Here is a 241,632-nt window from a genome sequence, read left to right as displayed (position 1 = left end):
AAGTTTGCAAAATGGTTCTAGAGCTGAACTCTGTCTCACATCTAAGATTTCTGGATTTGCCTCTAAAGCCCATATGGTCTTGAAATAAACAGCACTTACCAGATTCCCAGTGTGTTTGGCCTCAGCTGATTTTTTGAGCCCTATGTGCCTCTGCCCTATTTTCTGCAGATGTTAACATTTTGCTGCCAAATTTTGGAGAAACAAAACCCGCATGTTTCATTATAGACTCCAAGCAAGCTAATGAGTAGCTTGTAGTCCCAACCATAGTTTGCTTTGGCTTTCCTTTACAGATGAGAATCCAAAACCATATTATTGTAGGCCATTTCCTGCCACTTAATTTTATAATACTGTTATTAAAAAATAAAAAAGGGATGGAATCTGTCTTCAGTAACTGCACCAAAAAACGGAATAGTGCCACTGGACATTTCTGTGATGGGATGTCCAAGCCTCCCTGCTCAAGCATCTAACCATACTTAGCACAGTACTCTTGTGTATTCAAAACATAAATTATGGGGGGCGGGAATCAGTCTGGAGGATACTTGTAGGTGCATTCTAAACCCATGATTCTGTGTATATGAGCTTAGAAACTGCAAGAGAAAACCTGTTGAACTGGTCAGGTTAGTTTCTTTGTAAAATAACGGCCTGAGCTGGCCAGTTAAGTACTTCCATTTACATATCCAAAGAACTAGTCCGGTTGCCCAAGCGACAAAAGGCATTTCTTCATCTCACCTGGATGGATGCCCTATCACCTTGGAGACACAGAGGCTCATCTTGCTTGTGTGGGAACCCCCCCCCCCAGCTGTGGTGAGGCAAGATCTTTTGGGGTGTTACTGCTGTAACCCTTCCATGCTGTGCTCAGGATGTATACATGTGTAAATAAAACCCTGTATTCTAAGGACACCACAGTCTGCATTGGCCTTCATTCCAAGGAAACTGAAGGTATGTACAACTGAGGTATGTACAAACCTCCCTGGAGTCTCTTGCTGCTCAGAGGTGTGTGCAACACTATTTAAGGCTTGGGTATCTGAAGAAGTGTGCATGCACACGAAAGCTCATACCTAGAACTAACTTAGTTGGTCTTTAAGGTGCTACTGGAAGGAATTTTTTTATTTTGTTTTGACTAAGGCTTACAAGATCATTCATGTTACACAGCATAGGGCGAGAATTCAAAGTTGCGAGAATTCAAAGCAGAGTTGCTCAGCTATGAAAGCAGCCCTGAGACACATGGTTGAGAGCAGCCCAGGTGGGCACAGCTCTCTCCAAGCACTCTCTTGCCTCGATTCTGATGGCAGGGCCAGGCCCCCACGGCCTAGCCTTGTTTCCCTCGCTTATGGGTGACCTCTTCACCTGTTTCCAAAAGCTTTCCCCAAACCACAAGCCCTGGACTTGTGGAATGAGTAAGGAATGAGACAGGGAAATGCACTGGAAACCATGGAACAATCACTACTTGATACTTCATTTAAGCTGGCACCTTCTGTGCCACCTTTTAATCACGGGCTGAAAACCTGCCTATTCAGGCATTTAAGAATACCTTCCAAATGGTTAATTGATGTCTTGTTTTAAACGTTTTTACATGGTGTTTATTGTAGCTTTATAATTTTAAAGATAGCAGTGTGGTATACAGGCAACCCCCTGTTTCTGCAGGGGTTGCGCTCCACGTCAAAGTGTGTGTCTGTGGAGCATGCCTAGGCCCCTCTTCTGCATCCAAAAGGACCCGTGTTTGTGGTTGCACATCAACTGGATGTGCCTAAAATGGCAGACACCTGTATACATTTTTTAAAAAGAATAAACAACCTCCATGCACACAGATCAGCATGAAGTCTCAATGAAGAGGTTGCCTGGAAGAGCCCAGCGCTAGTTGACTAAGATATCTTTCTTTCCCGGGTTGGGACAGACTTGCCAGGCAGCAGCTGGTGAGAGTACAGATGTATGTCTAAGAAAGAAAGAGAGCCTGTGCCATCAAAAGTTTTATTTATGGTAAATACAAAACAGTTTTGTGGGCCAGATAAATAGTGTACATACAGTGTAACATCAAGACAGAGTGTGCGCTCCTCTCGTGCTTTTCCTTGCGCAGGCGACCTTGCAAACAGGAGCACGTCGTCTCTGTCACCACACAAGTGTCTGAATCATTTAGAAGTTCTTCGGTGCTCACACCAACATTCAGAGTTTGGCAATGTCAATAGTGGTTTTGTTGAAGAACAGAAACAAGGCTGACAAGCAAGTCCTGAATCCCAGTTGTTTGCAAATGAGAAATTTTACACTCTTCCAAAGGGAGCAGGGGTGAGGCTTGGATTTGGGTCATTTACTGGAGGCAGGGGAGGACCTGTGGAGACGTTAAAGGCAAAGGTGGTTCCTCATGGAAAGATGCTCAGTTGCTAAACAGGTGTTTGCCATGTCACAATTCTCTTTAGAGATTCTTAGAGCACTTGGGGGGGGGGGGGATTTAACTGCCCAAGAAGAGCCATGCTAGGAGATCAGGGGATGGGGTGAAAATGGGCACCACCCTTCTTTAGTGGAAATTTTTCCAAGTCTGCTTCACTTTCTTGTTACTGCTGCAGGTGATAAAAGCCAAGGATGTTAAAACTCTTGATGTCAAGGTCACCTCTTTGCTTTATGCTTGGTCCAAGGCATTTGGGGGCTAGAAGGAGAACCAAAAGGGTCCTCTGTGCACAGCAACACTATCTATCCAGATGCTCTCCTCCTGTGCAAGCCTTTCTGAAGCCTCCCCTTCATTTCAGTGGGGCTTGTGCAGGTGACCTTCCTGATTCTTTGACCTGCATGGAGGGAAATGGGTGTTTTCTTCCCACAGGCCCCAAATGCCTTGTGCTGGTTCTGCTCACAGAACAACTCCCCCCACTCCAAACACTGCACTTTGAGTGGTTGCACCTCAAATTTTAAATGCGCAGGGACAAATTAAAAGCATTTTGAGAGCCTAAGCCCTGAGAAAATATTCTTGGGTGTGTATGGACCATGTTTGCTGAAACATCAGAAGCTGCAGAGGAGGCGAGGGCAGCTGAATAAGCTTCTCAGTGGCTGGGAGTGTAACAATGATGTTCCACAGAGTTCTTGGACCCTCCTCCATGATTTGGAGAAATGGAATAAATTATGGAAAGGAATTAATCTCACAGAATGAATTATGAAATGCACTCAATTTGTTGCAGACTTTCAATAACGTTTTAAAATACATTGCCCTGTACAAAGCCTTCAGAGACTGACAGTGGGACCTCCCTCAAAGAGGGGTCCAAATCTGCCAGTACCCCAAACTTTGCTAAAGTTTTCTATATTTGCCAAGGATTCTGCAGTCTGACAGACCTTAAAATGCTTCAGCATCAGAGACGAGACAAAGTCTTTAAAAAAACAACTGCTGGCACAATGACATTTCCTAAGGAAAGGCTAAAATTGTACCATATGTACCATAAATTATAGCCTAGCCTTACAGCAAGTTGTTGGCAACTAGAATCCTGTCAAGGCCTGAAGTAGACTGCGGATTTGGAAGGTCCCTCTTTTGCATTCCACCACCAACAAATCAATTTCCTGCCTGTCCCACAGTCATTTGGCCAGCCCTTGGGGAACAATAAATGAAACATGATGCACCCATTTCCAAGAGAGTGATAAGATGATAAAGATGCTCTGATGGGCTGTAGCTCATCAGGCTGCATTTGGAGGAACAGTCTATATTAAGGAAAAAAGAAAAAGAAAGCCACCACTCACTTCTCTCTATTTGGAAAGCCATTTTTTTAGGGTGGGGAAGAAGAGCCCCCATTTAGCTTTCTTCCTGCTTAGTCAGCGACAGTCTTCATGGGGCTGACACCTACCCGCAACTTCCCACCTGCTGTCTGAAATAATCCTGTCCACAGGCAGCTCTACCATTTCTTCCAGAGCTTTCTGTGAACCAGGCAACACAACCCCCATTTCTTCAGGCCCAGCCTGCACCCCACCACAGGCAGGCAAGGCCTCCGCTGGAGCTTTGCATATCACACCTGGCGCCCAAGGCTTGCACAAGATTTCAACTGCGTTCGGAGAGCATTATTTCTGCAAAAAGTGTAACTAAGCCAGGAAGGCTGCTTGGTGCAATTTGGAGCAGGTCAGCTAATTTCATGGCATTCAGGTGGACTTGGGAAGGAAATTCTTTTCCAGCCAGTAGACTGGGAGGCTTGTTCTGAAGACTATTGCCACAGTCTGAGCATGATAGATAATTATGATGATTCACAACCTCCAGTTTAGTTTCCCCATTTTCAGTTGTGTGGCAAAGTCTGTTTGTATGAGAAACATAACACTGTAATGGTATCTTGTCTGAGGATTTATGCCACATTGGGTGAAGAACATTGCAATACCTTTGAAACAGCATTTTCTTAAGTTTATTTTTTCTAGAATGCTGTTCCTTGGATAGCAACACAATGATCATCTCCCAGAAAAATACTGTTTTACTGGCCAGCCGTTAAATTTCCAGATATTTTTCTTCACAGTTGATAAAAGCAGCTTTTGATTTCCCCTGCAAAATGTAACATTTGTAAAAAGTATGGGGGAGGGGGCAGTGGGGAGGAGAGATTCCACAGAAAAAGGATAAATGGAAGTACATGCCACTGGTCCTCATGGACTCCTCCTTTTTGAACTTAGGTGGTAGCACAAACCCTAGAAAACCTAAATGGCTGCTTGGGGGCAATGTGGGGCAGTGGTCTGCTAGGTAGCATCCTCTCTGATATTACACCTCATGGATCACATCTAGCGATGATCAAGCACAAATTCATAATATAAGCCAGTTCTTCACTAAAATGAGAGAGAAAAGCTGTTGAGTTTAGGATTGAGATGTGTTTTGTACTGGTACTGACCAGGGCTGATGGGAATTGTAGTCTCAAACATCCAGAGGGCCACAGTTTAGCAAAGGCTGATTTAAGCAAGAGGTATACTTAAACAAAAAGGCATTTTCCTTCATGAACCTGCTACTCTGCACTTTTTAAAAAATGAACGCCGATTCGTCTTTCTTGGGTTACTTTATTCCCCCCAAAAGGATAACTATTCTAATTCCTTGTGGGCTAGAAACCTGAATCCACCCCCCAAAGGAAAAAAAAACCACTGTACAAAGAATGGGGTGACGCGTGGCAATGTGCCAATATGGATACTTCTAGTGCAAACAGTTACCGAGAAAGTTCCCCCAACATTTAGAGCGAACCAGCCCTATATGACACTGGAGAGGGCAAATACTTCCCCTCCATGAAGCCAACACATTCAAATGTCTGGTTTCTCTGGGACATGGCTGCTGCCTCAGTCTTGGAAGGAAAGAGGGCACAAGAAAAAGAAAGAAAGAAAGAAAGAAAGAAAGAAAGAGGAAGAAGAAAAAGAAGAAAACCCACCAGCAGTTCCATTTGGGTAGCTTATTTGAATCATGGACTTCTAAACACCGTTTTCTTACATATTATAATACCAAAGTCCTTAATGCTAGTCAAGAGAATAATAAATAGATCAAAACTTCTGATTATGATATAATACTGACTTTATAACCCCTTGTGTAAAAAAGTGAGGCTCTCTCTCCTGAGATACAGCAAGTAAGGGCAGGGTGGGTGGGGGGGGGGAGAGACCATAACACTGTACCATCAGTCGGTTGAGCAGCGCACCGTAGCTGAAGAGTCGAGAAACAACAGCCCACCCTCTGCTTCTCTCCTGCCCCAAAACCTATTTCAGGAAGTGCCTGGTAGTTTCTTCATCTTCTACCCCTTCAGTTCAGGTTTCTTTCAAGCAAAACCACCAGGGAAAGGTTAGCCTTCATCTTCCCGCAGTTCAGTAGGGAGAAATTTGTATTGCTGCTGACGAATCTGGGCCAGCTTTTTCCTCGCCTCTTCCAGCTCCCGTTCCTTCTTCAGCATCTCCTCCTGCGCTGCAATGATCTAGAAGAATGAAGGACAGTGATGGTGCCACAGAAATAAACGATGACATAAATAAAATACAGTACGGTCGGATCTTACCCAGGGGTTCAGTTCCAAGGGTTCCACATATACCTGAAAACGCGTGTACTCAAAGCCATGTAAACACCCCCACATGAGCATACCTAGGGCTCCAAAGCTGGAAAATGCGGTGCAAAAAGAATTCTTAAGCTCTTTGCTTTGCTTACTGGGCAAGGCTCCACACAGCACACCTGGTCTGGGATGCCCTCATGAGATCTCATGGGGCCATCTGAGATCCCCCAAGAGCTCACACAACCACCCCCAGGCTTCCAGAGCTGGTGTGCTGAGAGGGCCTTGCATGGTAAGCAAGGCAGAGAACTTAAAGCTCCTTTCACACCAGGAAAACCTTGCAGACATTTAATTCCTGCAATTTCAATTGGATGGCCTTCAATCGTGCAAGGCTGGAATTGCACAAGTTATATGCGTGTTAGATGTGATCATACTGTACGTTTAGGCTGATTGCAATCGCTCTGCACATGCAGGGAACTGAAACTCAACAGATTTCAGAATGTCATACAGAGTCTCATTTGTTTCCTGCTTGGCAGGGGGTTGGACTCGATGGCCCTTGTGGTCTCTTCCAACTCTATGATTCTATGATTCTACTTTCAATGCCATTCAGAGTCTCATTTTTCATAGAACCCAAGGTGGCAGGCAGGCATGAGGTCCTCCATCCAGGCAGTGACCAGGCCCAGCGGGACACATTCAGCCTCTGATCCTTAGGTTATCTACTTTTGCTGTCACATAACCTACTGTATTATATGGATTCTTCTCAACACGGTCTCAGCAGGAGAGAAAAGGTGAAAATGACGGACAGGTGAAAGATTATTACTGACCTGTGCAATGCCTCCCACAAACTTTGTTTTCACCACGACATCGTCATCGTCAGCCTTACCAAACGCCGCCTTCTGGGCTGCCCTGACCAGATTATCCGATGCACGTTTGACAGCATTCCCTGCGGCCTACAGAAGGAGCAGATAAAGAAGTTAGCAGTATCAATGGCCAGGGATGATGACGGTTGCATTTCAGCAACATCTGGAGGGCCAAAGGTCCCCCACACCTGGTGTAAGTCAACCTTCTCCCACCTGACATGCTCCAGATCTTTCTGGACTCCCACCATCCCTGCTGGCTGGGGCAGATGAAAGTCCAACAACACCTGAAAGACACCAGCTTGGGGAAGGTGGCTCTAAGCTTTTTTGGGTGGTGGGGGGTCTGAAGGGTCTCATGCTCCTGCACCATCTCCTCAGGTCATATTTGGAGCCTTATCTCTGCACCCTTTCAACTCTAAAACCAGGCAGGGGCACTATATGAAAGTTGGTAACCAGATCTTAAGCCATTTCTGCCTTTAAGATAAGAATGAGGACCGAAAACTGAGCCCAGAAAGGAATAGCAAATAAACCCACTGGAGTTTCACGTGAAAAAGGATCTCTATCTTGATCCCACCAGGACTTTACCCTGGAGCCTGCTGGCCATTAATGCCACAAAGCATCCAGTTCATTTAATGAACTTTTGCAGCGAGTCCATTGCCACTTATATCAAGCTTTAGAGGAGCATTCGGAACTACCATTAGAGGGCATATGTAGTGCAACTCAAGAGTGAAGTGGTAGCTCCCTTATCCAGGCATCACTCCAGCCATGAACTTGCTGGTTGGCCTTAGGCAATCGGTGGGAACCTTTTTGGCCCTGTGGGTTAGATCTTTATCTCACCTCAACTTTTGAGCGCCATCATTATGAAATCAGATGTTTGACAGGTGGATAGTCCTATCTACTTCGACAAGTGGGCAGGACCACCTACCTATCAATCATCTGATGTCAAAATGAGGTGAGGTGATTTGTTAGGGGCAGCGGTCTCCCCAACCCATCTAAATTTCGGGGACGATAGTGACCAAGCAGGACCAAACTCCCCATGGATCAGCTGATGGACAGGGAGTTCAATCCTGCCTTCTGCAGGCTCACTTATCTAAGTTGTATCTCTACCTCCCCCATGTGTGATGTCAAGAAGGGGCAGGTAGGCGTGGTAGGCTAAACCAGGCCTTAGGCTCCCCAACCCTGCTAGATGGAGGTAACAAGACTGACCTACATTGCAAGGCTGTTGTGCTGAATCAATGCAAGGCACGGTGAGGATGCCAAACCTGACCTCCTGCATCAAGTGAAGCAGTTTTCGCAAAAGGTGAGAGATTTGAGCCACGCAACCTTCCTTACCTGCAGCCTCCTCATGGCCTCCGAGTCCTGGTCTGCTTTCACTTTACAAGCCACCAGCAACTGTGCTGTGGACGCTGCCACTTGCTTGGCAGAGGAGATCAGTTTCTCCTCGCTGGCGTGGCCTTGGACTGAAGCATTGGCCGCTTCGCAGAGGTTGCTGGTGGCAGCTGCCACCATTCGGGCCTGGAAGGGGCAACAACAGAATATCAGGCCTGGCTTTATTGCTGGGTCAGGCCAATGGTCCACTAGGCTCAGTCGGGGTCAGATGAAAGAAAATCTAAAATGCCAGGATCTGTGCTGGAATCATGTCCAGCAGCAAAATCCATCTTCTGGTCTTCTGCTTCCCTTGACCTCCCAGTGAAACCCTGTCTGATCCTAGGGCCTCAAGGTCTATAGAGAAGGGTGGGAAGGGAGAGAGGCAAAAAGTGTGTGACTCTCTCTGCCTTTATACAGTATGCTGCACCCCAGTCAAACAAAATGCAGAGGTTTCTATTTCATATTTTGCCCCCCCCCCTAAAATTTATATCCCGCTTGATTGTAAAAACAAGCCAACTGCCCAGGCAGTTTACAAAGGTTTCACACCCACCCACCCTTATCTCCATCCACAGAAGCAAGAAGCATTATCACAGTTCAGTGGGGTGTAGTCAGTAAGGGGGTGGACCATTTCAAATCCCCACTTTGCCACAACTGCCCCTCAGCCCAGGGCCTAGCCTAGTGGGCTGCTCTCAGTGGGCTGCTGTGAGGATGGAATAGGGTGTGGAGAGCCATGTACACCACCTTGAGCTCCTTTCTGGGAAAGGTGAGGTGTTAATACAATAAATAACAGGTAGCACACCAGAAAAGCTAAGCAGAGCCTGGTATGGTTTCAAATTGGATGGGGAACCGTGTGCTGAGATTCTTGCATTGCAGGGAGTTGGACTAGATGGCTCTATGATTCTATGAAAATAAAAAAGGGCACAATCCAGCCAGGCAAAAGTGCTCAAGGGCCCCCAAAGCAGGGGTAGCAAGGGCCATGGCCCATGAGGGAGTCCCAGGGAGGCTTGGGGGGCTGCATCCAATCCCCTACCCTCTGCTTCAACAGGAAATATGAGGGCCTGAGCCTGCAAAATATGAGGGCCTGCAATGCTTCTGTCCCAACTGCAGAGCAACAGGGGGGTGGGCAGATCTGATCAGGCCAGCAGAGGGCAGATGGTGGCTACCTTTGAAAAGGTGGAAGGAGAAAAATCTGGACTAACTCACAGCAGAAATAAGTCCCTGAGACCACTGTCCATCATCAGCTGCATTGGCAGGGATGGCTCCAACCTAGAAACACAGTTCAGACAAAATCAATTAGCAGGAATAATTAATTAAATTAACTGATTGATTAATTAATTAATTATTAATTACTTATGTGGTGGGATTGATAGCATGAAAGCAATGTTTCATAAAACATTTAGATGGCTTTGGGCCTTGCATCAACATCTGGGGGAAATGGGACAGGGTACATGAGCAGCAGCTGCCTTATGACAAACGGCTGGGCAGCATTATGGGCTGCAGCTGAACTTGCCCTCAGGTGGGACTGGGAGGTTAAACCAAAATGCACCTGGAAATCTGCTCAGGAGCTCTCAGTGCTTTTCGCTACAGGAAAGGCTCCCCCAGATCCACCTGATGGCAGTTAAAAGTTATACCACGAGGCACTACAAGGCACCTTGGGGCACTTAGCTTAACTGTGAGGCCACAAGGCAATTGTCTCATAGCCATAAGGGCTGCTGCATTGGTGTGTAAAGCTGCAAGAAATGAGACACAGCAAGCTATGCTGCAACTGAACTGTATCGGGAGACAGGCAGATGATGGGACGTTACTCCCGTACAGCTGCCCCGGCATCTGTTCCCTGAACTCCACCAGCCGAGGTGTCATCTCATAGTTAAAGTGGTGACTTACATTTTCATGGGCAGAGTCTTGCTCACTAACCTTGCCCTGGGCAACCAGCTCCCTCTGAGCTGCAGACGCGGACTTGACAAGCGCGCTGGTGGCGGCTGCAATGGATTTAGCTGCTTCAAGGATCTGCTCTTCAAAATCCAGGGTCTCGTCCGCCTGCTGTAACCAGAAGAGGAGACTGTCACCTACAGTTCTCTTGAAATTTTAGCAGTTTTGCCCTTGCCTGATGAATACTCAACTAGGGGGTTTGGACCAAATGATGCTTTGAGTCCCTTCCAACTCTATAGCTCTATTCTATGATACCATTAAAATAATAATAAAGGAGCAGGTAGAGGCACATTCCACACAAGGCTCTCTCAGTCTTCCTGTGCCAGAAAAAGAATGCAATAAGAGAGGAGGATTAAGCAAAATACTGGCTTTATTTGAAAGAAATGTGGCAGGCCTATTTCTGCTGATTTGCTGCTTGGTTAGTCCAGTGGTGACATGTGCCCCAGGTCTAGGGCAGGGATCATGCTCAAAAGGCATCCCATACCAGAGGTCATGTGGTGTTAATGGACACCACTAGTAGGATAAGCAAGGGACGCGGGTGGCACTGTGGGTTAAACCACAGAGCCTAGGACTTGTCGATCAGAAGGTTGGCAGTTCGAATCCCCACAACGGGGTGAGCTCCTGTTGCTCGGTCCCTGCTCCTGCCAACCTAGCAGTTCGAAAGGATGTCGAAGTGCAAGTAGATAAATAGGTACAACTCTGGCGGGAAGGTAAACGGCGTTTCCGTGTGCTGCTCTGGTTCGCCATCAGTGGCTTAGTCCTGCTGGCCACATGACCAGGAAGCTGTACGCCGGCTCCCTCGGCCACTAAAGCGAGATGAGCACTGCAACCCCAGAGTCAGTCATAACTGGACTTAATGGTCAGGGATCCCGTTACCTTTACCTAGTAGGATAAGCTACCAGCATGTAGCCTGTAAGGCACTGGTGTTCAGGTGGGGGGTTGGGATGTTCTATGGGGCCACAGCCTGATCCAAGTACAACAGCAATACTACCACATACCAGAATATGGGTGTGTGTTTTTTTAAAAAGTTCCAGAAACACGTCTCCAAATGCTTGGGATAAAGGTGGGTCTGACATCTACTGATGACTATTGCAGCAAGTGATTTGATGGTGTTGGGTGGTGAAGCTCCTGCCAGGCTTTGGGTGGTGCAGCTCTGGAGCAGGCATGAGGAACCTGTGGGCCGTTCAGAGTGGACTGGCCCAAGTCATTCTGCTGCAGAGGGCAAATTTATTCCAGAAGCCAACCAGACTGGCTGCTGAATCTCACTTCAGCACTGGCAGCAGGACACTTGGCACAGCTTTCTCCACTGCACCCAAGGATGCAGCAGGCTTGTTCATGGGGTGCAAGGCACATGGCAGGGGGTGCAGAGTTCTGTCCGCTCCATGCGCCTCAGCAACTGCTGCCTGAGGCAGCTATGTCACTCTGCTTAATGGTATGGTTGGCCCTGCCTATGGTTTGTTGATGTACCAGCCCCATCTGTCATGGCTCATGGTCAGGAATGATGGGAGTCCAACAATGTTCGGAGGGAGACCAGGTTCCTTCCATATGTGGTGCAGAGAGGCGGGGAAGGCAAAAGGCCCCAGAAAGAAGGAAGCAGGACCTGAAAGGGCAGAAGGCCAAAGAGGGCAGGAAGGAAGACCCCTTGGAGGGGAAGGTGTGGGACTTGAGGGATAGCGGGTGCAATTAAAAGAGGGGGGAGAGAGGGAAAGAATCATCAGTGGTAAGAGTTGCCTCTGGCCAAGAGCTACTGATACAAGGACATGGTTTGAAATATTCCCCACCCCTGAAGCTGAAACAACCACAAATGTGGGGGAATTAATTTGGCTTTTACTATACAGACTCTGAAATAATGGGAAATGAAAATATATTATGTCAGACCATCTTTCTGTCTCCTTTTTGTTTTTTTGTTTGAATTGCAGGGAAGGGATCTTTTAAACACTTGTACTATCTTTCCCCCAAAAAAACTTCCTCTGTGAAACAGTCACTCGAGATTGAGGATTAACTTTCATAAGGAAGGTGGCAGAGATTCTCAGGGTTCTAAAATGCCCCCCCCCCCCTGCCCTGCAATAGACAAACCGCCATTATTGTTTTTTGCAATGCATGGGAGCTCATATTTGAATATAGGCTCAGCAGAGATTAGCACACAGAGAAAACTGAGTTCAGCTTTGTTAAGTCACCCCTGTTTTCTGTAAGCTTGCTGCCTATTAGGTGTAGCTCAAGAGCGAAGTCATATTAAGATCTGTTGGCTGGGCCAGACCAATGGTACCAGTATCAGGTGTCTGGCCATGATCTGCCATGCGCCTCCAGATGCTTCCAAGCAAGGCAAGTAAGTGATGGATTTCCCTTCTTATTTCTCCCACTCAAGGGAATACTGCCTCTGTATGTGGGGGTTCCAGCAGACAGTCACAGCTGTCAAGCCGTAAAAGGGCCTACCCCTCCACCACAGTTTTTCTTATTCTTTTGGTTTATTTTACAAAACCAACTATGCTACAGAGGCACTGCTACCACCATGCTAGGTGGCAGGGAGCTCCAAGTCCGCCATCTTCCCACGATGCTTGAAAGAGGGAGCTTGGTTTTCTCCACTGTATGTATCCTCTGAACCAGATCAAAAGAAGCAGCAGAATCGGCAGGCAGTTCTTCTAAACCTTTAACAAGCCTCTTTGCAAACTCCGTATTGCCTCCTGCTATGTTTTCTATATATTTATATATCTCTCATCTAAAAAGTCCCCGGAGACAGAGCGGGACACTGTAGGAATGTTTGATATATAGTTGGACTAAATAACAACCTAATATATCAAACATATCACACAGAGTCCTGCAGAAAAAAGGCATCCAGCTTTGGACTCAGCTTGAAATACAGATTAGACTCAACAGCAGGAAGCCACAAGGGGGGCTAGATCTTGATAAAACCTTCCCCCGCCCTTCCTCAAACACGGTCCTCCTCCTTCAAATACTGAAGCCAGCAGGGCAAGCTAGATGGGAACCTCAGGGGCAGCAGGCTGCGCGCTTGCGGGAAGGCGGTCTGAAGGGTGGGCGGGGTGGGCAGCCCATCGCCAGAGCAGAGCATCACTGCCCTCTACCTGCATCCTAGCAGAAATCATGGAAACCCGTTTATATCCCTATCGCAGAACACAAAGCAGAGACAAACTGATTTCATTTACTCAACATTAATAACTTCTTATAAGACTTTCATGTCAGGAAGCATCTTGATAAATGGAGAATCGTATCGTAGCACCAACAGGCAGTGCCCTACACCACCGCCCCTCCTCTCAACCTTGCTGGGCAAAATGCGGAAGTGGTGATCCACTGTGATGCAGACTTTGTGCACAACACGAAGTGCAATACAGATATACAATATAGAATATCCTATATTTCTGCAGTGAGTAGTCTGTGATGTAGAAATCATCCCTTTCAAACCAGCATGCCTTTCACCTGATATTTTTACACAATGTATTCTGATTTAGCGAGGCCTGGGGCACCTGCCTCTGATCACCAGGAAATCCTTCTTGGCCACTCCTCTTGGGTTTTGCCAAATGTTCCCCCCTAAAATGTTCTATGCTGTCCCTCAAATCTCTTCTTTATTTTAAGCCTTTGCTGATAATATTGTGAGGATAATCTTTCCTTCTGGAGGGGCCTCGTTTTCTTGATATATTTCCAGGACAGAATGGTTCTCTGGAGTCCCTGGACCGCAAGAAGGACCAAGTTTGCTAGGGGAGGTTTGAGGAGATGCAAAAAAAGTGAGTCAGCCTCATGCTTAAGATCTTCTGATGTGACCCTACTCCAGACCCCACCTTCTGTATCCAGGGCAGCTGTCTACCAGCTCCATCTGGTACACAAGCTGAGACCCTACCTGACTGTCTCGCCAGAGTGGTGCATGCTCTTGTTATCTCCTTCTTGGACTATTGCAATGCACTGCAATGTGGGGCTACCTCTGAAGGTGACCCCGGAAACTACAACTAATCCAGAGACCATAACAATAACTCATCCAGAGACCGCTGAGACCATATAACACCGGTCCTGAAAGACCTACATTGGCTCCCAGTACGTTTCCGAGCACAGTTGAAAGTGTTGATGCTGACCTTTAAAGCCCTAAACGGCCTCAGCCCAGTATACCTCAAGGAGCGTCTCCACCCCCATTGTTCTGCCTGGACACTGAGATCCAGAGTCGAGGGCCTTCTGGCGGTTCCTTCACTGCGAGAAGCAAAGTTACAGGGAACCAGGCAGAGGGCCTTCTCGGTAGTGGCACCCGCTCTGTGGAACACCCTCCCATCAGATGTCAAAGAGATAAACAACTACCTGTCATTTAGAAGACATCTGAAGGCAGCCCTGTTTAGGGAAGTTTTTAATCTGTGACACTTTAATGTATTTTTAATCTTTGTTGGAAGCCGCCCAGAGTGGCTGAGGAAACCCAGCCAGATGGGCTGGGTACAAATAAATTATTATTATTATTATTATTATTATTATTATGGTGAAGTGAGCTTGCCCTGTCTCTTGCTCACCTTAGGCTTGGCTCTTGGCTTTAGCTGCTCCAACTTCTTTGCAGCAGCTTCAATCGATGCAGCAGCTCCCAGCAACTCTGTCTCGGCAATGACTGTGGGGTCCTCTGGATCTACCCATTCGGTGCCTGCATGGAGTTTTTTTAAAAGAGAAGAACCATCACACCAGTTGCTGTAGCAGCTGAAGCTGGAACAGACCATGGCTCCTGCCACCATGTCCCAAACATGATGTCAGAAGTAAAAAGGAAAAGGTGGAGTCAGGAGGGACAGCTCCACCCCATCCAACCCCCCTCCAGCTTATTAGGGGTTTGGATTGCACTGGAAGTATCCATGCTGCGTGTCACCTGGTTAAAGGGATATTAGTCATTTAATTGTATGAGGCTGAGTTGAATTATATGCAAACTTTTTATTACCTTTATGCATTTTCAGTAGTAAATATAGCCGAATCACATGCAAACTTGATTAATTAAAAACAATAATTTTGAAGCAGACACACATATTTGTTGCTTTTAGATGATGCATTTGGTTGTCCTGGCAAGTGCCATCTACACCCCCCCTCCTGTGTGTGTGTGAGAGAGAGAGAGAGTGAGTGAGTGAGAGTGAGAGAGAGAGAGAGAGAGAGAGAGAGAGAGTTCTTCTAAAATGCTGCTCATAGTTGCCACATTTTATACTTCTGTTAATTGAAAAAAACCCACCCTCTGCCTATCAGAGCAGCCTATCAAAAGTCATTAATCTAAGAGACTAAGCCTTGCAGCCATACTTCTTATTAACCCCTGTGCATATAAGGCCCAGTGAAATGAATGTGGTTGCCAGTAGATTTCTATCTCTGAGCCCAGAAGGTGAGACCATTTGCATGTTATGACAGCGGAGCAGCCAAACTCACCTTTCATTGCTTCGGCTGACTGTATGAGCTCTGTGACAGCACTAGCAACCCTCTTTGACAAGGCAGCCAACTGATGCTTCAGTTCTGGGGTGGGCTTCTGTAGAATCTGGAGGTGCAAATTAGAGTGGAGACTAACATTTTAGTCCTGTGCCAGAAGTTCAATCTTTGTTTGCTACCCAAACAGCAGCTGCTTAGGCACCATCGCTCTTTCTTTTGCAGAACAAAAGTACCCTTCCTGGGTACCTGAGCCCAGCCAATCAGGGTCCATAGAAGCATTGCTACCTCAGTGTCAATTCAGAGTGAGGGCAACCCTTCCTGGAGCAGTTCCTAATTATTTCAAATGGAGCTTCCATCAAAGAAGATCCACTTAGTTGTATTTTCCTCTAAAATAAAAAAGCTGCATATGTTTTAACCTCTCCTTACAAGGAAGGGGGCCCAACCTCCTCTTGATACAACAGCAAGTAAGGTTGTTGAGAGTGAATGAGTAGACCCACAACCTGGGAATCCTGGTATTCTGGGCAAGGGCTTGCCCAGCCCTCGCCTCCTAAACTGGCAAGGGAACTCACTGCTAGTTTGGACGTAAGATGCTTTTCTCACCCTATAATTAACCGGGCCTTAGGTATAATTCAATGGCAAATGCCGCACATAACTCTAAGCCATGATTTGTTCTAACCAGAGTTTTGTCAACAAACCATAAATTATGTCAGAGATAAGCAAACAAGCTGGTCTTCGTTTCTCCAAAGCTTAGTTCATTTCCCAACTGTTCTTGTCTTGTGCCTCTGTAGCTTCGTGAGAGTCTGGGGTGGTGTGGTGAAACAAACCATACCTAAGCTTGGTCTGGACATAATGTCAAGTCATTGTTAAAGTGAGATATGGTTTGTAGGTCATTGCAATTTGATGCCAGAAAACGAGCCATGGTTAGTCTATTGGACTGAGTTGGGATATTCGAATAAACCACACTTTGGTGAAACCAACCAAGTTATATGTGAACTGAGCAACAGCAATCTCATAAGATGCATTCGTATCTTAAGGTCCAAATCAGTTTTTGGTTATGTCCCAGTGCTGAGGCAGAAAGGTAAATTATTGAAGGCTGGCTTTAAAAATATCTAGCAAATCCCTTTTGAGCAATCAAGCTGCTGAATATAAATGATTCTGCTGAGTAGGTTCCTGTAATGATATTTAAAAGGTTTCATTCTTCTCACACTGTTTGCCTTGTTAGTGACAGGTGATAACACAACTGTGCCTTTTGTTTCTGCTTTATCTCTATTCCAACACATGCCCATTAATTCAATTTAACAAGAAGCTTTACAATACATGTAAAGCAAAATACAAAATACATGGTCCGCTTGTGCTCATCATTGTGCGGGCAATGTAGACGTTTCTATTCAGACGGCTTAATGGCCAAGAGGGAGCTTCTGGCAATTCACTGGCGTGATTGGACTCACAAATTACTTAGATGCAGCTTTTTGGAACCCACACCCTGTATTGCTCAGAGTTAGAATATCAATGGAAGACCACAATGTTCAGGGAGGGGGAATGGCAGAGGTGACCTTACTAAGAGATAAGCCAATGTGATCACTTCAGCTGGGAGATTCTGGGTGCCACTGGGAATGGCAGTGTGGGAATCAGGCACAGCCAACTCATCAAGTCTATCAGGGCCGGCCCAATACATTTTGCCTCTTGGGGCAAACCAGAAAATTGTGCCTCCTCTGCTGCCCCTGCCCCCTCCTCACCTGCCACTGCCTGAGGCTACTGGAGGTTCCTTGGGGAAGCCGTGGAGTGAAGGGGGGATAAAAAAGGAGGCCGAAGAGCAGCAGATGGTAGTGGCAGCAGAGGTCCTGCATGGGCAACAAATGCAGGAGGCAGTGAATGGTACACTCTTGTGCTCCCCAGATCTGCCACCCCTCCCAGCTGCCCCCAATCTGCCTCAGGTGACTGTCTCACTGAGCCTAATGCCTGGGCCAGTCCTGGAACTTAAACCCTCTGCTGCTGCACAACGCCTGGGTTTGTTTTAATAAGGTTTCCTGCACCCAATACTAGCTGTTACATGGTGCTACTGTTTGAAGTTTCTTCCCCACGCACCAAAAAAATATCTTTGAGCAGCCGTGGATCATAGAAATGTAGAAATTGCCCTTACTCTGAGTCAGATCACTGATGGCTAGAATTGCATTTTACCAGCTTGGGTTGGTGTTGCCCATTCTCATCACATCCAGTCTTGACTACTGTGGTGCACTTTGCTACTTAGAGACAGTCTAGACATTTTACCAGGTGCAAAATGCAGCCATTCAAAAAGGTAGTGGGGCTGTGTGACACCATTATCTGGTTGATGGCCTTGTTAAAATATGCTGTCATTTGGTGCTGCTGGTTTTCATATTGTGGCCATTTCTTCTGGAAGCTTTTGTAACTTATCTGTTTTATTACTGTTTCAATTTGTATTTCAAAATTCACCCTGAGCAAATTTTATTCAGGAAGACAGCAAACAAATATTTCAAAGTTAATTAATAAATCAAATTTATAAATAAACAACAAATCTAGAACATTCCCCCCACTCTGACAGGCAGTGGCTCCCCAGCATACGAGGCTTTTTCTGTCACCTGTTACCTGATCCATTTTAACTGGAGATGAAGAGGACCTGGAACATTCTGCATGCAAAGCAGATGTCCTACCACTTCCTCCCCTGCACAATGTACAAAGATGAGGAAGAACACAATCCTTCCAGGTTGGTACCCTCTGACCAAGAGATGCTGGTCCTTTGCCTCTCACAACAACTCAGGAAATCACAATGCTAACCACAGCAGTCATCACAAACTAGCCCCAACATACCTTTGCTGTCCTTTGGCAGAGGTATAGAGGGGGCTTTCCCCTTGTCCCTTACCATGAGAACATGTTCCAGCAGCTCCAGGTATCCCAGGGTGCACTCTGTTCCGTAGCGGAGAGCTCTTGTCCGGACGTCTTCGCTTACGTCGTGGTGGTACGAAGCTTGCTAAGGATGCAAAAGAACATGCTTAGGCAAGAGAGGCAGTGATGATGCTATGTTAAAATTCTTCATTTAACAAGACAGCACAATTAAAAAGAAAACCTAGTATATGAAAACATAATCACTCTAGCAGGACTTGAAAAGGGAAAGCTCTGGCTATAGTCACCTAGTCTTGGGGTAGACATGCATAAGATTGCACAGTCAATAGACAGGTAGATTAAAAAGAGAACTCTGTTTTTTGAAGCAATGTACAGGAACACTGTCAGTGTTCCCAAAGCAGGCACATACAGAGAGCATCCACTAAAATAATTTAAGAGTACTGCTACTAAGTATTTATGTAGCACTTTGGAGTATTCAAAGCACTTTTCACACGTTATCTTGCTGTAATCCAGAGATTTCCAAACTTTTCATGTTGGTGACACACTTTTCAGACATGCATCATTTCGCAATGCAGTAATTCAGTTTTACTAGCAGACCGGAGGTTAAACTAACCCCTTTCCAGCCCTGGGAAGAGCGGGGAGCATTCGTGTGACACACCTACACACTGCACCGGACACACTAACGTGTCACAACACTGTGGAAAGCTTTGTTGCAATCCTTAAATATAATCTGTAACAAAGTGTTAGCATTATAATTCCCTGGTTGCAATATTAAATTTAAGATTAAAAATTAAAATCTAAATTAAAATAATGTTATCTATCTATCTATCATCTATCATTATCTATCTATCTATCATCTATCTATATCATCTATCTATCTATCTATCTATCTATCTATCTATCTATCTATCTATCTATCTCACCAATGACCTCATTTCAACTTTCAGTCTTAAAAGCAGAAAAAAACAACCAAAATGGGTCAACAAACAACAAAAACTTATTTTCACTTATTTAAAGGTTATTTAAATACAAATCTGTTTTGCAAGAACAACATCCTTTCATTCAGGTATTTTCCAGAAAGATCAACCCAAGCAACCCAGACCAACATACCAGTACCAGGATTTTTGGGGGGAGAGGTGTTCAAAGAGAAGAGCAAAGCTCCCACCCAGCTCAGCGATGCGTCTGTACCTTGCAAGCTGTCAGCATGTCAGCTACAGCTTTGCGGCTCAGGTTGGCTGTGGCAATCACGTCCTCCTGTCGGCATGAGTTCCCAGCTGCTACGGCTTTGGCTGTCGCCATGGTGATGCCTTTCGTCATCCGGATCGATTCTTCAGGTGATGAGTTCTTTTCAGGAATATCTTTTGACTGAAACACCTACAAGCAAGCCCCCAGCCCCAAACACGTTTGGTTTGGAAGGGTTAAACTCTGGCGTGGAAACAGCCTCCAAAATGTCAAAAAGCAAGGCATTTAAGTGGAAAACAGCTGGTTCCCCCCCCCACCTCAAACAAAATAATCTCCCAGAGAAGAGGTTTATGTTCGATATTCTTTGGACAGAACCACACATGTCTCCACTTGGACACAGGAACCAGCCACTTCCTTCATTACCCGTCCATGTCACCCTTCTCTTTGCTCCCACTTAAATCTGGTTTCCAGAAGCGGGTCTTTTCTTCCTCCAATGTTAGAGGGCCTGCACTACATCCATTCAGCAGTACACCTGACTTACCCCACCAACATGATAGCATAGAAGGTACCAAGATGGGAATCTCATGTACAGCGGCTGAAGAAAGCCACTCCTAAATCAGAGTCATATTAGACATGGACCAATGACAGCCTACTATGTCTACTTGCCACCCACAGGATGATGGTTCCAGTTCTATGGGCAGAAGGAAGCCAGTCTGCACACTGTAGCAGCCAGATCTACAGTATTTCTTTAATGAAATGCTAATGCCTCCCTCCACCCCAACAACTTTGCATAATGATTTATATCAGGGATGGGAAATCTGTGGCACTCCAGGTGATGAGGGACTACAGCTCTCATAATCCCTGACCACTGACAATGCTGGCTAGAGATGACTTGCTCACAGACTTCATTTAAAAATAAAAATAAAATCACAGCCTCTGAAGCAGCCTTTGCTGAGTGGGTGCCTTTTCAATTAGAATTGAAAATAGCCATACAAACAAATTTAAGTTACAATAAAACAGCAATTAAGTACAGCAAAAAACATGCAGACATAACTATTTTACAGCATAATCCTATGCATGTCCGCTCAGAAGTTAAGTATCAATGAATTAAATGAGACTTACTTCCAATTAACTGTTGTAGGATTGTAGTTTAAACATTTTAACATTGTGCTGAACACTGCTTTAATTTCCTGGTTGTTTTTATTACTTAAAAAATGGTTACTGATGTGTTAATTTTGTAAATTGCCTGGAACTAAATCTGGTGGTGGGGTGCACATATTTTTATAATGTAGACATGCACAGCATTGCACTGCAAATTTTACAAAAGCTGAACCGCGCTGTATGAGGACAGAACAGGAGCTGGCCTGAAAAATAGCTGCAGTAATCCTCAGCTTATTTATTTTTAATGCATTGGCTCGGGGACCTAGAGTTTGCTTGCTACTTCTAGAGATTTTGCAAACATCATTATACAAAGCCTTTACCGTGAGTTCTTGCTTGATGTACTCAATCGTAGCCTCCAGCGCTCTTGTCCCTCGCGTAGCTTCATCTTCTACAGCTTTCACAGTCTTCAGTAGTGATGTGACGTTTGTTACCATTACCTGGAAAGTCAGGAGAAGGAAACTGCTCAAGTGCCAGCTCTCATCACAGAATGCTCAAGCAGCCAACCTGCCTTTGTAAATTATCCCAACAGTATCAAACTAAGCTTCAATAGACAAGTGGGGAAAACTCAGGAGAAGCAGGCACAGACCCCAGAACACTCCAAGCAGCCTTTGGAAGGCACAGCCCATAGAATGATTCCTGCCACTCCCCAGAGGAGGAAGAGACATGGTGGTGGTGATAAGTGACTCCCTACAGAGTGTGTGGATGTAATTTCAGAGCCTTTGTCTGCGATCTTTGAGAGTTCTTGGAGAACAGGTGAGGTCCCTACCGAGCTCAGATGGCCAGGTGTGGAACTTGCAAATGGAAAGACAACACCTTTCTTACCTTTGCTGCTCCCTTGAGCTGGTACATGGATGGGTCATCTGCAGGCTTGCTGGCGGCTCCTTTGGTTGCACCTATGAGGTCAGACAAGGCCTTTGCCACATCCTTAATAGCATTGATCAGCACAACCTGGAAGGATGGGAAGAAAAAAACGTTGAGATACTGTGGCACTTTGCAAGCTTCAGAAGAGATGAAATGTAAGCGGGGTGTACATCTCAAGATGCACACAAATGAATGTGAAAGTGGTACTTCTGGTGTATTCACACAAGCTTCTCAAGCCTTGGCTTCTGTCTGAATTGCTGGTGACTTCATAACCACACTAGTTATAAAATGGTTTCAGGCTCCTAAAGATGTTGCTTTCCTGCTCAAGAAATGTTTTAATGCCAGATCCATTATGGCTGGAGGTACCAGGTGATCATCTGTATATGTAGGAATTGGGGTGGGTGTGTCCCAAAATATGACAGTGGCTTTGAATTCATAGAAAGGGGTTCTACTCACACTGAGCCTCAGGTCTCTTCCCAGGCCATGTCTCCCACTGGCCCTAATTCGCACTTTCTTCATGTACTTCTGATTGGCTGAAATTTGACTTTGAAGTACCATAAAGCCTCTTGCTTGCCTGGACTGATGATGGAAGTGTGTATGTGTATGTGTCACCTCTGACATTTATGTGGCTGGACTGATGTCTACATCTGTTGCTTCATTCATTTACACCTTTGGCCCTGCCTGCTACTGGCATGTGGCCTCTCAAGAGGATACTTGGCCCTCATACCAAAGAAAAAAGGTTCCCCTGTCATAGGAACAAAAGAACAGCCTGCTGGATCAGGCCAGTGGGCCATCTAGTCCAGCACCCTGTTCTCCCAGTGGCCAATGAGATGCCTGTGGGAAACACACAAGCAGGATTCAAGCACAAGAGCCAGAAACTGGTATTGAGAAGCATTACTATCTCCAACTATGGAGGCAGAGCATGGCCATCATGGCTAGGAGCCATCAACAGACCTCCACTGTCCAGGTCGAAGGTAATATATATATATTGACCTTGGGACAGAGCATCTCAGGAAGCTGAAAACTGCCAGTGCTGGACCCTCTCACCTGTGTTTCTGGGTCACCTGATCCCAGGCTGGCTGCTCCCAGTTTCACAACCTCGGCCAGCTGAGTGATGGTGCTTGCGGATGACTGTGCTGCTTGAGCAAGCTTCTCCTGGCTTGAGGCAGCCCCAGATACCAACAGCTTTGTGTCTTCAACCAGAGCTTTTGCTGTCTTCAGAATATTTTCCCTGGAAAAAGACAAGAGGGAGGTGGGATGGAAGAAAGAGAAGACTCAATTGGTATTCATCTGCACTGTTGCAGAGGACCTGCAAGAGCTTTTAAGATAACCCTCCCAAGGAAAAGGTTGCAAAGTTAAGTTTGAGCAGATGGATTCGCTTTCTAAGCTTTCTACACAAGTTGCCAATGACTTCCCCTTTGGGAGGGAACCATTTAAGTGCATGGAATGTGGAAAAAGCTTTAGCTGGAAGGGAAACCTTGCCAAACCTGGAATGTGCTGTATGTGTAAAGTGTGTAGAACAGGTGGAGAACCTCTGGCTCATCAGCTGCTGCTGAACTACAGCTCCCATCGTCCTCCCCAACCTTTTGGGCATGCAGGTGTTGACAGGAGCAGAGTCTCAACAACATCTGGAGGTGTGCCCCACCATTTTTCTTTGTTGACTAAATAGTCTGGTATGAGACACTCTGATATGGACCAAGGAAAGATCTGTATTGCTTCACATCTGCACCATCCATTTAAAGCCCTCTTATACTACTTTAACAGCCATGGCTCCCCCTCAAGTTCCTGGGAACAGTTCCTGGGAACCGTTGTTTCTTAGGGGTCTTGGTCTCCTAACGAATCTCAGCAATCTTACCAAACTACAGTTCCCAGGATTCTTTCTGGGAAACCACAGCTGTTAAAATGGCATAAGAAGGCTTTAAATGGACTGTGTGGATGGTCATTCGGTACATACCATATGTTTTGTAAGGAAACAAAACAATGGAGCCAGATGTTATATGAAAGGAACTGGGATCCAGGGGAAGTTTCTGCCATTTCCCACTGTGGCCCATCTCATGCTGCTCTGGAGGGCTCTCCAACCCTCTGGAGCAGGTTTTCAAGGAGCAAAAGGGCTTGAGGGTGAAGGGGTGATCAGCGAAATATGTGGCCTTCCACACTGACTGGTGGGAGTGTTCTGCTACCTCAGAGGATGCTGCTGGCCAGCAAACACTTAGGATGAGATGTGATTGAAATGCCTATACCTGTACCTTATGTCATATTTTGTGCAAAAAATCCCTTGGTGGAGCATTAAAATATTTTAAAGAAAAGAAAGAAAATATAAATGCTGCCCTAGCAGCACCTTAAGTTTGCCAGATGGGTTACTGGTGTTTGACTTTTTTTTTTTTTACTCCTTAGCCAATTGATTGTGTTGTTTTACACGTAAAAGGATAAAGTCCCTCCTGCTGCAATATTCACTAGACTCTACTGCGTCCTTAGCATATTAACTTCATTTGTAGGCTGCCAATAACAAAAACTTTTTCATATGCCACTGTGTCCATTACACCCAGTGGAAGGATTCATAGCAGCCCCCAAGACTTTGCTCACACACTTCAAAGCACATCTTTGCAACTGCAAGCACTAATAGCATGCTCTTAAAATAAGCAAGGTGCTGAGATTCTCAGGAAGCTGAGTCTTATGTCTCTGACAAACCCATGGTTCACAAAACAATGAACTGGTTCTTGAGTGAAATGCTGTAACTTTCAAACAAGGGAGTTCTGGCCTGCTTTCTGATATGGAAATGGGTGGAACTGGTAACACAACATTAAAAACCACCAGGTCCCGCCATTTCTCAGCTCTTCGCTGTGAGTGTGCTGCCACCGTCTGGTGAATGAGAAGAGTGGGAGAGATTTCACCTGAACTTTGAAGTTGCAGAGGTGGGCAGGAAGCATTTTGACAGCAGTGAGAGCGTGACCACCCCATACCAATTCCAAGAGAAGGGGCTGGCCATTTGCTGAGGTTCCATGGGTGCCTGAGCATGGCCAAAGTAGAAAACCCACCACCAAACATTCCTGGAAGATGCTGTGCAGGGCAAAATGGGGTCCTAGCCAATGGACCAGATACTCCAACTAGCAGGACACATCTAAGTTCTGTGAACAAGAAGACACTGTCCCTGTTATGATATGAGCTCAGAACACCACTGCTTTACTGGTTTATTGAGTTGTGCAAATTCTGTGAGCAATTTTGCATATAGGGAGCCAAGAAGCAAAATGTAGTGATGCCAGAGACATATAAATACTGTTCTCCCCCAAATAGATACAATAGAACTGCCAAGAGAATAATTCTAAAAGCAGTTCTCTGGAATTATAATGCTCTGTAGGATGAAAATGAGTAGAAACTTAACCAAACTATTTTAAGCGATTTCAGCATGACAACAAGGGCTAGAGGCATGTTTCAAAAGTCAAAACCAAGGTTCCTGGCATTTTTAAAATGCTATTACTGTATACAGTGATACCTCTAGTTACAGACTCGATCCGTTCCGGGGTGCCATTCACACCCCGAAGAGTCCGTAACTAGAGCACTGCTTCTGCGCACACACGCGCAGCAAAACCCAGAAGTATACACTTCTGGGTTTGCCGCGTTCGCAAGCTGAAAAGACGCAACATGAGCCTAACGCAACACGAGGTATGACTGTATTCTGCACTGTGGACCATACACCCCCACATGAGAGCAACAGAATACTAGGCTCATTTCACGGATCAGGTGGTAATTCAAGTTCTCTTTACAGCCAAGGCACCAGGTGTTCAAACAGTATAAAAACTCATAAAATATGTGTATGGGGGGACCCTAACTTAGGCAAAAGGAGATCCCTCGGTTTACTGGTTAAATATACCTCTAGCGTCAGTTTTCTCTACCCATATTTATCCTATCCAAAAAACAGTGCTGCTGCTAGCCTGATCTTGTTTTGTGCCTGGAACAGAATCAGTTTATTATTCTGAAACCAATGGCTTGGAACATGTTTTCCAAAAACAGCAACAAAGCTTTATTGAGTCTTTTTGCATTGAAAAGTACAATTTCAGAATGATCCAAAAAGCTGAGGAAGTTTCAGAATACCCCAAATGTCCTTCAGGGCTTTCTGTAGAAAGCTTTCATTAAAGTGGAATTATGCATTGAAGGGAAATAAATAGAGAGAATATTTTAGAACTGCCTTTCCTAATAGGTTTTTCAAGCCATTTGCTTATTGGGCTCCTTCCCAAAGAGACTTTTTCATCCCAGACACAGTACGGTTTTGTGTCTTTCAGAATCACTATGGATTTATTATTATTTTTGGAGTAAAAGTAATGGAAAGCAATTTGAAAACAAGAGGCACTTTTTCATCAAGAACTGCTGTTTGAAGCTTGAAACAGACAATGGTTTATAAGAGCTCTGGGAGAGACTTCCTTTCTCCTGGCAAATGCAGATGTTTCATCTGTTCCACTTTAGTTTTCGGTTAGACAGGTTTGGAAGGCTTCTGAATAAAAACCTGTACAACTTATTTGATAAATGGGATAGGCCTAAACAATGCACACAGAGCCATCCTTGAGCTACTGACCATGCTGGCTGGTGCAGATGGGAACTGGGAATCCAACTTCTCAAGAGTCAAAGGCTGGCCACACTGATATGTGCAAAAATCCATGGTAACATATTGGTCTACTCAGAACAAGGTTCATTTGCACTTCCATATATGCATTTGTGGCAGGTTGTGATGCCCCGGGGAAGAGTACAGATTTGCTGTGGGGGTGGGAGTGGGGCAGCTGAACTGAGAGCTAATGCATGGGGAATCATAGAATCATAGAGTTGGAAGAGACCACAAGGGCCATCGAGTCCAACCCCCTGCCAAGCAGGAAACACCATCAGAGCACTCCTGACATATGGTTGTCAAGCCTCTGCTTGAAGACCTCCAAAGGAGACGACTCCACCACACTCCTTGGCAGCAAATTCCACTGTCAAACAGCTCTTACTGTCAGGAAGTTCTTCCTAATGTTTAGGTGGAATCTTCTTTCTTGTAGTTTGGATCCATTGCTCCGTGTCCGGGGAGGGTGACTGAGCTGAGGTTAGGAGTGGAGAGGCCTCACTCTGACCAGGAAGCTTTGAGTTCTTCTACCATTCACTGACTGCATCTTTTCAGTCTAGATGGGATCCCTTTTGAACTCAATTTTTAATTTCATGTCAGAGCACCTTACATCCTCCCTGAAAACTCTTCCAGGGTTCCTGCAGCCTATGGTTCAGTTTTGCCTCTGACAGCCCGGCCCCCTTTGGACATGCCCCTGGTCTGAAATCTTGCGGCCACACTGACCTGTGGTCTGCAAATGATTCGTTGTTCTCAGCATTCAGCGTTCCGGCCGTGGCAAACATGATGGTGGTGTCCAGGTCAGCGATGATGCCTGAGACGGCGCTAGCAGCCGTGATACACGCCTGGGTGCCTTTGTTGCCTGCCTGCAGGGCTGACAGAACTAAGGACACCTGTCAAGAGGAACAAGCAAAATCCTACTCAGAGCAGACCCAGTGAAATTAATGAACACAATTAACTTAGGTGCGTTCACTTCACTTTCACTAGGACATAGCTGGACACAACCCGTAATAACAATAAATAAACAACACTATGGTGTAACCCAGCAGGATGTCATGATAGCGAGAGATTTCAACCTGCCCTTAATATTGAGGAGGTTCCCTTTTAGAAGTCTCTATGGATGCCTTCCAAGTATTTGAGGATGCTTCCAAGCACCTACTATAAGAAGGAGGTATTGATACCTGACTTAGCAGGTGATGGCGGCAGCAGCGGAGGCAAAGTGAGATTACTGGGGTGCTTTGGTGTGGGCAGGCTGCCCCTGAAACCTGCTTCTGACCAAGGATTGCTACAACCCTGTCTTAGAAGAGGACATTATTCTCAGTGACGCACTGGGGACCAGGAGGTATCTAAGCTCACACCGCTGAAGTTGAGGGCACCCACCTTCTCGCTGACCGCCCGAGCACACTCTATCAGCTCCCTCTTGGTGTAGCTATCTGTGGGACATATCTGTAGAGCACCAGCCTTCTGGACCAGGAAGATGCAGCTGTGGCCAAGTTCCTGAACCCGCGTTCTGATCTGGAAGCCTATCTGGATAGCCAAGTGGTTGGTGTGGAGAGGAACAGAGTGGAGGAAAAGGAAAAGGAAAAGAAAGTGTTGCAAGTTATTTGTAAAGGAGGTAAAGGCAGCAGTGTTAGGCAAACCTTGGCACACCACTTTGATGCATTTCCCTATTATGGAACTGTTCCTGGACAGGTTTATAAGATGCCCTTATGACAAACCTGATGAGTATGATTTGAGGGACAGGGCCTTTTCAGTGTAACAGGGCCTTCTCACTGGCAGCACCCTTTTTATAGAACTCCCTCCCGATGCAGATCCAATTGTCTCCCACTTATAATTGCTTTAGGAGACAGCTGAACACTCAATTATTTTTCCAGGCGTTCAGTACCTAGCAGAAGTGGCCACATCTCTTTAGCAGTTGCACAGTTCTACACTGAGGTTAATAATAATAATAATAATAATAATAATAATAATAATAATAATATCCTGCCAGGTGAGGAATGGCTAAAAGAAGGTATAGGGATGCCATGATGAATTGATAGCAGTCCAAATCAAAGCTGCTGGTCTTCATGGGTCTCTTACTTTCAATTGGTTAACTGCAAGTGCACCAAAAAGTGCGTCTTTCCACACTGAAGGTTCCTGCTTGCAGAATTGCTATTACTGCTACTTATACCCAGTACTTGAATTACAGGATGGAGGGCAGGTTCAGAGGGCCCCCACACCCTTTCCACGGACTCCCGCTAGCTACTGCCTGTTAGCAGGACATGGGGTACTGCACTTTGATTAAAATTAGCACAATCTGGTTTGCTTACAGGCCAGCCTACTTTTCCTACCCAGAAAGCCAGTGTGGTGCAGTGGTTAGAGCAGGCTTCCTCAACCTCAGCCCTCCAGATGTTTTTGGCCTACAACTCCCATGATCCCTAGCTAGCAGGACCAGTGGTCAGGGATGATAGGAATTGTAGTCTCAAAACAACTGGAGGGCTGGGGTTGAGGAAGCCTTTAGCCATAAATGTCACTGGGTGGCCTTGGTCAAGCCACCGCCTCTCAGCCTAACCTACCTCACAAGGTTGTTGTGGGGATTAAATGAATAGAACCATGCATGCCAGCTTGAGCTCCTTGGAGAAAAAGGAGGCATGTACATGTGACAAAAAACAACAAATGAACAGATAATAAATAAATTCAAGCATTGCTTAAATTTATATTCTGCCTTTTTATTGGCTTGCTCAAGACAGCAGGCAAAACCCCAACTTTGCACAAATCAATGACACCAAATCAACACCCCTGTGATGACAACAGAGATAATCAAGAGGCAGAGGATTTTTCTGCACAAGCATCAAAGTTCCAACGGGGGGGGGGGCTAGTTTCTTTGGGGCAGCAATTTAAGAACAGAGGGGGGGGGCAGAAGGAGAACTCTGATGTTGCCTGGGCCCTCCCCCCAAAGTTAGTCCCATCCCTGCATGCTTATTAACCCCAAACAAGACCAAGGGCTCAATACCTCCTCCGGTTCTGCTGTAGCGGCTGCCATCCGTCCCTGGAACGCCAAGTGACCGTAGTCTGTGGTCATTTGCGAGGCGAGTCCTCCCAGCTCCTCTGGATTAGTAACCGCCTTCGTCATCTGAAGGAATGTGAAGAAAGAAGAGGTGAACATGCCTCACTTACGCTACATTGTGAGAACAGGATTCTGAACTAGATTTTCCTTTGGTCTGATCCAACAGATGGATCTTCTTGGGTTCCCAAAGGCTTCCACTGGCCATCACTTAAGGTGCACCTCAATGCAATTTGCTGCCATCAACAGATCTTACCATTTCTTGGGCTGTCACTGCAATGGCTTTGGAGTATTTGACTACGGTGGTCTGATAGTCAACGTAAGTTCCATTGGGTTCTGGTGGTGTGCCCTCATCCAGCTGCAAAGGGGGTTGAAGAGGAAGAAGAAAGGTGATCAAAATGGCAGGAAATCTAGACCCTGTTCCCGTAAGTGGAAAAGGTCTACTGTAACCAGAAAACCCACAATGACTGACCTAAATTATGCAAAATAGGAATGGTATCATTAGTGCCTGGGACTGAGGGGTGGGAGTCTGCATGTGTCTCCCCTCTCCCCCCAAGTCCTTGAAGCACAGACACCTCAATCTGTTATACGGCTACCAAGGAAGGCAATTATTGATATACCATAATCAACAACAAGTTTTTGATAGCTGCAACCTCAATTTGAGTCTTCCTGGGTGCTTTGGGATAATCACATATTCCAGGGGCCTTGGGAAACAGCAATGAGAAGGGATCCCAGGTGACTCTTACAGACCTTGCTCATGGCTTCAGCTATGGAGTCCACCATGTTGCCCACCATCCCTACTTCGCTGGCAGCTTCATTCAAGGTAACCATGATATCATCCACCGCTTCCTTCATCAGCTGGGCAGCTTCCGTGATGGCATCGTGAGTGTGTGAAGCCTGAAATAAGATGATGGAGAAAACATCTCCCTCTTTCTTTGACACAACTGAAACACATCCCAGGGTCCCTTCTGTTGAAAAACACAACTTTTGTGTGATGGCCGGCATGGAGACTTTTTCAAAAACCATATATAATATATATATATCAATCAAAATCACTTTCCTACCTGAAAAAAGGCTTCCCATGTGGGAACACAGAAAATAGGAGTTGACATCCACAGCTTTGTCTGCTCTGTCCACCTTCACAGCATACATTTGATGTACAATACCACTTTAATCAGTCATGGCTTCCCTCAAAGAATTATGGGAGCTGAAGGGTGCCAAGAATTGTTAGGAGGAGGCTCCTATTCCCCTCACAGAGATACAACCCCCAGTTTCCTGCAAAGAGGGATAGGGGGTCAGCGAACAACTCTCAGCAGCCTCAACAAGCTTCATCTTCCTGATCTCTTTGTGGGTTTAAAGTGGTATCATCATGCTTTAAATGTATGGTGTGAATGTGGCCTCTGTGCCCCTCAACATTTGCCTCCTGAGGAGGCCTGCTCAATAGTAGGGCTGCTGCTGAATGACTCAAGGGATGTGAGCCTTGGTGTGTTAAAGAGAAAGGAGCCTAGTTTTAAAAGTAAAAAAGCAATTCTTTTTTAAAAGGTTCCATTCCCCTTCCAGTCTCCACTCCCCTGATTTGAGACTTTAAGACTAGACTTCCTACTGACACGTTTAGTTTTTTCTTAAGGCAATTACAGTGTTTGCTTCATGATCTCATTGCGGGAGACGACTGTCAGACAGGGGTGATTACTGAAGGCAGGATTTTTTAATTACACACGTTTGTCTAAGGGCCATTAAAGAATATCTCCTGAGTCTCTCATCATCCATCACCATTCATGCTTGATTGCTCACAAGGACTGTATTTTTTAGATCCCCAGACATGCAAATCATCTCTCCTCTGAAAGCATCTTCTGACAAAGTAAAATATTTGAGGGAAACATGAATGGCTGGTCTACACAGGCAGGAGAATGAGGTGGTAAAAGCGCTGAAATCCCTGACTGCTCCTCTGAAAACAGAAAACTAGCTCAGTAAGAACAAGGGCTAGCCTGGAACCAGTCTCCCTGACATGCTAGCTTTCCATTTCTGGGAGTTTGTTATATAGGCTAGCTTTCAAAAATGGGATCCCTTCCTCCCTGCCATTCTCATGGTCTGGAATGGCACAGGTCATTCTACCTCCTCAAGAGACTTCATGCTTAGATGCAAACTTCAGAACTTATCCTTTAACAAAAACAACAGCACACTAAACCACAATGCTAATGGGCCTGCAAGCATCAGTGGCTTAATCAGTGTGATTAACAGGACAATATTTTTGTGTAATTAAAATCTTCCCACCAATTAAAATCAACCGGAAGGGCCATAGCACAGTAGCAGGGCCTTTGCAATGTTGAAGCTTCTGGTTCTCGCGACTGCAGAAGGTCCCAGATTCAGTTCCTGGCAAAGTCTCCAACTAAGATGCGAAGGAATAGACTCTTCTCTGCCAGACACTCTGGGAAGCTGTTGACTATCAGAGGGGACAATACTGTGGTAGATGGATAAATGCTCCATAAAGGTGGCTTCCCATGTTGCCATTGGGGCAATTTTAAACACACTGTGGTTCCAACCTTGGCTCTCCTTTTCCAGCATCAGCAGGGAGAGATGGCAGAGCTTTTGAGGGGAGCTGAACAGGAAGATGCTTATGGGGCAAGGAGTTCAACATTAATTGACTGGCAAAGCTGAAACCAGTCTATTTTTACTCTCATAGACATTTGTGTAGGAATTCAGAGGGCAGGATTAACTGTTATGCTGAACATGCCACAGCTTAACAGCCCAGGAAACTGGAAGCCCTCCTAGGCAATAATTATTGAGTGCCTTGCGGAAAGGAAAGGAGGGCAATCCTCAGCTGTCTGGTGGTTCCTTCTGAATCTTCCTCTGATGCTGGAATGTGGCGGCTTTGCCACTGATCCCATGACATGGCCTCAGCCAAACAGGGACAGTCTAATGGCTTGAAATGTGGTGCAAGAGTCTTATCCATATTTCCTAATTCAGGCAGAACTCTTCTCTGCTTATACTCACAAGTTTCTCTTTTTTTTTTAAACAAAGGTATGCAAGCTTAAAACCTTTCAAATCCACCATCCAAATCTGATAAAATGATGACTCCTTTGGACTGGAGAGACCCAGGTTAAAATTCTGCTGCAAAGCTGACTGTTCACCTACTCAATTGGATTTGGGAAACTTGTATGACGATCAGTTGCTGTGATCAAATCAGATCACCACCACCACACAATTTACTGGTGCCAAATTAGTCTACAGGAGTAGTCAGTGTGCTTCCCTTCAAATATAATTAGACATGGAGATGCCTTATACAGAGTCCATCTAGCTCAGCAATGGCTATAATGACTGGCAGTGGCTCTCTAAGGCTTTCACAGACCTATTGGAGGTAGCAGGGATTCAACCTGGGACCATCTAAATGTAAATATGCGCTCCATCACTGAGCTATGGACCTTCCCCTTCTATCATATGCTTGATCACTGGCCATCCTGGCTGCGGCTGATGGGAGTTGGAGTCCTACAACAATTGGAAGGTAACACATTTGCTATCCCTGGGAGAAAAAGGGAATACTTTTGTGGCTTGATGAACAGTGCGATAGGGAACAGGCAGGGCCCTCTCTTAGGACGTCACCTCTAAATATCAGCATTCAATTAGTCATCCTGAGGGTGGCCTACCTTGGGGTTTCCTCCCCCTTCTTTGGCTGCATAGAGCATCTGGAGGGCAGATTCCGCCAGAGTCTTGGTCTGGTCCAATAAGGTCATTTGTTGCTGGTGGTTCATCAACTTGGATACCACACCGACAGCAGCAAGAACCAGCGGTTCAAAGTAGCTGGCTACCTGCGTCACCTAAGGGAGGAAAGGAAAGAAGGCAACGGAATTCATTCAATGTGGCTATGCAAAGACCTCATTTGTCTCATCATGCATTCATTTTAAAAAAACCACCATGCATCTGTTTACCATTTGTCATCTATTTAAATGTAATTCATCTTGTTTTTCTACATTCATATATTTCATTTGCTTATTTAAGCATTTCTGTGCTGCCCAATGAGCCATGTCCTCAGGGTGGTTAGAGTGCTGATGTTTATGACTTGGGCAGCTGCCATTTTGTTTTCCCAGAAGGCCTCAGACATTATGTACTTCAAGAGCACCAACAAGCTGCACTAACAATCACAAAACAACCCCTCCACAGTGCCACAAATCCAACTTAATGGTGTAACATTGGAAAGTGTCAATCACTTTTCCTACCTGGGCTGTTATCTTTCCACTAGGGCTGAGATTGATGCCAAAATCCAGCATCCCCTGAGCTCTGTGAGTGCAGCTTTCTCCCAAGTGAACTGCAGAGTGTTTGAGGACTGGGGCATTCGCAGGGAAACCAAAATGCTTGTTTACAAAGCTATTGTACTACCAACTGTACTGTACGCTTATGAAACATGGATCACTTATAAACGCCATCTCCAACTCCTTGAAGATTCCATCAATGGTGTCTCCGGAAATTTTTACACATCACTTGAGAAGACAGGCAAACTAATGTCAGTGTACTGGAAGAAGCAAAGATCACCAGTGTCGAAGCAATGCTTCTTCAACATCAACTTCATTGGACTGGTCATGTTGTTCAGATGCCTGATTATAGCCTTCCAAAGCAACTACTCTATTCCCAACTTAAGAATGGAAAGCGAAATACCGATGGACAACAAAAGAGATTTAAAGACGCTCTCAAGGCAAAGCTAAAAAATTGTAGTATAAGCACTGATAACTGGGAAATACTAGTCTACTTGGAGTTAGATACCATCTGTGTATCGTTTTCATATAATTACATTTTTTTTCACCTTTGGCTTTGGCACAGGATCATAAAATAATAAAAATACAGAAGCAAATGACCAAATAGTGAATAGAATTAATTGCTCTAAAACACGTGGGCTAAACAAAGTAGTTTTCTGCAGTCAGCAGAACTTCAAAATGGCTGCCTGGTTAATTGTGCCTCACAGGCGCTCTGCTGCCCTCAGTGGATCCCAAAGCTGCCTCCCCAAGTCAGCGTTCTTTTCACGAATTTGCCTCAGACCAACAACATCCCTTTTCCCCAGAGTGGCCATTTTGGGCCTTCCAACCTTGTGGCCCAGCTGAGCGGCTTCGCCTCGAGCGGCTGTAGCAATGGGGTCAATCAGATGCCCAATTTCCTGGACGACCGACGTCAGCTGCTCCTGCAAGGCCTGAGAAACAAACAAAATGGACATGTCAGACAGAAATGTAATGACAATGCAGAGGTGCTTGGTGACATGAAAGACACACAGAGGCACTATTTTGAAAAGCACATTTGTTCTCTCTGTGGGGTGAGGGGGAACTGTATTGCTTTATACATATATAAATATTTATTGATGTGGTGGGCTCTCCTTCCCTGGTAGTTTTCAAACAAAGGTTGGACAGCCATCTGTCAGGGATTCTTAGCTGTGAATAAAAACAGGAAAACAGGAAAAACGTATTCATTTTGCCATTTCTGTCCCTCCTATGATCAGCTCCCATATGCCAGGACAAATTCTTTGCCCACCCAGCCCAGTGTTATCTTCCTTGGGGGTGAGGAACCTTTGGCCCTCTAGAAGTTGCTGAACTGAAGGAAAGTCTGTTGGATCAGGCCCAAAGTGGCCCATTCAGTTCAGCACCCTGTTTTCACAGGGGCCAACCAGATGCCCCGGGGAAAGCAGCAAGCAGGACCTCAGCACAAGCGTCAGTCTCCCCTCCTGGGGTTTCTAGCAACTGGTATCCAGAAGCATTCACGCCTCCATCTGTGGAGGCAGAGCACAGTCATCATAGCTAGGAGCCACGGATAGCCTTCCTTTCCATGAATCTCTCCAGTCCTCTTTAAAGGTACCCCAGTTGCTGGCCATTATGGCCTCCTGAGGGAGGGAATTCCATAGTTTAACTATATGCTGCATTGGCCACACTTTCTGGAGTTGATGGGGGTTGCAACATTTGGAGGGCCAAAGGCCAGCCTCCGATCCACTCTGATGGTTAGCAGACTTCAAGGGGTCAGGCAGAGATGACTTCCCCTCCCCCCATGACCTGCTGCAATCTGGTCTTTTTTTCAACTGAAGATCCCAAGTTTGAGCCTGGGACCTTCTGAATTACAGCAAATGCAGATGGCCAGATTTTTTTTTAACACAAAGTTTAACTTTATGTTAAGCTCTACCTGTAAAAACAAGAGAAATAAGCTTGTGAAAACTTGTTATCCCCCCCCCCAAGTAGGATTCTAGTTTCCTGCTTAAAAATGTTAGAGGGAATGAAGCTGAGCTGCTTATGGGTGTTTGAAGGTGCTTCTTTTCTCCCCTGGGCATTAAAAGAAAAACTAAACTTAAGAGTCTCACCCTGAAGAATTCCAACCTGTCATTTTGCAAACAACCTATGTCAGTTTACCACCTGTGTTGCTGGACCAGCTTCACTCACCTGGAAGAGAGTTAGCAAGAGGAATGCAATGCATGATGGGAAAAATCTTCTAGTCGGTTTAGAGCAGAATATTTATTGGTGCTTTCCCTGTTTCCCCTCACCCTGCACTGCCAACTACATTGATTTGATTCAGAGCACTAACTCTCTCTCCCTTTCTCTCTCCCTCGCACACACAGACACACACACTCCCAGCTGAGAAGGAGGCTCAGCTTTTCCTTCACTGGCAATGCACAGCTCTGCTTACCTCAACAGAAATGTCATCCCTCGTGGCCAAGTTCTGACTGACAGCTGCAAGTGAGGCCTGCTCAATGTCCCTGATGCATCTATTGATCCCATCTATGGAGTAGTCACACTCCCGCTGGCCAGGGGCTTTGTCTCTGGAGAATGTATGGCAGATTGTTATGTCAAGGGTGAAAGGGGGGGGGGTATAACCATAATTAACAAGTGGGAACAGCAACAAAATATTAAAGAACAGAGGATTCCAGCCCCTCCCCTCCCCCTCCCCCGGTTTTCCATCTCTCTCCCCCACCCATCCTTGCCCCACCCATCAGCCTGCATTCTGTGGCTACTGAGAATGCTCCATACACATCCAATAACTCCCCCTCACAAATTCTTTTGCACTTCTTCAAACTTTAGAATATTCCCAAGCCGACTGATACCTCTTTCCTGAACATGGGTGGTGCTATTTTGCCTAAACAGGGAACGGCACTCACACCCCAAACGCTTGAAAATAAAGGGACTGATAATCATTCACTCTTCTACTAATGAGCACCCAGAGCACTGAATAGTGTACATGAGAACAATAATCATAACATATGATACAAAGAAGCAATTAAAACAAACACAACATAAAACATATATATTACATTAACATAGTACATTATCACACAGGAAAAGACCTGAAAGGGGAGTGGGGAGACAAACATACCTCAAAGAGGGGCCTGACTGACAGAGAATTCTAGAGGTGGGGGAAGGTCTTGACCCCTGAAGGCAGTCTGTGGTTATTGCAAAACTGGAAGCTCGGGAGCTGAACACAATGCTCCAGGACTCTCTCTCTGATCCCAGACACACTTCCCACCATCCCTGATCCATGCACCTCTCAAGTGTTTTTGCCTGGCTGTGCTGCATACTTGGAAATGTGTTACTGCCTCTTGCTTGCCTGAACAAAGGGCTGTGCATGTGCAGAAACCCCTGACTTTTGCAGGGTCCGAATGTAGCCTACTGCATAAAAGGCAAATGTCACCTCCACTGCTCCACCTGCTTTTGCCTCTGGACCTGCTGCCCACCGCTGATAGGTTGCCTCTGGAAGGTTGTCCAGGAGGGAAAGCAGGCCTTGGGCTGAGAAAGGTTCCCTATACTTGTTTTTACATATTCCAGCTTGCTGAAATAATAAGCATGAGCAGGGCGTGTGTTCCTGCAGAATGGGGGAACATGATATGGAGAAAGGGGCAGAGGTACCCACACTGCCAGGGCCTATAAAAACGAAAGGACTCACCTGATGGACGTGATGAGGCTCTTAATGGACTCGGACACGGTGTGTGAGTGCCCAGCGAGAATGGACCACGTGGGAGGGTCTTTGGGGTTGATTGCCAGTGAGCGAGCAGTTTTGATTAAAGAGGACGAGCTCTCTAGCATAGTCCGGGCAGAAGTCAGGATTGGTTCCTGTGCCCGAGAACCCTGCAAAGAGGGAAGCAGCTGGCTTTTAGTTCCACAGCAACTCCCAGGTTGGGTTCAGATATAATAACCCCAGACTAAACCACCATGGTTTGTTGGAATAGAAATGGTATGTGAACTCATTTGGTGCTCCTTCTCTTCCTACCTTTTCTAGCACGCCTCAATTCAATTCTTAAGGTTCCAAACCAAGAGACTATGGTTTGAGTAATCCCTGCAAACCTAGGATCAGATCATAGCTCGTTGACCTGTTTTGTCCAGACTTTGACCATGTAGGGGTCCAGGGGTTTTGGACTCCCATCAGCCTCAGCATCCTGATCCTCACCTGATCCACATTGCACATGGAAGAACCCCTGGAGTGGGCTATAGTTTTACTTACAAGAGTTTCACAGGAAAGGGGAGGGAGGGAGTTAAATAAAAACAATGTGAGGTTACCATGTAGGCAACATGGCAATTGCGACGTAGATCATGTAGGCAGGCTTGCTTCTCTAAAGCATAGAAAAGGTGAGCTTAATTGTTGTAAACAAACTTCCAAAATGCTTTGTAATGTCTTCAAAGACCAGAAAACTGGAGATCAGTTTGCAGTAAGTTAAAGACAGGCTCCACATCGTTATAAAGTTAATTTAATACAGCACTTCTCTTACCTCAGTACTGATCTGGGCCGGGATGCTGACAAACTCAGGATTTGATGCAAAGGCTGTTAGGTTTTCCACAGCTTCAATCAATGGAGCAGTTGCAATCCGACACTTATTTCGGTTATCTTCTGAGAAGTCACCATCCAAGGCCTAGCGAAGAAAAATAAAAATGGGTTCAAGTGCTGTGGTGAAGAGAGCATCAGATTTAGATGTGGGAAGCCGGGGCTTGAATCTTCCACTCATCTGTGAAGTTCACTGGATGACAGATCCCAGCCTAACTCCATCTCACAATACGTTAAAATAGGATAACCCAGATCTTCCCATTCAGTCAGCTTGACCCCAGATTTCTGTATGATGCTTACAAGCGCCTGTCAGGTTCCCAGCTCATCACCAGAACCATTCATGTGTTCTCTGTTTCCCCAAGAACATATCCTGCAGGTTTTTGGCTGGCTCCTGAATTCCGTGACACCCATGCAAAGCGGAGATAATGTCAGCTCCCCATAGAGGCAAGTCCTGCACCTTCATGAAACAGATTTTGGTAAAGCGTGTTGTCCTTCATGGAGAGCACATGTTGCGGTGAGGGCCGCCAGGACACTCCAAAGTTGGGGGCGGGCTAATTGATCGTTGGCCACTGATGTGATTGGGGCTTCCCTTGTTGTTGGGAGGAAGTTAATGTTGCCATTTGTTGACTGACAGCCAGAAATGCTAAAACTCCTTGCATGAGGCTAGGGCTTCCTCTTTTCGCCCGTGCATCGGATTGCCCATCCCCCCCTCCCTAGAATTAAGGTTGTTCGCTTTGACCTTGCTATGCCTGTCATGGGGTCGTCTGCTCTTGGGGCAGGGGCCCAGTAGGAATTTTGTCCATCTGGCTGATTGGCTGGGGCCATTTGGTTTTTGCCTACTGCGTAGCAAATCGTCACAACTTGTAAGGTTGCGGTTAGGCATTGGTTTATGGTTTGGTTGGTTGTGGGGCATGGATTGGCTGTGCCTGCCCCTCTAATGCTGCTGCTGCAAGGGATTCCGTTAAAGGAATTGGAGGCTAACTATTGCTTTTGGGGAAGAATTGCAACGATAAAAATGAATGTGCTGCCAAAGATGTTATTCTTGTTTCAAACAGTTCCAGTAATCAAAGGGGCAGCGATTTTTAAAAATTGGCAGCGAGAAACTTCAAGGTATATCTGGCAGGGTAAGAAGCCGAGGATAAAATTTAAGATATTGACGGACGCAAAAGAAAGAGGAGGCTTCGCTCTGCCAGACTTGAAATTGTATTACGAAGCATCTTGCCTCTGTTGGTTGAAGGAATGGATGAAATTAGAAGACACGGATGTGTTAGATCTTGAAGGTTTTGATAATAGATTTGGGTGGCTCGCGTATTTGTGGTATGACAAGAGACGAGTACATAAAGGTTTTGAAAATCACATTATAAGAAGGTCTTTGATTGAAGTGTGGGAAAGATATAAAAACTTGTTGGAACAAAAAACTCCATATTGGTTGTCGCCGTTGGAGGCGATAAGTGTGAAGAAAGTCAATATGACAGGGGGTTGGGTGACATATGAGAAGTTAGTGTGTAAAAGTGTAAGAAAATGGAAAATGAGATCATTTGAAGAAGTTAAGGACTATGTGAATGACTGGCTGCATTATTTTCAAATTAATGAGATGTTCAGAAAAGATTTAAATCAGAGGGGTTTTGCTGACAAAGAATCAAAATTTCAGACAGAAATATTGAATAATGATTATAAGAATTTAGCAAAAATGTATAAGATATTACTGGAATGGTGTACGAAGGATGAGGAGGTAAAATCAGTTATGATCGACTGGGCCAAAGATATAGGGCATAATATTCAAATGGAGGATTGGGAAAGACTTTGGAAAGATGGCTTAAGATTCACTGCATGCACAGTTATAAAAGAAAATGTTATGAAAATGATGTACCAATGGTATGCAACACCTGTGAAGTTAGCAAAAATGTATAAGATAAGCAACAAATGTTGGAAATGTAAAGAAAAAGAAGGTACCTTTTTTCATATGTGGTGGGAATGTAAGAAGGTAAAATGCTTTTGGAAAATGATTTATAATGAATTGAAGAAAATGTTGAAATATAAATTTGTTAAGAAACCAGAAGCATTTTTACTAGGCATTACAGGTAATGAGATAAATAAGAAAGAAAAGAAGTTATTTTTATATGCAGTGACAGCAGCAAGAATATTGATGGCCCAGAAATGGAAACAGGAGGAATTACCTCCGATAGAAGAATGGAGAACTAAAGTGATGGATTATGCAGAACTGGACAGAATGACAGGAAGGATCCAGAATCGGCGAGATCAAAGATTTACAGAAGATTGGGAAAAGTTTATCCAATATATGCAAAAACTGAGTGATAATAAAATTACGTTTGTAAGCTTTAAGGAAGCTCTGTGAGGGGAAAGGGTTAAAAGGCCAGAAATGTGTAAAAAGTAACAATAGGAAGGAATGGCAGACAAATTGAGGGAAGTCAAAAAAGAGAAGTAAGATGTAATTAAGATGTATGGAATGTATAAATTTGCTTTTGTATTTGAAAACTAATAAAAATATTATATATATATATATATATATATATATATATATATATATATATATATATATAACTATTGCTTGTCCACTCTGTCAAGGGGGCTCGGGCCATAGCAATGAGCTCCTGGTTGCATTTGGGGTGAGGGCAGGTTCCCTGCTCCGCGTAACCCCCAAGTGTATTCCCCCATTCTGACTTTCGCATCGTGCGGAATGTCAGTCTGTCCCCCATGGTGGGGGCAGATAGTCGCAACCAATGCCTAAGCAACCACTCACAATTTTGTATTTTAATAAAGTTGTGGCCAAAATTATGCCAAAAATCTTAAACAAAAAATTCTGTGTGACGTGTGAGTTATTGGGGTGGCCCTGGGGACCTCGACACGCAAATGCTGAAGATACATCTCTTTACCGTGGCCTTTGGCAGCTGAGATGTGTGTTTTAAGGACCCACGCTATTCTTGTGAATGCAATATGTTTTAACAGTTTTTAATTCTGGATTTTAAATTGTTGTCACCAGCCTTAAAACCTGCTGGTGAAGGGAGGTGGGTAATAAATTTAATAATACAAATAACATACAGATGAGTGTGAGCAGGGATTTGTTGAGATCCAAGAGACTCTCTAGAAGTATGGCTGGCTCTTTATTTATCTTCACTTTTTAAAAGCCACACAAATAACTCATTTTCATATTTTCAATCAGACAATAGTTAGTTACTTTGCTACAAATTGCAGAAGGGATTGAGAAAGATATATTCTAATAACATTACACTTGTGATGTATATTTTCAGGACTCACCTTATTTTTATAATTTTAAGTTTACGTTTTTGTAATTTTAAGTTTTTAATATTGTGTTATTAATGATGTTGCCTGGTACCTTGGGTTACGGGTGGGTAAATAAATAAATAAATAAATAAATAACATGCTCTCTCAAATAAATGTTGGGAAATCCAAACTCTTGACAGTTTCCTCCTTCCTCATTTTTGAAACCTGCACTTTCCCAAGAGCAAGGTCTTCTTTCTCCTGTAATGAAGACAGGAGGAACCTCCAGACGAAACAACAGAATTAAAATGTAACTCCCTAATCACAAATACATTAGTTTAATTGCATTCTAGCAGTACAGCTGTTCTCAAGCATTCCAGGAACGAGGCAGATAATGGCTCCCTAAGAGATTCAAAATGGCAGTTCCTGTGTAGGTTGCAAACTCTGTTTTCCCATAGAAGGAGAAACAACTTCTCGTAAATGACTTTTTTTCCTAAGGACCCAGAGATGAACAGTATTTAAGCCTTTGTACAGCGGGGCAGGAGACTCTCATACCTTGATAGTTTTAACCAGGTTAGCAGTGCTGTTTGCCACTTCCTTTGCAGACTGGACAAAGTGCCTCTTTGCAACCGGGTTGGCTGTCTTGGACGAAGCAATGCGGCAGGCATTACACAGCGCAGAAGTGTGCTTTGCCACAATGGTAGCTGCTGATAAGACCTGGAAAACAAAACACACGCACATGGCTGAGGGGGCAGAAATAGAACCACAGGCAGGGCCAGCCGTACCATGAGGCAGAGTGAGGCAGCCAATTCAGGTGCAGTTGTGGAGGGGTGGGGAGTGGATAGAGCTGCGTATGCCATGAGGCCTGCCCCTCAGGTGTACAGAGGAGGATGCTGTTCCACTGCCAGTGTCAAAATAGGATACAACAGTTTGGTGAGTTTTTGCAGGCTCCATCTTTTCCCTTTGCCTCAGGCAGCCAAATGTCTTGGGCTGGCTCAGTGATGGAATAGCTGCTCTGCTAATTCTCCATCTGTGTTCTGAAGCACCGGTGGGTTAGGAAGAAAGGAACTTGAGCTCTTTTGGACACTGTATTTTGGCCCTACGATGCAGCATGGACAGTAGACACATTTTAAAGAGCCATTTGGTTATTTAAATGTTTGGCAAGATCCTTAGCAGCTGTCAGGCATGGACTGTTTCGGAGCAAACAAAATGCAGGTAGGGCTGGTCCAGGTCTCACTGCTGATTAAAAGGGCGCTGAGAGATCTAGGGAGATACCAGCAAGCTTTTTCCCTCCTTGTACTTCAGTCCTATCCATGTCTACTCAGATGTAAGTCCCATTCAGTTTAATGGGGCTCACTCCCAGGTAAGTTGGTAGAGAATTGCTGCTTTGATTACAGATCAAAGTAAGATAAAGAGAAGATACGGATGGCCACTGACATGTTGACAAGAGTTTTAAAAATGTTCGTTGTTCACATGCCTTACATATTTCTGTTAATGACTGAAGGAAATGCATCTTTATATTTACAAAAAAGAGGAAAATGCATTCATTCACCTGTAAAGTACAAACACAGCATTCCCAAACGCAATTCAGTCCAAACACATTTTAAACCTCTTTACTGGTATTCACAAATCCTTATTCTTGCCTCCCCCCCCCCCAAAAAAAATAATAATCAGTGAAATAGATACTTGGGAGAGGGAAAAATTTCCTCTGATAAATAAACTAGTGATTTTCTCCATAGGAAATAGTTGTTAATTTTTCTCTGTTATGTAACAGTCAGGAGCAACTGCTTGCTTCCATACTTTAGCAGTAGCAATAGAAATTTTTGTGCTGCAAGTTTAGTAAGAAACAGACCATGCCTTGCATACAGAAGTTCCCAAGTTCACACCCAATTAATATATGAAGTGCACCCCTATTTTCAGGCCACGTGCAACCCAAGGCTGCTATTTCTACAAAGGTGGACCTCTTACAGGCTGTGAAGCACGAGCCAGCAAAATGCCTCTGGCAACCTTGATGAAAGTTACCTGGGATGGGCTGCTTCCTGGGTCCACCAAGTTCTGACATGCCATTTGGATAGCTTGATTGGCCCTGGCAAACTGGATAGGATCAACAAGTCCCTGCTGACCGGCCTGGCTGTTGGGATCCGAGATGCCAACCAGGTAAGCGGCCTAGGCAAAAACCAAAGGCATTGTGACTACTCAGAGGTGGTTTTCAAGAAGCACACAATAAACACCTATTAGTTCACTTGAGATCATGCAAAACCGAGAGTGGAAGGAGAGAGTCATTTTTTCATCCAATTTTCTTCCTAGACAAGGCAGGTCTTGCATTCCAATTACAGGCATGGAAAAATGCAGAGAAGCCATTTAAGCATTATTTGCAAAACTGACCTAATGCTAATGCCCACAGCTGAAGTCCTTCACAGGCAGATCAGCCACTGCTGTGGTCGTTCAGTGGGCCAGCAGCAAGCTAGATAACTAGAAGGTTATTTATAAATACATAAGAAGCAGTCTAGCAGAAACTCCATCAAGACAAACACTCAAAAAGACCACAAAATGTCTCTCGATCCTCACACTTTGCAAGCAGTAGAAACACCTTAACGCACTTGCAGAAGCTCAACCACACCGTCACCCACCACTGCAGAAAACCTTGCTTAGTACATTAGTCACCCGAAACTCACCTGAGCTGCTGCTTCAGTGAGGCCACAAAGGGCCTTGGAAGCCACCCCAACACACTCGCCAAAGACTGGAAGGTCTCCTGTCTTGGCATTCTGAGAAATTCCAGCCATCGCCTCTCCCAGAACCTGCCGGGGGGGGAGGGGGGGAGGCAATTAAAGACTTTCAATTCAATCCTTGCTTTAGAAATCACAACATGACTTAATAACCATACACTAATGTTTACTAATACTTCATACTTCTAATAAGCCTTATTTATTAGTATCAATACTTGATAATATGCAATGCTATTAATATTTTTATTTATTTTCTACAATGCTCTTCATCAGAGGAATACAGAGTGGTTTACAGTATAAAAACACAAAAATACATAACATAGTAACAAACAAAAATAACACCCTCTACCTAGAAGGCACATCAGACTCAATTCACACACATTATCTGCGTAATACAATCACCTTCCTACTGGTTTTATCTCCACACTGCGGATCAGGAGCAACACCATCAGCTGATTGACAGGTGGGCACCCCCCACCTACCCAAGCGGCCCACTGAAGATGGGGGGCTGGAAGACACCAGGATCTGGCCTGCTGGCTGGAAAAGGTTCCCCTTCTCTGCTCTAGATTTTTGGAGGTTAGTTTTATGAAGATTAGTTTCACTGCAGGTCCTTTAGCATTGCTAAAGTGTTGTTTTACACTGTTTTTCTATATAGTGCTTTAACAACTATTAGCAGCCTGGACTCTCTTTGGGGAGGGAGGGTGGACTGTACTTTTGACATAACTACTAAAAAAAAATCTCCTTGTTTTTGGATGTTGGAGAAAGCTGTAGCTCCAGGATTTTGCTCCCCCCCCCCCTCACCTGCCAGGTGGCTCCAGTACCCGACTTCAGGGAGGGCTAAATATGACTTGGTACAACTGGTCATGAAACTGAACATGCAGATGGAAAGAAAATACAATGGCTACCTTGGAGTTTTCCATAACACCTTCAATGCAGTCAAAATAAGAGAGGTCGCTAACGGGTTCGTTGGGGTTTTCCAGCATTTCTTTAACCGTCTGAAAATAAGAGGGGCACGAGTGATGGCTGGCAATGCAGTCAAAATCCTAGACCATGAATATACTGCTTTGAAATGAAAACCAGCTTTTTGTGCCTGGCTTGTTATATTTATTAGAATGTTGAACTGCAATTTTATGGATTGATTTTAGTTTTGTACACTGCTTTGTATGACACCCCCTCCCAATAAAAGCAGCATATGTGTATTTACATACCTTCCCTTCTTTTTGGCATTAACATGTGAATCTGCACATGTGAGTGACAATAAACTGAGAAAAGGCACTGTAATGAATATATAAATATCCAAGAACTTAACAAATAGAATATTTTATCTGTTTCATCAAGGGGGAAGGGCATCAGGGAAACCCAGCCTTGAGTTCCCAGAGGCAGATGGGACAAAAACTCCCAGCAGTCCCGGCAAACATGGTGACCAGGGGTCAGGGATGATGGGACTTGGAGTCCAGCAACATGAGGAGCTCAAGGGTGGGGAAGGTTGATGTCAACAATAGTGTGGCCACTATCACAAATCAATGGAAACAAAACAGCAATCTTTGAATGATACTAGTTGAGAACAAAGCTATGCAGCTAATACAGTTTAGTATTCACTGTCTACGGAAGTAAGAGATGTAAGGCTCCCTGGGTTGTAGCAGTCAAGCTGTGGCAATTGAGCCGTCAAAAAACCATGGCAGCCAAGCTTTGATGTTTTATCACTTGATCCACCAGCACTCTTGTTTAGACAGTTAGCATGGCAGACTCAAGTGCCAGCCTGCTGAGTGTTCAGTCAGCTGACTAGCAAGCAACTCTCCAAGTCCAGATGGGGCAAGATTTGAGGACAGCCACAAACACCCTTAATCATGAAAGCTTTGCCAGTCATCTCACCCAAGAACAGCGAGCCCGCAGTCAAGTGGAGACCTACCTCCAGTTCCCGGAGAGCATTGTCACACTCTTTTTGGCCCGGCGCTTGCTGAGTACACAAAGTGATGAGCTGATTTATACTCTCAGTCACAGCCCTAGAAGACAAGAGACATGCACATCTCAGAGACCAACAATGTGGGCAATCAGAGCAGATCACAGGTGGACCTGCTATGAGGTAGCCGGCTTGATTAGAGAAGCAAGTGGCAACCCACCACCACCCTGCCAGAAAAGTTTAAGAAATTAAGATGCATGGTACCCAGGAGCAGCCAAATTATTTTTGAACTGGCAGTAAGAAATCAGTAATTATAAACGACACCCAAAATCAACTGCCTGAGGCATCTGCCTAATTCTGTCTAATGGTTAGGGCAGGCTCCAAACAGAGTTCTCAAAATAAGCTAGTAACAGTCTCCTAAAATTCTCCTCCACTAGTAAAACTAAGCAGCCAATTAATAGCAATATCAATTTTTAAAGATAAAACAAACTAGAAAATATCTCTCTAATCCAAGAAACAACCCCCACAACCTAAAGCTGCATCTCTCTAGTAGGAAAAAGGAACAGTTTACAAAAAGCAAGGAGTTTACAAACAGTTTACAAAAGGCAAGGAGGCACAATGCCTGTCTGAGAGGAAAACTGTCCATGGGAGGTTACTGTTTTTATTTGTTAATATGGAATGTATTTTTATGTATTTATATTGTAAAAAGCCCTGTGATCCTTGGATGAAGGGCGGTATAGTAATTTACCAAATAATAAAAATAAAATTATCCTCAGGGCTACTTCTGTAATGGCACTGCCTCCATTGGCAGGTTTTGTTTTGCACTGTACAGATGGCAGTGGAAGCAAAGCCCCCCTTGATGAACAAAGGTGGCAGGGGGTTCCCAAAGCTGGGGCCATACAGATATTTTGAACTACAAATCCCATCAGGCCTAGCCAGTACAAAGCTGGGACTGATGGGAGTTGTAGTTCAAAACATTTGAAAGTACCAGCTTGTGGAAAGCTGACATACAGAAAGGTCACTTCTAAGGCATGTGGGTCCCATCTAAAACAGATCTATATATTCCCTGATTTCCTTCCTCCCATTTGTTTGATTAGGAGCCCTTGGAAGGGAGGGCTGGTGGTGCTCACCTGGCGTTCTAACATGGGGGGGTAACAATGACTTACCAGGAAAGAGCGGGAGAGGACCAAGGCACCAGGGATAAATGCACCAGTGGAGCTGATCCTGCTGGGAGGTTAGGTAAGCAGCAGTGGCCCTCCCTGCTGACCACTCCTGGGTTTTATGTTCATTTGGAAAACAGAAGCTGCTCAGGTGAACTGCACTTCTGCCTTGGCCCTTACCTTGCAGCTGCTGCCAAGAGGTTCTTGGCATTGGGAGCACCGGGATCCACCGAGAGAGACTTGGCAGCCAGAAGCAACTTGCTGGAAGCCATGGAGATGTTCTTGAGGTTCCCAATGACTTGAATTTGGTCCTCCTTCGTCTGTAAGGCCAAAGAGGCAAATCATGGCATGGATTTAGGGCATGGGAAGGCAGCAAGGAGGCTAAGCTCTGAGTTACTCTCCATGCAAAGACAAAAGGAGTCGCATCCAAGCCCCTGATGCTTTGACAAGAGGGGGGCCTTTGCGGAAAAAGTGGTGGTTGGGGTGGGGGGGGAGGGGAGTGCTTTAAAATCAACTTGTTGAAGAAGGCAACGTGTTTGGCGAGCAGCAGAGAGGGCCGCTCACTCTGCACCACGGGCTACACTGGAAATTATAGCAAGTGCTAAAAGGTCTGCAGCTAATTTGCATGACTTGACTGCAAGGGCTTAATTAGCATCTCATTTCCATGAGCACGACAAGATGTCAAGCGACCATGGGTGGGTGCGCAGCTGTTAGTGTTGGCAGGCTTGCTAGACAGGGAAGGGCAGAGCGGTCTTTGCTCAATACACAGGGAGGTTCTGGCCGACTCAGAGCTTGGAGCAGGTGGCCCTGGATAAACCAAGACATACTTTGTCACTCCGCTGCCTGCCCAGACAATAGCAGAGCAAATGAGGGCTGCACTGATGAAGCAACACCTTTGAGATCTGCAGTGTAGCCCAATGTGGACTGGAGTTCTCAAGCAGACAAGCAAAGGCAGGGGACAGGCTGACTGCTCTCACGCTGCCCTTTGCTGAGAAGAACTTTTCCTTGCTGCTGCTGTTCCTTAGGGAAAAGGCAGCCACAGATATTCATAGGGAAAAGGTTCAGGAAAGGGCAACCAAAATGATCAAGGGGTGGAGCAACTCCCTATGAGGAAAGGTTGCAGCATACGGGACTTTTTAGTTTAGAGAAAAGATGTGTCACGTTTAGAAAGTTATGCATGGCACAGAGAAAGTGAAAAGAGAAAAGTTTTTCTCCCTCTCTCATAACATTAGGACTCATGGACATCCAAAGAGGCTGAATGTTGGAAGATTCGGGACAGGCGAAAAGAACGACTCCTTCATGCAGCCCGTAGTTAATCTATGGAACTCACTGCCACAGGAGGCGGTCATGGCCACCAACTTAATTTTTTTTTTTATATAAATTTTTTATTAAGAATTTTTCCATAAAAAACTCCAATCATACCAATTTCCACATCACATATTTTGGCTTATTGGACCTCCCTCAACTTCTCTGACAATCATTCGTAATTAAAATCCTATCTTCACATTCCTTAATTTTAATATTGCCTTTAAATACTATATTTCTATCCTTATTTACTTTCTTACAATATTCCTTATATTTTCACAAAGCTTCTTTAAAGCACACTAGCGTTGTATATTCCTCACATACAGTTTTCAAATACTCTGTAAATTTTCCCCAGTCCTCAAAAAACTTATGATCCTTTTGGAATCTAATTTTCCCAGTTAGTTTGTCCAGTTCTGCATAGTCTGTTAATTTTGTTCTCCATTCTTCCAAGGTCGGTACTTCTTCTTGTTTCCATTTTTGAGCCATCAATGTTCTTGCTGCTGTTATTGGCCACCAACTTAAGATGGCTTTAAAGGAGGACCAGAGAACTTCATGGAGGAGAAGGCTATCAATGGCCACTCGCCATGTGGCCCTGCCCGGCCTCCACAGTTGGAGGCAGCAATGCTTCTGAATACAAGTTGCTGGAAACTGCAGGAGGGGAGAGGGCTCTGGCACTCAGGTTCGGCTTGCAGGTTTCCCATCTGGCTGGCCACTGTCAGAATAGGAGGCTGGACTTGATGGGCCACTGGTCAGATCCAGCAAGCTCTTCTTAGGTTGTTTATAATGGGCATGATGATTCCCTGCTAAGTGATAGCGAACGAGCCAGGGGGATGGGAGCTGGACAGAGTGAGATGTGATAGGGTCATACACCATGTATAGAATCATAAACACGGTAGGAGGCTTTGGAGGTCATATAGTCCAGTACAGGAAACTTAGAACTAGAGCATCCTCCATCCCCAACCCCTTTAGCTTCGGAAGAGCCCACCCACCACCTCTCTAGTAAATGGGTCTCTTTGCCCCACTGCTCTGTCAAGAGCTTTCTTTTAATGTTCAACCCAAGTCAAGCTTCCTTCAACATGATCTCATGAGATCTAGTTCTGGAACAGCATTAGAGAACAAAGACTCTGCCTTCTCCTATGTGGCAACCTTCAGGTGCATGGAAAGAGCTATTGTCTTCTCCTCCCCTGTTCCTTTGGACATTCCTTTCATTTCAACGTTTACATCCCACTGTTCCCTTCTGAGGAAAGCTGACAAAGGAGCTGACAAACACCCCACTCCAACAACCATGACCAATCGCTTCACCCCTCACCGTATCCCGCCCAGCCAGAGAGCAAACTGGTGGAAGAAGACATCTCACCTGAGCTTGCCCAGCCATTTCAATCCCAGCATCCAGGAACTCGTCAAAGTCTTCACTGAATTTTCCAGAAGCAGCTGCCAGCTCCCCGCTCTGGCCCCGCGTGGCATGGACAACCTCCCCCGCTGACTGGTTCAGGTCAGCTGCAGCCTGGTTGAGTTCACTCTGTGCTTCTTGGAATGATTTTGAACTGGGAGGTAGCTACCAGGCAGGGGCAGGGTAAGAAAAAGAGGGATTGTGGGTAAGTTACCAATGGCTTTATATACAGTAACCTCAGTGCACGGCACTTTGTAAAGTCCCTGCTCCATGGAACTTACAGTCTAAAAACTGTAGCACACAGAAGGGATGGAACAGAGGGGAACAATGCAATTGTTTCGGCTATGTGCACCTGGGTTTAGTTACAGTAAGGGACAGGAATTACAGCAGTTCCTGCACCCCAACCTGGTGCCTTCCAGATGTTGTTGGCCTCCAATTCCCATCAGCCCCAGCTAGCATTGGCCAATGGCCAGGGATGATGGGAGTTGTAGTAGTCCAGCAACACTGAAAAGGCACCAGGCTGGTTATCCAAGGACTACCCAAGGGTTATGCCAACTGTCCCAAAGTTAGGCCAGGCTGCTCAAACGCTCTTGCAGTGAGCCTTGTGAAAGCTTGGTTATACATGAGGTGGAGTGAGGTGATGGAATGGATGGTGCCAGATCTGTACCACCATCTTACCACAAGTCTACAAGCAAGCAACTCTTTTGAGAGTAATGTTCTGCTTCTTGGAGGTTGCAGTGCCCATTTTTAAGGCCAGCTTTGCATTAAAAACAAAAACAAAAACCTACCACCACCACCACCTTAACAACAACAACAACATACAAATATTAAAAAGTATCTCACCGATTCCACAAGCAATTTTTTGCTGGATTCACCAATGCTCTTCAATGCTACATCCACATCCTTTTGGCCAGGAAGGCAGTTCACACAGTTGTTCAAAGAATGGGAGACAGCTTTGGCCACCTTCAGGGGGGAAACATGGCAAAGAGAATCCAAATTAATGCTGCCTACAATCTCTGAGCATGTGTGCAGTGCATCCCCCCCCCAGTACCAGACCCCCACAAGCCAGTAGCCTCAACATTCCAGGAGGATGTGGAAAAGGGACAAATCTTTCAGAGACTTAAATTCTTCCAGAATGTTGGTGGAGACACATGGCCAAGAACACATGACCCCATTGTTAAAACATCTGCACTGGCTGCCCATCTATTACCAAGCCAAGTTCAACGTCATTGCATTAAATTACAGCGCCCTGAACAATTTAGGTCAGGGTACCTAAGTTCAGGACCACCTGAACTCTTATATCCCAGCTCTATTACTGAGATCATCTGCAGGAGCATCGTTGGTTGTTCCTAAAGTTGGTGAAGCTCATTTAGCAACAAGAAGAAACCAAGCCTTTTGGCGTCATCAGCCCAGTTCTGTGGAATACTCTGCCAAGAGAGATTCAGCAGATGCCTTCTGTGACAACTTTTAAATTTTTCTATCCTGCTAGGCTTATGAAGGCAATAAAAATACATCTTTCCATAATGGTTAGTTGATGGTCTCTGTTTTAAATGTTTATTATGGTCTAAACCACTGAGCCCCTTGGGCTTGGCAATCAGAAGATCAGCAGTTCGAATGTGCATGATGGGGTGAGCTCCCATTGTTCTGTCCCAGCTTCTGCCAACCTAGCAGTTCAAAAGTACACCAGTGCAAGTAGATAAATAGGTACCGCTGTGACGGGAAGGTAAACAGTGTTTCCATGCGCTCTGGCTTCCGCCATGGTGTCCTGTTGTGCCAAAAGCGGTTTAGTTATTCTGGCCACATGACCAGCTCCCTTGGCCTGAAAAGTGAGATGAGAGCTGCACCCCACAGTAGCCTCTATAGTAGCGGGGGCCCCTCTACACACACACACACACACACACACACACACACACACACCTCCTTGGAGGCTGAACCAGAAACTGAGTTCCTTCTTAGCTAGTGAACCTGTAGGCAGGGGCTGTCTGGCTGTCTTCATCCATCGGGTATAAAAATCTTTTAAATGAATAATAATCAAAGTAGGTCATGGTACTCGCATCTTAGATAGGCATCAGCAGTCAGAAATCCCTGCTGTCATGTTGCTTACAATCTAAATTTTGACAACGGAGGAGAGGCAAAGGGCAGGAGAGAACAATGCACACGCCACACGCCACCCAGATGGACAGAGGAAGGAGCATTTCATTGGAGCAGATTTTCAAGCCAACTGACCTAATTTGCAGCTCCTGGACTAATATATGACTCAGAACACAATTCTCCTTTGATTTTCACACTTCTCTGAATTTTGCAATGCATTTCTTAGCTCAAAAAGATACTAATTGGGGTTAACACCCCCTACCGTATTATATGGGAAAGTACTTTAAGCAAGATGTACTCTGAAATAAAACATGTGTTTAAAGCATATCTCTGCAACAACGTGCATACAGTGGTACCTCAGGTTAAGTACTTGATTTGTTCCGGAGGTCTGTTCTTAACCTGAAACTGTTCTTAACCTGAAGCACCACTTTAGCTAATGGGGCCTCCTGCTGCTGCCGTGCCGCCGGAGCCCAATTTCTGTTCTTATCCTGAAGCAAAGTTCTTAACCTGAAGCACTATTTCTGGGTTAGCGGAGTCTGTAACCTGAAGCGTATGTAACCTGAAGCGTATGTAACCCGAGGTACCACTGTATTTAAATATTAATATTTCACCAAATAATGTAGAAATCAAAGAATCATAGAACTACAAAGCTGGAAGGGATCCAAAGGATCATCTAGTCCAACCCCCTGCAATGCAGGAATCATAGTTCCTGGGCCTTCTTTCATTGACTTATCCAGGTCTCTTCTCGCCTTGTGCCAAGCGCCTGTCTCTGAGCAGCTACTGACAGACCATCCATAAGAGCTCTCCTCCCCGACACCAGAGGGAGGCCTCCAGCTGAGAGGAGCAGAGGGCACACGGAATGGGGGCAGAAATCACCTTGTCCTGCAGAGCTGTGTCTTTAGCCACTTGAACCACATTCTTGGCCTTCAACACCAACAGGGTGTGGGCGTTGGCAACTGCTTTGGCAAGATGGAAGTGGCATGGACCACAAGAAACTCCTCCATCCATCCCTACGCTGGTGTAGGTACAGATGGAGATCAACTTTGAAGGAGCTAAGACAAATGCTTCATGGGAATGAGACAGATTGAAGAAAGAATGAGCCATCTGCCTTGGGTGGCAGATTCCAGGCACCATTAAGGGCAGCAGAAGGAGAAATGGATGGACGGGTGTCACAGGGCACAAGCCACTGAGACAGTCTCCTGCACAAGCTTTGCTGCAGTGAATGGGGGCTGAACAAGAGCACAGTGGGGGCCCCCAAATCCCTCTCCATTTCACCCAGCCTCACCTGGGCCAGCCTCTGTTGGCTTTCTGCATCGCCAGGAGCCACCAAAGCTTGCTTTGCTTCTTGGATGAGCATTGCTGAGCCTTCCATGACATCCCGCGCCGAGTCCAACATTGCGTGGGCTGCTGCTGGGTCACTGGTGGATGCGGAAACACCTCGGGCCGCCTGAGCCAAAGTCTTCAAGGCATGTGCCGTCTCCCTGGCAGCAACCCCTAAATTAAGATCACATTGAACATATTAGTAATACTCAGCTCTGGCCAGCTAGTTTCTCATTTTAATCCACATTTCATGAAACAACGAGAACCAAAACACAGCTAGTCTTTGAAATTTGCACTGTTCTGGATTTTGTGGTGTATTCTCCAGCCAAAAAGGGTCTACAAAAATGCATAAAGTAGTGAAAAATAATGCAGAGAACTCCATTAGGAAAAACCGCTTGCAAAAATGCAAGTTATGAGAAATGTACATGAAAACTATTTTCATGTGGATGCAGAAAATAGGGGAAACGGGACTTCAACTTTGAAAAATGAGGAACTGAGACAGAAACTTATATTGACAGATTGGTCCAGCCCTCTTTCCAGATCACAGGAAGCAAATTTCCCCATTAGCAAGTGGGATAACCTCATTTTCAATGAGAATTCCTCACCAGCATCTATGAGGATAGAAACCCCTTGGGGATGTGGACTGATTTTTTTATACATGCCCTTTCACCTTTTGACATAAAAGTATTCAGTTTTCATTATTATTATTTTTCATTTCATGAAATATTCAAGGCACCAAATGGGATATGATGAATTTGAAATGTGATAAAATTCAGTGATTCAGCTAGGTTCAATTCTTCCACAGCCTGGAGCTCTCCAGATGTTTTGGGCTGCAACTTCCATAAGCCTCGGTTGGCAAAACTTGTTTCCACTGATTCACTCACTAACACAGAAAAAATCCCACCTCCCATGCCAGTCTGCCATACTTCAAATGATGAGAGTGACACAGAGAGCAGACCTCAGCAGACTCTTAGTGGCTGACCAGGCTCATGTAACATGGCCAGTGTCAGACTCAGTAGGGACTCCAAGCTTGCTCCCTGTTCCACTGCAGCTGCTGACCAGAGAAAGGAACAGCAGGTCCTTCAAGTCAGGCCACTGTCACCACAGCTGAGACTCCTTCTGGTCACCAGGTGATGCTACAAAGCCAATCCCAGGCCCCCACCTGCTGCAAATCTCCAAGGTCAGTTGGATCCAACGCAGTGCAGATGCAGCGGGGACACCAGGATTAGGACCACCTGTCTTCTACCTGCCTACAGCCTGATCCTGGTGCTTGCCAATCCTTGGAATTTTGCTTCCACAATAGCAAGCTTCTGGGTTAAACAAGATTCTTCAACCACCCAACTTGACAGTAGTTTCTGTTTCACTGAAAAGTTTGCCTAACTACCACAACATCACAGACTGAAAAGTGACGAGCTAAAGATACGAGCCTGCGTTGTTGGGGCTTTGCAGGGAACTGATTTCTCATCAAGAATAAATGCTCTGATCCACAGAGTGCCCGAGATTTTGCGGAAGATTTGACACTCCACTCGCCACACCCCCATAACCCTATGTTAACCAGTCAGGGCCCTTGACATTGTAAACAGCTTTTTGAATCTTCTGTCCTGTTTCAAAAGCAGTTTGCAACACAGCACAGAGGAACAGCTATTTGGGGAAAATCTAACGGAAGGCTCCTTTGGGGTCATGGCATTGTTTCTTGAGACCCTGGCTGTTATAGCACTAAGCAACCACCAGGGTCACTGGAAAGCTTCGCCTCCAATTGCCCAGCTTCCCCCAATTTGGAGGTGAGCTTTCACAGGGAAGAGAAAGCGAAGAGGAGGAGGAGGAGGAGGAGGAGGGAAGAAAGAAGGGGAAATGCTTCCTTTGCCGAGAGGCCTGTTTGGGTACATTTTTGCTTTCCAGATGATAAATATCTACACAGTTATGAACCCTTTAAGCTTTCAGCCTAACAAATATAAGAGCTGTCCTCTCCCAAGTGAAGAGCATTCAAACCATGTGGGAGCCTTACTGCTGCAATCCTACACCAACACTGTGAGACTTAACTACCAACTGGCTTTTCTCCAAGCTGAGCATTTCTGCTTACAAAAACAAACGTGATCCCTGACCTGGATCACAACAAATAAAAAAATTAATAGCAGTGATAGCGAACAGCTTTTAGCCAGAGGGCCAACCCTCTGATGACTTCATATCACCCACACACAGAGGGTCCACAGCTTGTCCTTCTCACCAGAGCTGTGCAAATCACCCCTCTCCGCTAGTAAATTATGTTGAATCGAGGGGGGCAATTTCCAGCTGCATCAGGGCACTGGGGTCTGCCTGCCTAAACTGCATGCCCACTTTAAAATAAGGTAAATTTTCCTGCTGCTGTCATAATTGGTGAGGTCACTGGGGTAGCAAAAAAAATTGCTGGGGGGAGGGGACTCAAGGCCCCGAGCTGGGGATTAACCACCCTTGATTAAGGGTGTCAGCAAAGCATAGGTGTCTGGCCAAGTCAATGTTCCCAAACACAGCTGGATGCCAATGCAAAGTTAATGTAGTGGACAGGAAGCATGTTAATCAATATATCCTCTCAGCCAGCCAAGTTGTCTGGTAGCATTTCACAAAATGGAGCGGTTTCTTAATGCCATATTTTATTTTATTTTAAATGTTTCTTTATCTTTCACAGGTGATTCAGAACAAGAGAAAAGAAAGTTATATAGGTCCCTCCCCTTCCAGAATTAATTCCATATTTTAGGAATTGTTACTGATGCACAAATGTCAGCCCCCATGTGCCAAGACTCTGCATCTGAAATGAAACACAGAGCCATCTTAATCCAATTATATCCACTTCAAAGCCAAAGTGCAACCGAAATCTGTTCAGTCCCATTACCAAAAGGAAAGTTGCTCTAATGAGTTTTATCAGCTGGATTCAGAAATCCCCAACTGGACTAAGCACTGAAGACAGAATGTAATTGACACAAGAGCATTTTAATGGCTACAAGAGCCTTTTTGACATTAAGCCAGCAATTCGCCAAGGGCAATTCCCCAAGCCTTTCATATACTGAAGGAGACGCTTTGGTATCGAATGCATTTTCATTTCTTGATACAGGGACGCAACTAGCGTCAAGTCACATTGGAACCACACACGAGTCTTCCTGAGAATGGATATCTTCCCCCCTGCCAGAAACTTGTTCCCAGTAATTCAAATGAAGGGTTTCAAAAAGAGGATAGTTAGCTAACTGAAGTCAGGAGCTGGACTTGTTGCTGAGGTAGCCAAATGTGGTTTCCTTCAGATGTTTTTGGATTACAGATCCCACCACCCTTGCTGGTGCTGATGGGAGTTGGAGCCCAGCGACATCTAAAGGACACTATCCTGGCTACCTCTGATGTAGCTCAATACAGTAAATCAGAGTTGAGACTACATTCAGAGCAGAAAAGTAACCGAGGGAGCACATGAGCTGCCTACACCCCCAGATCATCAGAACCACCATCAGAAGAGCAAACAGATGAGAACATCTGGGCAGCCAGTTCTCCTCCTGGAGATAATGTGCAGGGTGTGCTTTGCTGGGTAGAGCTATAAAATATTATTAGGGAACTTTAGGGATTATTAGGGATGGCTTTAAAAGAAGACTGGACAAATTCATGAAGAAGGATATTGATCGCTACCGGCCATTGTGGCTCTGCTCTGCTTCCATGGCTGGGGGCAGCAATGCTTCTGAATGCCAGTTGATAGACACCACAAGAGAGGAGAGGGCTCTGGTGCTCGGATCCTGCTTGTGGGTTTCCCACAGGCATCCGGTTGACCACTGTGAGAACAGGATGCTGGGCTAGATGGGCCATTGGTCTGATCCAGTAGGCTATTTTTATGTTCTTCTAATATTGCTATTTATTTATACAAACACTGCTATGCCACTCTTAATCCCCACAAGGGCCCCTCAAAGCAAGAAAAAAACCACAACAATTAGAAACTGTCCTGTACAGTAACACCAGTACATTTGCCATAGCTGCTGATATAAATAATGTGTGTTTTCTTCTGCCAAGCTTTGCAAGTGGAGGCCTACCTGTATAGTGTTCATTGCCTTGTGCTGCACAAGTCAGCAGTTGGGCCATTGAAGAACCAACTGCTTTGGAGGTGCTTCCGAGGTCCTGAGCACATTTTTCAAGCTGAATGCAAAAAAGCGATGCGAACATTAAGCAAAGGTAACATCACGACCCACCACAACACACACACACATTCCTATCCCTCAGCCCATGGAACATCGCAGTCACTGACCACACAGAAGTCTTGCACACAGCAGTGCTTTCTAGAAGTAGTGCCCATGCTATGGGATACAGTTCAGTTTTCAAGTTATCCTGGTTATTAGCTCTTTCAAATAAAATAGTTTCCACCTGGAGCCAAAAGGAACACAGAAATGGATCTAGGGAAACTATTCCACTGCCTAAGCTCCACTGCCAAGAAAGCCCCATCACTTGTAGGAACCCATGTAACCTGCAAAGGTGGGAGCCATCTAGATTACAACCTCAGTAAATGGATGGGCTCAGCAAAGGGCTGTTGTTTGAAGGAAGCATAGATGGACCAATGGTGTGAATGGCAACTTTGCATGCAAAGATCTCTGTCTGAGACTTCGGAGATGTACTACCTGGCAGAGTGGGCCATTCTGGGTGATTGGTTATTTATTTATTTATTTATTTATTTATTTATTTATTTATTTATTTATTACTCATCCTCCTGCTCCTCTAGCGGGAGGTGGTAATCATATCTCCAATGGAAGGGAGTTCTATTATTTAGGAGCCACTACAGGAAGGCCCTGCTCTGTATCACTGCCAAATGGACAATGCCTGTCAGTGGTACCACCACCAGGGCTCCAGTTGGGACATACTGGGGAAGGCACACTCCAGTATTTGGGCCCTAAGCAGTTCAGGTCTTTATGAACTAAAGTCAAAGTCTTCAACCAGGCCCTGTGGCATTTAGGCAGATAGTGTATTTCCTTAAAGTGCACTGTGGCTCCACCTAGGAGCATCATACAGTAGACAGGCTGCAGAGGTCTGCATTAGATGTAGGTTCTGGATGGTCTCCAGGGGCCAGCCCCAAACTGTAATTCAATTGTGAGGATTCTGCACTAGCTGCACCTTCAAGGGCAGCCCCATGCAAAGCGCATTGTAGTAATCCAGTCGTGAGAATACCAAGCATAACAGTGGCCTGGTCCGGTCTAGGAATGGCTGTAGCTGGAAATATTTTATGTATATATTTTTGTGTTTTTGATATTGTAAACTGCCCTGTTATCCTTGGTTGAAGGGTGGTAATGAAATTTAATAAATAACCACTCCTTGTCACTGAAGCCACTTGGGACACAGGAGGCATCTTAGAATCTGGCAGAAGTCACAAATCACAACATATTAGCAATCTGACTCAGGAAAGGCTGTCCATAAAAAATGAGGAAAATGAAGACCGTTTTGTCCTATGGCCACTTGTTTGTTTTGTTTATTCTATTTCAAGCACACTTGAAATTGTTCAACCATCCAGCACCCCCTTTAAATAAAACATATGTTTGTGTGGTTGGAAGGGTTTATTTTCTTATTTTTTGCTCTTGTTCTTGCTTTTATTAATTTTTGTGTTTTCATTTTGTATTTTTATGCCGTAAACTGACCTGAGATCTTCAGATGAGGGTGGTTTACAAATTCAACAAACAAACAATAAATGCTGTCCTGTTTACCGTTTCTCCTGGAAGTGGTTTCAACTGCCCGTCAATGGCTGCCATCTTTGCATCCTGCAGCTCATTTTTGAGTGTCTGAACAGTGTTTAAGGCAGAGTCGATTTCCATGGGTCCACAGGCTTCATGCGCCTATGCAGGAGAAAGATGAAGCGGAAAAAAGCTTATTATCAAAGCTGCTTTCCAACCATTCTGACTAACAGTCATGCTCACTCTGTCCACACGTGGCATTCAAGAGTTGCCACATTAAAACAGACACATGTTGGAAAGAAGGCATCACACATCAAATGCTTCAGCTAGACTAGGGGTCAGCAAACTTTTTCAGCAGAGGGCCAGTTCACTGTCCCTCAGACCTTGTGGGGGGCTGGACTATATTCGGGGGGGGGGGGGAAATGAACAAATTCCTATGCCCCACAAATAACCCAAAGATGCGTTTTAAATAACAGCACACATTCTACTCATGTAAAAACATGCTGATTCCCGGACCATCCGCGGGCCAGATTTAGAAGATGATTGGGCTGGATCGGGCCCCCAGGCCTTAGTTTGACTACCCATGAGCTAGACACTTCTTCAGTTTTATCTGCTTCAATGGAGCCAGTTCTGGTGTTCAGCTACAATCCATGAGTTGTTGAATACATGAAGAGTGAGCAATAGAAAAGAGGCACATTCAAGACGTCTCAGCACAAGACTGATAATCTAAAGCCTGGCTGGAATGTGTCCATGAACTGGGATAATGTTTGCCTGGATGGAGTGTGTGTGTGTGTGTATGTCTGTACATAAAACATTTGTGCGGCTAAGATGTACCCTATGATACAAAAGTAAGAGTCACACCTGTTACTCCACTCACTTCTGCACCTGGACTCACCCACCTTTTCACCTCTGATTCCCCCTCTCACAGGAATGTGGCCCTCAGAAAGCTGTCTCTAAAGGAATGTGGCCCTTGGGCTTAAAAAGTTCCACCCTCAATCTAAAATGACCTGTCCAAGTCTTGAAAGGGCCAATTACTTTGAGAATTAAAAGTCTCATGGATGGGGAACCTGTAGCTTTCCAGTTGTTACGAAACTCCCGCCATCTTGATTATTGAATGATAGCTGGGAATGATGGGAGGTGGGGTCAAGGCATCATCTGGAGGGCTACAGGTGCCCCATCCCATCTGTAAATGCTTTACTCAAGAGTTGGGGTGCCTACATACCTTTTGGGAGGCGGTCCTTAGCTCGGCAAGGCTGGTGGCAAGATTCTTGGCGCACTGGCTCAATTGCATCGCCGCAGCCTGGTCTGCCACCGTAGGCACGGCTGCTTTAGCGGAGGCCACCATTTTGCTCCCTGGCTATTTAGAGAATAACAGAAGAGAAGGCAGAGTACCTATTGGCCATTTGTCCACGGAGCTTATGCATGCAACATCACCAGGGAGACAAACATTTCAAAGAATCCAGATTAGACCTGGCACCTGATTAAAAAAGCCTGAAAGTGCAATCCTATTTGCCCACCCTCAATCCAACTGAACACAGTGGGTTTATTTCCAGGTAAACAGGTATAGGATTGCAACCTCTGTGAATTAAATTACTGTTTCAAAATGAAAAACTATTTCTGAATGACAAAGTACAGTATATTGTCTTGGTTTTTATATTACTACTACTACTATTACTAAATTTTTAGTCCACCCCCCTCCCTCCACAAAAAGTCCTCAAAGCACCTTACAAAAATGAACATAAAACCATCTAACACCCTGTGTCAGATCCAGCCACACCCACCCCACTAGAAGGTAAGCAGAAGATTAAGAGCCAAAGGTCTGAGAAAATGTAAATGTTTTTCCTGGCACCTAAAAACAGGGAGTGATGGTGTCAGGTGAGCCTCCCTAGGGAGAGCACTCCGTAAGCTGGGAGCCACCAGTAAGAAGGCCTGCTCTTGTGTTGACATCTTCTGCGCCATCCTCAGAAAGGGAACACAGAGGAGGGCTTCAGATGAAGAATGTTGGGTCTGGGTAGATTCACGTGGGGAGAGGCGTACTGGGTACCTGAGCTGCATAAGGCTTCACAAGTCAAACCAGTACTTCGAATTAGGCCCAGAAATGAATTGGTAGCTAGTATACTCAGGCTGGGGTTAGCGTTCTGTGCTCTTGTTGACTGTACCTGGAGGAAGATTTGGCTGGAGTTTATCAGTGCAAGTTGAGCACTCAAGTCCTCTGCCTGAGCCTGACTTCCACGCACTCCCTGGACAAGCTGTGGAATGTGATCTGCAACATTCTGCAGGGAACAGACAGAGGGAAGAAATGTTCAGGATTCAACAGGATCCCCAGCTCCACACACATTTGCTGCAAGGAAGTTCCAAATAATTATTTAAGATTCTACCATAAAATTCAACAGTAGGAAAAAAATAAATTGTTGCTTTAAAACATAATCAACAAAATTGAAACAAATAAACAAAATTAAAATAGAATTGCATACTCAGAAGCAGCACCTTTAGGACAAATTGAGTTTGTTTCTTTTTAGTACCAGTCAGTGTCCTCTTAATTTTGCTCCAAAAGCTCCAGGGCAACTCTTCTGCAAAGAAGTCAAAACTCTGCCTATAATGGTCCAGTCCAGTGAGGGCATATGCATGCACCACTGAATAGAGAACGATGTGCACAGGTACATCTGTTACACATTATGCCTTCCCCAGTTTATTTACTCCGACTGGATGATCAACAGCCCCCTCAAAAAAGCTACACTGGGACCGATCTGCTAAGGACAAGCTATCAGCAGTTTTGAGACTGGGGCTTTGTGTGTGCAGTCCTGACTGCTGTGTTTGTGTAAGATGGATAGGGCAAAGATGTGGCACGTCGCCAGCACAACATGTGGCCTTCTTTCTGCACCTCTGCAATGATCAGTTCTGGCCTCAGGATTTTCTTTAATTGCCCAGGCAACCATCACCAGAAAAGGAAGAAATGCTTCCCTTGGAGTGCACTATGAGCTCATTTCACAGATTTGTTTGGATACAGCAGTGCTATCGTACCACCCAGGGATCTGAGATAAATGCAGAGCTGTCCTGTGCTGTCAGAGCATTAAGCCCTGGGATTATAAATATGCATCCAGCATGTTTCGCGTTCTCCCACTTTGCCTCAATTCCACCATGAGCTATTTGTTTGGAACAAAGACAGACCTCTGGCAGTACAAAAACCAAATCTCTTATGCACAATCATCAACAGCATCTCATAATTTCCATACTGTAACTTCTTGAAAAAAGAAGTCTAAGAAAACCACATGCAATGATCATTGGGAGGCGGGAGACGAGAGAGAGAGAGAGAGAGAGAGAGAAGAGAAGAGAGAGAGAGAGCACTGATGGGATTTCCCATATCACAAGACCAGCCTTGATGGCACACGCCTTTTCAGCAGCAGAACCCTGATTATTTTTTTTGGGGGGGGGGGAGAACCCTCCTTAAAGAGACACACCTGGTGCAGTCCTTTCAGCACTAGGTAAAGACTCCCTTGGGTACTGTGACATTTTATGAGATATGTTTATGCCTTCCACTGCTGTTTCATTTTCTGATCTTGAGCTTAGCTCATATCTTTATGTTTGCTTGTTGGTTTTACACTGATGTATTTTTATGACATAAGTACTGTAGTTTACAGCATTAAAACATGAAACCGTACAATGAAAACCATTAGAAAGTTAAGACGTAAGCTGATTAACCATTGTAGAAGAATGTATTCTTCATTGCCTGCATAGGCCTGGGGGCATAGAAATGTTTTCATTAGGTGTTTAAAAGTTGGCACCAGAAGGCGCCTGCCAAATCTCTAGTGGCAGAGCATTCCACAGGACTGGGCAGATGACACTAATGGCTCAATTTCCTGTTATTGACAAATGAGCCTCACCAACTTGGGAAATGACCAGTGAGGCTCCTACAAATGATCTCAGTGATCAAACTGGGATAGAAGGGTTCAGGTGGCCCCCAAAGTACCCTGGACCCAATTTGTTTAGAGCTTTGTAAATTAATGCAAGAAGCTTGAACCTGGCTCAGCAGTAGATGGTCCGTCAGCGCAGCTGTTTTAACAATGATGTCACATGTTCTCAACCAGAAGCTCCCATCATCCACTTGATCTTAGCCAAAAGGCCAAGAAGCTTCCATCAACAATCTGGCTGCCACATTCAGTACCAGCTAGAACTTCCAAACCAGGACCAAGAACCACCCCACATAGAGTAATCTAACCTCAAGGCTACCAACACATGGACTACAGTAGTCACCCAGTAAATTCACACTTTTGATGAAGAGCAGATAAGAAACATTTGAAATAATAATAATAATAATAATAATAATAATAATAATAATAATAGTTTGCTTAGTCCACCTTTCTGTCTCCAACAGCGGACACCCAGAAACAAGGGGCCTTTCATTTCCCTCAGAGATATAGCATGGGGATTCCACAGAGCTACAGCTAATAAAAGCCAGCCTCCTGCCTCCTTATAAAGCTACGAGACATCTTGCAATTCACCACCAAGCACCTTTGTGGTGGCTGCCAGTGCAGAATCAACTGCAGCCAACAGCTAGTCTCAGGCTGCCTCTGATTGTCCAGGCTAGAAGCCCACTTCTCTCCAGTGTCAGCAGAGGGCATTCTTGTGGCCCTGAAGATGAGACTTGTTTCCACTTCTGTTGCATGCAGAAATCCACAGAATTGTCTGTCATGCTTCAAGGTTGGACAATGGATGAGAAAACCTAGAAATAGGGCTACTCAGTTAAAGAAACCTTGACTGATTGACTGGTTTCACCTATTAGGTGTGCATAAATTTACACATGGTACAAACAATGGTGTGAGGTTGTGGTTACTGAGTAGCAAGGGGGAAAACCAGTGTCCATGCTCAGTTGTGAATCAAGAACCAAAGTTGTGCAGATGTCTCTCCTAGTTCAGCTTAAGCCAGCTTTTTCCAACCTGCGCTGGCCAGGGCTGATAGGAGTTGCAGTCCAAAACACTGAGAAGACACCAGGTTGGGGGAAGACTGGCCTAGGCAATGCCCTCTTGCCCTGGTTCCCTTAGACCAGGGATGGGGAAACTGTGGCCCTTTAAAAAAACGTTGCTGAACTCCAACTCCTATCATCGATGAGCGCTGGTCATTCTGGTTGGCGAGGGGGAAAGTGGTGCTTAAGAGTATTTTGCCATCTCAAGCTAGCCTACCTTACAGCTCTGGACAAGTTGCTGGTGGGCTGCCGTGTTCTTATTTGAAATGGCTGCGTTCTGTGAGGCTGCAATGGTCTGAGTTGCAGCTGCTGCTGCTTGCTTGGCAGCAACCTGGAAAAAAGGAAATGCAATTAAGCAGAGGGTAAGAGAGACTGAGGGCAATGGGAAAATCTGCGTGATTTGCTGTAGATCAGTTTCTATAAACACACCAGTTAAGTTTCTGTCTTGCAACATACAGTGGTGCCTCGCAAGACGAAAAGAATCCGTTCCGCGAGTCTCTTCGTCTAGCGGTTTTTTCGTCTTGCGAAGCAAGCCCATTGACGGCTTAGCGGATTAGCGCTATTAGCGGTTTAGCGGCTTTTAGCGGCTTAGCGGATAAGCAGCTTAGCGGCTTAGAAAAAGGGGGGGGGGAGGGAAAAAAACCCGCAAGACATTTTCGTCTTGCGAAGCAAGCCCATAGGAAATTCGTTTTGCGAAGCACCTCCAAAACGGAAAACTCTTTCGTCTAGCGAGTTTTCCGTCTTGCGAGGCATTCGTCTTGCGGGGCACCACTGTATATGCATACATATATTTATTTGTCAAAATGAAGAAACCCCAGGAGGCGTTTAATTGTGTGCAAAAGGACAGAGAGTCTGTTATTGGGAAAAAAAATGATGGGCTGACCATTTGCTTGAAGTCACCCTCCCTTAATTATAAGTATATATCAGCTCCCCTTTGCAACTGTTTTGCACCTGACTGCCTGTGGTGGATTTAGGGGTTATACTAAGGAACAAAGTAGATCCCATCAGCCTGAAGTCTGTCTACACCTGCATAAAAGTCTTGCAGTGGATAAGAGAGGGTGGTTTTCTCAGCTGGGCAGAAAAACAAAATGCTTTTTTCTCTGCCCTCCAGGCTACGTTGGAGCACACCTTCGCCAACATGGTGCCCCTTCAGCCCATCACGGCTGAAGCTGATGTGATTTGTAGTTCACAGGTGGGCAACCACATTTGGTCAGAGCCAGATCTGAAAGCGGCCAGCCCTCCACCTGTCAATCACCTGATGCCACATGACAGGTACAGTAAATGTAAATGCATGGCTGCAAAGGAACACTTCAGAGGGTGGTCAAAACAGCCCCACAGGTCAAGCGGGAAAGGGTGGGGGCCTCATCAGCCCCACAGTCTGCAGTTGTAATCAAACACATCTGGAGGCCACCAGGCTGGTGAAATTTGTGATATGCCTGATTGGAAGAGGTAAACAAGAAGAGGTTCCCAGGCTGTATTCTGACCTCTAATCTGTTGACGATTTTCTTCTTGATGGCATTCTGAGCGGCTGCATTGGTGGCCACTCGCAGACCTTCAGCTGCTTCGCGAAGCCTCTGCTGCTGGTCCTCATTGTCTGGGTTTGCTGCAGCTCCCTAGCAGAATTGATCACATGCACATACACAGAGGAAATAGGAGAGAGAGAGAAAGAGAAAAAGAGAGAGAGTTTGAAGTGATGCCACTTACAATATTGAAAAGGAACACTTCTGATGCTCTACTTCAAACGTCAATGTTTTGCAGGGATTTCTACTTAGATGCTGTATGCAAATGTCATCTAAATGTATCTATCTATCTAATCCAGCCATCCCTCTAATTCATCAATCCATAATTCCCCTTCAACCTGGCAAATTGGGCTGAGTACCTTTGCAGCTTCAACCATCCGGGCTGTTGAGTCAGCCAGAAGTTTCGCAGCTGCCAGAAGTTTCTTGGAGTTTTCCATGTCTATCTCTGCCTCAGCATCTGACCTCATGGCGTTCACGAGATCCGAAGTTGCTTGAGCGAGGACCCTGGCCTGCCGTACCATTTCACCTACAACAGTATTGAGTTAAAAATCTGCTTTTTATCTCTCCTTTATCCCTCAGTGTTCAGTTCAGACACATCCCTGTCCTTCCTGACCAACTCTTGTGACCATCCTGATGGGATGTTTGGAACACATTTGAAAAGCACCACAGGCTATTTTAGTCACATCTATTTGTTTATGAAAACATTTTTGTAGCCCCTCCTCACAACCGTCTTTACATTACAAGGTACAAAGATACATCTATAGGTACAAACACAAAGTGTTGCCATGATAAGATGAAAACACAACTAATAACTTAGGCAGAGAGAAGTGAATTAGAAGCACCTACATAAATGAAACCCCATCAAAGGCATGGGATTGCAAGTGTGTGCCAAGATGTCATCCGGGGCAGGGCCAGACTGTGCTCTGAGGGGAAACAATCCCAGGGAAAAGGTGGGCCACCACAGAAAAGGCCCTTCCTCCACAGGCTGTGGCAGCACCACCTGGAGACACCCCCATCTGATGGTGTGGCTCTTCACAAGAACCTCCCAAGAGCTCATAAACCTCCCACCAAATCAACTTGCCATGACAGGATCATTTCATTTCTGTTTAGATTGTGCAAAGTTTTGATTTTCATATTAACAAATATCTGACCGTTACTCAATCTTTCACCATTCTAGATATGCTATATTTTCTCTCTCTCTTGAACCCAGCTGGGACCACCCAATGAAGCCAAATGTTGGAAGATTTAAGGAGGATGAAAGGAGGTCTCCTTCACATGGGCTGTGCAGAAATACCTTTAAAAGAGAACCAGACAAATTCTTGAAGCTATTGGTGGCAAGTGGTTTTGTACTACTTCCAGGTATCGCCTCCAAATATCACTTGCTGGGAGGAATCACAAGTGGGGAGAGGTCACAGTCGGATTCAGCTGCAGGGCTCTTTGTAAGTTCTTTGAGCGTGTATCTATTTCCCGAAGGACAGGGATGTAGCATTTCCAAATAAATAATGTTCCTGAATGTACTGTAACAAACATTGCTCTGGACTTTACACTCATTTAGTGTTGTATATACAGTATTCATCATTGTGTGCATACAATACTTCTATTCTAACAGTTACAGATAGGTAGCCGTGTTGGTCTGCCATAGTCAAAACAAAACAAATTCCTTCCAGTAGCACCTTAAAGACCAACTAAGTCAGTTCTTGGTATGAGCTTTCGTGTGCATGCACACTTTCGTGTGCATGTGTATCTGAAGAAGTGTGCATGCACATGAAAGCTCATACCAAGAACTGACTTAGTTGGTCTTTAAGGTGCTACTGGAAGGAATTTGTTTTGTTCTATTCTAACAGGCATTTTAAGTAAGTTGTACTAGGTCAACTCCACGTTCTTACCTGTGGCCTTTTATTGTTTTAAACACCACACTATTTGACCGAGGCATCATTTCATTACTGACCTATAAGCCACTTAATGGCGAAAGGCAATCTACAAATATCGGAAACAATAACAACGCCAGGTACTTAGAGAGCACTGTATATAATCCGTACAAGAGCATTGCGAAGGAGGTCAAGGGCAATCCTAAAACTAACCCCCCACCCCTTTGGCCCCAACCAAGGCTGACCTGCCGCATTCAAGCAGCTTACCAGCGTCCCCCATGGAACTGAAGATGCTCTCGGTGACACACATGATGGTGTCGGTGGCCTGGTCGTAGCGCCCAATGGGCTCCCCCCGGCTGGCGAACTGGCGGACGTGCAGCAGGAGATCGTTCAAGGCCTGGCTCACCACGCTGGCGGCTGCGCTGACCTGCTTGAGCAGCTCGGAGTCGTCTGTGGCCGCCTGGCAGACGCGGACACAGTTTTCCACAGAACGATCCACCAGCTTCCCGGCCTCTATCAGCTGCTCCTGGCACACAGGGGAGCTGATGGTAGGGCTCACGACCTGTAACGGAAGCACAGCCCCCACGTTGGGACACAGGAGAGCTGCCAGTCACCGCCCTCACTTAGTCTTTTTTTTAAAAAAATAATATTTATTAAAGTTTTAAGTGTTACAAAAGGAAAAAGAGATAATTCCAAGTTAAACAAAAACTTAACAACACATCACAATAAATAAAGAGGAGAATAGAATTTTTTTAAATAAAAAACAGAAAAATAAAAACAATTAAAAAACACAACGAAGCTTCCCATAACTTATCTTTCATTTACTTGTTTCCTTGACCTCCTCGCACCTCCCTTTTTTTGTATTCTAGTTCGGTTAGCTATTTCAGCAAATCCTTTCCAACTTTCCCAATTTTTATCCTCTAATATACCGTATTTTTTGCTCTATAAGACTCACTTTTTCCCTCCTAAAAAGTAAGGGGAAATGTGTGTGCGTCTTATGGAGCAAATGCAGGCTGGGCAGCTATCCCAGAAGCCAGAACAGCAAGAGGGATTGCTGCTTTCACTGCGCAGCGATCCCTCTTGCAGTTCTGGCTTCTGAGATTCAGAATATTTTTTTTCTTGTTTTCCTCCTCCACAAACTAGGTGCGTCTTGTGGTGCGTCTTATAGAGCGAAAAATACGGTATCTTAATATAATGTAACTTTACCTTTCCTCCTTTCATCCATTAACAATCTATTTTTACTTAATCCTTTATACTATTTCCGCTAAAGCCACATAACTTCATTCCAGCCTCCTTCTAACATTCTTTAATTTTACAATGTTTCTGTAAATAAACTTTAAATTTCTTCCAATCTTCTTCCACCGACTCTTCTCCCTGGTCTCGGATTCTGCCAGTCACCGCCCTCACTTAGTCTTGACGACAACTCTGTGTGGGAATTTAGGCCAAGAGAGGGACTGAATGTCCCAAGGACACCCAACGAATTTTATTTATTAGATTTATATCCTGCCCTTCATCAACAGATCTCAGGGTGGTTCACAAGATAAGAATACAAGATAAAAGCACAAGTAGATAGAAACAATAACCCCCCTCTCACAAACACTTTTAAAAGGCTGTAGAGTAGAATATTAATCAGCCCAAGGCCTGGTCGAAGAGGAACGTTTTTCTCTGGCGCCTCAAAATATATAATGATTGACGCCAGATGAACGTCCCTGGGGAGAGCATTCCACAAATGGGGAGGCATGGCAGAAAAGGCCTGTGTGTCTGTTTTTTTGTAAGCCACTCCATTTGAGGGGTGGGATCAATAGGATAAAACCCTGCTACACAGGATACACAGGTGGTGGTGGGAGGTCTTGGGCCTACTGCTGTCTTGCAGCCTAACCCAGAGGGAGCCAGTGGAGGCCTCCAGATGTTGCTGGACTGCATCTCCCATCAGCCTCATTCAGCAGGTCCAATGGCTGCAATCCACATTAGGACAGTATCAGAATGTTGAAGACTGTGCTAGATATTGTCAAGATCCATTGAGAAAACAGTTTGCACTCTCCGGTGATGCTTATATTTTAAATAAAAAAGCACAGCCCCAGATGTGTTCATGGATCATAGAACAACAGAGGTGGAAGGGGTCCTGAGGGTCATCTAGTCCAACCCTCTGCAATGCAGTTATCACAGCTCCTGGAGCCTTTTTTATCGACTTCTCTGGGTCTCTTTCTGCCTTGTGCCAAACTCCTGCCTACGAGGAGCTACTGAAGAACTATTCTGCAAGGGTTCCAACCTCCCACCGACACCAGAGTCACACCTTTGCACAGGCCACCAGTTGAGAAGTGGAGAGGGCACACTGCGTGGCAGCAGCGATCACCCTGTTCTGCAGAACCGCGTCTTCGGCCACTTGCGCCACATTTTTGGCCTTCAGCACCAACATGGCGGCGGCATTGGCGACTGCTTTGGCAAGACTCATCAACACATCCTGGAGAAGGTGGAGGGTCAAGGAAGAGATTCATGCTTAGTTCAGTTTTATCTCCAACACAAACACATCATTTTATCATCACAAAGGGTATGCCAATGATAACACAGGAACCAAAGAAAGGGTTGCCAGATTTTGAAGAGCATAAAATAGGACACATTTGCCGACTTCTGCTCTTAACTATGGATCGCTATGATGGCTCTAGCCATGAAAAAGGGGATGTGTCTTGAAAAAAGAGGACAGATAGTCACCCTGCGTTCCATTGGTCAGCCGTGCTCCATACTGTCTACACTGACTGGCAGTGGCTCTTAAGGATTTCAGGCAGGAGTCTTTTCACAGGCCTATCTGGAGATGCTGGGGATTGAACCTGAAACCTTCTGCATTCAAAGCAGATGCACAACCACTGAGCTACAGCACTTCTCCTGTTCTGAAAGCTAAAAGCCAAAGCACTCTTTTTAAAATAATAACAACAGAAGTCAGGAATAATGGTGTGGTGGTGGTGGTGGGGATGATGATGATGATATTAATAATAATAATAACAATAATAATAAAGCTAAAGGTAAGAACAGAAAATGTACTTATGGTACTGAAAACATTTATATTGGGGCCACAATATTTATTTGATTAATTGGTTACATTAACCAGTTTTAATTGACTAAAAATGGCATTCCTGATTAACAGGGCAGCTGATAAATATAGAGTAGAACTGCTTGAAAAGGCCGAACCTGAAATGCACCATCTTAAGGGAGGTAATTCTCAGTCATAAGCAGGAGCAAAACCTCCTAGACCAATCTCCCAGCCCCCTGCCTAGTGTTTGTACAACATCTAGAGACAAAAGCAAATAAAATGCTTCTTGCTTCAGAAACATTGCTTTACCCATACACAAATTTTGCCCATGTGCAAATTTAAATCAACAGAGTAATGGAATAATCAGCTAAAATTCACAGGAGTAACCAATTGAAAACTTATTCAGGGGAGTTGTGGCTCTGAATTATACACGCTCACAGCAATGTTCTACTCAGATCCAAGGTGGAAAAGGAAGAGCACAGGAGATGCCCTCACCTGGAATCGTTCATCGGTTTCATTTTCTCCGATCTGTCTGAGAAGCTCGCCGCTGGCTTGCCCGATGCTCCCGGCTGCTGTCAAGACCGTCTGGCGAGGCTAGTTACGGGGAAGAGAAAGAGATTATGAAGTTAAGCTACCAGGCTAATACAAGGAGGTGAGGTTCTCAGATCACTTGTTTTCCAGAACATCGACAGAGCATGTTGCTGCACAGAGCAGGCCTCTTATCCAAAATGAGCTGATCCAACTATAGCCTAAATACACAAGGCATCATCATCAGCCAGGAAATTCTTTCTTCAAGTCTCAATCTTCATCTACCCATCCTCAGTCTATTATTAACTTTACACCTTTCCTTCAGACTCTTTTCCTCTGAGCCTCCTTGTCCCATTAAGGCCCCTACATCACTTCTTAGGTCTTCAACCTATAAATGTGCAAGGTTTTAACCCCAACTGAACGGACGGCTTCCCCTTCCCTCATAGAAATCAGACTGCAAAACTGTTTGGTTCTTTGCACAACTGAACATGACTTTAGCCAGTCAGCACCAGAGACTTCATAAGTGCGAGACATTATCAATTTTCAGGAAAGCAAGAGAAAACTATCATTGTGTAGAGGTAGGTACTTAGTACTCATTCCAAACTCCTTATCCCAGCAATGCCTTTATTAGGTGAACCAAAATGTCACAAAATAATGTGCAAGCTTTCAGGTTCTCAGTAACTCTTCCCAGAACTCTTGCAGAGAACTCCAAAGCTTGCACACTATTTGTGAAGTCTTGGTTGGCCTAAAAGGCAAATTCATGGAGGAGGCTATTGGTTACTCTGCCTCCACTGTGGGAGACAGCGATGCTTCTGAATGCCAGCTGCTGGAACCCACAGGAGGGGAGAATGACTCCTGTGCTCAGACCCTGCTTGTGAGTGTCCCACAGGCATCTGGTTGGCCAATAATAGTGCTACCTTAATATGGCACTTCCTGTTTTGACTATCAGCCTTACATCCTACAGAACAGAGAATGTGAAGCAAAATTTTGGGAAAGGAGTTATTAATGTGAGCATCACCTGTATGAAATCGTGATACACATACAGGACTCAGGATTTGAATTCCAGCAGGGAAAACACAGCTCAAGCCATCTGTAGCTTAACAGAAGCCTTGCTGGGCTGCATGAGTCGACTCCTGTGCTGAAGTGAGAGCATGAGCAAATTCTGAGCATGCCCCAGTTGGTGAAATTCTGGAGAGCTCCATGGGAGAGGCAGAATGTGTGTTAACAGCTGGTAAGTCATTTGGGGGATTGAGAGAAACAGAAAGGCACACACAGAACACAGCAGCACAGATTATTGGTTTCAAGATAAGACCTAGTAAGATGAAAATCCAAGGAAAGCCATTCTAAGGGGATGGGCTAAGGAGAAGGCAGGAAGATTCAAACCACTAGTCAGGGCCAAAACCCTATCTACCCCAGGGGTAGTCAATGTGGAAAATAAGAACCCAAGAAGAGCCTGCAGGATCAGGCCAATGGTCCATCCATTCCAGCATCCTGCTTTCACAGTGGCCAACCAGTTGCCTGTGGGGAACCAGCAAGCAAGACCCGAGTACAAGAGCTCTCTGTCCTCCTTTGGTTTCCAGTTGGACCACAACTGCCATCAGCTCCAGCCAGCATGGGCAATGGTGAAGGAAGGTGATGCAAGCTGAGGTCCAATGACGATTAGAAGGCACCAGGCTGGGGACATTTGATAAGAAGCACACCGCATTGACTAACTCTGCTCTACCCAACCATTTAATAAGGAGCAACATCATCTTGCCATTGGGAAGTACCCTAAAAAAATGCAACTGTGCAATTTTTCACAGATTTCAATGTATCCTTTCCCCAGTATCTAGTGTCAGATCTCTGTGCTTATGAGTCAGTTCTGTGACTTCACCTCTCCTGATGTTGGCTCCACAGCCTTCAGCAAGTCCGACACAGCTCCTGCAAGGGTGCGGGCGGCTTTCAATAGGTCCTCCCCACTTCCAACGTCATCATCCATTAGCGCAGCAAGAAGCTTGACTCCTTTGGACATCTCAGTGAGGTTTGAAGAGATGGTGGTGATCGCACACCCCACAGCAGTGTAGTCTGTGTCAACTGGGTCACCTGCCAAACAGGAAGGATCAGCCACGGATGGGTCAGTAAATGAATAGCCCCTAAAGTCAACACAGAGACCAGCAGTTAACAATGTTTTCTTTTCTTTTGTTTACTAAGTCACGGCTTGGGAACTTGGTGCCTTCCAAATGTTGTTGGACTACAACTCCGATCATTCATGATAGCTGAACACACTGGCTGGGGCTGATGGGTGTTGGACTCCAACAAACACTTGGAGGTCCACAGGTTCCGTGTCCCTAGCCTATATTTTATAGAAGCCTTACTCAGCCTGGTGCCCTGTTGTACTACAACTCCCATTGTCCCTCCCCACTGATCATGCTGGCCGAGGCTGATGAAAGCTGTAGTCCCAACAACTTCTGAATGGTCTTCAGGTCTCCATCTCTGCACTAAGGTTTTAGTGCTACTGCACTGACACTTTATTATTACTATATTTGTATACCACTCTTCATCCAAAGATCTCAGGGTGGTGCACAGCATAGAATCACAGAATAAAACCACAAAGTACATAATAAAAACAAGAAGAAAACAAAACAAACCAGCTCCCCTTTATTACACAAACAGCCCAACAACAAGAACCCACTGAAAGCATATGAATCAACATGGCTAACCTGACCCAACAACCCCCCCCCCCCACGCTAACAACTCTCACTGCGGTCAACTGAAGACAACCAACCATGGCCAGCCCCCTCCCACCTTTCTCACTGCCAAGGGAAAATAATAAATGAATAGAAAGAGAACTTACCCATGTGACACTGACACAAAAACCTTGTGAACACACTAAGTAAAAAAATATAAGCTTTACCACCCCCTCCCCCACCTTATACTGTACACAATACTAATGTTTCACATCAAATGGAACTGATCTGTAGAAAAGACTCTACAACCTGAAAAAGAGGCAATGCACATACATATTTTTGTAAATCAAGAAAATAATTTTTATAAGTCCAATGTTCAGCTTCATTGGATGACCACACAGTCTAGTGTTACGAGATAGGGAGAAAAACCTTTCCTTCTCCACTTTCTCCAAATCTGCAATGAGAAAGATTCTTTTCTACCTGTGACCCTGGAGAGCTGCCGCCAGCCAGAGTAAATAACAAGTGAGCAATCTGGACTAGTTGTCTGACTAGTCCTACGTTCCTTAGGCTTGTTTCTACAGTTCCAAATGATGTTTTGCCATTGCCATCTGAATCCACCCATAGTCTCCCATTTCTCCCGCATGAAGGTCTGCAGCCATCTGCAGAAGGGAAGGCTCTTGAATGACCCATAAGCCAGCATGACACTGCAGAGGAACCTGCACACCAGTGACTGCCAACTCACCCGCCGTAAGGTTCACAACAGAAGCTGTTCCTGCAGTGATGGCGTCAACCTGAGAGTGTATTTCATGTTTGGATTCATCCACTTTGTTCTGAACCCAAACTCTGGAAGCCTAGAAAGCAACGGAAAAGGTCAGCTTCAACATGCATAGCCACCTGCAAGAAGCACCCGTGAGACTGTGAAAGTGAGTAGGCTCAAGTCAGAGGTGGGGATTGGGTAGGAATTTGTTCAGTCTGCTTTTGTAGTGTACAGACCTGAGTCGGTAGTCCAAAGCAGCTCACAGATCAAACACAACTGATGATGCATTTCTCCAGATTCAAGGTATGCAAAACAGTAACAGTATGTATTTTACAGGAAAAATGTTTATTTTACAGGAAAAGTGCCACAAAAAGTATTGAAAAATGTGTATCTTAGGGGAAGCTCTGTGTGGTCCATTTATGTGGATTCTGTCAGAAAATCTACACAGAATGGGACGGAGCAGACCTATGACTTGAGCGCCAGTGAGACTGTAACAAGAGCTGACAAAGAGCTTGTTCACAGACTGATGAATCTGGTTGTTTCCTACAGGGAGGGGCACCCAACTGCATGCTGCGAATTGCCAGATTTAACACCGCTTTGCATAACGGCGAAAGAACATTTTCTTGAAAGTCCTGCCAAAATGCAGCACAGGCATCTGGATGCGTGGGGAAATCAGCAAACTATGACACAGCCCACCTCCATTAGGTTTCTGCTTGGCCAGCCCAAGACATTTGCTGTCTGAGGCAAAGGGTAAGATGAGACCCACCCGACACCCCTCAATTTCATGTTCAGAATGAGGTTGGCCTTTCAGTACTGGCAATGGGATGAGATGGCGTCCTCCACTGCAGGTTAGTTTTTGGGGCGCATCACCTACCATGTGAAAAGACAACTTCAATCTGCAACAGAGGGGAATGGCAGATGCGTGTTGCCTCCCCCCCTCCCCTCCTCCACACCTGCCGCCTGAAGCAACGACTTTGCTCTGCTTAACTGGCCCCGGACTTACCATGTCGTTTCCTAACGGCGGGAGGCTGTCCACTTCGGTCAGGTCGGCCTGGGCCTGCTGAACCGCATGCATGCTGGTGTTGATGGTTCCCATCAGGGCCTGCTGGGCAGAGGTCTAGGGAGGAAGAAGGTGGAGGGAGAAAGGTGCCAGGGGCAGCTCACAGGCAGCTCTTGGGAGAGATTTTCAGAAAGAGACACCTCATCCCCAAAGACGAGGAGTGCGCAGAAAACATAATGAGGTCAAATAATCAAGAACAACAAAGATCAGCCGAGCGTGCTCTGAGAAATCCGTGCTGGGCAGTTCGAGGAGGAAGAGTCAAGTGAGGTTATTTTCGCCAGGGATTCTACCACAACTAAATCTGTCAACAACTGTTAGAGCAAGAGATAATATCTGCATCAGGGTGGGCAGGTGGGTGGGAGCTGCCTGTCGCCACCAGCACTATTCATTGGGTCACATCTAAAGCCGCCTCGGTTAGAGACAGTCACATCCTACTCAGGCAAAAGCAGGGCTGGTGAGGGTTGTGACCTGGGGGCATGTTTGGCACAGGGGTCCAAGGCTCCCCACTGCTGTCTTGACCTTTTCCTCTTTCTGAATAAATCTGGGGGAAGCTGAGGTGGTTCGCCACCTTCCAGTACAAAGGCTGTTGTGATGGATGAGCCTGATGATTGTTCACAGATGAAGGACACAAACTCAGCTTTGAATCTCTTCTGGGATAAGTGACCGGAATCCTCCCAGAGTCCTGACACCACACCAGGTTCATCAGCAAATGCTTTCAATTGCTGATTGGCATGTGCATTAAAAGGTTTTACTGAAGGAAAACTAAACAGACGAAACATCCTGATGCTTCAATGTACCTCTCAGCCGGGAATAATGATCCTCGGCTGACAGTAGCAGTAAGAAGCTGTGAACTTATAAGTCTGTTCCTTTACAGTTCTGTCTTCCAGCTCCTTAGCTGCCGGAAGCATGACATGACAGGGATGTGTCCTTGTAAGAACCAAATAATAGGGTGGGAAAATCAGGCTGTTCAGAGTTTTAACTCCTCTGCTCCCAAAGCACAGTCGATCTTTACAGGACATTCTACAGCTAAACCCCAACTGAGGCACAGCTCAAGCCATGGAACTAGCCAGATGGACCAATGGATGGCCTGGCCTCTTATGAGGCTGGTTCTTGTGCTCCGAGCACCCTTATGCCTGTGGCATCACTGCCCCCCCCATTTGTGTCTTGAAGCTCTGAAAGAGCATCTTCAGAAGGGTGAAAACCCCAGGTAAAAACCAGGAAGAGGTTACGTGTTGGTGGGGAGGATAACAAAAGGCCATAGGGCTGCTTACCAAGGGAGGCATGTGCCCTCTGTGCATTTGCCCAACGGTCACCTGCTGCTGCGGAGAAGGCATGCTGCCAACGTTGAAGGTCTCTGGCCCCGTGGAACCTGAACGCATGACAGCTGGCAGGGCGACTGAGCCATGCTCTACTTTCCCCGTTCGGTTGAACTGCTGCTGCAAGATTGTCGATCTGCAAAGGAAAGCATGGGATGCGACTGCAAAAAGTTGTGGATTCCCCCCCGGTTTGTTTTTACCTTGCTCCAAGAAGCTCCAGGCAGAAAAATCGTTCTCTTGCCTTTTTTCCCTTGCAACAATCCTGTGAAGCAGGTTAGACTGAAAACCTTTGTGGTTTAATGGGGTGCTGAACCCAGAGTTTCCAGCCAGATTGCGTGGGGTACACCGCATTCCAGCAATCAAAAGCTGGAAGTACTACACACACTACACATACGCACCTCTTTCCAAGCAAGCAAGAGGCATCTCCATTCCAGCCCAGAAAAAGCACTTGAGAAGGATGCACAGCAGGGCCAGGGAGGGACAGGGCCTAGGGAGAAGCCTGAGGGGCTCAACCAAGATGCCTGGAGGGCAACATTGACCTCAGGGGCCTGAAGTTCCCCACCCCAGTCAATGATGAAGATGTGGGCCTCTTTGGAAGTTCCAGCCGGTGCAGAAGCAGTGGCCAAACTGTTGATTGGGGCATCTGGTGGAGAGCCTGTGACCCCATTGTTTAAGCACTTATACTGGCTGCCCATCTACTACCACGCCATGTTCAAGGTCCCTGCTTTAATTTACAAAGCCCTGAACAACTTAGGTCCAGGGTACCTCAGGGACCACCCAAACATTTATCCCAGCCAGATCACTAATATCAGCAGGAATGTCACCGGCAAGGCTCATCTGACAACAACAAGAAGTGTCATGGGCCAAGCCTTGTGGAATGCCCTGCCAAGAGAGATTCAGCAGGTGACTTCTGTGCCAACTTTTAAATGCCTGCTGAAAATTCTTCTATTCTGCCAGGCCTGTGAAGACAATTTGGAATATGTCTTTCCACAACACTTAGCTGATTTCTGATTTTAACTTGTTCATATGGTTTTCATCATATGGTTTATGCGAAATTGTTGTGACCACCGTCCAGCCTGGACAATGAGGTCCAGCTCCGAGGGACTTCTGGTGGTTCCCTCACTGCGAGAAGTGAGGTTACAGGGAACCAGGCAGAGGGCCTTCTCAACAGTGGTGCCCTTCCTGTGGAACGCCCTCCTGTCAGATGTCAAGGAAATAAACAACTATCCAACTTTTAGAAGACATCTGAAGGCAGCTCTGTTTAGGGAAGTTTTTAATGTTTGAGGTTTTATTCTGTTTTTAATGTCCTGTTGAAAAACTGCCCAGAGTGGCTGGGGAAACCCAGTCAGATGGGTGGGGCAGAAATAATAAATAATAATAATAATAATAATAATAATAATAATTATTATTATTATTATTATTATTATTATTAACCATGCTGATTTTTAAATGAAGGTATGCAAATACTTTTATAAATAAAAGTGCATTCCTTGTGTTGTACTTTTCTAGCTCAGCTACGCACTGAAGGGAAGCTTGACAGCAACCCACTTTTTGTTTTCATTTTTAAACTAAGCAAATAAAAAGTGGTACCCCAAATATTTCCTCCGCCTTCCTCTTCTGAGGGTGCTTTGCCTGCCTGCCACCAATGACCTTCTAAGGTCTCTAAGAATTCTTGTTAATTTTCCAAGGAATCCCAAATTTCCATGGAACCATCTCAGTAAAGGGTTTTTGCTTGGTTTTGCATTAACTGGAGCAATGCAATAGAGGGAAAAGCTCCACAACCAACGGCTGCTCCTTGTTGGCTGACACATTTACATAGCCTGGGGCAGTTACAGGACAGAGGTTATGTAATTCAACACAGCAAAATTAAAGATTTTCATTTGCAATTATGTTATGCAAAACAACATACTTTTTAGGCGATACGGATTCTTCCAACATTGTGGATTCCTCATCCCCTTCCAGTCCAAAACGGTCCTTACTTTGCTTCTGCAGAACAGGAGACACCAGAAAGAACTTCAGCCATCACCTCCTCTTTGTAAATGCAGCCCATTTTCCAAGCTAAGAGTTGCTTGTCCTGAAACACTGGAATCCACCCCTGGCTGCAGACTCTACACTATGTGACTCTGAGAGTCACTTTGCCCACAGACTCTCTTAGGGGATGCCAGAGAGCCAGGAAGAGGTGGAGCGCCTGACTATAACATAGACGCTTCGTCTGAGCGCTACCAAGTTTGATGGTGTCTTCAGGCCAGGTATGTTCCATCCCACCCGCCCCTCTGGCCAACTCTATCCTTCTCCCTACCTGGAAAAGGGCAGGGGATTGTGAGCTCAGGAGGGCTTGTGCTGTTTACCTTATTTTATTGTATGTGGGGGCTGAGGAGGTTTTAATTTTTCTTTAAATGCTATGGAATAAAAGCTCTGTCCCCACTCCAGCAGTGCATACCAACTTCCTGGACATCTTAGGAAGTGGCGCTGGACTGGCACACAGAACACACAGAGCTCTGTGCTATGGAGAGTCAATGCAAGTCTAGAATTATTATTATTATTATTATTATTATTATTATTATTATTATCATTGAAGTGCAAAGCCAGCATTTTAAGAAAAATAGCAGTGCCTCAGCCATGGTGTTTCTGGGGTGTTTGGGGAACCCCTGAGCTGTGTGGAGCCCCAGATCTCTGTCCACTGGTCAGGCCCTGGAAGCTCCATCACTTACTGGAACCCATGGGAGTGTTAGGAGGGGGGGGAATGATATTTTGGCTGTATCAGGCCCTAACTTTCCATCCCCAGGCAAAGCTGGCAGCTTCTCTCCCACTCAGCAAAGTACTGAGAGTTTGCCTTCCCATGCATTAGTGTAAATAAATACATAAAACCCAGCTGATACCACTGACCCAGCTTCACACCCAGAAATCTTTCAACAAAACCGCATGACATAGTTTCTTTGCTGACGGTCATCAGAGCATTTACCTTCTTGAGGATGATATCAATGTAACCTGCAATTAGTTGAGAGATCTGCTCCCCTTCAGTGGTTTGCACTGAGTAGTAACTTTCTTGATACTCCCCAAAATCCTAAGGAAATGAGACATTTATTATTTCTAAAGTAATTTGCCATTAGTAAGGTAAAATGGTAAAGGTAAATGACCCCTGGACAGTCAAGTCCAGTCAAAGGCGACTATGGGGTGCGGCGCTCATTTCACTTCAGACTGAGGGAGCTGGCATTTGCCCACAGACATCTTTCTGGGTCATTTATCTACCTGCATTGGCATGCTTTCGAACTGCTGGGTTGGCAGAAGCTGGGACAGAGCAATGGGAGCTCACCACCATTGTACAGATTCATACTGCTGACCTTCTGATTAGCAAACCCAAGAGGCTCAGTGGTTTAGACCCCAGAGCCACCCACGTCCCACTTCTCTATTAGTACCATTCTACTGATGATAAACAGAAGCAGAGTGTAAAGGCCTGAAGATGGGCAATAGAGGCAGAACAAGGTCCTCCAGAGTAACTGCCAACTCTGTTTTCATGAACTTGGCGCAATCAGACCAGGTTGTGATTTTATTTTTCTATTGGGGGCTCAATACCAAGCACATCAGGTTCCCATCTAGTGGGGTGTGGGAAGGTGCCACAGCTTTTTGGGCAGAAGAACACCTGCTCTGCATGCAGAAGGTCCCAGGTCCAATCCCTGGAAGTGTCTCCAGTTAAAAGGACCAAGTAGCTGATGACAGGGAAGACCCTTGTGCCAAAGACTCCCGGGAGTAGACCCCTTGGAGTGACCTGCTTCATGTGACACTGCAAGGGAGGGAGAGATGAAGGCAGGAATTGGCATCAGAATGATGTAACAGGACTTTTTAGAAAGAGTTGGTCTGTGGGTGTTCTTAACATTGGTCTAAGCTGGCTATCACTAGCCAAATGGGTTTGAAAAACTGGGACAGTATTGGCCTTGTTGCTTCAGTGACACCAGTGGCCACTGAATTCTGCACCAGTTGAAGTTTCTGAACCATCTTCGGAGGCAGCCCCACATATAACACGTTAAAGTACAGGGGTACCGGGGGGCCGCTAGGGGCGCATTGGAAGATGGCCGACAATACCATCTCTCCGGCCCACACGAGGTAATTAAGAGGTTAATATGGGAGTATGTAGCCTCCCTTGTTTCCCCAGGGAATGGGAAAACACTGCCTTCGCCTGCGGTTGCCGATAAATCACCCCCGAGTTCGAAAGATGAAGGGGGTGAGGGCACTAGGCGCACAGCTCTTGTGTGGGTTTTTCGCTCTCCCCGACGCCGTCTCTGATCGCGCAACCTGGTTGCAGGAGCTCAAAATAAACAATTAGAGAGCAGCAAATGCACATGTTTCGAGTGAAGAACGGGAGTTTAGACTCCTAATTGAAGTGACCTCTGTGAAGTTGAGCGACGGGCTGGATTCAACAGGAAAATATATCAAGAAGAAGATACATCAAGGTGTCGGTATGTCGGAATGGGATGGAAAGGGGGGGGGACACTTTTCTTTTCTCTCTCTATGTGATTACCTAACAATCCCTCCCAAGAAGAACCGTTGCAACAATTGATAATAAGCGGGATGATTATGAACTGTGTGGAAATGAATTATTAATCAAAGGCTTTGTTTGTGCAAGATCTGGAAAGGAATGAAAGGCTTTTGGAAGGGCGCAGTTATAAAAAGAGATTCGCCATGACAGGCAGGCTTTGTTGCAGGATTGACGATCAAGAGGGGGAGGAAGCCATGGCTTTGTTATTATATTGGACTCTGTGTCTGACCTGGCAGAACCTCCTGAGAAGATTGAGAAGGGAGTGACAGGCCTGCGAAGATTAATGAGCAGACGTTAAGATTGTTTTCTATGGAAATGTTGAAATGGCGTCCGCTGTCTGAATATGACTCTTGGATGAATGAAAAAATCCACACAGGACTATAATAACGCTTGTTTTCAACTCGCTTGTGGAGACTATCAGAGGTCACAAAGAAAGGAAAATATATAACAACAAGAAGAGATGAGGAAAACAACAAAGAGAGGAATGGATAGAACTGTGAACATTATTTGGACAGAACTGTGAACATCAAAGCAGCAGCAATAGAGATGATTGGATCCCTTTCTGAGCTTGAAGCATGGGTACCCCCAACAAAATTTTAAAATTTGGCTCTGTAATTTGGAACTAATGTGATTTGATTGGTTTGTTAATAGAAATTATTTTTTTTAAAAAATAAAGTACAGTGGTACCTCAGGTTACAGATGCTTCAGGTTACAGACGCTTCAGGTTACAGACTCCGCTAACCCAGAAATAGTACCTCGGGTTAAGAACTTTGCTTCAGGATGAGAACAGAAATTGTGCAGCAGCAGCGGGAAGCCCCATTAGCTAAAGTGGTGCTTCAGATTAAGAACAGTTTCAGGTTAAGAACAGACCTCCAGAACAAAATTTAGTTCTTAACCCAAGGTAATCTATATTCTTTGGAGTTGGAGTCCAACAACACCTGGATGACCACAGGTTCCACATCCTTCCTGGAGGCCTCAAGGCCTCTGTTGGTAGGAGACTGATCATCAGGGTGGAAACTTCCCCATCACAAAGAGATTACCAGAGTGAAGCTTTTTGGCGAGGCTGCCCAGCGCTTGACAGTGGTCAGTGGCCACTCCTGGAGGACCTCCTTGGTCTTTTCATCCACACGCATCACTGACTCCTTCGTGATGCCCAGCAGACGAGGGACCAGCTTGTTCTTCCCCTTCATTTTCTCCTGCGAAGGAAGAATGGATGAAGAACTGAGCAGCTGATACAAGTCTCCATTCAGAATGGGGGGGGGGGGAGAGGGAACCTGTGGACTGAGCTTTTGGCAGGCGAAATAAACATACCAATCTAAGCCTGCAGCTTGCATGTGCTGTTAGTAAGTATCCCTGTTTTAAAATTACAAATTCCATTCTCTATTTCATAAATGCAACTCAGTTTTAATGTCTGCTTTCATTTGTGTGTGTTTTTTAAAAAAATTAATGTTCTACATTGTCTTTTGCAAACCGCTTAGGGGTCTTTTATTTGAGTCAGCAGCATATAATTTCTGTGAAATAAGTTAAAAATAAACAAACCAACAAACACTCAGAAGAACTAACCAACAGCTTAAGCTGTTCACCACTGTCACCGCATGCTGCCTCTCTGCAAAGAATTATGCTCACAGTGGCTTACGGTGTTTGAGAAATCATAAAAATCAACTACAGGAATAATTTCTTAATAATGACAATAAAATACAGGAAATGTAGCAGCAAACAAAGAACAACATTCAATATTCTAGATGTTGCAACACTACATCTCCTGGCAGTAGCAAAACAACAAGGAAGTCTAGTCAGTTTCAACTTGGTCCTAGATGTTCATGCCACAAATGAGCCTAGGAGGGCCGGATTTAGGTTTGATGAGGCCCTGAGCTCCTGAAGGTAATGGGGCCCTTTATATGTCCAGCTGTCCTTTGTCAACAACAAATTGTTGCTGTTTTTTGTGTTGAATATATGCTATAAGGTAATTGATGGACCTAATAGGTATCTAAAGCCATTTGCCCATGTGGCCATGCAACCAGTCCATGCAGAATGTAGGCACCCTATATACAGAAAGGAGCAAAGCAGTGATATTTTAGGGAGCAGGCTAGCAGGCAGGGCCCGTTACTTATATCATAGGAGCCTACACGACACAAAACACTGTTGCTGTATGTAGGTTTTATTTTATTTGTTTTTTATCTTATATTTTGGAAATGTACATCCAGTATTTTTTTCCCTTAATTTTTTGCGGGACCCCCAAGAGAGTGGGGCCCTAAGCTATAGCTTGTTTAGCTTATACGTAAATCTGGCACTGGAGCAAAGGATCAAGTTAATTGGATCAAATGTCTGCCTCAGTTTCCCTAAGTTTCCCTAAGTTTCCACAGCCCTGTTGGCAGCGCCAATTAGACAGAAACTCCTCCCACAGTGTTACACACAGCCCCTCTCCTGCACCAGCTCCTTACTAGCCTCCCAGAGGCAGGGAAGGCTACCAGTGGCTACTAGCCATGATGGCTCTGCTGTGCCTCCATGGTCAGAGACAGCGTTCTTCTGAGTGGCAGTTGCTGGAAACTGCTGGAGGGGGGAGGTCCTGCTTGTAGGTCTCACTGATTAATCCAGAATGCGGCAGCTAGACTGGTGACTGGGAGTGGCCGCCGGGACCACATAACACTGGTCCTGAGAGATCTGCATTGGCTCCCAGTCCGTTTCTGAGCACAATTCAAAGTGTTGGTGCTGACCTTGAAAGCCCTAAATGGCTTCGGTCCAGTAGACCTGAAGGAGCGTCTCCACCCCCATTGTTCAGCCCGGACACTGAGGTCCAGCGCTGAGGGCCTTTTGGTGGTTCCCTCCCTGCGAGAAGTCAGAGGGCCTTCTCGGTAGTGGCGCCCGCCCTGTGGAACGCCCTCCCTTCAGATGTGAAGGAAATAAGCAGCTATCTTGTCTTTAAAAGACATCTGAAGGCAGCCCTGTTTAGGGAAGTTTTTATTATTTAATGCTGTATTGTTTTTAACACTCGATTGGGAGCCGCCCAGAGTGGGTGGGGAAACTCAGCCAGATGGGTGGGGTATAAATAATAAATGATGATGATGATGATGATTTGACTGGCCCCTGTGAGACCCGGAGGCTGGACTCTTTGGGCCTTTGGCCCAATCCAGCAGGCTCTTCTTGTGTTCTAAGGGGGCGGGGCAGCTGGAAGCTCTCCTTCCGTGGTATTGGATGGTGGAACAGTCAGTCTTGGAAGGAGGCGGGCTTTCCTTGGCTAGAGTCTTTTAAACAAGGGTGGGGTGGCCATCTATCAGGGGTGCAGAAGCAGCAGATCCCTGCGCTCCCAAGGGGCTGGGAGTAACTCAAGCCCCAGATACTGCCATAGCCTTCCTTCACACATTTATCACAGCTATACAACGCGCAGCATGGCTACTGAAACAACTGAATGACAAATTGCTTTCGTCAGTACTAAAACAAGTCTAAGGAATTTAATAGGCATTTTTAATTTAACACACCCCAGCATGTCACTGCAGACAAGTAATTATCCAAATGGTTGTGTTCCTACTGCCTGGGATGTTGCTGGCCTGAAGCCACCTATCTTTAGAACCTCTAAGAAATCTCAGTATATGAAAGAAGCATCACTTAATTAAGTCACAATACTGAGCATCCTGCAAGAGCCGTTCTCTTCTTTGTGTATAAATCTTCCCTTGCCAGGCTGGTTTGAAAGAACATGGCGAACAATGTTCAAATGCCTCCTGTGAAATAGGCTGCTATTTGAAATTCCTAGTGACTTTTCGGCTTTAAGGGAGAATATATCCTAATATTTGTAAATAAAAGGCATCTTTTTTAAAAATGTTACCACTCACCCCCAGCAAGAATAGGGTAGGTTTTTTCAGGGAATGTGAATGAAACGGTCCAAATTCATACGCATGTTTGTGTTTGTTTAATTTTCATTCAGCTGTATTGCTTTTCTTCATTTCTTTATTCTTGTATGTTATTGAAGTATATGTTCTTGTTTAAATAAATAAAAATTAAAAAGCAATGTCAGCAGCTGCTGTTGAAGCTCCAAAGGAACCCCTGGCTGTCAGTTAATTTATATGTTGAGTACTTTTAAAATAATCATATTCTTCCTCTAATGAGCTCAGGACAGCATGCAGCATCCTCATTCCCACCCTGCTTTTATCCTCAAATCACACCTTAAAGGTAGATTTGATTGAGAACATATGAGTGGCTCAGAAGCAGCCCATGAGCTTTGAGCTGAAGCTGGCCATATCCCAAAAATATTTAATTAAAAAATAAAATACCACAATGTTTAAGGACCACCGCCATGATTTATTTTAACTTCTTTGCAAAAAACAATTCATTTTTTAAACACACACACAAACGCATTCTCCCCTGCTTCAATGACAATCCTACCAATTCATTAATCTTCATTAATTCTTACATCTTACAGGGAACCATAAGTCTTCTGACTTGGGAAAAATCATGCACCAGCTTCTTGTACGGGTAAGCCGTTCATTATAAGCAATGAAAACTGAATTGAAAACAAGACCTTCCTACCTTAACAAGGAAAAAAGACACTCCGTACGTCCTCAGAGACCGAGCCAACTTCACGTATTTCACTTTAGCTTCGATTTCTGTCATCTCCCCGCAGTTTTTGTGTTCCTGCAAAGAGCCGCCAATTGATTTTTGTTATCATAAAAAAAACTATGAGGAAAAATAAGTCACATGCACTTTTGTTGTTGTTAAGCCATGATGGCCTCTTAGCCTTCGTCCAAAGGTTTTGAAACAGAAAGGAGTCAAAACAACTATCATCCATGGGAATGCCCAACCTCTTGATATTTTTATTTATTCATTCGCAATCTGTAGCCTCCTCTGTCCCCCAAGAGATCAGGGCTGGCTGGGGTTTTATACAAAATGGAAAAAAATAATTCCACCTGCCCGGATTCCAATAGCAAACCGAATGGCCCAGCCCAAGTCATTTTGTAGCCAGAGGCAGAACAGCACATTTCCCTACCATCATACTGAAGGCTGGCTGCTATTTTGGCACCTGAAGCAGAAAACCCCACAAAACACCTCCTCCTGGGAGTAAAAATGCAAACACCGCAAGTCAAATGTCAATTTAATTTCACAACACTCGAAGCCAGCTGCCTGAGGCACTTGTCTCATTCTGCCTTATGGCAGGGCTGGCCCAGAAGAGGGACAAGAAAAACTATGAAACACCTTCTGATTTATTAGATGTAGCCTTACTGCTTCCACCATGATGGCAAACCAGCCATTCCTACAATTTAGCTCCACTGAAGGCTGGACCAAACCTTCCCTGCCCCTCGAGGGGGAATCTCTTCCTATCCAAATCCCTAGTGTGCCCTCAGTCAAACTCACAATCCCCATTCCACCTTTACCTCTAGCCTCCTCACTTCTGCACAATTTAAACTCACCTGACTGAACTCCACACTTGCGTCTCTCTGTTCCAAGTGTCAGTTTTGCTCCACCCACATTTCTGGAAGATCTTCTGCCTGCCAGCCCACAATTCCTATACCACCCTCAAACCCCTTTCCTTCTTCTACCGATGTCAGAGAGAAAGACCCGGCAAAAATATTTGCTGTTTTTATTCTAACAGAAATGAAACAATTGGGGGGGGGAGCCTAGCTGCTTCCACTGAATTGCCCTTTTCTTTCCAAAAGCACAGCCATAATCTGTGAAAGAGTGTGTGTGTGTTTATGTGTGTGTGTGTGTGTCAGCCTTCATTACTCTCTGGGATTCCCGTGACATTCCAATGCTGAGATATTAGCATGTGCAATGACATTTTCTCACGCTAGCAGGATCGCGCTCATTTTCTGCTGTCGGCTCTTTCCAAAACAGGCTGCAATAAATTAAACTGACACTGGGCATCTTCCTGGATGCCACTAACCAAAGGTGGATGATGTCTGTGCCGATTGAAAAGCAGAAAAAGGATACAGAAACATTAGGAAGCTGGCTTACACTGAGTCGGACTGTTGTGTCCATCTAGCTCAAGTATCAGCTACACTGACTGGCAGCATCTCTCCAGGGTCCCACCCCACCCCACCCCACCCCCCACAGCTGTATCTGGATATGTCATTGAAGACTGAACCTGGGACCCTCTGCATGCAAAGCTGGTGTTCTACCGCAGAGCTACGGCTCTTCCCGATATATATGCCAATACTGATTTATACAATTCTGGAACCTTTTCCCCCTTTCTGCTCTGGGTCTCTCAGGAATGTATGCCTAGATTTGCAGAAAACTTCTTTTATTAGGGTAATGTTACAGCAGTTAAGCTCCAGAGCTCCATGGGCTCTGGGCTTTCCCAGAGGGTCTATAGTAGTCAAGCCACTTGGGTTGCTGCCATTCCTTTTTGGACAGTTCTAACTCCCGTTTCTCCATCCAGGGTCATTCCCAGTAGAGCTTCACAGAAAGAAGTTCTAAGATCAGCCCCCTTTGGAACTAAAAAGTCCGTTGACACTGGCCAATTAGGGCTTTGCTAGCCAGATCTGCCCCACCACCACCTATTATAGACGTTTACTATTTGAACGAGCGCCTTTTGAGCCCTACCACCTGAACGTCCTCAATGAGCCAACAGACCTACATGGGGCATGTAGGGTTCAGCGAGTGGGCAACGACTGAGGAGGCTATGTGGACAAAAGGACCACAAAAGCCCTTACATAACCATCTTCCCCCCTTCAAACGCTCCGCTTTTTGCATTCCACATTACAACTGAGAACTGCTAAAACATGCTCATTTCCTGAAGAACACACTATAAAAAGCAAGGAAATCTTCCAACCACACACAAAATCTGAATTAGGAGAGCAAGTTTGCCAAAGGGGGAAAAGCCGTCTGCTTCTTTTACACTTGAGTTGGTGCTAGTTTATTGCCAAAGAGAACACACAGGGTTATGAAAGCAAAAGAGAAATACCACATATCTATATAAAGCATTCTTAATCACCTGAAATATCCTCTTTTCAGCTCCTCTTTGCTTGATGTATTCTTTCGGAAGGAATTCTTTTAGGCTGGAAAAAACAAAGAATCACAGTTTAATGAAGAGACAACCGCCTCTGCCTCATTTTCCAAGCGAAGTGGACGTCAACCATTTGTTAATATGGCTCCTAGACTCCTTGGCAGCCTCCCTCTTTCCTGATTGGCTCCTCCTCCCCTCCCCTTCAAAGGCAGCCATTCAGGGGAATCCACCTCAGAAACCTAACTGAGTTGTGCATGCACACGAAAGCTCATACCAAGAACTGACTTAGTTGGTCTTTAAGGTGCTACTGGAAGGAATTTGTTTTGTTTTGACTATGGCAGACCAACACGGCTACCTATCTGTAACTGTGAGTTGAGGAGGAGAGCAAGCAGCCAATAGGGAGCTCACCCACCCAGCTCCTCGGTGGGCACCTGACACCTCTCAAAGTCACCACCACCAAGTCAGCCATGTGCGAAGAGCCCACTGGAAGGATTCAGATCCATTCTGTTCCAGTACCATGAGGCACTGAAAACCCACCTGCCCATTGGAGTTTCAGCAGATTCTGTTCTCTCATGGCCTCAATATCATTATTATTTAATTGCGTAGGTGGCCCCCTCCCCCTTGAGGTTCCCGGGGGAAGCTGAAGTACAGCAATTAGAAAATGTCAAAGAACCTGAACGAGTATTGTCATTTTGAGATCCATGTAACATACTTCATTTTTCCCAGTGCAACATTTATTTCTTAGTATTGTTTTCATACCATTTTAAAAACAATTTTATTCACTTGTTTAGTCACTAAAAGTCTCCTCCTCCAGTATGGAGCATAGGGCACCTTCACATAATAAATCACTAAAACAACTGTCTGAAGAAAAACTGTTACACTACATTAAAATACAGTAGAGCGGCAGCGTAGATACCTAAAGGGACCACACCCCAAAGAAATTATGAACCAAATGCCTGGATAAACAAAATGTTTTCAATTGGCATGTAAATGTATCCACTGTGGAGGCATATAGAATATCCTCTGGGAGGACATCCATAAGTGGGGCGCCACTACCAAGAAGGCCCTGTCTTGTGCTATTATGTGCCTAGCTTCCGCTAAGGATGGATTCCTGAGCAAGGCATCTCCTGCTGATCATAACAAGGAGGTCAGCTGGCAACAGGGAAGGTGCTCTCTCAGGTACTTTTCCTGTTGCATTAGAAACTTCACAATTAAGACCAAAACAGGACAGCAAATTCACTGGATGGATGTACGTATTTCGGGATGATTGCTAGGATTTCCATCAACATTTGACCAGAATTCTTAAACTACTGAATTTCAGTGGCAAGTCTTCACTAAAGCACGACAGTGCTTGAGGTCAAACATGCAAAGTACATCTTCCTTCCATTTATAAGCCTGCACAAGTCCCGTGAAAATGAAACAGAGCTGTGCGACAGGACGGTGTCGTGGCCCTGCCTTGAACTCAAGAATCAGATGTGGCAGAGTTGGCCAAGTCTGGGGCTGTTCCATCACCAGTTATGGAATTGGGTAGGGCTTCTGATGCTGGTGGTTCATACCCAACAGTGCCTGAGGCCAGTGCTTTGGAGGCTGAGGCTGGCAACCCAGAGCCTGCAGAGTCTCAGACAGGATCTTTGCAAATGCTGTCCTTTGAACTCAACCCACTAGAGTCACATGCCTCCCATACCTTCCCATCAGTGCAGAGGTCATATAAAGGAGCTCATCTTCAGGCCTGGGGTCAGTCCTGTAAGATCCAGTCTTCAGACCACGTGGGTGGAGCTTGGGAAAATGGACTGGAGGAAGGAGACTCCACAAGCTTCAGTTAACCTCCAGGCTTTGTTGCTCAGTTGGAGCTATCCGTGGTGCTGCATCCAGAAACCTGCCTTGCCCATGTGTGTGTACCTGAAGGGCATGAGTGAGAACACACTGTTTCCTGGTGGAATGTGCCCTTGGCCTCAGTTCCACCATCTGAACTACAGCTTAGCCACAGGACCTCTGTGATAATGAATGGGTCTCTGAGCACAGGGATAATTCATTCTCCAACCCTCTATTATTAGAATTCCAAGCAGACCGTGTTTTCTATCACAGGTTTTAAGCACTAGAAACACTGAGGACCTCCTCATGTATCACATGGTAGATTTCAACTTCAGGCTTGGAATAGCAGTATTGATGAAGAACAAAATTCAGCCAGAACTCTGGTACTGATGAAATTTGGCAGCAAGTCAATGGCAGGCTGGTTCAAGACACTTCAGTGCTCAAGGCAAAACTAGATTCTCTTTGCAGATTTAATAATAATTACTGAAAGGGTGGAAGATGATGGGCTCCATGCTGCAGCTTTCTTAAGAGTTTTTGTCTTTAATTAACTATTCATTAATTATTTCAAATATTTATAATCCACCATTCAAAGACAGTGAATTTCTATGATGGCTATTTCACAGAGGGAACCTGGCAGACTACTACAGGGAGGGCACTCTGCAGTTTTGGGGGCCACCACTTAAAAGGACCTGTCTCTTGTACCCGGCCCATCTGATTTCATGCAACAATGGGATGAAGAGGAGGACCCGTGATGCCATTTTAAAAGCAGAGGTATGTTTGTATGGGAGAAGATGTCTATTACAGTAATGCATACGGCCAAGTTATTTTAATAACACTAGTACTTTAAAATGACTCAGCAAAGCCAGGGCTGGGTGCTGGCAAGTGGTTTGGAGAGAGTCAGAGAGGCAGTCAGGACCAAAAGGCAACCAGGATCTGAGGACAACCAGGAGGCAAAGTCAGAGAAGAAGCCAAAAGTCAGGTCTGAAGAGCAGAAATGCCAGACTAGCTAGAGCTCAGATAGACCTTGTTGCACAAACAAGCTCAGAGAGTCTGAGTGTGTGGAGTCAGGGCAGATCTAGAAGGTTTTTCCCCAAGAGGCTGCAATTATGCTGCTCACCACAGGGGGAAGTGGTCAGCAGTTCCCAGCAAGCAACAATTCTGGGTGTGTCATTGCGCATACATCCAATAGGTAGATACCGTCATCACTGGTTTCATAATTAATGTACCTGTATGAGGAAAACCTAAATAATGCCTCTTTTCTATCAATCAAAGGTAAAATTCACCAATGTGGTTTAATCTGCGAGCCCCATTCATGTGAATGGCAGCTGCACAAAAGCATGGCAATATACAACGTGTGAATATGTTGAAAATTATCAATGTTTGGGACTTTGTTTACCAAAGAGGTGAGTGAGAGGGGACAAGACAGAGATGTACAAAATAATGCATGGCATTGGAGATGGTGGATGGAGAGAGGTTCTTCCTCCTCTCTCATAACATTAGACCTAATGCAGCCATCTAGAGAAGCTGAATGTTGGGAAATTCTAGACAGACAAAAGCCAGACTATGGAATTCAGTCCCAAAAGATTCAGCGATGGCCACCATCTTGGATGTCTTCAAAATGGGGTTAGACAAATTCATGAAGAAGGACAAAGCTTTTAATGGCTACTAGCCACGACGGCTATGTTCTACCTCTGAATACCAGTCTCTGGAAATCACAAACGAGCTTGGGGGCTGCTTGCCATTTGGCTGGCCAATATGAGAACAGGATGCTGGACTAGTTGGGCCTTTGCTCAAATTCTACAGTTAGGCCCTTCTCAGGCTCTTATGAGAGCAACAAATGGATCTTGGAAAGCAAATGTATGTATCTCACAGATACAACAATCAGGGAGCTGCAAGTGGTCTATGTTGTGTGTACACTTGGTTGGCAAACCCAGGGTGTGTATGAAGCAGCCCTTGCTGTAGACGTTCACTGCCCATAAATGACTGGTAAGAAAGTTGTGAAGGGGACCCTTCTTGACGCTGTCCCTTGTTGCTTTGCCTTAACTCAAGGCTTCATTATTTACTGTTCATACCCGAAAGGGATGTATGAAAAACCCGGAGAGACCCCTTCATTAAGGAAAAATGGCTCAGCAGAAAAGCACAGTGAACTGCCTTCTGTTCCTTTGGAAATGATGGTTAAGTATAACATCGGCCTTCAGAAGAGACTCCATCCAATTAAAAGGAAATCATATGTACAGAGTGGGGAAAGGGCAGAGAAATCATCCATCAGCTCTTTTTAATTTGAACTCTGAGCAGAATGCTTATGCCACTGAAGGGAACCACTTCTCTTCAGAGAGATACAAAAATTCAATTATTATGCAATTACATTATTCAAATGTATTTAAATACAAGGACAATCTATGTCATCATCTTTTGTTCCTTCCTGTGTTGAGAGAGTGTTTTAACATCTGTAGCAGCCATATGAATTCTTCTGCTGTTCAAGCGCAACAATCAAAATCGAAAAGGTGACAGAGCAGCAACAGCCCACCACCACTGCTAGGTACCTGGAGCTCCACTACGAGTTAAGGCAGGCCTCAACTTTGCAAGGTCACACACATGCATTTTGTTTGTTGAAGTACTCATATTTGCATGTTAGGGAAGACTCTGGGTGTGCAAGGGAGCATTCGCCAGGGTACTTGCTGGTACAGTACCTTGGTTTTTCTTTTTCAGAAAAACAAAAACAACCCAACCCACAGATCCTGCAAAAACACTGCTTCAGCCTTTGAATAGTTGCATTGGGGGAAAAGGCAGAGGCAAGGTGTTCTGGACAAATCTCCACTCGTGGCTCCTGAAGGCTCCCTGCTTCATCAGAAGAGACCCTTTGGTTTTTCCTTCCGTGCTGCCTGTCATTTCTTAAAGGAAACAACAGACAATACCCCCACTGGCAGAGGTTGCTGTGAATATTATTCTTGCTGCAGATGCTGGATTGAGAGCCACAGTGTTCCCCTTGGTGGGAAGGAAGATTTTCAGCCATTTCACTGAAATATTTTATACAGAAACTGCACACAACTGCACAGAAGCTTAACAGGTGAAATAACAGTAAAACTAAAGCAAGGAATTCCAGAAGGAAGAGAAATTAGCACATGAAGGATCAAGGTTCTAGTCTATCCCTCTCTCCTTGTCACGCTAGTGTTCTGCTTAGAGCAGCCTTCACCAATCTTCTGCCCTCCGGATGTTGTTGGACTACAACTCCCATAATCCTTAGTAAGCGTGGCTATATTCCTATCAAGCACAGCATCTTAGGTTTATGCTGGCTGGGGCTGATGGGAGCTGTAATCCAAAGCAGCTGGAGGGAACCAGGTACCTAAATCAGTGCTCCTCAATCTTGGGTTCCTGGATGTACATAAGGTGGTCTTCCAAAGGATGATCCCCTGCCTCCAGTCTAAACTGATATGGTCCTCTCCACTACCACAGGTCTCTACCACCTCACTTTACTGGGTGCATAGGTCTAGACTGAGAGGGCACACTGTGAAGGAGCAGCGGCAACTGCTTGCCTTTGGTGAAATTCTCATTGAGAGCTTTATAACACTATTACCTGCTTTCTCAACAAGGAAGCCCAGATCTGTTTTTGTGGGATCTTCCCCCGGCTTCTCGGAACAGCACACAACAGTTTAACCCCATGTGTAAAGATCGTTGGACCAACTTACTCTAAAAATCCAGGTTTGTGCTTGTGCTCAACATGAGGACCAAACTGGATCTGCGCTTGGAAACCTCCAAATTCACACGCTTTCTCAAACGACACCGGATGGGAACCATTCAGAATATCATCACGAGCCTGGAAAGCAAGTGAAGAAAGAGTCTGCGTCATGCATTTGCTTCACCTGAAGAGGATGCAGACTCCTGGCCTCTGACACCTGGATGCCAAAGATCCGCCAGTCATAGCAAATGTGGTGGAGCTAGATATTGGCCTCAGTGGACAAACAGTCTGTCCTGGAATAAGGTGCCTTCTAATGGTTCTTGATTACTGGTAAGTTCTGCTACATAAACCCCACTGAAATAAACAGGGGCTGTGCAAAAGCACTCTGGCTTGTTATTGCATCATCTAATGATGTCACTTGATGGCTCACATCTGAGTGCACCACTGAAAGACACGTAGCAAGTTTAAAAAACAGCTTCTGGGGAAACAGAAGATGTACACAGCTTTGTAAATACTGACATGGAGGTGCAGAGCATTAGGTGTTATCTGGAATATTTTTTATTATTTGATTAATTATTTAATTTCTATACCATTTAATATATTGAAAATATATCTAAGTGGAGTACAAAAAACTGAAGCTACAAGAGACAATTTAAATGAAATATTACAAAAAATGTAAAAATGTTGCATTAATACTAAATTCTATATCTATTTATCTGTCATTTCTATCATCTTCAGGCACGCTCTCTCTCTCAGCCTCCGGGTTCTCAGCCAGGGTCCAAACAAACTCTCATCTCACTCACAAAAATATCACAATGAGAAGAGTTCCTGGAAACAGCGGACATCACCCTAGTCTCTCAGTCTAGACTTGCTTTTTATGGACAGGCCCAAGGTGGCTGGCCCTTCCTCAGGCTGCCCACAGCTGTGTCCCATTCAGCTGCATTCTCCACACCCAGTTCCAGGGGCAGCAGGTTTGCTGAGCTTCCCAGGGGCTCCAAAGCATGGGGAAATAATACTATGCAGTACTATTAAATATGGACTCTCGCTTGACACACTCGCTTTCCCCAGTGAGTTTTTGCTCTTCTCTTTGTGTACCCCACTGTAACATCTTAATAAAATATAAAGAGGAAACAACAATAAAAACAACAGCTTTGTGGTCCAGGGGGTGCGAGAGGATATGCGGGGTGTGTGTGTGTGCGTGCGCAAATGAGGAAATGCTATCTGTACTTGATTTGGGACAGCATGTTCACACATCCATGCAGTCGTCAAGTCTTATTGTCTATAGCCAACAGACATTACAATATAAACATAAAGCGCCTATCTGCAAAACACAGAGGGCAAAAAAGTTGGTCCAATACGGCAGGGATAAACCCTCAGAATACCGGATTTAGAAAATTCCTTTAGTTTAACACTTCCCCCTAACATTTAGCATTAAAATGATTCAAAAAGGGCCCCTTATCTTATTTTGCAGCTAGTGGAAATAAAAGTACCTTATTAGCTGAAGAACTTATCTATACCAGCCAACAGTCAACTTATCTTAAAATTGTCTGATTTGCCTCCTCGGAAGCTCTGAAATGGAAGAATGAACTTAACCCTTCATGGATTACATAAAGGACAGAAAGATATAGTGCAGCACACCTTCCATTTGGCCTGTTCTACTGAAACAAAGAACATTCCTTTACTGGCCTATTAGAAAATCCAGCCCCTTGGTATTCACACTTGTAAGTCACCCCTGGATGTTGCTGTGAACAAGTGATAAACATGTATATCTAAACTGTAACTCAAAGGCTTCTTTCTGTTCTGAAGCTGGGATAGCTGGCAAGGAGAGTAGGGCTTGGCTTGATGCAGAGCTGGAGAGGGATTTCTTGATTCCAGCTCTAGCATACCTGAACATAAAGCAGATTTAGTTGAACAGGGTCTCTCGAGTCCACATTCTGGTCTGAGTAGAAGAATTTGCGTCTCAGCAGCAGCGTCTCGTTCTCGTCCACTCCTTGCTCCCGAAATGTTCGACTGTGATCTAACCAGTTTACTAAGCGGAGAAAGAAAAAAAGACTCACAATATGCACATTACTATCACTCAGTCTCTGCCAACCTGATCCCCTTTGGACTACAATTCCCATCAGCTGTGCTAGCAGGGGCTGATGGGAGTTGTAGTCAAAAACATGTGGAGGGCGTCAGGTGGACACCTTTCTTTCTCCCTCTTTTTGCAAATGCAAGAGTTAGGCATTCCAACCAAAACACACACACACTGAGATGTCAGTATTTCAGTAACATAGCCTTCCCCCACCAGGTACCCCAGGTGTAGCTGGCCTCCAACTCCCATCAGTCCCAACCAGCATGGCCAGCAACTGGAGAGGGTGTCTGGAGCTACAGTCCAGCAACATCTAGAGGGTATCCGCTTTCAAGAACATGAAATGAAATGGCAAATGTCTTATCTAGAATTCAAAGTATACACTAACAATTGATATATAAAAAAGGTAAAAGACCCCTGACAGTTAAGTCCAGTCGCAGACGACTCTGGGGTTGCAGCGTTCATCTTGCTTTACTGGCCGAGGGAGCTGACATTTGTCCACAAACAGTTTTTCCGGATCATGTGGCCAGCATGACTAAGCCACTTCTGACGAAACCAGAGCAGCGCACAGAAACACCATTTACCTTCCCGCCAGAGCCTATTTATCTACTTGCACTTTGAGGTGCTTTCGAACTGCTAGGTTGGCAGGAGCAGGGACCGAGCAATGGGAGCTCACCCCGTCGCGGGGATTCGAACTGCCGACCTTCCGATCAGCAAGCCCTAGGCTCTGTGGTTTAGACCACAGCGCCACCCACGTACCTTATAATGATGCATATACAATTATGTAAACTTCTAAAAGAGTCCAAATACACATTCCTGATAACTCCTCAAAAGGAAGCCAACTTCATTGTCTGCATCCATCTGTCTCAAGACAGAGCCTCTGGAGGTGAAGCCAAACCGCTGCCACCAAAGTGACCTCTCTGGGGACAAGCCTAGTAGTGTGCATGGAGATCCGGGGCTGCCTCTCAGCCTTGCTGATGGGGTCCAAAGGAAAGCAGAGCAATATGTTTGGCACCAGCTTGGCTGCAGGAGCTGCTGGAAGGAGGTGTACAAGGAGCCAACCGTCTTAGGAACTCCACTCCAGATTTACTCCTTGGTCTTTTCTCCTCCTGAAGATATCCCGCAAGGCAGCAGAGGTTTAGGATCATAGTTTTCCTTCTCCTAGATGGGCTCCCTTCCCAGGTTGATGAGCCTCAGCTGCCTCTTACTTCCATCTACAGCACATGCAGAAACTGCCTGCTTAACTGTTGGACCCACTATTGGTCTTGTCCGCTCAATCTGCCACAGCCGGTCTTCGCATGCAGGATAAGTAATTAACTCACTGAAGGTTTGAGACCGGCCAGTTGAAGCCACTCCTGGGGTGTGGCCACTGTTGCTACATATACAGTATTGTGGTACCTTGGTTCTCAAACGCCTTGGTACTCAAACAACTTGGAACCCAAACACTGCAAACCCGGAAGTGAGTGTTCCAGTTTGTGAACCTTTTTCGGAAGCTGAATGTGCTCCATTTTGAGTGTTACGCTTCTGATTTGAGTGTTAGGCTGAGGTCTGTCTGTATTTTGCATTTTTGTGGCTTTTTTGTTTAGTTTTTGTGACTGTGTAGAACCCAGTTCAGCTATTGATTGATTGCATGCATGCGTGACTGCAGTACATTGTTTATTGCTTTCATTTTATGGATCAATGGTCTCGTTAGACAGTAAAAATCATGTTAAATTTTAGGGGTTGTTTTTAAAAGTCTGGAACGGATTAATCCATTTTGCATTACTTTCTATGAGAAAGCGCACCTTGCTTTGGAACGCTTTGGTTTTGGAACGGACTTCTAGAACAGATTAAGTTTGAGAACCAAGGTACCACTGTATTTATCATTTGGAGATAGAATACCTGTATTCCAGGAGGCACTTTAAGTAAGTTGTACGAAGCCAATTTCACATTCTTACCTGTGGCTTTTTATTGTTTTCAACCCCATAGTATTTGACATGTGCCATTTTATTATTGATTTGTAAACTATTTTATGGTGAAAAACCACCTATAAATATTGGAAACAATAACAATGCCAGGCACTTAGTTAGCAGTGTATATAATCCTCACAACAACCTTGTAGGGTAGGGCAAGGGCAATACAAAAACTAACTCCCAGCCCCAATCAAAACTGAATCTGTTTTAATCAAATACCCAAGCAAATTCTCTTTCTATAGCAAGTTAGCGGCAGCTTGTTGCCATGTGTCATTGACTGCACATTACATATAAGCACACATGTATGCCTGTGTATTGGAACACACGTGTAATGAAATCTTTAGCTTGAAGTCACACTGTTCTATGAGGATATTACACTGGGCACTTTATTCCGGGGTAGCCCTCCAGATGGGGTGGAGCGGGGAGGGGGGATGTATCAGGCTGACCACCCTGAATGGAGGAATTGGTCCTCAGACGCTAGACCAGAGAGTAATATCAAAGAATGTGCATTTTATTATGATGTAGAAATATTGTTTATTATGCAGATTGTTGCAGAATGAAAAGGAATTCATTAAAATAAGACAGTTTTCAAAATGAACCAGCAGAATTACAGCTGGGGCAGTCTAAGGTGGAAAGAACAGTGGCAGACTATGAGCTCTCAAATTTCGGTGGCGCCCTGCGAGATGCTAAAATTCAGCGCCCCTTTGGCTCTTGAGCATTGCTGTGGCGACTCAGCATGGTGCTCAGTGCAGCTGAACCGGTCAAGCTACCCTAAAACCGCCCCTGGAAAGCTTCACCTACCAAATACAGAGAAAACACAGCACACAAAGGAGGCAGCAGACAAACAAGCAGAGCCTAATTGGTAGATGGAGGGGGAATAATTATATACGTGCCCCCCAGCATGGCTAAACTTAGAAACAAGTAGGCTAAAGGAGAAGGAAAAGCAACAGTATTCCCTCTCCCAGGCCTGATAGAAAAAAGCAGGGGCCCAATCCAGAGACCCTTCTTGGCACCAGGCGGACAAAAGTTCCCAGGCCTGGTTGCGATGGGAGAGGTGGGCTATGTGGACTCTGAAGGTCCCTGAATGCCTGTAAGGTTGTGAAGCTTCTTTGAAGGGAGGGGATGCAGGCGCCGGCGCCGTTGCAAAGGTGTCTAAGTGAACTGAGCTTGCCATGAGAAAAATGGAGAAGAGAAGGAAATGCCAGGGAGCCTGGAAGGAAGGGTGGGCAGGAGGACTAAAGTAAAGGGGTTGGGGCAGCCCGTGTCCCACCATGTAATCCTCCTCCTGGACCTGCAAAATAGACCTGGGGGAAGGATGCCCCAAATCTAGCTGGGGAACTGTATCATAGGTCAACTGCAGTTAAATAGTCATTTCCGCCGCCCCCCCCCCCCCCGCATAGCAAAGGAGAGGAGGGCTTTGATGGGCTCCTAAGAGTTGCCACAAGTGTGCAAGGAGCAGAGAGTGGCCAACTTCTTGTGTATATCTCCGGTGGAAGGTTCCTGTCCTTAAGAAATGCTAATAGTTACCAACAGATTGACGGTCAGAGCCAATACTTTACAGGTGGTGTTTTGTTGCCCCTGGGCTCCAAGAGGGCTGGATCCTTTGATTAAGTTAGGAGTTAGATGATAAGAAAGATAATTTGCATGCCCAGGGTTCTTAAGCTTGTATGCCTACATCATTAGAGCACCCCATCATTAACCAATATGAAACTGAGGTCAGCAAATACTTTTATATCCTTCTGCTTTGTCAGCCTTTCTCAGACAAAACTGAATCAACTGAATCAAAAAAGTCAAGGCATTTAAAGGGAGTTACTCAGAATGCCAGCAAGGCTGAGCACCTTGGTAACAAGTTTTATCACCACCACCAGAAAGCTCTGAAAGGAGAGAGCATGTTATTAGCCTACAGATACTTTACAGGAGCATTTTTAAGAGCATTCAGAGTTCATATTTTGGCAGGTGGGTGTTTATTTATTTATTTATTTCATAAAGTTTATGGACTGCTTGATTGTGAAAAACCTTAAAGCAGTTTACAAAAGGAATAAACCAATGAAACCATTGTTAAAAACAACGGTTTTAAACACTAGCAATTAAAACCAACAATAAACAAAAACCAGCTTAAAACACCTGTGTCATTGGGTTTGTAGCCAATGTTAGTCCTGCTTGGAGCAGACCCATTGAAATGGATGGGCATGACTAGCTTAAGTACATTGATTTCAGTGGGTCTTCCCTAAGTAGAACTTCGTTGGATACAACCCATAATTTCTATCATCTAACGGCAGGGGTGTTTTTTTCTGTTGTGAGGAAAGTTGCCACACCCCAGACTCATAACTACATATTGAGCTATGCAATCCTCATGATTACGGCATTTGTCTGGAAAATGGAATCGGGCCAATATCCTGTCCAGGAACTATCAAGATCGCATAGTTTACTGTCATTGCATTTAGGTATTCTGCACGTGCTAAGAATTATAGGGAAATGGATTTGGCCTTCAGAAGCCCTTTTTAAAAATTAACCCAAGAGGTGATTAAATGCCGCAGTCTCACTCTGCAGTCATCAAGCTCCTTTGAAAGCTGGCCTGAGCACTCAAAGCCTCACAGCACTTCCTCCGCATTCCCACAGAACTACATGACGCCTCGTCCTCCCTGGCTGGAAGGATTCCAGTTATGTGGGGAAAACACTCAGCCCCAGCTGATTGAGCACGACAGTTGCCTGTCAATGGTGGGAAGGACCTTTCTGAGTCCCTGGCCCTGGAGAGCAGCTGCCGCCAGTCAAAGCAACCAATACTGGGCCGGCAGGCCAGTCTGAATGGACATACGGCAGCTTCCAAGCTTCCTTGAAAGCAGCTGAACCATGCAGCAAGTTCCAGCCTTTAAGGAACACTTATTTATTTAGTTCATAAAATTTATATACTGCTTGATTGTAAAAACAAAACAAAAACCAGCCTCGAAGCGGTTTACAAAATTAATGTAACAATGAAATTATCAGTAAAGACAGTTAAAAACAGCTGTTTAAAACATTCCCCCCCAAAAAAATAATAAAAATCAACAGTACACTAAAAACCAGATTAAAAAAAACCACGTCAAATTTCTGCTTATCTGTACAGTGGTGCCCCACAAGACGAACGCCTTGCAAGACGGAAAACCCGCTAGACGAAAGGGTTTTCTGTTTTGGAGGCGCTTCGCTAAACGAATTTCTCTATGGGGTTGCTTCGCAAGACGAAAAAATATTGCGAGTTCCCGCGGGGTTTTTTCGCTCCCCCCCCTTTCCTAAGCCGCTAAGCCGCTAATCAGCTGTTCCGCTGATAAGCCGCTTAACAGCTGATCGCTAAAAGCCGCTAGACCGCTAATAGCGCTAATCTGCTAAGCTGTCAATGGGCTTGCTTCGCAAGACGAAAAAACCGCTAGACGAAGAGAATCGCGGAACAGATTCTTTTCGTCTTGCGAGGCACCACTGTATAGGCTTGCCTGAACAAAAATGTTTTTAGCAAGTGCAAAAAAAGTGTACAGTGAAAGTGTACAGCCTGGTGTCAATAGGCAGGGAGTTCCAAAGTGTAGGTGCTGCCACACTAGAAGATCAATTTCTTACAAATGTGCAACGAGTATTATGTGGAACCTGTACCAGGGCTGGTTCTGCAGACTGAAGCAGTGGAGTGGGCATCAGTGTTATACATCATATATGCAGCTCATGCTGAATTAAAGTTAAAAATGAACAGGATCACTGCAAAAGTCTTGTTTTGGTCTCATTTGACCTATTATAAATTTGCTTAGTTTCTCCTTTGCTCAGTTTTTATTTTTAACTGACAAGCAACTCTAAAACCTGCATGGGAGGTGAAGCTAGGATACACTAATGGAATTAAAATAAAATCAATAAAATAAAGAAGTCCTTGCCCCTGCCAAGTTGTGCATGGTAAACTATCATCTTGGATCGCTGTCAGAGTTACAGAACAAAGTGAGGATTGTTTTAGCTTCCTTTGCAAACACTATTGATATTTTGGACTGCAGATTCCAGCATATGAAAGCAGCTCACTGCACTGACCTCCAGCATCTAAGGTGAATAAGGCGACACACACACACACACACACAGAGAGTGTCCACACCTAAATAGCACTTCTTAACTCTAGTAAGAGAAGTGGGCAGCAAGAGATCCCAGGCTGGTCAAAAGCCAATTCTAGAAAGGGGGAAAGACAGCGGGGGAGGCAAGGAAGGAGGAAAGGAGGAGGATAAAGAATATGTATAGTTGTTGCCTGGGAACCTCTGTTGTTCCATTGCAATATATAAAGGATCCTACCCTTGCATGCCATATCAAATCAAACAGCTGATTCTGGACTCTCATTCACTAACCTGGTTTAGTGCACACTTATAGGCACACACCAAATAGGTGGGGAAACGTCTCTGTATTTTTATGCTCAGATTTACGAGCACATGTGAAAGGCGAAAGGACAGTGTGATCTTGGGTATGCAATTATATTTATACAGCATCATCAGGGGGTGCCTAGTGCGTTGTAAAAAATGGAAGAGGATATCACCCTCAACCATTTTGCCCACCCACCCACTGCAAAGCTCGGAGGATAACCTGGGCAAGGTGTCACCATTCCTGCGAAAGCTCCTTCAGGGTCAGAAGCCATAGCTTTGGTAGAATCTGAATCTCAAAAGAATCAGTCCTAGGGGCAGTCCTTATCACCCACCTACAGCTGCAGAACAGCTAGCTCCTTGGAGAATAATGGGGGTCACACAAAGCCCAGACCAGCCATCTTCCATAAGACCTCAGGAAGGCTTCTGCAACTTGCTGAAGCAACAATTCCCTTCTAGGCAGGGCTCTGTCCAGGGTCCTGACCTCATCTAGCTCAAATGGGGCTCTGCTGCATCAGCTGCTATGTTAACAAGGCATCACAACCATAGAACCTGCTCCCTGGACAGCAAAGGATAGGTCCCAACCCCAAGGAGCATGCATGGTAAAGTATCAGAGAAAGCAATGAAGGCAGGGGTAAAACAATGGAAGCAATGTGCAGTTGTTTCTGTTGGATGGACTTTGGGGGCTTAGCCCCCAAGGGCTTTGGATGGCGATTAGGGGGGTTGTGCAAAAGGCTTCGTGGAAGCAGCAGTCAGAAGCAGCGCTTACTGTACAGCAGGACCAAGATTTATAAATAAAGTTAAGGTCTTTTCCAGTTTCCCAACACATTCAAACATCCATGTTCTTCAACACCGGACATTCTTTAACATTTATGCACTTAGGGAGACACTGGCCTGGTTCACACACAGTGCTAATCTGTGGTTTAGCAAACTGGTTTAATAAACCACAGCTTGCTTGCTTATCTGAATCCTTCCTAACTATGCTTTGTTTATTGCAAACAAAAAATGAAATGGAGCCACGGTTTCTTGTTAGGTTTAATGAACCGTAAGAACGCTGCAAACCTGGAAGTAGGTATTTTGGTTTGTGAACTTTGCCTTGGAAGCAGAACATGTTCCGCTTCCCGTTGAGTGTGTTCCATTTGTAAATTGAGTCCCCTCCTCTTTATCTGGGCTGGGTTGAATTAGTAGGTTGAATCTTCCACTGATAGACTATATGGGGATTCCAGGGTCAGCACAGAGGCACATGAGCTGCATGATACATTATGGGCCCTTGTGTCTGTCAGTGGGGCGATTTCCCTAAGTCCTATAGCTTCTACATTATCTGCAGCCTCTTTGTTTCGTTGGTCCTTTTTCTGTTCCAGGGACCGTTTATTCTAGATCTTTTTTGGAGTCTGGGGAGAATCTTGTAAGTCTACTGACTCCCTTAACTGAGTCATAGTCCCCTTTTTCTGTGGGGTATTTAAATCGGGTCTTGTTGCTATGGAGAGGGAGGTTCCACTCCTCTGGCATTTGCTGTTCTTAGCTGAGCTCTTTATTGCACCAAAGTAATTATTGTTCATTATGCTTGTTCCTTGCATCTTAGTTTGCACAATGGAGGGCACATACTGTCTTTAAAAACTCTTGTCAATAATATTTGGTACTTTGCCAAATGATCTCGCATGTGCAAAACCTTAGTTGGAGTTCTATTCTGGTGAAACTTGATAACTAATCTTTTCTGGTAGTTGTTCCTTGGCAGCCAATATACATTTTTAAAGTCTAAAATTGATTGTTCACAGTGGAGAATTTGGCTCACAAGAAATACAAGACAAACTAGGGGGCACCCAAATACCCTGGCTAACACACCACCAATTGTATGCCTTCATTAAAAAAAACAACCAGTAGTAAAATCAGCAGCAACTAGGCCCTTGACCACCTTTGAAAATCTTCTCCTAACAACAAAGGGACAAGGCAAAGGGATGGTATCCACAATATACAAAAATACTGGTCCAAAATCCCACAAGCTCCCTCGACACAATCAAAAAACAATGGGAGCACAACATAGGCCATTAAATTATCCCCACCCAATGGACTAGAATGTGGTCTAAACCTCCCTTAAATCTATCTCAGCCAAAAGAAGGGAACTCACACTGAAACTCACATACAGATGGTACTTAACACCACAGAAACTGGCATTGATACACCTAGGAACCTCACAAAAATGTTCGAGAGACTGCACCTCTACAGGCACATACCTCCACATGTGGTGGAAATGCTCCCAAATCCAACCCTTCTGGACAAATGTCCTACAAAAGATATGCAAAATGACTAAACAAGTAGAATCATAGAATCATAGAATCATAGAGTTGGAAGAGACCACAAGGGCCATCGAGTCCAACCCCCTGCCAAGCAGGAAACAAGTATTAGAACTCAACAAGTATTAGAACTCAACCCAGAACTGGCCCTACTGAAGATTTACCAAGATCATAATGACGACTCACATTACAAAGAGCTTATAGCCCACCTACTCTCAGCAACTAGAAGCCTCATAGACTGGAGGGACCTGTCAGGAGTGAACAAGGACAACTGGTACCAACTCGTATGGAAAACAGCCTTACTAGAGAAGCTAACCAACAAACTGAAACTGATACAGGGACAAATAGAAAAGGATACCTTCACCCTAGTATGGCTCCCCTTTATCACATACACAGCCCAGCAAGACCACAACAAGAACCCATCAACAGCATATGAATCAATTTGGCTTACTTGACCCAACAAGTCTTCCTCCCCTCACAATTGCAATCAAACCCCACTGCAGTCAACCACAGACAACCAACCACACCCTGCCCCCCCCCCAATACCTCTCATTACCAAGGAAACATAATAAGAGAATAGAAAGAGAACATATCCAGTGGATGCTGGCACAATTCCCCCCCTTCTCGTCTCAACCTTATACTGCATACAACACTAATGTCTCACAACAAATGTAACTGATCTGTAGAAAACACAACCTGATAAAGAGACAATGCACGTACTTTTGTAAACTAAGAAAACCTTTAACACAAATTATTAAACACACAGACAGTCTGACTTTCTGCAAGTCAGAGCTACGGTTAATTCACTTCTGTTTTCAGAGACTGTCACCAACTTCAGTTTCTCTTTATTCCGACAAGTCATAGGTTGGGAACATGTTGAGCATCCTCTGTAGGACCAGAGTTGCCATCATTCCTGGCTGCTGGACACACTGCCTAGGGCTGATGGGAGTTGGAGTCCAGCAAAATATGAAAGGCCACAGAGCTTCACTGGGGAGCACAACTTACGGTCATCATCCGTGTGCAGCTTTGCCTTTAATTTCTCCATTTTTTTTTCATCTCGCAGCAGCGTCCGATCTTTCTTCAGGGTCCCTGTGCCCTCCTCTTTCTTTTCTTCGTTGCTCTCCTGGATTAAGGAGTATTCTTCGTAGTTGGTTATTCCTGGAATTGCAAGAACAAACTAAGCCTGCTTATTCAACACAGCTATTTGGTCCGAAACCACATCCTTGTCTAAAGCAAGCCAGAAAACCCCAAGCACAGTTCTTTTAGAAGGCTGCTGCTCTGCCCCGGGGAACTCCATGGCCTAGTTTGGATGTAATGCTAGTTCTCATACTTGGGTCCTACAACTCCCATCATCCCTAGCTAGCAAGACCAGCAGTCAGGGATAATGGGAGTTGTAGTCCAACAACAGATAGGAACGCAAGTTTGAGAAACACTGTCCTAAAGTCTGTTTAAAAAAGAAAAGGCCTTGCAGGCCAATTTAGAACATGAGACTGGGCCCAGGTGCTCCAAAAGGCCTGCATTTCTCCAGTACAGCCACAAGGAGGAGTTTGGTAGCTTTCACTTCTGTTTCAGATTAACCACTTAGAAACAAGCCATGGTTTATGAAGCTCACTTAGTTTTTACTAACCACAGTGCTTGGGGTGTGGCTTAGCTCATTATAATGCTAAGCCATAGTTCAGTCCCTGGCATCACTAGGGGAGGGATCTTACCAGTCACAGAGCTGGGAAAGGCAGCCCCTGTGGCACAAAAGCTCTCTCTCAGCCTGCAGTCATTCTTTCAGGCTGGGACAGTGGGAGATGTGGGAAGCAGGGCCCTTGCCACCAGCTCTGCTGAAAGACCAGATGCAAACTACCCCTGAAAGTTTCCATTCCAGCTGCTCATTATAAGAACCAATATTTAACTTTAAGAATTGGCTCCTGAGTTGGCTCCTGCCTCCCTCTCCCCTGCACATCCTTTTTTCCTTTTGTGCTGTGTCTTTCGCACTGTAAGCTTACAGGCAGGGACAACGTTGTTTTAACTGACCGTACATAAGCTTCCGCAAGAGGCTTTTGGGCTGGAGAGTGGGGTACAGGTGCTCTAAAGAAAAAACTAAGAACACACCCCAGCAACATCCAGTGGCCGAGGGAAGGAGCCCTTTAGTTTTAGCTCTGAGTCACGGGTTGGCCAACATGCTGGCTGCAAATGTTCCACCTGGGAACACATCTTGGAAGAATAGAAGAATGAAGCAATTCATGGTACAAGTGGGGAACCTAAGTTCCAAGGGCCAAATGTGGCCCTCCAGGCTTGCCAGTCTGGGCCCCAGAACTGCCTGCAGGCCACGCCCCTCCTCCAACCTGCTCTGCATATCTTCAAGGCGTTTTGCCTGGCTGGAATGCAACCCTGGACCATGGCAATGCCTCTTCCTTGCAGGAATGGACTGTGGAGGTGCATGGGGATACAGAAAGTTTTGTATGACTTGTGTGCTTTTAACTTGGGCATGTGGCAAAAATAAAATTGAGGTGGAAAGGAGTCAGGGTTTTGGGAGAAATGACTTTGGCAATCCCACACTCCATTGAACCCAATAGGTTTTGATCATATGTGATTTTGGCTGTAGGTGTGACCCCCTGGAACGTAAATCCTGCATAAGTTGTGGGCTTATTGTACAAAGAGTCACATCCATGGACCCTCCTCCACTTTTGTCTCAGACCCCCCAGAATGTGGTCCATGGCTGAGAATTTTTTATTATTTTTTTTTAGAATGGAGATCATGCATCAAGGTTCAAGACCCCAACTGTCCCCCCCCCCAATTCACCAGCAAGTTCCATTTACACTCACTTAGCACCCTTTCTTTTTCTTCTGGAGTTGTTATTCCTACCAGGACAGACAGTAAAAGGTGAGGTTTAGGCCTGGGGACCCCAATGGCTATTTCTCCTCACAGGAAAATCTATCCTAGGAAATGGAGTTAACGGCACTCTTGGCCTTACCTATCCGGCTGCAAATGGTCACCAGCAATTCTCCCACGGTTTTAGAGTCGTCCACCATCACCGTCTTTACCGACCCGTCCAGCATGCGGATCTTCTGCGGCCTTTGCTTCTTCTTGTATTCCAAAATATCCTAGGAAGTGAGTCACAGGGACACTTTTAAGAATATGTCAGAGGCAGACCCAGCTGACCCTCCTAGGAGGCCAGTGAAGTTCCGAAAGGGGCTGGGTTGGACTCTTCTTCCATTGCACTTCCCAGTATGCAGACCCCTTTACGTCAAGCATCACCAGGCCACAATAAGACAACTTAAAGTCATTCCAACTGACCACAATTTCTGATATGAGGAATCCCCTCCTACCCCAGACCTCTGCCTGAGGTTTCTCCAGCACCTACACTGTGTCATATGCTGAAGATACGCATCTTTATCCTATGACAGCTGAGGCATACATTTTAGATCCCACTCTGGTCTTCTGATATAAACTGTTTTAAACTGATTTTAACATAGTATTATAATTATTTCCTTGTAACCCAGCCTGGGGCTTTATGGTGAAGGGTGAGTAAGAAATCTTAATAAATGAAGTCAATAAATGAGGCTCTAGGGGTCCCAGGAAGCTTCCCAGTGCCACAAGGGCTTTCCAGGGATGCCTTAAGGAAATGCGCACAGATTCGCCGGCCTTCCTGAGGAAGTTCCTGTCACATAACAGGGGTGCCTCTGCTTTGTAGCACAACCAACATTTTGGAGGGGGGGGGGTGATTGTTCTGGCTTATTCCAGATTGCCTCCAGCATTCTAACCTGGAGTGGACAGAAGGTAGATCTGAAGCAACTGGCAGATTTCTGGGTGCTCTGCAGTAGATCAGCAAGGGTTTCTAAGTCACAACTGTTTTGACAGTGGCAGCAATGAAATTAGGTCCAGCGCCGAGGGCCTTCTGGCGGTTCCCTCATTGCGAGAAGCAAAGCTACAGGGAACCAGGCAGAGGGCCTTCTCGGTAGTGGCGCCCGCCCTGTGGAACGCCCTTCCAGCAGATGTCAAAGCGATAAACAACTACCTGACATTCAGAAGACATCTTAAAGCAGCCCTGTTCAGGGAAGTTTTTAACGTGTGATATTTTACTGTATTTTTGCTTTCTATGGAAGCCGCCCAGAGTGGCTGGGGAGGCCCAGCCAGATGGGCGGGGTATAAATAATAAATTATTATTATTATTATTATTATTATTATTATTATTATTATTACCCCCCCCGCCTTAAATTACACCACTGAGGTGAAAAAAGCCTGGAGGAACCAGGTGCAGATGTTTGTATGGAAGAGCTGTGAAGTGCATCCTGTCCCAGAATTCAAACAAAATCCTGGCCTCAGAGTTTTTAACTCTGTATCTTTTGCACCAGGCTCTGAAGGGTGAATCTAGAGTGGGGGAATCCCTAAGGGTACCATTCTAGTCCTACTCAGAGTGGAGCCATTGAAATGAATGAACTTAGGTTAGTCATGTCGATCAACTTCAATGGATCTACTCTGAGTAGGACTAGAACTGGCTACAGCTCTAAGTGCTCTAAGTGATACCCTAAGCTCTAAGTGATACCGTGCTTGCACAGCAGAACTTCCTCTTCTTCTCCTCTGCCCTTCAGCCCCCCTGTTGCCACAATTAAAATGTGTTATGTACTTTTAAATGTGGTTTTAGGAAGTCGGCAGCCCTAATAAGCAGAAGCACTAGGGCCAACTAGTGTACTTGGCAACCCAAACTGGGTCCGTATATCTGTGGTCCTTCAAAATCTGCTCCAGAGGGTTGGGGGACCTGCTGGGGCAGATATTCATACAATTGGGGCTGCACGGCAATAAGAGAGGAAGGAAAGTCCTCTTGCCCTTGAGGAATTCTGCGGGTGCAACAGTGGATACAACCCCAAGTAATTACACAAGCCTTCTTTTAAATTATCAGCACTGTATTTTCTGAAACCTTTTCCATTCCATCGTTCACACTCTGATAATGTTGGTGAAATCTTCCAAAACTATGGGCCCTAATTAAGTTTTGTGGAGAATTTATAATGTAAGAGTGGACATGCTAAGACTCACTTAGTCCAGCCTCTTTCCCCCGCCTTACAAAGGCTACCCAGGTGGTTCTGGAAAGCCAAGCAAGGCATGCAGGCAATAACCCAATCCTGCAGTATATTCGCAACACATTGTGTTCAGAGGTCAACTGTCCCTGCACATGGAGGTTCCGCTTCTACCATGACTCACAAATGTTATAAGAGGAGTCTCCTGTGACTAGTATCCAACGCCATACGCTTCCTTCTAGACGTGGAGTCTCTACCTAGCCCTGCTGCCTGAACAGTCACCAACAGACCACCCCCCTTCTCCATAAACTAGATGTCTCACAGGAGCACACAGATCTCAGCCGTACCCCATTCCGCAGCATGTAGTAATCGAGGGTCCTCCCAGCTTCCAGCCAAATGCCTTTCCGTGGATCTTCATCGGACAGGAATAACCCATAGTCAGAGGCTGGGAAATGAAAGGCAGAAATGGACAGATTGCAGAGCAAATAGAGTGTATTCCAAATGAAGGTTTTCCACTTGATTAGAGAGCCATGAAGTGCCCCTCCAGCTTCTGCCCTCTCCCTGCAGCTCTCTCCCCCTCCTCCTCTTCCTTTCTCTTTCCCATAATTGGCTCACCTGCCTCAACACAGTTCAAATCGCATGGCGCTTGGGACAGCTGACTGTTCGCTTTGGAGAGGAAGGGAAAGTGAACACTGTATCTACAAAAGGTGCCATTACAGTGTTCATTTTTAAAAAGAGAAGGTAAAGAATTCTCAAAGGTTGAAGTACAGTCATAAAGGTAAAGGTAAAGGTACCCCTGCCCGTACGGGCCAGTCTTGCCAGACTCTGGGGTTGTGCGCCCATCTCACTCAAGAGACCGGGGGCCAGCGCTGTCCGGAGACACTTCCGGGTCACATGGCCAGCGTGACATCGCTGCTCTGGCGAGCCAGAGCCGCACACGGAAACGCCGTTTACCTTCCCGCTAGTAAGCGGTCCCTATTTGTCTACTTGCACCCGGGGGTGCTTTTGAACTGCTAGGTTGGCAGGCGCTGGGACCGAACGACGGGAGCGCACCCCGCCGCAGGGATTCGAACCGCCGACCTTTCGATCGGCAAGCCCTAGGCACTGAGGCTTTTACCCACAGCGCCACCTGCGTCCCACCTTGGGTTATATATAACCCAGTCATACCTTGGGTTAAATATGCTTCAGGTTGAGCATTTTTAGGTTGCGTTCCACAGCGGCCCGGAAGTAACGGAACAGGTTACTTCTGGGTATCGCCGCTTGTGCATGGGCAGATGCTCAAAATGACGTCATGCGCATGCGCAGAAGTGGTGAATAGTGACTCGCGCACATGCAGGTTGCGTTCTGCTCAGGATGCGAACAGGGTTCCAGAATGGATCCCGTTCATATCCAGAGGTACCACTGTATTTAGTCATGGTAAGACCCTGTAATGGTTCTAGGGGGTTGCTCGTGCGTAAGTTGGCGCCACACCTGGCTGGGTTACCTGGGTGAACCCTTTCTGTTCGGACAGCCACCCATCCATGGCTGTCTCAATCGCTGGCAGAATCCGTCAGTGGGTGTTTCTTGAACTTCTTCCAGCATAGAAGTTCTTTGACGCCCAGTCTCCTCCTACTCTCCCTGCGCGGAAGTCTTCTGCGCAGGGAGGGTGTGGGCAGCAGAGGACCCGTGCTCTCCCCACTGGTCTCCTGCGAGGAGTCCTGGAGCCTTCTCTCCGATTCCCCCATCTGCCCCCCTCCTCTACTGGTGCTACGCTGATTTCCTTCCCCAGCGGATGGGCTGCCTCTCTCCCTACTGGGACCCTCTCCGGCATCCCTCTGGAGCCTTCCCTCCGCCTCTGGCTCCGATGGCAGTTCCCTGACAGACCCCAAACCAGGAACTTGAACATTCCTATGACTAGAGTTCTGGTAAGAATGTTCTGGTAAGAGCCTCTTAGCTCAGGCCAGTGGCTTATCTAGTCCAGCACCCTGTTCTCACAGTGGCAAACCTGACACCCCAATGGGGAAGCCAGAAACAGAATCTAGAATTCTCCACTCCTGTGGTTTCCAGCAACTAGTATTCAGCTGCATTGCTGACGCGGACTGTGGAATCAGAGCATCGCCATCCTGGCTAGTAGCCACTGAGAGCCCTCTTCTCCTCCATGAACGTCTCTAAACCTCTTTTAAAGCCATCCATGTTGGGGGCCATCCCTGCCTCCTGGGGGAGCGGGTTCCATAGTTTATGCGCTGCATGAAGAAGGACTTTCTTTAATCTATCCTGAAGCTTACAAAACACAGCTTCTTCAAATGTCCACGAGGGCTAGCGCTATGACAGAGGGAAGAAAAAAAAATTCTCTATGCCCTTTCTCCATGCCATGCATAATGAACCTTTTTCCAACTCCACAACCTCCTTTTTGAGGTGAGGCAGCCAGAACTGTATACAGTGGTACCTCAGGTTCCAAACTTAATTCATTCTGGAGGTCCGTTCTTAACCTGAAACTGCTCTTAACTTGAGGTACTTTAGCTAATGGGGCCTCCCACTGCCACCGCGCTGCCGCCACGCAATTTTTGTTCTCTTCCTGAAGCAAAGTTCTTAACCTGAAGCACTATTTCTGGGTTAGTGGAGTCTGTAACCTGAAGCGTCTGTAACCTGAGGTACCACCGTACAGCATTCCACATGTGCTTGGTCGCACCACGGTTTCCTGCTGGCAGAAACTGGCAATGCTGCAGCAAACACTGTGACCCAAGGGACATCTGCGGAGGAGCATCCCGAGGGTGAGTGCCCAAAGGTCACGGACATGTCACTGCTGGAACCGCAGGAGACGAAGGCCAAAACGGCAACGCCAAAAGGCAACGCTCCAACGACGGCACTTTAATCACTCACTGCTAATTAATGAAGGCTGCATTCAAACGTAATGAACCAAATAATACAAAGTAGTTTAGTGCTAATGCTTCCACTCCATCAGTGTCTATTAATCCGGCTGTTCAGCGGATGCCCTTGCGGAGCCTGTTTGCAACGGAAACGGTTTACAGTGTGGGGCAGAAATTCCCAGCTTGGATTCAAAGCTCCCGGGGAAGCAACAATTAACTCCAAGACTGCATTGCCAATCAAGGCCCCATCTAGTCCGCATGACGGCATTGCTAATCTTGAATCCCAAGTTAATATGAACTTGCCTGTGGCCACCCAAGAAAGCATTGCTGCAATTTGCGAGCGATTGGTTGCCCTAAAATAAATCAAGGTTTCCCATTGCCCTGGAAACCGACATTATTTGTTGAAGATGATAAATACATAAACATGTTTGTTCCGAGTGGAAATGAGCAAAAGAGGACCTTTTCACAATCACCTTTTCCCTCTTAGAGAAAGTGGCAACCCTTTGGGTAATTTTGCACTGGGGGTGGTGTTGCAAAAACAGGACAGAAGTGTTAACCCCCTGGCTGGGTGGGGGCCCAAGTGGGTGGCAATGTAAAAAGAGAAGTTGTGAGAGCAATCAAACAGCAGGGTAGCAAGGCTTGCCTACCTCAGCGACACATTTTCTCCCTCCCCACCTGCTACACACACACACACACACACACACACACACACACACACAGAGTGAAGACAATGCATTCGCCCTCTCTTCAGGGACATCACTCCACAAGTCCAATGAAATACCTGGCACTATTATTTATTTACATTCCATGTTTCTCCCAGAGCCAGGACTCAAGGCAACTCACAAAGATTAAAACACAGAAAGGTAAAAACACACAGCAGATAACAGTTAAGAAGTATTTGAACTGTAACAGAATTAAAACAATATAAAAACAAATCTATTAAAATACAGGTAGCAAAGAGTCTGGCCTCTCTAGGAAGGGAGTTCCAAAGTCTGTGAACAGCTGCTAAGGTGGCCCTCTGAGACACCAGGAACTTTTCATGCTCATTATGTGAACCTTGATTGCTCATCAGGACACCCACTGCCTTATCTGGGGTGGGGAACCATGTGCCCCCCAAAATGTAGATGGACTCCCATCAGCCCCAGTCAGAAAGACCAGCAGTTAGGGATGGTGGGAGCTGCACTTCAACATCTAGAGATGGGGTGGAAAACTGGACCTGGTGGGGCAGCCCAGATCATTATCTCTCCCACTTGCCGTGGGCCAAGTCTGAAACATGGGGGGGGGGTTGCCCACAGTGATGTCATGTGACCCTTCCTTGCCCACAGAGTTTGAAATCAAGCTGTGTCGGCCCACAAAGTGAGGCCATTCAACCTTTGCAGGTTGGCTGTGCATGTAAACCCCACTTCAGCTGAGCCAAGTCTTTATCTGCCCCATACAGTGGTACCTCTGGATGCAAACGGGATCTGTTCCGGAGCCCTGTTCACATCCTGAAGCAAATGCAACCCGCGTCCACGCGGGTCGCGATTTGCCGCTTCCATGCATGACATCATTTTGAGCGTCTGCGCATGCGCAAGCGGCACGATCTGGAAGTAACACGCCTCATTACTTCCAGGTCACTGCGGAGCGCAACCCAAAAATGCTCAACCCGAAGCTACCGTATTTTTCGCTCTATAGGACGCACTTTTTCCCCTTCAAAAATGAAGGGGAAATGTGTGTGCGTCCTATGGAGCGAAGACGCCATAGCCCCGCTACCCTCTCCCGGCTGGAGAGGTGACGTGCGGCTATGGAAGGAGGCTCTATAGAGGATAGCAGCCTGCTTCCCGGAGCGCTGGGCGCGCTGAAATCAGAGCGCCCGACGCTTCGGGAGCACACCCGCAGCCTAGGCAGCCCTGCGGGAGTTCCCCGCAGGGCTCCCCATGCTGTGGATAGCAGCCTGCCGCCCGGCGCGAAAGGCGCCCTGAAGCAGAGCACCCCTCGTGCCGGGCAGACATCCGCAGCGTGGGGAGCCCTGCAGGAGTTCCCTCGCTGCGGATAGCAACCTGCCGCCCGGCGCGAGGGGCGCCCTGAAGCAGAGCGCCCCTTGCGCCGGGCAGACATCCGCAGCGCGGGGAGCCCTGCAGGAGCCATAGCCCGGCGACCGTCTCCCGGCTGGAGAGGTGACGCGCGACTATGGCAGCAGCCTCTCCACTGCGCCTTTCTGCTGCTCCCTGACCTGCTCTTTGGGGCTGGTGGTGGGCTTCCCCCTGCCAGCCCCAAAGAGCAGGTCGAAAGGAACCTGAAACCTGGAGAGCGAGAGGGGTCGGTGCACACCGACCCCTCTCGCTCTCCAGGCTTCCAAGGTAGCTGCCTGAACACACCTTAAACGGCACCTTGTTTTAGAGTGGGAAAACAAGAGGGGGGGAATTCTCCCCCTCTCTGCGCAGCGCCTCCTGCCACTTCGCTAAAGGGGCGCTGGGCAGAGAGGGGGAGAATTTTTTTTCTTGTTCTCCCCCCTCTAAAACAAGGTGCGTCCTATTGTCCGGTGCGTCCTATGGTGCGAAAAATACGGTACTTCAACCCGAGGTACGACTGGACCTGGCATCACGTGTCAGACTGTAACTCAGATGTGGGGTTTGCCAAAACTAACCTTGTCCAGTTTGAGCCTCTGGCACTCGCTCACGAATAACGCGGCAGGCGTCGTACACAGCCGTGGAGGGCTCAAACTGCATCGTCTTGACCACATTGCACTGGCGAATGCAGATCTTCAAGGACAGAGCAACCATCTTGCCAGATCTCTTGCAGGTTTCTCTTTATGTTACCTTGGGCAGAAACAAAACAAGACACATTAGATTGCTATATTTTTTAAAAAATAAAAAATCCTGTCCTTTTAAAATCACAGGACAACCAAACTACATCTTCCACGGTAGCTTTCTGTGCCTGCTAATATCATCTTCTAAAATCACAGGTTCTCCAAAGGAAGACAGTGGGCATTCCCATCACCAGTTCCCTAAAATCCTCAATCATTTATTATGTGGTCATAGATACATTAAAACAGTGTGTGCAAAGAATAAAAACACAAGCATTAAAACATACGCTTGTTTCAAAAACAATATGATACAAAGGATAAAACATGTATACTAGAAGGAGCGTTACCACGCCCATTTTTCAGCTTGGACACTGAGGTCCAGCTCCGAGGGCCTTCTGGCAGCTCCCTTGCTGCAAGAAGTGATGCTAAGGGAACCAGGCAGAGGGCCTTCTCAGTAGTGGCACCCACCCAATGGAATGCCCTCCCGTCAGATGTCAAGAAGATAAGTAACTAAATGACCTTAAAAGGCATCTGAAGGTAGCCCTTTTCAGGAAGCTTTTAACATTTAATGTTTTGTTTTCTTCCTTTATATTTTGTTGGAAGCTGCCCAGAGTGGCTGGGGAACCCCAGTTGGATGGGGGGGGGGGAATAAGTAACGCTACATCATCACCACCACCACCACAACCATCTCCATAACAGGGAAGCCTGTGACCAGGTGCCTGCTCAGTCTGCTGCCCAGATGGTGCCAGCTGTTGGGGGGCAACTTCAAGGTACTGCTTGCTCTCCCTTCATCTTTAAGCCTTGATCTTTAAGCCCTTCAACTGAGGACACTTTCAGACAGAGGACTCTCCTCTCCTCCTCTCTCCTCTGTCAAGTACAGCACAGGCGCAAATCCCACTCTTTCTGCCTTGCTTGCCATCTGTGCAAGGGGAATGGCAGAGGACAGACACCCCAAGCCCAGAACACGTTAGAAGAGCTTTACATAAAGTGACATGAACTTTCCCCCGTTTATTTGTTTTGTAACACAAGAATATCTTTAATTTAAAAACTAATTAAAAAAACCTCAAATAAGCGCCATCAGTGCAGTTTGGTACACCTCACAATGAGACAGCCAATTTTACAGTCATACAGTGGTTCCTCGCAAGATGAAAAGAATCCGTTCCGCGAGTCTCTTCGTCTAGCGGTTTTTTCGTCTTGCGAAGCAAGCCCATTGATGGCTTAGCGGATTAGCGCTATTAGCGGCTTAGCGGCTTTTAGCGGCTTAGGAAAAGGGGGGGGGAGGAAAAAACCCCCCGCAGGAACTCGCAAGATATTTTCGTCTTGCGAAGCAAGCCCATAGGAAATTCGTTTTGCGAAGCGCCTCCAAAACGGAAAACCCTTTCGTCTAGCGGGTTTTCCGTCTTGCGAGTTTTCCGTCTTGCGGGGCACCACTGTATTATTATATGATACAAAAGATAAAAACATGAGCTCCAAATTACAAGTAGAGTGAGAGTATCATCTTACAAGACCTTTGAACAATGAAGAGGGACTTGGCCACCAACACTGTTATTAATTTGTTTGTATTAGCCACGAAATATTCTAGGAACCATTCCTGTATCCTCCCAGGGGCCTCTGCATAAGGGGCCAAATAGCCTCTCTACAAAGATTACATTAAAAAAAGATGTGAGCCAGAGTTTTGACTGCTTCATTGCTCCACGGGGACACAAACAATCCTCATATGGGACTTCCCTGATAGCCTTTTAACCTGAGATGCCTGGGAGTGAAACCTGGGACACCTCCAAAAATCACTTGTAGTCCTTGTAGCACATTCCGGGCTCTGTCAAAATCTGCACCCATTCATAACAGCTGCAGATCTGACCACTGGATTCTGATGAAGATGGATGGAGTTTCTGCTTTTGTGTCATTTTGGAGTTTGCACAAAGGCATAACAATGTTGTCAGAAGCACGCTAGGTCCCAAGAGACCTTGAGTTATCCATGCCCCTTCCTTGAGGACTGAGACTTCCTTCCGGCTCCACTCTCAACTCACATGATTCCACTGGAGGAGGGAAGGCAGTGGAGCACCAGACCTTTGCTGGAAGAAGCACTGTCAAGGCATATGCACTCGTTTTTTTTGGGGGGGGGTCTGCAGGGATTGTTTTTGGGGTGAAGAGAAAAAAACCTGAAAGGGATAAAAGGCTTGCTTCTCACACACACACAAAGAGAAGAACAGGGCAGGTACATTCTGCCTAATATACTTCAGGTCCTACAAATGCTAGAAACTTAACTCTTTTAAAAACAGAGAAGAGCTTGGGAAAATTTATTTCTTTAGAGCATTTGTACCCCGCTCTTCAGTCCGAAAGCCTCCCAGAGTGGCTTACATACAATCAATTAAAACAAGACAGTCCCAGCCTGCAGGCTTACAATCTAAAAAAAACCCGGCCACGAAGAAGGGGGTGGAATATTTAACCCAGACACCAATTCTTAAACAGTTCTCATAATGGCTGGCACAGTTTAGGGGCAGTTCAGAACAGCTGATAGTTCAGCAAAGCCCTGCTTCATGATATGGGGGTTAATGTTCGCTGTCCTTCAGGTGAACACCCATGGATGCATTAGCAACACAAATGCCAGGAGCATATCAATGTCTGGAACAGGAATGGGAGGCCTAAGGCTCTCCAGATATTGCTGGACCACAACTACCACCATCTTTGAGCATTGGCAAGGGCTGATGGGACCTGGAGTCAGTAGCATCTGCTGGACCACAAGCTACCCACTCCTGGCCTGTCTGGAACAAGCTAGGAACATCTTTTTTATGTTGATCTCTGAACACTGACTTACCTAGGAAATGTAAGCCAGAAACCGAATACCATCCTACTTTTAAAAACATGACTGAATGAGATGCCAGGACAGTTTGTTACTCAGAAAGAATATAAAAAACCCTGAAGGCTTTTATTGTTTTCAGGGTCCCCCCTCCCACCCCCCCACAGAGCGATTCACTTTATAATTTCCAACAGCTGACAGAATGGCCGCCACCACTTGTGAGAACAAACATCAGATCTGGGGACCGTGCCCTGCAAGGAAAGGAACAGATGAGCAACAGCCTTTGCTTTTCTAGAAACAGAGGGAGTATTCAGGCTTGACTCCCTCTTGGAAGCCAGAGGAGAGGAGTTTCCCTACAGCCAATGAAGAGATATCAAATGAGTTCAGACTTGAAAGACAGCATAAATATTGATTGCATCTGTAATACGTGTAACGCAATTCTGCCAAAGGGCTGAAGCTGGTCCACAAGTGGGTGGGAGAGGACAATATTCCCCTCTCCCCACTTAAAAAAAATATTTGCAAGAATCCTGCAAGGTTGCTTGGGCTGAGAGAGATGGTTTATTGAGGGCATGAATCTGGCAGCAGGACTCCATCAACTTGCAAAAGTACCTAGCTCCTACAAATACTTTATAAATAAAGGTAAAGGTAAAGGTAAAGGGACCCTTGACCATTAGGTCCAGTCGTGGCCAACTCTGGGGTTGCGGCACTCATCTCGCTTTATTGGCCGAGGGAGCCGACGTACAGCTTCTGGGTCATGTGACCAGCATAACTAAGCCGCTTCTGGCGAGCCAGAGCAGCACACGGAAAAGCCGTTTACCTTCCCGCCGGAGCGGTACCTATTTATCTACTTGCACTTTGACGTGCTTTCGAACTACTAGGTGGGCAGGAGCAGGGACTGAGCAATGGGAGCTCACTCCATCAAGGGGATTCGAACTGCTGACCTTCCGATCGGGGATTCGAACTGCTATTGACGGGGATTCGAACTGCTGACCTTCCGAGCCCTAGGCTCTGTGGTTTAACCCACAGCACCACCCACGTCAATAGCAACTGGCCTCAAATTCCTGGCTGTGGCTGTGCAGGGATTTCCCTAGCTGAAGGGGCTTCCTGCTTGGGTTATCCTGTTCACATGTCAGGGAAGTAGCAAGATGGGATTGATTAAGCTGTGTGCATCAGGATGCCACTTGCTCAGAGTAAATAAAAGGCAGAGAATCTTGGCTTATCATTACATGTAATTGCTGCCAGCAGGTGAGAGCAGTGCCCTCTGTACATGCTCCAAGACCTTTAATCTATTTTTACTTCATATCCTCAGGCACTGAAAACATATCCCAATCCCAAACTGCAAGAGAGAGGAGGGGTAGAATATGCTGAATAGACTTCTAGTAAAGTAATGGCCTGGACTGGTTCTCAGAGCCTTAAATGAGCTGTCTGCCTGATACTATCCTGGTACCCAACCAGACAAGAAGTCACCAACAGGGGAGGGATACAAAAACAACAAAAACAAAACCCTCTCTCCATTTTACCCAAGACCGAAGAGGAGAACATTTTAACAAGAAATATGAAAAGCAATCCATTTGAAATGAAAGGATGGAGGTGGGGGCAGGGGAGAAATACCTGTTTTTCAAAATACCAAAGGCAATACAAATGAACTCAATTACAACCAGAAAAGCCTAAGTTCTGCTTCATAGCAAGTTCATCCCAAAGTGACGTCTGGACGTGTGGAATGCTGGCAGGAACCACCTTCGTAATAAAAACAAGCCACTTCTCAATTCCCAGGCCAGCCATTGCTCATCTTAAATTTCTGTCTCTCCCCAGCCCAGTGTGTTTGGAGAGGAAGCCCAGCAGGAAACTAGGAGGTTCCTTCTTCTTCCTATGAATCAGGAATTTGCACTGCCAAAAAGGCATGCAGCTCTGACCCTGCGAGGGGAGCAAAGTTTGATGTGCATTTTCAGATTCACAGAAACTTGCTTCCTCACTGCAGAGCCCCAGATCTACTGGAGCCAAGGAATTAAAGGAATCATTCCCTCTAAGAGCAAACTCAGGTGGTTGAGTGCTGACAGATTTTTAGAATCAAAAAGGGGCTATCAAGAAGAAAGACTGGGAAGTTACCAGTAGGTCTGGGTGAACCCCCAAGGTATACAAAAGTAGAAAGTATTTTAAAGAACTTAATTGGGGCAACCCCACCCCTTCTAAAGAACAGCTGAGTGAGGAATGAGCATGTGGAGTAGCTTTGAAAAGCCAGAGAATGCTGAGTGTCAGTTGGGAAGTGTTATCAGAGAAATGGCCATTGTGTGTACCCCCCCACCCTGATTCTAACGAGTCAAATCAATAGGATAAATGTTCAAAATACACATACACAGGTACATAAACCATATTCTGAAATGATATCGGTGAGCAATCATTAAGCCATTTTGACTCTCTTAAATTACCCTAAAATATTCCTCTGCAGTAGAAAGAAGGAGATGGGGGGGGGGAGAAATACCTCCCCCAAAATAGTTATTTTCATTTGTAAAACCTGTTAACAGATAAACAGCTTGTAATATAGGGGCTTATCCCTCCCTGCAAAACCAGTCTGGCAAGTATCCCTTAAACAGAATGTCAATAGAGCATCTTCTGTGTAACAATAGGTGTAAGTTTGTAAAAGGGATTCAGGAACCAAGATACTGTATTTTCCCATGTATATGATGACCCTTGTTTTTTTGAACCCCAAATTAAGAAAACAAAACACTAAAATAGAAGGAAAAAATCAGATGATTGGCAGCAGCAGTGGAAAGTTGTTGATCTTTTCTTGGGCGATCACCCTCAAAGTTTACAGAATACAGTGGTGCCCCGCAAGACGAACACCTCGCAAGACGGAAAACCCGCTAGACGAAAGGGTTTTCCGTTTTGGAGGCGCTTCACAAAACAAATTTCCCTATGGGCTTGCTTCACAAGACGAAAATGTCTTGCGAGCTCCTGCGGGTCCCCCCCCCCCTTTTCCTAAGCCGCTAAGCCGCTTATCAGCTGATCCGCTAAGCCGCTAATAGCGCTAATCCGCTAAGCTGTCAATGGGCTTGCTTCGCAAGACGAAAAAACTGCTAGACGAAGAGACTCGCGGAATGGATTAATTTCGTCTTGCGAGGCACCACTGTAAGGTGCATGCAGCACACAGCAGCTGGGACACCACACACACACACCCCTTGGCGGCAGTGGCAGGGAAGTGAGGGGCAGGAGGCTCCCGAACAAGATGCTGAGGAAGGCAGTGCCCGCTCTGTGCCAGGCCAGGCCACGGCAGAGTGGGCTGGGGCTGGGGGTTTGAGAGGGGCAGAGATTTAAAAAAGGATAGCCATAGCTCAGCGGTAGAGCACCTGCTCTGCATGCAGAAGGTACAAGGTTCAACCCCCAACACCTCCACGCTCCACATCTCCTATTGATTTCAACTGGGCTTAGTGGTCAATGATGCTTCCACTTGAATTCAGAACAAAAATGCACTTTTGCATTTTATTCTGATACAGGTTGTTTCAAATACACACACACACACACACACAGAGAGAGAGAGAGAGAGAGAGAGAGGGAGAGAGAGAGAGGGAGTGTGTAATCATATTGGGACTATCCAAATGGCAATGGTGAATAATCCAATACCAAGTGGTGAACGTCCAGAACACAGAACATTAACCTTGAGCATTAAGCTGCCTTGAACATGGTTCTAACTGTGAAAGGTAGAATACAAATAAAACAATAACACCCCCCCCCAAAAAAAAACCCTCACTTCCGTAAGATTAAAAATATGTTAAGACATTTATATGATAGAAAATAGAGAAAGATGGAAAGGAATTGCTGAAACAATTAATGGAAGTGGAATACAAAGAGGGAGGTGAGAGGAGGTCAATGATACAAGGGAATGAAAGATAGAATATGGAAAAGGTATGATGTATGTTTTTAAATTGTTGTTTGGTTTGGTTTAGTTTATTGTGTTAGTTTATTGTGTTAAGGTTGTGTTTTGTATTGTTTATGTATTGTGTTGTTTTTTCTCTTTTTTGTTCTTTTTTTCCCTTTTGTCTTCTTTCTTCCTTTTCTTTTTTGTAAGTTTTAAAAGTAATAAATATTATTTTTTTTTTAAAAAAAAAAACCCTCACTTCAGTTTGCTGGCAATTCAATCAGTTGTAGCCTCTATCTCCCCATTATCCCATGCTACTTTTGCAGGCTATCATTTCATGGTTAGGCAGCTCAACAAATTGCAGTAGCCTTGTGGTTGTCCCAGGTGGTGTTGCACAGCCACCCTCTTAGCAATCAGTGTGAGACTCATTATAGCAAAGGCATTCTGATTGCGCATTAAAGAGCATATATTAAAAAATAATAATGCTCCAGCTGTGTTGGGTTCCCCACCCCCTCTATACCCTAACTCCTAATCAAAGAGTTTGACACATATACCTCTACCTGTTTCCACAGGAGGAAATAATTTTCAGTGTGACCTGCCCTCCACATTCATTAGCCGAACTGAGCCACTAATGATATCAGGATCCCACATGCATCTCCAGCAAAAGCAGAGATAGCCCATGTGATTCCCTTCAGGTGCTGCGGACGACAACTCCCACCAGCCTCAGCCAGCGTGGCTAATAGTCAGGATGATAGGAGTTTCAGTCCACAACATCTGGAGGGAATCACTCCAGCATCACTGACTCTGTTTTAAGCCTCCTGCTGTGGTTCATGATTTTCTCTTGTTTATTACTCTTTTTCGAAGTTGTAAAGCGTGCAACAAGGACAATCTCTAGTTATCAGACATTCTGCTTTGGCACTTCTTCCCCATAGCATTCAGTTGGCATCCGTCTGTCTTGGGAGACAATGGAGCCACGAAGTCAAACTGTTGGAACGTTACAGTGCCTGACCGATATGGGAGAGACACATTTTGTTGCAGCTGGGGCAAATGGAGGTATCTGGTTATGCTGCTGAAGAAGCCCCATGGCGTTTCTTCTCTCTGAGCCCCACCCAGTGGTCAGTCATTCTCTGGACACTGCTGTGGATGCACAACCTGCCTGTCTGTCTCCAGGTGCTGCGGTTGTTTGCAAGGGATTCCCACGCAGTGTGGTTGATGTTGCCAGCCTTTGTGTCACATTTTGGTCTGCCAATGGGCCTGGTGCTTGAAGCCAGCTCCCTGTAGAGCATGTCCTTGGAGATCCTGTATCCAGGGCAGCAGTCTCCCAGCTCCACCTGGTACGCAGGCTGAGCCCCTACCTGCCCGCAGACTGTCTCGCCAGAGTGGTGCATGCTCTGGTTATCTCCTGCTTGGATTACTGCAATGGGCTCTATGTGGGGCTACATTTGAAGGTGACCCAGAAACTACAACTAATCCAGAATGCGGCAGCTAGACTGGTGACTGGGGGCGGCTGCCGAAACCACATAACACGACTTGAAAGACCTACATTGGCTCTCACGTTTCTGAGCACACTTCAAAGTATTGGTGCTGACCTTTAAAGCCCTAAACAGCCTCATCCCAGTATACCTGAAGGAGTGTCTCCACCCCCATCGTTCTGCCCGGATGTTGAGGTCCAGCGCTGAGGGCCTTCTGGTGGTTCCCTCATTGCGAGAAACACAGCTACAGGGAACCAGGCAGAGGGTCTTCTCAGTAGTAGCACCTGCCCTGTGGAACGCCCTCCCATCAGATGTCAAAGAGAAAAACAACTACCTGACATTTAAAAGAAATCTGAAGGCAGCCCTGTTCAGGGAAGTTTTTAATGTGTGACATTTTAATGTATTTTTAATCTTTGTTGGAAGCCGGCCACAGTGGCTGGGGAAACCCAGCCAGATGGGTGGGTTACAAATAATAAATTATTATTATTATCCTGCCATCTTCCATTCTGTGGACATGACCAAGCCAGCGTAGACGTCACTGAGACAGGAGTGCAAACATGCTGGGAACGAGGGCTTCAGAGAGCACATGCGTGTGAGAATTCCAGCCATTCTAGAGTTTTAAAGTGAATAGTTAACTCATGGAATAATAATAAAAAAGGTGTGTGCATGTAAAGGCAGCAAGTCCATTTTCCTCAGTCACAAATAAAAATGAGTAGGTGCCGTGTGTTCCAGTTGACTCAAGCCGGCCCACAGAATATGGTGCCGCAGTACCAGAAAAGAACAGGGTGATCCTAGACATGTCTTCTTCTTGGAAGGGCGTCCCACCGAAGGCCAGGGATGGAAGCAGCACTCTTAAGGTAGAGCATCTGCTTCACATGTAGTACGTCCCAGGTTCATCTCCAGGTAGGGCTGGGAAAACCCTGCGCCTGAAACTCTGGAGAGCAGCTGCCAGTCTGCATAGGCAGGACTACCCTTGGGGTTGCCATATTTTGAAGAGCAAAAAAGAGGACACATTTGCTAACTTCTACTTTTAACTATGGATCACTATGACAACTCTCATTTCACATACCCATGAAAAAGAGGATGTGTCCTGGAAAAAGAGGACACATGGCAACCCTACGATGGACCAATAGTCTGACTCAGTTTAAGGCAACTGCCTTTCAACCACCCAGAGTTGTGAAATGGATTTCTGCATTCCAGCACCCTTCTTGACACCAACAATATTGTTCCTTGGGAAAGAAATGAGTTTGTTTTTTGACTCAGAGGAAAAAACTTCTGATTGAAATCTTGCTTTGAAATCTTGAAGAGATTAATCTGTTCCATGACAAGTTACAGCTAATTCCCACATTCTGGGTCATGGACTGCTTAGCTGGAAACAAGCAAAGGGCTGGCCCAAGAAAAGCGATCCACACACCCAGCAAGATTTGACACAAACATCTTTAGAATCCAGTGCTAGGGAGTGGTTAAGAATTTGGGGAAATCACATCATTTCCATATGTGCAATGTTTTAACAGCTTTGGCGCATCTTTCCATAAATTATCCGGGGTTCGGCCAAGAATGTATTCACAGACTTTTCAAGTCCACCAAGAGCTGTCTGGCAGTGTGTTTCTCAAGACAGTGTGTTGGGAGCCACCAGTGGGTTTGTGGACACATTCAGATGGGCCTCAGTTCCACAGCCAGCCCGGTGCCTCCTCATTTGGATGTCCCACCCCCTGGACCTTTTTGGTTTGGAGCGGCATTAGCACCAACTCTTTGCATGCCAAGTAAAAGTGTCCGGGAGAAAAGAAGAGAGGTCTTCTCTGGAAGGAAATTAAAATGTAAGACCAAAGATTATTTATTCATTTCAAAAACTATTATTAATAAATATTAAAATGGGAATAGAAAGGAGGGAGACAAGAGGGAAAAGCTGTTTAGGAGGAACAAGTCGACGTAAAAGGACCGTCACAAGTTCTGAGGGACAGTGAACCGGCCCCCCACAGATAAAAGTTTGCTGGTCTAGCGACTGCAAACTTTCACCACCTTTCCATAAAAATCCCACCAAATGTGGGGCATGCACTGGTAGGACAGACACCAAATTCCACAGCAGCTTCCCTAGCCTAGTGCCCTCCAGATAGCTTTGACTGCAACTCCCATCAGCCCCAGTGGTGTTGGGGAAAGCTGTTGTCTCCATTTCAAAGGACAGTGAAACAGCATCGGAAAGCACTGTTAAGAGTTCCACCTTACCACAGCTCACATTGGTTCATGCAAAGTGCTTTTGTAGAAAGGGAGCAGTCCCTTTAGCTCCTGTTTCCGAAGACTACCTGGGTGGGCAACAATTCCTCCTCCTCTTTTCAAGGACCACCTGTCCCCTTACCCAAGGCCTGGATCTCTCCCCACATCTCTGTGGCTGGCTGAGCCTGAATTACATTTGTTTACTTCCGTTGCTTATCCAAATACACCCATACTCCGGACCTGAACCATGGAGGAGAGACAGAAAGGGATCCTGGTCCCCTATCTTTTGTGAAGGCTTCCTCTAGCTACTGTTTTCAGACTCCTCCTCTTTAGCAAGCTAGAGAGCAGGCCTTTATGTCTGTGTGATACGGAGCTACTACTGCTACTACTGGGGGCTGTGCCCCTGCTTACTCTGCTTGCCAACCCCCTGCCATTCCCCTCACAATCCAGGATCGTGATGAGGTAGTACAAATCTTCCAGCGAGGGCTGCGTGACGACATTCTAACTTTTTTATTATATACCAAGATCATTATTATTCTTGGACAGGGTTCCAAAGAAAAGCTTGCAAGATAGTACCCCTATTCAAGGGAGAGAAGGGATTTTGCCTTTGGAATGCCGCTGCCCTGAACGGTATGTTATCTTGGCAACTGTAGCACAAAGCTGACCCCGTGATAGCACTACAGCTGCGTTTGAGTGCCCCATGAAGGGGCCAAGAATCCAGCGGATGCAAAGCGCCACTACAGGCACCCGAGCTTCTGTCAGCATGACAGTGGCAAAAACCGCTCTCAAGGACTGCTACAGACAGCTACCTCAGGTCTTACGGACTTGACAGTAAATGTCCTCAAGCAGTCGGTGGCAATTTAAATTTTTATTTCTTTTTTTCTATTGCTGGGGGTGGGTGGGATGGATATTTGGTTGGGGATTAATTTTATTATAATTGTTCTGTTCTTTTTTGTTGTTGTTGTTGTTTTATTGGTTCTGTATAGTTTATGTTTTGTTTTGAAGGGGCTAGATCAGGGCTGCCTGGGAGTGGGGCCCCAGTCATCACGATGGCTTGGACAAGTTCCACAGGGGGGGAAGCACTGGGACATCCGATCTCGGTGATCATGGGCAGGAGGCGGAGTTACGCTAAGACCAGACCATGTCATTACCGAGGAGGCAGGTTTAGTCGTTGTTTGAAGACTATCCCTGCCTCCGGGTCTGGCCTTGACCGGATGGATACTGGAATCAACAGGGGAAACCTACATGACCTGAAGGTGTTGCTGTGTAATGCCAGGTCAATGAGGAATAAAACCACTGCCATCCACGACCTGATTGTGGATGGAGGACTTGACCTGGCATGTGTGACAGAGACCTGGTTGGAGGAAGCAGATGGGCCTGTCCTTGCCGCTGCTTGCCCACCAGGTTTCTCTTACGCACAGCAACCCAGGTCATGTGGGCGGGGAGGGGGGGTTGCAGTGATTTTTAGGAAGTCACTAGCTTGCACCAGGCGTCCTACTGGGAAGATCCAGTTTTCTGAGTGCATGTTCTGGAAGTTGGGCAATAGGGGCAGTACAGGATTCCTTTTGGTGTACCGACCTCCCCGCTGCACCAAGGATTCCCTGTCTGAGCTGCTTCAGGTCGTGGCGGATTTTCTCCTGGAGACACCTAGTTTGGTTGTCCTAGGGGATTTTAACATCCATGCCGACACGACCTTACAAGGGGCTGCTCTGGACTTCGTGGAAAGCATGGCCTCCATGGGGCTGTCCCTGAATAAGTTTGGCCCAACTCATAGTCATGGACATGCCTTAGACCTGGTGTTCACCTCTAGTGACGTGGGTGATCTGACACTAAGTAAAAGTGAAACAAAAGAAGTGCCATGGTCAGATCACTTCCTGGTGCAACTGGACTTCTCCGCGACCCTTCCCCTCTGCAGGGAGGTGGGACCAATTCGGATGGTCCGCCCCCGCCACTTAATGGATCCAAATGGTTTCCAGAGAGTGGTAGGGGATGCCTTATCCCATGTTGATGGCCTTTCAGCTGATTCCCTGGTGGCCCGCTGGAATGCGGAGTTAACCAGGGCTATCGACTGTCTGTGTGATGGCCTGGGATTCCGAGTCTGAGAGTGATCCGGAGGAATCCCAGCCGGCACAGGAGTCCCCGCCTCCAGGGCCGGCTGAACTGGGGCAAGGCCTAGTTGCTGAGGAAACTCAAGAGCAGGCACCAGGTGAAATCATTCAGGCCCCAGAGGTGCTGGAAGACTCAGTGGCTACAGGTGAGCCTCCCCCGGGGCCCAGTAACCCTTCGGCCTCTCCTGATCTGCAGAGGCTTAGGGCAGAGAGGCGAAGGGAACTGGTGTCTCCCAGGAGGAGTGCTCGCCTTAAGGCCAAGAGAGGCGGGGCTTCTGGGGGCCGGGACCGCCCCCGGCCTTAGAAGAAGATAAAGGTCAGGCAGCCCGGTCCCAGGTTGCGGGAGCAACGTCGTTGTTGGCTTTGGACCTTCCTGTGTTCCTGATCCCTGCTTGGCCTCCTGTTCCTGACCATCCGGTGCTCCTGTTCCCTGCTCGGCCTCCTGTTCCTGACCATCCGGTGTTCCTGTTCCCTGCTCGGCCTCTTGTTCCAGCGTTCCTGTTCCCCGCCCGGCTCTCCGCCTCGGACCTCGCCCCTCTTCGTGTGGACTCAGACTACGCTCACGGTACCTTTCCCCCGGGTTCAGCACAGTTTGCTCCCGCCACACCCGCACTCCCCCTTCGTAGGGGTGCGTTCGGGAAGAGCCAGAGGCCATGGCTGACCAGGCGGCTGCACTGGTGGATTTGGCCCAGAGGAACCAGACCTTGACTCACACCGTGCAGCAGCTCAGTGACGCGGTTGTGGCACTTCAGCAACGCTTGGAAGCCCTACCGGCTCCTGGGGCCGACGCCCCGGCTCCTGGCAAGTACCCAGTGGCTTTGCCTGAGAAATTTGATGGAGCCCCGGCCAGCTTTCCCATGTTCCTGGCCCAGGCCAAGCTGTATATTCAGGGGCGAGCCCGGAACTTTCCTGACGACTGCACCAAGGTGCACTTTTTGATTAGTTTGTTAAAGGACCAGGCGGCCAAGTGGGCGTTGCCGCTACTCAGGCAAGACTCCCCCTTGCTGGCAGACTATACGGGGTTTTGCAATCATTTGGAGGCCGCGTTCGGCAATCCCCAGAAAGGGAGTCAAGCCAACCGGGCGATTCGGCGTTTGAAACAGGGCAAGTCCACGGTGGCCGCATATACCACGGAGTTTCGGCTGCTGGCACAGGACTTGACCTGGAATGATTCGGCACTGCGGGACCAGTATCTCGAGGGGCTTTCAGACGAGGTACTGGACCAGTTGGCCACAATGGAACGCCCCACCACGCTAGACACTCTCATTCAACGGTGTCTACAAATAGACGATAGGTTGGAGGATCGTCGTCAGGCCCGGGGTCGCCGACACTTCCAGTTCACGGCACCAGCTTTTTCCAGCAGCCCCACGGGCACAACTGATTTAACGGAGGAGCCTATGCAGCTCGGGGCAGTGCGGCCACGCCTTTCCCCTGCAGAGAAGGCGCGGCGTCGGGAGGGAAATCTCTGTCTTTACTGTGGCGGAAGTGGACACTTCGCTCGGTCTTGTCCAGAGAAACGCCAGCCGCAGGGAAACCGCCAACCCCAGTAGCTGAGGGCCCTAGCTACCGGGGGTCCCAAACAGCACAGAATGGGGCCGCACCAATTGAATTACAACACCTTATGGTTCCGGTACATCTATACCCTCCAGGAGGGCCATGGATTCTTACCCATGCTCTGGTGGATTCAGGGGCAACCCGCTCTTATATGGACGCTGCTTTTGCTGCCCAGCATCGGGTGCCACTTCGGAACAAGCCAGAACTGGTACAGGTGGAGGCAATCGACGGACGGCCACTACGTTCGGGCGCCGTCACTCAAGAGACCCAGCCCCTGGTCCTGTGCCTCCAGCAGCACCGTGAGATGCGAACTCTGGATATTGCCTCCATGCCCCGGTTCCCCCTGGTGCTTGGGATGGACTGGCTAGAGGCTCACAATGTGCAGATTGACTGGGTCAAACGGACTGTACACTTCCCAGTCCCCAATTCTCCTGCTGAGACTGAGATGCTAGCAGCTGCGCCCACTGAGGAGGCGGCTGCGACGCTCCCCGCTGAGTACCGGGACTATCACGACGTGTTCGAGGAACGGGGGGCAGACCAGCTGCCGCCGCATCGGTCCTTTGACTGCGGCATAGACCTCCAGCCCGGAGCGCCTCTACCGGTGAGTCGCTTATACTCGTTAACAGAGCCAGAGCGCGAGGCTTTGCAGGACTTCTTGCGCAAGAACCTGGAGCGTGGGTTCATTAGACCCTCTACCTCGCCCACTGCTGCGCCAGTGCTCTTTGTTAAAAAGAAATGTGGGGAGCTCCGCCTTTGCCATGATTACCGGGCCCTGAACAAAATTACCATCCCGGACCGGTACCCCTTGCCCCTTATTTCGGAGTTACTGGAGCGGGTGCAAGGGGCGCAGGTGTTCACCAAGCTAGACCTCCGGGGAGCCTACAATTTGATTCGGATCCGCGCCGGGGATGAGTGGAAGACAGCATTCGGGACCCGGTACGGACAGTTTGAATACCTGGTTATGCCCTTTGGTTTGTGCAACGCGCCTGCTGTGTTCCAACGGTACATCAACCACGTGTTCCAGGACTTGCTAGACAAGTACGTGGTGGTGTACTTGGATGACATTCTGGTTTACTCCCGTGACCCGGCGTGCCACGAGGGCCATGTCCGGACCGTGCTGCAGCGCTTGCGCGAGCATCATCTGTATGCAAAGCTCAGCAAGTGCGAGTTCCATCAGCAGTCAGTGGACTTCCTGGGTCATCGACTCTCACCAGGTGGGGTGCAAATGGATCCTGGGAAGGTGGCAGCGGTTCGAGAATGGGCGGCACCTCGGAACCGCAAGGACCTACAGCGTTTCCTGGGGTTCGCCAACTATTACCGGACCTTCATTGCGGATTATGCTCACCGCACCATCCCGTTGACCCGGCTTCTGCGCCCCAAGACGCCGTTTTCCTGGGACAAGGAGGCGGAGGAGGCATTTCAAGGGTTGAAGGCCTGTTTCCAGAGAGCGCCAATCTTGCAACATCCGGATCCTTCTCGACCCTTTGTGGTAGAGACTGACGCCTCCAGTACGGCTCTCGGTGCCGTCTTGTCTCAGCAGCACGGACCGGAAGCACCACTCTTACCCTGCGCCTTCTATTCCCGCCAGCTCCTTCCAGCGGAGCGTAACTATACCGTGTGGGAGCGGGAACTGCTGGCCATCAAGGTGGCCTTTGAGGTTTGGCGCCACCATCTTGAAGGAGCAAGACACCCGGTGGAGGTGAGAACCGACCACCGGAACCTAGAATACCTCCAGACCACCCGCAAGCTGAACCAAAGGCAGATCCGGTGGGCGTTGTTCTTTTCCCGGTTCCGGTTCCGGATCCGCTACATCCCTAGCTCCCAAAACCAGAAGGCGGATGCCCTGTCCCGGAAACCTGAAGACAACGCAGACACGGTTCAGCAAGCAGCACCCACCATGATCCTACCACCAGCTGCGTTCCTGGCCACCCAGGAGGTCGAGCCACTGCAGGCTCGGGTGCGGGAACAGCAGCGGGTCGACGCTTGGGCCCAGGAACGACTCCGGGAACTGGCCGAAGGATCATGCCCTCAGTATCCAGGGCTGGTCTCGCATCAGGGTCTTCTGCTGCATTACGGGCGCCTGTACATCCCACCAGGGCCGCTGCGGGCTGAGGTTCTCCGGATGACCCATGACGCTCCAGCGGCGGGGCACTTTGGGCGGTATCGGACCACCCATCTGGTAAGCCGTGAGTTTTGGTGGCCCCGTTTGAAGGCTGACGTGGTTCGCTACGTCGCTGGTTGTGACGTCTGCAGGCGGGCCAAGGGGCCTACCGGGCGACCCCCCGGCCTCCTTCAGCCGTTGCCGGTTCCACCACGTCCTTGGCACACAGTTTCTCTAGACTTTGTAGTGGAGTTACCCCCGTCTCGTGGCTGCACCTGCCTTCTAGTTTTCTCCGACCACTTCACGAAGATGGTGCACTGTGCCCCCTGCCCATCCATACCCTCAGCTAAGGAAACCGCGCAGCTGTACCTTCAGCATGTCTTCCGCCTGCATGGCCTACCTGAGCGTGTAGTATCCGACCGCGGCGTTCAGTTCACGTCCCGGTTTTGGCGTGCTTTGCACCAGGCCCTCGGAACAGAGGTCTGTCTCTCATCTGCTTACCACCCACAGACTGATGGCCAGACGGAACGGGCGAACGCGGTACTGGAACAGTACCTCCGGTGTTACTGCAGCTACCAGCAGGACGACTGGGTCGACCACCTAGCATTGGCGGAGTTCGCTTATAACAACGCGGTGAATGCGTCCACCCAGCAGACCCCGTTCCAAGCCAGTTATGGCCTTCATCCACGGTTGTTTCCGGATGTGCTGCCGGCATCTACGGTCCCTGCGGTGACAGAGTGGCTTCAGGAGCTCCAGTCCCAGCAACAGCTGTTGATGGAGCAGCTGCACCAGGCCAAGGAGGCGTACAAGGTCCAGGCCGACCGCCACCGCCAGGTGGGGCCGGAACTTCACGTCGGTGACTTGGTATGGCTTTCCACTCGCCACCTCCACCCTTCTCGACCTTCGCGGAAGCTGGACGCCCGGTTCACCGGCCCGTTCCCTATCGTGGACCAGGTCTCGCCTGTGGCATTCCGTCTCCGGTTGCCAGCAAACCTGAAGGTTCACCCGGTATTCCACAGGTCCCTTCTGAGTCCGGTGGCCCCACCCGACGAGTTCCACCCGGACCGTCCCCGACCGCAGCCAGTCTTGGTGCAGGGAGAGCCTGAGTACGAGGTGGAACGCATTCTGGACTCCCGATACCGCAGGGGAAGGCTGCAGTATCTCATTGACTGGAAGGGGTATGGGCCAGAGGACCGTTCCTGGGAACCAGCGGTCAACGTCCACGCACCTGCCTGCATCCGGGAGTTTCATGCAGCGTACCCCAGCAAGCCGGGTCCGGGCCCTCAAGTGAGGGGGGGGCCTGGGAGGGGGGATGGTGTGATGGCCTGGGATTCCGAGTCTGAGAGTGATCCGGAGGAATCCCAGCCGGCACAGGAGTCCCCGCCTCCAGGGCCGGCTGAACTGGGGCAAGGCCTAGTTGCTGAGGAAACTCAAGAGCAGGCACCAGGTGAAATCATTCAGGCCCCAGAGGTGCTGGAAGACTCAGTGGCTACAGGTGAGCCTCCCCCGGGGCCCAGTAACCCTTCGGCCTCTCCTGATCTGCAGAGGCTTAGGGCAGAGAGGCGAAGGGAACTGGTGTCTCCCAGGAGGAGTGCTCGCCTTAAGGCCAAGAGAGGCGGGGCTTCTGGGGGCCGGGACCGCCCCCGGCCTTAGAAGAAGATAAAGGTCAGGCAGCCCGGTCCCAGGTTGCGGGAGCAACGTCGTTGTTGGCTTTGGACCTTCCTGTGTTCCTGATCCCTGCTTGGCCTCCTGTTCCTGACCATCCGGTGCTCCTGTTCCCTGCTCGGCCTCCTGTTCCTGACCATCCGGTGTTCCTGTTCCCTGCTCGGCCTCTTGTTCCAGCGTTCCTGTTCCCCGCCCGGCTCTCCGCCTCGGACCTCGCCCCTCTTCGTGTGGACTCAGACTACGCTCACGGTACCTTTCCCCCGGGTTCAGCACAGTCTGGCTCCGAAGCGCCCTCTCCGATTGCATGGAGCCCGGACAGCTCCGTGGTTTTCTTCGGAGCTGAGGGCGATGAAACAATCGCTGAGACGGCTAGAGCGTCGGTGGCAAAAAACTCACTCCGAATCTGACCGGACACAGGTTAGAGCTCAACGTCGAGCCTACCAAGTGGCGATAGCGACGGCGAAGAAGACTTTCTTCACCGCCTCTATTGCATCTGCAGAAAATAGTAGCAGGAGACTTTTTCAGGTGGTTCGTAATTTAACGGAACCACCTTTACCACCGGGGCTTTGTAAAGACCCCAAGATCTCCTGCAACGATTTTGCAAAGTTTTTTGCAGATAAAATCGCTCATATTCGGAAGGAGCTAGACACCACCGTGGGAGCAGGGCTGGGGCGGGAGAGTGCTAGAGCTCTGTCTGGTCAAGTTGCATGGAATCGATTTCAATCCATTACCCCCGAGGATGTGGACAGGCTGCTTGGACGCGTGAAACCAACCACCTGTCTCCTGGATCCTTGCCCATCCTGGCTAATAAAAGCAAGCCGGGAAGGGCTGGGCGATGGGCTCTGCGGGGTGGTGAATGCTTCCCTCTGTGAGGGAGCATTCCCAGATCCGCTGAAAGAGGCGGTCATCAAACCGCTTCTTAAAAAACCATCTTTAGACCCGGCCAGTATGGCCAACTATCGCCCAGTCTCAAATCTTCCATTCTTGGGCAAGGTGATTGAGCGCGTGGTTGCTGAACAACTCCAGGCACGCCTGGAGGATGCGGACCATTTGGATCCCTTCCAATCGGGATTCAGGCCTCATCATGGGACTGAAACTGCCTTGGTCGCGCTGGTTGATGATCTCCGGCGAGCTAGGGACAAAGGTGAGAGCTGTTTCCTAGTTCTGCTGGATCTCTCAGCGGCCTTTGATACAATCGACCATAACATCCTTCTGGACCGTCTAGAGGGGCTGGGAGCTGGGGGCACTGTTATACAGTGGTTTCGCTCCTTCCTCCTGGGCCGTGTTCAGAAAGTGGTGGTGGGGGATGAGTGTTCAGACCCCTGGGCCCTCACTTGTGGGGTGCCTCAGGGTTCCGTCCTCTCCCCCATGCTTTTTAACATCTATATGAAGCCGCTGGGAGAGATCATCAGGGGGTTTGGACTGGGTGTCCATCAATATGCAGATGATACCCAGCTCTACCTCTCTTTCAAATCAGAACCAGTGAAGGCGGTGAAGGTCCTGTGTGAGTGCCTGGAGGCGGTTGGAGGATGGATGGCGGCTAATGGATTGAGGTTGAATCCTGACAAGACAGAAGTACTGTTTTTGGGGGACAGGGGGCGGGCTGGTGTGGAGGACTCCCTGGTCCTGAATGGGGTAACTGTGCCCCTGAAGGACCAGGTGCGCAGCCTGGGAGTCATTTTGGACTCACAGCTGTCCATGGAGGCGCAGGTCAATTCTGTATCCAGGGCAGCTGTCTACCAACTCCACCTGGTACGCAGGCTGAGACCCTACCTGCCCGCGGACTGTCTCGCCAGAGTGGTGCATGCTCTAGTTATCTCCCGCTTGGACTACTGCAATGCGCTCTACGTGGGGCTACCTTTGAAGGTGACTCGGAAACTACAACTAATCCAGAATGCGGCAGCTAGACTGGTGACTGGGGGCAGCCGCCGAGACCACATAACACCGGTCTTGAAAGACCTACATTGGCTCCCAGTACGTTTCCGAGCACAATTCAAAGTGCTGGTGTTGACCTTTAAAGCCCTAAACGGCCTCGGCCCAGTATACCTGAAGGAGCGTCTCCACCCCCATCGTTCTGCCCGGACGCTGAGGTCCAGCGCCGAGGGCCTTCTGGCGGTTCCCTCATTACGAGAAGCAAAGCTACAGGGAACCAGGCAGAGGGCCTTCTCGGTAGTGGCACCCGCCTTGTGGAACGCCCTCCCATCAGATGTCAAAGCGATAAATAACTACCTGACATTCAGAAGACATCTTAAGGCAGCCCTGTTCAGGGAAGTTTTTAATCTGTGATATTTTAGTGTATTTCTGGTTTTTATGGAAGCCGCCCAGAGTGGCTGGGGAAACCCAGCCAGATGGGCGGGGTATAAATAATAAATTATTATTATTATTATTATTATTAGCAGGGGGCTGGAATCCTGCTGAATTTGGTGACTGATATCCTTGAATTCTGCTCCTGGGCTAAGTTTTGCAAGCGAAGAATGTGTGATATAAAACCAAGCATTAGATATCACGGGTGATGAACAAAGGAACATTTCTGATCACTCGGTAAATAAGGGTGCAAACTTTTATTGTATATGAACCAACACAAGTTTTCGCCGATTACCTGGTGAGATCATAAACTAAAGGAATGAGTTCTTAAGGCTATTTTTTAAGTTGGTAATGAGAGCTTTTCCATTTACAGTGGTATCTCGGGTTAAGAACTTAATTCGTTCTGGAGGGCCGTACTTAACCTGAAATTGTTCTTAACCTGAGGTATCACTTTAGCTGATGGGGCCTCCTGCTGCTGCCACCACACGATTTCTGTTCTCATCCTGAAACAAAGTTCTTAACCCGAGGTACTATTTCTGGGTTAGCGGAGTCTGTAACCTGAAACGTCTGGAACCCGAGGTACCTCTGTATACAGTGTTACCTCACGTTACATACGCTTCAGGTTACATACGCTTCAGGTTACAGACTCCGCTAACCCAGAAATAGTACCTCGGGTTAAGAACTTTGCTTCAGGATGAGAACAGAAATCGTGCTCCGGCAGCACAGCGGCAGCAGGAGGCCCCATTAGCTAAAGTGGTGCTTCAGGTTAAGAACAGTTTCAGGTTAAGAACGGACCTCCAGAATGAATTAAGTACTTAACCCGAGGTACCACTGTATATTAAAAATGTGCAGCTTTTGTTTATTTAAATGCTAAATTGTCTTGTACTTATTTTAATGTTTCTAGAAGGCACCTAGATATGAGATTCTGGCTGTGGGAAATTGCAGTCAAACATAACTATGAATGAGTGCTAGTTAGTGCATGAAGGGGTTAAGATCACAGAGCTGTGTTCCTAGACGCAGTTAGGTCACACGCCCTCTTCTCTGATGAGGAAGGAAGTGAATCCTTCTCCTCCTGTTCTCTCCCTCTCTCCTCACCATGTAAGTGACTAAGGAAGCATGCCTAAATGAGCTCCAAGCTTAGAGTACATATTTGAAGTTATCTCTCTGTATTTTCTACTCACGAGTATTTTACCTATGTTCTCCTTGCCTCTGCTTGGATAAATGCATGAATCTGACCTTTGGAACTTTTTGTAAGTAAAGCACTTTAAACTTATTTAACAGTGTGTGGTCTGTTCATTGCCAGAAGGGTAGAAAGTGGGGAGTGCTTTGCAAAGGGACATGCAAAAGCTTTAACAGTCTACATTCCTGATGCTTCATTGTGCTGCTTGACTTGGTGAGTTTAAACTCGGCTGCTGGGGGCTCTCTCCTGCTGGAGAGAGAATTTAGCCCTGAGATTATTATCTAGGCACACAGTCATTTCTTTTATTGTTTTCCCAACACATGTGGGTCACAGGGATTTATATTTTCTCCCCACACCAGCAACATATAAATGTCTTGAAATGCAAGTGTTTAGGATGCAGATGATCAACCAACCATTAAAAAAAGAGAGTTGGCAATATCCATTTTGTGTTTTTAATAATAATAATAATAATAATAATAATAATAATAATAATAATAATAATAATAATATCATCAACCTTGAGGTACAGTGGGTGAGAAACCTAATATAACTTTACATATTATACATATACAAAGACAAAACAGCATGATGCAGTCCTGTTGTAGGAGTAACCATTGCCAAATAGTTACTCTCTTATTTCTCTAATACTCACAATTATTATATGAAGAAGAGGATATTACACGTGAAGACTGCAGACAGACCTGGAATTGAAGGGGCCCTTTAAACTCCCTCCCCCATAGCCGTTAAAAAAGAAAAGCTACAAGGAGTATGGCCATGAAATGGGTACAGAGTGGAAGGGGTTGGGACAGGTGGATATTCATTAAGCATGCTCTACTTTTCCACCTCTTAAATACTCAAAAGTGCCAATCAGACACAGTCTTCCCTTTCTAGGTAGAATTATTGGCATTTAAGGGGGAAATGCCCCCCCATATTTTCTCCTTACAATCATAAGGACTAGTGGTTCCCTCTCTTTAAAACGAATCAATTAACCTCCATTCTCTCAATTTCATAGGAAGTGGCAGTTTCTGAATTCCACATTTTGCAGCATGAGACTGTATGATCGCTTGCATTTTTAACGCCTAAGAAGAGCTACATATTTATCTAGAAAATGGAGTGCTTGTTATGATGGATGGCAGACAACAGGAGGGAAGAACAACATATTTTCCCCAGTTGTGGTGTGACACTGCTGCTTTCGAATCACTTCAAACCTAAGTAAAAGCTCTTTGCTTCCAACCAGGAAGCTAAGAGTTATTTTAAGGATTTTTTTTCCCAACAGGGAAGGAGGCGGCATCTCCACAGCCAGACACAGGAGATGCCCAGACTCAGCATAGTTGTTAGGGGAGTGGAGGTTGGAGAAGAAGAACACTCTTGCTTTTGTTAAATAATTTTCTCCATCAGATGTAGTCAAGTTTCTCTGCTTGGGTTTGCTCCTGTCTAGTCCCACAGGTCTGGAGTGCAGCCTTCTAAGTATCATGTGCAGGTTAAATGAAACCACCAGAATAGTCCTTCATCGGGGGGGGGGGGGTAGCTCCAGCACTCACAGTGATATACTGGCCCAAACAGAAGATCAACTACTTATGAGGACCTCTGTGGAGGTTTTGTTGCAAATCCTGGCAACTGGTAGTCATTGCTACCATACTTTATGGCATTTGCACACTATTTATTTAGTACATAAATAAAACCACGGTGAATTAAGCCAAAGGGGGCCCATCTAGTCCAGTATCCTGTTCTCACAGTGGCTAGACGCCCAGACGCCCATCATGGGAATCCTCCAAGCAGGACCCGAGGGCTCTGCTCATCTGTAACTCCCACAACTGGTATTCAAAGGCATTGTGCCTCCAGCCTGGGAGGCAGAACAAACCCAACCTGCCAAGAAGTCACTGTTATCATGCTCCATAGGTTATCATGCTCCATAGGTGTCAGGTCAGTGTTCCATCTGGGTGTAAGGTCAGTGATAGCTGACAGACAACCCTTCAACCCAGAGGTTTGCAAACTGTCCAAACCATCTCAGCATGCCCTTGACCTGCCCACCACCTGTCTGCCTTCTTCCTTACACCCAGATCAGGAAATGGCACTGGCTGCCAGCTTCTCCTCTTGAGTCTCAGTGTTGCCCTTGTAGAATTCAGCAGGCAGGAAGATGGGGAGAAATCTAGAATTAGCCGGGCTATCCTGTCACTGGCTCTGGCGCCACCTACTGCTGGGCTCCTTGCCTTCTGCCCTACCAGTCCCAAAGGCCACCAGCCACCACTGGTCACAAGACTCTTTATTGTTGTAAGGGGGTACTTGGGACTCACACTTAGCATCTCACACTCAGGGAGGTGGAAGACGAGGAAGGACTTCCTTGCATTCTTCAGCAAGCCAGGCACCAGGCACTTTATGGCCAATTATTTGGAGTCAGTGGTAACTAGGTCTTTAGCAGCCCAGCTAGAGCAGAGCAAGCGTCCAACTGGACCAGGATCTAGTTTCTGCAAGTGGTCAGCCAGATGCCCCTGGGGAGCCCACAAGCGAGACACAAGGGAAACAGACCAGCCCTCTGGCTCATCCCCACATCTCAGAATCCGCCTGTCAAGCAATTATTTTTATTTCTCTTCGCTTATAGCAGACAAAACATAATGTGCATTTTAAAAAGGGGACATTATTTCTGCCATAAAAGTAAGCAGCTGCACTGAAAACAATGATTTAAATACCCTGCCACTTTGATTACTCCAGGAAGGAAGCAACATAAAAATCAATACCAGGAGTAAATATTTTATGTCCCTTACATGTACTGAGAAAGAGCGAGCAAGTCGCTGGAGGATGGCAAATCTCCTTATAAATGCACGCCTGTGCAGGCACTCCAATTAAAAGACTATGCATGGACTAACATTTCAGATTATGCATTTTTTAAATAAAAAAAGGTTACCCATTGGTACACAGGACAAATGAGCACAGGACAAGATCTTATTCCAAAACAGAAGTGGTTTTAAACTTTTTAAATTGGGCTTAGAGATGAAGTAGTAGCATGGAAAACAAGCCAAATAACTGGATATTTGAAGAATGTTTCTCTAACCAGCTCTGACAGCTTAGGGGCTCACACAGACTTCTGCAGAGATGTTTCCATCATGTGCTGGGACTGCAACATGTACAAGGAGACCTGTGTGGGCAGGGGTTGCTACATGACTTACATTCCACATGGGTGCTTCACCTGCAAATCACAAGAGCAATGTGTAGACCTGCAATAAAGTGAATGCAGAAGCTCAGCACCAACATGGAAGCATTTGAGTAAAATGATCCATTTGATCCAATTTCTCTACCAATATTCAGGCAGATTCAGAGGACGGTGGTGACCAGTGCATCTCAATGCCTGAGTTTGCCTCCTTCAGTTCTGGAGGCATGCCCAGATCCCCACTCATACAGAAATATGTGGGCAGGGGTGGTCCGTGGGTGGTTCTGACTCAAAGCCGCCCATGGTCTCAGTGGCAAAGCATCCACTTCGATGCTGAAGGAGGACCCAGGCTCATTTCCTGGAAAGAGCTCCAGTTAAAAAAGGATCGTCTAGAAAGTGACAGGAGTATCAATAGGAGTATAGCATCTAGATCAAGGGAAGTAATAGTGCCACTGTATTCTGCTCTGGTCAGACCTCACCTGGAGTACTGTGTCCAGTTCTGGGCACCACAGTTCAAGAAGGACAGTGACAAACTGGAATGTGTTCAGAGGAGGGCAACCAAAATGGTCAAAGGCCTGGAAACGATGCCTTATGAGGAACGGCTAAGGGAGCTGGGCATGTTTAGCCTGGAGAAGAGGAGGTTAAGGGGTGATATGATAGCCATGTTCAAATATATAAAAGGATGTCACATAGAGGAGGGAGAAAGGTTGTTTTCTGCTGCTCCAGAGAAGCGGACACGGAGCAATGGTTCCAAACTACAAGAAAGAAGATTCCACCTAAACATTAGGAAGAACTTCCTGACAGTAAGAGCTGTTTGACAGTGGAATTTGCTGCCAAGGAGTGTGGTGGAGTCTCCTTCTTTGGAGGTCTTTAAGCAGAGGCTTAACCATATGTCAGGAGTGCTCTGATGGTGTTTCCTGCTTGGCAGGGGGTTGGACTCGATGGCCCTTGTGGTCTCTTCCAACTCTATGATTCTATGATTCTAGGAAAGACTTCCGCATGAGAACACAGGAAGTCGCCTTAGGCCAAATGGGGCCGCTCTTGCCCAGCTGCCCAGCGCTAATGAGCAGCACTGCTCCAGGGTCTTAGGCAGAAATGGGTCTTTCTCATCACCCCCTACCCACTCTAGAGATACAGCCAGGGACTTCTGTCATGGTCCCTCCCCAGAGGCCTCCTTTCCCTTTCTCCTTTAGAAGTTGGATCCAGATATTCTTGTCTCTCCCCGCTCCAAAAAACCTCACAGGTTCTGCTTCTTCCATTCATCCAGTGCCCTGTGCCACTCCACATCAGGCAGAATATGCCCAGTCCTGACACAAGGTGCCCTCTGATGAGTTCCAGGTGACATCTGCCCAGCAAGGGACCCTTGGAGTCCACAGAGTCCAACTAACATATTCCTCAAACCATTGGAAGGAGATGCTCTAAGAATCCCTTTATTTTATCCCCCCTGGTGTGAATTTAAGATGTTAATAAGAAGAACAATGTTACACCCTGCCAGGACAAACCCAAAACTTTGTTGGCTTTCTTCTGTCTTTAATTGGGTGTGTGGAATGCATAACGTTCCATCATCTCTGGGATATTATTCTAAGCAAACAAATCAGTAACATTTTGGGTGTGTTTCCTTGAGTGGAGTATTTCATCCACTAAATGGGAAACAGATTGGGCTTTGTGTTGCAGTTTAGATCCCTCCCCTATTCTAATTTGTAGAGACTAATGATGAAGATGAAGATATAGAATGCAAAAGTGAACCAAAGTACTCCACCAAATAATGCCATGCAGTTTCTGACCAGTTTAATTTGATAAATGCAAAAAATTAAATGTGGGTGCCTGCTTTAGAGTGAGGAAAGAGGCATAAAGCATAAAGTGATATTTTGCAAAAGAATATGCATGTAGTAAACAAAACAAAGCAAAACACCTCTCTCCTTTGCCTGAAAATGCAAAGACCGATAGACCAACCAATAGAAAGACCAACTGTTCTGTGAATTGGCTGGTCTTCAGTTTAGGATTTCATGCAAATGGAAACCCAACGTGCTTATCTACAAAACTTGGAAGATGTACAGCCCGGTCCCCTCTCTGCATATTTACTCCCAAGTTGGTCCAATTGTGTTCAGCTGGCTTCCTGCCAGGTAAACTTGCACGCAGCTACAGCCTTCGTTTTAATTCCTGCTACAACAACTGAAGCCAATGAAGTAAGACAGATGAAACTAGTTTAAATGGAAGGATTTCATGCTTTAACTAATACATGAACTGTAGCTAAGTTAGCTTTCTATTCCAGGGGGAGGGACAGAGTGCAGACCCCCTGGCTTTGCTGAAGGACGCAGTTGTTATAGGGAGGGCCTACCTGAACTATTCCTATTCCAGCTGGTCACTCTAAGAACTGCTCTGTAACTTTAAGAACTGGTGCATGAGTTTGCTTTTTTCCCTCTTCCCTTCTGTGTTGTGTCTTTTAGACTGCAAGCCTACAGGCAGAGAGTGTCTTCTTTTTATTGATGGTCTGAGTGGGTCTGTGGCCCTTTTCTGCTGAAAAGTAGGGGGAAAAGGAATTAAAACATTTAAGCAGTCTTTGACTTTAAGCAAGTCTTGCTTGACTTCAAGCAAGCCAGTCAAGGTCCCAGGTTCAGCCCCTGATGGCACCTGCAGGCAGGGCTGGGAGAGACCCCCGCCTGGAACCCTGGAGAGCCATCGTTCCCGTCTGTGTGCACAATGCTGAGCTAGATGGAACAATGGTCTGACTTAGTAAAAGGCACCTTCCAAGCCTTAAGAGAAGTGCCACAGTTCAGGGGCAGAGCATCTGCTGTGAATGCAGAAGGCCCCAGGTTCAATCTCCAGAGTCTAGAAGTAGAAGAAGAAGAAGAGTTTGGATTTGATATCCCGCTTTATCACTACCCAAAGGAGTCTCAAAGCGGCTAACATTCTCCTTTCCCTTCCTTCCCCACAACAAATAATCTGTGAGGTGAGTGGGGCTAAGAGACTTCAGAGAAGTGTGACTGGCCCAAGGTCACTCAGCAGCTGCATGGGGAGGAGGGGGGAATCGAACCCAGTTCCCCAGATTACGAGACTACCGCTCTTCACCACTACACCACACTGGTTGTACTGCTAGGAAAGGCCTGTGAGAATGCTGGGAGGCCTCTTTCATATTAGTTCTTATACAAAAAAGAAAAGGGGAGTCAGGCTGAGCCCTGGCCAAAAGCCTGGCGGAACAACTCCATCTTGCAGGCCCTGTGGAAATCCCACACAGCCCTGATCTCTTGTGGCAGAGTGTTCCACGAGAATGGGGCCAGGGCCAAAAAGGCCCTGGCCCTGGTGGAGGCCAGCCTAACCGCCCTGTGGCCCAGAATCTCCAAGGTGTTATTATTTGCAGACCATAAGGTCCTCCGTGGGGTGTACCAGGAGAGGTGGTCCCGTAGGTACGAGGGTTCTGGGCCATATAGGGCTTTAAAGGTTAAAACCAGCACCTTAAACCTGATCCTGTACTCCACCGGGAGCCAGTGCAGCTGGTATAGCACTGGGTGAATGTGAGCTATCAGGGCATCAGCCTCCACGGGCGAGTCAAAATAGGCTCACCAACTAAGCAGCAACTTGATGTACTTCAATTAGTCAGGCAAGACAAACCCAGTTAAGCATCAAATACTATCTAGCTAATTGACAGACTATTATATTACTTGTATAAAGAGACTCAACATGTCCAGTCAAACCCACAACCAGAATGCCAAATCAGGAGCTACATAAAGTTTGGCAACTGTGGGAAGGATCACCCAACATCTTTTATTGGCTACTGCAAGTTGTTGTTGATGATGATTAAATTTGTATACCACCCTCATCCAAAGATCACAGGGCAGTTTACAACATATATATACAAAATGAGAACACAAAATGCATAATAAAAAAACCCAAAAGTTGTTCAACAGTGGAGCAGAGGTGGCGAGACTCTCCTTCCTTGGAGGTTTTTAAGCAGAGGTTGGATCAGTCTGCTAAGTCTTTGTTCTGGCCACCAACCCCGCCAGACACTGGTGAACACCACTACCTAGCCAGGATCTATGGAAAAGTCAAAGTAGAACCAGCTATCACCCCTCCTTCTAGATTTTTATACAACCTCACATTGCAACTTCATACATGCATATTGAGTAAAAGGGGGGTGGGGTGGGGTGGGGAGTTAAAGTAACTGGAACCCTCCCTTCAGATGAGAGCTGTAGCCCCAAACATCAGGAGCATACCAAGTTGGTGAAGACTGAATCACTCACTCACTCACTCACTCATTATTTCTATGACCTTCAATGATAGGTATTCCTACAAGCGTTTCTGAAAACTTGCCCATCTACATCCAAGTGATCTTACACTTGCCATTAAGGCAGCCTAGCCGCCATATCAAAACTACATAAAGATCCAACACGGTCACGGCAGAGACAACAATAGTGTTCTTTGTATTCAAACCTAATTCTAGAGCCAGGGAGGCTAAAGGGGCGGACTCAGGGAGGTGCAAATAAAAAAGCAGAGCTATGGAAAGCCCAGACCTCTTGGGAAGGGGTAATCTACCAGCTCCTAGACATTGCTATTATCCAACATGCCCAATGGTGGAAGAGTCCCAAGGCAGTCAGGAGAAGGCCCAGGCAGACTGACAGCTGCCGGCATACAGAGTGGCATCTCAAATGATCCTACAGACCATGTCAACTGGATCTATTAGCAGTTGAGTCAATAAGGAAGCGAAATTGAAAGCTGGAGAAATGTTTTGCTAAGCCCAGCAGGAAGTTAAGTTCCAGAAAGCTGAGAGAGGCAGGATTTCGGACAGATTTGCCTAGAAAGTCAACACTGTGAACAAAACAATTAAAAAACAAAAATGTGTCGGCTGTTTTAGGGGGCCACCAGCAGTGACCTTCCAAACACACAAGGCCAGTGTTAGAAATTCATATGTAAGCTACAGTAGGTGCCAAATGGCTCCTTAAACCAAGGTTACAGTCACCAAAACAGAATGTCTGGTTGCCTTCTTTGGGCAAAGCGGCTCTAAAGTCTTTATTTTTCAAAGGATGAACTGGCTGGGATTGATTATCAGTTAAACATCCGGCTAGTTCAGATAACGGTCTTGAGCTAGATTAAGAGCTTTGAGAACTTAAAGAAGAAAAGTCACTTGATCCAGCGACAGTCCACATATATAGGCTTATTCCTACCTACTTTTCTTAATGGTGACACAGACCATTCATAACTTAATAATATTTGTCAGGGGTTCAGGGAGAGAGGCGCAGATGAGGGAGGAGACAGAGAGCGAGGGGGAAGGATTCCAGGGTGACGAGGAAGAGGACGACAATGACCCAAGATTGTCCATGAGTCCGTCCAGTGAATCGGAGGACTCCCAAAAGGGAGCCCCCCTGGTCAAGCCAAGGGGAGCTAGAGGGGGAAGCAGTCAGGAGCAGGGGAACGAAGGGGGAACCCCCAGGGGGAGTTGGAGATCGGGACCGGCTTCTCCGCCGGAACGGAGTGAAGGGGGTGGAGTGACCAGTGTGTCAGAAGGAGCAGGACAGGAAGCAGAGAGGGGAAGGAGATCGGGGCAAGACGTCCTGCCGGAAGGGGCGGAGAGTAGTACCGAGAGCAGTGTAACTGTCGGAGGGAAGGTCAGAAGCAACGTACGCGCGCCAAGTTCAAAATGGGAGGCGCGCGGAAGTGAAGAGAGTCCTGGGGAGGAGCCTGGTCCCAAAGCGCGAAGGAGGGGGGAGGAGGCGCCAGAGGATTCAGCCTCTGGAGAGTCCCGAAGGGAGAGAACACAGGGGGGCAGAAAGACCCTGCGGAAAAGGAAGGAGAGGAAGAGGTAGACCAGTACAAGCCTCTTAAACTGGTGTAGAGGTGGGACTGACTCAGAGGGGACTTCGGCGGTCTAAGCGTAACAGACGTAGAGCCACGGAGCTCGGATGTAAAGCTAAGAATGTTCTTCAATAAAAGCTTTTGTACATAAGCCGGACTGGACTTTGGTCTCTTGTGAGCTGGGACCACGGGTGGCTCAGACAATATTCTTCACAACTGTGAGCAGGGCAGTGAACACAAGCTACAACGATTAAGTATAATGTTGTTCACTGAGCCTGCTCAGGCTGCACAGAAAAAGCATTTCAGTTCCTGAAATTCAGGTCAATTGTGCCAATAAAATATAACTGATAGAATTCTATAGGATGTGGTATTAGTGTATGAAAATAGTCCAGATTCAATTATCTCCAGGCATGCACCTCCAGATGGTAGAGATAAGGTGCAAAATGTGCCCGGCATGTGTCTAATTTCAACCAATGCACAAGGCACAAGTGTTTTGTTACCCTCTGAACACTTGGCTGAGCAGCAGCACACATAAAATGTAGAGAAAGGGCCATGCCTGGCTGCCAAAAGCAATGCTCCTTTGGATTGTAAAAAATAATCTTGGAATGCTGCACCGGCACCTACACTGGCATTGTCCGCAGAGCCAAACCTAGGACCTCTCATGGGCCTGATGCTTTTCTTACTGTAAATCTGCCTGTAGCAAAACTCACAAGAGCACTGCCAGGGCCAGAAGAAGTCTATGTTTGGGTCTATGATAGCTTAATGAAGATCAGGCCTTGGTAGAATTAGTTCTTGCAAGAGGACTTCCATCTGATGGCTGGCAACTGGCCAGGAGAAGGGCTGAAGGTAGCTCCGCTCCTGGCGCAACTGAGGGTACGGTGCAAGTCCTAGTCACACAATCATCCAGATGGGGCAGGGGAAAGGTAAGGGCCCTGCTGGCTGACCACTGCCCCCAATCTCAACTAAAGGCCTGAAAGCCCTCAAACACGTACACCTCACTTGATCATAATGAAGCCCACCATGCGACTTAGGAACACCACAACAGGCAAGGCTCCTAGAAGGCCCAAGCACACGTATGAACACAGTGAGACTTTGCCTTAAAGGCTGGGAGGGAAGGCTGCAGCGTTTGGGATGTTTCAGTTTAGAAAATAGTTGATGTGACAAAAGCGTATAGAAATTTGCATGGCATGGAGAAAATGGGTAGAGAAAAGTTATTCTCTTTCCTTCATAAGACTAGAACTCAAGAACAACCAATGAAGGTGAATGATGGAAGGTTCTGGATAGGTAAAAGAAAAGTACATCTTTGCACAGTGTATAGTTAATCTACGGAACTCACTCCCACAGCAGACAGTGATGGCCAACAACTTGGATGACTTTAGAGGAGGATAAGACAATAGCCATGAAGACTATGCTCCACCTCCACAGTGTGAGGCAGCAAATGTTTCTAAATTCCAGTTTCTGGAAGGCGCAGAAGGGGAGAGTGTTCTAGTGTTTGCATCTCGCTTGCAGGCTTCCCACAGTGTGAGAAGAGGATGCATTACAAGATGGACCATTGACTGTGACTGACAGGAACTGGAGGTCAACAATATCTGGAGGGGTTCCATGTTGGCTGCCCTGATGGGGAAATAGCCTGACCTGCATATTGTAGAATGGAAAGAAGACAGCATGTTCACTGTTCGCTCAAGATAAGACACCCAAACAAAGGGAGCCAAGCAACATGCACCAGAGCTTATTCGGCAGGAGTCTGGCATTCCCAGAAAGCAAGCAAATTGCTCCGAGCAACTGATCAGGAAAAACTCATTTAGAATTCCTGTCTATAAAAAGGAGAACTTCATTTCAAAACGATCGTTTGCAGGCCTCACCATAAGCCTGAACATGAGAGCTGCACACCTTTTAGCTAATGCAAGGCAGCAGCTGCGTCCAATGCTGGGGCTGAAGACAGAATCAATACAAAGAGCAGAATTAGGCTGATAATGCAGCTCAATTTTTAACTTTCGACACACTCAGGGTTCAAGGAACAAACAAACATATTCCAAAAGGCCATAATTTGAGCTACTCAAAATGCCCAAGGTTTGTTTGTTTTTTCTATGCAGTCTGGAAAATACCATCAAGCCCTGAGAATAAATGCTTTCGTTTACAAATAAATACTAGGCCTCATTGCTTCACAGATAAATGATACCTGTGGTTGTTTGTACAGTATGTACATCAGGAAGGAAATAATAGAATTGTACACTTGGAAGGGACCAAAGGAGCCATCTAGTCCAACCCCCTGCAATGCAGCAAAGTACCATATTTTTCGCTCTATAACACGCATCTGACCATAACACGCACATAGTTTTTAGAGGAGGAAAACAAGAAAAAAATATTCTGAACGAAACAGTGGGTGCATGATTTTTATGGTTCATGCTGTGGCCACAGACATGTGATCTGATGGTGAGTTTGGGGTAGCCCAATGCAAAAATCCTGAGGATCCATGTGGATCCGTGCTTTGTAACCACGTTTTAAGTGGGGAGGGAAGGAAAAGCACTCAAGGGACAAGGAGCACGCGTGGAGAAGGAGCTTTTCGGCGAGCTGAGCGGGGAGGAGGGAGGGAAAGAGCACTGTTGCTTTAAAGGTATACTTAAGGTACTTGCCCTGTGCCTGGGTTTTTTTCCATTTAACAGTTTGCAGCCTTTTCCTTCCGCTCCTTGTTTTGAGGCAGAATAAATTTGAGCAAGTGAGGAGGACTAGGATTGCAGGGGATTCACCATTAGCTGTGTAAAAGCGCTCCTCCTTGTAGCCTGAGTGATAAGCAGCCACCAGCAGCAATAGAATGGAGCACAAAAAAGTGGTAGGGGCACTAGGACCCAGACAATGCTCAAATCTATCCTGCCTGAAAACAAGCTGCTCCGTCCCAGCGGATCTCGGGGATTTGCGAAGTTTTCCCCTCTCCCTCATCCCCAGCCTTTTTTTTTTAACTTCCTGGTTTTCACTGCGTGGCTCAGAGCTCGAGGTTGGTTTTATTTTGCTGCTGGTTGCTTAAATTTTATTTAAGCAACTGCCGTCCCTGCCGTCCCTCTGCAGCCTCATTGCTCTGTTTAGAGAGCGCACGGACCTTTGCTAGCGTCTGTCCCTCCTCCCGTGTAAGCGGCTGCTGCCCGCTTTGCTGCCATGGCTCTCCTTCCCTCCCTCCTCCCCGGCTCCAGGTCGCTTTAAAGCAAGCAAAGCGAGAGCCTCGTAGAGTGTGTAAGCGGCTCCCGCTTTGCTTGACTGACGGCAGCCATGGCTCCGATCCCTGCATTCGCTCCTTAACACGCACAGGCATTTTCCCTTACTTTCTAGGAGCAAAAAAGTGTGTGTTTTGGAGCGAAAACTACGGTAATTCCTGGGGTGCGTTAGTTTCTCCTTCCCAACCAGTCTTGGAGGGCACCAAATCTGCTCCCGTTTTGGTTTCTGAACAGAAATTACAGTGGTGCCTCGCAAGACGAAATTAATTCGTTCCGCAAGTTTCTTCGTCTTGCGAGTTTTTCGTCTTGCGATGCACGGTTTTCCATAGGAATGCATTGAAAATCAATTAATGCGTTCCTATGGAAACCGCCTTCCCCCGACCTCTTCTGGCGGGCGCTGTCCGGGCGATTTAAAAGCCCCTGGGAAGGCAAGCAGGGGGGACAAAGACTTTTGCCCCCCCTGCCTTCAGAAGAGGTCCAGGACAGGCTTCGCGGACCTCTCCGCAAGCAGCGGGAGCGCTCCTTGCGGAGAGTTGCCAGCGCGCCCAGGCTTCGCGGCCCCGCCGCCCGGCTTCGGGACATCGTTCCGATGCCAGGCGGCGCGGGGAGGCTTTCTCGCCCCGAAGCCGGGCGGCGGGGGGAGGCTTTCCCGCCCCGAAGCTGGGCGGCGGGGGGAGGCTTTCCCGCCCCGAAGCCAGGCGGCGGGGGGAGGCGTTCCCGCCCCGCCGCTCGGCTTCGGGACATCGTTCCGATGCCGGGCGGCGGGGGGAGACTTTCCCGCCCCGCCGCCCGGCTTCGGGACATCGTTCCGATGCCGGGCGGCGGGGGGAGGCTTTCCCGCCCCGAAGCTGGGCGGCGGGGGGAGGCGTTCCCGCCCCGCCGCCCGGCTTTGGGACATCGTTCCGATGCCGGGCGGCGGGGGGAGACTTTCCCGCCCCGCCGCCCGGCTTCGGGACATCGTTCCGATGCCGGGCGGCGGGGGGAGACTTTCCCGCCCCGCCGCTCGGCTTCGGGACATCGTTCCGATGCCGGGCGGCGGGGGGAGGCGTTCCCGCCTCGCCGCCCGGCATCGGGGCATCCTTCCGAAGCCCGGCGGCGGGAGGAGGTGTCCCCGCCCCGCCGCCAGGCTTCGGAGGAGGTCCGAGGACAGCGGGGAAGACGAGCTGCGCTTCCCCGCTGTCCCGGAGATTTCCCTATGGGCTGTCGTCTTGCGAAGCAAGCCCATAGGGAAATTCGTCTTGCGAAGCGCCTCCAAAACGGAAAACCCTTTCGTCTAGCGGGTTTTCCGTCTTGCGAGGCGTTCGTCTTGCGGGGCACCACTGTACCTACATGGGCAAGGAAGGGGAGGTAAAAGAAGATGATTTGTGAGCAGTATACTGCAGGAATATTCACCATTTCTGGATCTTGCCCACTGCTGCCAATTCCCACAACGTGCAGACAAGAAACCTATGGCTCTCCAAACATTGCTGGACTGCACCATCTCTGCCCTCTTTCTGGATTCAGGGATCTTTGACTTCCGATTTGGGATTTGAAGTCGATTGACTGTCTGAGGGCAAAGGTGGTTATGATGGCTAAGGGCAGCTGAGGAGGCACAGATATTCCCCCCCCCCCGGCATCAATCTCTTCAACACAGAACAGAATGTTCAAGCCAAAACACAAAAATTGCAAATTACTTGCTTTTGAAACATGTGGATGGCTAGTTTAACTCTGCTGTTTTCTATGAGAAATCGGCAGCAACCTGTTTTTTTAAAAAGCAAGCTCTGCCTTGTTTCTCCAAGTGAGAAATTTCATCTTAGAAGAAGAAATCTGGCAGAGAGGGGTTGCACAAGCAGAGATAATTACATGCTTGCCATAAGCAAAACTATATAGCCTGGAAAGGCATCGAAACCTTAAACGCCAACATAACATAACATCCCCAGCACGCCTAGGAGACAAACAAGAGTTTCTAAAACAGGCGACAGTAGCTGACTATCGACACGGTAATGGGTTCTGGACACCTAGTACTAATGATCTTCTCCATGTTTCAGTGTGGGAGCAAGAGCATAGCTCAAAATAGATGCTAATTTGGGAAGAGGGTTCTCTCAGAGGAGAGAGGAGATGAAGCGGGTGAAATGACACCTTTAGAGGAAAGAGGCTCTTCGGTGGGTGGTTCCTGGGCCTGGGAGACAAGAAAGTTACCTCTTCTGGGTGGCGTCAGATCTTCGAAGCTTGGGGTACTGCTGGATGCTCTGTCATTGATGACCCAGTGTCCCCTGAGGCTAGGTGAGCCTCTTAGCAGCTTTATCTGGTTCGTCAGCTCCAGACATTCCTGGATAGGGACAGCCTGACTAATCAAGCTTGTGTGTAGGAAACCTTGATGCTGGTTTCTGAGATGAGCTCTATGTGGGGCTGCCCTTGGGCTTGGCTTGGCAGCTCCAGCTGCCGCACAATGTGGCAGCCAGACCACTGATGGGGGAAGACTATGAGCTTGTCTACGATACTCTTTTCCCCAAAGAAGAAGAAGAAGAGGAGTTTGGATTTGATATCCCACTTTATCACTACCCTAAGGAGTCTCAAAGCGGCTAACAATCTCCTTTCCCTTCCTCCCGGCATGCCATGTTTTGCATTTATTTATTATTTCATTTATTTCATAAAATGTATACAGTGGTACCTTGGGTTAATAACTTAATTTGTTCTGGAGGTCCATTCTTAACCTGAAACTGTTCTTAACCTGAGGTACCACTTTAGCTAATTGGGCTGGGCCTCCTGCCCCCGCCGCCGTGTGATTTCTGTTCTCATCCTGAAGCAAAGTTCTTAACCCGAGGTATTATTTCTGGGTTAGTGGAGTCTGAAACCTGAAGCGTCTGTAACCTGAGGTACCACTGTATACCGCTTCATTCTAAAAAGCCTCAAAGGAGTTTATAAAAATGGGGGGAAAGATAAAATTATGAATAAAAACATTTTAACAACAATAATCTAAATAAAGCATTCAAAAATTAAGATCATCAATAAACCATTAGCAGATTAAAACACTGATCAGCTTTCTAGATGCCTAGATAGGCTTGTCTTAATGACAAAGTTTTTATCAGGTGCTGAAAGAATACAGCAAAGTTCGCTGCCAGATGTCTATAGGCAGGCAGTTCCAAAGTGTAGGTGCCTGCCACAGTAAAAGATCAATTTCTAACAGATTTGGAACGGTTATTATGTGGCAGCTGTAACAGTGCCAGTTCCACAGATCAAAGTATTTGAGAGGGTATATATGGGGTAAGGCGATTTCACAGGTAAACTGGTCCCAAGTTGTTCAGGGCTTTACAGTGGTGCCTCGCAAGACGAAAATAATCTTCGTCTAGCGGTTTTTGCGTCTTGCGAAGCATCCCTATTAGCGGCTTAGCGGATTAGTGCTATTAGCGGCTTAGCGGCTTAGAAAAAGGGGGGGAAAGGGAAAAAACTTGCAAGACTCGCAAGACATTTTCGTCTTGCAAAGGAAGCCCATAGGGAAATTCGTCTTGCGAAGCGCCTCGAAAAACGGAAAACCCTTTCGTCTAGAGGGTTTTTCGTCTTGCGAGGCATTCGTCTTGCGGGGCACCACTGTATATGCTAATAGTAGCACCTTGAACTTGGCCCAGTAGCAAATCAGGAACCTGTGCAAATCTCTGAGCAAAGGCGTTATAGGCTGACAAGGCCTCACTCCTGTCAGCAATTGTGTTGCAGCATTCCACACAAGGGAAGCCCCACATAGAGCATGTTGCAGTAATCCAGTCCTGAAAAAAAGGAAGCATGTTCAAATAGCCAATCTGCCACTTGCTACATGAGGCACATTCATTTGGCCACACAGGGCTCCTGCTCGCCCATTCTGGCTCAAAGGCAAACCAAGGGCAGAGAAAATGTTTTTACACTGACGTATTCACTTTCCTGCCTCTTAACATTTGGCCCAGTTTAGGGGCTCCCCTGCACCCACCCGATTTTGGAAGGGGGCGAATTGAAAGTGTGCAAACAGGGCTTCTCGCTACACCAGTTCCTTGCTTGTTCACAGGGAAGGATTCGACTCCCCTTGCAGGATGGGGGTGAGCTGAGCTCCAGGAGGGCAGCTGGACAAGAGGGGCTGTCTCCTAGAGCTACTGGCCTCTCCTGCCAAACAAAGCCCTGAGCTGCTGCGTGTAGGTGGCTGCGATGAGTCATCTCCCTTGCAGGCCATATTTACACGCTAATAGGAGATGGGTTTGGTCCCAAGAGGCATCTTTTACTAAGCAGCAGAGCTGTAATTTAGTGACTGGAAGGCGGCATTCCCAGTCACTGCTGATTTAACCACATGCCAAAGGGACTAAGAATGGGACAGAATTCTCCTGGAAATATTTCTGCATTCCATCAAACATTCAGCAACCTTTAGGTAGGCTTTTTATTGTGCTGCGGACCACAAACTCAGATGGCTGCAGGAGATTGAACCCATCACTGGAAGAGGTCAAGGCAGAGAGGTCAGTGATGATGATGATGATGAATTTATTTGTAACCTGCCTCCCCCCCCCATATATCAGTGGTTATTTGTCACGCTGACACTGTGGAGCTTCCACCCTCATTAGTAGTCTACCTCCAAGTACCCTCCGTAGAGAGCCACAAGAGGAGTTGGCATTCATGTCCTGCTTATGGGCTCTTCCAGAGGCATCCAGCTGACCACTGGAAGATGGAGGAGGAGGTAGACCTCAGGTCTGACCCAACAGGGCTCTTTCATCAAGCATTTTTCAATGCAACCCTACTCCAACCTGGTGCCTGTGCTTGCTGGGGCCGATCAAAACATCCGGAGGGTATCAGGTGGGGGGGGGGAACTGTTTTAGTGCTAATGCTGTTAGTGTGGCTGTTTGTTTTTTAAAAAATGTTTTTGAATTAGTATTCATAAAATTATGATTTTTAATGTTTATTGTTGCTCGTAAGTCATCTCGCAACTTTCAAAAAAGTATGAAAATTGGGACAGGATTTTTAAAAGAGTAAAATTAACTCAATTAAGATTAACTAACTGCAACCTATTTGTGCTGCGTTAAAATTGTCATTTAAAAAAACAACATTGACACATAATCACAGCAAGTAGTCCAGACACAATTCCGAACAAATTCCATGTTGGTATCCTGGGAATATCCTGCTTCAGCATCCCTCAGAATGGAATCCTTCTATTCTCTGCAACTGGATGGGGAGCCAGATGTCACCAAGGGCTATTTCAGAAAACAGGTATATTCTGTGTGGGATCCTGGAAGCTAATTACACACACACACACACACACACACACACACACAATCATCAGATGAATTTAAAGATGAGCGTTGATTCCCATTCCAGAACAATGGACACCTTCTTCACACCCCTGCTGTGCTGTCCAGTGATGTACCAACAAAAATCCACCTACACACACAGCTGACAACTGTCTCTCCAAGACCCCCTTCCTCACAGAGAACATATAAACCTACGTCTGGGCTGCAGCACTTCAAACTGCAGTCAGGTGGGCACAAAATGAAATGCTCCTCCTCGGAAAAATGTTCCTACACATAGCCTTCTGACTATGGCATGAAGTGGAGAGGCGCAGTTCAGAACACCTCTCCATCTAGTTTTTCCATGCGAAGGAAGCATGGCTGCGCACACATCTGGGAGGATTTCGTCCTGTGAGCCCCAGTGGTATATTTTGAAGTGTCCATCATGATAGAGTTCCAAGCCATACCTTCAAGGAGACTCCACAGTCCACCCCTCCAAAATGAGCCCCCAATGCAGGCAGTTGCCTTGATGCCCCCCTTATACCCATTCCAAAGACGAGCAAAGCTGAGGAGGGCATAACACCCAGTTTATTATGATCTGCATGCCTTTGCAGTGCTATGCATAGAGTCACCTGGGAGAAAGTTCCACTGAGCTTAGCGGTGTTTCCTTCGCTTTGACAAAACATCTTCAGCCAGTTGAAATGTAACTCTCATCTTAGAGAAGCCATTCTGGCAGCAGCAGAGCTGGGAAGCAGAACTCACCCTATCAGGCCAACTCCTTCAGGCTTCCTCTCCCCTCCACTGTCACCTGGAGGCAGCCATTCCTTCAAGGCACCTGCTGTCCCTGAACTGTGCCAGCTGGTCAATACTGGAACAACTGTTTAGAAATCGGTACCTGAGTTTTGATTTTCCTCTTCCCTCCCTATCCCTTTCCCCTTGTGTGTCATGTTCTTTTTTTAATAGAGCCTAAGCCTGCAGGTAGGGACTGTCTTGTTCTGATTGTATATAAGCCAATCTGGCAGCCTTATGGGGACAAATTCTCCAAATAAATAAAACAAAATACAGTATATACGCCCACTTTGATCAGCAAAACTGGCACTTTTCCAGGTGCCACAGAATACCCATTCCACATCTGTAATAATTCAATCTTTCAGTGTGGCAGCACATGCACTTTGGACCTCCCTGCCCATTGATATCAGGCAGGCAACTTCACTGTACTCTTTTTGACGCCTGCTAACAGCATTTTTGTTTAGATTAGCCTACCCAGATATTTAGAAAGTTGATGCGAGTTTTAATATATTTTAGTCTATTATTTTATCTTTCCAAAAGTCTTAAATTATTGTTAATTTTTCTTACTGCTAATTTTATTGTTCTTTCATTTTTTGTAAACCACTTTAAGGTTGTTGGTGTTTTATGTTTTTTTTTTACAATCAAGCAGTGTATTTATTTTATAACATAAATAAATTAAATATAGTTAAAGAGTAGGAAGCTGGCAGATTGGTCTTTGTGGTTTGTATGAAATGCAAATTGACTAAGACCCCCCCTTTTTTAACTGAATGGGCCATTCAGCTATTGTACACATACATACACACATACACACACACACACACACACACACACACACACACACACACACACACACACAGTTTCACTCAGGACTTAATTGCCTAATTATCATGCAGCTCATCAGACTTTGGTGACACAGTATCTTACTGCAGCTATGGAATTTCCAAGTAATCAGTTCATTAGCACCTACCTCTTATAAGAAGCTCAGGCGAGCATCAGGAATCCAAAAGGAGCAAAACAACCGAACAGCATCCTAGGCTTTTGTAAGACCCCTTCAGAAGATTTCCCAGCCATCTATTCCATCAGTTACTTCTGGTGCAGCGCTGCCTCCCCCAGATCAGGGTGCTTTGCTTGCATGCTATAAGCCCACAGGTCTTCAGCAGCTTTGGGTATCCAATCTGACAATAACATTCATTTATATATTGTAGCATTCATGGATATATTCTCTACAGTGTTAAGGAAGTTCCACTGGGTGCCCTTTTCCCTCTGCAAAGTGTGAGTCCTGGAGCTGCCAAAGTAGATTTAGCTGCTGTACTACAGTACGCTGGGGCAGTTCTCAGGTTGCAATGCTATTTATGTCTGTTCAGTAACGCAGGCGCTCGTTTCAGCCCTTACGCTAAGTGTGCAATCTTGTAGGGAAGAGATGACTGGAACTCCACTCAGGCCTACTTGTCCAAGGGCCTGCTCACACCTAGATATGCTGCACATACATTGCTCAGACAGTTTCTTTACTGAACTCACGTTATCACTGTGTGTGGACGTTCACATGCAAAGCTAAACCGGAGCCTTTGGTTACACAACCATGTTTCACAAAGAACAATAAGCGCATGCCTACCAGCCGGGTCCTTTGAACGGTATCTGCCTGCAATTGTGGATTCAGTTCAGTCACCTTCGGCAGACACAATCACCTCCTTGACACAGACAGACAGCGTGGTGTAGCGGTTAGCGTGCGGGACTAGGACTTGAGATACCAGGGTTCCAATCTCTACTCAGTCATGAAGCTCCCTGGATGTGACCTTGTCACTGCCTCTCAGTGTAACCTACCTCACAAGGTTGCTGCGAGGATTAAATGAGGAAAACTGTGTGTGCCACCTTGAACTCCTTGGAGGAAAAAAAAATAGTGCTATAGGTACTTTGGGGTGGGGGGTCAGTCTGGATGATACCTGTGGGTCATTTCCAAACTTGTGAGATTAGAATCCATGAGAGGAAACAGTTCAGACTAGTCTCTTTGGAAGACAAGGGCCTCAACCAGCCAGTTAAGTGCTCTCAACAGCTTCTCAAGGAGTCAGCTAGGCTGCCTAGGGGCAGCTATGTGATGGTTCTCTCCCAGGAAGAGGGAGGGCATTTTGGCCACCCCCTCCCCTGGCTGGATGCCACACCACCCTAGGCGGGAGAGCAACAGGCCAAGGGGGCCTGTGTGAGAAAGAGTTTGGCTCATGCTGGAAGTTGGAGAGACAGAGGCTTGTCTTGCTCTGCGACTCGGGGCTTCCCAGGACAACACCATCTGCTGGACTGTTAATGGGAAGCCAAGATCTTTTGAAGGGTTAGCGCTGTGAGCCCCTCACAGGGGTGGGGGAAATTTATTGGTTGAAGTGAATGGTTTTTGGCCTAGGGAGGAGACTGAGGTTTTGTTTATCTGCTGGTTAGTGGGTGGAAGTTCTGCTTTATCGTTAGAATATTGTTAATCTTTGCGACTGTTTATGGGGTTAGTGTATTGTTTCTCCATAAGTTCTATGATATATCAAATGTTAATGTATTATATTATCCTCCTTCTTTCCTTCCTGTTATTTATGTGCATATATATTTCTTTAATGAAAGTCGCTTGGAGACTAGTAAGTTTATTAAATGATGATGATGATGATGATGATGTGCTGTTTGATTTCATTTCACCATTAAAAGGCTTTAAGCAGATGAAACTGAGAATGGTGATTCAGGCCAAGCCACTGACTCTGCCCACAGCACTGCCCCCCTGCCCCCTCCACCTGCATGGTCCTCCAATGCCCATGAATTACCTGGAGAGGAGAACTCCGTACACACTGCAAGATTCGTCTTCCCTGCAACCTGAACCCTGGGGGTGCCAGAAAGCCTCTACGCAGAGGGCTCCTCTCTTTCCGATACACCCGCAGAACGTGAAGATGTCACAGAGCCCCCTTCACACAACTAAAATGTGTGAGGGGACCTGCTGACATGTTGAAGGGTGGCCTAATGGCAGCTGCTGGATGAAGGCACCACAGGAACAAAAAGGGAAAAGCCCAACCAGAAAAAGCCATCCTGGTGCATTGCGTTATAGAACGTTCAGTCCTGAAATCAAAGAAAGGTGGATGGATATAGGACCAGTCAAGCAGCAGAGTCTGCCAAGGCTTGTTTCAAAAAAGGGGGTCTCCCAGAATAACTTGACTGCAGCTGGAAATAAACTTGTACCGAGACAGCCAGGAATAAATAGGATTCTGTCTGGTAGGAAAGGCATCAGCCCAGTGGAGCGAGCCTCATCCTGCATGAAGCAGCAGCCATAATAGTGGTTGGCTTGCAGAGGAGCCCTGTTTGATCACCAGGCTGGGCTACCTGCTGGCCAGGTGGGACATGGCTGGCCACTCTAGAGTGGCCACATATCCTGCTTTACTGAGGACAGCCCTCTATTTGTTTTCAACACCCATTTCTAACAGTCATTTTTTGGTGATTTTAATATTTTATTTTTTTTAATTTGTAAGCCGCTGAGAGGTTTTATTACAATCAAACAGTATATGAATGTTGTTAAATAAAAATAAAAATGTCCAAGCACAAGTCAAGATGGACTTCCCCTCCTTTGGGCCACCAACCTTTGATCTGGAGAAATTTCTGCCTCTGCACATTCCTTATCACTGTCTAGCCTTTGCCAACCCAATTGGACTACAACTCCCATCAGTCGCAGCCAACACGGCCATATGGTGCTGAGGCCACCATAGCTAACAGCCACAAACCACCTGTCTAATCAAGTACCATACTACAAAGTGTGGTCTTCTCAGCCTGACGCAGCCAGGAGGAGAACCAAAGACCGTGTATCCTCACGGTGCTGGAGAAATTCCCAGCAAGTGAGCCTCATGAAAAATGCTTGTCAAGGACTATCTCCCTCCAGGCTCCCAGGCTGGCTTCTTCCTCCATCTTCTTTCTGCACAACTGCCTTTCACCTTCTGAGAACGAGGCGTGGAAGGGGCCCCCGAAGGACTGCGCCAGAAAAGAGGAAGGATGGGAGAGGACATCAGAAGGATTGCTCCCTTTGAGCCAACTTTATTGGGATGACAGCAGAGGCCTAAAAGCAAAGGCCTCGTGCCAAGGAGGAGAAAAACGATGATAAGCCAAGAGATCCGGATACAGGATGATTGAGAAACCCCACTCAGAAAGGCACAGAAACCCCACAAAGAGAAGCATGACAATCTATACCACCATCAGAAAAGTGGAAGCAGGTACTTATTATCTACAGCTACATTATCATCTACACCCAAAGATTCTGCTTGTTTGGATCAAGGAGTAATTTGGGCAGCAAAGCTGCACTCAACCCAGCTGTCTGACCAAATCTCCGCTGGCCCCTTTCAGCTTATTTTGCATCCAAAAGTGATGTCAGCTTGGCTTACTCCAGAGAGTAAAAATTATATCACTTTAAGATCGTCTGTCAGTTTGCAATACTGTTTGCATCAGACTGTCTGGCAGCCCAGGAAACAAAGAAAATTCCCTCAAAGTGAAGATGCGACCTAAGAGAAGGCAGGAAGGTGCAGTTCTTAAGTTTGCTTTTTGTTAGGAGGTACATCTGCATTATATCCACAAAGCAGAAGTGCAATACAGTGGTACCTCAGGATGAGAACGGGATCCATTCCAGAGCCCCATTCGCATCCTGAACAGAACGTAAGACGCCACTGCGCATCCGCAGGTCGCGTTTTGCCACCTCCGCGTATGCGCGTGATGTCATTTTGACAGTCTGCGCATGCACGAGCGGTGAAACCCAGAAATAACGTGCTCCGTTACTTCCGGGTCGCCATGGAGCACAACCCTAAAATACTTATCCTGAAGCATATTTTTCCAGAGGTATGACTGTACAGGAGTAGTGGAAAATCAAAATTTGAAAAATGCAGGGAAAAGGTTTATACACACATGGAGAGTAATTGTAGACAAACACAGTTTCCTATGAGACCCAGACTTCAACAGCCCCATTCTGCCCCTTCAGAACCCATCCCTGGTAAGTGACAAAGACGAAGAATGAAAACACTTGCTTAACTGTTGTAATTGTTGTAAACCATGAAGTATAGAAGAAGTATAGAACAGTATAGAAGAACAACAACAAGAAGAAGCTCCCTAAAAGCAACTTTGGGCTGGATCCAACACTTTCCAGCTTTTCTAACATCATTTTCATACAATTCACGAATTTAAAGCAATGTTAGGCATTAGACAGGCACCAGGCACATTTGTGACTGGCGCTGGTCCAACTGACATCTCCATCTGGCTGGCCCCTCCAGCTTTCTTAAGCAGGTCAGCAGAAGAGCTTATTTATTGCATTTATATCCCACCGTTTTCTCCAAGGAGCACATGATTCATCCCCACCTCAGTTACCCTGTGAGGCAGGTTAAGAGGCTGTGACTGGCCCAAGGTCACCCAGTGAGCTTCATGACTCTGGGTCCTAGTCTGACACTCTAGCCACTACACCACACTGCCTTCCTAGAGCAATGTTTTTCAACCACTGTTCCACGGCACACTAGTGTGCCGCGAGATGTTGCCTGGTGTGCCGTGGGAAAAATTGAAAAATTCGAAAGATTTAAAAATAAAGTATTTTATAATTTTTCATATTTCTGTTTACTTACTATTTCATAATAAAATAATTATAAAATACTTTCTTTGTGTTTATTTGATTCCTATTCAAGAGAATTACTTTATATATAGTCAATATAGGCACAGAGTTAAATTTTTTAACATTTTCTAATGGTGGTGTGCCTCGTGATTTTTTTCATGAAACAAGTGTGCCTTTGCCCAAAAAAGGTTGAAAAACACTGTCCTAGAGTACTTCTGCTATGGGGCAAAATGAAGTAGTATGAATGAAGTAGAGAAATAAATATGAGGAAAGCAAAATGTCATTTATAGAAAAGGATCTGAAATATTTCATGGAAGCTTGTTTTTTTTTTATTCTGGATTGTTTTATTTGATGTATTAACGTGTTGTAAATCACTTTCAGATTTTTTCTTCAACATATCAAGCAGCATAGAAATTAAATTAATAGAAAAAGAAATAAATGTCATTTTAAACAACAAGGGGGCCTAGCCATTCTGTTGTGGCAACCGTAACCTAGGTATAGGTGCCATTTGGCAATTAATTCATTTATCTTAGTTTCTAGCACTGACTTAAAGAAAACTATGTAGTACACTTTTAAAAAATGTTTATAATTGCTGGTTTTTCTAAGTAAAGTCATTTATCATTATGTCAAATTACCTGTGATACGTGCAAAACAAAAATCTCACAAACAGATTGTTCAATGACACAATGAACAAAGAATCTCTAATTAGGCAGACACGGCTAGTTACTTGAAATATTTAGGAAAGTTGAGGGCTTCTTACATCTCCATTTCCCATTCACCTTTGCCCAGATTTCCCCAGTTTTGCTTTTCTTGGAGTCTTCCCCAATCTACAAATCCTTCATTTGACCTTTATCATTCTCCTCCTTCACCCCCTTCCATAGACACCCCCCCATCAGCTGGCATCTTTGGCCCTTGCCTGTTTTCTCCTTCCTGCTTCTGCTCAAGCAGCGCATGAGACAGAACCCCAAAGCATCCTGGGAACTGTAGTTCATTAAGAGTGTTCAGAGTTGTTAGGAAACCCCTCTTCCCCCTCAAAGAGCTACAATCCCCAAAGTTCCCGGAGAACAGGAAGTCTTACCATTCTTAATGAACTACAGTTCCCAGGGTGCTTTTGGAGGAAGCCAGCTTCAAATGCATAGTGCAGATGGGGCCTCTGCCACCTCCGCTTGCACCTAAACAGAAGTGGAGTAGAATCTCTCTGTGACGTTAACATATGAGAGTGCTGGAGGAGAAATAGTTAAACAAGTTACCCTATCAGAACCCAGGGGGTGGAGTCAGAGGGACTATAAAACCAGCTCTGGGAGGAGTTTGTTGGGAGTTGGGTGGTTGGTTGGAGTGGGAGTGAATTGGGAGAGAGTCTGTGGGCAGGTTGAGTTAGTGTAGAGAAATAAGCTGAGTCAGGAACAGTTAGAAGCTAGGAAGACAAGTGAGTATCTGAGAGGTGGTTTAGTGACTGAGAGCAGGTAGCGGAAGTTATAGGTCTGGATAGGCACCCCATGATTGTAATTGACTGATACCATTTATGAAACCACACGCTTGTTAAACTGCAATAAATAAACTTAAGTTTATGTTCCAATTTAACCCTGACTCGACTCAGTATTGTACCAGGTAGGGCCTGGGTGGTTGCAGAAAGAAATAAAGTGGTGGCACAGGGATCAATAGACGGTGAAACGTCCGGGGACCCTGTGTGAGCGCCACACTCTCCAATATCAGCCTGGTAGGAGGCCATGCCAGAGGCTCCCACACTCTACACAGACAGACTATTGTTGACGGCTGGACAATGGCGAAGACCCCTTATTGTTATCCTGACGTCAGCCCAAGTGCAGCCTTCCGGAATCCCAACAATGTGATCTTTCTTTCCCATTTCCGTAATTCCAGATGCACAGCCAAGTGTCAAAGATGGCTTTGTGCATTGTCTGTCTTTAAAAAGTAATTTTTAAAGAGGAAATTTGAGAAGAGCATTTCCGACATGCATATTTTCCTGAGAATGCAACAAAATAGAATGGCAGCGCAGGGAAAAACCATGACGCTTTTAAGTCAGACCCGGGAAGATAAGAAAAGGCCAGGCCAGGCCTGTAGCCAGCCAGCCAGCAGCAGCAGCAGCAGCAGCAGCAGCAGGAGGAGGACAAATCCTGAGCCCCGCATCCAGTATGAAGCGTGGCCTGGAAATCTATATAAATGAGCCTTCCCCAACCTGGTGCCCTCCAGATGCTGTTGAACCACACTTCCCGTCTAGGCCTGGGCAATATATCAATATATCACCCAGGACTGGTATGAGGGGCAGACCGTGATGACAGTTTCACTCAGCAGCATATCAATGCCAGCGCCAAGGGAGAAACAAGCTGCAGCCGGGCGCTCCTTGGCAAGGCTCCGCTGTGGGCAGCTAGTATCTCCCTTGGCGCTGGTAGCAGAGGGACTCAGAAGGCGGTGGTTTCACCAGCGATATAGTGCTGAGTGAAACCCCCACCGCCTGCCCTCATACCGGCAGAGGGAGAAAGAAGCTGCACTGTCGAGGTGCCTATACAGCTTGTTCCCCCCTCTGCCTCTTTAAATGGCTTGGCTGAGGAGCGTGCCATTGCCCTGGCCTCAGCCAAGCAGTTCCACAGGGCCCCCAACCCGCCACTGGCTTGCATGAGCCAGGGGCATGATAGGGGCTCCGTCAAGGTGCTCCTTCTCCCCAGCTGAGCTGGCCCTGATCTGGCTCCTGCTTGCACCCCAGCAGGATCAGGATTGGGGCTGTTCAGCAGGGGAGGTGTGGGCTCCTTCATACTTCTCCCTTGAGCGAGGCAGCGGCAGTTCCTTCTCAAGGGAGAAGTTTAAAGGATCCCCCACGTTGCTTCTGGTTCACACAAGCCGGCAGTGGCCTGTGGGCTCCATTAAACTCCATCCTTTCTGCCAAGGCAGCTGTGGCTGGGGAAGGCCTGTGCCCCTGCCTCCAGGGCCTGGCATGGGGGTCGCGCTTAGCCAGGCGGTATAACTGCTGCACCAGCAGTGTCAGGCAGCCCTGCTTGCGGATTTTGCCCCGGGAGGGTGGGCTGAGTCTTTCCTTCCAGGATGAACGACCCACATGGACAAAAGTGATGCCTGGTCTGTCTTTGGCGAATGGCGGGGGGGCGAGCGAACGAGGTAGCTCACCTGCCACCTGTGCCAGTGAAGGGATCCCCGGCATTTTTGCTGCTCGCAAATGAGCACCAGGGACACTGAGGTCAGGCAGGAGCCTTCTGCCCCCCAGCTGAGCAGCAGGCTGGGGCCAGCTGCATTGGCCCCAGCCCGCGAGGTGCTGGGTGAAAGTGCCTCCAGCAGTGAGAGATGAGGCAGTTTCACCCCACGCCTTGTCAGCCAATGCACCTCGTTTCAACATCACGGTTTATCGCCAAACCACGATGTCCTACTGCCATCATCTCTAAACACTGGCCATGCTGGCTGAAGCTAATGGATTCTAATTTCAGGGCTGACCCGCCCATGAGGCAGCCACCTGGGGCAGTGGAACACCAAGGGTATTCTTGGGGGTTCCCTGGAGGGTTCCCCATTTGGTGCCCCCCCCCGCTCCCCTGCATCTAGCCAGTCTATGACAGGCTGGATGCCAGTAGTGGGCAGGGGTGAGGCCCTTGGTGCATGGGACCAGAGTGAAAAGGGGGGACCCCCTTTTCCACTCTGCCATTAGCTTATTCCCCATACCTTTTCCCTCCCCCACCCAACAGGGAGTTGGGAGAGGGACCGCCCACCCTCGCTAGAGGTCTCAACTGACAGCTCACAGAGGGCTTCCAATGTCAGGTGCCAACTCCTGCTGCGCAACTAATTTGTTGGTGAGCAACAAAATTTCTCACCTGGCACCCCTGAAATTGGTTAGAAGGAGCAGCTGAACTTGAAGCAGAGACTTGTCCTTCAAATGTCCATGTCATAGTTCACTGTGATCTCTCCATGGTCAAGAAAGGGATTTTGCTGCAATCTAAGAAACAGAAAGCTGAGCTAGCAAAAAGCCTCTTCTTGGCTCAGTGAAGAACAGTTTTTAAAAAAAGATGCACAATTGGTCCCCCCCCCCCAAAAAAATGCGGCCTTCACCCCTTGTGAACAGTAGTCCTACATTATTCATTTCCACATGCAGAGTGGCAGCATATGAACACACAAAAACACATTTCAGCTGTGCAATTTTGCAAAACAACAGAACTGATACAGCAAGATAAAGAAAGTTCTCTTTACTGATAGGTGTTAAACTGAACATTTAAGCTCTAAAAAAGCTGATTTAGCACCGCCTGTTACTTTTCCCTTTGAATTTTTTCCCAGCTCAGCAGCTGAAAATTTCATCCATAAAAGGCAATCCAACTCGTGCGTCGTCTTTGGTTCACCATTAAGGATAAAACTAACAGGCACCTCTGGGCCAATTATGTGCTTTAGTCAATGACCCAAGATGCTAAGACAATCGGAGTGAGGTGAGGAAATATGAACTGATGGCACTTTGGAAAGACGCTCTTCTTGCAACCTGCAGGGGCTCGTCATGTCCAGTAAAGCATCTTAAGGAAAAACAAATCAAAACAGACCCTTGCGAATCTTCGCTTTGAGCTGCATCCACTTTCCCTGAACTTCACAATTCAACTAAGCTTTGAAATGAACGACTAGAAACCAAGGGAAACCACAGCATAAATCTGCTCCTAAATCCAGTCCTGCCTGAAGCAAAAAATACCCCAAAAGGATAGAGCCCCTCCAGTTCACGTTAATTATTTAATTGTCCTATTTAAAATATATAATGAAAGTCAAGGCGATTTAAAAAAATTAACTTTAAAAACAAAGAGAAAACAATCTAAAACATGCAATATATATATATATATATCTCCACCCCCAACTCCACCCATCCACCCCACCTATAAAAAGGAAGTTAAGATCTAAGGGTCTAGGTGCAGAAGAATGTCTTTTTCCCTGGCACCTAAAAAGAGATAGTGATAAATAGAAGATGACTGATGTGGAAGCTGACTTCCATGCCTAGCCTGGTATTATTACTAATAAATTCACCATTCTACACAATGGTCTCCACACAATGTACAACAGCAAAAGGGGGTGGGAGTTAAAAACCACCAAACCCCAATTCAGAACAGACACTCATGGCAAAGACCCATCCATCCATCTGGGAAAGCCTGTTGGAACAAAAACATCTGCAACTGTTTCTGGAAAGTACAGAGAGTGTGTGTGTGTTATATTTCAACAGGGATGCTGCTCTACAGAACAGGGGCAGCCACACAAAAAGCCCTGCTCCGAGTTACTAAGGAGCAGGCTCCTGAGATCTTTAGAACTTGCAGGAGAAACTCTCCCACAGACTGCAGTGATCTACTGAGTGCTTGAGGGATAAGTGGGTCTCTCAAGTAACATGTTTCTGAGCCATATAGAGCCTTGCATGTTAGTGTCAGAATTTGGTCCAACAGGAGACTGGCAGCCACTGCAAATCCCACAAGCAAGGGATTATATGCTGAGTGTAGTTTGCTTCCCAGAAACAACCTAGCCATTGTGTTCTGCATCAGAGGCTGCCTCTGGACAACCCCCAAGGGGGGTCCCACATAGAGCGCATTGCAGTAATCCAACTGTGAGGTTACCACTGTATGGACAACTGTGGTCAAGCTATCCTGACCCAGGGACAATGCTAGCTGCCTTACCAACAGGAGTCTCTGAGCAAATGTTGGGGGTGCTCCTGGATCCATCTCTGCCAGTGGAGGTTCAGGTGCAGCGCTCATCTTGCTTTATTGGCCGAGGGAGCCGGCATACAGCTTCTGGGTCATGTGGCCAGCATGGCTAAGCCGCTTCTGGTGAACCAGAGCAGCGCACAGAAACGCCGTTTACCTTCCCGCCAGAGCGGTACCTATTTATCTACTTGCACTTTCACGTGCTTTCGAACTGCTAGGTTGGCAGGAGCTGGAACTAAACAACGGGAGCTCACCCCATCGCGGGGATTCGAACTGCCGACCTTTCGATCAGCAAGCCCAAGCGGCACAGTGGTTTAACCCACAGCGCCACCTGTGTACCCCTGTTCCCCTTACAGGGCTACAATCCCCAGTGGTCCCATGGAACAGGGCCTGGCTGTTAAACCAGCCTCAGCACTCTTAACCAATTTTAGAAACTGCCAAATAACACCTTAGACTTAGGTTACGGTTGCCATGACTGAATATCTAGACCCCGTTTTTGTTTTTGCAATGATATTTATTACTATTATTTTCTATGCGGCTTGATATTTTAAAGAAAAAAATCTCAGAAAATATTTCAGATCCTTCTCTTAAGTGACATTTTGCTTTTCCCTTATTTATTTACCTGCTTTATTTATAGAGCTGCCGCACAGCAGAAGTACTCTCAGAAGTCAGTGGGGTGAACCATGGACTCCTTGGAGGAGTAAATAAGCTCTTCTGCTTACCTGCTTAAGAAGGTTGGAGGTGCCAGCCAGATGGAGATGTCAGTTGCTAACCTTCCATACAGAGATCTCCATGTGGTCGCAGTTGGACCCGCGCCAGTAGCAAAACGCACCTGGCTAATTTCTAACACTGCCCTTAACAAACTACAGTTCCCAGGATTCCTTGGCGGAAGCCCTGACTGTTTAAAGTGACATGATACTGCTTTCAATGTATTGTGCCAACAAAGGCCTTAGTTGCCACAGGAAAGCAACTCTTGCAATCAAAGCAGGTTGTTCAAAGAAATGTATTCGCCAGTTTGCAAAATTTAATCTGCCTTTAGACTTTAGAGAGCTTAGGCACAAATAAAGAGATTCCCCGCCTGGGTGCATCCCTGTGAGATGTAACGGCAGCTCTGAAAACCCGGCTAGGGCTGCCATAATTCAAAACCCGAAAGTTGTTGAGCAGCCTAAGGTACACCGTCTTCATGGGTAAAAGGACACATTGGCAAAGACCTTGCTAAATGGCTTATGCTTCTCTGGACAGTTTAAATGTTTCGCACAGGTGCTCTTTGGCAAGGACTGTTCTCTTCCCCCCTCCTGCTTCAACGGTTACAAGAAAGCACAGCTGTCCTAAACATCAGCTGCATGAAATCCATTCCAAACTGTCTCTGTTCCGGATATACAATCATCAGATTAGTTGGTCTTGGGAGGACTGTGTTTTCTGTAGCGAGAACCTTGATGTGCAACACCTGCTTGAGCCCACATTGTTACTGAATTTCTCAAGGTCCACTGGGAAATATCTCTGAACCAAAATGTCTATTCCATGGAGGTTCTGATTCTTGCCTGCAGCATGCAACAGCTAATCCAAGAAAATTAAAGGAGTGTATTGAGAAAAACCCTTCAAAATGTTGCCATTGGCAAAGATTTGCAGAGGAGCTCTACCATGGAGCTGACCTAGAAGTAAGACTCCTCAAGGTTTTGACTAAAGGGCTGCCTTAAAAACATACAAAACTGATTTATAATGAGTCGGATCAACACTGTCAGGCTCTCCTCACCCAAATTAGAGATTTCATTGGGGGATGAACCTGAGACCTGCCTGCCAACCAGGCGCTTGACCACTCAGTTCTTTGCTACAGCCATGGCCAGATACTTACATGCATCAGTAGCTGCATATAATTTTCACTAATACGTAATGGAATCTGTTATATGTTAAGGATAGACAATAAAGAGTAAAGTGTTTTGAAAACTAAAGTATGGTACTAATATTTTTATTGTAAACACCAAATTAAACACGTATTAACAATTTCTACTAAAAATGTGATATTAACAATGTGTCACTTATGTGAATTGCATATTAATTCATCCTTATCAAAAAAATAAATTAAAAGTGTTGCCAACCTCCCCCCCACCCCCAGCAACTAGACATTCTGTTTTGGTGCCCGCAACCCAGGTCCTAGAAGCCATTTGGCTCCTAGATTTTCTACCCGTTTTTAATACTGCTTCCAGCAACTCCTGCAGCTAAACGTCTTGCTCTGCTTCTTTTTGAACCACATTAGTGAGGCTTGGGGTGTGTGTCTCATTTTCAGGGCAGCCTAGGACCTCCATATACACTGGCCAGGATTGTGCCCCGGGGAGGTCACTTCAGTGCTGCTAATGCAGTGGTTTGGCTTCACCCCAAGAGGTACACTCCATTGTCTCTCGAGACAGACAGATGCCAACAACATCTATATAGCAATGGGCTTTGCACCACCAGGAGCTGTCAAAACACACACAGCCTGTATGCTCAAGACGTAACTCTTGAACTACGCATGCTCTGCCAGAGACCTTCACATTCTCAATCTCCATATTCAATCGCTGCTCCTTTTAACAACTCAGCATTTCAAGAAGCACTGCTCTATTTAATTGTTCTTCCTAGCGAGCATTTTTTTCAGAATGCATGACATTTTCATCATAAAAGTTGCATTAAATGCAGTGTAGTATGTTTAATATATAAGTAGCGCTTACCCTTTGCAGAATCACATTCACTTAACCTGCATGAGCAGTTAGGGAAAAGTTCTCCCTCCCCATTAAGAAAGGAGAACCTTTGCAATGAAATCAAGCCTGCAGCCTAGGAATGGTCGCATTAGAGGTTTTCTTTAGGCTGAAGGCAGGGGGCCGAAACAGGAGTGGCTAACCCCAAGGGTAGTTGACTCCAACTCCCATTGTTCCTGACCACTGGCCATTCTGGCTGGAGGCTGCTGGGAGTTGTGGTCTGTAACAATGGAAGTGCCTCAAGTCATCCCCACCCGACAGCTAGGAGACCCCACCTTCCGCACAAGAACCAGAACCACCCTCAACAGGACCACAACTATGGGCCAAGTCCCGAGGGTTTCCAAGCCTTCATTGTGCCAGTGTGGCAGGTATGGGAATGTAGCTCCACCCTAAGTCGAGACAAGGATCCCACTTGATTCCTGAGTGCCTGCGCAATAACTTTTCAGACGGAGGCTTATTGATTAAATGCAACTTCCATTGACCCACCACCATCCTGCTCTCCAATTAATTGCATTTGCTCTGGAGGGCTGATTCTATTATTCAAGGGCTTCACAAGGGCAATGAGTGTCCACTTACATCAGTTCCAAGTCTCATTTGCATTGTAGTCAGCAGGGATTTAATTTAAGCCAAATGGAATGGAAGGGCCACTGCGCGGTTTCTCTTGAAAATGCCTCTTCCAACAGATTGCTGTTAAAAACGTTTCAGGGGAGGTGTGCCGATTGAGGCAGCAAGTCAGCCAACCTAGAGGAAATCCTAAGTAATCAAGACAAGGCCTGGCTGTTCCATTGTTTGCTGGATTTTCCTGTTCTGGATAAATAAAGAAACTCCTAGCTCTTTTGTATTAAATGAGGACTGATACAAAGTTAGAAAATGGTAGGGCTGTGCACAGCCACTGCCACCCTCAATCTGTGCCAACCCAGGGAATACTCAACACGGATCTGGCCCTGAATCAGAATCTAGGAACACAGAGTCCCATTGGGTCAAGTCAATGGCCCACCTAGTCCAGCGCCCTGCTCTCACCAACTAAATGCCCATGAGAAGCCTGCAAGCAGGACCAAAGCGCGAGAGCATTCTCCCCTTCTGCGATTCTGAGCAACTACCAGGCAGAGTCACTGCTGCCTCTGACTGTGGAAGGAAAGCATAGCCAGCCATCATGGCTAGCAGCCTCTATGAACTTGTCTGGTGCTCTTTTAAAGCCATCCAATCCAAGTTGGTGGCCCTCACTGTGGGAGCAAGTTCCTTAGCTCAACTATGCATTGTGTAAAAAACAAGTTTCTTTTATCCACACCCAGCCTGCATGGGGGGTCCTGATCCAAAAAGGGAATTCACGCAGATGCAGCTCCCCAGCTACCTTGCTTGCTGGATCAGGGCTAATGTTACCCAAGTCTCTCATGAGGAGCAGCTGCAGCGTTTGGGACTTTGCAGTTTAGAGAAAAGGCAAGTAAGAGGAGACATAACGGAAGTTTATAAAATTATGCCCGGGGTGGAGAAAGTGGATACTGAAGAGTTTTTCTCCTCCTATAATTCTAGAACCTGTGGACAAGCAATGATGTTGGAAGATTCAGGACTGATCAAAGAAAAAACTTCTTCATGCAGCACATACTGTATTTTTCGCTCTATAAGATGCACCAGACCACAAGACGCACCTAGTTTTTGGAGGAGGAAAACAAGAAAAAAAATATTCTGAATCTCAGAAGCCAGAACAGCAAGAGGGATCGCTGCGCAGTGAAAGCAGCAATCCCTCTTGCTGTTCTGGCTTCTGGGACAGCTGCGCAGCCTGCATTCGCTCCATAAGACGCACACACATTTCCCCTTACTTTTTAGGAGGGAAAAAGTGAGTCTTATAGAGCAAAAAATACGGTAGTTAAACTATGAAACTCAGTTGCACACCAGGGAGGCAGCAATAGCCACCAACCTGGGCAGCTTTAAAAGAGCACTGGACAAATTCATGGTGGACATGAGGCAGTAATACTTCTGAATACCAGTTGCTGGAAACCCACAGAGGGGAGAGGGCTCTTATACTCAAATCCTGCTTGCGGCTTCCATGCAGACAACTGGTGGACCATTGGCCTGACCCTGTAGGGTACCGCTAGCAGTAGTATTCCCTGCCCCTGCTCATCTGGCTGAGTTTCTCCAGCCACTTTGGGCAGCTTACAGCATATATAAAAACATAATAAAACATCAAACATTAAAAAAACTTCCTGATACAGGGCTGCCTTCAGATGTCTTCTAAAAGTTGTGTAGTTCTTTACCTCCTTGATATCTGCTGGGAGGGCATTTCACAGGGCGGGTGCCACTACCAAGAAGGCCCTCTGCCTGGTTCCCTGTAACCTCACTTCTCGCAGTGAGGGAACTGCTAGAAGGCCCTCGGAGCTGGGCCTCAGTGTCCAGGCTGAACAATGGGGGTGGAGACGCTCCTCCAGGTATACTGAGCCGAGGGCGTTTAGGGATTTAAAAGTCAGCACCAACCCTTTGAATTGTGCTCGGAAACTTACTGGGAGCCAATGTACCGTAGGTCTTTCAGGACTGGTGTTATATGGTCCCAGCGGTCGCTCCCAGTCACCAGTGTAGCTGCCGCATTCTTATGTTCTGAAGTCACTCCGTTACGCAGCAACCACATGACACAAACCAACTTTTAGCCCATGTTGCAGTGCAACATTATTTTAGCTTGAAAAACGAAGCAAGGAAGTCAGATGGGCAAAAAGCAAACGGGGAAGATTCCTGTGACAGTGCCATTCATACTTGCAAGCTAGTTCTGTCGTCAGTTCTTGCTGTTGTGTCAAGTTAAATCAGAGCGCCCCCCCCCCCTTTTCCCAAGCATGTAAGAAAAGGAACAAAGATGGTTAACTATCTCTTGCCCACCCAGGGACACTGAGGTGTGCTGCCCTTTAATTACAGCTCATCAAGTTATTAAAGAACTAATTGCTCTTTGGGAAACATGACAGGGTATAAAAAAAGTAATTATAGTTATATAGTATCAAACCCCCCGACTGCATCCACTCAAAACGAGGCAAGACAAAACTCTAAACAGAATTCCATTCTCTTTAATAAACTGGCTAGAACTTCCATGACATGGTCAAAATTACAAGCCGGGGTTAAACTTTTTTTGATGCATGATTGCAAATTGCAAACAGTGCCTCAAGGGAGGGATTAAGATACATTTTTTAAAAATGAAAATTATAAGCAGTTCCTCTCTTGCTTGAATGAGAGGGGTGAGAAGTTCAAATGCTCAATTCACATTTTAGGTGCATCAGGGATTTTCAAAGTAACGTATCTGGGTTCAAATCCCCCAGTCAGCAATAAAGCCAGCTGATTAACCTTGGAACAGCCCCCTCCCTGCACATCTGCATGACTAGCCAACCTCACAAAGTTGCTGTGCAAAAAGGGGAGAACTCTGTATAGTGTTCTGAACATCTTGGAGGAAAGACAACAACAACAAAACTCAAACCTAACAGAAAGGAAAGCTGGTCCTCATGTGGGAGTCCTCATATTTTACTGCCAGTATCACCTGTGGGCAAAGCCCAGGTACAAGTAAACAAGGTAATTTACAGACATATCCTGAGGGTAATAATAATAATAATAATAATAATAAAAGTTATTGTTCTGAACAGTATTTAAGACACTAAAGGTGTGTGAAGCCTCCCAGTTGCATTTTAGTTGGCACCTTGTTCCCACATGCAGAACAAGCCCTACCATGAGGCAGAGAGAGGCAACTGCTTCAGGTGGCAAGTGGTGGCAGGGCGGCAGGGCCAATCCCCATTGTTCCTCCTGAGCTGCCCAGCTTTTCCCACCTTTCTTCCCAAAAGCTCATACACTGTTCTCCTCCTCCCCATTTTATCCTCACAACAGCCCTGCAAGGAAATTTAGGCTGGGAGGCAATGCCTGGCCCAAGTGAGCTTCACGGACGAGTGGGAATTCAAACTCTGGCCTCTCCCACTCTAACCACGACATCACACTGGCTCTGTGGCCTCCCTGGCCTGTTCTGGAGCCCCTCATCTAGTCTGTTGCATCAGGTGGGCTGGAGAAGGCCACCCCACGCCAGTGTGGACGTAAGTGCCAACTGCCCATCCATGGAATGGAGCTGGAGCATAAGAACATAAGCAACCGGTCTCAAGCAATCGACATTCAGAAGCATTTGTGCCTCCAACAGCAGAGACAGGGCACAGCCATCACGGCTAGCAGCCCTCAGTCGCCGTCTCCTCCATCTTTGCCTCAGGCAGCAAAATGTCTAAGGCCAGCCGTGCCAACACGGGCAGCAGAAGAATGTGTGGTACAATGCACACTTCCACAGGCACCTGAAATTTAATTTTGCCTCTGTCTTTTTTTAAAAAAACAAAACCCCTTTTCTAATGGCTAAATCTGCAGCCAAAGGCAAAGACTTGAGCAGCTGCAACGGAACCTGTCCCCCCCCCCCCTGAAAATCTGTCAGGCCCGCTTACTCTCCTTGTCTGTCCATCAGGCGGGTTCTGCTCTTTGGGTGCGCAAGAGAGACAGCCGCTGCTTTGCTCTGTGGTTTTAACAAGCCCCTCTCTCCTCAAAGGTCAGTCTCCTTGGAGCAGAAAGAGCGGTTCAAATAAGCCCGTTAGCATGCACTGGGGAGATAAGCTGCGTGGTACAATCCTCCCCCAAATCTGTACATGTACGCAAGAGCTGAAACAGCAGCAGTGTTTTCTACACTAGCCTGCTCTCCAAAGTTCATCACCAAAAAGTAGGTACCACAGTGGATTTCAGTTGCAAGACTGAAGCTCTTAGGTTTGAGGACACTGCGATCTGAGGAACTGACTTGGTATTGCACAATTCCAAAAAGAGGCAAGTAAAAAAGCAGAGCCTAGAAGCTAAGGGCAGCTGGAGTAATTGGAACCCAGGGATACATTTTGTACATTAGTTATGATGCACTACAACTCTCTCACACACACCCCGCAATGAGGATGCTAACCCCACACTGCTCTAATTCTGCCAGTACAGAACTCGTGCCTGATGCTCCCAAAGGCCTGGAGGCCAGCGGGAACCAAAAGGAACAAGAGCCCCAAGGCAGCCTGAGTGATGGGTCGCTCACACTGACAAGGTAGCTTGGAGCCAGCAATTTTCTGGAACCAGGTGGAGTCCAACGGGTCCGTTGTATCCAGTGTTAGAAATTAGCCAGGTGCCAGGCACATTTTGCGACTAGTGCGGGTTCAATTGCAACAACATAGAGATCTCTGGGTGCCAGGTTGCCAACTGACATCTCCATCTGGCTGGCCCCTCCAGCTTTCTTAAGCAGGTAACTAGAAGAGCTTATTTATTGTATTTATATCCCGTGCTTTTCTCCAAGGAGCACATGATTCATCCCCTCCTCAGTTAATCCCTACAACAGGCATCCTCAACCTCAGCCCTCCAGTTGTTTTGAGACTACAATTCCCAGCATCCCTGACCACTGGTCCTGCTAGCTAGGGATCATGGGAGTTGTACGCCAAAAACATCTGGAGGGCCAAGGTTGAAGAAGCCTGCCCTACAACAACCCTGTGAGGTAGGTTTTTTTAAATAAATAATATTTATTAAAATTTCAAAAAAGTTACAAAAATAAGAAAAAAAAATACAAAATACAATAAAGTAAAAACAATTAAAAACAAACCAACTTTTCCATAACTTGTCTTTCATTTACTTGTTTCCCTGACCTCCTCACACCTCCCTTTTTTGTATTCTAGTTCAATTGGTTATTTCAGCAAATGCTTTCCATTTTTACTTTTATCTTACTAATTTATCTTAATATATTATGACTTTACATTCTCACCTGTTAATAATCCATCTTTAAATACTCCTTTATAACATTACTACTAAAACCACATAACTTCATTCCAACATCCTTCTAACATTCCTTAATTTTACAATATTTCTGTAGATAGTCTTTAAATTTCTTCCAATCTTCTTCTACCGACTCTTCTCCCTGGTCTCGGATTCTGCCAGTCATTTCCGCCAGTTCCATATAGTCCATCACCTTCATCTGCCATTCTTCCCGGGTGGGTAGCTCTTGTGTCTCCTGTGAGGTAGGTTAATAGCTGTGACTGGCCCAAGGTCACCCAGTGAGCTTCATGACTCAGTGGGGATTTGCCAGGTCTAACCACACTGGCTTTCTAGAGTAGTTCTGCCATGGGGCAGCTATAGAAATTAATTAAGTAAATAACTATGGGGAAAGCAAAATGTCAATTAGAGAAGGATCTGAAATATTTTCCTGGAAGCTTGAAATTGTTTTATTCCAGATTGTTTCATTTGATGTTTTAATGTGTTGTAAAATACCTTGAGATTTTTTTCTTTAAAATATAAAGCGGTACAGAAATGAGATGATGATAATGATGATGAACCATACCCCACTGGGGGTAGAAATGGCACCTATACATACCATGGTGGTGACTGTAACCTAGGTTTAAGGTGCCATTTGGGGATTGAACCTGTGACCTTGCTGTTATCAGCACCATGCTCTAACCAGCTGAGCTATTTGGAGATAGCTCAGCTGGTTAGAGCATGGTGCTGATAACAGCAAGGTCACAGGTTCCATCCCCATATCGGACAACTGCATGTTCCTGCACTGCAGTGGGTTGGACTAAATGATCCTCATGGTCTCTTCCAACTCTATGATTAGCTTATATATCTGAGTTTCTAACACTGCTTGTATCCCTTCTGAGCTGGCAGCTGCATTAGCCCCCCTCTGACCACCTGCAGGAGGCACAGTGGTTCTCTGCCCCAGCAAGCCAAGAATTTTGGCACACAAGGCAAGGTGCTTGGGCCCAGATTTGAGTCACTGTGTAGAGAATCACATCAGAAAGAAAGCAAACCATGCAAATCACACATTGTAGAGCTATTTGCTCTGTAAAGGATATCCCAGAATCTCTGTAATATCCAAGAATGGGGGCCGTGTGGTAGATTACATCTTTGTGTCACATGCTATTTACTAAAAAAATCAACTATTTTATGTGGAAGGCAGGATCATCTTCCACTGGTGGCCCAGGCAGGCTACCCAAAGAGCAACAAAGACCCCATGACCACCCACTCAATGCAGGAAGTGCACATTGGGGATAGGCACATAAGACGGATAACAGTGGCAGCTGAAATAAAACAAATCTTGGGAAATCAGTCTATGATGAAATCAAGAGAAGTAATAACAGACAGGTGATGAACAAACTACAAAATCTATGCCAGCAAACTTTAGAAAGGACTTGGAATATCTCGGAGTTATATCAAGAGATATCCAGAGAACTCAGACCATTTCTGATTCCTACCTCCCATCCTAGAACTCCTGCCAAGTACATGGAGCTGGTTTGATAGGGACTGTAAACTTAAAAGCCACTGAGTTACATCTAGTTCCCCATCACATTTGCAGGTACTAATTTGCAAAACGTGTGTCTGTGTGAAGTAGAGAGAGGTGGGTTGGGCACTGACGTGTGAATGAATAAATTGCTTTTTCTTTTCTTTTTGTGTGTGTATGTGTTCTAAACTAATGTTGGGGTGAGGAGGTGACTCCAGATCCTCAGAGGTGAGTGGAAGTTTTTCATAGGGCTGTACATGAACAGCTTTGTCTTATACCAAGCCAGGCTCTTTGGCCTCTATCTCAGTCTTGGCTGCACTGACTGGCAGCTGCTTTCCAGGGTCTCCCACAGCCTTGCGTAGAGATGCTGCTGAGGACTGAATCTGGGACCCCTCGGCATCTCATGCTCTTCCGCAAAGCAATGGCCCCGCTGCCCCCGCTTCTCTTGAGAATGGAAATTCCTCTGCATAAAATGTCACACACATACAAGAGTTGCAGCAAACTGGATTTTGCTGACATTCATTTGCAAACAAGCATATGCTTTGTTCCTCAAATCCATGTTACAAGATTTCCGTCCCAGGAGGCCAACCCCATGGGCAGTTTCCACAAGATCGCACCACAGATTATTTCCTTGCCTTAGTTTGCCTCCTACAAGTCACTGCGACTGTCCCAAGTGCCCAGGAGCAGTTCCTGTTTCCTCAGGACTGTCCCTGTAGGGCAAGCAAGAGAGAGTCCTCTTTGGGGACCAGGACATTCGCAGGGAAACCAAAATGTTTGTTTACAAAGCTACTGTACTGCCAACCTTACTATATGCTTGTGAAACATGGATCACTTATAAATGCCATCTCCAGCTCCTTGAAAGATTCCATCAACGGTGTCTCCGAAAAATTTTACACATCACTTGGAAAGATAGGCGAACTAATATCAGTGTATTGGAAGAAGCAAAGATCACCAGTGTTGAAGCAATGATTCTTCAACATCAGCTTCATTGGACTGGTCGTGTTGTGCAGATGCCTGATGATTGTCTTCCAAAGCAACTACTCTATTCCAAACTTAAAAATGGAAAGTGTAATGCTGGTGGTCAACAAAAGAGGTTTAAAGACGGTCTCAAGGCAAATCTTAAAAAATGTAGTATAAACACTGACAACTGGAAAACACTGGCCTGCGAGCGCTCCAGTTGGAGAACAGCCTTTACCAAAGGCTTTGAAGATACTTGAACTCAGGACGCAAGGGAGAAACGTGATAAGAGGAAGGCATGCTTTGCAAATCCACACCGTGATCAACTCCTGCCCAGAAACCAATGTCCCCACTGTGGAAGGATGTATGGATCCAGAATTGGCCTCCACAGTCACGGTCACACTGTTAAAACCATGTTTATGGAAGACAATCTTACTCGGCTACGAGTGATAGTAAATGAAGAAAAATGGCCCTCCAGATGCTGCTGCTGGTGAGCTCATCCTCCCATCTGCCCCAGCCACCAGGTGATGGTCAGCAACATTCGCTAACCTGGTGCACTCCAGATGTTTGGCACCACAGCTCCCATCACTCTAGTCAGCACATCTGGGGGCACCAAATTCACAAACTCTGCTCCCAATTTTGCAGGGGTCATCAGCCACACTGGCTGGGACTGATGGGAGTCCAACAACATCTGGAGGACCTCAGCTTCACCATCCCTGGTTTAATCAGTCCTGATAAACACACCAAAGCAGCTCATTCAGAGTCACAGCAGGGAGCCTCCACTTTCTTCACTCCCCAGAAGTCTTAGTCTAGGAATGGGGCATTGTTTAGGGGGGTTTGTTGGGGAAGATGTTGCTGTCAATTTTTTGTATCTTGGATCTTGTAATCTGTGTGGAGGTTGTTCAATTCAGTTGTATATTTTTTCATGTTTTGTTTGAGACTAGTTTTGTTGTGTTTGGAGTTATTTAAATTCTTGTATGTTGTAAGCAGCCTTGAGCATTGTTTTAACTTTGGAAATGAAATGATTGATGATTGATTGTGGTGGGGAAATCTGTGCCCCCCCCAATGTTGCTGGACTACAACCTCCATCTTCCCTGACCACTGGTCGTGTTTGCTGAGGCTGATGGAGGAGTAGAAGAGGGAGAGTGAAACAAGCCCATCTATCAGCATTCATTTTTAAGATATGAGACGTTAAGAGGGAAAGCAGAAACAAGAATGGGAACCAGTTTAGTGCTAGGTGCTAGGTGCCACATTGGGTTAATCAAGAGAGGCGAGAAATGGATTTTGCAGCTATCCTGGGATGCTGCTGGCAGGAGGAGGCACCCCGAACAGCACTGTGCAAGTGCATGGTTGCAGACTGGCTAATCACCTACACTGATCAACATCTGGCACCAGCAGCTGCATCAGCTAACCCACAGTGGGGAATCTTTTCCAGACCAAGGGTCACATTCCCATCTGGGCAACATGCCAGTGAGGGGCAGGAGAGTGGCAAAAGTGGCTGAAGGTGCGAATTTTACCTTTGTACAGTGGACAAGTTTCTATACACACTGATGCTTCTCTATCCTCCCTCTAAGCAGGCCAAAAACATTTAGGAACTGAGCTCTTGCGTGGTTCTGACTGTGGCACCCCTTGTCCCCAGCATGATCACTTCATCAAGTTGGTTACTGATAACAAATTCACATTGTTTTGAATGCCTTGCATCAGCAGCTGGTGGTTCCTACCAGTGAACCACTTCACTGGCCATCACTGATAAGAAATATTCCAAAATAGTGGAAGAAAGAGTGAGAGGTAGCACTGAAGATTACCGGCACAGATGTAGTGTTGGAGATCAAAGGAATGTCTGATGGAAAGAAGAGCTAAGTACAAACAGCCCCGAGGTTGTAAGGCACGGGTTTCTCACCCCTTCCAGAGGATACACCTCCCCAATTTTTGTCAGTGTGCCCCTCAATGGGCACTTGCATTCTTCCTGCTCAAGCCATTTCTCTCCTTAAATTAAAAACCCCTGAGATGCTACTTGACATGGCTGTGCATGGGTGTGAGAGTTGTGGGAACAGAGACTGAAAATACCAGGGCCTCACTCCCTTCCACCCTCTCGGCCTCTTCATGGCAGTCAATATACGGTCTGCTGCAGCCCTTCTGTTAAAAGAACCAGATCCATCACAAGATTAAATGTTCTGCTCGCTTATTTGCAATGGGAAGTTGTTCTGATTGTGGGACTCACACGTCAGTGCATGGCAAAACAAATGAAAGCAGCCCACGCCAACAGGAGCCGTGAGGGTGGCAGGGCAACTGGGCAGATCTTGCTGGGTGTGAGGACAGGCATGCTCTGGTCTGGTAATGCCAAGTGGCATGGCCAGGCAGAATATGAATGCATTTGGGACGGGAAGATCTGTCAATTCCAGTTTATCTCAGTAACTCCTGTTTCCAGGAAAGTTCAGGTCACCACATTCCACATCAGTTTGAATTGTGGAGTTGGAAGGGACCCCTGCAATGCACGAAACACAGCTGAAAAATCCATGAGAGATGACCGCCCAACTTCTGTTTAAAAACCAGCACCCTCCAAGGCAGTATGTCCCACTGTCAAACAACCCTCACCATCAGAAAGTGCTCCCCAGTGTTTAGTCAGAATCCATTAGTTTGAATCCTTTCCTCTGGAGCAACAGGAAACAAGCTTGCTCTGTCTTCCATGTGACAGCCCTTCAGGTATTTGAAAATGGCTGGCTGTCACCTCTCAGTCTTCTGCCAAGTAGTTCTGGTAATTGGGTGAAAATTGGACATTTTGACCCAGCAGTTCCTCATGTTCCTTACAAATGCAGTCCCCAGCTGTTGAGGGGCGTCATCTGCTAATAGTGACACCTTGACCTTGGCCTAGTGGCAAATCAGTAACCAGAGCAGATCTCGGAGCACAACTGTCACATGCTGACAAGGTCTCCCTCCTGTCAGCACAGCAATTGTGCTGCAGCATTCTGCACTGACCGCAAGTAGAAAGGGAGCTCCACAAGCCAGCTTTCTTGGATGGACTGAAAAACACCCAGTCCAAACGGGAATTTGAATATGACTGCCTGTACACACCATGCGATATCTCCATCCAAGAGTCATCAATATACCAGCAGTGACACACACTCCATTAACGGGCTCCCTCCCCATAAGGTTTGCCGGCATATAATTCACCATGACAGATGAAGTTAAGTTTTCCCCATACATATTCATGAACTGGCTGAAAGCCAACGGAGCCCCCATTTAATTAACAGAGATTATTTGATTAGAATGGAAGCTGTCTTATTAGTTAAAATAGATAAATGAAAGCAAACTCTGATAGTTTAATTCATTAGCTCAGTTGCTCTTCATCAGGCTGCTGGAGACATTTTTCTTCCAAAAAAAGAGAGTTGTAGGTTGGATACATGCAATTATTTTAAATTAGCTAGCCCCAACCTGGTCCCTTCCAGATATTTTGGACTATAGTTCTCATCAGCCTCAGGTAGCACAACTGTGTTGCCATGTGCCCCACCATCATAGAACCATAGAATTGTAGAGTTGGAAAGAACCCAAAGAATCATCTAGTCCAACCCCCTGCAATGCAGGAATCTCAACTAAAACATCCATGACAGATGGCCATCCAACCTCTGCTTAAAAACCTCCAAGGAAGGAGAGTCCACCACCTCTCGTGGGAGTCCGTTCCCTTGACCAACAGCTCTTCCTGTCCGAAAGTTCTTCCCAATATTGAGTGATAACTTGAAGCCACTGGTTCAGGTCCTAGCCTTCAGAGCAGGAGAAAACAAGCTTGCTCCATCTCCCATGTGATAGCCCTTTAGTTATCTGAAGATAGATATCCTATCTCTTCTCTGTCTTCTTTTATCCAGGGTAAACATACCCAACTCTTTCAACTCTTCCTTATAAGGCTTGGTTTACAGAACCTTGATCATCTTGGTTGCCCTCCTCGGGACACCTTCCAGTCCGTCAACATCCTTCTTAAATTGTGGTGCCCAGAACTGGACACAGTATTCCAAATGCGGTCTGATTAAGGCAGAATATAGTGGGACTATTAACTCCCTTGATTGGGACACTATACTTCTGTTGATGCAGCCTAAAATAGCAATCACTATTTTTGCTGCTGCATCACACTGTTGACTCATGTTCAGCTTATGGTCTCCTAAGACACCTAGATCCTTTTCACATGTTCTAGAGGCAGTCCCCCGTTTATGCATGGGATACACTCTGAGGCGTACATTGGTGAAATGGAGCATAACTGAAACCCATTGAAAAAGCCTGGAAACACCCTGGTTCACTCCACCCCATTCCGCCCTTTTAGTGACATTTCAATGACATCCTTATGATGTTTCCAAGTCACTTGCAGGTTTGCTGTGATGCACATATACACAGTCGCACACATATTGAACGCACGTAAACAGGGACTGCCTGTACTTGCGAGGCAGGTGTCACCCATCTTTCAGCTTGCGCCCAGGTCTCCAATCTGTTAAGGTCTTCATGAATTCTGTTTCTGTCTTCTGCAGCATTAGCTACCCTCCCAGTTTGGTGTCATCTGCAGATTTGATAAGCATCCTCTCAATTCCTTCCTCCAAAGGAAGATATTGAACAACAACAGGACAGAACACTGTGGCGCTCCATTGGTCACTTTTCCCAGGATGATGAGGCGCCATTATTGAGCACTCGTTTGGAATAACCCTTTCCGCAAGGCCTTGCAGTGCTCCTGATGGGCAAAAGGGGAATCTGATGTAGAACTCCAGATTAGCCTCTTTTGCCATGAGTTTTGCTTCGGGGAAACCATGTCTTTGGCCTGCAAGTTGGTTTGTGAAGCCTAGAAATATGGAGATTTGCATTTCAAGCAAGTTTAGCAAAGGCTGCAAGATCTGCATGATTTATTGGAGGGGGGGGGGGGAGATCCGTGTCTGTGTGGCAGGGTGCTCTGCTGCAAAGCACCGCCAGGCCTTGCCTTTATGGAAATGGCTCCAGACCGCTCACAAGAATTCTTGCTTTTGCCCAGGATTCATAGTTTAGCAAATCAATTCTTTGTCCTCACCGTTTCCTTGTCAGTTCTGGGTTATGTTACTTGAGGGCTGCTCCTAATACTGTCTTTTCTCACTTGCATTTTGAACAATGTGTAGAGAAATAGCTAGAAAGAATCTGGATCAGGCCGAATCTGTAATATGAGAGCTGTTGGGACACAAGTCAGAGAATGAATTGTGCAAGGTTCCCTGGACCATTGCCAACCTTCAAAAGCATACAATGTGAGCATCTTTAGCCCATTTCAGCCTGTTTTCCTACACCCAGGTGCTGATGGGTTTCAGCTCCCAGTAGCCCCCATGGCCAATGTTCAGGGATGATGGGAATTGTAGCCCATACACCCCCAACCATCATTTTCCTAGGTTATTCTATCACAGGCACACCAAGGAAATGCAGCCGTATGCTTCAGATACAGGCAGAGGCGGCCCAGCCAAAGAGGCCAGCCAGCCCAGCAAAAGTCCACCTCTGAAGGTCCTGCTTTGCAGACTCCCAACACCTCAGGTCAGGTACCGTGAGTGGCTATGTAAGGCAGGATCTGCACAGCAGTGGCACCCAGACTATACAACTCTCTCCTGATGGAGATTCATTATCATCATCATCATCAATCTTTACTACGGTCCAGAGACCCAACAAATCGTTACAAAGCAATGCACAATTCGGACAGGCTACCTCCAGGTTAAACAAGCATTTTCTTCAAAAGATAGGGATCATTGGTTCTTGCAACCACCGATAAAAACATTGCCACTGCTAATGTTCTAGCATTTGCTCGGTCTTCCAATAGGAACCTGACATAATGAGCCTTTGATTTTCCCGGGAAAGGTACTAGCAAGGGTAATATCAGTTCAGCCCTGGCTTGCTCATATTTTGCACAGTGCAGCAAAATATGTTTTATGGACTCGATGTCTTGAGCACACGAGCCAAGTCTGTCCTGGTAGGGAACTCCTCTCAACCTGGATGGAGATGCAAATGGCTTCCTCCTTGATCAGGGCTACATGATAAAGCCTTCTTTTGCCTTTCAGCAAGGTGGCTGGATAGTGGCTAGATGCTCCTTTATTATTAGTATTATTAAGGTTTAAAAACTAACACGGGAGGGCCAAAGCCCAGGTGGCAAAGCAGCCACAATGCTTGCAGCAGGCGCTACCTTTTGTCCCCAACACCTCCAGTTAAAAGAACCCCAGGTAGCAGCAGGTGAAGGGGAAAGACCTTTCTCTGCTTAAGGCCCTGGAGAGCCACTTCCAGACAGAGGCGGCAACGCCGGGTCAGGTGAACCAATAAGTCTGAACTGATACAAAACAGCTTCCTATATTTTTATGGGTATTCCTACCCAGCTTTCAGTGTAGTGGGTTCTTTTGCTTTCATTTTTTCCAAAGCAAAATGCCTTGCTGGAAGCGGGAATAAGGATTCTTTTGCTCTTTGGTGGGCTGCTCAGATCACAGCCAAAGAACAGGAAGGGCAGCGTAGTCAGGAAAGTGGGCTACAAATCAGCAAATCTGGTCTCTGCCAAGAGCATGCCTCACTCTCCCAACCTCAGTCCCCCATCTGCAAAATGGGTTTACTGTGCAACCTTTCCTCCTTACAGAGCTATTTAGGATAACAAGGTGACAGAAATGAAGTGTTTCGAACACTCCAAAAAGAGCTATGTCAACACCATGATGATGTCATTATTAAGGCGGGAATAAAAGTAGAGCCATCTACTCCACTTTTGTGTTTTTTGGTTTGTGTGCGTGTTAGTTTTTCTTGTGTACTTTGTGTTTTTATCTTGTATTTTTATGTTGTGAACCACCCTGAGATCGACATACAAAGGGCAGTACAGAAAATTAAAATACAATACAATACGACAATATCCCACTCAACTGCTGATCATTGACCATGATCTTGTGATAATGTTTAGACAAGACACGTGGGGTTGGGGGGGAGAAGCACCTTCCTTAATTTCCTTGCGCATGGGGGTGGGGAGAAAAGAAATTCAGTTGAGCTTGGAATAATTAGATAACTCCCATGCACAAATAATACATTTCCCCACTCAACAGGCTCAAGGACAAGCAACAAGCCACAGAGCAACCTCTGCAAGATCTGCGCTTTGTGAGTCTGTTGTGGGCCCATTCTTACAGATTCCCTGCACGTGAAATCTAGGCCCCTGTTCCAAGGGCAAACCCTCCAGCAAAGGATGGAGAAGCTGTGACTTTCCTGTTGCTGTTGTGGACTGCAAGTCCCATGAGCCTCGGTCTGGGTGTGCCAAAGGTCAGGGGCAGCACAAGTTGTAGCCCAGCAACATCAGGGAGGCCAGAGATCCTTCTGGCCTAGGTCAATCGCTTACTGTCCACCGTCCCTCTGTGGTCCCTACACATGCAGAATGTGGTTCTGCAAGATTCAACGTATCATACAGGACTTTGAATAACACTTGAAAAGAGAAATTCAGTCAGAGCATACAAGCACTGGCTGGGAGCAGTACATTCCATGATGCTCAGTGGCAAACTCACTGGCTGGAGCAAAGCAGGTAGCACCGGCAACATGAACCTACCACCACAAGCAGAGGCATCTGCGCATTGGCCAGCAAGCTCGCCAGGCCCCCAGGCCAAAGACCCATCTAGCCAGCACCCCATTTTCCACTGCAGCCTGCCCCCCGCCATGGGAAGCCCAGAAGCAGCACATGAGTGCAGCAGCCCCTCTTCCTCTTGCGATTCCTAGCACACTGCCCCTGACAGAGGAAGAAATACTTGGCCATGTTGGCTAACAGCCATTAGAAGATAGGGACTCAAAACTCTGCCTTCTCCGGATTCAGACCACTGGTCCTGCTGGCTCACTGGCAGCCAGCTGCATATCACCCGCCTCTCCCCTCTGAACTATACTTAAGCCAGGCTCCCTGCAGTGCAGCAAGACCAGTAACAGAAACATTATTGTTGGTTCACTCTGGTTTTGATTTGTAATTATGTACTTAAACCTACATAACTATTTTCTTTCAGTAATGCTGAATTTACTATGTGTTTGCTAAATTGTTGGTTTTTGCTAATTTTGAATTTACTGATGTGTTCTGTATTTTGCATATCTGTATTTCCAACACTCTGTGTTTGGATGCCTTGAACATTTGCTGTAAGCTGCACTGAGTGCAACTCATTATGGAAAAGTGGCATCCAGGTATACCCAATCTATCAGCATTATCTAACACACTAGTGTCCAATGGCACTCTAGGATTTCAGACAGGGGCCTCTCTCTCTCTCCAGCCCTAACTGGAGATGCCAGAAATTGAACAAGGACCTTTCTAGATGCAAAGCAGATGTTCTGCCATGGAGCCACAACCCATCTCCAGGGACAGTCTTACTCTCCATGCATTTGCACTGAGTCAGATCTAGCCCAGGGCAGCCTCCACACTAACTGACAGCAGCTCTCTAGGGTCTCAGGCAGAGAACGGTTTTCACATAACCCAACCCCTTTTAACAGGAGAGGGCAGAGTCTGAACAATGAGTTTTCTCCATGCAAAGCAGCTGCTCTAGGCCTGAGCCCTTCCCAAGCAGGCATCAGGGAATCAAACCCTGTTCCTCCTCCTCAAGCAACCTGCAGGGACAGAAACCGTGTCATGGAACTGACAGCTTCCAAGAGCCATGGCTCCTGCACAAATACCAGACTCTCTCAGATGCACACAGAGGCCTGTCTGCACACAGAGGCAGGCTGTAAAAACCCTGTAAGGTCATCTCAGTGATGCCTTGCAACAGCATCACAACAGAAAATTACTGTTTCTAAAATGAAGCTTGCGCACCCCTTCTCCATTTTTTCAAGTGCACTTCTGATGCTGCCCTCATGCACACATACAGTATCCGGAAAAAGCCTTAGGTGTTGCTGGTCCTAACATCAGGCAAGGCAAGTTGACTTTATCAGGTTGCTGGTTTTAGGTGCTGTGCAAGAACATGAAATTATTAGCTATCTGATGCCTTACTGTATTATAATTACTTCCAAGGAGAGGCACTTGTGGAATTTCCCTTCCTCCTGTGCCAGAAGAACTTGGCTTTGCTTTGGCTGTGACACTTGGGAAAGGGGCATCACCAAGCCAGTGCAACAAAGTCCTAGAGCAACAAAGTCCTAGGTGGAGCAGGATGGAGCGTACCACTTCAGGATGCAGGTGGGGGGTACTACTTTTGAGCACACGCCTCAATTGTTTTATTTTCACAAAAACCTCCCTGAAGATATAAAGTAAGCATGTCACCGGGGGCGGGGGGATCCAGCCCTTTCAGGGATGTTGTAAAAATAAAAACCCCTAAAACCTGCAAAGGGTCATGGCACTTTAAAAAAAGGAAGAGTCCCCTCCACTCGCACTCCAAAGTGACACAGCCCATCCTCCCAGCTCAGGGCTCTACCACCTTGTTCTGGCTGCATGCCTAGAAACCAGGCTGCACCTAGAGGTGCCACCTCCTCGCCCCCCCCCCCCGCCTCCTGGCAGCTGCCTTCCTCCCAGGCCAACAGCCGGGTTGCTTTCCACCTTCAAGAAGGGAAGCCAAGCCAAGCGGCGGGGCAGCCACCCATCTCCCAAGGCGCGCCTCGCTCCCTAAAGCAAACGCCCAGTTCTGCAGAGATCCGGCTGCTCCCTTCGCATCTCCCCAGGCCGGTGGTGCTTTAAAGGGCACATGCGCCAGAAGACCCACATCTCCTCCTCCAGCCACCATCCCCACGCCACGCCAGGATCACCTTGCCGGGGCCTTCGCCCAGCTCCACAGCCCAGAACTGAACTTTCAAAGGTATTTGAAGAAGGGAGGGAGGGAGGCGGCTCCCCGCCCCCCCCCCTTGCAGGGAACGTGCAACCCGTTTATTAAAATCACCACCACCATCACCTCCACCACGAGAACCCAGCCGGCTAAGCCGCGCCAAGCAGCAAATATGGCTCCCCGGCGCAAGGAATTTCCCCCTGATCCAGCGTGTCTCCAAAAAGGCTCCCCCGATAACGCACAAGCAGATAAGGCTGACTTATTTGGAGGCTGCTGGATTTTCAGCCCCCTTCCTTCCTTCCTTCCTTCCTTTCCACACCAGGCTTCTTGGGGAAGGGAGAAGGAGGAGGAGGAGGAGGAGAAGGTGGTTCAAGTCTGGGCAAACCGCACTGAGCTCAAGCCATCTGCAAAGCGGGTCTGACCTGACGCGGATCAGCAGCCGGGCTGGGAAGATGGGCGGGTGCGGCGGTGGGCGCCGGGCAGCGCCAGCAAGAGCCCGAGCTCTCGGGGAGCTGAAATGGACACGATCCCATTCTGCTTCACCTCCGGCTGCCTTTCTAGAGCTCCCCACCCGCTAACACCCAGTTGCCCAGCCTGCTTGTGGACGCTGCGAAGGGGGCCGGGCGGGGGCGGAAAGCAACAAGCGGCGGGGAGGGGTCGGTAGGCTTGCTCAGTGAGGATTGGGCCCACCTCCGATCGCCTCGCTGCCTCGCCAGGGCCCCCCGATCGCCAGAAAAGGAGGTCAGGAAGCGGGGGGGGGGGGAGAGGAAGATGCAAGGGAGCAAGGGCGGGGCGGGGGGATCCTTTTGCAGAGTCAGCTGCATTCCCGTGCTAAAGGACAGGTGGCCGTGGCCGGGAAAGGAAGCGAGGGGGAGGCGGGCGCGGGCGAGGCAGTGACGGTCCGATCCAGCCCCTCCAAGGAGGCGCTGCCCTCTCCGCCAGCTCGCCTGCTTCCTCCGCGCGCGCCGATGGTGCCAATATATTCCCGAAAGCATTTAAATGCAAAGGTGCACATAAACCATGCGCATAAAGATACACCTGCATATATCCCGAAATGCACGCCTGGAAGCGGCTCCTACCGGGAGAGGCGAGCCTTAGCCGGGCATGGCGCGGGGCATCGGGGCGCCGCTCTCCTCCTCCTCCTCCTCTCGCCGCGGCTGCAGCAACCTCCTGCCTGCTCGGAGGCGCCGCGTCTCTGCCAGCCTTTTGCAAGGCGCTTCTGCTTCCCAGGCTGAGAGCCCCCAGCCCAGGGAGAGCAGGAAGCGCGTCATCACCCCGGGACCGACCGACCGACCGGCCAGCTGGCCTTCCTCCCCTCCTCCTCCTCCTCCTCCTCCTCCCCCTCCCCCCGAGCTGGCTGGACCGACCATCCACCCAGCAGGCTTGTTTTGCACGTTGCTGGCGGAGCTCCCCAGCAGCGAGGCGAGCCGCTCCCCAGAATTAGCTCATCCCTCTCCCGAAGCAAAAGCCAAGGTATCTCCCAGGCTGCAGCCGAAGCAGGCTCCAGTCCTCTTGAGCTCGGTAGGACTTACTCCCGAGTAAATGCCTTTGCGCCAGAGAACTGTGCGTGATTCTCCACCGGGCAAGCTGCCACCTTCTCCTGCCCAAAACTAGTTCTGCTCCTCCTCTGCTTTCAGACAGCGGTCCCCACGTGTAGAATATCGTGAAGCAAGGGAGGCTTCTTTCCGTCCTTGCAGGGAAGAAAGCTGCAGCTACTTGCTTGTTCTGCACCTCAGTTTCCTGTTAAAAGCACGGGAGCCAGGCTGGTGGACAGGAAGGCAGGCAACCTTATTCACCTCTCACTGTGTTGGCTTGGATGCTTTCTTGATCAGTTTCCAAATGGAGTAATTTTGCTGTGTGCTGACCTGAACTATGCTGTAATTGATGATTTGGTGCACTTTGAAAAAAATATATTTTAAAAGCAAAACTTGTCAGGGTTGCCCACTGGAAAAAGAGCATGAATATCTTATCCATATATGAGACCAAACCAAAATCTCACCAAATAACGTTCCAGCTTTTGAGTTCTCCAGAGACCCTGAAACCAGAACAGCAGCCCCCTGAAAGCCTCATCTGAATGTCTGCTTCCTCCAGATTCCGCCTGATGACTCAGCAGATGCAGGAACTGATGGCTTGACCATTAGCTAGTGCTGTTTCTCCAGACATGCTGCATGTCCCATGGTCTTGTCTAACTGGATGAAGAATTCTGGATAACTTGAAACCTCACACATCATTATATGACATTTTGGAGGGCCTTATAAATCCTCACCTGAGGATTATGTCGCTGCGCAGTCGGACCCAGGTGTACCAGTATGCAGGTTTTTTACTACAGGTACTGAAGAAAAATACATTCTTTTGTTGAGGCTGCAATCTTCTTTTGGGAAGGGTTGTAGCTCAGTGGTTGAGCTCCTGTTTCCCATGCAAAAGGTCACAGGTTCAATCCTCCTGTATATCCAGACATGGCAGGGAAAAGACTCCTGTCTGAAACCTTGGAGAGCTGCTGTCAGTCATTGTAGACAAGACTTTGCTAGAAGGACCAAGACTTTGACTTAGTACAGGGGAGCTTCCAACAATCTTATTTAAATCAGCTCTTTATTCAGAGGGCAATGAGGACTGGAATCTTGGTTCATCTTTAGGGGAAGGACCATGTGCAGAAGGCTCCAAGTCCAAACCTGGCCTCTCCAGGAAGGGCTGGGAGAGACTCCGTGCCTGAAACCCTGGAGAGCTGCTGCCAGTCCATGCAGGCAATTCTGAGCTATAGTGTTCTGACTTGGTATAATAATAATAATAATAATAATAATAATTATTATTATTATTATTATTATTATTATTATTATTATTATTTATAGCCCGCCCATCTGGCTTCCATCTGGGCGGCTTCCAAAAAAACATTAAAATACTATAATACATCAAACGTTAAAAGCTTCCCTAAACAGGGCTGCCTTCAGATGTCTTCTGAAAGTCTGGTAGTTGTTGTTCTCTTTGACATCTGGTAGGAGGGCGTTCCACAGGGCGGGTGCCACCACCGAGAAGGTCCTCTGCCTGGTTCCCTGTAACTTGGCTTCTCGCAGTGAGGGAACCACCAGAAGGCCCTCAGCGCTGGACCTCAGTGTCCGGGTAGAACGATGGGGGTGGAGACGCTCCTTCAGAAATACTGGACCAAGGCCGTATAATAAGACAGCTTCTTCCTTTCTTCGCTTGCTGAGGTAGTCCAGGAGCCATGGAGGCTAAGGTTCTCCCCTCCCCCTCCCTTGCTCCCTGCCTCCAGTCAGGGATTGGGGGCACCACTGCTCCCCCCTCACAAGGGAGCATCATGAACTTGGTTAGTCAGAGCAAGGCGGCCAGTCCTGACGAACTACTCCTCAATAATTTCAGTCAGGATGAGGTAGGCAGATGGAAGGACAGTTTATATTTCATAGAATCATAGAGTTGGAAGGGATCATCAATGAGAGGAAAGAGGCTCAAGTCGCAATGGCTTCTTTACGCTGCCATCCTGCCCCCGTCCCCAAAATCCTCCTTGTTGTGGCACAGGTGATTCTCCAGGCCGGCTGCCAAAGTGCCTTCCTGCCCGTGTGCTGTGGGAAAACAACAACAACAAACCTATTGTTATGTGTAACATACTCAATAAACACACAAGATGTAACCGGCTGTACTTTTGAATAAATAAGGTATACTATTCAATGTATCAAATTGTAGATTTCAATGGAAGTCTCATAAAGTTCAACGAAAAAAGCAGAGGACCCAGTGGATCAGTTCATTCTTTAGTCAGTTCATGCATAAGGTCCATACATGTATAAGTATCTATTCCACCTGTCTGTTCTTAGAGTCCAATAATCCACATGCAGGGTTGTTTCAGTTCCACCGAATCCTTTCACAGAGTCTAAGGAATATTAGCCTTGTTTCGCCATCCTAGGCTTCATCAGTAGAACAGGCTCAAATGTGATATTACAGGATAGTGGATCTTATAGCATAGTAGTGGTTGCAGTCACCAAGATGGTGGCGGCCAACACACTTGGGGGAGGCTGGATATGCTGCCTGCCTAGATCCTGCTGCCTGAGGCAGCTGCCTCATGGGCAGGGCCGGCTGGCCCTGGGCACCTAGATTTAAGATTCATTTAACCAGTTTTCCTTAAAGGGGAGGGAGTTAAAAGTGAAATGACAGCACCACCTGCTGATAGTTAAAGTGATAGGTGCATTGATTCAGATAGGGCATGATTACCCACTATCCTCCTAAACAGTAATGGAATTTGAAGCACAATCTCAGCAAAATGATGATGATACTCAGCTCTACCTCTCTTTCAAATCAGAACCAGGGAAGGTCCTGTGTGCGTGTCTGGAGGTGGTTGGAGGATGGATGGCGGCTAACAGATTGAGGTTGAATCCTGACAAGGCAGAAGTACTGTTTTGGGGGGACAGGAGGCGGGCAGATGTGGAGGACTCCCTGGTCCTGAATGGGGTAACTGTGCCCCTGAAGGACCAGGTGCACAGCCTGGGAGTCATTTTGGACTCACAGCTGTCCATGAAGGCGCAGATCAATTCTGTGTCCAGGGCAGCTGTTTACCAGCTCCATCTGGTACGCAGGCTGAGACTCTACCTGCCCACAGACTGTCTCGCAAGAGTGGTGCGTGCTCCAGTTATCTCTCGCTTGGATTACTGCAATGCACTCTACATGGGGCCACCTTTGAAGGTGGCCCAGAAACTACAACTAATCCAGAATGCAGCAGCTAGACTGGTGACTGGGAACGGCCGCCGAGACCACATAGCACTGGTCTTGAAAGACGTACATTGGCTCCCAGTACATTTCCAAGCGCAATTCAAAGTGTTGGTGCTGACCTTTAAAGCCCTAAATGGCCTCGGTCCAGTATACCTGAAGGAGTGTCTCCACCCACATCGTTCTGCCTGGACACTGAGGTCCAGCTCTGAGGGCCTTCTGGCGGTTCCCTTGCTGTGAGAAGCCAAGTTACAGGGAACCAGGCAGAGGGCCTTTTTGGTAGTGGCGCCCACCCTGTGGAACACCCTCCCATCAGATGTCAAAGAGCAAAACAACTACCAGACTTTTAGAAGACATCTGAAGGCAGCCCTCTGTAGGGAAGCTTTTAATGTTTGATGCACTATTGTATTTTAATATTTTGTTGGAAGCTGCCCAGAGTGGCTGGGGAAACCCAGCCACATGGGTGGGGTAGAAATAATAAATTATTATTAATAAAATATACTTGCGAGTTGGTAGAATGTGAGACTTCATCTCAGGGTTGTGGGTTCAAGCACCACATTTGGCCAAAGATTCCTGCATTTCAGGGGGTTGGACTAGATGACCTTTATATGGTCCCTTCCAACTCTACAACTATGATTCAGAACGTAATGAATACCTGCTTCCTGATGGAAGCTTGTATCCTAGAAAGATATGGTGCTAGATTTGTGTGGCTTCTCTGCATTGGACCACAGCTATTTTAACAGATTGGATGGGAGGCTCAAGGAATCTGAAAGGCTATTATAAGGCTATCTCCTTCCACTGATGGAGGAAGTTTGCCTCTGAATACCAGTTGCTTAGGACTGCAAGAGGGGAGAGCACTGCTGTTGCCCTCGCTTCCTGCTGGCAGGCTTCCCGTAATGGGCAGAGAGAATGAAAACTTAGCATATTAAATGAAGCTCTGCAGAAGCAATTCAGAGTTGGAGGAGGAGGAGGAGCCTTAGCAACTGCTTGACAACCAAATAGCTGAACGGATACATTGTATGTGTGCATATTTGAACCCCCCCCCTTTTCTTTTCTTTTTTTGCTTTCAGAGACTAAGAGGCAGGGTGGGGTGAGCAGGTGTGAAGATCAAGCTGGAACTGCGATTCAGGCAGCAGCTGAACTTTGCTGCTTCAGTACGTGAAAATGCTCGGCCCACGTAATGGATGTTCCCATGCATGTAAAGAGGACAATTTGGAGACATTTTTCAGTACCTAGAAAATGGATTTTGGCAATGACATTCTGGATCCTGTGGGATAGGACTTTGCTCTCCATCCTGCAGTCTATAAAAGCAGTTCTCTCTCAGTGCCAAGAACCCCCCAAGAGGCAACACGCCTGCAGCACTTTCGTCTCTCCTGCCTCACCCTTCCCCCACTTTTGCTTGTTACAAGGATCCCTGGCCAAGATCCTTCGTACGTGTATCACCACATCCTTGGCATCTTTTTGGGTTAGGGTTAGTCTGCTCCAGTAGGATAATTCCTGTCCAGTTTCTATTTCCCTTGTTCCAGAGTAACTTTCCATAAGGGAGTGGATGCCCTAGCTGTGCGGGAATTCAAATGGAAGCTCCCAGCTCCAGCCTCTTGGCATGGAGGGGGCCAAGCAGGCAGCAGATCCTGCCAGGAGTCAGGGAGGGCAGCAGTTGCCCAAGGCTGCTACGGATCAACACCCACAGGCCTCCTATAGGAGGAAGACTGGCCCATTTCTGCTAGGTGGCTTAGCGCCTGACGCTTGCAGCAGTTATTAGAAGGAAGGATAATGGATAATGACTTCTTCTCTGCAGCAACAAAGAGGCCTTGGTAAAGTCAGCTGATCATTCTAGATAACTCCAGGAGTTGCAGAAGACTTCCTTTTTATCTCTGGTTTATTTTATTTTATTTCCTCAAAACAAAACTTCAAAGAGCAAAAAAATGACAAGCTCAATGCTGTTTCTGGGCCTGATTTTAAGCAGTCAGAAAGCTGACAGCATAACAGAAATGGGAGAGATGGAGGGCCCCTGGGAGCAACAGGGTTTAACCGTTAAAGCATTTAGGCCCTTAAAAGGGCATTTCATGAGTGCTCCGACTCATAAAACTCCCCTGAAAACTTATCTGGTCAGAAGCTATGAAACTGCAACCCTTCTACTGGAATAGCCTTGGAAAATATAATCAAGAGATTATCACCAGTCCAGAAAATAATGGGTTCAAAACCAGTGGATACTGATGCAGATACAGTATCCACTGCAAGTTCAAAGACAGAGTTAAATTAGATTAGCATTTCTCAAACCTTGTGAAATATTGTTTGCAGCCTCCTCTCCTGGCTCCTTTGCCAGGGGCTTCTACCAAGAACAGCTGGGAAACCTACCCTGGTGAGCAGTGTTTGTGTCACTGCCCTCCTCAAGTACAGAAGGGCAAAGCAGAGAGCAGTGTTGGCCTCTCGGATATTAAACGTTAGAAAGACCTTCCTGATGGTAAGAGCCATTCAGCAGTGGAATGGGCTACCTCAGAAGGGGGTAGACTCTGGGGCAGGGAGACCGTGGCCTCAGGCACACAGTTTTTGTGGGGGTGCAAAGCAGGCGCCCCCAGCACAGCTCAGCCGGGGGCCCCTTGCATGGGCAGGCAGGCAGCTCAGTGTGCCCTGCTTTGCTTGGGTGGGGGTAGGGTCACTCATGAAGGCGAGGGCTGGGCTGACTCCCCACCCACCCAGTGCATGTGCACGATGCACAATCCCTGCCACGCTTATGCACACCCCGGGCACCAACAACTGATGCTATGCCACTGGGTGAACTCCCCTTTTGAACAGAGGTTGGATGGCCGCCTGCCAGGGATTCCTGCATTCCAGGGGTTTGGGCCTGAAGACCCTTGGGGTCCCAACTCTACAATACTACCATCCTGTGATTCTGGTCTTCTGCCTTTTCCTGGGCAACAGAGCAGTACTTTCAGTACAATAAAAATATTTAAAAGCCAAAATATAAAGCCAGTTCAAAAACAGCAATAAAAGACAAATCAGCAAGCTCAGATTAATAACTCTAAATACTGAATGAAATGCACATCTGAAGCAGATTAAACATCATCTGGATATATATATATTTAAGCAGACTTCTCTGTGCAGAGTTCCAAATCTTGGTTGTAGCCATAAGGAAAGGAACATAGTTCAGTGACTGAGCATCTGCTCTGTATGCAGAAGGTCCCAGGCTCAGTCTGCAGGCAGCCCTTGGAAGGAATTCCTGTCTGAAACCCAGGAGAGCTGCTGCCAGTCTGTGCTCAGAAAAGTGGAATACTTGCTCACAGATTTATTGACATCGGCACGAGATGCTATAGCTAGGAAGTGGAAGGGGCAAGGTGACTATCCAATGGAAGAATGTATAAGGAGGTGTGGGATATAGCTAGAAATTAACGTGCACTATCAAGCTAAGATGGCGAATATGGAGGAGAAATTATTTTGAGAAGATATGGAAGGTATTTGTAGAATTTGTACTGTTAAAACAGAAATCGCAATGTTGGGAGGTTGGATAGTTACAATGGATAGTGGTCTCGGGGGTGGAGTGCACATTATATATATATATATATATATATATATATATATATATATATATAAGAAAAGTTGGGGAGACATGATAGCAGGTGTGTAAAATTAGACATGGTGTGGAAAAGTGGACACAGAAAAAACTTCTCCCTCACTTATAATAGTAGAACCTCCTAGGCTTCCAGTGAAGCTGAATGTTGGAAGATTCAGGACGGGGGGCAAAACAGACTACTTCATGCAGCACAGAGTTAAACTATGGAACTCTCTCACACAGGAGGTGGCGAGGGTCACCAACTTGGACAGCTTTAAAAGAGGGTTGGACAAATGCATGGAGGAGGAGAGGGCTGTCAATGGCTACCCGTTGCAATGGCTATAGTCCTCTTCTAATTCCAGATGCAGTGCGCCAGTTGTTGGAACCTCACAAGGAGGGGGAGTGCTGCTGTTGCACTCAGGTCCGGCTTTCAGGCTTCCGGAATGAGCCCCTGGCTGGTCACTGTGAGAACAAGAGGCTGGACCAGATTACGTTTGTATGTCAACACTGAACTGGATGGACCCATGGTCTGACACAGGGCTCAGCAAACTTTTTCAGCAGGGGGCCAGTCAACTGTCCCTCAGACCTTGCGGGAGGCTGGACTATATTTTGAAAATAAAAATAAAAATGAACGAATTCCTCTGCCCCACAAATAACCCAGAGATCCATTTTAAATAAAAGGATACATTCTACTCATGTAAAAACACACTGATTCCTGGACCATTCGCGGGCTGGATTTAGAAGGCGATTGGGCCAGATTCGGCCCCCAGGCCTTAGTTTGCCTGTCAATGGTCTGATGTATAAAGCAACTTTCTAAGACCCTGGCAGTCATTCCTCTTCTGGTCACTGCTATAGACGCACAACCTGTCTGTCTCCAGGCACTGCGGTTGTCTGCAGGAGATTCCCACCTGGCGGAGCTGATGCTGCCAGCCTTCATGTCACGTTCGCAGACATCTTTGTAATGCAGAGTTGGTCTGCCACCTGCTTGGTGCCTAAGGCCAGCTCCCCATAGAGCACATCCTTGTCATCTCCATGCTGTGGACAGGACTAAGACAGCATAGATGCCACTGAGGCAGAAGTGAAAACATGCTGGGAATGTTGGCTTGGGAGAGCAGATTTTTGTTTGAGGTTCTGTCCTGTCATGTGATGCCCAAAATCTTCCTGACGCAGCACATGTGGAAGGCATTGAGGCATCGCTCCTGGCAGGTGTCAGTTGCCCACGACTCACTACCATCAAGCAGCATGTTCAACAGGCAAGCCTGTTCATCTTGGTATTGGTTGTTGGCACCACATTCTTCCCTACCCTTTTGGTGAGACGAGCCAGGGCTGTAGTAGTTGTTGCAGTAAAGGGCTTGTGTGCACCCACCGTCCTCACCAGAGAGCAATCTGGCCGGCTCATTCTGGACCAGCTGAAGTTGCCACAGCTTTTTAAGGCAGCCTCATATGGAGTGCATTATATTGAACCACTAGAGATGTGGCAGAAAGCAGCCTTGCCCAACCTGGTGCGCTCCAGATGCTTCAGACCACAACTCCTGCCAGGCACACAGCTGATGGGAGTTGTAGTTCAAAGCAGCTGGAAGGCACCAGGTTGGGGAATCTTGGACTAAAGCATGTGTCACTATAGCCAGGTCTAACCTCTCAAGGAAAACATTTAATTGCCTAATCAATTAATGATACAACCCTCTCTAGGTATTTTCAGAAGTAAGTCCAACCATCCTCAGTGATGCAGACAGTATGGTAAGCTTTCTTCCATCCAACAGCATGCTTTATAAGTCCACCATAAAAATGTAATGTCTGATTTACTCTCTGTTTGTTTGCTTAGATGATAAATGATGATGTATTACAACCACACGTCTCTTATTCCCAGCCACTTTATATTCCCCATGTTCACCAGGACTACATTTTTGTTGCCCTTATGAAAGTGGAGTGCTGGCCATATATATTTGTAAACAGAAACCATTGGGGTAAAAGTCCTTGCCTTTAGCAGCATCTGCATCATTCGCCCCTTTTCTTCAGAGGAGCCGCTACCAACAAGAGCTTGGGGTTCTGATGATGCTCATTTATAGGCCTGCTCCAGTAGCTGGTGCAACATCTGGGCTTTCCTTTCGTCTTGTGGTTTTATTATTCCTTGTTGCAGACCCTGCTTGGGATTTATCCCACCACAGTGGTGGAGGCATGAACAACTTGAACATCGTCTGGTTCCTGAGCAGCTTTGAAGGGAAGAATTGCAAGGCAGAAATGTGGATTTTCATTCCTGGAGGCCTGCCAGGGGCTAATTGGCGAGATTCATGATTAGAAGCCCTGCTGTATGTGTAGGTTTAATAAACTGTGAACATCTGGTTCCAGCAGGGCCAAGGAGGAGGAGGCCTCACTCTGTATTGCTTTTGCATAAACCCTGTAAATCCCATTTGAGATGAATATTTATTTGTACTTCTGTACAGTTAGGAGAGGAAAAGGTGACACAAACCCACTTTGTGATGTTTCATTTGCTCTTGTGCAATAAATCACTTTCTAAGGTCAGTGTGCAGCAGGAACCACAGCATTAGTCAGACCTTCCTCAATAAAGTACTAGGGAGTCAGAGGAGGCACCGGGTTCCTCCCAGTCAGTGGAAGAACTGAAGTGGAAGAGCACCTTCTTTGTCTGCAGAAGGCCCCAGCTTCTGTCCTCAGCATCTCCTGCCAGGGCTGGCTGTGTCCACTGCTGGAAGATTTATCTGGGAAATGCAACGTCTACTATGGAGTGATGCCCATCTTCATTGCTGCTTCAACTCATGAATCACATAAACATTTCGGCTGGACAAGAGTGGAGAAAGGATGGCACATATTACAGAAAAGAAAAGCAAGGAGGAAAGACCCAGATTTCTGTGAAGTTTACTCCTTAATGTGAATCTTGTAATTATAGCTGCTGACCAATATCCAAATACCTGTGTTAGCTGCCTGGTCTTAGACAAGGCCTGACTGCATTTTTCCAACTTCAGGGCAAATGTGATCCAAGGATGGTTGAATCTATCAATGCTGGTTTCTCTCAGTTTCTTATTTTTCCAGTCTTAAGTTTGGTTCACCACTATATAACATTTTTTTAAAAAGTCCTCATGAAATTCATCAGCATTTCAGGGCAATTTTCTAAGCTGTTATATTCAATTTTTCCTGATATGCACATTTTTGCAAAGCAATTTGCCCCAAAATAAAGAGTTTTCATGGGATATTTTCACACTTTCCTGTAATATTTGTGGTTTTGTACCCATTACTTGTCTGGAGCACTGCCTTGCAAAATTCAGGGAAGTGTAGGTTTTGAAGGATGACTGTGAGTAGACTAAGCCTACTCACATTGTGCTTAGTGGAGCATAGGATCTCATTCTTGGACTAAAATGAGGAGCAAGGATACTAGTTTCAGCCCATCATTCTTAGCACAGAGAGAGACCATAATGGAGTAGAGGGAAGGGCTTGGCAGATCTTTAAAATTAGCTATATTCCCTTTGATCCCATACGTCCCTTCTGTGTTGGTTCCTTAAATACCAATATGTGAAGTCTGAATAATTCTCCCAGACTTGCTGAGAGCCTAGCATGCCTCTGGGGAGCCAGATGGTTACAGTGATTAGTAATGGGATCGGGCCTTTTGCTTGAGGGACACAGCCTGGATCTTCCTCCAGACTTGAAATGGCTAAAGCTTAGCCTGGATTATCTGCCAGGAATGGAAACTTGAGCCAAGTGCAGATATTACAGTTGCAACACACCTAAGTCTACCGTCAAGTAGCATTTTGGTTTGTTTGTACTGTCTAACGCGCAGTTGGCAAATTGGGTCCTTTGCTCTCCACCTCCCAAATCCCATGAGGTCTTGGCGTCGTAAATTTTCTCAACAGTGTTTGGAATGTTTCCTTGGAGTTCATGGCTTTGAGTGACATTGTGTGTCTGCCCAAACAGTTGATGTGAGCACCTGAGATTGTCTAGCATTCTGTTGTCTGTGGTTGCACTGGACAAGACTGGAGCCAAAGATGCTCCAGGATTGTGTGTGTGTGTGTGTGCGCGCGCACCGTGTGTGTCTTTATTTTCCCCCTCATCTGTGTGGTATAGTGATTAGAATGCCAGATTAATACGGGGAGACCAGGGTTCAAATTCCCACTTAGCCATCAAGCTCATTGGGTGACCTGAAGCCAGTCACTTTCTCTCAGCCAAACCTACCTCACAGGGTTATTGTGAAGAGTGTGCTCTGCCTTGAGCTCGTTGGAGGAGAAGTGAGGTATAAATGTCATGAATCAATAAATGTGTGCTGTGTTCTTGCCTGAGGAAAGAAAAGCCTCTTCAGTGGAAGTATTTTGGAGACACTTCTTTCTGCACAGCTTCCATATTCTGTCTTCAGTAACCGGAAAGACAATGCATATCTCTATTCTAACTGATTGATCAGAGAAATGTATATAAATAACCTGTCATGTTGAGATAAGTAAGGATTTTCTGATCTCTGGGGCACAATCTTGTATAAGTTTGAATCAAATCTACTGGGGAGTTTCAGTTGTGCAAACCCCACCCACTGCTGCTTCCTTGATTCAGTTTGACCTCTGCAGGAGACCACTATTGTGGATCATGCTCTAAATGACTCTCACTGACACAGAAGTATCAAGGCAACAACTCTCCCCAACCCCCAATGCCTGCTGGAGAGGGCAAGAAAGCTGCATATTCAGCTAAATTCCCAGAACAGGTGTGGAGCTGCTGAAAGCAGAGGAAGGCTGTTCCAGATGTTGGCAGCTGCCGCAGGAGAGGCCTTCGCATTATCTATGGTAATATTTTCTGAGAAGCTGTTTAGAGTTTTGTTTCTGAGTGGGGGAAGGGGGGGAGGAGACTTTAAATGCATGCAAACCCTTTTTATGGTGCATAGATATGAAGCAAATGTTGCTTCCATCTGTCCTGTCGTTGCAGAGTCTGGTGAATGAGGTTCTCCAGCGCCTCTGCTCTGCTCAACTCTGTGACTGACATAGGAAAGGGATCCTGTTTCCTTAGTCAGGGCAGCATACTTGTTCATTTTGGCCAGTAAAACGACAACAGAGCCAACATTTTTGGACAGCAGAGCCAAACTGGACATTCTTCCACATCTATAACCGGATCTGATTATAAGTCAATTTGCTATGCACATAGTTCCCCCTTAGAGGCTGCTCTTGATTAACATGGAGGGAGGGAGCATGGCCATCCCCTGTCCAGAATAAGGAACAAAGTCATCTCCCCTTTTGCCTTTCCAAGAAGGACCATCACTGGGGGAGTGAGCACCCGCTTTGCATTCAGAAGGTTCAAACCTTGAGCCACTATCCTGAACCCCTCAGAGGAATTGTGGAAAGGGGGGGGGTCAGATGAGGAGGAATGGGAGGAGATCAGAGAGTTGGAGGAGTTGGACCCATGGGAAACACCTAGAGCAGAGGTTTTCAACCTTTTTGAGTCCACAACTCCCTTAACCAACTACATTCTTTCTGCAGCATCCCTGTGGGGCTCAGGAGCCCAGTTATGTCGCCCCTTTCCTGCAGACCTGGCAGCCCCTCACACCTCCCTTGTGGAGGGTTCCCTCAGCCTCCTCTCCTTGGGAGTCCTCTGAGCAGCTGCTGCTGCTGTCCCTGGACTCTGAGCTGTCTCCCCACCCCCACCCCAAAGAGAGGTGCCTCCCAAAGCTTATAGCCAGGGAAGAGGGAAAGAAAGAGGGACAGAGGCCAGTGTTGCCTGCAGCACCCATGACCATCATTCAAGGCACCCTAGGGTGTCACACTGGTTGAAAAGCACTGTCCTAAAGGATTGGAGTATACGGATTCAGGGACAAGTCCAACCCTGGTGAGGATCCCAGCGGTCTTAGGGGTGGAGACTCTGATGCAGGGAGAGGACCAAGTGGTTGTCAGCAGAGCTGCCTGCCTCAGTGCCATAACATCTCCCAAGTGCAGACTAGGTGGCTCAGACGCCTTCCCCTGTCAGTGGGGAGCCCTCCTTTTCAGGGGAGGTGCTAGGATGAATTTGACATCTCCATCTCCAAGGATGTGGGGACGACTGTGCCAGTGGGAATGTGTTGTTAGAACCACCCCAATCCCCAAGTGGTGAGTGATTCCAAGGGTTGCAGACACTTACCCCCGAGTTCAGTTTCCTTGGAATGAAGTTCAGCAGAGACTGTGGTGTTTATAGGATATATGGTTTATTTACCCATATATACAACAACCAAAGCCAAAGGGAGTGGTGCTCATAGCATTAACACCCTAACATACCTTGCTTCCAGGAGAGTCCTAGAGCCCAGCACCCAGCTAACATGTCTCTGTCTCTCGTCTTCTCAGCCTGCAGACTGCTTTTGCACAGCTCACACACAACTCCTCTCCTACTGTTCCCTGTCAACCAGTGCAGAGAGAAGAAGCGCCCTGGTGCATCTATAGCAGCACAACCTGATGACTTCATCTGCCGCAGCTGCTGTAAAACAGGTCTGTCCCATACCGGGCTCTACAGCCACAGCAGGCACTGTGTGCTGGTCCAGGGGGGAGGAGGTTACTGTGGGGCGAGGTCCAGGACCTGAGTTGAGGGTTGGCAGTCAGTCCTCCTCAGGTGAAGCGGGGTCCACAGCGGGAAGCCGGGCAAGGACAGGAACTCTGGGGGAAACAGGACTGGATGCTGGCCGAAATAGCTCTTCATCGACGTTGCTCCCACAACCTGGGACCGGGCTCACTGGCCTTTATCTTCTCTGAGGCCAGGGGCGGTCCCGGCCCCCAGGAGACCCGCCTCTCCTGGCCTTAAGGCGAGCACTCCTCCTGGGAGAAACCAGTTCCGTCCGCCTCTCTGCCCTGAGCCTCTGCAGTTCAGGAGAGGCTGAAGGGTTACTGGGCCCAGGGGGAGACTCACCTGTAGGCACTGAGTCCTCAACCACCTCTGGAGCCAGAGTGGATTCACCTGGTGCCTGCTCCTGAGGATCCGGCACAGGTGCAGGCCTCTGAATCGGATTCCCAGGCCATCACACCCTGGAACCTTCAAACCATTCAACTTCACCTGCAAAGGCAGATTCCTTCATTGTCTCCCAAGACAACCAGCCAGGTGAGGTGGGGAAATGCTCACCCAGAGGGCACAATCACTTGTTGTAGCTCTTGCAACCCAACTCGCTCCTTGGGGATGCTGATCATGGTGCTTAACCAGCTGGCCACAACCATTGACTAGACCAAGGGACTCATTTTTGCTCTCATACCTTATGCGCCCCAGGAAGAGGAGCCCAAGAACTGGTAGAGACACAGGTGATCCTACAGACCAGCCCCCCAACATGCTCAGCCAACTTGGAGGAGTGCTTGCTTACTTACCCAATTCCCAAGACCCAAGGATGGTTACTGCGTGAATAGCTGGGCCCCACCCACTCTTCAAAAGATGAGCATTGGGGAATGTTTCTCAAGGATTGGGGTCTTATGGGGTTGCTGTAAGGATTGAACCCCCTAAAAGCTTCTTACTAAAAGCCAGGTAATATGATTGTATGTTGCACGACTTCAGGTGAACTTGAATGAACCAAGCAGAAATTTATTTCTGCAACTGCCAGCTAGTGGAGCTATTGATCCAAACATATATATCCTGACATAGTCCTGCCAGTGAGCTAAGACTGGCTGGGGAGGCCCTCTGCCAGTGATGTGTAGGCAGCCGTTCTCCATTGTGCCCCACCCATGGTTTTGTAGTGGTTCTGGTGAAGGAGCCCCAGCTGATCCTGACCACCCTATTTACTGAAGAAACAGGACCAACCATTTTAATCCATTCCTGTCTTTCTGTCTCGAAATCAGGACATGAAAGCAACAGTTTGAGCATCCCAGTAAAATCCAAAGTTCCTGGGCTGTCTCAGGGGCTGTCTCTGGCCATGGCACGGGAAGACCATGGGTGTACAGGTGCTTTTCTACACCTGCAGATCTTTCACAACCTCTCTCTGGGATGGTTTGTTCAGTTCAGGGAGCGGCACAATCTATTATTGTGATTCTGAAGGTCCTTGGCCTACTTTGGTGGCCAAACAGCTCAGGACTTATATAAGCCTTTCTAGAACGTTTCAAAAATAACACTGTTCTCCCTTCCTTCCCAGCCTGCAGGGGAAAGAGTTCGGAACACTTTGCTCCCATCCAAGGCTAAACTCAGCATCTGGCTGAAGACTCACCAGCCTCCTTGTGTCTGTGACACCTTTTTTGCATTTCTGAGGCTCCGTGCATATGTTCAGGGAGCAGGCGGGGGGGGGGGGGAGGAAGCAGGTCCTGATCAAATTACCAAAGTAGGGTGTTAGCAAATTTCTTGTTTGCATGGCAGAGTAGTTCACATGCTCCTGTGGAAGAATCAGATCTGCGAGTCAAGGAGAGTTTAGTGGTTAGAGCATCAGACAAGGACCTGAGAGAGACCTACTTTCAAATTCCAAAAATGAGGGGTGCAAAAAGTTGTAACATGACTTGGGAATTAAACAGGTTAAATTAGTATAATTTAGTTTTGCTTGGTAAATAACGTGTGTAAAATTGTATAGAAATCATTAAAAATAGCTGTCAGGTACTTGTAGTTATATATTTTTATTATTTATTTACAGTGGACTCTCAGGTTACGTTACCTTCGGGTAACGTAACTTTCAGGTTACGAAAGGAGCAAACCCGGAAGTGTATTCTTCCCAGTTTTGCCATATGCGCAGAAGTGCTATATTGCGTTGTGCATGTGCGCAGAAGCAGTGTCTCTACTTGCAGATTTTTCGGGGTATGTATGGACCCCTGGAATGAATTACATTCATATCCAGAGGGTCCACTGTATTATACACAGTGCTATTTTTCTAGAAAAAGAGGTGCTGGAACTCACCATGAACTCACCTGGTTCTCTTGTAATGGCAATGGCGCCTACCTGAGAGGTGCTGGAACAGAGTTTTGGTGAGTTCTGGCTGGAAAAAAACCCCTGATTATACATATATTACCTGAGACTTTCAGAAGTTTAAATTATTTGGTTTTCTAAGAGCAGTTTATGTGCTTCTTAATCAAATGTAGACTTACCAAATTAAATGTTGTCCAATCACAGAACTAATAGCAGATTTGAATTCCCCACACCCATATTATTGAAACCACTCGCTGAAGAAATTTGCAAAAAATAAGTTTCACCCCCTAAAATGACACGTCCTACTGCTCTAGGCATGAAGCGCACTGGGTGACCTAGAACCAGTCACCATCTCTCTGCCTAAACTACCTTACAGGGTTGTTGTGAGGATGAAACAAGCTTCCTGGAGGAAAGGGGAATATAAGTAGAATGAAAGAATGTAGTCCTGAGCCCAGGTGATTTGAGCTTGCTCTCCAGCCACTCAAGGAACAGGGACCCTGGTGGTGGTGGTAAAACTGGCAACTCTAAAAGCTGAGGCCTTTCTTGGAGGGAAGAACCAATGATCATCCCCCACTTGTCACTTTTCCCATGAAAGATGGGGCTTACCAACAGAAGAAACATCTCCAGAGCTGCTAAAGCTTCTGGTAGCAAGGCTGCCCAAGGAAAAATCAGTCTTCCCCAACCTGGTGCCCTCCAGTTGTTTTGGACATAAACTCCCATCATCTCCGACAGTAGGCCACGGTGGCAGGGGCTGATGGGGCTGATGGGGCTTGTAGTCCAAAACATCAGAATGACTCTTCCTCAAGAGGACACCAACCAACTCCTTTTCCAGACCATGGGGAGTGGCAGGAGAAACAATTCAGGAAGAACCAGGCCTCCAATGTGCAGCTTGGAATCAGAGAACTTTCCCTTGAGATGGGCAGTGTGTGCAACAAGATATCCATTCATCACTCAGCCGTGTCCTTCATTGGGGTCATGGCTTGTCCAGTCCTTTGTCTGTATTAGGAAGCCAACAACCTCTCCATCAAAAGAGCCAGCCTCTGTCTTAGTGGGTCTGTGGAGTGGGAAGGGCTGTAGATTTCTCAGTGGGATCATCAGGTGCCTTCAACATGGTGGTGTGTATAATTCTCTATTTCTCCTTTACATCTCCAGGTGTGGCAGTGCTGGACCGATGTCTTGCCTCAGTGGTGGACTGGATGAGAGCAAATAAGCTGAAGCTCCATTCAGATAAGACAGTGGCACTCTTGGGAGGTGGCCTGTTCTTGAGGGGGTTACACTTCCTCTTAAGGAGCAGCTACATAACTTGGGGGTGCTCCTGGATCCATTACTGTCGCTTGAGGCCCAAGTGGTCTTGATGGCACGTAGTGTCTTCCATCAGCTTCGGCTGGTGGCCCTGCTATGCCCCTATCTGGACAGGGATGACCTAACTTCTGTGGCTTATACTCTGGTAACCTGTAGGCTGGATTACTACAATGTGTATATACGTGAGTCTGCCTCTGAAGATGGTTCAGAAACTTCAGCTGGTGCAAAAGGCAATGGCCAGATTGCTTACCAGAACAAGATGGTTTGAGTATATAATGCCAGTCCTCGCCCAACTGCGCTGGCTGCCAATTCATTTCCAGGCCCAATTCAAAGTGCCTCTCCCCATACAATGACCTGGATCCAGCTCTTGTCATCTGTGGCCCTTCTCTATGTCCCTCCTACCTGCGAGGTTTGGAGGTGGCCACATGAGAATAGGCCTTTCCTGTGGTGGCTCCCCACCTATGGAATGCTCTCCCTAGAGAGGCTCGCTGGGTGCCATCATTACGTGTTTCCAAGTTGCAGGCAAAAACGTTCCTCTTTACCCAGGCCTTCAGTCATTAAATGATCTATGGCCTGTTACGGGGGGTGGGGTGCACAGTTATGATTCTTTTATTATTATGCTGTCTATTATTATGCTTTGTATTATGTTTTAATTATTATGCTCTGTAAAATACATTTTTTATGTCTTACACCACCCTGGGATCTTTTGATAAAGGATGGTATATCAATCGAATATCATTATTGTTAATCATCACCATACGGCTGGGATGCCTGGTGCCGTCTGGATACTGTTGAACCCCCAGCTCCCAGCAGCCCCAGCCAGCAAGGTCAAAGGTCAAGGACGAGGGGAGTTGTGGACGCAGGTTCCCCACCCCTGATGTACAGTATAAGCGCATCAGAGGAGCCCTTTGCTGTCTCTAGTCAGCACCCAGATGGGAAAGACCACCAGCGGCACAAGAGGGTTCCTGTGCTCTTCCCACTCTTATTTCCCAGTAACTCTGTAAATACTTATTTCTGTTTTTAGTGATAGACTGCCTCTGAGTCTGGAGGTTCTATACCATAGTTTCCATACCTCTGGTTACCACATCTCTTTTCCATGAATTTGTTGAATCTCCATTTGTAGCTGTCTAACCTTGTGACTGTGCCCTGTGAATCTTGTATCTGGTTTTCTTAAAATTAAACCCACAAAGCTCTCAAAACAGCATAGAGAATACTGAAAGTAATAATTATGCTGTGTGCGCTCTTGCCAGGGCAATCCTCAGCATGCCTGCTCACATGTCAGCCCCATTAAGTGCATAGAGGGTTGCAGCCTGGAATTATGGACAGATTGAGAAGCACAGGTGGAGGTGAGCAAGAAGGAGGAATGGGAGGAATTGTTTGAGGGAGCAGGCCTTTGGTACAAGGGGTGATGGTGGAGCGAAAGTCACAAGTGGGGATGTAGCCCTGGATAATTCTGTAGGAGGGAATGGTATGGTTTCCTCTGAAAGAGTGGCCAATAGGTGGCGCACTGCAATCAATTACTGGGCTCACCTGGAAGGCAGCTACAACTACAGCTTGTCAGGCTTAGCTGCAAGGACAGAGGCAGCACCAGGTTCAGCGTCAAACAGAATTAGGCCAAGAGAGGTTTGCTGATGCCCCAGGCTGGAAGAGGCTGGTTAGTCAGCTGGAAGTGATGTTTTGTTGTCTTGCAGTGCTGTGACGGAAATGAGATTTATTGTTGTGATGGTTTGACTTTTTAAAAAAGATGGTTTTATTTTATTATGCTGGTTATAAATCACCCTAATAGAAGGTTGTGATGGCTTCTTGTTCAGAAAGCAGATGACTCAGGGTGGATTAACATGGCCATGACTTTTTTCACAAGGGGACTGCAATCCTTGCTTCCACCTGGCCATTTAAAGCTCCCCTCAGGTGTGTGTGCCTCAGAGGTCACCGTGCTTGTCAACAGGAGGGATGGATACTTGATACGAGCATATTACTGGATATTACCACCTACTAGAGCAGCAGCTCTTCAGCCTGGGCGAGCCAGTGACTTCTCCTGGGAAGCCCGGTGGAAAGGAAGGAACTTTGGTGTCTAGGTCACAAACAGGGATGGTAGAAGTTCAGCAGGTACAGTTGGCAATGAAGTCTTGGCACAGAGGTGAAAACATGGGCCCGGTGTGTGGCAGGTCTGGAAACGGTTGCATTTTAATTTTTCGCTTTTACAAATTTCAATCGAATCCTTCACAGTGTAACAGTTTTTATTTTTAAAAATGTTGCAGACAAAACTTTAAAATCTGATATAAACCAATCAAAACATTCCAAAGACCACATGGGGATGGGAAATACGTAAGTGAACCATGTGTCCTCATTACATACTTTGGGAATAATATACCTATAAATGCCAAGCATAGGGTCCATTATGTCAGCAAAGCTAACAGCAACCTTCTTTAAGATTCGGTGAGCCAGTGACAAGATATCTAAATAAAGAAAATCCAAACCAGCTTTTAAAAAAATATTTTTCCTTTCCTTTTATAAATGTATATGAAACAGAAAGAACAGTTATAACAACAGATGAAAAGCAAAAAGTGAAAAGCAAAACTATAAAATAGGCATGTAAAACGAGTCCAATTCCACATGGGTTAAAGTAACCAAGTAGAAAATCAGAATACAGAGGTAAAGTTCAGGACAACATACCTCTCCAAAAGGAAAAGTGAACAGAAGATGTCTAGGTTCTTCAGGTGAGGAATTAATGAAAGAAATGAAGTGGTGGAAGTTAAGCAGGTACAGTTCCTGCAGGTATCTATCTGTATAACTTCCTGCTTCTCAAAGGGCGCCATCAGGGATGTGCTAGGCTAGCTTGGGTAGAGGAAGGGGGAGCATTAGAAGTCCAATTAATACCTGCAAGAATTTTTTTTCTGGAAAGGACATCAGGGATTCTGTTCCTCACTGGCCTTTTCTCTGTATTGCCCTGCAGGTTCCAGCAGCAGCTGCATTGATCGCTGTAGAGTAGCAGTGCTTGCTTGGGGGTTTCAGTTTTTAAAACAACTGGTGTAAGGTGATAGTCCTTAAGGCTATGCAGTCTCAATGTGTGATGGGAAGCCTTGCACCTTCTCGTGAGTGTCACCAGCAGAATAGGAAACACACACACGGAGAGAGGGAGAGAGATTGAATTTGGATCAAACTCCAGGTATTCAGATCTACCGTACTTATCTAACCCTTTCTTCTCCAGCATGGCCCACGGCTGTGGTCCAAATGCTCCAAAGGCGTTAAATTGGGAAAAAGAATACCAGCTTGTTCTCCTAAGCCAAAGCGCTCGAACTGCAAGGCTACCAGGCATGATGGGCAGAACCTGCATCCAGGGACAGGCAAGGTGCCTCCACCCACCATTGGCTGGGCATCCCCAGCTCTGGGCTCCCGTCCTGCTCGTGGGCTTCCCACACTGGGCACCGCCAGAACAAGAGGATGGGCTCCCCTTGCGCTGAGCCTGATTCAAGAGGGGCTACGGGCTAGCAAAACGACACCAGACGGGGGAACTTGGCGCTGGCTGCTGCTCAGTCCGGCGCCTGGCTGGCAGTGCCCTGCTTGTTTGCGTGCCCCGGGCAGGAGGAGCGCCAGCGCGGCTCCTCCACCTTGACGCGCCTGGCAGCTGCTGGCACCGCGGAGGCGGGAGGCGGGAGCGGCGCTGCTGGCCAATGGGAGCTGCCTCCGCGGCTGGCGATTGGCTTCGGCGCGCCGCCGCTCGCCGATAAAGAGCGCGCCCGCGGCGCCGGGCTGCAAACTCGCCGGAGTCGCGGCTGGAGCGCTTGGCTGGCCGTAGCAGCAGCTCTGTGCGCGCGGCATCCCTGAAGCAGTTCTCGGGAAGAGGCCAACCCTGCAAGGTAGGCGCGAGGATGGTTGTGCCAGCGGACTCTGCGGGCTGCCTCAGAAGCGAGGCTGGGGACTCCGATCATAGCTGTCAACGTTTCCCTTTTTTGAAAGGAAATTCCCTTATTCCGAATAGCATTCCTCGCAAGAAAAGGGGAAAGTTGGCAGCTATGACTCCGATGGGGCTTGGCACCTAAGTGCGCTGGGGATCGCAGCCTTGAAAAGGCGGCCAAGATGGAAAGTCTTAAGACTGGCCAAAGACAGACTGGAGTTCTGCATGGGGGTTCTGCTCCTTTTCTCTCGTTCCTCTCTTGTTAAGTAAAGAAACCTGTTTTAGTAAATGGAATGTACGTATTGAATTCTATCTAAAACTACCGGGAATTTTTCTGCACAAGGGAAAGAGTTTGGTGGGGGCTGGGAAGGCTTGCTGGAGCCCGATCCTGTGCTTGTTGGCTCTGAAGGAAGGTGCACTGGATTCTGTGAGACTTACTCGCAAGTAAGCATGCCTGGATTTTTGCAGCTGTGGTGTGCAAACAGGCTTTAGCTATACAAGAATAGCATTCAGCTACGTCCTACTTGGAGTAGACCAACTGGAAGGAACAAAGATGGCTGTTAATTTCAGTGGGTATACTCCTGAGTAAAAGGCAGCTGAATACCACCCATCACCTGCTGCCTACATTTAAGAGGGCTTTAAGAGTTGCGAACAACCCAGAGATATTAACGCCTTTGTATTCCTCTCTCCCTTTTTTGGCAGGTTCTTCTGACCTCCTTCAGCTCTTCTGTGGGACTCCCGAGAAGTCAGCCGGACTCAATGTGGTTCTTGGAGAAAGTGGGGGCATCCCCTGGAGAAGGCAGCCCCCTGGGTCCGTCCTTCCTGGGCTTGCCCCCCAGCCACCCCGTGCCTAACACAGCCAAGCCGGGGGGCCCTGCGGCAGCTTTTGCCAACATACTGACCCCGGACAGGATCCCGGAGTTCTGCATCCCCCCCCGGCTGGCCAATCCTCCTCCGGCCAAGAGTCCCAGCGCAACTTTCCAGCCCCACCGCTGCCTGACCGAGCCGGGCTTGCAGCAGGCGGCCACCTCGGGCGGGGTGGGGGCCGACCGCCCCCGCCGCCCGTTCCCGCTGCCCCACCTCATCCAGGTGGAGAGCGTGGAGGAGATCGCGGACCTGGAGGAGGAGGAGGAGGAGGAGGAGGAGGAGGAAGGCGGCACGAACTCGGACCCCCACTCGCAGGCCGCCCTGTCCCTGCCCCACTTCCCCAAAGCCCAGACCTCCTACGGCTTCTGCACGCTGCTGGAGAGCCCGCACACCCGCCGGAAGGAGTCCATCTTCCACAGCGACGCCTCGCTGGGCCTGGCGCGGCCCCGAGCCAGCAGCTACGCGGGCCGAGAGCTCTCCTCCGGCCGCCCGCCGGCCCCGCTGCTCCGCCGGCCCGGCGACAGCGACACGGCCTCCTCCAGCGAGTCCTCGCCCTTCGGCTCCCCGCTGCTGGGCCGCTCCCCTGCGCTGCGCGGGCCCGGCTCGCTCTCGGAGGGGCTGCTGGGCCGGGCCTGGAGGTCGCGGGGCAAGCTGGCCAGCGCGGGGAGGGCCAGCTCCTTGTCCACGGAGGACAGCAGCTCCACGGACAGCAGCCCCAGCGCCGGGCGGCGCTCCTCCGACAGCCTCTGCGCCCGCAGCCTCTCGCCGCTGCCCATCTTCCCGCGGGACGCGCCGGGCGGCGGGGGCGGGCGGGAGAGGCTGGGCCGGGAGAGCACGGTGGGCCTGGGGCGGGGCGGGCTGCTGCGGCTCTCCTGCGAGTACTGCCCCGAGAACCGGCGCCTGCGGCTCCGCCTGATCAGCGCGGAAGGGCTGTACGAGGCGGCGGCGGAGCCCAAGAGCATCAACTGCTGCATCACCTTCTCGCTGGCGCCGGGCAAGGTCCAGAAGCAGCGCAGCACGGTCATCAAGAGGAGCCGCGACCCCATCTTCAACGAGGACTTCTTCTTCGTGGGCATTGCCGAGGACCACCTGGGCAGCCTGGCCGTCAGGATGAAGGCTGTGAACAAGGGGAGCAGCTTGAAAAGGGACCTCCTTTTGGGGGAGAGCGAGGTTCCCTTGATGAAGCTCTTAGCGGGTTAAAAAAAAGAGAAACCATTCTCTTGCAATCTGAGATATTTTATTTATTTTTTTCATACTCGTGGTTTTTTTGTTTTAAAATAAATATAATTTTTACTGAAACTTGCAAATGTTTCTCTTTTGGTATCTGTTAGGTCAGTAAATGGCTTGGACTTCAGCAAGGCCTGCAAGTTACACGCTGGAATGCACAATTCATGGTTCTGTTAATCCTGTGCACCTGTGCTTTGGCAATGTCCCATTGAGCTCTCCATGAGGCTTGCACCTAAGGAGCTGTGTACAGACTTGCAGCTTCAGTGTTTGTGTAGCAACCAGAGTGCTTTAAAGGTAAAGGTGTCCCTGCCCGTACGGGCCAGTCTTGCAAGACTCTAGGGTTGTGCACTCATCTCACTCTATAGGCTGGGAGCCAGCGCTGTCCGCAGACACTTCCAGGTCACGTGGCCAGCGTGACGAAACTGCTCCGGCGAACTGGCACCAGAGCAGCACACGGAACACCATTTACCTTCCCGCTAGTAAGCGGTCCCTATTTATCTACTTGCACCCGGAGGTGCTTTCGAACTGCTAGGTTGGCAGGCACTGGGACCGAACGATGCTGCGTCCCCACCAGAGTGCTTTACATTATCCTTAAAACAACCCCCACAGGGCAGGTGACAGGGTGGTGGTGGTGGCCAAAGCTGGTTAGTTTCAACCTACAGCTGGAGAGTCCCAGGTCCTCTCTGCTCAGCCACAGAGCTCACTCTCTCAGGGCCTCCTACCTCAGAGGGAGGCTTTAAAATGTAATTTATGAAAATATATTTGAAGTTTTCTCCCATTTGAACGCAGTGGGGCTTACTTCTGAGTAAACACACACAGGGTTGTGCTGTGAAAGGCAGCAGTTTACCTTAGACCTCCTAGTGAGTTCATGGCAAGACAGGATATTTGAACTGGAATTTTTTTTAGTTCACTGTTACACAACACTAGCTCCATTTTCATCAAGCCATCAGGGTACATTAGCCTTCCTCAGTCTGGGACTCTTCCAGTACAGAGTGCTCTACTTTGCAGTGTGAAATACAAATGCCTGTGGGCTTTGTATAGGAACACGGCAGACTGTACCTCTTGCACTTCATGACCCTATAGCATCATAGCTTATAGTTCATACCCATTATAAATAATTGCCAACTGAGGCACTCAGTGCATCTGATGAAGTGGGCCGTGGTCCATGACAATTTAAGCCACAACAAGGCTACAATCCCAAAGGGATTTACCTAGTACATAGCTGTAGTGAACCCACTAAGGTTTACTTCTGAGTAATGGGTAAAGGATTGCACTGTCAATCTATTAGATCTGAGGGTGCCACAATGTTTTGGGGCTATAATTTTGAGTAAATATAGCACTGGCTGGGTTGTTAGGTTTTGTTTCAGTAAGAGGTGCTGATGTGAAGAGTTAAGCCAGAAGTTCCCAACAGGAATTGAATCAAAGAAGAAATGTGTAGAAAATAATCCAAGCAAGAGTCCATTTCTTCAGTTGTGGCAATATGTGAATGTTCAGCTGAACAGAACTCTTCCATCAAACAGAATGTAAAGGCTGCTTGCTTTTAGCTGAACACTAAGGAAGCAAACAGCTTTGAAATCTTATGTGATAATGGCCATGGCAGCTTGCCTGCTGAATCTGTGAGGGAGTCTGAGTGGAACAGGAAGGGAGAGGTTGGATGTGTATTTTGAGCCAAAATCCAATGCTGCAGTTGTGTAGGTTCCTAACTGGGGAGGGACTGACTTGGTCCACTACCCCATTTCCTTAAAAAAAAATTTTTATTGATTTGTTTTTTTTTAAAGTGCACACATAACAAAAACAAAGAAAACAAAGAATGAAAAATGTAAATAATAAGCCTTCCCATCCTAAAGCACAGTTATAGAAAAGCACAAATGATAATATTAATAATAATTATTATAGATCACAGCTCCAAAGGGATAATAATGTAATGTCATGAGTTGAGGGTGAGGAGTAGGCTGTCTGTCAAGACCCTTCTAATTCCTGGATCCAGCAAGTGTTAAGCAATAATTCAGATTCCTGGAATATCCAAGCTAGCTTCCTGGTGAGATAATGGGTCATTAAGGTAGCAAAGGAAGTGGCTCTGTGCCAGACATCAAATGAATGAGGCCTCCTCCCTCAATTCACTGGGAGTTAGAAAAGACAAAGGCCCAAGCTCAGTTGTGTGTGTGTGTAAGCTTGAAGCTGGAGGAAGAAGCAGGCTGAAGTCTCTGAGGGGACAACCATGCCTGATCTCTTCTTGAATCCAAGGCTGTGGCTATGGGGGAAGCAAGACCCCTTTGGGGTGTTAATGCTGTGAACCCCTCCATCGTGGGCTCAGGTTGTAGACATGTGTAAATAAACCATATATCCTAAAGACACCACAGTCTCTGCTGTCCCTCATTCCAACCCTGGGGAAGTGCCTGGAACCCCTGGAACCTCACACTGCTTGGAGATTGGGGTGGCATGCAACAGTATGAACTGACAGAAAGATTCCCTTTAAAGATAATGAAGATTTATAAAAATCAAAGTATTTTCCACTTGCGTGCTCCATCATTACTGACAATAAAGATTCTATACAGTCCTAAATGAGCCTGCCTGACTGCAAATACTGGCGGCACTGAGTGACCACATGCCTCAACATTTGTAGAAGAGGTGAAACCATGCCATGTGTCACTACCCCATTTCCCACTTGTTATATGCTCAGCAGGGAGGAGGGAAGTGCCATCTCCACATCCCAGAGAACCCTGTTCTGGGTTGCGACAGATCAGGAAAGTTGTGAGTGTGGCTAATTGTCAGATCCTCCAAAACAATGAACAAGTTTTTGCTTTGCACATGCACCCTAGACGTCTGGCCAGAGGTCCTGTGGGAGAACTCTCAGTCCTGCGGAGTCCCACCTTAAGGGGAGCCACTACATGTCCACAGGAGCCTCAGGGCGCAGGGAGAGCACTCTCATGAGCCCCATATTGGGCAAAAGGATTCCTGAATTGCAGGGAGTTGCAGTGGTTGATCGTCGTGGTTCCTTCCGCCTCTACAATTCTATGATTCTACCCTTGGGTCCAGCTTAAGGGTTCCCCACAGGCTTTGGGTTGGCCACTGTGAGAAGAGAGTGCTATGGTCTGATCCAGCAACAGGCTCTGCTAAGGTCCTTACATTCTTAAGTGTCTTGCCTGAGGCTGAGGGTGCCCCAAACGCTGGAGCTGGGTTGAGACAGGACACAGATGTATTGTGCAGGTTTGCCCTTAGAAAGTACCCGTTCCTTTATCGCAGTTTGGGTCCCAAGTCTGGGTACATACAACCAGTGCATTTTTTCTGGGGGTACACATACCCCTAAACATTTTGTGAATCTAAGTTTGGCCTCATTGAGGGGCAGTATTTCAATATGAGTAGGAAAATGAGAGTACCCCTAAACATTTTTTAAAAAAGAAATAAGCACTGCATACAACTGAAATACGTTCTCTAGTTCCCTGTCTGATGTCTTCCTTCTGCCAGCTACTCAGGGCAGGACACCTCCTTGTGCGGTGGATAAACTAGATGGGGAGGAGGGAGGGAAGGAGCCCTCTCTCATCTTAACATGAGACTCCACTGTGGTCCTAAGTAAAGCTGAAAGGTGGAAAATTCATGATGGACAACAGGAGCGCACAGAGGCTGCTGCCTCACACTGAGTCAGACTGGAAGTGGCCCTCCAGGATTCCAGGCAGGGGGCTCTCCCAGCCCCACCTGGAGATGCTGCCAGGGATCTGAACCTGGGGCCTTCTACATGCAAAGCAGATGCTCTCCCACTGTGCTACAGCCTTTTCCCCAAAGCAGTTCTTCCCATAGCACATGAACACTCTATAACACTCTGGAGTTTATTGTAGGGATGGTCATCAATGAAGATAGCTTTAGAAGGGGATTGCAAAAATTTACAGAGGACCAGGCTTTCAAGGGCTGCTAGTTGCGATGGCTGTCAGTGCCGGATTTACATATAAGCTAAACAAGCTATAGCTTAGGGCCCTACTCTCTTGGCCCTCCCAAAAAAAATTAAAGGAAAAAAACCCTGGATGTACATTTCCAAAATATAAGATACAAAACAAATAAAATAAAACCTAGATACAACAACAGTGTTTTGTGTTGTGTATGCACGCAGTGCAAGTAGATAAATAGGTACCGCTCCGGCAGGAAGGTAAATGGCGTTTCTGTGTGCTGCTCTGGTTCGCCAGAAGCGGCTTAGTCATGCTGGCCACCTGACCCGGAAGCTGTACCCCGGCTCCCTCGGCCAGTAAAGCGAGATGAGCGCCGCAACCCCAGAGGCATCCGCGACTGGACAGGGGTCAGGTGTCAGGGGTCCCTTTAACTTTATGGACCTATTAGCTCTATCAATTACCATATAGCATATATGCAACACAAAAAACAGCGACAATTTGTTGTTGACAAAGGACAGCTGGACATATAAAGGGCCTCATCACCATCAGTAACTTAGGACCTCATCAAACCTAAATCCGGCCCTGATGGTCGTGCACTGCCAGGACCAGTTTGCCTCACAGGGAGTTTTTAGAGGGAGAGTAGGAGGGGCCTGGAAGTTGCTCAGCAACTGCACCTGTTGGGCAGCAGCCTAGCTGGGCAGGCACCTCCTTGGTCAGTCACATAGTCTTCTGCACGATGGTGAGATATGGCAGCTTCCTAGTTACCTATGTAAAGTGTTACAGCTATTTCTTGTGCACGATCTAGTTGTAATCCTTGCAACAACCGCAGGCTGACAGAGTCACTTGCACTTTGCAGCTGCACTTGCCTACACTGTATGTCTTTTGCTTAAAAATAAAAATAAATCAGTTCCCGTACCGTTAGGTCACTGCAAAATGTAATATGTGGAAAGCTTCAATCACTTAATTGTGAGTAGTGGAGGGAAGCATTGTCAACTGTATTGCAGCAGCTATTGGTGAATTATATAATGCTTCCAAGTGTCTACATGATGAGGCTGAGGGCGGTGGGAGTGGAATCCATTTTCAGAAGAGGATGAGGAAAAGACAAGATACAATCACCCTGACTTAATCTGATCTTACCTATTATTGAATATGGTCTCCTGGTCCAGTTAGTAGTAAAATTAGAATTATGGTAATGCAGCAATGGATTAAAAAAAAATAGGTTTTAATCTTAAATTCAGCAGCAGAAGGTTGGCTGCAAAATTTGCCGTCTCATTGTGAGGTGTACCAAACTGCACTGATGGCACTTAATTGAATTGTCTTGCATCATTTATAACACTTTATGTAAAGCTCTTCTAACGTGTTCTGGGCTTGGGGTGTCTGTCCTCTGCCATTCCCCTTGCACAGATGGCAAGCAAGGCAGAAAGAGTGGGATTTGCGCCTGTGCTGTACTTGACAGAGGAGAGAGGAGGAGAGGAGAGTCCTCTGTCTGAAAGTGTCCTCAGTTGAAGGGCTTAAAGATCAAGGCTTAAAGATGAAGGGAGAGCAAGTGGTACCTTGAAGTTGCCCCCCAACAGCTGGCACCATCTGGGCAGCAGACTGAGCAGGCACCTGGTCACAGGCTTCCCTGTTATGGAGAGATGCACTGCTTTTCTATACTAATGATGATGGTGGTGGAGATGATGTAGCATTACTTATCCCCCCCCCCCATCCAACTGGGTTTCCCCAGCCACTCTGGGCAGCTTCCAACAAAATATAAAGGAATAAAACAAAACGTTAAACATTAAAAGCTTCTTGAAAAGGGTTGTCTTCTAAAAGTTGTATAGTTATTTATCTCTTTGACATCTGTCAGGAGGGCGTTCCACAGGGCGGGCACAACTACTGAGAAGGCCTTCTGCCTGGTTCTCTGTAACCTCACTTCTTGCAGTAAGGGAACTGCCACAAGGCCCTTGGAGCTGGACCTCAGTGTCCGGGATGAATGATGGGGGTGGAGATGCTCCTTCAGGTATACAGGGCGAAGGCCATTTACGGCTTTAAAGGTCAGCACCAACACTTTGAATTGTGCTCGGAAATGTACTGGGAGCCAAGGTATATCTTTCAGGACCAGCGTTATATGGTCCTGGTAGCTATTCCCAGTTACCAGTCTAGCTGCCGTGTTCTGGATTAGCTGTAGTTTCCGAGTCACCTTCAAAGGTAGCCCCACGTAGTGCATTGCAGTTGTCCAAGCGGGAAATAACTAGAGCATGGACTACTCTGGTGAGACAGTCTGTGGGCAGGTAGGGCCTCAGCTTACGTACCAGATGGAGCTGGTAGACAGCTGCCCTGGACACAGAAGTGACCTGTGTCTCCATGGACTGTTGTGAGTCCAAAATGACTCCCAGGCTGTGCACCTGGTCCTTTAGGGGCACAGTTACCCCATTCAGGACCAGGGAATCCCCCACACCTGCCCATCCTCTGTCTTGTCAGGATTCAACCTCAGTCCACTGACCGCCATCCACGCTCCAGACACCTCCAGCCACTCATACCTGCCTTCACTGGTTCCCAGGGTGGAGGTTTTTAAGCAGAGGTTGGATGGCCGTCTGTCAGGGATTCTTTAGCTGTGATTCCTGCACTGCAGGGGGTTGGACTAGATCACCCTTGGAGTCCCTCCCAACTCTACAATTTTATGATTCTTTATGGTATATCTATAATGTTGTGAAGCTGATTATTTTTTATTTTACTTCATGCTATTTTTGACGCAGCAACTGATTCTACTATGGTCAGTAATATGGGCTGAAACAAATAGATTCCAAACTGAAAATGTTTAAGGGTGAAGAAGCCAAGGCTGCTGGTTTCCTCTTCCTGAGAGGAATTCAGGGCCTGGTGTCCTGCAGAAAGTGAGTTCAGAAAATCATCTATCACCATCTTCCTGTAATAAAGATAAAGACATTAAATCTGTCTTTGCATCTTCCCCATTTCCCTCTGAGCAAAGGGAAAGTCTCTTCCTGAAAAAATCTTGTCCCCATCCAACCAGTCCCTTAGGGAGCTGCCGGCAGGAAGTGTGATACTTCTGCAGAAATATAAACAAGCCAAACTTTTCAAAGGAAAAACATTGGCAAATAAGCAGAGTGAGTCTTCTTCCCAGGCCTTACTCCTGTCGCTTGCTCATCTTCTTTTCTTGTTATGTATGCATGTATGTATGTATGTATATAGAAACCTCATACCCTTCCACATTCCTCAGGTGAAAAGAGGAAAATTTCTCACTCTCCCACAACTTATTCCCTTGACCTCACCCCCCCCCCCCCGGCAGAGGATTTCTAATCAGAAGAAGGGTAAGTGCTGCCACTGTTGCACCAACTGGACACAGCCATGGGTGTAGCCAGGGTTTTTTTTGGGGGGGGGGAAGAACCTCAGTTAGCTATGTATTTTTTTATAGGGTGGCAGCTGCCCCCCCCCAGCTATGCCCATGGACACCCGCCCTCAATCGTCCTGATAAAACCCCAAATTTATTTTATTCTTTGGTAGATTTACAAAAAGAAAAGCACACAACAATAAATAAATTTTAGAAAGGGGCAAGATTAGATGTGGACACACAAAGCATATTTTTAAATAAACAGACCTGAGTCTCCTTGCGCTCCACTCCCCCATTATTTGTGCCCTCTGCCTGCCCCTCAGAGCTGGCGCATCATGTGGAGCTGGGCCTCGTGGCAGCAGTCTCTCCTCCTCCTCCTCCTCTCCAGCAGCTATTACAAGCTGCCCAAGGGAGGAGGTCAGTGGCTGCAGCCATTTAGAGGCAACAGGGTGCTCCCTCGCTGCTGCTGCTGCTGCTGCTTCAGCAGCCTCCAGTCAGGCCAAGCCCCAAGCTCAGCCGCTGGTGCTGGTGGAGAAAATAGGGACATTCCAGGATCAAATTGGAAGTCGCAATGGCTTTTGCAATTCTGGGACTATCCCTGGAAAATCAGGAAACTTGTATAATACAGCTGAGGAACTTGAGGGTTCCTGGGGTGAAACGCAGCCCTACAACGCCTCTGACCCTCAGCCAGGACCCTCGCCATCCCAGGGCATTCGCCTTCTCCCCCTTGGCATCGCTGTGCTCTGCACCCTTCTCTTTTGCCTGACTGGGGGGGGGGGGTGGAGCTGTGCTTTTTGTCTGTGGTAGAAGTGAGGCGGCCAATCATAAAAATATGACCAGCACAGAAAGGATGTACAAGAACAATGAAAACATGTTTGGCACACCAAAATTCCAGGTTGACCCCTTTGGCACCTGGGCTACACCCTTGTGTAAAACGACTTGGTCAGTGTCAACTGGGTTTGCTTTAAATTCACAAAGCCACGAGATGCAGCTGAGCCAGCTTTGTGATAACCCTTTTTATCATGATAGCCGTTTTTATTACTCGCCAGTGCAAGCCCTGAGACTTATCTTTTGTTTTCTAACAGGACCAGTTTTTTTTTTAAAGGTTTTTTTAAAAAATGGGACTTACTAGTTTAGAGAAAAGATGAGTAAGAGGTGACACAATAGAAGTTTGTAAAATTATGCATGACATGGAGAAAGTAGATAGATAGGGGAAGTCCCCATCCCCTGCTCACACCAGACCTTGGGGGTCTATTGAAGCTGAATGTGGGAAAATTCAGGACAGATAGAAGGAAGGACTTTTTTACGCAGCACAGAATGAAACTATGGGACTTGCTCCCCAGGGGATGGTGGTAGCCCCCTACTTGAATGCAAGGGCTTAGCCAGGGCGGGGCAGCTGCCCTCCCACCCAACCAAAATCAATACAAATCTGAGGTAACAAAAGCCTGCCCCCTAACAAAAATCCTGGCTACTCCTATGCTTGGATGGCTGTAAAGAAGAATTAAACAAATTCATGGAAGACAGGGCTAGCGAAGGCTCCTAGCCAGGGTTGGAGACAGCAGTGCTTCTAGATTCCAGTTTCTGGAAGCTGCAGGAGGAGAGAGGGCTCTTGTGCTTGCCTCCTGCCTGTAGGTTTCTCCCAGGGATCCGGTTGGCCACTGTGTAAAGTTGCCATACGTCCAGACATATCCTGAATACTGCAGTTGGAAGTAGTGTCTGGACAGAAATTGCTAAAAAATGTGGTTTTGGCGGTTTTCCTTTAAAATAGCTCATCAACTTTTCCTACCACTGTGAGAACAGAATGCTGGACTAGATGGGCTAATTGCCTGATCCAGCAGCTCTTCTTATTTTGAAATATTGTGTCTGTGATCGCATTCCCCTCGGCTCCTGTGTCCAGATTGTTTTCAACCACAGTTCCACTGGTTTCTAAGGGAATGGGGCAGTCCTATGGCTCCTGTTTCACATTTATCAGTGTCCCTGTGGGATTGCTTCCATACCCTCCAACATTTTTCCATTGAAAATAGGGACATCCTATTTCACAATGATGATGATGATAATTTTATTATTTATACCCTGTCCATCTGACTGGGTTTCCCCAGCCACTCTGGGCAGCTTCCAACATATATAAAAACATAACAAAACACCACACAACATTAAACATCCATTTATAACAAAAAAGACCACCTCGTTCCATAAAGTACAGATTTCCCCCTTCTCCCTGGCTTTCCTTTTTTAAAAAAAATATTTTTATTGGATTTTTATTTACATCATAACATAGCTGCCCCCACCTCCCCCAATACACAATCCTTCTCCCTGGCTTTCCTTTACAATCTAGTTGATATTTTCTTTTTAAATTCTGCTTGGCACCCCTGCTAAACAACATATGTGAAGGTGTTTTTTTCACCTGTGGTCTTTGTTGTTTTCAATGGATATTTAATGTTGTGTATTTTAAGCAGTTTAATCTTTTTTGCCACTTAATATATATTTTATTGTACTGAGATTTTCAGTTGCTGCAAACTGGCCTGAGTCATGATGGGTGGGGTTGCCTGGTCAGGAGCATCCCGGACCCTGAGATCTAGGGGTGGCCCCTGGTGATGTCCTGGGGGTTGCTGCTTCTTCCCCTGCATTCCCTCCCACCACTGAGCCCTAGAGGCTAAATTGGGGAGGGAAGCAGAGAGGGCAGCCTCCCCCTTCTATGGTATAACCTGCAGTTAGTTCCTGCTGGGCTGAAGCTTGCAAGCCGCATGCACAGTCTTCTCCCCGCACCCCAAATATTTTATTGTCACATATTTATATAGTCTTCTTAATATATATATATATATTAAATTAAAGCCACTCTCACCCACCTGGAACCTAAAGCCCTCCTGCTGCCACCTAGAGGGGGTCAGGCACACCTGGAGGTCTGGTAACCCTAGAGGTGAGATATAATTATTTCATAGAATTAAAACATTTCCTCCAGCTCATCTCCACCCTGCCCTCCTTAGAAATGGCCATGTAAACGCCATTGATTCCAGGCTCTGCTGAGCCACCATCACCAACGCTCAGATGCAGGTAGGAGGGTTGATGGTTGAGGGCAAAGGTTCCCTCCTGCCTGTTTGACTGCCAGCGTCCTCAGTACGTCAGCACCAGTTGCGCTGGACAAAAGGATGTAAACAGGTGAAAGCTTAGCGGTGGCAACTGCACGTAGGTTTCCTTTCTGGGAAGATAAACAGGCTTTCAAGGGTTCACAGAAGCAAATCTCCAGAGCAATTTGAAAAACATTAAAGTTACATAATATGCAGTAAAATGGCCTATTGATCTATAAAACCAACTGCAGCTGCTTTTAATAACATACGCTGTCACCCCCACTTCCCACCCTTGGCTCTTGGCTTCACTCATCCATGGGCTTCAGGAATTTGCTCAGGGTGCCTTCGCCATTGTAGCCCAGTTTGATTTTGCTGGAAGTGCTCCATGGCATCTATTTATCTGCTGCTGATCTCAGAAATCCTGTGTCTCTTCGTGGAATTTGTTTGATATGGATAAATGCTTTTATCTTGGTACTCCAAAAACACTGCCACTGTGCAAGGGTTAATTTCAGTTGTTGTGGGTATTGTCAACATGCACAAATCAGTGGAAACTCCATGAACTTCCATAAGCTGTCATGTTTCTCGGATGCCATGTTGTGGAGGCCCCTTTCTGTTGCTCCAGCTCTTGGAAATAACTGATGCAGGCTGATCCTCTCGCTGTATTAATCTGATTGTTCATTTTAACTCTTGGAATGCCATGAGTTTGGTTTCCCTGCTGAATTTATGCTGCTTTTGATTTTGCAGGGTATTTTTTGTTCCCTGTGTAGTCAAATTGTTCTCTTACACATTTATTGCAAACCATCCAGAGAGGCCTTTTTGTTTTCGGGCAATTTATAAATTGCTGTAAATAAATAGTGAAGGAAACAATTCTTAAAACAAGAAAAACATCCATCAGCAGAACGGTGGCAGCACATTAATGAGCCATAGTTCATTAGCCACAAACTCAGCAAATTCATGAGGGTTTTTTTAAATACTGTAATTGTTTTCATTTTCATTTTCTAATACACAAAAAAGAAATAATAACATTATTTGAGAAAATTTCAATAAAAATAATTTTATAGATTAAAAGTATTGTAAGTCACTTTTACTCTCTGGGCACCTTTTCTAAAGACTGATCTGAGCCACAGATCATCCCCCTGACAAGTGCTATTGACCTGAAGGTGAGACCCCATGTTCTTTCTGGCTTGGTGGAAACAGGCAAGTGTGCTGGGGGGGGGGGGCGACGATGGATGGTGCATCTCCCCTGTGTCTTATTTTGAAATAACCGGGGTTCTTGCTGCCTTTCCCAGAAGAACCAGGAACAGGGCAGCCTGACAAACAAATACTCCTGTGCCTAAAAGCCAACGCAGGAGGTTGCCAGGCTACTAATGACAGCCTGGAGAGTCTGGGCGAGGGGCTTGAGCTGGCTGGAGGTGCAGCAAATGAGAAGTGTGGGTGGGAGAAAACGAAATTGGATCAGAAGTAGGGAGTGGGAGAGGTGGGGGCGCTGCATGAGAGGATGTCCAGCCAGGGAGATTTTCTGTTTGCCCAGAGCAAAATCTTGAACGTGCTGCAGGGCCAATAGCTGGTGGCTCATCCCAGATCCCTCTTAACTTGCCCATCCAGCTCCTATGGGGAAGGCAGAGGGGGAAATGACCTCTGAGCAAGTGCTTCTCAGCCTACTGGGCCAGCTTGGAGTGGGTCTGGGAGGAGCAGTGGCCTCTTTTGGCCAACCTACGCAATAATGTTTTCATTGGCTGGGGTGGCTTTTCTGAAGGGGGGCCATGTGCCCTGCTTGACAGAGGACAGAGTTTCTCTCTTGGAAGGGCTGCCCAGGGCCAGCCTGGTTAAAAGCAGGCAGAGCAACTCACAGCTCACCTGGTCTTCTCCACAATGGGGGGGGGGGGGGCGGTGTTTTGGATTCCCACTTAACACTGCAGTAAGTCTTTCTATATCTGTATCTCTGGTTATAAATTCGCATATGCAAATTATATGCAAACATGTGTCCTCCTCTCTCCTCTTATTTTGGTGATGCATTAAGGGCCCAGCTAACTTCTCTTTCCACAATTTCGTCTTTTGGCTGGAGTCTTTTTTTTTGGGGGGGGGGACACCAACTGAATTGCTGCTCAGGTTTTTTATTCAGGGTCTGCAGCAAATTCAAATCCCGAAATAAGCTCAACCCCCCCCTCTAGGCCTGCCACTCACTATTTACATCTCTCTATTCCAAGGAGCTCAAGACACTGTATGTGGTTCCCAACCCATGTTCTTCTCACAACAGCCCTATGAGTTAGGCCTGACCGGGATAGACTGACGCGGTGAAGATCCTCCCTGCGAGTTTAATGTCTGGATGAGGATTTGAAGCAGGGTCTCCCCACTCCCACTCTGATACTCTAACCACAACACCACACTGCCTTTATGAGGTAAGGGGCTCAAATAATACACAGAAAGCTTCCTGGGTTGTATTTTTTTTTAATGCGGACAGAATGAATAAATGAACTTTTTAAAATTCCACTTTCCTACACAGGAAAAACTATGTACCCAGGGCAGTGTACAAATACAACCTCCCCCCCTTTAAAAACAAAAGCAGTTACAAAAGAGAATTCAAACAAAACAGCAGTAAAAGCAGTCTGAAAGCCGTTTCAAAGCAAGATAGGTAAACTATTATGAAATACCTTCTCAAAATAAGAAAGCCTTTATTGCTGAGAGTGAGAGAGCCTGCCAGGTTTCTCCTGGGAGAGTGTTCCATAGATTTGGAGCCACCACAAGAGAGTTGTGACCCTCCTGTCAACAAATCAGGTTTTATGCAGATATTAAAAACAGGAGGCAAGGCAGAATGGTGGCACCCACAGTCCAAGGCCCTCGGGTTGAACACAAAGTGGGTGGGTAAAGGTAAAGGGACCTCTGACCATTAGGTCCAGTCGCGGACGACTCTGGGGTTGTGGCGCTCATCTCGCTTTATTGGCCGAGGGAGCCGGCGTACAGCTTCTGGGTCATGTGGCCAGCATGACTAAGCCGCTTCTGGTGCAATGGAACACTGAAACCAGAGCAGCGCACGGAAACGCAGTTTACCTTCCCGCCGGAGTGGTACCTATTTATCTACTTGCACTTTGATGTGCTTTCGAACTGCCAGGTGGGCAGAAGCTGGGGCCGAAACAATGGGCACTCACCCCGTTGCGGGGCTTTGAACTGCCAACCTTCTGATCGGCAAGCCCTAGGCTCTGTGGTTTAGACCACAGCGCCACCCGTGTCCCAAGTGGGTGGGTAGCATGTCCCATTTTGGGAAGTCTTGCCCTGCCCTGCCCCCGCCCCTGGGTGTGCCCCGCCCCCTGCCAGCAGAGCAGTTCTCTCTTGTGAGATCTTGCTGGAAATCAGTGCCTGAGCTGGCCTGGCCTCTTCACAGGTGGTGGAAGTGGCAAGAAGGGCAGGGCACCCAGGGGTGGCTTCGCCCTACTGGGCCCGCGTGTGTGTGTGTAGGGCTGCTATATGCCCCCCCCCGGACACATCCTCTTTGTCAGGATTAAAATTGGTGTCCGGGTGGATTTTTAAAATTTGGCAAAATGTCCGGGTTTCCTTTCTGGGCGAAATGCAATTGCATGGAGTCAGCCCTATTATAATATGCCTATGCAGTCACTGCGCAACCTGGGGGAGAGGTAGAGTAATTGCCTTGAATTGACACCTTCTGCTTTGATCCCAGCTCCCTCCTGTCTCCATCAGCTGATTGAAACAAGAAGAAAGGCCCTCAGTTTCTCTCAGGAAGCCCATCTCGCTCCCTTTAACCCTTAGAGAGCCAAGCTGAAGAGCTGTTTTCTGATGCGTCCTGACTTCTTATCAGGCTCAAAGAACTTTCCCACAGTGTGGAGGGATTTTTCTTATGAACAGCAAGCAAGCAAACAAAAAAACAAACAATCACAGAGACAGCTGCAGCTACAGAAAGGGGAGTCAAATGCCATGCAAAGGATCATTTGAGAAATGATCAGAAACAAGTTTGCCTATTTTTATGTAGGCACCGTTGCAATATTATTTGGGGCCCCTGCTAAAAACATTTTTTTTAGGTAAGCCTACCTAGACAAGTAGAGCTGACTTATATTTTTTTTACTGTACTTTTAGTTTAAATGTTGATTTAGTTCCTGGGCTGGTTCAGGAACCCAGTGCCTCCTCCCACATGAACCTATCCAGATCCTGCATTTCTCAACTGAGGTTCTTCTCTGTGTTCAGTCTCCGAGGGAGGAGCAGAGGGTGCCAACATTGAGGCATCTAATCATAAGCCTGCATTTTTATCAAAGCTTATATATTTCGATCAGGGCCTGTATATTAAAAAGAGCTTAAAGATTTTCAAATGTTTCATGCCAGGCAGAAGACCAGCTGCTTAGAGAACCTTGGCAATGTTTATTCTCCTAGACAAGGGGGCCCCCTGATTTATAGCAGAAAACAATTCTCAAAGTCGTAAAAAGGGAATTACAGGCTGAGAGCCAAGGTTACACTGACCCTACAAATTAAGGGTTGGTAAATAGTAAAATGAGCCATATCTTCTTCCTAAGGTTAAAAAGGCCAAGAGCAGTGAAAAAGGCAACTGGCTTGGCTGGAGAAGAAGAAGCTCCTTTCTATTTTTATTTTGAGGCTGGAAACTGTTCCTTCCTTTTCACTTTGAGAAGGTTTAATTCTTTTAAAAGGCTACCTATGATAATGTATGAAATATATTGGCTTAAATGTAATTATGCAAAGGATCTAGAAAGAAAGAAATGTTAAATTCTTATTTCATAGAGTCATATTGCAATAGGAGACCAGAGGGGCAAATGAGCCCAGCCTCCTGCCAGACAGGAGACGCCATCGAGCACTCCTGATATATAGTTGTCAGGCCTTTTTGTTTAGAAACCTCCAAATGAAGGAGATCTTTCAATGTTGATGTGAACTCAAGATCCTTGAAGATAAAAATTCAAGATTAACCATCTGTTTTGGAAGGCAATAGGGCAAGGAGGGCAAGAGGTGAGCTGGTAATTAAGATTCCTTGTTGAGACACATGTAAGATATATTACTATTTATTTGTCATTTATAGATAGAAGAATATATAGCTTTTATTTTCCATAAAAGGACAGAAGGAAATGGGTGTATCTTTTGTGATTGGTTCTAGCAAACAGCCAATAGGAATTTCAACCAGGCTGATTGGACAGAGGCAGCCACAGGAGGAGCAAGGGGGCTGGATTAAGGAAATATAAGTGCTGGCCAGAATGGCAGGAGGCCAGGCCAGAGCTTGGTAACCAGGTAACCATATACCACTGTGCCTCTCATTTATTTGTCTGACAAATAAATTACTATTTTAATTTCTCTATTGCTGCGTTGAATATTTCATTCCAGCTAAGCGTTAACCACAAGCAGGGCGCTACAACATGGGAACGGGCCTTTTCAGTGGTGGCCCCCTGCTTGTGCAGAGCTTTCCCCAGGGAGGCTCACTTGGCCCCATCATTACAGTGGTACCTCGGGTTAAGAACTTGATTCGTTCCGGAGGTCTGTTCTTAACCTGAAACTGTTCTGAACCTGAGGTACTACTTTAGCTAATGGGGCCTCCTGCCGTCGCATGATTTCTGTTCTCATCCTGAAGCAAAGTTCTTAACCCGAGGTACTATTTCTGGGTTAGCGGAGTCTGTAACCTGAAGCGTCTGTAACCCGAGGTACCACTGTACCTCTATTCAGGCATCAGGCAAAAGCATTTCTCTTCTACCTGGTTTCTGGTCTTCAGTTATCTGCAGCCTCCTTCAGTGGGTTGGATGTCGTAGTTCTGACTTTTTATGGATAGGAAGGATTAGGTTTGACAGGTGAAAAGGCAGGGAAATACCTCTGCGTGGTCTGTCTCTGAGGGAATGGATTGGTAATGTGCAGCAGCAGAGGCTTTTTGTCTTTGCCTCGTGGTGTGGAGAGGCAAGGCTTGGGGGGGGAGGCCTCTCACCCCGCTTCCAATTTCCCAGAAACACCAGTAAAGAGAAAGGCCAGAGGCAAAGTGGGTGTGGCCTGAGGCAAAAGTTAGGGTTGCCATATGTCCTCTTTTACCAGGACACCTCCTCTTTTTCATGGGTATGTAAAATGAGACTCGTCATAGCAATCCATAGCTAAAAGTAGAAGTTGGCCAATTTGTCCTCTTTTTTGCACTTCAAAATATGGCAACGCTACTAAAGTGGATGGGGCAACAGGCATGACTCTTTCTGCACAGGCTATATTTCAGCTGCATGGAAGTCAGAGCCACATGTTTCTCTCCATCCTCTATCTGGGCGAGCAGGGGACACCATCATACTACAACAACACGTTCGGAGGAGGGTGCAAATCAGGGCTGGGGAGGCAAAATCCTGAGGGCTGGACTGAAGTTCCCTCATCTTAAAGCGCATCCAACACATGTTCAAAGCACATGGCTTCCCCCAAAGAAACTGTAGTTTGTTAAGGCTTCCAGATAATTATAGCTCTGTGAGGCAGGGAATGACAGTTTTCAAGATTCTTTGCAGCAAGTCCTGTGCTTTAAATGTGCATCGGATGTGTTTTGAATGCACGGTGTGAATCTGCCCCTAAAAAGCATGAAGAGCAACAGGTGCCTTTGGTCTGTATCCAGAAACACAACCCTTCTTCTTGCTCTGTTTTCAGCTCTGCAGCAGGGGGTGGGGTGGGGGGGCATGACTCACGGGCTCTGCACGTGGAGGAGGCCGTGGGGGCAAACTTGCTCCTGCCCTTTATCGGGAGGGATAATAGAAATGCATATTAAAGAGGTCGACATTAATATGTCCTCTTTGTGACGTTGGCCTGTTTGCTATTCTCAAACATCCTGCCGCAGAAAGATAGCCTTGCATGTATGTGAGTCATTTATTACCCTAGCTACCATTTGGCTTTAAGAGGCCCCCACTCTCCTTGCTTGCTTCACTGGCTCCTTTGGTTTAATGTCTTTTCTGTTTGTTTCCCTCTTTTCCCCCTTTCGAAAGGCCAACAACATGCAAGTTGATGAGGTACAAATAAAAAGTAAATAGTACAGGTTGGTCACTAGCCCCCCAAATGTGCAGCCATTTGCATTTGAAAACAGTTTTTCACCTCTGAATAGCAGAAGCATGAAGCAGTATTAAGTCATAACTTAGGGCAACTGCTGCAATAATTCTATATTTTTTAAAATAATTTTTATAATTCTATATTTTTTATAGTTCTATAATTTTTTAAAACGTGCTAGCCACCCTTTGTGCAAAAATGGCGATTGGCAAAGGAATGTAAAGATGCAAAAACGTTAAAATGCAAGCCAACAGTATAATCAAGTGTGGAAGAAAGCAGCTGGATCTGATTTTTTTTTTTTTAAAAAAAGACCATAATCCAAAATGCCTGAGCAAATAAAACAAAGTTTTAACCTGCTGCCAAAGAGAAACGTAGTGTTGGCAGCCGACACAACAGCCGACACAACTTCCTTGAGAGGGCATCCTGCAGTTGGGGCACCACCAGAGGAGAAGGCCTTCCTTCATACATGAGGCACCTTGTGTAAAGCTGGATCTTGGCCAGTGACGACTCTGTGGTGGGAAGAGGTGCTCCTTCTGATATCCCAGCCCAGGGAGGGCTTTCAAGGGCAGCCCCAGCACTTTGAACTGAGCTTGGCAGCAAATCCAGAGCCAATGTATTATAGACTCCTAGCAGGAGTGGGGGGGGGGGGACACCTGCAGCCCCCAGATGCTGCTGGACTCCCAGCTCTCATTGGCTCCAGCCAGCATGGCTACTGGTCAGGGATGATGGGACTTGGAGCCTGGCAACATTCACAAATTTAAAAAGTTATATATGCTGTTATTTAGTAATGTTTCAAGTTTTTAAAGTAATGCTTTATTTCTTTTTAATTAATTAAAATTTATGTTCCGTTGATGCTTTTGCAAGCATCAGGAGGAACAGAGCATATTTTAAAAAGGATATGCTTTGCCTGGCTGTCCAACACTTTGGCTGGATCAGCCAGTGGTGTACAAGATGTTCCAGCTTCTTTCTCAGCTACTGAGGTGTAATGATTTTTCCTGTAACTTGTCCTCACCTTGTCTGTGCTATTCAAGTGCATGAATAAGAGGCTGTTTGGTCAATAAGTGCCAGAGCACTATTTCGGTAAAGGAGAGCTAAGTAGGGATGTTGGAACAGCTGAATAGGAATTGTATATTAATGACTCCAACCGGATAATGATGCAACATTCATTTGAGTTCCTTTTCTCATCCTCTGCAGACACAGTCCCATTTAGAAGTAAGCTATGTGTGGCCATTCTTTATTATTTATTGTTTATCAAATTTGTATAATGCCCTGTACCGGTAGATCTCAGGGCAGTTCGCAGCATAAAATCACAATATAAAAAACACAAAATACATAATAAAAATAATAACATTCTGTTCTTCAGGTACTTGTTTAGGACCAGTGACAGCCACCCTATCCTGAAGGATGGTAACAAAGGGGGAAACAAAGCCATACATTTAAATAAATGCAGTGGTACCTCGGTTTACAAACTTAATCCATTCTGGAAGTCCATTCTTAAACCAAAACTGTTCTTAAACCGAGGCGCGCTTTCCGTAATGAGACCTCCCATTGCCGGTGCCCTCCCACCGTTCGGATTCCATTCTTAGACCAAGGCAAAGTTATCAAACCAAGACACTATTTCCAGTTTAGCGGAGTTTGTAAACCAAATCATTCTTAAATTGGACTGTTCTTAAACTGAGGTACCACTGTACTTTCAGCAAAAGAGAACATGGCTTTTAAACAAATCAAATCAAGAGCTGAAATGTCCTCACCTTTCAGCGACTTAACTGTGAAACCTCAAAGGCCAACTCTGACAGGGAGGCTTTGAAAAAGAAACACATGTGTTTGGATTTTGTGACATACTTGGAGTGGAAGTGATTTCCGTGGTTGAGGAGCAGGCACAAAAAGTGCCTCTACATCAGAGTTTTCCAGACTTTTCATGTTGGTGACACGCTTTTTAGACATGCATCATTTTGCAACATAGTAATTCAGTTTTACTAGCAAACTGGAGGTTAAACTAATGCGGGGAGCATTCACGCGACACACCACACCACAACCGACACACTGTTCATTGTCTAAACCTAACCTGCAGATGTATCATTAAGAGGACACCTTTGTTGACTTTCACAAAGCATAAAGGGACAGATTGGAGGGGAAGGCTTCTCAATGTATGCAGGGACAAAGCTATTTCATGCTTTGCTAGTATTTTTAATTTACCACCCTGTTAATTGCATTGCTATTCTGACAGATTGAGGCAGTGGTCTCAGGCAGAAGATGCTGAGGACAGGCAGGAAGTGACTGAAAGGTGTTGAAGGAAATCTGGTTAGGGAAGCTTTTAATGTCTGATGTATTACTGTATTTTAATATTTGGTTGGAAGCCGCCCATTATTATTATTATTATTATTATTATTATTATTATTAAACACAGCTGGGTGTGTCACCTCCCAAGATAGCCTGTTGTTTGTATCTGTAGTGGCACACACTGTCCTCAGATTCAGCTGCTTGTCTAGTTAGCGTCTGTATGTGACCCTGCATCCCACTTTCTCCCCAGGGAGTCTAGGGCAGTGTCCACAGAGCCTCGTTCCATCTTATTCTCACAGCAGCCAGTGAGGTGGCTTTGGCTAAGTGGTAATGATTGGCTTGAAGTTCCTCAGCAAGTTGGTTTTTTTTGACAGAGTGCGGCCACCAGGCTCCTCTGACCCTGACTCCAGCTGGTGTGTTGTGATGGTTGAGATCAGAACTACCTGCTGTGGAAGAAAGAATAGGTTCCTCTCTCTTGTGACCCACAAAGCAGGCTCCTCCTCATGTGAGCAGCTGTCGGATAGTGGTTAGAGTGCCAGGCTAGGGGCCAGGGTTCAAATCTTCACTTGGCCATGAAACTTATTGGGTGTGACCTCAGGCCAGTCACTGCCTCTCAGCATAACCAGCCTTACAGGGTTGTGGAGATTAAGTGAGGAGAAGAACTATTGTACGCCACTTTGAGCTCCTTGGAGAAAAAGGTTGGATATAAATGCAGTAAATAGAAACTTAAATTAAATTGATAAGGGAGCTTCACGCAAGGCCCTTCCAAACTGTGACTCTCCTGTCTCCTTCAGACATGGATGCTGAGGTTCCAGTAAACTCCCCTTCCCTTTCACGGTGTGAGGAAGGCCCTTAAAGCCCAGTCTGCTACTCAAGGAGGTGGGGTCAGTGGCAGGATAAACCTCTCCAGCCTCCACAAGGCCTCCCATGGCCCCAACTCTTGGCTCAGATAATATCTTCAAAATCCTGGCCAGGTCCAGCAGGGGTCACGGGGAGCTGCCGAGTGTCTCGGCCCATTAGGAACATAGGAAACTGCCTTATACCGCAAGACACCCTTGGTCCATCAAGCTGAGTATTGTCTGCTCTGGCTGGCAGTGGCTTCATGGGTTTGGGGGCAGCTGTCTCTCCCAGCCCTACCCAGAGATGTTGATACTAGTGCTGATATCAGGTGAAGGTCACCGGACATTGTGGTATCCTTCGGATATGTGACTTTATTCACACATATAGACAAGCTGAGCATAGGGCAGAGGGACTCACAAGCATTAATATCCCAAAAGGTTTTGCTTCCCCAGAAGGTTTCCAGGGAAGCCAGGACAGAGCAAGCCAGGTCTGTGGGCTCATCTAGACTTCCTTTTGTGCCATGTTTCTAAGCCCAGGTCTGGGCTTTAAAACTCAATGTTTGAAATGATTTATTTATTTATTTTGTCCTGCTGCTTTCCCCACAATTCACTGCTGAATCAGAGCAAACAGCAACCGGGTTTTCCATGGACTGCCATCTGCTCTGATTCAGCAATAAAACACAGGTTTTCTCAGGGGAAGTGCCAGGACAAAAATTAAACCAACCACCTTAACAAAGTAACTGTCTTGGCTGGTTTCCACTCATAGATTTGAACCTCACATACACAGGATCACAGGTTTGGAAGGGACCCACAGGCACCATCAAGACTGACCCCCTGACTCATATCACTATTTCACAAGGTTGGTGGTGGCTGCTGAAGATCCCTCAGTGTGCAGGGGGACTTGGGAGAAGGAGAAGCGGAGCAGACTTCTGTGGGGGGAGGGGGGGAGGAAGGGATGCATGATGTAGAGCCGCCATTTGAGGGGGCAACCTTCTGTTGTTTGTAACATGTGGCCCTGCCCTGGAACTTCGTGACAAGGGAAGAAGAAGGGAGGGGAATGTTGAACTGCAGGCATGTTTCAGGCTGTATTCAGCAGTCATATCCTCTACCAGGAGGCTGAGTGAGGCAAGCAACAGCAGCCAGAGGACAGAGCTGTGTGTGCCCATCACCTGGCCTGCCCACTGCACCCACTAAGCAAGCCTGCTGCTCTCAGCAGTTGCAGATGATGCAGTCCAGTTGCATCCAACATTCAGGTTGCAGTTTGCTTGGCTTTTGTGCATTGACTGGAGCGGGGTGGGGATCTTGTCCTTGGCTTCAGGCAGCAAAATGTTTGGGGGCAGCCCTCTCCAGGTGAGACTTGAGATTTGCCCTAAGTCCCCTTTGATGGTGACAGGAGCAGGCTGTCCCGCTTTCCAGAGTTTCCTGGGGAAATCCTTATGTCTGTCACTCACCCTTTCAACCTCGGAGTCCTCATTAGATTTCAGGAAGCAGAGGAGGAAGAGAGGCAGTCTCTCCAGATGTGTACATTTGCATTTCCCAGCAATGGCACACTGTCACAGAACAAATATTTTAAATAAATGGAAAACCCCACAGATAAGATGCATGCGAGGTGGGGGGGGGGGAAGGCTCGGATGCACGCAAACGGCCCGGCAGATGCCTAATCTAACTTGATTCTTTGTGTTTCCACCTAATGTAATTATAACAGGCAATGTTGCTCTAGTTGGTTGAGAGCCCGGCAGCCTGTACACTGAGATAAGACAGGGGGTTTTTTTGCATTCGTGTAAACATTGAAGAAGGTTGCTTTGGCATATGCTAATCCCTCACGTATCCTCTGCCCTAATTTAATTACTATAGCTTGCATGACCTACCAACGACATAACTGAGTTCAACATGGAGGAGTTACAGTGACTGGGCTGATTGGCTCAGCAGCAGCAGTGAAGGGCTAAGAGCACCAGCCCTGATATTCTGAAGTATTCTATTTCCCTACAGTCTAAACTGGCCACACCAGTGTTTCCCAAAGTGGGCGATACCACCCCCAGGGGGGCACTGGAATGATCCAGGGGGCGGTAGTAGCCTCAGGTGCAATTGGGGGGCATTGAATAAAAATAAGGGGGCAGTGGAAGCACAAAAAAAGAAGAGAAGAGAAGAAATTTTTGAAAAACGCTTTCTACATGTTTCATCTTTGTGTAATGACACTTACCACCAAGTCGGGTGCTGTTGCGGGATGGTGACAACGCCTCCCCTTGATCCAGCAGTCATACTGGAGGCGAGGGTTTTCCCAGGCTTGGGTGAAGCAGGTTGCAGCTTCTCTGCCTATTTGGCCAAGGGCAGGCAGGCTGTGCCACCCACACTACCCCCAAGGCGGATTGGACTGAACTGGCAAGCTTCCCTCTGCCTCTTCCCTTGAGTTTCTAATCCCAGGGCCAAGTCCACCTCCTTGTCCACTTTTGAAGAAGAGGAAGAAGAGTTTGGATTTGATATCCCACCTTTCACTCCCTTTAAGGAGTCTCAAAGCGGCTAACATTCGCCTTTCCCTTCCTCCCCCACAACAAACACTCTGTGAGGTGAGTGGGGCTGAGAGACTTCAGAGAAGTGTGGCTGGCCCAAGGTCACCCAGCAGCTGCATGTGGAGGAGCGGAGACGCGAACCCGGTTCCCCAGATTACGAGTCTATCGCTCTTAACCACTACACCACACTGGCTTTCAAATCTCTGAAAAACCATTTGTACAGTATATGTTTTATCTGTTGTGTAATGACTATGTTGTAGGACATAGGCAGAAATATAGATACATAAAAGAACTGCATATTTCTGTTTGTTTGCTTAAAGAAGGTAAATTTCCAGGGGCGCACTGAGTAATTCTTTTTCTGAAGTGGGGGGTAGGCCAAATAATTTTGGGAACCTGTGGGCTACACTATCAAGCTAGGAACATGAGAGTAAGTTTTGCCAAAGGCACTGATTTGATGGGCAGGGTGCCACCCCTCTGAATTTATTTACTCATTAATTCAATTTCTAGCCTACCCTTCAATCCCAGGGTGATTAACAACAAAATAACATCTGTGCCATCAACACAACCCATTAAATTACACGTGTACCAATTAAAACCTGAGGTAAAAATATAGAGCCTGGAAGAGTCTGGACAATACAGCTGACGGACACCCATCACTTTGCAAGCTGGCCACATCAGCTCAGCCCCTGACAAAGGCCTGAGAAAGGAGGCATCTCTTCAGCTAGTACTGGAAAGAATCCCCAAGGGAAGGCTGAGGTACCACACAGCAAACTTCATCAATGGCAGGACATTGAGAAGGGCCTCCCTTGCAGAACTCAGTACATGGTCTGGCTGGCAGAGCTGGGAGCTGGAGTCCAGCACCACTGGTTCTCTCTGCCCACCCAGGCTACCGGATCTTCCAGAGCCCTCCTTGAGCAAAAAGGTCTGTTGTGTTCCTGCAGCCTTGGTGTTCTTCAGTTCTGGTTTGCTGCGTCCCAGTGGTTCAGCATCCATTCCTGACTTGCTCTTCAGCCCTCCTGACTGCTTTGTTTTGTGCTGAGGCTCCTGGTTCCTAGTTCGTCTTTGCCAGCTGCTGCTGGGGCCGCCACCCAGGCCTAGCAGTCTGAGGGGTGAGTGCTGCTTCCTCTCCTCCTAATCATCCAACCCTCCCAGCCTTAGTAATCTGCAGGGAAAAAATGCTCAGGGACAGCCATGGCCAAAGTCGATAAGGGGCAAATCTAATAATGGCGAATTAAGCACACAGAACTCCAGCTAATCTCTCCTATTCATATTTCCACTTAATGTTCATGGCATAAACAAATATTACTTTAAGGTAGACTACCTGACAGCACGTGTTGTAGGTGGCTGAAATATTTATTTATTTTGTTATCCCTGGTTCCTGATTGAAAGGTGTTTTGAATGTTCTGGCTATCAACTGTTTGGACTCCAGTCTTCCTAAAAACGGAAAGTCTGCAAGTTGCTATTTGCACTATAGTACTTTATCTTGCCTAATCGGAATTCGCTCTAAGTCTCCAAACACAAGGGAGATTTTGATGGACACACTTTTCTCACATGACGCTGCCCCTGGACAGCAATGTTTTTTAGGAAGTCTTACACATCCATGATAGTACAACACTATGCACAATGTTGGGAAGCCTCCAAAAATGTTCAGACTGTCTCCTTGGTCCAAGTCAATACCACGTGGCTGGATCAGGTCATAAAAGCCTGAATGGAAAATAGGTCTGATATGAAACTGTGGACTGATGTGGAATGCAAGCAGACTGTTTAGTTGCTGATTGGGAATGGGAGGTCAGGTACAACCTTCCCCCTCTTCAAGGTCACAAGAGAGGAAGGTCAGCTTGCTCCCTCCATTGGCACCTAAATCATTGGAAGAGATTCAGGACCTTTAACTAAACTCTCAGCACCTGCAGCTGGGACCTGTCAAGTCTGCCAGAACTTATTGTTTACAGCCAATTCCCATTTCTATATAAATCACAAAACAAAATATATACGAACAAGGAAATACCGTACATCCAGGAGGAAGGTAATTTGCATTTTCAAAAATGCAAATAATCAAAACTTAAAATGGTATTATTCTCCTGATCAATTAAATTAAATTGAAAAACAACAATAGCATTAGAAGGCAGCACCAGTAGCACATACAAAGTTCTGCTATAGGTGGGGCCTAGTATGGCAAGCTACCTGGGACCAGGCCAGCATTCAAAGGGAAGCATTCAAACATGCAACCCCATCTTAGCCACAGTGGCTATGCCACGTTCAGGGTCAGTTGATATCAGATCATAGAAATAGAGAATCACGCAGTGGTAGAGTTTGAAAGAGCCCCAAGCCAAGGTCATTTAGTCCAACCACCTGCAATGCCGGAATCCCAGTCCTAGATACTGGGAGAGGATTATTGCCTTCCTGTCCTGCTTGTGGCATCCTAGATGACCACAGTGGGAAACAGGATGCTGGACTAGGGGGGTGTTGGGTCTGATCCAGCAGCCAGGTTCTGCTTACATTATTAGCACCTGCCTCTATACTGGTCTTCAGATCCCCTAACTCACTTGCAGAAAAGCTGGTGCATGCCCAAAACATGGATCCATTGGATGCAATGAACTGTAGGATATCAGTTGTGTTTATTGGCCATAGTCGTTCGTTCATTCATTCATTACTTCAAGGGATCACTGCAATGTGCTTTATGTGAGGCGTCCTTGGGGCTTAACTGAGAAGCTGCAGCTCATGGATAATGAAGCAGCACAATTGCTGACAGGAATGAGACACTGTCAGCATAAAACACTGCTCAGAGATGTGCACTGGTTGCCAATTTGCTACCAAGTCAAGTTCAAGGTGTTACTATTAGTATGTAAAGCCTGTTGGGACCATTTCACCTGCAAGATCACCTTAATCCATACCTGCCCACTCAATCGCTTTGATCTATTATGGGCACCCCATAACACCATTTTCACATTTGCAATAAATTGGCCTTTCAGTGTGGCAGCAGCTGCACTTTGCATTAAAATAATGTCTGTAAACATGACATGAAGGCTGGCAACATTAACCCCACTGTGTAGGAATCCCTTGCAGACGACCACAGTGCCTGGAGACAATCAGTCAGGCTGTGTATCCACAGCAGCGACCAGAGGAAAAATGACCACTGGGAAGAGCGTAGAGAGGAGAAATGCCATGGTGCACCTGGTGCAACAGGACACCTTCATGGTGCACCTGCACAACCGGACGCCTTCATCTTCCCCAGCTGCAACAAAGCATGCCTCTCCTGCCACAGCAGGCTCTGTAACGCTCCAATGATTTGACTTCACCTCTGAAGGCACGCTCTTCCATTGTCTCCCGAGACAGACAGGTGCCCACAAAAATAAACATATGTACACTTTGGAACTCTCTGCTTATTGACATCAGGCAGGTGGCTTTCCTGTAATCTTTTCAGTGCCTGCTAAAAAATATTTTTGTTTAGGCAAGCCTACCTGAATACACTGTGCCGCTTGGGCTTGCAGATCGAAAAGGTCAGCGGTTCGAATCCCCGTGATGGGGTGAGCTCCCGTTGCTCGGTCCCAGCTCCTGCCAACCTAGCAGTTCGAAAGCACGCAGTGCAAGTAGATAAATAGGTACCGCTCCGGCGGGAAGCTAAACAGCGTTTCCGTGCGCTGCTCCGGTTTCGCCAGAAGCGGCTTAGTCATGCTGGTCACATGACCTGGAAAAACTGTCTGTGGACGAAAGACGAAATGCCGGCTCCTTCTGCCTTTAAAGCGAGATGAGCGCTGCAACCCCAGAGTCGTTCGCGACTGGACTTAATTGTCTGGGGTCCCTTTACCTTTACCTGAATCTGTAGAATGTTGATATATATTTTAATTGGTTTTTGCATATTGTTGATTTTAATTATTTTTGAATGTTTTAAAAAGCTGCTTTTAACTTTTAACTTACTATTTTAGTGCCTTTATTATGTTTGTAAACCACTTGGACATTTTATTTTGTTTTTTACAGTCAATACACATCTTATGAAACAGAGAAAATGAAACTGATTGATTTTATTTACCTTTGGACGCTGGCCATTGTACCACTGCAAGGTACATCAGTAGCTCTAGAGGGCACATCTCATATAATATGGAAAAGCCCTTAAAAATACCCCTGGGCATGTCCCTCCCCCACCAAAGCAGCAAGTCTCTCCTCACCTGTGGCAAGCCCTGTTCCATGGGGGCATGCGGACCTGGGGAATATTGCTTGATTTGGTTGGCACAAGCAAAGCATTAAAATAAAGGATGTTATCTACCCCTCTGAAAAGGAAATAACCAGGATATGCCCCAGGCCACCCAAATGACCCAATTCTGAGAGAGCTGCTAAAAGTCAGACAACAGTCAGCTTGTGAGATGAGCGTTTCCTGCAAAGGATTTGAATTGAAACCAGCCTTTGGGAAACAACAACTGCCTTGTTTCATCTGATAAATCGTCATTGTGAAACAATGTCTAGGGCTCTCTGGCCACTGTTACAGCCCACACGCCTCTGTGAAAGGCACACACCAGCATCAGGTGCAGCTGTAGAATGACAACAACGTGCACCATGAAAGCAACTCACCTGCCGCTATGGATACTGGATATCATATATCAATGTCCTAGTGCCCTTATTCAAATCTATGGCATGACCGCATTTGAAATACTGTGTACCGTTCTGGTTGCCTCACTTCAAAAGAGATAATTCAAAATGGTCAGAAAAGGGCAGCCAATATGATTGATGTGGTGGAGTGTCTCCCACAAATAAAAGTTGCAACATCTGGGGCTTTTTAGTTTAGAGGAAAGGCAAGAAAAAGGAGACATGCTAGAAATGTATGAAATTATACACAGCATGGAGAAAGTGAATAGAGAAATCTCTCTCTCGACTCAGGTGATATAAAATGAATTACTTCTTCACACAGCACATGGTTAAAATATAATTTCCTTCCACAGGTAGTAGTGATGGCCACTCAAAGACTTTAAAAGAGCATTTGGGCAATGTCACGGAGGATAAGGCTACTAACCCTGATGGCTCTGTTCTGCCTCCATGACTGAAGTCAGTAGTCCTCTGAATGCCAGTTGCTGGCAATCACAAATGGGGGGAGAGAGGTTGCCCTCAGGTCCCGCTGGTGGGATTCCCATAGGCATCTGGTTGGCCTCCATGAGCACAGGAGCTAAACTAGGTGGGCCCTTGGTCTGATCCACCAGGCTTTTCTTATGTTCTTACAGAGGTGGACAATCTTGTCCAGAAGACTGCCACAGGAAGGACCAGTCATTCTTGCCAGCAGCACGCATTAATTGCTTGCAGAAGGCTTTTGAGATTAGGCTGGGAGCTGCATAAAACTAGCCTGTGGGCTTCATACAGCTCTATGGCCACCTGTTTAGTCCAACTATTAAAACAGAAACCATGATGCATGCATTATTAAAAAGTCAGTAAAGTCCCCCACAAGACTGGTGTGCAGTCTCACCTTGACCAATATATAATAACTGGCTATGAGGTCTGTTCCATGGGGGGGGGAGGGGCTTGGCTCAGTGGTAGGACGCATGATTTGCTGCAGAAGGTTCCAGGTTCAGTCCTCAACATCTCCAGCCAGAAGAATCACAGGTAGCAGATGAAGACTGGCCAGTCAGAGGAGGCAACACATAACAACTACACCGCGGTGGCTCTCACCTGTAAGCTCACACCGATCTCATGTATAGCTCTTTTCCACAAATAGTGAAATGCATTTTGTGTTTAGTGGTTCTGATGATCCATTCTGTCATGGTGCATCAACAAGTCTATGGAACCAGATATGCTTTTGCACCTGAACTTTGGATAAGGTGCTGGAAAGGAAGATGAGACACGCCTACTAATCACAAGAGGTGCCAAAGAGGTGCTGGCCAAGGTCCTGAGGCTGGATTATGTTGTCTGAAAGACTAACTGGGCAAGTGAGCACAACCTGAGCTCCACTGCGAGAGAAGGGGACGGCTCATACACACACACATTCCACACTCAGTACAGTTCAAGGGAATGAGTTAGAGGTGATGAGAGGGATCCTTTTCTGCCTGAGACCCTGAAGAGCCACTGTCAGTCAACAGAGACGATACTGAGCCCTATGGGCAAGAAATCTGGCCTGCAGGAGGTTTGATTCCAAAGTTCCACATTCATATTTCACACAGACGGTGAAGGCATAGGCTAGAAAATGAATATAAAAGCAACTTCTTTTAAAAGGAAAAAGAGAAATAAGCACCAAGTGAAGTGAGGCAGATGGCTGCCAAAGGGAGAGCTTTTTTGGGGGTGCTACCTTGGCTATACAACAGCTTCCCTACATACATAAGAAACTACATAACTACAACTTAACAAAAGTAGTCACAAAATTACAAAAACATACCCAAACTAAACAATTTCCACATAAATCACAACAAGATCTATAATAGATACTGAAAACCAATAGCAACCACCACCCATAATCCCCCCCCCCAAAACACCCCAACCCTGTTCAGCAGCCTCAGCTTTTGTGCTGGAGTTAGACGGGGCCCAGGCCAGGTGGAAAAGGTCTGCAACTCACAGCCAAGATGGTCTTTGGCCTCCAACGGCCTCAGCTTTTGCAGCTGGAGTCAGGTTTGGAGTGTGTGTGTGTTTGGTCTCTTCTAATGTTTTTAGCTGCTGATTTTCACTGCAATAGTCTGTGTTTTTCACATTGTTTTAGCAGGGACCATTTCTTTATGGGTGACCATAAACAAATAAATAAGGTGGTTAAGCAAACTTTCTGTGAGCAGAATTGATGTGCGATTGAAAAAGCCCAGGCCCCGTCCTGGTTTGTAGACAGATCTGATGGTGGCAGTGTATTTGTGCCATTTAGCTTTTGAACATTTGGCCTTTCTTGTATTTGTTTCTTTGCAGACTCCATGGCTGCAGGCATATAACTTTATCAGTGCCTGTCTAATCAACCAGAAAAGGTAAACAGAGCTTGCTTCTAGGATGTCCCCAAATCAATAATGGCTAGAAATAAACATTTGGGTTGGGATCCTCTCTGCATCTTTGCAAACTACCAATGGTGATTCTGTGGGTGGTTTGAGACAATAAATGATCTTTTCTCCTTTCTGAGTCCTGCTATAGCTTCTATTATATATCAATAATCATATTTCATTAAGTCTGTTTCTGGGCTCACATCAATACTAATGACAAAGCACAAAACATTAAAATGACCCCCCCCCAAGCCCTGGTGAACAAAGTCCTGCTCTAGTGAGCAGGCAAAAGTGGAAGAATGAGAATCATGTATTTATCCCAAGACTCAGAGGCTTCTTCAGAGGAAGCTGCCATATACCTACTCAGGCCATTGGTCCCTCAAGTGCAGTATTGCCTACACTGACTGGTAGTGGCAGGAGGCACATGGAGACACCAGGAATTGAAGCTGGGACCTTTGTATGCAAAGGAGGTGCTCTACCTGCTTGCCAAGCATGGGGGGGGGTTTAATGTTACTAGGATTTCCTTCCGCTGAGGCCTTTACACACACTCAGCGCCAGGCTCTTTGTCCAGCAGCTGGTGTCTCTGATAAAATCTGAACTGTCAGAGAAAGGCTTCACATAACCTCTTAGCATCATAGAATTGTAGAGTTGGAAGGGACCCTGAGGGTCATCTAGTCCAGCGCCCTGGGATGCAGGAACTTCAACTCTTGATGTATCTGTGCTTATCCCTAATCAGCATATGTTGGTGCTGAGAAAATAGAGGTGCTCTGCTCATGGTCTTTGTAGCCTGCAGCGCTCCTAAGGGAGTTAGAGCTAGAAATATTTCCCCGCTAATCCAGCCTGCTTTGTCAAATATTGATATAATGCGCCCTCTCCCCTTAGCAACCTCTGCTGTCTAAACAGAAAGCCATGATCAGCATAGGTAGGATATGAAAAATGATGACGTGGGCCTAACGGGAAATACGTGATTTTTAAGAAAACAAGCTCAGCCATACAGCTGGTCTCCCCCCCCCCCCATCTCCATCCAAAAAGCTAATAACTTCCAGACTGAACTCTGTGTTCCAAGTCTCTTGTTTACCTCTTCTACACCTCTCACAGAAAGGCAGGAACACTTGTGCTAGGTGAATAGTCTTATGATGCAACTAATCTATCTCAGAGAACGGAAAGGGTATTTATCACTTTTTGGGGTTGTCAATAGCTCCTCTTGGGTGTGAAGAGAAATCTTAGCCCAACCTAGGTGTATTCTTAAGACCAATTTTTGCTTAATAATAATAATAATGGAACATGAGTATATGGAATCAAAGACTGTGTATTCATAAGATAAGTAAATAGTGATTGAATACAATAAGTTAGAATTTAATTTTGTGACTTGATAAAGAGTTACTTAATCTGGGATTTCGGTGTTAATGCAATTCTCTTTTTGGTTCAGTTTTACTGAATTAATACTATAAATACTTG

At 46.8% G+C, this 241,632-nt stretch overlaps 1 protein-coding gene and 1 pseudogene across 6 annotated transcripts; one reads left to right on the top strand and one right to left on the bottom strand.

Moving 5' to 3' along the window:
* Positions 1–4,335: 4,335 nt before the first annotated feature.
* TLN2 (talin 2) lies at positions 4,336–187,657 on the bottom strand. 5 transcript variants are annotated; one of them, XM_081838619.1, is made up of 57 exons: positions 187,538–187,657; positions 114,522–114,693; positions 109,397–109,494; positions 107,009–107,138; positions 105,052–105,204; positions 95,270–95,412; positions 93,394–93,521; positions 87,884–87,947; positions 85,483–85,587; positions 82,002–82,157; positions 79,390–79,491; positions 78,337–78,413; positions 76,383–76,563; positions 75,055–75,168; positions 74,037–74,145; positions 72,502–72,710; positions 70,596–70,694; positions 69,369–69,536; positions 67,345–67,637; positions 65,567–65,738; positions 65,172–65,300; positions 63,905–64,018; positions 60,887–61,000; positions 59,950–60,084; positions 58,761–58,889; positions 57,108–57,210; positions 53,036–53,244; positions 50,503–50,622; positions 49,627–49,824; positions 47,145–47,284; positions 45,814–45,907; positions 44,810–44,899; positions 43,854–43,976; positions 43,201–43,344; positions 41,734–41,895; positions 37,886–38,026; positions 37,066–37,247; positions 35,815–35,947; positions 34,241–34,342; positions 32,811–32,981; positions 29,920–30,066; positions 29,426–29,527; positions 29,119–29,238; positions 27,507–27,653; positions 26,853–27,019; positions 22,589–22,772; positions 21,503–21,628; positions 21,001–21,117; positions 19,526–19,711; positions 18,357–18,464; positions 15,482–15,587; positions 14,602–14,726; positions 10,088–10,213; positions 9,377–9,439; positions 8,138–8,320; positions 6,773–6,898; positions 4,336–5,882 (listed from the first exon to the last, which is right to left on the bottom strand). In XM_081838619.1, the coding sequence occupies exons 2-57, from the start codon at positions 114,655–114,657 to the stop codon at positions 5,754–5,756; spliced, it is 7,632 nt and encodes a 2,543-aa protein (XP_081694745.1). In that variant the 5' UTR covers positions 114,658–114,693; positions 187,538–187,657; the 3' UTR covers positions 4,336–5,753. The 5 variants fall into 5 exon arrangements, with proteins under 5 accessions (XP_081694745.1, XP_081694747.1, XP_081694746.1 ...); XM_081838621.1 differs by lacking the exon at positions 187,538–187,657 and adding an exon at positions 187,085–187,297 and having other exon boundaries at positions 10,088–10,210; XM_081838620.1 differs by lacking the exon at positions 187,538–187,657 and adding an exon at positions 187,085–187,296 and having other exon boundaries at positions 65,567–65,733; positions 67,343–67,637.
* Positions 187,658–208,144: 20,487 nt separating this feature from the next.
* On the top strand, positions 208,145–210,430 carry LOC309328563 (C2 calcium-dependent domain-containing protein 4C pseudogene; annotated as a pseudogene). Its single transcript, XR_014161600.1, has 2 exons — positions 208,145–208,226; positions 208,967–210,430. The product of XR_014161600.1 is annotated as a C2 calcium-dependent domain-containing protein 4C pseudogene (transcript).
* Positions 210,431–241,632: the final 31,202 nt, after the last annotated feature.

This window comes from Podarcis erhardii (genome assembly GCF_964252035.2).
Source record: "Podarcis erhardii genome assembly, chromosome: 14".
In the NCBI taxonomy this organism is placed as follows: Eukaryota; Metazoa; Chordata; class Lepidosauria; order Squamata; family Lacertidae; genus Podarcis; species Podarcis erhardii.
The sequence above is the reverse complement of the archived record's forward strand: the minus strand, read 5'-3'. Positions and strand labels throughout refer to the sequence as shown.

What these genes read in the sequence shown, in the direction of transcription:
- TLN2 (XM_081838619.1), bottom strand. Translation starts at nt 114,657, where the DNA reads ATGGTTGCTCTGTCCTTGAAGATCTGCATTCGCCAGTGCAATGTGGTC. An exon ending in CAGGAAGCAGCCCATCCCAG is followed by an intron (nt 41,896 to 43,200) that starts GTAACTTTCATC and finishes TTTGTTTTCCAG; the next exon opens with GTCTTATCAGCAGCTACCAT. An exon ending in TTGTGGGAGGCATTGCACAG is followed by an intron (nt 5,883 to 6,772) that starts GTCAGTAATAAT and finishes TCATTCTTCTAG; the next exon opens with ATCATTGCAGCGCAGGAGGA.